Here is a 288,358-nt window from a genome sequence, read left to right on the forward strand (position 1 = left end):
TCAAACCTTGCTCGGTGCTTAATATTTTCTTTATTGAAAAAGAATATCGAAGTGTCTTAATTCATGAATTTTATTCGTTTGAATGTAATTTTTTGAAATTTCTAGGGGCAACTAAAATCGACCATACGGAAAGTATACACTATGGACGTTTACCTCTGCAAACTCTACAAAATTTCGTGCAATGGTTTACTACATCTAATGCTGCACAATAACTGCGTTCAACATCGAAACAAAATTAAGTCATTTATGGGGGGAAGGTATCAGTCAAGAAGATGTGTAAAATCAAATTTTTGGGCCAAATAGTTTTTGTGAAATCGAAAGTGTGTCAAAGCAGTCGAAACCCCCATGTGTCTGCACAGGCGAGCAGTGCAATGATGACAAAATCGCACACATCGCGGAATGTGGGGAGCACGTCTGTGTAGCAGCGAAAGGGTTAATGCGGCCGTGGTGGCTTTACTTAATAAACTGCGCGCTCCCCCCTAAACGTAAGTTTGCGAACTATACTATGGCGCTGCTTCTCTTGGCGCGTACAACTGGCAACGCAGGAATCTCCCGCGTCTGGGCGGGCATGCGCGAACCGCCAAGATAAAAGAATTGAACTATAGTGTAACAGGGACTGTAGGAAAACCGGAACAAAATAGAATCGAGGCATCTTAGACGTGGTGCTACAGAAGAAAGCTGCAAATCAGGTGGGCTGATAAGGTGGGGAATGAGGAGGTTCTCCGCAGAACTGGCAGAGAAAAGGAGAGATGGAAAGCAGTAACAGGAGGAGGGAAGAGGATGACAGGATATCTGTTCAGGCGTGGGAGAGGGAGCTGTAGACGGTAAAAACTATAGAGGAAGACACAGACTGGAATGCACCCGGCAGACAGTGGAGGACGTGGGTTGGTAGAAGAATGTGCTATCCTGGGATGAAAAGCTTCTGGAACTTTAAGTGTGATGCGGCGCGACGTTTCCACTGACAACCGGTTGGTATCACGCCGCCCCCCCCCCCCCCCCCCCCCCAAGCCCATATAACGGCGTGAGCCGGTCGCACGCCGGCAGAAGTTGCCTCGCACGCCGCAGCCGCCGACTGTCACACCGCTGCACGTGTTGCGTAAGTTTCTGTCTGGAGGGCGGGTACGTGATGGCGACGGCGACGGCGATGGCTCGGGAGCTGCTTGCCGAGCGACCGCCTCGCAACATTGTCGTACTTCTGTGCCACGCCAGTGTACAAACGCGCCATTGCCTGGCCATTCATTTTGTCGGTTTTCTGTCACACACGGAAAACAAAACTGGCCAGTTGTGAGTAGGACTCGCGCTGCGAGGGTTCTGTACGAGTTTAACTGTGCGTAAAGACAGTTCATCCACCCACAGAATTTTTGAATTTTGAATCTGAACATACATTCATACATACATACATACATTAATATTTGTAGCATAGATCGTGAATACGACATTTCTTAATGATGTGGAATGTGTCATTTTAACACAAGTTTTCTTTACACATTCTTTTCTAGTTACTACCTCATATCTAAAAATTCATCTATTGAGTAGAAGGAATTGTCATTCAGAAATTCTTTTAATTTCCTTTTAAATGTTGGTTGGCTATCTGTCAGACTTTTAATGCTATTTGCCAAATGACCAAAGATTTTTGTGGCAGCATAAGACAAAAGAAACATTTTTTGTGTAATATAATTCCAAATTAATACTTTTCGGATATCTTTCTTTACTTTTATTGTGGAACCTTGCTTCTTGTCAAATTTTATGATTCCAAGTCAACGGGAATTACCTATAGGTTTCGATGAGTGAGTTAGCGAGTGTCAAAATGTGTGAGAAATATGGCCGTCTCTTTTGATTACATTGACTTACAAGCTTTCATTCTTTTACACCGCCAGTGTTGTAATGTGTGAGCCTGCCGGTGTGGCCGTGCGGTTCTAGGCGCTTCAGTCTGGAACTCCATGAGCGCTACGGTCGCAGGTTCGAATCCTGCCTCGGGCACGGATGTGTGTGATGTCCTTAGGTTAGTTCTAGGGGACTGATGACCACATATGTCAAGTCCCATAGTGCTCAGAGCCATTTTGTAATGTGTGACATAAATATTAACTTCATACGTCTACACGTCGCTGATGAAAAGGCGTTTTAACAGGCAGACTAAGAGACATACAGTCTGATAACAAATGACAAAAATTACTTTTCGTGTGATAAAACTACAGATCAACAATTTACATTTTTCCCTTTACCTGTATCGTCAAACCTTTGTTCTTACTAAATTTTAGGATTAGAGGTTAACTGAAAGCACTTCACAGGTTTTGATGAGTGAGTTTACGAGTATCAGAATATGTGACACAAACGCCGTTCCTTTTGTTTGCATTGACTTACAGGCTCATTGTTTTGACACCATCAAGGGACCACAGACCTCAGTATGTGACATAAACTGAAACTTGGTACGTCTTCCCACTCCTGAGAAAATGGTTTTGAGCAGACAGACAGACAGACAGACAACGAAGTGATCGTGTAGGAGTTCAGTTTATGGCAACTGAGGCTCGGAGCGCTAAATATCAACTGTGTTGTGAAGTATCGAAAACATTCACTTCCATGTATTCGTGAAAAGACCTTTGAAATAATCGAATAGACGTACAAAGACATATGCATAATGTATTGTAGAAATGCACTTTCTGTAAGCAGGGTGCAGATGCTCCGCGTCTTCACAACGCGATTTTGAAAATATTTCCACAGTAGCGCCTCTTTTTATCTTCATGAATTGCTACTGTTTTCTCCTACAGCCGTTTGCGCTTTGCAGTTGAAAATTGTCAAAAGCGGTGCCAGGTGCCAGGGATTACCTTAATCGGACTCGACTGTACGAGTGTCTTAGGAGTAAGAAATATATGTATTAAAACTTAATGCATGAAGCGGCATTTTTTCACGCATGCCACTGTTTATGATGTCATATCGTTTCAATCATGTGTCGTATAATGATATATTTCTGTAGGCATACTCAACAGCGTATGTGGATACTGCTTGAGAAATATGTTGCGAAGCGAGTTACTAGCAAAGGAATAACAAGTTAGAATGCCAAGAAGCAGAATGCGCACTTTTTGGCACGTCCCATTGTTTATGATGTTATATCTACTGAACTATGAGTTGTGCCATGTTATACTTTTGTTGGAGCATTTAGCGGCGTATATGACAACTTTCTGGAAATATTTTTGCTTACAGAAACACTAGCACAGAAGCAATGCTTTTAAACATCGTGCACGATGCGGCACTTTTTCATTCAACCTCATTGTTTATGACGTCATACCTCCTGAGCTTTGTTAGGTAGGAGTATCATACCCGCACAGCGATTGTTGTCCGACACTAACGGATATGCGTGCCAAGTGAACATCGTCGCACAGTTGACGTCACCACCCCCACTCCGCCCCCACGGATTAGGTGGGCCCGGCTGTTCCGGCCACATGGCGCGGCCGCCTCCCCACCTAGGTTTGTACTCAAAAATTCTCTGTTTGTATCTATACTCCGCAAGCCACCTTACGGTGTGTGGCGGGGGGTACTTTGCGTAGCGCCGCTCCTCCTTTTGCTCTTCCACTCGCCAATGGTTCGCTGGGTGAACGACTGCCGGTAGAAGCCCCTGCCTCGTGGTCTCAGATCTGTATAATTTTATCCTAATGGTCTTTTCCCGAGATACACGTAGGAGCGAGCAATGTATTTTCTGACATATCCTCTCGGAGTTGTAACACCGAACCACACCGTGATGCAGAATGCCTCTCTTGTAGTGTCTGCCACTGCAATTGGCTGAGCACCTCCGCGACGCATTCGCGCTTGCTAAATGGAACTGTGACGAAACGTGCTGCTCTTCTTTGGTTCTTCTCTATTTGCTCAACCATATCTGGTATGAATTCAAATATCGGTGTCTTGTAAGATGCTCCCTTTGTTGATGGGTCACATTTCCTCAGGGTTCTTTCAGTGAATCTGAGTCTAGCGTCTGAGATTAATTGTATGTGGTGGTTCCACTTCAAACCGCTGAGTCTACACGCTTAAAGAGATTTTACCGAAGTAACCGCACCCAGTGATTGTTCTGCAATCGTGTAATCGTACAGTAAACTGTCTTTCTGTCTGTGCATTAACGATACTTCCCAATTCTCTCATGTTCAGTGTCAGCGCAGACGTCTGTCCTCTACATGCCATCCAGCATTTCACTACAGTTTATACAACAGCGTCGTCAGCGGAAAGCATCGTGCAACTTCCCACGTTGTCTACGGCATCATTCTCGTGCACTGTTTATACAAGTTCCCACAGTCTGCATCTGTTTCGATTTATTTGCTCGTGCCCTGTATGAATATGTAATTTATATCTTATGTCGTCGTTTATACAGCGATTTTCTGTGGCCGGCCGGGGTGACCGAGCGGTTCTAGGCGTTACAGTCTGGAACCGCTCGACTGCAACGGTCGCAGATTCGAATCCTGCTTCGGGCATGGATGTGACTGATGTCCTTAGGTTAGTTACGTTTAAATAGTTCTAAGTTCTAGGGGACTGATGACCTCAGAAGTTAAGTCCCAATGTGCTCAGAACCATTTGAACCTGAGAGGCACCCACATGCCTTGCTCATACTGTGGCATCAAGCAGTCAGGCCTGCAAGATGAGTGATCTGCCAAGCGAGTGGATTCATTTTTTATTTATCAAGTAACATGAACTCTAGTACTCACAATTAAGTTAAAAGTTATTCTCCTGCTTGGATATTACGCAACGGAAACGCACATCTGACTATTAGTAATTTACACAACTCTGACTGTTCACTACGCACTGGCAATACCACATTTTCTTTCTTATTTAACGGCTTTTATCAACACGGGCCATCGCACTGAATATGAATGGCGCACACATTATAAATTCTGGGTATCGTGGCAACACACTATTCGAAGGAAAAGGCCACCAATCTTTTTCTTTTCACTATCTTATTTATTCCGATAAATTCTATAACCTAAACACACAAATTCTATAACCTACAACAATAACACATGAGAAATTCCGCCCAGTGGGCATGGCTTTACATTGGTGATTCTCTATCTTATGGTATCGTAATTATTTAACGCTACAGTGCACTTTCTGGATAGGATGGTGGATCTTTTGCTATATCTCACACTTCGACTCTCACAACCATCATCACGAAACTTTCCTCCAGACCGAGCGGTACAAAAGGAACATGCATAACCCACTACCTCTGAAACTACCTTGCTACTCTCCCATGCAAACCATACATACTTAAATTACATGACATACACCACACTGCAACATGGAATACAACACAAAGAATGGTCACAACATTATCACTTTCAGCTTTCCCACGACACTGCCCCACTTCGTAATTTTTCTTTCCTACTATGAACTCTGGAGGATATATGCACGTCTTCCTGTGCAATGCAAGCCAAGTGGCGTTGCTGGATAGACGGCTGACTCACCTTGCTTCTCTCTCAGAGTATTATAGTTTGAATCAAGCGTCACAAGGAAACATAACACGCAAAGTAATATTAAGAACGTATTCATCACACACGCGAGTCCTCAACTGATACCATGGACGAGTACTTCTCCTTATCCTTTGTCTCATACACAGATTCAGACTCACACAGTACTCACCATGTGGAAGTACTCGTCTCTAATTTCAAGTCCTGCACACGCCATGTCTTAAATATTTCCAACTTATAGTAGACACGCTAGTAATTCAGCTTAACTTAAGCACTCGGAAGTATTTCAACTTTTTGCTACACGTGGTTTCATTGTGACCGTTGGTCACTTCTGAAGATTACTACGACTCCCTTAATATTACCTGCCTGACATTTAATTCTCCCCACAAAAGTTCCTGAAATAGAGAAATTATTATTCCAAACTACTCTTAAGTATTTCACATGCATACCATGTCTCCACTCTTTTGTCTTTACGGAGCACACCTAAGACAGGTCTTACCAACACTAGATCCAGCGGCAGAGTGCTGAAACATGGCCGTTCTTCAGGTCGTCTCGCACCTCTGCCAAAGTGGGGGAGCACCTTGCTACCGTATTGCTCAGCCACATTTCAGGCGCTCAAAGCTCCGGTAAATTTCATCTCTTTGGTTCCACCAAAGGTGGCCAAAGGATCGTCTCAAAGATGATCATATACTCACATTCACTATCTGCAGTTTGCAGACGACCAAACATTCATTCATTTCACAAATCTCACCAAACTGGATGTAGGGATTCATTTTGTGGGAGTGCACATGTGATCAATTAAATAAATAAATTGACATTCTTTCCCACACTGGTATCCGGCTTCGCTGTATTAATTGAAATTGAGTTATTTTTAGAAAAAATATGTTGTACTGACAAGAATAACGAAGAATGTTGTACCTATTTTCAATGTCGGGCGGTACTGTACCCTTATCTTTCTGCGTGGGAACCCATCATTCAGATCCATAGAGAGTAGTAGGTACTGTGTGACTTTGTAAAACATCTGTACCTCTTTCGTGGCCATTTTCGGTTTCCGTAAGTCAGTCGGTAAGAACGGAACGCTTATAGAATCACTTTGCTGTCCGTCCATCTGTCTCCCTGACTGTTAAGACCCCTTTTTCACAGGAACGGCTATACGTGTATGTCACATGTGGGCCCTTAGCGCTGTAACGAATTTCGGATTAGAAGTCAATGTAATCAAAAGATAAGGCCATTTACGTCACACATTTTGATGCTCACAAACGGACTCATACAAACAGATAGGGTACTTCCCGTTGACCTAGAATCACAAAATTTGACAAGAAGCAACGTTTTACACTACAAGTAAAGGGAAAAAATCCGAAAATGGTTGAATTGCAATATTACATATAAATATCTTTTTTCCATTAGATTTTGCTGGGTGCATACAGGCCAATGGCTTTTTCCCTTCGGCCTCGTATTAAGATACGTATTTACGCACCCCCACCGAAAAGAGCAGTGGAACTGCTCAGAGAACGACTCAGTGCTGCAGTGGTGAGCATGGACAGAGTGTTGCTACGCAAGGCATGAAACGAAATTGACTGCAGACTGGATTTGTGTCATGAGACCAGAGGGACGCTCATAGAAGAGGAATGGATCATTTACAGTAAGCCGGTACCGTTGGGCCTCCAAGGAGTGCGAGGCCGCAAGTTCAGTATTTACGAAAGTTCATTCGAGTTTGTTGTGTTGGTAATTATGAGAGAAAAGTATTAGCTGCTAATGACTCACCACGTGCATTAAGAGGGCGACGGAAAATGAATGGTTCAAATGGTTCAAATAGCTCTGAGCACTATGGAACTTCACTTCTGAGGTCATCAGTCCCATAGAACTTAGAACTACTTAAACCTAACTAACCTAAGGACATCACACACATCCATGCCCGAGGCAGGATTCGAACCTGCGACCGTCGCGGTCGCTCGGTTCCAGACCGTAGCGCCTAGAACCGCTCGGTCACTCCGGCCGGCTGAAAATGAGTGTCTGGGAGGTTCAGAGATCAACCTGACAAAATGAATATCGTCGACATTCAAAAAAGATTAAAAACAAACTATTAACTCGCACCATCAACATCTAAGGCGAAGTCCTTGGCAGTTAAGAACAGTGCACGACGTTCAGCTAGGTATCCATCTCACGGAATGCATACAGAATCACACTCGTGTAATCGGGTGATGAGAAATGATGGAATGTGACGACACCCAACCGAATGCAAAACAGACTGTCGTGGAGCTTATTGTGAAACTGGCTGTCCTTTCAGGCGTAATTGCACACAGTGTGATAATATGTTTTATAGGCATGGAGAAAAACAAACATCCAGAGTCAGGATTTGTCCAGTGGTTCCAGGTGGTGTGAACTGCAACGTCACACACGTTTCTGGGAGGGATCGCTTGTTCCAAAAAAAGTGGTTCAAATGGCTCTGAGCACTATGGGACTTAACATCTATGGTCATCAGTCCCCTAGAACTTAGAACTACTTAAACCTAACTAACCTAAGGACATCACACAACACCCAGTCATCACGAGGCAGAGAAAATCCCTGACCCCGCCGGGAATCGAACCCGGGAACCCGGGCGTGGGAAGCGATAACGCTACCGCACGACCACGAGCTGCGGACTCGCTTGTTCCAGAGAAGTAACATTTTTATACGGAGACCAGGACTCGAGCAAGTTATTTTGATCTGGTATTGGCCAAAAGCAGTGCCACATGCCATAGCTATAGTTCTCTTACGCCCATTTTCCCACTCTTGCTTGCTGTGACGTCAATATTCCCTACTGCCCTACTTCAATATCACGCACGCGAGAAACAATCGCATGGGACAGAGCACCTCGAACTTCTAGCAGCACAATAAATAACTTTGCAGCCAATTTACGACGCAGGTTAACAGTCGCCATAACTGAGTACGAATGCGTTAGAGCATTGTTGTTAGTTGGTCTTGGTACAACTCTCTCGGTTCCAGGGTTCCTTTCATATGCATTTCCTCTTGAAACCTGATTGGTAGGAGTTGAAAACAAATTACTTATTGAACGATGGTATAAGGTTGTTTATCTCATCTACAAATTTTCGGACGATTGCTGTACATCGTCAAGTTTACGCTCTTTTTGAAAGTTCTTTATCTTACGCCTTACAATATGCAACACTGTTTCAAGTTGTGCAACTATCCACTGCTTCCCTTGAAATCACTGTAATCTGCAGGGCTATTACAAATGATTGAAGCGATTTCATAAATTCACTGTAGCTCCATTCATTGACATATGGTCACGACACACTACAGATACGTAGAAAAACTCATAAAGTTTTGTTCGGCTGAAGCCGCACTTCTGGTTTCTGCCGTCAGAGCGCTCGAGAGCGCAGTGAGACAAAATGGCGACAGGAGCCGAGAAAGCGTATGTCGTGCTTGAAATGCACTCACATCAGTCAGTCATAACAGTGCAACGACACTTCAGGAGGAAGTTCAACAAAGATCCACCAACTGCTAACTCCATTCGGCGATGGTACGCGCAGTTTAAAGCTTCTGGGTGCCTCTGTAAGGGGAAATCAACGGGTCGGCCTGCAGTGAGCGAAGAAACGGTTGAACGCGTGCGGGCAAGTTTCACGCGTAGCCCGCGGAAAATTGGCTCATGCCACAACTGGAGACCGACAGCGCCGACTTCATCTTTCAACAGGATGGTGCTCCACCGCACTTCCATCATGATGTTTGGCATTTCTTAAACAGGAGATTGGAAAACCGATGGATCGGTCGTGGTGGAGATCATGATCAGCAATTCATGTCATGGCCTCCACGCTCTCCCGACTTAACCCCATGCGATTTCTTTCTGTGGGGTTATGTGAAAGGTTCAGTGTTTAAACCTCCTCTACCAAGAAACGTGCCAGAACTGCGAGCTCGCATCAACGATGCTTTCGAACTCATTGATGGGGACATGCTGCGCCGAGTGTGGGAGGAACTTGATTATCGGCTTGATGTCTGCCGAATCACTAAAGGGGCACATATCGAACATTTGTGAATGCCTACAAAAACTTTTTGAGTTTTTGTACGTGTGTGCAAAGCATTGTGAAAATATCTCAAATAATAAAGTTATTGTAAAGCTGTGAAATCGCTTCAATCATTTGTAACAACCCTGTATTTCGTGCTCGGTTTGATGTGCATAACGTAAAAGATCGCTGGCATTTACATCCTTGGATAGCGCAGACATCAGTTTTTGTAACAACTGCGCCTTGTCCTCGTTTGAATGTCAGTAGTTTTCCTTGCGCGCTGAACGATCATAACTGCTTTTTTTACTACGCTGCGAATTACATTCCGTGAAGGTAACTGAATTTAGTACCCGCTGCTTGGACGACGGTTGTCCTTCAATTCACTGCACTGGGCACTGGAGTCACGGCTCCCTGCCCGACAAGGCTGGGGCACTACATGGCTCGACAACTGTATCACTATAGCTTTCACCTGTTAAGCACGTATCGTCGTCATTGTACTCTTCATGTACATTGTCCGCACTGTCGAGCGTATACGAAACATTGCACTGACTCATCTTGCAGAAACGCCAATATTTTATCTGCCACTTCTTCCTCACTCTGCGAAATTCCTTGGGTAACTTTCTGACGAAATGTCAACTTCGACGACTGTCGTTGTAGATATAACGCAATGTTGTGTTTGTTCTTCTTTGTCAACGCCACTAGCACTATAGTACTGTTGTGTGAGTTACTCGTCAACTAAGCAGTTCGACTACGCTCTGTAGCCTAAGGCTGTGTTCACCATTGGACACCTCCAGTGCCCGCTCCCTGTTTCCATTGGCAGCCAATGTTGTGGTAGTCTGGCAACGATATATGGGGCGTCGGATGCCAGTGGCATTACGTAACGGAGTGAAGGAAACAAATTTTGAAGCAAGTTCAACAGCGACTAGAACGTACGAAAATCCATTCGATGTTCTGACAAGGGGTCCCAAGAGATCAACAGCAGCAAATTTTTTTTTAATTTAGAAGGAATGATAGGAAACAACGGAGCACGATGTGAGATAGTAGATGGTTTCGCCTTTTGACAAAGTTTACAAATAGACAAGACTCTTCGAATTCTCTTTTCCATATTGTTAAAATAACAAGTCGTTCGAAGAATATGATAACATTTTCGTGGACCAAAATGTGCGTAGCTGAAATGAATGTACCAAATGAGCTTATTGACAAAATCGTCTGGAATGCAAAGTACCCATAGCTTGTCATCAACAGTGCAGCGTTTGAAGAATATGTTGTTTCTAACCAGGTAATAATGCCGAATCTGAGTGTGTGTCTTTTCATGCCATTTACTTTTGATGTCTTTCCAAATCGGATCTTTATCTTGTTCATGAGCAATGTCCTTTAAAGATGTGGTGATGAAGTTTTCAAAGGCGACTTTCTGAATGTAAAGCATACTGAAATTTTTCTCGAGGTTGCCTTCTGTGTTACTTTTGTCAAGCCCAGCCGGTGCGCGTGACAGTGCGTCCGCAACAATGTTCTCCTTGCCGGGAATGTAGACTACTGTGAAGTGGAATTCTTGCAGAAACAATGCCCAACGTTTTAACCTATCATGATTTAATTTTGAAGACATAAGAAACTGTAATGCACGATGATCACTGTATACTTTTACGTGCTTACCAGAAAGAAAGAAACGGAATTTGTTAAATGCCCAAACGATAGCTAAAGCTTCTAATTCAGTAACGGAATAATTTTTTTCAGATTTTGTTAGCACTCGGCTAGCAAAAGCAATGGTTTTCTGAACAGTAGTGTCATTTTCTATGGCTTCTTGAAATAAATGGGCACCAAGACCGACTTTAGAAGAATCCGTGCTAAGGCAGAAATCTCGTGACAGATCTGGATGAGCTAGTACTGGCGCGTTAAGTAGCGATTCTTTCAACGAATTGAATTCGAACTGTGCTTGTTCGTCCCAGTTCCAAATAGTATTTTTTCCAGTGAGAGAACAAAGTTTTGGTGTAACAAGAATTTGCATATTCAGAAAACGACGGTAAAAATTTACGAGACCTAGAAAACTGCGGACTTGTTTTTTTGTGGATGGAACTGGAATGGCTCTGATTGCTTCTAATTTTTCAGGATCCGGCTGAATGCCTTCAGAAGAAATAATATTCCCAAAAACTTCACCTTTGTCCTACCGAATTCAGACTTTTCCAAGTTAACTGTAATTCCAGATTCTGCAAAAATACGTAACAAACTGTTGAGGATGCGATTATGTTGTTCCCATGAAGCTTCTGCTATTAGAATATCGTCCACATATAAGGTGATGTGACGTTTTAAGAACTCAGGTAATATGGAATTTAGCCCGCGAATGAATGCTGCTGAAGAAATGTTCAAACCAAAAGGAAGTTTCCGAAACTGATAACAAACGCCGAAACAAAGAAAAGCTGTGTATTTTCTACATTCTGGATGAAGTTCGATCTGATATAAGCTCGATCTGAGATCAATGGAAGACAACACTTTTACACCATTAAAATTTTGAAGAAGTTCTTCCATCGTCTGCGGCCTATCTGTTTCAGGAACAATGATAGTATTGATTTGTCTCGAATCTAAGACAAGCCTGATCGATTCGTTTTTCTTCTCAACAACATGTAACGGATTGTTGTTAGAGCTTACTGCAGGCTCAATAATGCCCTCGTCAAGCATAGATTGTATTTCTGTTCTAACACGGTCCCTATAATGTGCTGGAATTACGTATGGTCTAACACAAAATTTAGTATGCTCACGAACACGAAATTGGTATTGAAATCCCTTGATTGTTCCTGTTTTGTGAGTAAAAACTGTGGAATGTGCTTGTAAAATCTCAAAAAGGTACTGCCTATCAGTGTCATTACAATTCTCAATTGTTTGAATTTTATTCTGAATTAACTCATTAATTTCAAATATGCCGTCGATATCATCCCTGTCAGTACTTGCAGAGTGATTGTTAGTGTCTAGTTCCGTAGAAAATTCCGAACTGTTGTCTAACAGAAGGTAAAGCCTATTAATTTCCTCGTCATGGTTTGAGAGCCAGTCTTCAAATTTCAAAGCTATTGACTTACCTTCTTTCTCTAAACTTATTTCAGCATCGTGAAAGTTTAAGATTGCTTTGTATTCATTCAAAAAGTCTATTCCCAGTATAATTTCCGTCGACAATAATGGAACAATAAGAAAGTTCAGAGAGAAGCTGTGGCTTTGACAAAAGAATTCTAAGTTGGTTTGTTGCCGTACATCTACACTTTTTCCAATGATTGCACCTTATAATTTAATCTTACGTAACGGAAGTGTGGGGCAATCGTTTGATTTGTTGCACTTGCTAAAAGCTGTTTCACTAATTACTGAAATGGGACTGCCAGAGTCAAGTACTGCAGTAAATTTTACGTCATTTACAGTAATGTGAATCACATTATATGCAATGTTGTTATGTTTTACGTCGTGTTCCTGGAGTAAGATATCCCGAATGTCTTCCATTTTTACATAATTACTAGCTACGGCACCTGCGTCGTCAGTTTCGCAACTACGTTTTGTGGCTGCCAGCGGTGTGAGTCATTGCCTATTGTCTCTTTGTTGGCGTGCGTCGTTATTGGGATTTGGAGACCTAACTTCTACAAATTCACCGTGACGAGAGGGCCCTGCTCTGTTTGAATCCCGCCAGTTCTGATGCAATTCAGGTCTGTCGTTATGATCATATCATCTGTCGTCATGTCGGTAGGTTGCATAGTTTCTTTCTTGTCGGTCACATGGTGGAGAATTTCTCCCTGAATTGTAACTGCACGCTGGACCATTGCGTCTAAAGTTATTCTGTCTCCCTTGATAATAATTATTTTGGTTCCCATATTGCCTGTTTCTCTGATTGTCTCTGAGATAGTCACTACCGTGGAGAGGTGATCTTTCCCTGTAATTATTACTGCCCTGCCAACGGTTGTCATATGGGTGGTGTCTGTTTCGGTCACGATTTACATTGCAAGAATAGCCTTGTCGTATATTATTTCTGTCATCGCGGAATTGCGACGGATGTGATCTGTAATTGTTGTGCTCCTGTTTTTTGCGTTTCGCGAGTGTCAGTGTCAATTTCCAGTTCTTGTAACAGTCCCTGAAAAGCTTCAATGTCGTCTTTGCAACGTCCTGCTAAAATAATACACTCCTGGAAATTGAAATAAGAACACCGTGAATTCATTGTCCCAGGAAGGGGAAACTTTATTGATACATTCCTGGGGTCAGATACATCACACTGACAGAACCACAGGCACATAGACACAGGCAACAGAGCATGCACAATGTCGGCACTAGTACAGTGTATATCCACCTTTCGCAGCAATGCAGGCTGCTATTCTCCCATGGAGACGATCGTAGAGATGCTGGATGTAGTCCTGTGGAACGGCTTGCCATGCCATTTCCACCTGGCGCCTCAGTTGGACCAGCGTTCGTGCTGGACGTGCAGATCGCGTGAGACGACGCTTCATCCAGTCCCAAACATGCTCAATGGGGGACAGATCTGGAGATCTTGCTGGCCAGGGTAGTTGACTTACACCTTCTAGAGCACGTTGGGTGGCACGGGATACATGCGGACGTGCATTGTCCTGTTGGAACAGCAAGTTCCCTTGCCGGTCTAGGAATGGTAGAACGATGGGTTCGATGACGGTTTGGATGTACCGTGCACTATTCAGTGTCCCCTCGACGATCACCAGTGGTGTACGGCCAGTGTAGGAGATCGCTCCCCACACCATGATGCCGGGTGTTGGCCCTGTGTGCCTCGGTCGTATGCAGTCCTGATTGTGGCGCTCACCTGCACGGCGCCAAACACGCATACGACCATCATTGGCACCAAGGCAGAAGCAACACTCATCGCTGAAGACGACACGTCTCCATTCGTCCCTCCATTCACGCCTGTCGCGACACCACTGGAGGCGGGCTGCACGATGTTGGGGCGTGAGCGGAAGACGCCCTAACGGTGTGCGGGACCGTAGCCCAGCTTCATGGAGATGGTTGCGAATGGTCCTCGCCGATACCCCAGGAGCAACAGTGTCCCTAATTTGCTGGGAAGTGGCGGTGCGGTCCCCTACGGCACTGCGTAGGATCCTACGGTCTTGGCGTGCATCCGTGCGTCGCTGCGGTCCGGTCCCAGGTCGACGGGCACGTGCACCTTCCGCCGACCACTGGCGACAACATCGATGTACTGTGGAGACCTCACGCCCCACGTGTTGAGCAATTCGGCGGTATGTCCACCCGGCCTCCCGCATGCCCACTATATGCCCTCGCTCAAAGTCCGTCAACTGCACATACGGTTCACGTCCACGCTGTCGCGGCATGCTACCAGTGTTAAAGACTGTGATGGAGCTCCGTATGCCACGGCAAACTGGCTGACACTGACGGCGGCGGTGCACAAATGTTGCGCAGCTAGCGCCATTTGACGGCCAACACCGCGGTTCCTGGTGTGTCCGCTGTGCCGTGCGTGTGATCATTGCTTGTACAGCCCTCTAGCAGTGTCCGGAGCAAGTATGGTGGGTCTGACACACCGGTGTCAATGTGTTCTTTTTTCCATTTCCAGGAGTGTATGTCGTAAATGTTCAGGCAGTTTGATTAAGCAAATGCGGATGAGTTCTGAGGGGCTGTATGGGTTTGACAGGTACTGATTCTTGTGCAACATGTCTTCAAAATATTTCACAAGACTGGAAAATTCAGATTGTTCGAAATGTTTCATCATTATGATGCTATGTTTTACTCGGTCTTGTGTAGCTTGAGACCAATATGCTGAGAGGAAGGCATGATAAAAATCTCCTTCACTGTGACAATCATGAATGACCGATCGCATTCTCACAGCTGGTTCATACTCCAAGTAGCCACACATAAATTCTAACCTGTGGTCCAATGACCAGTTGGGAGGAAAACAATGAGAGAATTTATGGAGCCACGCTTGTGGATGAATGTCGGTGGCAGAATTCTTAAACGTTTTGAATTTACGTGTAGTAATGAACAGCTTATAGTCAAAATCATCGTGTCGGCGAGTAGCATATCAGTCATTGTTACGTTGTATCGGCGGTTCCATCTCAAAATTCGGTGTACCTTGCCAATTTCTTTCATAATTTCCGAAATGCCCTGTGTTATTATTATGTGATTGCTCCGTATTTCTATGTCCCTCTTCCCGTATTGGGGTGCGAGTGTCCTCTGAAATACGTAATTCTTGTATTATCTGTGTCAGCTGATCTTGTACTTCCCGGATTCCTCTTTGGTGTTGCGTATTTATTTGATTCTGATTTTGTTTGAATTTCCTAATTTGTTCGCACTCTTCTGTGTCATTAAAGACTACCAGTTTTGTGTCATTCAGATTATCATCTACCTTCGTAGATAAATTATTTAGCTGATCCGAAAGTTCAACTACTTTCTCTGATAATGAACTAATTTCCTCCATGTGTCTTTCTGAACCAATTTTCAGGGTATCTACTGTGTCCTTTAAGTTTTTCTGAGTTTTTGCAAGTTGCGTAACCGTATCGGTAGATGCAACTGAGTCAATTTTAGACCATAAGGTCTCATGATTTTCATGAACAATAGTTTGCAGTTCTTTTATGGCTGCTTTGTGATTCTGTAATGCATTTCCATGACGCGAAAAAATAGGTTGTAAATGCTCACAAATTTGTGTTTTTACGTCATTACAGACCTTTTGACATTTCGATTCGATGTTATGTAACTCAGTGGTTAAATCTTCACGTGTTTGATCAAGTGTGGTGTCTAACTTTTGAAGATTTTGTTCCATTGTGTCTAACTTTTGCTGTGTTTGTCTCTGATTTTGTTCCATTGTGTCTAACTTTTGAAGATTTTGTTCCATTGTGTCTAACTTTTGCTGTGTTTGTCTCTGATTTTGTTCCATTGTGTCTAACTTTTGAAGATTTTGTTCCATTGTGTCTAACTTTTGCTGTGTTTGTCTCTGATTTTGTTCCATTGTGTCTAACTTTTGAAGATTTTGTCCCATTTGCTTCTGATTTTGTTCAAGCGTTGTGTCTAACTTTTGTAGCCTTTGTCCCATTTGTTGCATTAACTGTAACAACAGTGCACTGGTATCTGAAACATGTTCCTCAGTGCTATTCGGAAATGCATTTGAACCGGCAATATTCGCAGTTTGAATAGCAGAAAATGTGTCTTGACTTATTTGAGAAAAGGATGAGGACGCAAAACCTGAATCTACAGTATTTGCAAGATTGTGTCCTGTCATTTCGGATTCCTAAGGCAAGCTGTTGCCGACCGATCGATCGATAATGCTTCCCTGTTCACTAATTGTTTCACTGTCTACACCATTGTTTGCAGCCCGCTCCATTTCCCTATGTACAATTACCAAATTACTACTTTGAACAATAGTTAATTCATTATTCGGTGGCGCTAACACACTGCTTTCGTCTTCACTGTCATTTCTCAGTTTACTTTGGAGCCTAGTATTACGTTTTTCACACGCCATTATTGTCGCAATATTTCACACGACAACACAAAAAAAACACAATTTGAAGAGCAAAAATAAGAGAGCACATTAACATAGAACTGAAAATAATATCTAGTTAATTGCAAGCGCAGCTGCGAAATACTTGGTGCAAATCTACATGCATGCCACAACTGTTTTACTGTGCAACAATGAAAAACCACTACTACCAAGGAAATTCTCTCTATAATTACGCGCTAGCAATAAACAAAAGCTACACTAAATACACAAACTACAAGAAAAAAATCAGAAGATTCCAGTGAGGTATCCTAGGCTAATGGTCGACATATGAAACGTCCCCTTAGAACAATTATACACGACTGTGCTTAAACTGACACACAATATCTTTTTAGCGCAACGCAATCTGACTTTCAAAAATCCCTACAAAAGAATGGCCCTGACTAACATTAAGCTATACCTTTCACAAATCACTTACCTCAGAAAAATCTTTGTTACTCGAACTACTGCAATACAGCGAGCACCACTACTGCCAGCTAAATAAAAGATCCAAACTACTGAAGGCACTAACTACTGATATAGTTAGCAAATGAAAGATTTTTGTAGAGAACAAACATTGTATTTACCTTAATAGTCATAATATATATATATCAGTTCATAACATCCATTCTTACAAATATCAAAACTCCGCCATTTCTCTCCCCACATCCACCACTGCTGGCGGCTCACCTCCAACTGCGCAACGCTACGCGCTGTTCACATCCAGCTGCCGCTGCCCAACACTACAATGGCAGACAACAATGCAAACTAGCCACAGACTGCACGCACACAGCACAGCCAGTGATTTTCATACAGAGCGCTACGTAACGTTGCCAATAAGAAAACATAAACAGCCTACTTACAGGACCACTTGTAAGAAATTTCAAACTGCAATGCTATCCCGTGGCAATTTGCGGCGCTACGATCGCTGAAATTTAATAAACAGCTGTGTAGAAAGCCAAAGTGTAAACACTGATGCAGCAGGCATTCTGGTCGCGAATGTAAACGGCACGTGTCTGACGCTCATTGGAAAATGGCAGTGCAGCAGTGAGGCCACGTTTTAGAGTCGTCCAGCGTTTTTGCTTGAGAATTCGGCAAATTTAACCCAAATGCCTATTGGCAGGTTCCAGGTTGCTCCTCCGTGACGACATCCCAGCCCACAAAGCGAAGACGGGGCGCCAGTTTACGGCCAGCACACGGGTCGCAGTCCTGGATCACCCACCGCAATCGCCGCATTCGGCCCCAGACGACTTCTGGTTGTCCCCCAATTTCAAGTTGGCAATAAAAGTACACCGCTATGACGCAGTTAAGAAAAGTTTGGTCCAAATGGCTCTGAGCACTATGGGACTTAACTTCTGAGGTCATCAGTCCCCTAGAACTTTGAACTACTTAAACCTGACTATCCTAAGGACAGCACACACATCCATGTCCGAGGCAGGATTCGAACCTGCGACCGTAGCGGTCGCGCAGTTCCAGACTGTAGAGCCTAGAACCACTCGATCACCCCGGCCGGCTAAGAAAAGGCCTACAGTGACTGCATCAAAACACTTTTAAAAATATTTCGGCTGTGTTTTGATTCAGGAGGAGACTTTCTTGAATAAATACAGTGATTTTGTGAACATAAGCGACGACTCTTATTTTTCAGAGCCTCAGTCCAGGGACACAGTGTGTAATAACCGAGATATTCCCGTTATCTGCTTTGGCGGACAATGCGTAATGCTGTTTCAATTTATGCTTAATGTCGTGACATACTGCAAGCTCAAAATAGTTAGCTCTACTCCAGTTTAGCCGGCCGGAGTGGCCGCGTGGTTCTAGGCGCTACAGTCTGGAACCGCGCGACCGCTACGGTCGCAGGTTCGAATCCTGCCTCGGGCATGGATGTGTGTGATGTCCTTAGGTTAGTTCGGTTTAAGTAGTCCTAAGTTCTAAGGGACTGATGACCTTAGAAGTTAAGTCCCATAGTGCTCAGAGCCATTTGAACCATTTTTTACTCCAGTTTGCGGCGTAATAAAATTCTTCTTGACTGAACCTACAGTTGCACAATCAGCACCCTCTGGACATGGAGAACCTAGTAATGCGTCGCTTCTCAGATTCATCTCTGTCGGTGTGTTTGCCAAAAAGCGACCAGTGTCATAGCTCTAATGACCCCCCGATCATCTCTGCTAGGCTTCTATGTTCTCCTCAGCGCGTCACTGTGTTCTCCTCAGCGCATCGTGGCCCTCTTCTTAGTGTTTTGGTTCACTTGTGTATGTAGATGTAACTATAACGAAATACACGGGAGGGGAGGGGGTCGTAACGTCTTGATCCATTCCTAAGAAATAACGGATCCATTTACATGATGAATAATTGTAAGACACCTCTGTGATAACGTGAGCCTACTGTTTTTTAGGCGGTTCGTTTAAAGAATAATTAAGAGGAATCCATACGATAGAGGAACATATGAGTGATGTCAGTGTGTGATTATGCAGTTTCTCTTATCTGGAGGTAGCAATCGAAAGAAGTCTGACCGCATCAATGCATCAGTTAAGCAACGAGTTGGACGTATCACAATCAACGATTTTGGAAGTTTTGCACTCTACACTAAAGAGAAGAGTGTACCACGTTCCGGTGCTTCAGAAATTAGACCACAAAAATTACGCATCTCACAAAGCAGTGTGTTGCGATATGGTAGACGCTACACACAAGTAGTAGAACAAAGCAGTTGTCGCCCCACATTCCATTGTTGCCAGATGTACACAAGATGGCGGCGATGACGTCATCCAAGATGGCGTAGTGGAGACTTGGCAACAGTGCATGACATCATTCAAGATGGCGTATTTTGGCGGGAAGATAGGTCAATTGGCTACCGCCACTAACCTAACCTTCCAGAAAAAATGGCGGGAAGTTCAAATCCGAACAGGATAATGCAGCACACCCCACGTATCTCTACTAAGTAAAGAAAATCGCAGGAAGATAGCTCACTTGGCCTAGCTTCACAAACCTAAGTCCCCCGACTGCCACCTCCTCCTAAGGATTCGAGGGATAAGGACTTGGGCATAAATCTTTATTTAAACAATTTCATGTAGGTGTGTTCACCACAAGGTGCGGACTCCAGCTGACTTAGTACAAAGTGCCACAACCAGCGGGCGCTCTCATCTGTGACATAATCCATGTTGGCGACACCCCGTGTATTCACCATGAGGTCTGGACTCCAACTGACTTAGTGCAAAATACCACCGCCAGAGGATGCTACTGTTACATCAGATGATGACGCAAGTACCGTTATCCAAGATGGCGACAAACAGTGCGTCCATCACTAGGTCTACAGTCTTCTTCGTATCACTGCCAACCGAGAGCGCCACCGTGACATCAGATTGTGACACATGTACCGCTATTCGAGATGGCTGCCCCCAGTGTATCCACACAGAGGATGCTGTCGTGACGTCAGCTTATCGTGCGAGTACCATTATTCGAGATTGCTCTGACATGCCGAACACGGCGGGCCGTCTGACATTCCGCGAGCACGTCAGGGCTGTTGACAGCCGCCACAGCGTCTGACAGTTACCGAGCACGTGGGACTGCCTGGCCGCCGCGGCCGGCGCCAACAGCGCGCCACGGTCCTGTGTGCTGTGGCAGCCTAACTGTACGTCACCGTCTGACCCCACAGCCTCAGGCCCGCACCTCTATACTCGCGCCGTACGTGGTCTTCTGCAAATATTCTCTCAGATTATGATCGTGCTACTCTTCAAGCATAATATGTGTACTTATTTTCTTCGTGTAGTCAATGTAGTTCAATTGGTTAAGTGATGGAACTATACTGACTACACACACACAAATGCTATTATCCTTTCAAGTGTATTTTCTATATATAGGTGAACTACATGATGTGCATGACTCATTTAGTACAATGGGTGGCTGGGTGAAGCCCCTCTCTGCAAGGACTTTGTTGTCAGTGATCGCTCATGTGAAGACTCAAGTGAAGAGCTAAAGGAGAAGAACAAGAACAGAATTTTCCTTCCCGATAATATACGAGCAATCGTTGTAGGTCCATCCAATTGCTGCAAGACTAATGTCCTCGTGACTCCACTAACGCATGTAGACGGTGTCCGATTTGAACATGTTTGTGTATTCTCAAAAACACTATTTCAACCCAAGTATCAGCTATTGCAAGAGATACTGCGAGGTGTAGATGGTGTTACATACACAACATTAAGTGAAAGCGGTGATATCCCTCCCACCTGAAGAAACAAAACTAAACACAGTCTTCATATTTGACGATGTTGCCGTGGAGAACCAAAACCAAATTAGAAAATATTTCTGTTTCAGTCATCATATGGGTGCTGACGAATTTTATCTAAGTCAAACATATTTAAGAATCCCCAAACAGCTTGTTAGGGATAACGCAAACCTCATTATAGTCGTCAAGCAAGACAATCTGAATTTAAAGCACATTCACCAAGCACATGTGGGAACGGACATGTCGTTCAATGCTTTTGTAAAGATATGTGCACATTGCTGGAACCATTCACAGTATGCGTTTCTCATTATTGATAAAACAAAAAAATATTCAAGAGTTTTTGCATATATAGCGCGGTAAGAGAGGTTAGTAAATCAGTCTACGCCACACCATGGACACATTTGCGCGCATGTCCACCTTTCAACCCGAGAGGATGGGTGTACACAGACAGAACATTCGCTTGAACTTGGATGCGAAAATTCAGGCTATGCCGCATAAAGTTCCAGGTATGCGCAGGGAACTAGAGACGTATTACCAGGCTCTTCTGAGAATGGTCAATCCGTTAAATCAGTTAGTTAATCAAGTCAGTAAGAAAGTAACCGACTTAAGTGAAAAGGTTGATGCTGTTCAGGGGAAAATAGATGTAAACTTCCTTGCTGTTGAGAAAGGCGATCAGGATCATAGTAAGAGGAGGAAGACAATGACTGGATATACACTCCTGGAAATTGAAATAAGAACACCGTGAATTCATTGTCCCAGGAAGGGGAAACTTTATTGACACATTCCTGGGGTCAGATACATCACATGATCACACTGACAGAACCACAGGCACATAGACACAGGCAACAGAGCATGCACAATGTCAGCACTAGTACAGTGTATATCCACCTTTCGCAGCAATGCAGGCTGCTATTCTCCCATGGAGACGATCGTAGAGATGCTGGATGTAGTCCTGTGGAACGGCTTGCCATGCCATTTCCACCTGGCGCCTCAGTTGGACCAGCGTTCGTGCTGGACGTGCAGACCGCGTGAGACGACGCTTCATCCAGTCCCAAACATGCTCAATTGGGGACAGATCCGGAGATCTTGCTGGCCAGGGTAGTTGACTTACACCTTCTAGAGCACGTTGGGTGGCACGGGATACATGCGGACGTGCATTGTCCTGTTGGAACAGCAAGATCCCTTGCCGGTCTAGGAATGGTAGAACGATGGGTTCGATGACGGTTTGGATGTACCGTGCACTATTCAGTGTCCCCTCGACGATAACCAGTGGTGTACGGCCAGTGTAGGAGATCGCTCCCCACACCATGATGCCGGGTGTTGGCCCTGTGTGCCTCGGTCGTATGCAGTCCTGATTGTGGCGCTCACCTGCACGGCGCCAAACACGCATACGACCATCATTGGCACCAAGGCAGAAGCGACTCTCATCGCTGAAGACGACATGTCTCCATTAGTCCTTCCATTCACGCCTGTCGCGACACCACTGGAGGCGGGCTGCACGATGTTGGGGCGTGAGCGGAAGACGGCCTAACGGTGTGCGGGACCGTAGCCCAGCTTCATGGAGACGGTTGCGAATGGTCCTCGCCGATACCCCAGGAGCAACAGTGTCCCTAATTTGCTGGGAAGTGGCGGTGCGGTCCCCTACGGCACTGCGTAGGATCCTACGGTCTTGGCGTGCATCCGTGCGTCGCTGCGGTCCGGTCCCAGGTCGACGGGCACGTGCACCTTCCGCCGACCACTGGCGACAACATCGATGTACTGTGGAGACCTCACGCCCCACGTGTTGAGCAATTCGGCGGTACGTCCACCCGGCCTCCCGCATGCCCACTATACGCCCTCGCTCAAAGTCCGTCAACTGCACATACGGTTCACGTCCACGCTGTCGCGGCATGCTACCAGTGTTAAAGACTGCGATGGAGCTCCGTATGCCACGGCAAACTGGCTGACACTGACGGCGGCGGTGCACAAATGCTGCGCAGCTAGCGCCATTCGACGGCCAACACCGCGGTTCCTGGTGTGTCCGCTGTGCCGTGCGTGTGATCATTGCTTGTACAGCCCTCTCGCAGTGTCCGGAGCAAGTATGGTGGGTCTGACACACCGGTGTCAATGTGTTCTTTTTTCCATTTCCAGGAGTGTATAAAACATCACGGCATGGAGATGTCTGATTAGTATACATCGAGATGACGACGAAGCAGAAAGTGATTCAAACGCGTAAAGAAGTCGTGAGAAATTACAGCTCCTGAGGTTAGGGCATATGGATCGACAGGAAACACTAAGAGAGAGACCTTTAAGCCGGTTACTGAATCTCTCTGACAGCTCTCAGCAAAAACAAAAACACACGATGAGGGTGTCGCCATTGATGAATTCATTATTTGTCACGCTCCAGGTCAGATAGATGGAATATTTGGCGTTAGCACGGGAAGACCGTACATGTTGGGTGCGCTCCCCATAACTGTAACTGATGACAAAATACAGATCGGTGATAGGCTCTTTGACAGAATGCCCGATTTAATGAATCTTATTTTCCTAAGACTTACCAAAAAACCCATAAATTATTCAGTTAATGATAAGGACATGTACCGTGAAATACTGCACAGGGATAGAAAAATAGCTACTGGAACGTTATTGCTATTTAGAACTGCAATTTTCTTAACCTTTATTATAAAGGGAATGGAAGGACTTGACCCATACAGTGACCATTTCATTCCAACATATTTATTTGCATTATAGATAAATCATTAAGAGAATTACAATCATAAGTCAGATAATAATTCCTTTAAGAATCGCCATTCAGGCAAACTTTGTCAGCTGTGTTATATAAAACCACAAATGAATTAATCTCTTTAAAAACATTTAAAAACCCGCAACTCAGGTCAATTTTACAAACTGCTTGTTATATGAAACAACAAGCGAATTAACCTCTTTGCAAACATTTAAAAAACCGCCTCTCGGGCGAAGTAAATAAATAACCAGGAAATCAATTATTATTTCCACATAGATTGAAAACCGCTCCTCCCTGGCGAGATATTACCAAACAACTTTACAAGGTTATAGACAGTTTGATCAATAATAACCCAGTTATTTCCCCATCAAAATTGACATATGCCATGAAGGCTGAATTGCACAGCAATTGTAGAAAACGGTTTCAATGACGACACATTCTTCTAGAAATCCCTCAAAATTCTTAAGACAAATATTTAAAACATTTAACGCGAGCAACCTTGCACGTTTTCTAAAACTACAGCTTTTACAATAACTAAGGCCCGAAATTGTGAGGCTGCGACTTGGCCACGAACAGTGGAGGCGACTGAGTACTTATCTTCGAATTAAGATGTGGACTCCGTTTGTACTTCCACCCCGTTCAGAACACCGAAATCGGAACCAAACAGCACACGCGAGCTCAGGCGAAGGCCACCGCCCGTACGCCCGCTAGTAATTTAAAAGGGGAGGCCCTGCGCTTCGGTGGCCCACTGCTTCCGATCTCCGAAACATAAATCAGAAGCGACAACAGGGAACCAAACAATCCTTCCTTCACCTTAATACTCAAACTTACACAGAAAACTACTTCGATACAATTGACAATAATAAAACTGATTTCATTTCTTTAAGCAGAACCACGTAGACGAATGATGCAAATGGAACTGGCTCATTAGAACCCAAGCATGACATGGAGCACCTTATGTGGGCCAGCTGAAGTAAAAACAATACTATTAAGGAGCGAAGCACACACTTCATAAGAGGCATGAAATATCACATCACAGCGCTTGCAGCGCTTTGCTGCCTCAAAAGCAATCATCATTATATTTCACTAATCGTTGGTAGGACTTGAATTATTTAACTTGATGCCAGCTGGTAGATCGATGTGGCGAAGACACCAGACGTTGCTTAGTCCGATAGTAACAGCGTGTTCCTTCACGGAATTGAGCACATGCATAGCTCCACGAGGCTGCCAAGAAGCCACAGCGCCGACCCGCTGTTCCTGACCCCAGCACGGTCAGGCGCTGACCGCCGCCCGTACTCGGCCACACCGCGCTCGCTGTCGTCTCTCCAGTGTCTCACTAATACGCGCACATCCGTGTGCCGTGCCCAAAGTTGTCGTCCCTTCCCACTTTCTTTATTTATTGTTATTTTGCACCTCATACAAGGTGGGCTGGCAGCGGAAAATTTTACTCTGCTCTTCAGCCACAAGCAGTACAATAAAAGAGAAAACCAATAAAGACAGAAAAGTAACACAATGGCGGTTAAAAAACAGTAGATACAATAACTAAAAAACATGAAGCAGTTCACACTAGACGAAAAACAAGAAAACTGTCGGCACTGTGCACAAACACTTGAAAGGTCTCTGTTGGATTCCTTTCATGTTAATTTCTTAAATCTGTTGTCACTTACGGCATAAATTCCTCTTCTAAATTTACTATGGTGTTTCTGACTATCTGGGAGGAGACTGAGCAGTGGAACGTGTTACTTTTACACATAAACAAGAACGATCTGTCACACTACTACACTTTAAAACACAGTTTATATGTAATTCATGTCACTCAGTCTCATACGGAACCTACATCCGCTTTCTTTTATATACTGTATAGGATAAGATACTGTCATCCCCCTTCCCTTCTGTGTGAGAGGATGAATGAGCAAATGTATTTCTAGTTGCATGCTTGAGGGTAGCAGACAAGCCTGTCTGCTAGAGAACAGTAGGACCAACGTCGGAACAGGTAGCTACGCTTTCTAAAAGCAAAGAGGTTTCTATCCTTAGTATGGTCCTGTCCGTCCCTTGTCATGTTGGTATAGGAAGCTGCCTCTCTGGTCACTTCCGTTTTGTGTAGGGAAGCACAAGTCCGTGGCGAGCGTCTGAAGTGGTAAGATCTCCGGCCAAGCGCGTGTCTGCTAAGTCCGTAGGACAATGGATTTCTTCAGTTCAGCCTAACTGAAAATTTAATCACCTTTATTTCAGGTTTAGCTCTAAAATATCTAGTGTTATCTTAAATTGCAACGCAGTGTAATTCGAGTGTGAAGTTCAGAATGTCTTCCAGTAGTTGCTTTGTCAGTACTTTGTGAGTAAAGTGGAACCACATGTTGATCAGTAACTCTAACTAAGATCACCAATCTTAAATGCGAATGTGCGTGAGATTATAACGTCTCGTCTCGGCAATATGTTTCAATATAGCAACTTTTCTTTATGTTCAACCCACGTGGCGTGTACGTTGTGAGACCAGTACCACGTGCTTATACAATCGTTTGACCCATCAGGTTAATAGCAAGACGATAGTAACCACTTCGAGGTTTTTCTTTTGTAAATTGCGTTTCGATGTAATTTATTTTAATTATCAAAATTATTGTGGAGTTAGAAGTTGACCACGTGAAGCATGTGGTGTAAGCATCAAAGTAGCCCTCAGCTATTCTTTCCGGGAAGATTTCACAGAGAGTTAGTATGAATTTAGTATACCAGTGTGTGGTAATTTCATGACGGACAGGGTTGCGCTACGAACGTAACTTCTTTGGGTGAAAATTGAATCGGTTGGTCGTGGTTAATTTCCTCTTGCATATGTTTCAACGTTCTTCGTGTGTTATTTTATGAATGCAGTGTTGTATGCAGTCTCCCAATCTTGGCTCCATATTTGATGTGTTCCGTAAGATTACAATCTCACATTTTCACAATCCTAAATAAGGCACCAGTTTAGTTATGAATCAAGTTTAATATGCTGAAATTTCAATGATCAATGTTAGAATAAATCTCCAAATATAAACTGATTTATTTCTTTTTATTTAATTCTCTGGTTGTCGTATGACTATTAAAAGATTATAATTAATGTTAGTCTGGTTGGGAATTTGGTAAGCTAGACTGGATTCCTGGTGAAACAGTTGCTCAGTAATGCAAGGCTAACTTCCCCAGACAGCTCACAGCTTTTAACCCACTTTTATGGTCGTGAATAGCAGCACCTTATGCAGAACAAATTAAACCAACAACGTTACACACTGATGATTTAGACGACACACGTGAACGAAGGAGCATGGGCGGCGAAAAACACTGAATCACAAACACGACGGCACACACACGTGAAACTGATGGCGACGATCTCCGGCACGTGAATGTCCACTTAACGTGTCCGAGACCGGGGACCTGCCAAGAGGAGAAGAAGGTGGTGAGGGAGGGAGAAGGGCGAGCAGAGATTCCAATGGCAGAGGAGATGGGGGAGGAGTGAAGGTATGGGGGGTAGGGGAAGCCTGGGGGAGGAGGGGGGAGGAAGGGAGGAGGGAGGGAAGGGAGAGAGGGCCCTTTCCACTCTGTACTGGCCCCTGTATCCTGAGCCGGCCCAGGCTCCAATGACAAACTTCTGCCAGAGGGAATTGATAGTGCCTAACCAAAGATAATCCTGGCACCAGTCCTGCCATGACTCAGCTACCAGAAACACGAACAAATGCAGGGACGGGCAACAGATGAGTGAGAAAGTCTGTTGGGGAGATGTTTCTTATATAAATGTGATGAAGTAGTATGTCGTGATCTCAGCATGAACCAATGGGTGTTGTGGATTTTAGGGGGTGGTGTATGAACTCACTAGCACCGCTAGTGACTGAAAGCTGAATTAGTCAGATGCTTCCACCACTTCAAGGAGAGTCAAGCCTATGGTAATGTATCAAATTAGAGCCACATAATTCACACTGGGAGTGAAGATGCTATTTGGAATACATACTGTATGGTATTGAATTCAGCCTATGAATCTGAGACTCGTTTGAGGAGAATGAAATTAGATATATTCTTGATCAGCGGTTTATTGGAGGTCGCTCAAAGTCAGTGAGCTTAGCGAGTTTTTCGAACGTGAATGCTATATAGATGTAATTCTGGGTTTCTGGGATTAAAATAGTGTGTTTGTTAGATTTAGTTTAGTTTCGTAAACGCTGAAGGAAATAATTTAGGAAGTGTTGAGACGATAAAATAGAGAATTTTGTTTTTAGTATTTAAGCATGGTGTACGACAGAAAAGATAAAATTGTAGCCTATTTTTTGGTAAAGAGTCTACGTTAGGGAATAAACTTTTTCTATGGGGGGATCAATAACGGGAATGTTAAGTATTTGCGGAACACTGTAGAATTTCGGAGAGTTCGACATGGTTCCTATTTTTTCTACATAGTGATGTGAATTGGGAACTTTGTTAGATAGACTTGCGGCGGTATGTAGCTATGAGCGCGCGTGAGAACGCATTGGAGCATATCTCCCTCTCTCAGTGCTTAACCTACAGGTGGGGGGAGTGATTTTCTCGGCTTACGTAATGCAAACGTACTCTAGATGTGTCCTGGACCATGTGGATTGAATACGCAGGCTGTGACATGAGTGGTGCGAGAGAGAAAGCTGACTGTCTTGAGTCATCACCCGATAGGAACTAGGTCAAGACCACGTGGTGGACACAATGTATGACGCCATCTTGAATAATGGTGCATGAGTCATGATCTGGCGTGACGGTGGCGCTCTCTGGTGACGGCGATATGAACTAAACCACTTGTGCTCTGGAGCGAACACACTGGGTGGTGGTACTGCTGCTTCTAATTGTTCAAATAAAGACTGGTGTATGATTTAGACAGTTGACGATTAGCAAGCAGTCTTTTAGAAGGATTATTATTTTGACAATTTAAGAGGTGTTTGGCTCTATGGACGTAACTGTATCGCTTTATTTACGAGTGGTTTGCTTGTCTGTAGGCTGTGCAATGGGATATTTTTTAATGTTTACAATTAGCAAGCTTGTGTGTGTGTGTGTGTGTGTGTGTGTGTGTGTGTGTGTGTGTGTAGAGTCTTATAGATGAGTTACGTGGCAGTAGTTGGTCTGTATGCTGTGGGACATGTCAGAGCGTGTGTTCTGTGATAAACATACTCCATCCGTAAATAAATTGCTCCAAAATAAATAAAGTACATTCCTTCCCGTATCCACCAGCCTAGTGCAGGCTGAATCCTTTTCCCACCAACCACTAGTAAGAGTTGGCGGTGGTGACTTAGGTTAGTGGTGGTGGTGGGCTTCATTTGCAACAATTTTCTTAGGTTGGTAGCGAAACCCCAAGTGAGCTTGGTTTACTGCTAAATTCAAACTTGACGCCAGTTCGTAGGAGGAAGTGGCAGTTGGGTGACTTAGGTTAGTGTAGGTAGCCCAGTTGACCTTCTTGCCATGATTTTCTTAGATTAGAAGCGAAACCTCAAGTGATTTATCTTCCAGCGATTTTCTTAGGAGTGACACACTGTCCTGTTGGAATTTGAACTTCCCACCATTTTTCTTGGGAAGGGGGTTAGGTTAGTGGAGGTAGCCCAAATGACCTTCTTCCCGTGATTTTCTTAGATTAGCAGCAAAAGGTCAAGTGACTTATCTTCCAATGGTTTTCTTAGGAGTGACGTATTATTCTGTTGTAATTTGAACTTCCCGCCATTTTTTCTGGAGGGTTAGGTTAGTAGAAGTAGCGCAATTGACGTATCTTCCCGCCAAAATCCGCCATTTTGAATGACGTCATGTGTTGCTGGCAATTCTACACAACGCCATCTAGGATGACGTCATCGCCGCCATCTGGGATACATCTGGCAACAATGGAATATGGGGCGACAACTGCTTTGTTCTACTACTCATACAAAGGACACCTAGTGGGGCTCATTTTATTTACTGATGAGACCACATTCCACATCTGTGGAGTAATTAATGAGCGCGACTGTCGCATGTGGGGCTCGGAGCCAGCACCTACGCTGCCACTGAACAGAACCAGAAGTGAAGGCATGACTAGCACTCACGAAGACTACAAACTCTTTTGCGCAAGAGACAATTACCGGAAGCAATTAACCTTGAAATGCTGGAAGCACAAGTTGAGCAAGGATGCACTGCTGATAATTTTGTGTTCCAATAGGATGGAGCAACCCGTGATTTTATTCTCACAGCAAGCAATAGAGTACTGGTACCCAAATCGAAGATCGCCAACAGTTCGACAGGCAGCGGTTCAGTAAGACAGTGGCTATCACCTTCTCACGATTTGACACCTGTACATTTCTTCTCTTGAATGTACGCAGAGTCAAAGGTATACGTGACAAAGGTAAGAGATCTGAGGATCTAAGAGCTGGAATCCGGGATGTGGTGTCGCCTGCTTCACACGACATGCTTCAGAATGTATTCAGGTCCGATCCTCATTGACGGAAGCAATGCTTTAAAATGAACGCATACCATGCGGAAGTGGTATGAAAATTTATGCATAGACTGACAGTAAACCTACTTGTAGATGCGCAAGGTTGTAACACTACCGTATCCTATCGTACAGTATCATAAATAAACGTAGCTTATGTTAATTTTGCTACTAGTGTCGGTCAGTTAAGATCGTAACTGCGTTACCTGTATTTTAGGTGTGTTACATACCTGTCAGGAGTTACCTTGTTTCGATCGCTTTGTTTGCACATACAATCAGTGTCTTACTAGATTACCTTATCAACCGGAAGTGATGAACTGTCTAGAAACTGAGTGAGGATACATAAAGGGGTGCGTCATTACGGAACATTTTTGTTCTATGTATTTTTCCTCCTGTCTGTTATTTTAAAATAAACAGTATTTATAACAAAACTGAAATTGTCATCCTATGATTCAGATTTTATTAATTTGTAACGGGAAACAGAGGCATGGTGTGGTAAAAATATAAAAATACAAATTCATCATACAGCGTTAGCAAACACAAATTTCTCAAAAAAGACAACATTAAAAAAGGGAAAAGGAAAAAAAACAAACAATCTTGAATTCTTCTGATCAGCTAGAAGAATATGACTACAGATCTGCTGTCGATACAAACCCGTCCAGCGGATAGCAGCGTAACCTGGCGAGGAATGACTGCTCGTCAGACAAACGCACAGTGTATGTAGTATCTGTGGTGTCACCGCCAGACACCACACCTGCTAGGTGGTAGCTTTAAATCGGCCGCGGTCCATTAGTACATGTCGGACCCGCGTGTCGCCACTGTCAGTACTTGCAGACCTAGCGCCACCACATGGCAGGTCTAGAGAGACGGACTAGCACTCGCCCCAGTTGTACGACGACTTTGCTAGCGACTACACTGACGAAGCCTTTCTCTCATTTGCCGAGAGACAGTTAGAATGGCCTTCAGCTAAGTCCATGGCTACGACCTAGCAAGGCGCCATTAACCATATCTGGAGATAGTCTCACTTGTACCGTCAATAGCGATGTACCACAAGGATGAATAAAAGTTGAGTATTAACTTAGATACGTACTTTTCTTTAGTGCATTCATAACTTATCCTGTTCCAGACCTCACGCCAGTCGGTGTGAGTTGACGCGTGCCCTTTCGGTAACCTCACCCTGTGTCTAGACTGTCTTGTCAAGACACAACAGTATCAGTATGAGCTGTGTTCGTGAGTGGTGTGAGGAAGGCGGGCGACCTATCTGAGTTTGACGGTGGGCAGGCTGTGATGGGCCGGAGGCGCGTCACGAACGTTTCGGAAACGGCACGGCTGCTCCGGCGTTCGAGGAGTGCTGTGGCGAGTGTCTTCTCCACGTGGCGAGACCGAAACGCCCAGACGCCGTGGGGTCGGGCGGCCACCCCTCATTGCAGATGTCGCACGATGTAGGCTGGTCGGGCGGCGACCTGTGGCGGAACTAACAGCAGACTTTAATTCTGGGCAGAGTACACGTGTGTCTGGACCTTCGACCAAAGATACTACTAGACTGGGCAAGCAGTGCAGCGGCTATACATCTGGCGTGGCTGCGACATAGAATCACGTGACTGTTGGCAGAACGTCGGCGTGAGTTCAAGGCAGTATTCTGATTACCGATTTCACTTCCAGTATTTCTCAGTGGATTTCCTGCTAACTTCACCACATTAAATGTAGCTCGTGTAAACACAGCTATAGGTGGTAAATTATTGCCTAACCACTGTACAAATTTAGTTTTATATTCGCCGTGAATATTTCAGTGTTACCAATTATGAGATGCATTCTCTACTAACAATACGCGTTATGCACTGCATAAAATGTAAATATTGCGTGTGTGTGTGTTTTAGTGCCTTGGTTGGAGAAAGAGATAGACTTCATAAATCGGCATAAACAACGGAACCTGTAACGTAAACACACGTGTTCACATCGAATGTAACGAACTCAGTTGTGTCATTCTCCCACAAAACGTAAAGCAGTTTCATTTGAAAGCTCTTTTTTGGTTTAAACAGTTTGTTTCGTAGATGTATCAAATAAGATAGAATTTATATCTACAAAATCAGTACCTACTTACATGAATACTTTTTCCATAGATCTTGAATACGATACTTCGCAATTATGTCAGTTTAATGAAAGGTAGACCTATCATTACATGACAATTCTTTCAATCACTTATTTATATCTAAAAAATTGTCTACTGAGTAGGAGCTGTCATTCATAGATTCTTTGAGTTTGATTTTAAATGCTGGTTGGCTATCTGCTTTTTGGTAAATGACCAAAGATTTTTGTAGCAGCATATTATTTATCCCATACATTACAGCTTATTATCTGTAAACTAACATAGACCATACAATTACCTTTTTGCAAATGGTATTCAGTATGTCTTTTGTTTTTGATATTCATATGTTTTGTTACTAGGAAGTACAAAATAAAACTAAACACTGAGGAGAAAGGAAACCCTTAACTTGTTTTTGCAAATTATTCTTTATTGTTTAAAATAATGGCAGCATAATTCACCCCTTTTTGTACCAAAGTCAGATATAATCCAGGATAATAAGTCATCCTTTCATCTTGTGTAGTAGCAATGCACATTGCCATTGCTGTTGGAGTGGGAAGGGTTATTGGTAATCTCTCTCTCTCATCCACATTGCCATTGCTTTTGGAGTGGGAAGGGTTATTGGGATATATGTGTGTGTGCGCGAGTGTATACCCGTCCTTTTTTTCCCCTAAGGTAAGTCTTTCCGCTCCCGGGATTGGAATGACTCCTTATCCTCTCCTTTAAAACCCACATCCTTTCGTCTTTCCCTCTTTCCTGATGAAGCAGCCGTTGGTTGCGAAAGCTAGAATTTTGTGTGTATGTTTGTGTTTGTTTGTGTGTCTATCGACCTGCCAGCGCTTTCTTTTGGTAAGTGACACATCTTTGTTTTTAGATGTATTTTTCCCGCATAGAATGTTTCCCTTTATGTACACTCCTGGAAATGGAAAAAAGAACACATTGACACCGGTGTGTCAGACCCACCATACTTGCTCCGGACACTGCGAGAGGGCTGTACAAGCAATGATCACACGCACGGCACAGCGGACACACCAGGAACCGCGGTGTTGGCCGTCGAATGGCGCTAGCTGCGCAGCATTTGTGCACCGCCGCCGTCAGTGTCAGCCAGTTTGCCGTGGCGTACGGAGCTCCATCGCAGTCTTTAACACTGGTAGCATGCCGCGACAGCGTGGACGTGAACCGTATGTGCAGTTGACGGACTTTGAGCGAGGGCGTATAGTGGGCATGCGGGAGGCCGGGTGGACGTACCGCCGAATTGCTCAACACGTGGGGCGTGAGGTCTCCACAGTACATCGATGTTGTCGCCAGTGGTCGGCGGAAGGTGCACGTGCCCGTCGACCTGGGACCGGACCGCAGCGACGCACGGATGCACGCCAAGACCGTAGGATCCTACGCAGTGCCGTAGGGGACCGCACCGCCACTTCCCAGCAAATTAGGGACACTGTTGCTCCTGGGGTATCGGCGAGGACCATTCGCAACCGTCTCCATGAAGCTGGGCTACGGTCCCGCACACCGTTAGGCCGTCTTCCGCTCACGCCCCAACATCGTGCAGCCCGCCTCCAGTGGTGTCGCGACAGGCGTGAATGGAGGGACGAATGGAGACGTGTCGTCTTCAGCGATGAGAGTCGCTTCTGCCTTGGTGCCAATGATGGTCGTATGCGTGTTTGGCGCCGTGCAGGTGAGCGCCACAATCAGGACTGCATACGACCGAGGCACACAGGGCCAACACCCGGCATCATGGTGTGGGGAGCGATCTCCTACACTGGCCGTACACCACTGGTGATCGTCGAGGGGACACTGAATAGTGCACGGTACATCCAAACCGTCATCGAACCCATCGTTCTACCATTCCTAGACCGGCAAGGGAACTTGCTGTTCCAACAGGACAATGCACGTCCGCATGTATCCCGTGCCACCCAACGTGCTCTCGAAGGTGTAAGTCAACTACCCTGGCCAGCAAGATCTCCGGATCTGTCCCCCATTGAGCATGTTTGGGAGTGGATGAAGCGTCGTCTCACGCGGTCTGCACGTCCAGCACGAACGCTGGTCCAACTGAGGCGCCAGGTGGAAATGGCATGGCAAGCCGTTCCACAGGACTACATCCAGCATCTCTAGGATCGTCTCCATGGGAGAATAGCAGCCTGCATTGCTGCGAAAGGTGGATATACACTGTACTAGTGCCGACATTGTGCATGCTCTGTTGCCTGTGTCTATGTGCCTGTGGTTCTGTCAGTGTGATCATGTGATGTATCTGACCCCAGGAATGTGTCAATAAAGTTTCCCCTTCCTGGGACAATGAATTCACGGTGTTCTTATTTCAATTTCCAGGAGTGTATATATAATCTCTCACACACACATACATATTATATATATAGTGGCACTGTGAATATCCCTAGCTCCTTACAATTCGAGACACTAATATGAAATTCCAACTATCTGTTACTTAACTTTTAACTGGAACATCCCAAATAGCAAACATATAAGTTATTCCTTATCCTACAAAGTATGTTAAGAGTTTTATTCTTAACTGTCTATGTTACTAGACTAGGAATATCACATCTTCAATGACAAAGGTATGAGCATAATATAATTCACATAAATTTTTCATAAAACATTTATTTTCCAACACAATACAGTATTTACAACAAACTCAGCACTGAACAAATTTCTATTTTTTTAAAGTAGCCCAACACTACGCACGAACCATTTAGTGTCCCTTAAATAATATTGTTTTTGTAAGCAAGCTCCTTACACATCCTTTCTGAAAGGCTTCTGTTACAGTCTTCCCCAAATGGTGATTCTTAAAGTACTCAAATAAAATGAATTTTATAAGTGTTGTACGATGGTTTTCTGTGGGGTCAATGCTCATTATATGTTCATTGATAAATGGAAATACATTGCTGTCAATTTCTGCCATAGCAGATGACAAGAGCACAAGTGTTACATTTTTGTTTGTCAGCATACCCTTTGCCTGCTGCAAACAATAGGCTTCTTGTGCTACTTGACCGATTTGAACAACATCCGTGGAAGGTGTTGCTAAACCTCCCATATTCTTTCTTTTGTGGAGTTCATTTTCGCTTTCTAATAAGCCATATAAAGAATTTGCACATTCAGTACAATATATGGTTTTCTTCAACTTACGTATGTACACAACAACATTTGTCACATACTTTGACAGTTGTTTAAAACAAATAGAAGGGATACTGTAACACTAATCATGACACACTTTTTTGACATCTGGAATTTCAGCTTGGAAATTTATACACGAAACAAATGGGTTTGTTTGTACTTCACCCAGTGCTGAAGATACATTCAGAATAGAACACTCTTCAGTATCTAAACAATTTCCAAACTCTGAACCCCTTACTTGCTGATGTATAAGTAACCTTTTGCAAGCAGCTTTGAACTGAGTGGCTGTAGGGTTATTGTTATCACTACCATACCTCCTGATTGAACTAAAAAATGTCTCGATGTGATCTTGTAACAACTTGTGTGTCAGTAAGAATTTAAGTTGTGGATTAGGACTGCTTATCAGAGAATTGTATAACCTTTTGAGACTTTGAATTGACACAATAAAACCAAGGAAACCAGTCTTTCTGTTTGTAAACAAAAGAAAGAGTCCATTTGTATCCAGTCTTAAATTCTTTATATATTCTTCAGCTTCATCCAGAAAAGACAAAATGTCGCTAGCAGTCTGCAATGACTGAGGTGCTTTATAACCTTTCGTTAACAGATTTCTACTGTTGAAGCAATCAAAAACATTGTTCATAATCCTTATGAACCTGACTGTTGGTTCAGTCTTTAAAATCGTCTAGCTGCAAATCTTTGTCAAGAAATTCAAGGGCATTAGCTACACTATTACTCAATGTCTGTGCAGCAATTCTGACATTCATTTTATGGTAATACCACTCAACATGCTTCATTCTTACTTTTGTAGCAAGATGGAGTGTCTCCACACATTGAAAATCATGTAACTTGAGTACATAATCCCATTTAATAGGATTTCTATTGCCATCAAAAATTGTGCACTTACCAGCTAAGGTATTACGTACTAACTTTAGCATGTGACATGGGTCAAGGAAAATACGTATTTCATCATTACACAATGGGTGCTTAAAGAAAGATTTTATGTTAGATAAAGAAAAAGAAGCACCTAGCTTTTCTATCATTGCAGTATTTACATGTGTTCCATCAAAAGTTACTGATATCACCTCAACACCAGCATCAAAAGTAAACTTTAGAGCCTCATTCAATAGGTCAGATTTTTCTAGTGCAGTTAGTCCATTGACTAGAAAGTAAGCAATTGGCAGTTTCCAAGAACTGTTAACAGCAGTTACCATAAATGTTAGTGCCTCATTTGCAACAGGAAGGTTATCATCAGCAAGGTCTACCCCATAATCTACATATCCAACAAATTTATTTTGACGAAATTCAGTTTGTTTCCTTATGGCAATTTTGTCAAATAACATAGCACACAGCAATTTCTTGCCCTTGTTCATGAGCTCTTGACTCTTTATTCTGAGAGCAAGTGCTGCTTCTTTGCCGAAACCTGGATTTCCATCAATCACACTATACCTCCTTCTCAGTGGCCGTGGATGTGGCAGAGATGTATTGAAATTTCTCCTTATGTAACTGTAAGCCTTGCTGCTGTAGAAATTAAGAGTTAAAGCAAAGGTCTGAAGAGCTGCTGGGTACTTTTCTCTTGTTTGACCTCTGCTGACACACTTTAACAACTCTGAGGTACCTGGTGGCAGCATCTGAAAGCAATAAGATACTCTCAGTAAAGAACTGCAAGAGCTAGGCTAAAAACTGTCATTCACTCAACATGTTCTGTATATCACATCATGCAGAAGACTCGACATTGATAAGGAATGAGAAAACAACACACAATTATCAGTTACAAACTAACTTTGTTCACAGAAGGAACAAAATATCATAACTGTTTCTACTATTTGTGCTCATGTATTGTAGATCTAACATAGTAAAGTTTCCAAGAGTGTCTCCACTTTAATAAAAGTTACTGCTTTCTCATTTATATTAAATTATGATGCTTTCTCCTACTTTATTTTATCCATTGTGGTTATTGAACACCACAACTGTTTTTGTAAATTACACTGTAGGAAATAATGCAACCAGTCACAAGTTTCTTTTAGTAGTGATTTGTATTGTACCATCACTAGTTTTGAGTGTGAGCCCATTGTCAGATGGTAGCATTGATTTCTTGCAAGTTTTACGTATGTGTCCCAAAATATAACAAAGTTCTAAGAAAGGAAATGTAAAGGAGAGAATTTCATGAAGTAAGTGCAATGTGTAAAGTGTATATACAATCTAATACTTTTCAAGAAGTATGCAATTTCAAAATTTTGTTATATTGTAGGACACACATGTAAAACTACAAGGAATTAGTGGCATTGCATGGCAATGGGTTCAAGACCAAAACTAGCAATGTTACAATAACAATCACTTCTAAAAAACTTGTGACTGGTTGCAGTATTTTCCAGTGTTATTTTACCTATTATTTACATGAACATGTTGACATTTTTCAAAACAATGCCTACATTTGTGTGAATAGACTTCCTTACTATCAACTATGCCACTTGTCATGGAACCATAAGACAAGTACTATACTAGAATCTACACCACCTGATATTTATAATAAGAATGGCAATTCGCTGTCTTTAATGTCATATGTCAAGAAATTATAAGTACTACTTGAAGTACATAGTTCTGTCTTACCTTCAACAAATTACCCATGGATTTACTTACAAGATCATTCTTTTGAAGGTCACTCATTAATGATTCCAAATTTAAAATTTTCTTCCCCATCCTGTGGGCTGATCTCTGCAAATTACTTAATTTTCTGGCTTTCTTCTTCAGCTGCTTTTTTTTTTATAACACTTGCCATTTTACTAGCTATGCAAGGAACAGCCAAATCATCTTCCTTAAAATCTGCTGTGTGTCTAAACATTTGCTTGCCCCAGCTTTTACTTCAGAAGCTTGTATAGCGGCTGCAAACAAAATACCAGTCCATTGAACGAAAATGTACGAAGAATTTCCTCTCAGTCTAAAGCATATTACGACAATGTTACTTTAAAACAACGCATTTAAATTTTTACAGCCACTGCTTAACACTCTCCTTCTTACGTTAACATATTAACACAAAGTAAATATCTAGACTTACGAGAATTATGGGAAGTTTCTGCACATGAAATTTCGTCTAATGAATCTCTCTTAGTCGGAGGTTTACGAAGCTTGGGTCTCTTTGCTTGGAGATTCTCAGGGAAATCGAATTTTGTTGGCACGGCGTCACTGTGTATCGAAACAATTTTCTTCAAAGTGCTTCGAATAGATGCGTGTGTGCGCAGTAGGCTTGAAATCTTTTCGTTTCACTCCCCGTATCCACATCTGCCTGCGCCCTTCATCCTTAGGAAACCTATACGAAAGAGAAAAAGCAGCTTTGTGGCTTACCATTTCAAGAAATATATACGATAGCAATGTGCGCCTGGAAACACACACAGCACTTCAAACTGCCAATTTCCGTAACTGTGACGTTCTGGGTAAGGATATGATATTCACAATAGTTTATCAGTATTCAAGAAATGCCGCTAAATTAAACTAATAACACTTACACGTGAAATTTAATGTTACTTTCCTTCACAAAACGCTTCGTACAACCATAAGCACAACAGGATACCACCATTGTTTTGCCAATAGTCACGCGGTATAGCAGTAGAGATGTTGGTGCAACGAAATTTACGTCATGACCAGTCTACCAATATCTATGGTCGAAGGTCTGGACACACAGTGCACCGAACACTCCCAATGATGGGCCTCCGCAGCCGACGGTCCGTCCGTGTGCCAGTGTTCTCGCGACGCCATCGGCAACTACGACTGAAATGGGCACGTGGCCATCGGCACTGGACGTCGGCGCAGTGGCGAAGCCGCGCATCTTCCGATGAATCCCGATACCTTCTTCATCGTTCCGATGGGATGGCGCGAATCTGTCGTCTTCCAGGGGAACAGATCCTTGACGCCTGTACTGCGGGACAGGGACAAGCTGGCTTCAGCTCCACTGTGGTCTGCAGAACATTCACGTGGGTGTCCGTGGGTCCAGTGGAGTTCGTTCGAGGCACCACGGCGGCCGAGGAATACCGTACACTCGACGATCGTGTTTCCCGACCGCAGTGCCACTTTTCAGCTAGATAGTGCGGCGCGTCACAAGGCCAGCAGTGGTTCGAGGAACACTGTGGCTAGATTCAGTTGAGGTGCTGGCTCCCCCAACTCGCCAGGTGTGAACCCGATCGAACACGTCTGGGATGCGACTGAACGTGACGTCAGAGTTCATCGTCCCCCTGCCCGGTATTTACGAAAATTTGGTGATTTTTGTGCGCAGATGCGGTGCCGACTCCGTCCAGCGACCTAGCGAGGCCTCATTGCTTCCACACCACGACGCTTCGACGCTGTTATCAGCGCCAAAGGTAAACAGACCCACTGTTAGGTATGTGGTCATAGCGTTCTGGCTGACCAGTGTATGTTTCTGTTATTCGTGCACGACTTTCCCACTTGTCAATAATAACGGGAAACTTGTTTTGATCACAACGAAGAACATTTTATTGATACAAAATAACAATAGTAATTACACAGATTTTTTTGTTTGTGTATGTAAATTGTAGGCAACGGCCTTGCTGTTGTGGATGCACCGGTTCCCGACAGACCACCGAAGTTAAGCACTGTCGGGCGTGGCCGGCATTTGGATGGGTGACCATCTGGGCCTCCATGAGCTGTTGCCATTTTTCGGGGTGCACTCAGCCTCGTGATGCAAATTGAGGAGCTACGCGACCGAATAGTAGCGGCTGCGGTCAAAGAAAACCATCGTAACGACCGGGAGAGCGGTGTGCTGACCACACGCCCCTCCTATCCGCATCCGCAGCTGAGGATGACACGGCGGTCGGATGGTCCCGGTGGGCCACTTGTGGCCTGAAGACGGAGTGCTAGTGATTGCTATATAAATTGTACTTGCACGATAGGTTATTACTTTGGTTACGTAAAGGCACATAGGTTTCGCTATTAACTAATTTTTATCACTTACTAGTGAAGCCGGCAATGCTTCGCAATTGCTAAACATGTGTGGGAATTGGGTATACGTCCTAATCTTGTTGCCCCCCCGCCCCTCCCTCTCTCTCTATCCCTCTGGTCTTCCCCGCTCCCTCCTGCCCACCTGTCTCTGTTTCGCCTTCCACCACTTCCTGTACTCCTCTTATCCCAAATCTCTCTAATGCATTTCCCGATTCCTCATCACTCCTTCCTCCTTCTCTATCCATCTCCTCCCGTTCCCTCTGACCTTATTCATTGTTATTGCAAACGGAACGTTTATTGAGAATAGAAATCAAAATGTGTGGGTAAATGAGTTGGAGTCGTTACTACACGGGTTACCACCTTTCCCACTGCTGGATCTCTGACGGTAGTTGCTTTAATGACAGTATTTCGCGTTGTTTTAATGTACGAAGATGTAGCATTATAAATTTAGCCATAAAAATTTTCCTGTTTTCTGTTCAAAATGACTGCGAAAAGGAAAGCAAAACAGCAAATTTCTCACAGCACAGTTTAACGTGCTATTTGTCGCAGCCGGTTTAACAGTAAGTGTTCAGTACTGTATAACATCATTGTATCTGCAGTGGTTGAGGCTGTGCCTTGTCTGCCGACAGTCAGTCAGTCGAGAAGGGATTTAGCCAACCAAACGTTTCCTTCACCTCGTGTAAACTGAAACAAAGCAATTTTAGTAAGGCCATGAATTTATTTTTCCAGAGAAATGAATCACGAAATGGGATAAATTGAATGTTTGCAACACCACATTAACACGAACCGACATCAATGGAATCTTTGCAACACACTAAAGGTATCACCACCGATAGGGCACTGCAATATCGCTTTCACTCGTATTCTTTGTCGCAAAATATCAGTATTCAATGCGGAATTTGTTGTTGTTATGAAAGCACGTGACAGCAGAGCTGTCAAACATTGACATTTCTTTCATTGAGATATTCATAAAAGAATACCATCCAAATTTCCAACTTCGTCGGTGAATTTTGCAAAAATTTTCTTTCATACAAATCTTGTCATGACAATTCCAACGCAACATAAAAAACAACAAAATCTTTCCTACATGCGGAACTTGATTTTTATTTATGTAAATAAAATGCAATTTATATTTTGTAAGGATACGAAATACACAATTGTGTGCCAAATAAACAAACAACAAAAGAAGCAAAGAGAAGCCGTCGGCGCCCACTTTCTCTCTCATACATTCATTTTTCTTTCTTGCCGTGCCAGTATAACTGGTGATCCTGTTATTAACTACCTCATTTATGTGCTGTACCATAACTACCGAACCGTACAGCGCAACTCTGTACGTGCGTACTACACAGATGGATCCACTGTTTCCTAGAAATTGGTCGAGATTTTATGACCGCCCTCGAATAGGACAAGTGAACAGCTTCTGTGCATTCTTAATAAGTTCAGCTACCGAGCTACCGAGTCGAAACAAGGCCCCGGGAGTAGACAACATTCCATTTGAACTACTGATGGCCTCGGGAGAGCCAGTCATGAAAAAACTCTACCATCTGGTGAGCACGATGTATGAGACAGGCGAAATACCCTCAGACTTCAAGAAGAATATAATAATTCCAATCCCAAAGAAAGCAGGTGTTGACAGATGTGAAAATTACCGAACTATCAGTTTAATAAGTCACAGCTGCAAAATACTAACGCGAATTCTTTACAGACGAATGGAAAAACTGGTAGAAGCCGACCTCGGGGAAGATCAGTTTGGATTCCGTAGAAATACTGGAACACGTGAGGCAATACTGACCTTACGACTTATCTTAGAATAAAGATTAAGAAAAGGCAAACCTACATTTCTAGCATTTGTAGACTTAGAGAAAGCTTTTGACAATGTTAACTGGAATACTCTAATTCAAATTCTGAAGGTGGCAGGGGTAAAATACAGGGAGCGAAAGGCTATTTACAGTTTGTACAGAAACCAGATGGCAGTTATAAGAGGGGCATGAAAGGGAAGTAGTGGTTGGGAAAGGAGTAAGACAGGGTTGTAGCCTCTCCCCGATGTTATTCAATCTGTATACTGAGCAAGCAATAAAGGAAACAAAAGAAAAATTTGGAGTAGGTATTAAAATCCATGGAGAAGAAATAAAAACTTTAAGGTTCGCCGATGACATTGTAATTCTGTCAGAGACAGCAAAGGACTTGGAAGAGCAGTTGAACGGAATGGATGGTGTCTTGAAGGGAGGATATAAGATGAACATCAACAAAAGCAAAACGAGGATAATGGAATGTAGTCGAATTAAGTCGGGTGATGCTGAGGGAATTAGATTAGGAAATGAGACACTTAAAGTAGTAAAGGAGTTTTGCTATTTAGGGAGTAAAATAACCAATGATGGTCGAAGTAGAGAGGATATAAAATGTAGACTGGCAATGGCAAGGAAAGCGTTTCTGAAGAAGAGGAATTTGTTAATATCGAGTATAGATTTAAGTGTCTGGAAGTAATTTCTGAAAGTATCTGTATGGAGTGTAGCCATGTATGGAAGTGAAACATGGACGGTAAATAGTTTGGACAAGAAGAGAATAGAAGCTTTCGAAATGTGGTGCTACTGAAGAATGCTGAAGATAAGGTGGGTAGATCACGTAACTAATGAGGAGGTATTGAATAGGATTGGGGAGAAGAGAAGTTTGTGGCACAACTTGACTAGAAGAAGGGATCGGTTGGTAGGACATGTTTTGAGGCATCAAGGGATCACAAATTTAGCATTGGAGGGCAGTGTGGAGGGTAAAAATCGTAGAGGGAGACCAAGAGATGAATACACTAAGCAGATTCAGAAGGATGTAGGTTGCAGTAGGTACTGGGAGATGAAGAAGCTTGCACAGGATAGAGTAGCATGGAGAGCTGCATCAAACCAGTGTCAGGACTGAAGACCACAACAACAACAACCGCCGATGTAAGTTAGTGGACCAATATTGAGTAAGATTCTCGACGTAAGATCTTGTGACGTCAGAGTGTTACGCGCACGCCGCCCCAGCTGGGCAGGTGAGGCAGGCAGCGGCGGCGGGCCGCGGGGGCCTCCGTCTGCGGGAGAGAGCTGCCCTGCCAGGCGAGTTTGCCGAGCCTGCGGCGCCCGCGCGCTCCACAGCACTTTCGAGCGAATCGTGGAGGGTACCTCGCACTGCACCCGTATTTTCCTCCTTGTTTTGCGCACGGAGCTCGAAAAGAATGACAACAGAGACTCCGCTGTTTTCGGTGTAGTCAGTCTAAAAATTGTCTTCGCAGTCCGTATTACACTCTTATTACTCACTTAGTATTGGTTCTTGCAACATTTTAAGTACGCTTCCACGGGATAGTTCGTGTCTGTCTTCGAGATCTCTAAGCATCCTCTTGACTCTCCCCCACGGGTCAAAAAACATGTGACCATTCGTGCTGCCTATCTTCCACTGTTCTCTTATGAGCCGTATTTGGTATGGGTTCCACACACGCGACAGCTTCTTCCCGATATCCAGGTTATGAACAAAATCTGCCACACGCTTTACCTACGACAGAGCCCGTGTCATAGTTCCATTTCTTATTTCTACAATACTGTTACGCCCAGGTATTTGTGTGAGTTGATTGATTAAGGTTATGTCTCTCCGACGCAGGAGTCATAGGATACCACGTTTTTCCGTTTTGTGAAGTGCACAATTCTAAAGCTGATCATTTAAAGAAAACTGCAAATCTTTGCACCACTTTGAAATTTTTTCTTGTAGATTGGGTCCACTCTTATCCTCATATATGTAAATGGCCTTCGTCATAACATTCAGCAAGAAGAACTGGAACTTTCTGCATATGATACTACTGTTATAACAAATCCTATAAAGAGAAAGCAACAGAAGAGACTCTAAATGATGTTCTCCAAGAAGTTATTAATTGGTTCTCATAAAATGGACTGTCCCTAAATTTTGAAAAAAAGGATACTACATTCAGTTCTCTACAACAAAGAGAGTCATAGCAACAACTGATATAGTATATGACCGGGAGTCAGTAAATAGGATAGAATGCTCCAAAATTTTGAGTGTACGTACTGATCAGATCTTGAAGTGCAAGAAGCATATTACGGAGCTTCTCAAACAATTAAGTTTAGCTACTTCTAGTCTCCACATAACTGCTGGTCTTGGAAACGAAGGCTTCAACCTCCTGACAAATCTTGCATATTTCCACTCTGATGGAATAATGTTCTGGACTAAATTACGACTTAGAAAGAAAGCAGTGACTGCATAGAGGCGAGCAGTAAGAATAATACCTGGCGTTGACCCACGGTTGTCGTGTAGGTACCGCTTCAAAAGATTGGGCATTGCAAGTGTACCGTCACAGTATATGTCTTCGCTAATGAACCAACAACACTGAAGGAGAAAATGATCTCTATTACCTATTGTTAAAGCAACCACTGACTCAAAAAGGACTTCATTATGTAGCAACAAAACGTTTTGATCATTTGGCCGATAACCTAGCATGTGCGACAGGTGCCAAACCAAGATTTAAATCTGATCTAAAATAATTTATCGTGAACAATTCCTTCTATTCCACGAACGAATTTCTATTTCAAAACTAGCAGCCGACAAAAAATTGTTTTTAACTGTAGGTAGGTAGGTAGGACTAAAAAAATAATAAGTTCATTAATGTTGATACTAATTATGTATACATATCCTGCAAACTAACTTCCTCGTCATTTCGACAGAAGAATCGTTCAAATGATCTATGGAACACTTAATTAATTGACTAAATAATTGTTTACCAGGTTCTTAACATACAACATGAAGAGCAAAGGTCCCGTATCACTTCCCTGGGACGCGCCTTTCGATGCATGCACCCAAGACGACATTCTGCACCCTGCCTACCTAGGAATCCTCAATGCAATCCTTATCGTCCATTGATACCCAAGATGAGAATCCTTTCGTAAACTGTAGCTGAAGGCCTTTCGGAAGTCAGTTGCCTCGATCCGTGGCTTTCACGATATCGTGTAGGAAAGGCGCGACCGATCTTCCTGCAATAGAGGGGATCATTCTTTTCGAGATAGCGGATTATATTTTAGCTAAAATTCTATAACAGACAGGGTTTCAATAGTACTGGACGATATTTTTGTGAACTGCTGAACGTGACGGTTTCCATCTTGTTTGTCTATCATGTGCAGTTGATTATTCACAGCCAAAGTTCGTATTCTTTTATCTCATACTTTCATATTATCGATATTTTTAAAGACAGACAAGATCAAAATTCCTGCAGCAGAATTTCCTTTCCTCCCAGTAACCCTTACCATACAGTCCTCCCCACAGAAGTTTAAGTCGCGAAACAACTGCCAATAACGTGTTAAGACACAGCTAAAATTATTGCGCAGTTATTTACAATTATTGGTATTGTTGCAGCCAGATGTGCAGTGACTCATACAGAGTAAACTGGAGCCGGTATTGACACTTAAAGCGTTTCCTGTTATAAACTATGCGTTTCCATTGGAAGTGAGATCTGTAAGATGGAGAGATCCATAGAGACTGACTAAGAGTCCCTAACCGTTCTTCCCACCGACCTGTCGTCTCCTAAAGTTGCGTCCCCAGCGGAGAAGACAGCTCGTCGGTCGTGGCACCTTCTTCGGCGGAGGCTGCTGTGCTGTCAATTTGAACCTGTGATTGTGCTTTTTATGGGATGCGACTTGCCTAGGTCAGTCTTTGTATCTACAGAGGGCACGATCTGTAGTACTGACAATGACGGTAGGTGACACCTCTCGTTAATGTATCCTGTTTGCTTATATTTTAAATAATCACACATTTTATACTGTCTTTTACAACCCTCGACATAGCTTTGTTAATTGTGCGGCAACTGTTCCATCCAATTTCCGATACAGAGTACGACACGTCCGTCACTCCAGAACGCCCGAAACACAGTGACTGACCAGTGCAGCCGAAGTATTTCGTCTCCCAGGCGCGCCAAAGCGACCCGAAGGTATCCGAAGCACTTCGGTTGCAATATCGTTACTCTTGTGTTTCCCAAAACTACTAAAATTTAATGAACAAAAACGATAGATTCGTAGGGTAACCATAAGAGACTGGCATACTAAAAACTGGGTTAAATACAATGAAAAGTATATAAATAATTAATAAGAGAAGTTGGGCGTTTTGCCACCTAACACCCGAATGTGCCGACCAGTCAGAAGCAAATTCAGTACAATTGGCGGACTCTGTATCATCTGCCGCTTGTTCCTCACTCCACTTTTGTAATATATGCTACTTCCCGCGTATCAGGCTGCATCAAGGAGATCTTCTAGCAAAATGAAATACTGGCGGCAACAGCCATGAATATCACACTGTCTTGAGTTGCTATTTATTACATGTCAGCTGCTGGAAAGATTGCTTCGTCTGAATGAGGCTAGAAAGATAGCCCTCAGATTTTCACTGACTGGCGTCACGGCAACTGAAAAAGAAATTTAATGTATTTTTATTCTACATAAATGAAGGTCGAATAATCTATGCTGAATATCTTCGAATTCATTGAAGGCAGGTAATATGAATTAAGCTCGGGTTCTTGGTTAAGAGACATTTGAGTTCCTTTGTTCAACTAAAAAGATGTTTTGATAACGAACGACATTTTATGCTTTATTCATTACGGAATTACAGGGATGTCATCCCAGACCCTGTGAAGTTAAAAAAAAGTATAAATTTAAACAATCTTTGAATAACTATGGTCTATGTACACTGAAATCAAACACGATTATCCTCTCGCTTTACAGTACGAATACATCCAAAATGAAATAAAATCGTTAGCTCCTCACAATGTAGTTCAGAAGACATGGATTTGTTTGCCCGTGCAAACTTTCAAGAAACTCATGATAAGTTTATGCACCAAAGTTACTAATGAGGTGACGAAAATTTTAACCTAAAGGAATTGGTCCCCTAAAGAGACATCGAAAATTTAACCTGACCAAATGGGTCACCTTAACAGAAATGAATCGTTCCCCTTAAACTTTTTCACAAACTAATAAAACTATTTTTTTAATGGCAGCTTCTAGCGCAGTTGTTGCAAGTTCAGAATCATCTATGTTGAACATTTTCGAGTTCTTTCAAGAAAGGAAGTACGACTTAGTTTCATGGTTCAATGGCATTTGGATACCATTGTTCTAAGAATAGAATGTGTTGATCACAAACGACATTCTTGCGTTTTTGTACGGAATAACAGGGATTAAAAATTTAATTCCTGCAAATATTAAACAAAAAAGATTAATTATGTTCAATTCCTCGAAGAAAATGGCATCTCTTCCATTAACATCAAACATGATGATCCACTCGCTTTCGAGTATGAATACATTCAAGAAGAGAAACAATTCTTGAAACCAGACAATCTTGTCCAGAAAAAATGTATTCTCTTGACTGTCGACGACTTCAAAGAATCTGTCATGACCTCCAACATAAAACAATGCAAGCTGGTACGCAAGTACTACTTGACAATAGAGAAAATCTTCGTAGACTACGTAAAGTACACGAAAGAACACCAAACGCAGCAACTTACCATTGACTTTCAAAACCAATTGTAGATCAACGGCCGTGAAGTCTGCAGTGTCGTAGAAATGAAGAAAGAAGAAATTGCCTACATTGCGCCAACCAGACACTATGCAAAAAAAGAATTACTTCAAAGTTGGAGGTGTGTTGTCTAAAAATCATCTTTCTGGAAGATTATCTACTTACAACAGCGGTCGTTTAGATGATGATAAATTATTTTATGTCTCCATCCACGAATGCCACAACTATAAAATGATTGAGTAGATGGCTGAAAAATTTTTAGGTGACCACAAAGGCAAGAAAGAAAAAGAAATGTTTCTAACTCACTACGACGATCTGAAACATTATGTTGGTTTGTTTTGTGCAGACTCGAACAAGTATGTAGACGTAATCAACTCTCATCCACGTTATCAAACGAGAAATAGTTGTCCAGCAGCAGATTGGAAAGAAGATACACAAAACAAAACCTGTTATGTTAGGCAATTTGCCTAAAGATAAACTGGCTGATATTGTTTCTGATATATTCGAAGAATGCCCAGCGATAGACAAAAATAATTTGGGCAAAGAAACATTCAGAGAACTTCTAGAATCAAAGGGTTATAAAATTAATGGAAAGATAAGGATATGGAAAGATATAGCCAACATTTTAAAAATAAACTTTGCACAATAAGAAAATCACTTTTTGGTTTCAACGACATTTATTATGGAATTTCAGAGTCCGTGCTCCTAGACTCTGGAAAATTGAGAAGAACGTTCTCATCACGAGCGACATCCGCTACATGGAGATCAGGCACGACGACCAAGGAGTGACCTTTACAAAACTAGCGTCAGCTGAAGCAGACTTTAGTCTGCGACTACATTATGTTTACTTACCCAACTGTTGTGGAAATATCAAAGCCCAACCATTTAACGTAATTTTTATCTCCTTTCTTTCTCAGAACTTTTGCAACGAGATACACATCTGGATATTTCGTTTTCTGCAGCTCTTGCTCATAAAAATTACCATCGATATCTTTCAGTTTATATGTGATTGGACTGGAATGAATAACAGCTTCAGTTTCGAAAATTTCTGTTGACCAGTTGGCAGTACATTCTTTTTCAAAAAGTCCTTTAAGTGTACTGATCCTCACTTTATCTACTTTTTTAAATTTAACATTATCATTAGGGACAATGACGCCTATCTTAAAGTTCTTTTCATAGACCTCTATTGGCTTCATTTTTGTAGTTCGATGAACTGTCTTATTGTATTCGTCAACTAATTTCGAGACTAGATCGACCCATTTATTTCCTTGAAGAAAAAATTTCTTCCACCTGTTTTCTTTCAGTGTTCTGTTAAATCATTCAACAACAGATGCTTTTAATTGCGTAAAGGTTGAATAATGATTAGTGCTGCATTTCTTCGTCAGCTCATGGAACTCTTTATTGTAGAATTCTTTGCCATTATCAGTCTGTAAATTTTTTGGGCGTCGGGCGCTGACCACAGCAGCGGCGACGGAAGCAGCCTTTCTGGCTGCACCAGTCTTCAGACTGTGTCTGCTCCAGCTGTTGCTGAATATTTTATCAAACGCATCAACTACATTCTTAGCTGTTTTATCTTTAACTGGGATAGCTCATGCAAATTTAGAAAAGATGTCGATAACACGTAATAAATTTTTATGTCCTCGATTTATCTTCGAAATTCCTTTCAACTTGCCCGAGTCCATTTCGACTAGATCGGCTTGCCATAGATCATCTATACCGAGAGAAATTACATTACTTCGTTTAAAATTTTTTCTCATAGGCTTATGTAGTTCATTACTGATTTCTTCATGGAGGGATTGTCCTGAAGGACTGAGCACACCTTCGGTGTGCGATTTGCTCACCCCTTCACAGACTGCTATCTGAAACCTGGCAGGGCTGCTTTGGCAGTCTACAATTTTTTTTAACGAATATACTTTTCTTCTTTTTACAAATTGTGCAAAGACCTTCAGTTCTTTGTCTCCTATTTTTTGTGATAACTCTGTGAGGTTCATGAGTACCGGTAAATTTTTTACACTTCAAACAGTAGATAAGTTCGTCCATTTAGATCGATAAAAAATTTAATAAAACTGAAATAAATCTAACGACCTCAACACTTCTAGATCTTCACCTACTTTCTTGTCTAAGCTTTTACTAATTTACAAATCTTATGATTTAAGTTTACTTTCTAATGAATCTATTTTATCTAATGTATGAAGATTGTTTGTTTGTTTGTTTTCGTTTTGTTTATATCTTTATTATGATGTTCCATGATACCATAGATAATACCATTTCTTTGCTTTAAATCTGAGAGAATCTTGTTGTAATCTTCTTTATTGACATAATTACTGAATTGTGTTAGAATACTTGTGTATTTAGGTTTTGTAACACATTCTTTTTCGAAGTATTATTTGGTAAGAGGATCATAACCATTTAGTGGATCTTCTATGTCTATGATTCTTCTACCTTTAAAATCGATATAACCTTCAGTTGCTTCAAAAATGTTATTTAATTCTTTCAGAAATTGTGTGATTAAAGTACTAAATTTTGGTTGAAAATCTTCAAATTTTGGCTGAATATCTTTAACGAGTTTGTTTCCAAAAATGTCCTTCTAATAAATCTAAAATAACACTAAATTTATAATTTTTGCATAACAGTTCTATAACAAACAAACACAAATGCCGACAATTACAGTTAGATTCACTTATATGTTCTGGCAAAACATCATCACTGTGGTCTAACAGATATGCAATATTTTTTTAGGCTGTCCATTAATATAGAATAAAAATTTAATAAATGCTGTATTTTATTTCTGGACTTCACATCATTCAGTTTTATTTTCGTACCTACCATAATAAAACCAAACTTTTCATTCCAATATTTACTACATATTTCTTTAAATTCATCAAACTTCAAATAACCTCCAACAAAGTTATGGTAAATATGATTTAAATTTGTATCATCTTGTCTAGAGATATTTAAAAAAAAACTATATTATCTCTTGCTAACTGTTTAGGTATTTTTGAGTAAGTCTGAGTGAAATAAAATCAATATATTGCTTTATGTCTTCCTCTAGTGAAATATTTTCTAACTACATATTTTCTAGAATGAAGTCATCGAAAATTAAAACAGAATTATCTTGGCATTGATCTAATGAATAATTTCTTCACTATTTACAATAAATGTGGCGGTCTTCTCTTTAACTTTTTCACAACTTTTTATAAATTCTGAATATTTTGGCTGATCTACAAATGATTGATTCTATTCCAATTAAGCCATCCCAGGTCAAGAATATAACTGTCAGTCATTAATGTTGTTTTTCCACATCTGCTCAGACGAATTATGGCAAATCATATTGAATTTGGTAGAAGTTTACATGTTTATATTTTGACTTCTTTTCAGGAATTCTTACTTTTGGCTCCGAATCAGTTTTCATTTAATTAAATAATTTTAATAGTAAATGAGTAGATTATTTCAACTGGTAAGTCATCTGTTCGCAAAAAAAGATCGAATCTGTTCGCAAAAAAAGATTGACTATACCTATATGAGACAGCTTTAGTAATCTTGCATTAGTCGGTTTTTATTCAACTTTCCTAACTCTGAATATTACATCGAGAAATAGTAAACTTTACTGCAATGGAGGAACGATAGAAATTCCTACTGGTCAGTATAATTTGAAAAACTTGGAAAACTTTATTCATTCAAAAAAGCCTAAAATTCACATTAAAGCAGATTAAATTTAAAACAGAGTAACTATTGACAGTGATGTAAAATTGTATATGGATATAAATGATATTGTTGGAAGTATGCTTGGTTTTAGTAACCAAATTGTTGAGGCTAGTGAAAAAGCTGTGGCTAAGGGCATCCCCAGAATTATTCCTTTCGAACTGATCAATATAAATTTCAATCTTGCTAATGGGATGTTTGTAAAGTGTACTGAGCATTTTCATTGAGAAACTAATATTATCGCCTCATTGCAGCCTACTGCAGAATTTGGTGGGCCAATAATTCACGAACCACATTATCCCATAAATATTCCATTTCTCGATCCAATTCAAGATTTAGAAATTACTATAACTGATGAAAATTGTAATTTGATTTACTTTAATGGAGCTTATGTAATAGTTATTTTAGAAATTTCTTACTAGTTTTTGTTCTTAAATAAATCATGAACAAAGTCGAGAGTTATCAGTTTTACTCATTCCCTGTGAATGAGAAGACTAAAAAAATTTGAATCTCCCCAACAAGAACACAGAGATTAATTTAAATATTGGAGATGGTTGGGTTCATCCTAATCATTCCCAATTATACTTGAACTTCAGTATTATTGGAACTGATGGTACAGATTATCCAACTTATGACAGAAAATCCAATAAAAAATTAATCGATAACTATGTAGCAAAGCTGTTCGATGTTATTACCATAAAGAAAGGAAACAATATTTTGTCTAGAGTGGAATTTCCATTTATTACTTCATCAGCTCTTATTCGACTGACATCGACTCTAGCCAATGAGCTAACCATGGAAGGACATATTCTTAATAATGAAAAGATAAAAAGTAAGAAAAATTAAGTGCTTTATCCGTTAGAATTGTTTGTTGGGTTTTTTAAAGATTATAAAGAAACAGTGTGGGAAGGAGGTTTAACAGTAATTTTTACACAGTCATCGAGTGCTGGAGATGCTATTCTTCGTTGGGCAGATCGTACCCAAGCAGGAGTTGAAGGTGTGACAACACTTCCAAAAGAGGGTAAAATTGTTTTAGAATCGATGGAAATTCGTGTTCCTGTGGTTAAATTTGAACCAGAATATTCACCTTGAATTAGAACAAAATAGACTTACAAATCCGAAAATTCCCAAATCTTTCTTTGAACCACAAACTGTAGAGATTGCTGGATTGGATGAAAAGAGAAATTTTGAGTTAGATATTACAAATTTCTATAACTCTGCAGAATTTGATATGTCTTATTTCATCTTCGTTGTTTTCCAAACAAAAAGAAAGAATAATCAGTTAGTGGACTCTTCCTTATTCGATCATGTTAAATTACAGAATATCTATATTAAAAATGGAAGAAACGAAGTTTTTCTCCAAGAAATGTGGAATCTAGACCTACCAAATAACTATCTAAAAGCATGTGATGCTTTCCTACAGTTTAAGAGAACTACATAATTGAATAGTGATGTTAATGTGGGTCCATTCAGCTTTATTGAAAATTATCCTATCTATCTCATAAACATGTCTAGGAGAATGAATCTGTTAGCTACACAGAAAACTACAATGAAATTAGTTTCCACTTTAATGACGAAATTCCAAATGATACGCTTATGTATGTGGTAATGTATGGTAAAAAGAATTTGACATATGATTTACAGCATAGAATTTTGATTGAAAATTTTTAGGGAAGTATCGGCAGCTGCTGGCCGCTGCATGCGCGAGAACTTGCGTAAGTCTTGCCCGTATGAGATCGCTAATTCCAATGGCCGGTAGAGGAAATAGCAGGCTGTTATAAAGTAGCTGGCACGGCCTTCAGATAACTGGCCACGCCTCCTTATCTCCGTCTCTTTCACTCTCAGCTACCCTTCTCTTGCAACAGTTGATTAATCTCTCAATAGATGGCTCTGGGTGCAGGCCAAAGCCAACTTCAGCTGGCGCTGACTGCAGAAAATCAATGTTACAATAATTTCGAACGATTTTGATGATTTATACTTTGAAACGAAGCTGACGCAGTCTAAGACTGCTTCAGCAGTCGCTGAATTAAACAGTTTCCTATAGTTTCTAAGTGATTAAAACCGGTTTTAATGATCATGACAGTTTTCGAGTACCAACTTTGTCACTCAAATACCAACCAGATATACAATCTCCGAGCCTCTTTACTCTGTCAAACCTCGTAACCGAGTACGTAGACTGAAGAATTGTGACCAGTATCTCAAGGAGTTATCTAGCGTCAGTGGTTTGAAGAGAGCTAGCCATTTGACAGAACATTACGTTATAATTATTGAGGGTATTTTTGTTCTGTCATTGCAACTACAAAAATGTGTGATTTTTTGCACCAGGCGCGTTTCGCTTTATTGCAGTAAAGCATCATCAGTGGTCTGTAATTAAGTTATTTACATTTTGATTTGGTTTGAGATCGAAAAACATTAACAATATGTTGATTTGTACGTATGGTGATTTTCGGTTGATTTCTAGCTTACATCGGGAAATGCCGTCTGCTAGCACATCGTAGTTTTTCTGCGTTAGACACTGATGATTTTTAGTTGTTCTGCAGCACTATGCATTTCTTATGTTTTTCACAATACGCTTTTATACACACCACTGTATTCTGTTTGTTTTTGTACTTCTAAGTATGTGCTGCGGTTTGTGTTTTGTAGTGCATCACGCATTTTTGTAGTTGCGACGACAGAACAAAAGTACTCTCAAGAACAGATCAGATGGTGCGACGCTAAACGTGGAAAGGACGCGAACACATTTTACAGCTTTATGTGCAGCGTACAGTAGAGGAACAGTTCGGAAACGGTAGCAGTGTCAGCATCACAATGCACCCTCTGATAGACCAGCACGTGTGAGGTGTGCTTTGTGGAGAACGACTTTCCTGAAATGCACTGGCCTCTTCAGCATCCCGGCCTCGACACCGGGAAACACTCCTGTGACGAGCCAGGATGTCGACGTTGCCCCAAACCCCAGGGCCCAATACCACTACCGTCCCAGGATTCGGCCCTCGAGGAAGAACGGGTCGCCATTCCTCCGCAGACGTACAGACACCTCGCAGAAAGCGTCCGCAGCAGGGTCCAGGCCAACATAAAGGTCAAGGCGGGACGAAGTACCGCCACATTAACGTCCTCGAACAGGTGACCAGATACTTTTTAAAGCAGATAGTGAAATTACTAGAAATATCTGCAAATAAGGATCATAAGTCTTTATAAACAGTTGTGCCATGTCTGCATAAATCATTCCATAGAATTTCAGGCCCTTATTCCTTGCAGTTTGTGTGGAACAGGTACCTAAGTCTTGAAAAACTGTTATTTACAAGAAGGTATTGAAAAGTTTCTTTGTACTTAGCCTGCATGTACGCTATGCTGTGTCCTAATAACCACCACATCTGTAGGCCAGATCCTTTCCATAATCTTATTCCACTCTTCTTTTCATCTACATCTACGTGATTACTCTGCTATTTGCAATGAAGTGCCTGGCAGAGGGTTCAATGAACCACCTTCAAGCTGTCTCTCTACCGTTCCACTCTCGAAAGGCGCGCGGGAAAAACGAGCACTTAAATTTTTCTGAGCGAGCCCTGATTTATCTTATTTTATCGTGATGATTAATTTCTCCTATGCAGGTGGGTGCCAACTGAATGTTTTGCAATCGGAGGAGAAAACTGGTGATTGAAATTTCATGAGAAGATACCGTCGAAAAGAAAAACGCCTTTTGTTTTAATGATCGTCACTCCAATTCACGTATCGTGTCTGTGGCACTATCTCCCCTATTTCGTGATAGTACAAAACGATCCGCCCTTCTTTGAACTTTTCCGATGTCATCCGACAGTCCCACCTGATGCGGAACCCACACCGCATACCAATACTCCGGAATATGGTGGAGAAGCGTGGTGTAAGCAGTCTCTTTAGTAGACCTGTTGCACCTTCTAAGTGTTCTGCCGATGAATCGCAGTCTTTGGTTTGCTATACTCACAACATTATCTATGTGATCGTTAAAATTTACGATATTTGTAGTTCTAATCCCTAAGTATTTAGTTGAATTTACAGCTTTCAGATTTGTGTGACTTTTTTTATACTGAAGCTCGAAACTTAGTGCCGACTTCCGTGCGAGATAATCTTAATAGTTTCCACAAAGAGACCCTGTCTCGGAATCTGGAAGAGGTTCTCCTCGTACGTAAAGTGCACCAGCGGCAAGACGCAATCGATACCTTCACTGCGCTATAAGCATAGTGACGTTACGGATGACAGTACCCTAAAGCACGCTTTTCAGACATTTCTTCGCCGAAGAAGATGAAATAAGCATTCCAAAATTCCAGTCAAGAACAACAGCCAATAGGAGTAAGTTAGCACAATATATCCTTGTCGTAGCGAGGCACCCTAAATCACTTAACAAAGGCGAGGTCTTCGATCCACATAGTACAACAGCTAGAGTCTTTTCAGAGTATGCTGATACAATAGCTACATTTTAGCAATCGTATCAACCGCTCGTTCGACGAAAGGTCCGTACCTAAGGACTGGAAAGCTACACAAATCACACCAATTCTCAAGAAAGTAAATAGAAGTAATCCGCTGAATTACAAACCCATATCACTAATGACGATCTGCACTAGAATCCTGGAATATACATACATTGTGATCGGACACTACGAATTACAAAGAGATAAAATATAAAATGTGAAATTCAAGTTTTCTCACGTCCCGCCTAACTGTCATAGTACTTGTAGTGGATCCTGATGCAGTTTGGAATTCCTGTGTGATGGTCTGGATAGATGTCTGCCTGTTACACATTACGTCCCTCTTCAGCCGTGGGCGGTCTCTGTCAGTCAAGAGACGAGGTCGGTCCGTACGCTTTTGTGCTGTACGAGTCCCTTCACGTTTCCACTTCACTATCGGAAACAGTGGTCCTACGGATGTTTAGGAGTGTGGAAATCTCACGTACAGACGTATGGCACAAGTGACTCCGAATCACCCGAGTAAGTTCGAAGTCTGTGAGTTCCACGGAGCGCCCCATTCTGCTCTCTGACGACGTCTAATGACTACTGAGGTCGCTGGCATGGAATACCTGCCAGTAGGTGGCAGCAGAACGCACCTAATATGAAAAACGTGTGTTTTTGGGGGTGTTGGGAGACATTTGATCACATAGTGTATTCTTTCCAGAATCTTCTAGGCGCACACTGTTTTCTATTGGTAAAACTGTTCCTACGGATGCCTCATGATTTTCAATTAATGGGGCTGTCCACCTGATCGCTTTCTGAAGTTCTTTGTATTATTTAGTTCAATCTTCCGAGCTTATACAGGGTGTTTCAAAAAAGACCGGTATATTTGAAACGGCAATAAAAACTAAACGAGCAGCGATAGAAATACACCGTTTGTTGCAATATGCTTGGGACAACAGTACATTTTCAGGCGGACAAACTTTCGAAATTACAGTAGTTACAATTTTCAACAACAGATGGCGCTGCAAGTGATGTGAAAGATATAGAAGACAACGCAGTCTGTGGGTGCGCCATTCTGTACGTCGTCTTTCTGCTGTAAGCGTGTGCTGTTCACAACGTGCAAGTGTGCTGTAGACAACATGGTTTATTCCTTAGAACAGAGGATTTTTCTGGTGTTGGAATTCCACCGCCTAGAACACAGTGTTGTTGCAACAAGACGAAGTTTTCAACGGAGGTTTAATGTAACCAAAGGACCGAAAAGCGATACAATAAAGGATCTGTTTGAAAAATTTCAACGGACTGGGAACGTGACGGATGAACGTGCTGGAAAGGTAGGGCGACCGCATACGGCAACCACAGAGGGCAACGCGCAGCTAGTGCAGCAGGTGATCCGACAGCGGCCTCGGGTTTCCGTTCGCCGTGTTGCAGCTGCGGTCCAAATGACGCCAACGTCCACGTATCGTCTCGTGCGCCAGAGTTTACACCTCTATCCATATAAAATTCAAACGTGGCAACCCCTCAGCGCCGCTACCATTGCTGCATGAGAGACATTCGCTAAAGATATAGTGCACAGGATTGATGACGGCGATATGCATGTGGGCAGCATTTGGTTTACTGACAAAGCTTATTTTTATCTGGACGGCTTCGTCAATAAACAGAACTGGCGCATATGGGGAACCGAAAAGCCCCATGTTGCAGTCCCATCGTCCCTGCATGCTCAAAAAGTACTGGTCTGGGCCGCCATTTCTTCCAAAGGAATCATTGGCCCATTTTTCAGATCCGAAACGGTTACTGCATCACGCTATCTGGACATTCTTCGTGAATTTGTGGCGGTACAAACTGCCTTAGACGACACTGCGAACACCTCGTGGTTTATGCAAGATGGTGCCCGGCCACATCGCACGGCCGACGTCTTTAATTTCCTGAATGAATATTTCGATGATCGTGTGATTGCTTTGGGCTATCCGAAACATACAGGAGGCGGCGTGGATTGGCCTCCCTATTCGCCAGACATGAACCCCTGTGACTTCTTTCTGTGGGGACACTTGAAAGACCAGGTGTACCGCCAGAATCCAGAAACAATTGAACAGCTCAAGCAGTACATCTCATCTGCATGTGAAGCCATTCCGCCAGACACGTTGTCAAAGGTTTCGGGTAATTTCATTCAGAGACTACGCCATATTATTGCTACGCATGGTGGATATGTGGAAAATATCGTACTATAGAGTTTCCCAGACCGCAGCGCCATCTGTTGTTGAAAATTGTAACTACTGTAATTTCGAAAGTTTGTCTGCCTGAAAACGTACTGTTGTCCCAAGCATATTGCAACAAACGGTGTATTTCTATCGCTGCTCGTTTAGTTTTTATTGCCGTTTCAAATATACCGGTCATTTTTGAAACACCCTGTATTTACTTTGTCAAAAACTAGGCTTAGGTCGTTGTGTTCAGCCCTACCTGTGCCCGGAAGCACAGTATTAACACGGATATAGACAACTGAGCTTCTTTCTGCAGGTTTGTTCTCCACGCTAGCTGCTGAGCCATGGCATGGTGGTGGTGGCTGTTGGTGCAGTTATTGGTGTGGTGCTGCGCCGGCGTGGTGGCGGTGCTGTGGTGGCTGTGGGTCACCAGACCCCAAGTCGACATTCCAGGGCCGCCCACGTGGCCCATCATCGGGAACGTTCTGGACTTACTCGAGCATCCAGTGACTATCCAGAAGTTTCGAGACTTCCACCGCCAGTACGGAGATCTGACGAGGTGAGCCGACGGCGTCTGCTGGGAGAGTGACTAACTGCAACGTAGCGTACAGGCAGCTAAACCGCTACTTCCTGAGAGGCTGGGCGTTGGCAGCTGTCTAACATTTGGAAAGTAATAACACGATAGTGGAGCAAGTGAAAATTCTGCAGAAGCTGCAGCATTAGGGAATTAGGGCAATAGTTTATCAGTGGTTAATTTCATACCTAGAACGTAGGATACAGAAGGCTTCCTTCCTTAAAGTTAGAAAAACTAAGAACATATCTTAGCGTTCAGTGCTTTAAAATGAGGTCATCAAAATCCAAACTAGGGATTGAAAATAACAGGCCAAAACGATCAGGTCAAAAATCGTCAGACTCTGCGACCTTGGACACTGATGTCTTCCTGACGGCAGTTGCTTGGGTTCAGGATACATGTGGAGAAAGTACATCTAACAGTGCAGGGTAGACCAATGCATCGGAAGCCTCATCTTAAGTTATCTGACGCCCGTTAGCAACGTGGCTACGTTCTCCACAAAAAGGAAGATCTTAGCGGGAGTGAGCTGGAGAAGGAGTGAGACTGTTCCGAAGCTAAATTCTCAACTGTTGTTGAAATATTCGCTACTGCAGCAGATATGAGAGACTGTTTCGAAACTAAATTCTCAACTGTTGTTGAAATATTCGCATGCGTAGCAGACTTAGTCATTTGAATAGCAGACGTGTGAGACTGATCTGCAGCTAAACTCGCCAAGGTATTCAACTAAAGTTTCGACTGATTTAAGAGCTCAGCCATAGGATCCTCGGATTCTCCTTGGCCGGCCAGCATCGCTCGTCTGCCCTGGGTTTTGTTCACCCACACTGGGCTGCACATTCGCTTCCTGTTCCGTCTGCATTTTAAACTGCGATCTGGTTTTAACAATAAGAATTCAGTTCTTCACTATTCTCTTAAATACTTTTCTCTGGACACAATTCAGCTTTACCCAACGAAAATACACATCAGATTCTATACTCCAGAATATCTCTCCACAATTGTGAACACATCAACAAAAAAACACATACCACAATGCATGTACTAAAACATATAACAAGTAAATCTACAAATATACCTAACCCAGTCGTTATCCGCAAAAACCAGGCTAATGTGTGCAACGAGGTAGCATGTCATTCTTGTACTTGCCTTTACTGCAGAGTGGTATGTCATGAAATTCATATGTGATGGACCTGCGTTGTCGTGGCTGTCTGATGTCGGATGTAGCTCACATAGAATGATTCCATCACTCGTACACTAAATTATACAAAGCACAACATTAGTACACATACGTAACATAAAATACACATTTATCACAACAAATCTCAATTTATACCATAAATACATATAACTGAATGATCGTGTATTAATTTGTTTTTGGTCATGAAATACATGGCAGTATTTGTTTCTTTGGTTGTAGGCCCCGTCACGTTTTAGCCATTTTTATAATATTATTGCTCAAAAGAATACATTAATGTTTTTAAGATGGTAATATTAAACTCGTTGTTACTGAACTAGTGTGTTTAGTGTCTCTGTGGAGGACAATGTACCGAGCGGCGTCGACTACTCCCGCAGCGTACACAATCTCGTACACGTAGGCAACGCGGTGCAGAAGCAGCTGCAGACCACCACGGTTGCCTGTAAAATTCTTGAAAAGTAAGAGGAAGGAAACTTCTATAGGATCTTCTCGAACTGGAAGACTGCTATTCGACGATTGTCTGGAAGTGAAATGAGTTAGTTTCAGCAGAGAAAACTTTCTCTATGTTTTTGACCTTGTTACTGAAGCAGGTTCAAACATCGACCACCAAATGTTCCAAGTCCTATACAAGCTTGCCGTACATTACAGTTCATCACAGAATCCTTTGATCAAAAATAAATACGCGAAATTACCTTTGAAATGCCACAGTCTGTATTACGTCTGTTACTAAACTCCACATTAACGTTACATATCGCTTGTGAATCTCAAAAAACACAAATTATTCAGTATGGCGGCTTACAATGACTTTCATCGCACACACTTCATACAAGTCCCCTCGTTATCCTGTCTCGCAACAAAGTCTAGTCACATCCCGATTTTCTTACATTTCTTCGCTCGCCATGGAGCAACGCCGTCATTTGACAATCCATAACGTGAATGAACAGTTTGATTATTGAGAAGAAAGATTGAGCACTGTTAGTAAAATTGTTTTACGTGAAAGGCAGCAACTATAGCGCTGCGTTGAGGGACTTTCGCCAACTGAAATGTCTGAGGATAGACCCGAAATCATTAAACGGTTTAAAGAAGAGTCAGTTTGGAGTGGCACCTAGGAGAGACGATGTTGCTGTTGCTGTAACTGACCATGCGGCATGTGCCCTGCTTAGTAGCTGTCCTCCTGCAGTTTCACGATGATTGTCCATCCGACGGTTAACAATGCAGTCTATGCTATACTGGTGTTTGTACAAGATTCAGATGGTGCAGCAACTGAAACCTCATAGCGATGTTCTGAAACTGGTCTTCCGTTTCTGGCACAGATCGAAGGTGATGACATGTGGCCAGGCAATGTTCTACGGAGTGACGAGGCACATTTTTCAACACACGGTACAGTGAATACACAGAACTGCCAAATTTGGAGTACTGTTAATGAACTCCACATTGTGCACAAAGAACCACTGCAGTCGTCATATGTGACTGTTTGCATTCACAGCGCCAGATTTTCACATAGTTGCCAAAATTGGAACTACACTCCTGGAAATTGAAATAAGAACACCGTGAATTCATTGTCCCAGGAAGGGGAAACTTTATTGACACATTCCTGGGGTCAGATACATCACATGATCACACTGACAGAACCACAGGCACATAGACACAGGCAACAGAGCATGCACAATGTCGGCACTAGTACAGTGTATATGCACCTTTCGCAGCAATGCAGGCTGCTATTCTCCCATGGAGACGATCGTAGAGATGCTGGATGTAGTCCTGTGGAACGGCTTGCCATGCCATTTCCACCTGGCGCCTCAGTTGGACCAGCGTTCGTGCTGGACGTGCAGACCGCGTGAGGCGACGCTTCATCCACTCCCAAACATGCTCAATGGGGGACAGATCCGGAGATCTTGCTGGCCAGGGTAGTTGACTTACACCTTCGAGAGCACGTTGGGTGGCACGGGATACATGCGGACGTGCATTGTCCTGTTGGAACAGCAAGTTCCCTTGCCGGTCTAGGAATGCTAGAACGATGGGTTCGATGACGGTTTGGATGTACCGTGCACTATTCAGTGTCCCCTCGACGATCACCAGTGGTGTACGGCCAGTGTAGGAGATCGCTCCCCACACCATGATGCCGGGTGTTGGCCCTGTGTGCCTCGGTCGTATGCAGTCCTGATTGTGGCGCTCACCTGCACGGCGCCAAACACGCATACGACCATCATTGACACCAAGGCAGAAGCGACTCTCATCGCTGAAGACGACACGTCTCCATTCGTCCCTCCATTCACGCCTGTCGCGACACCACTGGAGGCGGGCTGCACGATGTTGGGACGTGAGCGGAAGACGGCCTAACGGTGTGCGGGACCGTAGCCCAGCTTCATGGAGACGGTTGCGAATGGACCTCGCCGATACCCCAGGAGCAACAGTGTCCCTAATTTGCTGGGAAGTGGCGGTGCGGTCCCCTACGGCACTGCGTAGGATCCTACGGTCTTGGCGTGCATCCGTGCGTCGCTGCGGTACTGTGGAGACCTCACGCCCCACGTGTTGAGCAATTCGGCGGTACGTCCACCCGGCCTCCCGCATGCCCACTATACGCCCTCGCTCAAAGTCCGTCAACTGCACATACGGTTCACGTCCACGCTGTCGCGGCATGCTACCAGTGTTAAAGACTGCGATGGAGCTCCGTATGCCACGGCAAACTGGCTGACACTGACGGCGGAGGTGCACAAATGCTGCGCAGCTAGCGCCATTCGACGGCCAACACTGCGGTTCCTGGTGTGTCCGCTGTGCCGTGCGTGTGATCATTGCTTGTACAGCCCTCTCGCAGTGTCCGGAGCAAGTATGGTGGGTCTGACACACCGGTGTCAATGTGTTCTTTTTTCCATTTCCAGGAGTGTATTTCTTCCACTGTAAATCTGTCCCGCATTAACACATCAGCATATCTACGAAGCTTCGTGGCAGTACGGTACTTACAGCCCACGCTGGACCTCTGTAAGTAGCTGTACTTTAATTATAACCGACTGGTAGAGTGCGTGGAGAATACCGTGGCCAATAGACAGACAATCAGCGGGGCACGCGTGGGGTGAGCAGTAGTGCCGGGAATTGCGGACAGGCACTGTAGTAGAAATGTCGAGAGCTGGCGGGGAAGTGCTGTTCGAAGCTCAAGCCTACACTTACATTTTTTTGTAAATACATATTAAGTGAAGCACCTCCAAGCTCATATTTGCATGAGACCGAGCAAAAAGATCTACAGTCACCTCTGCTTCGTTGTCCCGTAGAAATAAACTCGCTGCAAATGCAACAACAGCAGCTATTTACTTTCGCCTGCCTTGTTAACCATTTCTAGCTTTCAGAGAAGCGTTACGAGTGGCTAATTTTGAATAAAACCAACGTTCCTCTCGTTACCATTTTACAATTTGCTTCTTTTGCCAAAACACAGAGGATTTTACACAATGTCACCTCACAAACACGTCATGCAGATGCAATTGTGAGAGAATTCGGAAACATCTACATCTACATCTACATCTACATCTACATTCATACTCCGCAAGCCACCTGACGGTGTGTGGCGGAGGGTACCTTACCTTCAGTACCTCTATCGGTTCTCCTATTCCAGTCTCGTATTGTTCGTGGAAAGAAGGATTGTCGGTATGCCTCTGTGTGGGCTCGAATCTCTCTGATTTTATCCTCATGGTCTCTTCGCAAGATATACGTAGGAGGGAGCAATATACTGCTTGACTCTTCGGTGAAGGTATGTTCTCGAAACTTCAACAAAAGCCCGTACCGAGCTAGTGAGCGTCTCTCCTGCAGAGTCTTCCACTGGAGTCTATGTACCATCTCCGTAACGCTTTCGCGAATACTAAATGACCCTGTAACGAAGCGCGCTGCTCTCTGTTGGATGTTCGCTATCTCTTCTATCAACCCTATCTGGTACAGATCCCACACTGCTGAGCAGTATTCAAGCAGTGGGCGAATAAGCGTACTGTAACCTACTTCCTTTGTTTTCGGATTGCATTTCCTTAGGATTCTTCCAATGAATCTCAGTCTGGCATCTGCTTTACCGACGATCGACTTTATATGATCATTCCATTTTAAATCACTCCTAATGTGTACTCCCAGATTATTAATTTTATTAAGTAAGGACTTGAGGAAAAGTAAGGTCAATAGCTTTTCAAAAACAAATCCTCGGCACAAAAATGAGCGTATAATATCTTGACTTACGCTGCTCCAAAACGTACACCATTTCTTTTTTCACAAGCTATCCATGGCCCTTAAAAATTACACTCTTTCATCTAAAAAGTCTGTAGTTACTCGAATCACAAGGTAGATAATGAGGTTTTGCATAATAACAGTATGGCAAAACACCATATTTCATTTTGGTTTAATTGTCAGCGCCCGCGCGATCGCAAATGATTGTGCCACATCAGATCAATTTCATTGAGACAGGTGACAGACAGAGACCTCCATCGAAATCTAAAGAAAAATTCAATATGTTAGCCAAATTTCATACACCGCAACAGCGCATTGCCAACTGAGCGACAGCAGTGAAACAATGGTGGCGTGCCCTTCCAAACAAACGAATGAACTCGCCCAGCGCTTTGGACAGGAACTCGCCACTGCGCATCGGCCGCGGTGTGCTACTCAGACCCTGTCCGTCTGTCCAGCTGCCTGCATTAGCTCGCCGCCTCCGGAATTTGGGCGCACATGCCGGTCTCGTATCGAATTCGCCCGGCGGATTAACTGAGCTGTAATTGTGGACATAATTGTTCCTTTTAAACAATAGTGGTTTATTTACAACAAGTTTCATGATGGATTAAATGTACTGTGAAACGTTACTCAAGAAGATGTCTCAATATGCTGATGGATCAGCACCACATATTATTCATACTTGACGTTTTTGAGCGCTGAAAACTATATGTCTTAAACATGATCTACCTCATAATATAGGGTGTTTCAAAAAGAATATAAGCATTACAAAGTACTATTTTTTCCAAACTATCGATCGCTGCGCCTAGGCTCGTCTATTGGAGAAACGAATACATAGTATAGTTTATATTAGTAGCCGCTAGATGTCAGTTCTCTTCTGTTTTGCTTGGTAACCGTCATATGTTTAAAATGGCTACTCCACAGCAGAAAACATGTTGTGTTCTCGAGTTTGCGAACTACAATTCTGTGATTACAGTGCAAAGACGTTTAAGATTGAGGTACCAAATTGATCCTCCGAATGGGTGGAACATTCGTAGATGGTATCGATTGTTTCTAGATACAGGTTGTGTATCTGAAAGTAAGAGTCCTGGCTGCCCTCGTGTTCCTGAAGAAAATGTTGCACGAATTCAAACTGCTTTCCAACGTAGTCCTTCAAAAAAACTCGTCGTTCCAGTCGGGAGTTACGACTGCCTGCAGCAACAATTTGGCGTGTTTTGAGACGTCGGCGGTTGGTTATGGAGCCGTACAAGTTACAGCTGTTACAACCTCTGCGTCCTCATGGCAAATACAAACGTGTGGCATTTTGCAACGAGATTCTTGATGCCATTGACGATGATAACACTTTCGCACAACCCATCGTGTTCAGTGGTGAACCGAATTTCCATGTTAGTGGTCAGGTAAACAAACACAATGCTCGAATTTGAGGCCTACAGAACCCACATGTAGCCACTGAACATGCACAGGATTCGCCCACAGTCAATTTGGTTTGTGCTTTATGCCGATCATCTGTTTACGGCCCATTCTTCTTTAATGGAAACACGGTTAACGAGCAGCAGTATCTCGCTATGTTACAAAACTGGTTGTTTCCGAGGCTGTACGAAGAGAACTTCATTTTTCAAGAAGATGGGCCACCCCTTCACTAGTGCGTGAATGGAACTCTACCGAACTGTAGGATTGGTCGTCAAGAAACTGCACATCCCAGCTGGACTCCACGGTCGCCGGATTTGACACCCTCTCACTTCTTCCTGTGGGGTTTCGTTAAAGACAACGTTTATGTGCCTCCACTCCCACAGAACCTGGAAGAGTTGAAGAACCCGATCCATACTGCAATCACATCAGTGATGAAGGACATGATTTCCCGAATACGGGAGGAATTTCAGTATCGATGTGATATTGTTCGTCTCACTGATGGAGGACATGTTGAACATCTGTAAACTGAACTTGAGAGGTTCGTAAATATGTGTGTAAAGTTTCATATTCGCATATCTTTAAGTTTAATACACTACTGGCCATTAAAATTGCTACACCAAGAAGAAATGCAGATGATAAACGGGTATTCATTGGACATATATATTATACTAGAACTGACATGTTATTACATTTTCACGCAATTTGGGTGCATAGATCCAGAGAAATCAGTATCCATAACAACCATCTCTGGCCGTAATAACGGCCTTGGAACGCCTGGGCATTAAGTCAAACATAGCTTGGATGGCGTGTACAGGTACAGCTGCCCATGCAGCTTCAACACGATATCACAGTTCATCATGAGTAGTGCCTGGCGTATTATGACGAGCCAGTTGCTCGGCCACCATTGACCAGACGTTTTCAATTGGTGAGGGATCTGGAGAATGTGCTGGCCACGGCAGCAGTCGAACACTTTCCGTGTCCAGAAAGGCCCGTACAGGACCTGCAGCATGCGGTCGTGCATTATCCTGCTGAAATTTAAGGTTTCCCAGGGATCGAATGAAGGGTACAGCCACGGATCGTAACACATCTGAAATGTAACGTCCACTGTTCAAAGTGCCGTCAATGCGAACAAGAGGTGACCGAGACGTGTAACCAACGGCACCCCATACCATCACGCTGGGTGATACGCCAGTATGGCGATGACGAATACACGCTTCAAATGTGCGTTCACCTCGATGTCGCCAAACACGGATGCGACCATCATGATGCTGTACACAGAACCTGGATTCATCCGAAAAAATGACGTTTTTCCATTCGTGCACCCAGGTTCGTCGTTGAGTACACCATCGCAGGCGCTCCTGTCTGTGATGCAGCGTCAAGGGCAACCGCAGCCGTGGTCTCCGAGTTGATAGTCCATGCTGCTGCAAACGTCGTCGAACTGTTCGTGCAGATGGTTGTTGTCTTGCAAACGTCCCCATCTGTTGACTCAGGGATCGAGACGTGGCTGCACGATCCGTTACAGCCATGCGGATAAGATGCCTGTCATCTCGACTGCTAGTGATACGAGGCCGTTGGGATGCAGCACGGCGTTCCGTATTACCCTCCTGAACCCACTGATTCCATATTCTGCTAACAGTCGTTGGATCTCGACCAACGCAAGCAGCAATGTCACGATACGATAAACGGCAATCACGATAGGCTACAATCTGACCTTCATCAAAGTCGGAAACGTATTGGTACGCATTTCTCCTCCTTACACGAGGCACCACAACAACGTTGCACCAGGCAACGCCGGTCAACAGCTGAGAAATCGGTTGGAAACTTTCCTCATGTCAGCACCTTGTAGGTGTCGCCACCGGCGCCAAACTTGTGTGAATGCTCTGAAAAGCTAATCATTTGTATATCACAGCATCTTCTTCCTGTCGGTTAAATTTCGCGTCTGTAGCACTTCATCTTCATGGTGTAGCAATTTTAATGGCCAGTAGTGTAAATACATGCATTCGAAATATTTATATTGTTTTTGACACAATCTATATTATTACATATCATACGACCTACTAAAAACTTACTATAAAGTACTCATTTATCTCTCCAAAAGATTTGCAATTATTCGAATCGCGAATATGGCAGAATTGAATTGTTTTAGGAGTTCAGAAATGTGTTTTTCCCAGTTAAAATTCTCATCGATAGACACCTAATTTTTTTAAGTTTCCATCGTACTGTTTATTTCGTCATCATGTGCTACATTTATCGTTAGTGTAGTACCTCAAGATGTGCAGAACTGAATATGTTGTGTCGTTTTGAAATTGATGATGAGAGCGTTTGCAGAAAAACAATAGTATCTTTAAGTACGTAATTTAGCATTTTTGCTGTTGATGTATGTTTGGGTTGATTACAGTACGAGTGTCAGTAACAAAAAGAACTGATTATGATTGTTGTATATTAGGTGGAAGATCGAAACAATAGTGGAGCCTACATTGAGCCTTGGCCATCAGAAGGATCTCCCCTGTGTACAGGAGTTTAATTACTAAGTTTGTGCTCGCTTTTCATTAACCATTTGAATGTCAAGGTAACGATCTATCGTTACCACCTACTGAAGCAAATACTGTCAGGGTGCCGATTCGTCGGTACTCTGCTTCGTCTTGTTTAGTTTACAGAATCGGGCGAGAGTTGGTGTTGGCATGCTGATTACAGACGCTCTTTGCCTCGAGCTATGTGTAGGTCGATAGCTATCGACAATTGAGCATCGTTTCTGTGAAATATTAGCGTTCGATTATTCCGCTTTCGCATCGTTTGTTTGTTGACGCCGTGTTTCGCAGTACATGTTAACATTCTGTTGTTGGATTCTACGTTCTTATTTTTGCGCAGTACTGTTATTTATCATAGTTTCTGTGCCTTTTTCTTCACCATAAGAGTTTACAGTTTGTTTATTTTCTCCACTCTTTTTGACAAATGCAACCTACACCAGGTCACAGCAGGGGACTTACCGATGAAGGAACTTGTGAACTTTTAGAATGTACTAGTGTTACAGAGTGTTTTAGCGAAAGTAGCAACAGTTCAGAAAGTGACAGTGATGTACTTGACGATATTGTGAACGAAAGTGAAGACAAAATGGAAGATGAACAATACACTGAAGTACTTGCACCTGAAACACTACAGCCATTACCACATCCATTTGAAGAGCTGCCAGGACCGAAACATATGCCGCCAGCAGCATCTCCTGTGGTAGAATATTTCAATCTGTTCTTTACTACAACGTTGCTGCAGCTTATTGTAACTGAAACAAAACGCTCAGCTAAACAATTTATAACTAAACATACTGCATTGTAAAAACCGTATAAGAAATGGAAAAATGTGACAAGTACCGAGGTAAGAGGTTTTATTGCTTGCTTACTAAATATAGGACTCAATGAAAGGCCCACAATGCTCTCATACTGGAGCACAGGCATTTCCATGGTTTGGTAAAATATTTTCAGGTCACCGATTTAGGCATCTTATGAAATTCTTTCATCTTGTGGATAGTGAGAAATGTCCAGCAGCAGTCCATCCTGCTTATGACCCATGTATCAGGTACCAGCCATTGGTGAATCATGATAATAATGCATTTAGACATCATTACACACCTCATGAACAACTTAGTATTGATGAGAGTCTAGTTGCCACTAAATGTCACACTTCCCTATTACAGTAATTGCCAAACACACACCACCACCGATGGGGAATCAAATTCTGGATGCTGTGTGACTCTATAACGCACTATTGTCTTGGGTTTTATACTTACGGAGGTGCCAAAAGCCAAGAAGATAAGGCTGAGATTGCAAGACATGGCTTAGGTTACTGTGTTGTCCAGAAGTTACTGTGTTTGGGCGATTATTTGAACAAGGGGTATCATATCTCCGTGGACAACTTTTTCATGTCTGTGTTGTTGTTGTGGTCTTCAGTCCTGAGACTGGTTTGATGCAGCTCTCCATGCTATTCTATCCTGTGCATGATTCTTCATCTCCCAGTACCTACTGCAACCTACATCCTTCTGAATCTGCTTAGTATATTCATCTCTTGGTCTCCCCCTACGATTTTTACCCTCCACGCTGCCCTCCAATACTAAATTGGTGATCCCTTGATGCCTCAGAACATGTCCTACCAACCGATCCCTTCTTCTGGTCAAGTTGTGCCACAAACTTCTCTTCTCCCCAATCCTAATCAATACTTCCTCATTAGTTATGTGGTCTACCCATCTAATCTTCAGCATTCTTCTGTAGCACCACATTTCGAAAGCTTCTATTCTCTTCTTGTCCAAACTATTTACCGTCCATGTTTCACTTCCATACATGGCTACACTCCATACAAATACTTTCAGAAACGACTTCCTGACACTTAAATCTATACTCGATGTTAGCAAATTTCTCTTCTTCAGAAACGCTTTCCTTGCCATTGCCAGTCTACATTTTATATCCTCTCTACTTCGACCATCATCAGTTATTTTGCTCCCCAAATAGCAAAACTCCTTTACTACTTTAAGTGTCTCATTTCCTAATCTAATTCCCTCAGCATCACCCGACTTAATTCGACTACATTCCATTATCCTCGTTTTGCTTTTGTTGATGTTCATATTATATCCTCGTTACAAGACACTGTGCATTCCATTCAATTGCTCTTCCAAGTCCTTTGCTGTCTCTGACAGAATTACAATGTCATCGGCAAACCTCAAAGTTTTTATTTCTTCTCCATGAATTTTAATACCTACTCCGAATTTTTCTTTTGTTTCCTTTACTGCTTGCTCAATATACAGATTGAATAACATCGGGGAGAGGCTACAACCCTGTCTTACTCCTTTCCCAACCACTGCTTCCCTTTCATGCCCCTCGATTCTTATAACTGCCATCTGGTTTCTGTACAAATTGTAAATAGCCTTTCGCTCCCTGTATTTTACCCCTGCCACCTTCAGAATTTGAAAGAGAGTATTCCAGTTAACATTGTCAAAAGCTTTCTCTAAGTCTACAAATGCTAGAAACGTAGGTTTGCCTTTCCTTAATCTTTCTTCTAAGATAAGTCGTAAGGTCAGTATTGCCTCACGTGTTCCAACATTTCTACGGAATCCAAACTGATCTTCCCCGAGGTCGGCTTCTACCAGTTTTTCCATTCGTTTGTAAAGAATTCGCGTTAGTATTTTGCAGCTGTGACTTATTAAACTGATAGTTCGGTAATTTTCACATCTGTCAACACCTGCTTTCTTTGGGATTGGAATTATTATATTCTTCTTGAAGTCTGAGGGTATTTGGCCTGTCTCATACATCGTGCTCACCAGATGGTAGAGTTTTGTCATGACTGGCTCTCCCGAGGCCTGTCTACTCCCGGGGCCTTGTTTCGACTCAGGTCTTTCAGTGCTCTGTCAAACTCTGCATGTACTACAAATAAAATAGGTTACATTCATTTATGGTAATAAAAGTCTTAGATTAGATCGATAAATCAATAATATACATATGGATAAAAACACTAGGATAAGTTAGATGTAAAAGAGAAAATGTGATTTTTATAAACAGTAATATTGACAAACAGAGCTTCAAGTTGTAATAAAAACTATAGGTTAATATCTAAAGTATCCAGCCGGGAGATTACTTCCTCAGAGACCTCATGTACGCTGGTCAGATTTCCAGCATATTTCCGCAGGGGACGCTCTGTGACTGTGTGGTGTATTGTTTGTCGTCGGTGTCCGCAGTCACACTTGGCACTTTCAGCGATTCCCCACTTAATGCTTCAAGTCCTGGCATCTTCCATGCTTGGTGCGTATGCGATTTAGGGTGGTCCACGACCTCCTAGGTAAGTGGAATCCAGGAGGGACTCGTGTAGGATCAGCAATGAGACCTGCAGAATCGGGATTGGCTGCGAACCATTCTTCCCGCCATGCTGTTTCTGGTTGGAATCCTTCAGAAGTAAGTCTTTTTCCAAGTCTCCAGGAGGGTTTCCTGGACTTGCCTTTGAGTGGCATTGCAGTCCTGGTATAGCGGTAACTCGGGATTCTTGGAGCATTTCTCCCATTCCCTTTCCAACGCTGCTTGACGTCGTAACTTCGGTGGTGCAATATTAGACAGAACAGGTAGCCATTCTGTGGCTGTGGATTTCATTGTCCCGGATACGCTTCTCGTGGCTACATTCAGCTGCGTGTCTACCGTGGCTGTATGAGCGCTGTTCAACCATACTGGGCTGCAATATTCCCCAACAGAGTATACGAGTGAGAGGGCAGTTGTTTTGAGTACTGATGCCTTAGCTCCCCAGCTTGTTCCGGAGAGTTTGTGTAATATATTGTTTCTGGTTCTCATTTTTAAAGCTGTTTCAGTTAGGTGTTTTCTATATCTTAGCGAACGATCCGAGGTCACGCCGAGATATTTTGGGAATGGGTTATATAACAGCAACTGATTTCTAAAGGAAATTTGCGGTTTATAGCGAGCAAGCCTATTACTCAGATGGAAGGTGGAGGATTCAGTTTTATTTCTGTTTACTTTGAGTCGCCATCCATTAAAAAATTCATCTAGAATTCGCAGATCCTGAGTGAGAGTCATTTCTGAAGTTGTAAAATCGTTAGCCTGCGTCACCAAGGCTATGTCGTCAGACATAAATGTTCTTGCTTTCGTTTCTGGAAAGTCAGCGACATATAAATTGAAAAGTAGGGGGGCCAATACTGATACTTGTGGTAGTCCGTCATTTAAATTGTATACCTTGCTTACTTCACCTTTTAGGTGAACTTGGAATTTCCTGTTGGACAGCATGTTATTGAGTAGTTGTGCAATTCTTTTACGTGGAATTATTCTTAAGAACTTAAGAAGCATGCCTTTCCGCCACATGGTATTATATGCTGATGTTAGGTCAATAAACACGGCCATTGTTTTCTTCAGGTCTTCGAAGCCCTTCTCTATGTATGTTGCCAATGCTAGCACTTGATTGCTACAACTGCGGTCTCGTCTGAAGCCAGCCTGTTCTAGAGGAATGTGTTTCAAGATAGTTGGTGCAATTCTATTATACTCTCTCCAGCAGTTTATAGCAGACACTTAGAAGTGCAATGGGTCTATAGTCTTCAGGATTGTTACCAGATTTTGACGGTTTAAGGATGGCAATTATTTTAGTTTTCTTAAAAAGTTTTGGGAGTCTTCCTGTTGCGAGAATTTCATTAAACAGTGCAGTTAGCCACTGCACTGCACCTTGGCCAGCATGTTTAAGGAACTCCGGGTATATATCATCACAACCAGCCGCTTTACCAGATTTCAGAGTATCTAGGGCTGAAACAACTTCGGCTGCAGAGATTTTCTGTGCAAATTCGGAAGGCTGTGCTTGAGACATTTTAGACTTTAGCTCATGTTTTATTTCTTTGGCTTTCTGTTTGTTGTTGTTGCTTGGTGTTCTTGTTATATTGACAATCCTGGCTGCTATTTTGTTAGGATTTATTTTGTCTGATAAGATATTAACTTTTGTGGCACTGCCAAGCTTTCTTAATAAATTCCAAGCTTTCTTACTCGAGTGTTGGAAAGACATGTTTTCACTTAGTCCCATCCATTTCTTTTGCCTAGCTGAATCTAGGGCCGAAATCAATTCACCTGCTATCTTGGTGTCTCGAGTCGTTTTAAATTCGTCATACAGTTCTTGACATCTAGGGCTCCATCCAGGAATGTAGTTCTCTCTGTAGCCTCTTGGAATATGTTTTCTGGCAATGGGATGAATTAGTCTAACAAAGCGGTCGTAGTGCCTATCTTTAGGTGGAATAAACTGAATAATATGATCAACCTCTTCAGAGAATTTTTCCCATTTGGCTTTTTGGAAGTTCCACCGTGGCTTCGGTATAGACTTCACAAGTGGGATTTCGAGTCCAATTTTCACCAGTACAGGTCGGTGTTGGCTTCTAGGGGAATCACTGAGCACCTTCCTGCTGCTCTGCAAGGGTAATCCTTTGTTGTTAGTGGTAACGAAACAGAGATCGGGAGTGTAGTCTTGAGCCCATCTAGCTGAGCGGAATGTCCCTTTGTCCTTCCCGTCAAATAGTAAGAAAAGGCGTTCCATTTCAGCCCATTCTGATACTTTCTCACCATCTTCATTCGTGGTTCTGTAGCCCCATTGTGTGTTATGGCTGTTGAAGTCTCCAATTACTATTCCTGGATGTGGAATATTTTGAGCAGCTTCATTTACCCATGGTTGTGCTGGGGGCTTATAGATGTTCACAATCTCTGTGTTGGCGACTTTCAGCCTGATGGTATGGATGTTATTTTCCGTTTTTTTTTTTTTTGACATCTGTTACCTCTTCAACATCATTCTTGATATATCTTGCAGATCCGTAACTTGCATGGTATGTCGCAGCAGCTAACGTGTAGCCAGAGAGCTTTGGGTTTCGTCTGAGCAGTGGGTTTCCTGTAGTAGAACAACGTCCACCTTGTTTTCAATCAATATTTGAGTGAGATACTCACTTTTTGCTCTGCTTGTTCCCTCTATGTTTAGCTGTAAGAGCCGGAGGGTATTCCCTAAGTCCTTTGTCAGGTAGTTCATGGCAGAACTGTTTTGCTTCATTGCTATGTATCCTCCAACAGCTGGGATATCCTAAGGTAATTTACAACCACCAGAGGTCCAGCAGCCTATATCTGCAGACTATTTAGCAGTAACTTAGTTACGTTGCCCGGGGTACGCCACTTGGAGGCTAGTCTGCTTTGTACAGCCCGAGGACTGTGCGGGCAGAGTACTGCACCTGTCTAGAGCAGTGCAGTAAAGCTTCTTCTCGTGTGCTTCATCTTTTCTGTAACTTTTTGTTCCAGTGAGTGTTGCAGTTTGTGCAAACTCCATGTCAGCAAATGAAAAGTCTGGGTGCTGTTGTCGTGGTGGCAGGTTCTACGTGGGCTCGAAACTGGTGATAATGGTCGCTCACCCAGACGACGTGCAGCACATCCTGGTGACGTCCAAGATGGTGGAACGAGATCCCCTGACCACGAACGTTATGCGGGTCGTCGTCGGCGACGGACTACTCACCCTCAACGGCAGCCGCTGGAAGACGCACCGCAAACTCATCAACCCCACGTTCCACTCTGAGGTGAGTCCAAACCAACCTCTTAAGACTTACAATTTCTTTTTTTAATCTTATGGGACTTAACTGATGAGGTCATCAGTCCCTAAGCTTACACACTACTTAACCTAAATTATCCTAAGGAGAAACACAAACACCCATGCCCGAGGGAGGACTCGAACCTCCGCCGGGACCAGCCGCACAGTCCATGACTGCAGCGCCATTGGACCGCACGGCTAATCCCGCGCGGCTAAGACTTACAAAGCTCCTCTAAAATACACTGGTGGAAAATGATAAAGCATCATCATCTTGCTGTGGTCGCAGATAAGGGCACTTTAATGTCATCCTGCACAAAGTGTAGGCTTTTTGTGATCTCTATCTCGGGGACAGAGGCGGTTCGTGGTGTCAGTACTAGGGAAAGCTGAAAAATTGTTGTCAACGTGAGTCGGAATTTTCTTTGGTTATTTTTTTTTCTCTTTTTCATTTATACTATCTGTGTTACGTAACATGCGTAAAGTTATGTATAAAACACTGTACCTGTATAGATTGTAATATGAGGACAATACCCAGAGAAAAAGCAAAAAATGTGAAATCAGAGACAGGCGAAAGACAGTTGAATGGAAAGAGGCAAGTAATGGTGTTCGTTGAACTAGTTGGCAGTATGACGGGCGAGAAACGCAAAAGTTGAAACTTCCTGGCAGATTAAAACTGTGTGCTGGACCGAGACTCGAACTCGCGGCCTTTAATCTGCCAGGAAGTTTCATATCAGCGCACACTCCGCTGCAGAGTGAAAATCTCATTCTGGGAACGCAAAAGTTATTACAAGACACTAAGAATTAATTATTGGTGTCAAAAGCGATGTGCAATAAGAGGAAACTGTCCGAGGTCGAGTTGTAATGTTTAATGTTGTACTACACTTACTTAGAGAAAAGAAGGATACGGTTTGGTAAGTCTTTAGTATAAATGTTGTTCATAGTAAACTATTTCCCACTTGCTTAAATATAAAATGAGTGTTCTATCTTATATGAATGAACTCGGTGCATATGAGCATTTAATCTCCGTCCCATTCGAACATCTTACAATTCACTGTTCTACATACACTGAATTTCTAGAAATTACTATATTACAGCTGTCCATAAATCATATCCATCCACTAGGGAGCAAATAACGTAATATTCAAGAAAAAGAGACACCACACTGAATACAGCTCCAGAGATTTCAACATCACTTGTCATCTTCTTACGTCAGGAATTAGGCGTAACTTTCTCGTATATATCTTTGGACATTGAAACCACTGACAGGAGAAATAAACAATGTAAACAGTCCCACGAGTGCTTAGCTAGAAACAACATACTGCTCGACATTATACTTATTTGGTTGTGGTGCAGCCTACGTGTTTAGTAAATAAGAATCCGAGATACCATGCAGTTAACGATATATTAGAGACAAAATATTTTGGAACCAGTGATAAACTGATTAACAACTTGCAACTGGCGTATTACGATTTTAGTTAGCAGAAACTGTAATATTTTGTAAAATTCTGAGGTGGCGATGTTGTGTATTTGAATGTTTACACGTGTATTCTAGATACAATTTGGCACTGAAATAAAAATCAGTAGCAGAAACACATTTGTGAAGAACTAAAATAGAGTAATGTAAAGCATACAGATACAGTTAGTTACAGATGTGATCAAATTTTCGACTACGAGCGAGGCCTGAGGAGTTTTTACTCCTCTTCAATTGTCTCTCAAGAAACTTTATCTTGGATATTTCAACCTAATGCGCGCGTTGTGAATACGATCAAGATACACCTGAAGTGACAACAAAGTAAATAACATTATTTGCCAATGAGAAACTTGATAGTAACTGAAAGTAGCGGCACACGCTTTTCGCCCTTATTTCATCCAACCGTTTGTGAAACTGCAGCTGAATGATGTGTCTTATGTTAGCATATTCTAATGCTCTCTAGTGTGACATCTGAAAAGTTAGCATGCCTTTACCACAGAACAGAGAACATGCAGAATGGATATTCTGCTATTGTCCATGCGCCAAAATTTAGTGCACGTGCGCGAGGACTGCCATATTGAAATCGAGTCAACAGCTATGTCTGGAGCCAAAGGCGAAACGATTCGTTATGTTTATTCTATTAATTATGCCGTTTAGCTGCTGGGCTTACCTACGTGCAAACAGTTGTTTGATGTACTGCTGAAGTTAAAGTTACAGAGCAGACCACACAGTGAAGTAAGGAGAGTTTCCCCATAAGGCGGCTGTTAGCAGCAGCACGTGAGAAAAAATAGTTTTCCGATTTTCCTGACGTTTAACTGTAAAAAAAAAAAATACTGCATGTAAATGAAGCAAAGCTATATCAACTCCTGGAGTTAATTTTTCGGTACAGCTTCTCCTTATCCTTCAAAAGTTAAAAAAGACTTGTTTCGCATTTGAGGGCTTTCTTCACTACTGTATAGAAGACCTTTCATTCGAATCTGGGGAAACTAAGTGGCACACACAAGTGATTTATTTCATGTCTTACAGTTACGTATAGCGACTCGATGATGAAGTATCTGTTTTTACGACATTAGTCACTGTTACTGTGATACTTCTTAGAACTCTGCACCGTGACATCTGAAGGGTTTCCGCGAAATATTTGGCCACTGGCTTTTTTACGTTTTGCTCATTTTCAGTGCTACGGTGCTGTGTACTAAACGTAGCTTAAGTATCGGAACTGGTTTTATACACTCCTGGAAATTGAAATAAGAACACCGTGAATTCATTGTCCCAGGAAGGGGAAACTTTATTGACACATTCCTGGGGTCCGATACATCACATGATCACACTGACAGAACCACAGGCACATAGACACAGGCAACAGAGCATGCACAATGTCGGCACTAGTACAGTGTATATCCACCTTTCGCAGCAATGCAGGCTGCTATTCTCCCATGGAGACGATCGTAGAGATGCTGGATGTAGTCCTGTGGAACGGCTTGCCATGCCATTTCCACCTGGCGCCTCAGTTGGACCAGCGTTCGTGCTGGACGTGCAGACCGCGTGAGACGACGCTTCATCCAGTCCCAAACATGCTCAATGGGGGACAGATCCGGAGATCTTGCTGGCCACGGTAGTTGACTTACACCTTCTAGAGCACGTTGGGTGGCACGGGATACATGCGGACGTGCATTGTCCTGTTGGAACAGCAAGTTCCCTTGCCGGTCTAGGAATGGTAGAACGATGGGTTCGATGACGGTTTGGATGTACCGTGCACTATTCAGTGTCCCCTCGACGATCACCAGTGGTGTACGGCCAGTGTAGGAGATCGCTCCCCACACCATGATGCCGGGTGTTGGCCCTGTGTGCCTCGGTCGTATGCAGTCCTGATTGTGGCGCTCACCTGCACGGCGCCAAACACGCATACGACCATCATTGGCACCAAGGCAGAAGCGACTCTCATCGCTGAAGACGACACGTCTCCATTCGTCCCTCCATTCACACCTGTCGCGACACCACTGGAGGCTGGCTGCACGATGTTGGGGCCTGAGCGGAAGACGGCCTAACGGTGTGCGGGACCGTAGCCCAGCTTCATGGAGACGTTTGCGAATGGTCCCCGCCGATACCCCAGGAGCAACAGTGTCCCTAATTTGCTGGGAAGTGGCGGTGCGGTCCCCTACGGCACTGCGTAGGATCCTACGGTCTTGGCGTGCATCCGTGCGTCGCTGCGGTCCGGTCCCAGGTCGACGGGCACGTGCACCTTCCGCCGACCACTGGCGACAACATCGATGTACTGTGGAGACCTCACGCCCCACGTGTTGAGCAATTCGGCGGTACGTCCACCCGGCCTCCCGCATGCCCACTATACGCCCTCGCTCAAAGTCCGTCAACTGCACATACGGTTCACGTCCACGCTGTCGCGGCATGCTACCAGTGTTAAAGACTGCGATGGAGCTCCGTATGCCACGGCAAACTGGCTGACACTGACGGCGGCGGTGCACAAATGCTGCGCAGCTAGCGCCATTCGACGGCCAACCGCTGTGCCGTGCGTGTGATCATTGCTTGTGCAGCCCTCTCGCAGTGTCCGGAGCAAGTATGGTGGGTCTGACACACCGGTGTCAATGTGTTGTTTTTTCCATTTCCAGGAGTGTAGTTGGTACGGAAGCCACACGTGACTAGAGTACGAAGGAACCAGAAGTATTTTATCCGAGCGCACTGCCAGACTGCGCCACGTGCAAGCAGCGTGCACCTCTTCAAATGGTTCAGATGGCTCTGACAAGGGAACCTCCCCATCGCACCCCCCTCAGATTTAGTTATAAGTTGGCACAGTGGATAGGCCTTGAAAAACTGAACACAGATAAATCGAGAAAACAAGAAGAAGTTGTGTGGAACTATGAAAAAAGTAAGCAAAATATACAAACTTAGTAGTCCATGTGCAAGATAGGCAACATCAAGGAGTCAAGGAGTATGGGAGCTGAAGAGCGCCGTGGTCCCGTGGTCAGCGTGACCCGCTGTTGAACTAGAGGTCCTTTGTTCAAGTCTTCCCTCGAGTGAAAATTTTACTTTCTTTATTTTCGCAAAGTTATGATCTGTCCGTTCGTTCACTGACGTCTCTGTTTACTGTAATAAGTTTAGCGCCTGTGTTTTGCGACCGCACCGCAAAACCGTGCGATTGTTATTGAAGGCCCGAGCTATATTTGCTGGATTCATATTGCCCACGGAATACATCTCACGTATTTAATGCACTCTCGTCCAAAGTAGTGAACAGTCAACTGCCAGCCAGGGAGCCTCGTAAGCAGGAATACTCTCTCTTCCGTGCGCTGTAGTCGACTGACGTCGTGTGTTTCGATGTTTGTTTAGGTGTGGCGTCCCCATACTACGGCGCAGTTACCTTGCATCGGACGGACGGACGGGCGGACAGATAATAATTGTCTGAAAATAAAAAAAATTAAACTTTTCAGTCGATGGACGACTTGAACCAAGGACTTCTCGTTCCGCAGCCGCTCACGCTGACCACGGGACCACGGCGCTCATGAGCTCATATTCTCCTTGATGTTGCCTATGTTGCCCATTGACTACTCAGTTTGTATATTTTGCTTATTTTTTCATAGTTCCACACAACTTCTTCCTGTTTTCTCGATTGATCTGGATCCAGTTTTTCAAGGCCTATCCACTGTGCCAACTTATAACTAAATCTGAGGGGGGTGCGATGGGGAGGTTCCCTTGTGAGCACTATGGGACTAGACGTCTGAGGTCATCAGTACCCTAGACTTAGAACTACTTAAAGCTAACTAACCTGAGGACACCACACACATCCATGCCCGAGGCAGGATTCGAACCTGCGACCGTAGCAGCAGCGCGGTTCCGGAATGAAGCGCCTAGAACCGCTCGGCCACAGCGGCCGGTCGTGCACGTCTGCCGTGAACAGTTGGTGGGAGTGAACGCGCGGTTCCCAGGTTAGCGACCACAATCTAGCGTTGTAGTTGCTGTTGGAAGACAATGAGGAACTAGCAGACATTCCACACCATAGTTACGTACAGTAATCGAAAAGCTGAAACACGTCTCACATTTAGGACACAACTTGACACAAGTTTCTATGCGACATGTCTGAATCGGCATTTATTTAACGAATATTACTGATATTGTGTAATATGTTAATGCGAACTTAAAAGTATGCGTCTCGCCTACTGTATTCATTTAAAGTAATACCTGTTTTAATTCGAAATAAATTCACAGACTGCTTATATGTTGGCATGAGCTGTGTTAGGTACAGATATATTACCCGCTAGTGACATTTGTGATAGTATCCGTGGTCTAGGGGTAGCGTCTTTGATTCATAATCAAAACGTCTTCGGTCCCGGGTTCGATCCCCGCCACTGCCTAAAGCAGGAAACCTCCACCTTGCTGCACTCGCTGGACAGTCTGTCTAAGGCGTTAACCCTGACCGGGTTGCCTCCAAACACGTCTCCGACGATTGTCTGGTTGAAGGCACATGCGACACTCATCGGTGAAGAGAATGTGATGCCAATCCTGAGCGGCCCTTTCGGCATGTTGTTGGACCCCTCTGTACCGCGCTACACGGTGTCGTGGTTGCAAAGATGGACTCGCCATGGACGTCGGGAGTGAAGCTGCGCATCATGCAGCCTACTGCGCACAGTTTGAGTCGTAATAAAACATCCTGTGGCTGCACGAAAAGCTTTATTCGACATGGTGGCGTTACTGTCAGGGTTCCTCCGAGTCATAACCCGTAGGTAGCGGTCATCCAACGCAGTAGCAGCCCTTGGGCAGCCTGAGCGAGGCACGTCATCGACCCTGTCTCTCTGTATCTCCTCCATGTCCGAACGACATCGCTTTGGTCCACTCCCAGACACCTGGACACTTCCCTTGTTTAGAGCCCTTTCCGGCACAAAGTAACAATGCAGACGCGATCGAACCTTGGTATTGACCGTCTCGGCATGGCTGAACTTCCTCCTGTCTGGTGAAGTGAGTGGAACTGATCGGCTGTCGAACCCCCTCCGTCTAATAGGCGTGCTCATGCAGGGTCTTTACATCTTTGGGGGGGGGGGGGGGGGGGGCTCAGTGACATACAATGGACTGTATCTGTGATACAATATCCACAGTCAACGTCCATCTCCAGGAGTTTTGTGAACTGGGGTGGTGCAAAACTTTTTTTAATGTGTGTATTTATCTATTTCATTTAGATGAGAACGGTTTTCTCTCACTGTTCTTTCGACAGGTACTGGCTACTTTCAATTTGAATCATCATCAGGTCACCTTTAACATTTTTTTTATAGTAAGCAGTAAAAATTCGTGAAGATCCTAAGAATTTAAAAAGTCCAGAAATACCAACTCAGGCATGTAGCATTCGCTTATGAGGAACCGGCGGCGCCCATGTGTTGCTGTTTCCGCCAATGGGAGCAAATGCACGTCTACACAGGGAATTCAAACCGTTTTAGAGTCACAAACTTGGAACCCTGTATATCAGTTTCACCAACAATATTCAGCAACCATCCCAGATTTCCTACGCAATTGACACGCACTAACCCTCAGGATTAATTTAAAGCACCGTGCAATAAAGAATTATCCGAAAACCAGTGCAGTATTAATGCTAATGGTGCGCTGGAAATTGTGCTACCTTACATAACTTGTTCTCTTTCAGAACTTGGAAGGTAGGAGACGAGGCACACGCGAAAGTAAAGCTGTGAGGACGGGTCGGGAGTCGTGCTTGGTTAGCTCTGATGATAGCCGGCACGGTAGCTCAGTGTGTTCGGTGCGAGGGTTAGCCGTCCTCTGTAATAAAAAAAAAGGTGAGTTAATGGAACGACGATGAACTTGAACAAGCGTCGTAGGACGTCCGATCCGAACAAATAGAATGAACAATCACAAAAAAAATGAGACCAACAAAAACAGTAGAAAAAAAAGGTTGGTGGGGCAGTTGCCCCCGAAAGGCAAAGGTCCCGAGCTCGTGTCTCAGTCCGACACACACTTTTAATCTGCCAGGAAGTTACATGTTCCAATTTTCTTTTTTACTCCACGAATCAAAGAAAACTCTTACAGAAATAGGTACAGCTGGTGATGTTACAAAATAAAAGTGATGTTGTTATTGAATGGAAAGTTGGAAATTAAGATTTAGCTTACTGTTTCATCAATCACAATTGGCGTAAGAATCATGGATTGACCATTGTCATAAAATATTGCTTTATGAAATGTGAATAGTCTTTACTTGCAGTTTCGCGTGGCTTGAGGCAGTCACAACTAGCGTGCTATTGATTAAGAAATTGCATTATCGTCTTTCTAATTACCTCATGATCGTAGATACGATCATACCCGGTTGTGAAGTTATTGTTATGACAAAACAATTTCCTAAGGGACCAGAAAGTTCTTAAGGGTGCAGAAACAACTGAACCATCACACAAAAGGGAAATTCAATATTAAAGCTGATGCAAGAAGGCGATAAAACAGTTTTCTTTTTATCAGTGTAACACGCACACAGGACTGCTGATCTTGGTGTCTGTAATATTAGCAAAATGCATAATTAAAATGAAAATAATACTGAGGAGATAATAGGAATGAGCACTGCTAAATGATTCAGTATTCCCAGAACAAATATTTATTATAACTAAAACCTATATCGTACCTTAAGCTTAGTACTACAATGACGGTAGATTTTTATGTCGGTATCATGTCCATTGAGCGCTCTTTTATATAGCCATTGTCTTCTTTGAGTCGCTCGTGCGTCGTCACGTTAAGTTATAACAGTTCTTTACACTTCACTCAAACTTAGACATAACACGTTTTTATACATTTAGTAAAAATTAGATCAGACTGCCACAAATCTGCGTCCGTCTTACTTGAGAAAAACAGTACAAGTCTTTAGCGTTCGAGGCTTCATTTGTTCTCCAGCGAACAAAATAGTGAAGGATCGCATGTCTATCCGTATTTTTCTGTTTATATTGCCGCCCAAAGACGACGAATTACATTATTTAGAAAATTCCACCGTCGCCATGCGACGCCTCATTATACATTAATCATTATTTATAAACAAGTATTTGCCTTCTGGCTGAAAGTATTAACTACTCGTATTTGCTGTTTTAATGAAGTCAAAAATAGCGAATATCACAAGCTCTATCACAACATCAGCTGCAATTGTCAGATTGGCCCACTTGGAATAACGTACGTAGGATCTTCTGTTGTTGGATGACCATGAAATTGTTTTCTGCGAACAACACGCACTGTAATGCGGCATGACCCAATTGAAGAAGGGGGGAAGGGGATAAAGGGTGCACAAGATTAATTTTGACACATAAAAAACTCCTGTAAAACTATTTGTAATTCTGTGACTACAAACGTTTATGAAAAGCCAATTTCAAAAAACATAACCCGAAAGCATTATGGAATAGCTATAACAGCGCTCTTGCCAAGAGTTTTCAACTTGTGCCACGCAGCGTCAGGCGCTGAGCAACCGCTTGTGTGAAATGTGTCGCCCTGTGATCAACACGCGCGAACGGCTCTCAACGTGTAGTAAATAACTGAACTTTTGCTCGCCTTGAGCACAAAACGAACCGCAGGGGGAAGCCACGCCAAGTTGCACAGTCTTGGGGGTGATATACAGAGTGTACGCCATTTTTGAGAAAAGATTAATCACGTTTACCGTTTCTCCTCTTGCTCCCTTCTTTAACTGAATCATGGCGCTTTACAATGCCTTTCGTTCACAGAAAACGGTTTTATGGTCATACAAACACAGAATATCTTATGTTCGTTAAGTGTGCCATTTCTAACCAATGCCCTACCCACCCTATAGTAAGCTCTATAATTTTTAATTTTTCAGTTTTGCAGGTGCCTTACGTTTGTGATATAATTATATCTATTTCTGTAAGAGTTTTCTTTGACTCACGAAGAAGAAAAAAAAATTGCTACATGTAACATAAGTAAAAAGGGAACAAGTTATGTAAGGTAGCACAATTGCAAGTGCACCGTTAGCATTAATATTGCACTGGTTTTCCCGTGAATCTTTTAGATGGTGCTTTAAATTTATGCTGAGGGTTAATGCGTTTCAATTACGTAGGCAACCTGGGATGGTTGCCGTATTTTATTGATGGAACTGATGTATGGGGTTCCAAGATTGCGCCTCTAAAATTGATTGAATTTCCTGTACAGAATTGCATTTGCTCCCAATGGCGGAAACAGTAACACATGGGCGCCACAGGTTACTAATAGACGAATGTGTAGTAGGCAGACATCTATCCAAACCATCACACAGGAATTCCAAACGGCATCAAGATCCACTGCAAGTACTTTGACAGTTAGCCAGAGGGGAGAAAACTTGGATTTCACGGTGGAGCGGCTGCTCATAAGCCACACATCACGCCGGTAAATGCCGAACGACGCCTCACTAGCTGTAAGGAGCGTAATCATTGCACGATTGAACAGTGGACAAACGTTGTATGGAGTGGTGAATCACGGTACACATGTGGAGGTCCGATGGCAAGGTGTGGGTATGGAGGATGCCTCGTAAGCGTCATCTGCCAGCGTGTGTAGTGCGAACAGTAAAATTCGGAGGAGTAGGTGTTACGTTGTGGTCGTGTTTTTCACGGAGGGGGCTCGCACCCCTTGTTGTTTCGCGTGGCACTGTCACAGCACAGGCCTACGTTGATGTTCTAAGCACGGTATTGCTTCCCACTGTTGAAGAGCAATTCCGGCATGGCGACTGCATCTTCCATCACGATCGAGCACCTGTTCATAATGCACGGCCTGTGGCAGAGTGGTTACACGACAATGTTGTTGTTGTGGTCTTCAGTCCTGAGACTGGTTTGAAGCAGCTCTCCATGCTACTCTATCCTGTGCAAGCTTCTTCATCTCCCAGTACCTACTGCAACCTACATCCTTTTGAACCTGCTTAGTGTATTCATCTCTTGGTCTCCCTCTACGATGTTTACCCTCCACGCTGCCCTCCAATACTAAACTGATGATCCCTTGATGCCTCAGAACATGTCCTACCAACCGATCCCTTCTTCTAGTCAAGTTGTGCCACAAATTTCTCTTCTCCCCAATCCTATTCAATACCTCCTCATTAGTTATGTGATCTACCCATCTAATCTTCAGCATTCTTCTGTAGCACCACATTTCGAAAGCTTCTATTCTCTTCTTGTCTAAACTATTTATCGTTCATGTTTTACTTCCATACTTGGCTACACTCCATACAAATACTTTCAGAAACGACTTCCTGGCATTTAAATCTATACTCGATGTTAACAAATTTTTCTTCTTCAGAAACGCTTTCTTTGTGATTGCCAGTCTGCATTTTATATCCTCTCTACTTCGACCATCAGTTATTTTCCTCCCCAAATAGCAAAACTCCTTTACCACTTTAAATATCTCATTTCCTAATCTAATTCCCGCAGCATCACCCGATTTAACTCGACTACATTCCATTATTCTCGTTTTGCTTTTGTTGATGCTCATCTTATATCCCCCTTTCAAGACACTATCCATTCCGTTCAACTGCTCTTTCAAGTCCTTTGCTGTCTCTGACAGAATTACAATGTCATCGGCAAACCTTAAAGCTTTTATTTCTTCTCCTTGGATTTTAATACCTACTCCGAATTTTTCTTTTGTTTCCTTAACTGCTTGCTCAATATACAGATTGAATAACATCGGGGATAGTCTAGAACCCTGTCTCACTCCCTTCCCAAACACTGCTTCCCTTTCGTGTCCCTCGACTCTTATAACTGCCATCTGGTTTCTGTACAAATTGTAAATAGCCTTTCGCTCCCTGTATTTTACCCCTGCCACCTTTAGAATTTGAAAGAGAGTATTCCACCCAACATTGTCAAAAGCTTTCTGTGAGTCTACAAATGCTAGAAACGTAGGTTTGCCTTTCCTTAATCTAGCTTCTAAGATAAGTGGTAGGGTCAGTATTGCGGACTGGTCTACACGGAGTCCTGACCTGAATGCTGTAGAACGGCTTTGGGATGTTTTGGAACGCCGACTTCGTGCCAGGCCTCACCGATCAACATCGATAGCTCTCCTCAGTGCAGCTCTTCGTGAAGAATGGGCTGTCATTCCACAATAAACCTTCCAGCACCTGATTGAAGTCCGCCACCGGTAGCTGAGTGGGCAGCGCGACTGAATGTCGATCCTAAGGGTCCGGGTTCGATTCCCGGATGGGTCGGTGATTTTCTCCACTCAGGGACTGGGAGTTGTGTTGTCCTAATCATCATTTCATCCCCATCGACGCTCAAGTCGCCGAAGTGGCGTCAAATCGAAAGACTTGCACCCGGCGAACGGTCTACCCGACGGGAGGCCCTAGTCACACGACATTTGCATTTACCTGATTGAACGTATGCCTGCGAGAGTGGAAGCTGTCACCGAGGCTAAGGGTGGGCCAACACCGTATTGAATTTCAGCATTACTGATGGAGGGCGCGACGAACTTGTAACTAATTATCAGCCAGGTGTTCGGATACTTTTGATAAAGTGTATCTTCTGATACCAGTTTTTTGTTGTTGTATTTTATAGCCTTTGAACATGGCAGACTGTTTCTGGAAATAATAAAAAAGTGGTCAGTACACGAGAAAAGACGGCAGTGTTTCAAACTGCTAGGCCGGCGCTGCCCCAGCTTTGCACCTGGCACCTGTGCAGGTGGGGGTGGGGGTGGGGGGTGAGGATCGCGTGCTCCGTACAGCTCGGCGTGTTGCAGCTGCTGGGCAACTTCCTGGAGGCGTTCCACGAGGGCGGCCTCTTCCTGAGCGCGCGGCTGGCCAGCGACAGCGGGGGCGGCGCCGCCCCCGCCGACGTGCACGCCGCCGCCCTCTTCGCGGCGCTGCGCAGCTTCTGCACGGCCGGCTCCGGCGTCGACCCCGACCGGCTCATCCCGGGCGGCGTGTCGGAGCGCGAGGTCTCCGCCCTCCTCGCATACGGGATGACCCTCCTGCAGGTGAGCACCCACTAGCTTCCCGACAGTGTCGCCGTCTACTACTGCGTCTGCTTCTCCGCCGCTTAGGCCGCATTACAACTTCTATCGTATGCCGAAATTCTAAGAGAAAGGAAATATAATCGAAGGTACACAGGGTGAGTCACCTAACGTTACCGCTGGATATATTTCGTAAACCACATCAAATACTGACGAACCGATTCCACAGACCGAACGTGAGGAGAGGGGCTAGTGTAATTGTTTAATACAAACCATACAAATATGCAAGGAAGTATGTTTTTTAACACAAACCTACGTTTTTTTAAATGGAACCACGTTAGTTTTGTTAGCACATCTGAACATATAAACAAATACGTAATCAGTGCCGTTTGTTGCATTGTAAAATGTTAATTACATCCGGAGATATTGTAACCTACAGTTGACGCTTGAAACCTCCGACGTCCAGTTGCGTGTTGTAAGAAACACGGGCCACGGTCGGCGAACAGCATCTGCAGGGACATGTTTACGATGACGACCGTGTTTACGAGTGTGGCTGTAGTGCACAGTTGTGGTTTGGTCTAGCTGTCGCAGTGTCCGCATGTAGCGCTTGCTGCTATTGTTATTCTGCATTCGTCTCCGCACGCAGACCAACTGTAGTACACCGTGTTACCAGACGTCTGCGATAGTGTAGTGTTGCAGGAACTGTGACCATGGTGTATTCGAACTCTGAAAAGGCGGAGATGATACTCATCTATGGCGAGTGTCGACGAAATGCAGCTGAAGCCTGCACGGTGTATGCAGAACGGTACCCGGACAGAGAGCATCCAACGTGCCGCACATTGCAAAACATCTACCGCCAACTGTATGCAACAGGTATGGTCGTAGCACGCAAACGGGTCCGTAACAGGCCCGTCACAGGAGTAGCGGGTGCAGTTGGTGTGTTAGCTGCTGTTGCCATGAACCCACACATGAGTACACGGGACATTGCGAGAGCCGGTGGACTGAGTCAAAGCAGTGTCATGCGCATACTGCATCGTCACCGCTTTCACCCGTTTCATGTGTCGCTACATCAGCAATTACATGGTGATGACTTTAATCATCGAGTGCAATTCTGTCAATGGGCATTAACAGAGAATGCGTTGCAGTTCTACCTGTTTACCGATGAAGCGGGTTTCACAAACCACGGGGCAGTGAATCTACGGAACATGCGTTACTGGTCCGTGGACAATCCTCGCTGGCTCAGACAGGTAGAGCGACAGCGACCGTGGACCGTAAATGCATGGTGCGGAATCATTGGCGACCACCTCATTGGTCCTCACTTCATTGCAGGGGCCCAAACAGCTGCAACATACATCGCGTTTCTACAGAATGATCTACCAACGTTGCTCGAAAATGTCCCACTGGAAACGCGTCGACGTATGTGGTATCAGTATGATGGTGCACCTGCAAATTCCGCAATTAACACCAGGCTGACCCTTGACAGGATGTTTGACGGGCGTTTCATAGGACGTGGAGGACGCATAAATTGGCCAGCACGTTCTCCTGATCTTACACCTCTGGACTTCTTTCTGTGGGGTACGTTAATGGAGAACGTGTACCGTGATGTGCCTACAACCCCAGAGGATATGAAATAACGTATTGTGGCAGCCTGCGGCGACATTACACCAGATGTACTGCATCGTGTACGACATTCATTACGCCAGAGGTTGCAATTGTGTGCAGCAAATGATGGCCACCACATTGAACATCTATTGGCCTGACATGTCGGGACACACTCTATTCCATCCCGTAATTGAAAACGGGAACCACGTGTGTACGTGTACCTCACCCCTCATGGTAATGTACATGTGCGTCAGTGAAAAAGACCAATAAAAAGGTGTTAGCATGTGGACGTAATGTGCTGTTCCAGTCTCTTCTGTACCTAAGGTCCATCACCGTTCCCTTTGGATCCCTACGTAATTCGGTGCTCTCCGATACACACGATCGAACAGCGGAGGAGTGGTACTCAAGCGTCAACTTCAGGTTACAATATCTCCGGATGTAGTTAACATTTTACAATGCAACGAACGGCACTGATAACGTATTGTGTATATGTTCATATGTGCTAACAAAACTAACGGGGTTCCATTTAAAAAAAACGTAGGTTTGTGTTAAAAAACATACTTCCGTGCATTTTTGTATGGTTTGTATTAACCAACTACACTAGTCCCTCTCCTCACGTTCGGTCTGTGGAATCGGTTCGTCAGTATTTGATGTGGTTTACGAAATATATGCAGCGGTAATGTTAGGTGACTCACCCTGTATATCTTATGATTGAATTTTCTCCGGGACATTTAAGCCTTACTTTTATCTACGTTAATAATGGAAGCTGAAGAAATCAATTAAAATGTGTGCCACAGCCAAGACTCGAAACGGGTCGACAGAAGCGTCCGATCCCACACGTCGGCTTTGACCCGTGACGTAAGGGTGTTGTCGTGTGTGACGTCATGACGGCGCGGAGTTTGGTTTGTCAGAGTGGCGTGTTTGTACATGTCGTCGTGTTGTGGTTTGTTGAGCTCTCTGGTGGTACGTTCAGAGTTTTCGTTTGTGTGGTGTAATGGGCTCAGTTTGCTTTTGCTCATTATCCAGAATTGTTCGAGTGTCGGCTGTGTTTGTAGTGGAATTCGTTTCAGTGAGTTAACGATTTTGGGTGAAGGTTAATTTAGTGTTGTTCGCTGTACGAGGTGCATTCAAGTTCTAAGGCCTCCGATTTTTTTTCTCCGGACTGGAAAGAGATAGAAACATGCGCATTGTTTTAAAATGAGGCCGCGTTCGTTGTCAATACGTCCCAGAGATGGCAGCACCGTATGGCAGATGGAATTTTACCGCCAGCGGCGAGAATGAGAAATGTTTTAAATACTTAAAATGGCGACGTTTTCCTTACTTGAACAGCGTGCAATCATTCGTTTTCTGAATTTGCGTGGTGTGAAACCAATTGAAATTCATCGACAGTTGGAGACATGTGGTGATGGACTTATGAATGTGTCGAAAGTGCGTTCGTGGGTGCGACAGTTTAATGAAGGCAGAACATCGTGTGACAACAAACCGAAACAACCTCAGGCTCGCACAAGCCGGTCTGACGACATGATGAAGAAAGTGGAGAGAATTGTTTTGGGGGATCGCCGAATGACTGTTGAACAGATCGCCTCCAGATTTGGAATTTCTGTGGGTTCTGTACACAATCCTGCATGACGACCTGAAAATGCGAAAAGTGTCATCCAGGTGGGTGCCACAAATGCTGACAGACGACCACATGGCTGCCCGTGTGGCATGTTGCCAAGCAATGTTGACGCGCAACGACAGCATGACTGGGACTTTCTTTTCGTCGGTTGTGACAATGGATGAGACGTGGATGCCATTTTTCAATCCAGAAACAAAGCGCCAGTCAGCTCAATGGAAGCACACAGATTCACCGCACCCAAAAAAATTTCGGGTAACCGCCAGTGCTGAAAAAATGATGGTGTCCATGTTCTGGGACAGCGAGGGCGCAATCCTTACCCATTGCGTTCCAAAGGGCACTACGGTAACAGGTGCATCCTACGAAAATGTTTTGAAGAACAAATTCCTTCCTGCACTGCAACAAAAACGTCCGGGAAAGGCTGCGCGTGTGCTATTTCACCAAGACAACGCACCCACACATCGAGCTAACGTTACGCAACATTTTCTTCGTGATAACAACTTTGAAGTGATTCCTCATGCTCCCTACTCATCTGACCTGGCTCCTAGTGACTTTTGGCTTTTTCCAACAATGAAAGACACTCTCCGTGGCCGCACATTGACCAGCCGTGCTGCTATTGCCTCAGCGATTTTCCATTGGTCAAAACAGACTCCTAAAGAAGCCTTCGCCGCTGCCATGGAATCATGGCGTCAGCGTTGTGAAAAATGTGTACGTATGCAGGGCGATTATGTCGAGAAGTAAAGCAAGTTTCATCGATTTCGGGTGAGTGGTTAATTAGGAAAAAATCGGAGGCCTTAGAACTTGAATGCACCTCGTACATCGTATGGTAATTTTAGTAAAATTAATCGGTTGTTGTTTTTGTTCAGTAATGGATAAGACGGATAAAATTAACAGTGCGCGGGTCAGAGGAAGTGTTCGATCCCTTTGTGTGGCTGTGTATGTTTATATTGGTATCGCAAGATGTTTTTGAGCTATATAGGCCAAGGGAAGTGTTTCATCCTAATTTATGGGATCGGGAGCTGCTGTTGAGCTATATAGGTCAAGGGAAGTGTCCGATTCCAGATGATATTGTGTTTAGTGGTATTTGGGGAGTTTTGTGACGTCGGTTTTTTTTACGTTGTTTTGTGTGGTTTTTTATGGGGGTGAGTGTCTAAATTTGTTTATATTTAGTTTGTCCCCACCCAAAAAAACCTGCTTCCTGCGCTTGTCCCGTTAGTGTCATTAGGCTTTCTGTGGAACGGGTGTGTGTTTGTTTTTCGATGTATTTTCGTCCTCATAATGTGTACGTAACGACTTTATATGTGCCATATTGGAATCGTGGTTTATGGTCGTTTCCGCCATATTTTTGACGTCATGGATCAAAGCAGACGGGCGGGATCGGACGCTTCCGTATTTCCCTCGAAACTAGGTCTTCTTGTTTACAAGGCAGAAACGCTAACCATTACAGCACCACCTCTCTGCGGAGAACAGTGCTGCGTGAACTACCTAAGTGGAGAACTTCCCCAACACAAACGTCAATTCACATCCTCAGCCTATTTTCCCCCTACATTGTCACTATCGCCAGGCCTCTCCGGCATTGGAATAACACCCCAGTGTTGTGTTGGGGGGGGGGGGAGGGGGGGCTATCAGACGTATGTAGTTCGTGTAGCAATGTTGAGCATAGTGTTAAGCATTTCTGCCTGCTAAGCAGGGAGACCCGAGTTCGACCCCAGCTATGACACAAATTTTAATTCATTTCTTCAGCTTTCATCATTATGGTAGATAATGAAAGTTTCTGACGCGAAGAGGTAACAACGGTATTAAAATTCGGAAAGAAAGTGAAACGTTTTCGTATGCCACTACTTATTATTGACGGCGCTCGGAACTTTCGCCGACAGTACACCACCTTGAGGCCCTAGTTGACGCTGAGAGGGGACCTCCATACAGTCCCATAAGTGGCCGACATCTACGAACTGGCTTCCGCAGAGTGCTGCAACAGCGATGTTGTGTCTCCAGCCTTCAACAGACAGAACATCGCTGTTACAGAAATCTGTGGAAGCCAGTTCGTAGATGTTGGTCATTGATGACATCCTGTATACAGTCGGGGTTCACCTCCTCAGCGACAGCTAAGGCTTTAAGATAGTGCACTGAGTCCCCGAAACTGGTTGCCAAGTAATGAAATAACATCAAAATGATGGCTGCAGGTCTTCACGTGCGTGAATGTGGAACGGTCCCGGATAGCAGAGGCATGGACGTGTAAGTAGCATGCGCTGGTTACCCAGAAAAGGAAATATTTCCGTCAAAATGTAACGCATTTCATACGATTGCTTGTGTGGCTATCTTCCGCAGCATCTATTAACATATTATTATGGGGTACCTATCTTGATCTGACTGGAATCTAATTAAAAAGAATTACACCAGACGCGTTTCAAAAATGGCTCTGAGCACTATGGGACTTAACATCTGTGGTGATCAGTCCCCTAGAACTTAAAAATACTTAAACCTAACTAACCTTAGGACATCACATACATCCACGCCCGAGGCAGGATTCGAACCTGCGACCGTAGCGGTCGCGCGGTTCCAGACTGTATCGCCTGCAACCTCTCGGCCACTCCGGCCGGCCAACCAGGGACAGTGGCACACAACTGCTGCAAATAAGACTGAAAAATAGCAGCAGCCGAAGCACAACCGAACGGAAGGCGGCGGAACCCTGAACAATCCACGGTGGGCGTCGATCACAAAGTAGCGCTGCGACTGTTCGTCGAGCGGAATGTGGAAGTATGCGTCCCGCAAGTCAATCGTAGAAAGGAATTTTCCCGCACCAAGTTTATCAAAAATGTCTTCAGGTCGCGGTAAGGGAAATGTAGCTAGCAATGTCCGGGAATTTACTGATGACTTGAAGTCAGCACAGATACGGAGACGATCGTTTGCTTTCTTCACACACTGTATAGGCCAAGTCCATGGCGAAGCAGATACAGGTTCAATTAGACCACCGTCTTGCAAATGCATAAGTTCAGCAGCTACGGCGTCGCGCCGGAAAAGAGGCACGGCGTTGTCTTTAACCGCAACGTGCGCTGCAAAGTGCGTGGCACAACCGAGGGCATTAGAAAAGAGTTCAGCAAAATGATCGCATAGTGCGGCAACACTGTCTGCACGGTCACTAGCATTGATGCAAAGTACATTGTCCGGAATTGCGAGACCAAAAAGTTCAAATGTGTCCGTGCCGAAAATGTTCGTAGCATCACCAGAGCGGAGCACATGGAAAGACGCTGTACGGGTCGTTGCACCATACGTGGCTTGCCAACTACACGCGCCGAGCACTGATATCTCCTGTCCAGTAAATGCAGCCAGTGCGGAATGCGAACGACGAAGCGGGGCGAACCGAGCCAGTCGTACGTCGATGTGTTCGGTAGAGAAACCGGCGCACCAGTGTCCACCAGTGTCTGCAGGCCAACAGAACGTGCACAAATGCTCAAAGTCACAGAAAGTTCCCTCGCATCTCGCTGAATGCGAGAGGGAGTGTCTGGCAAAACGTGATCCACACGACGAGCTGTCGAAGGGCGTGAAGCAGGGGGCTTTGAAGAAGTGGCGTTAACGTCCATAGGCTGAGGTGAATCGTGGTCGTGGCGGTTGCCGTTGCGGTGACGCCCACGCATGTCACGCGAACGGAAGACATGTTGTGAAGCAGAGTTTCTCTTAGTACACACAGCTCGCACACGTCCTTTCTTATTACAAAAGTAACACTGTGCTTGACGGGATGGGCAACTGTCCCGCGGATGGGCACGAAAGCAGTTCGGACACGATTTCAGTTTCTTAGAGGGTGCCCGGTTTGAACCGTGGTTACGTGCGCGCGAGCGGCGCGGCGCGGTGTGGCTGGCAGGGCCGCGTGGAAGGGCAGGCGCTGTGCCGCGCTCACAGCACACACACCCGGGGTCACGTGGAACGCGGAAGTAGCCGTGTCTACGGGGTGTTTCAAAAATGACCGGTATATTTGAAACGGCAATAAAAACTAAACGAGCAGCGATAGAAATACACCGTTTGTTGCTATATGCTTGGGACAACAGTACATTTTCAGGCGGACAAACTTTCGAAATTACAGTAGTTACAATTGTCAACAACAGATGGCGCTGCAAGTGATGTGAAAGATATAGAAGACAACGCAGTCTGTGGGTGCGCCATTCTGTACGTCGTCTTTCTGCTGTAAGCGTGTGCTGTTCACAACGTGCAAGTGTGCTGTGGACAGCATGGTTCATTCCTTAGAACAGAGGATTTTTCTGGTGTTGGAATTCCACCGCCTAGAACACAGTGTTGTTGCAACAAGACGAAGTTTTCAACGGAGGTTTAATGTAACCAAAGGACCGAAAAGCGATACAATAAAGGATCTGTTTGAAAAATTTCAACGGACTGGGAACGTGACGGATGAACGTGCTGGAAAGGTAGGGCGACCGCGTACGGAAACCGCAGAGGGTAACGCGCAGCTAGTGCAGCAGGTGATCCGACAGCGGCCTCGGGTTTCCGTTCGCCGTGTTGCCGCTGCGGTCCAAATGACGCCAACGTCAACGTATCGTCTCGTGCGCCAGAGTTTACACCTCTATCCGTACAAAATTCAAACGCGGCAACCCCTCAGCGCCGCTACCATTGCTGCACGAGAGACATTCGCTAAAGATATAGTGCACAGGATTGATGACGGCGATATGCATGTGGGCAGCATTTGGTTTACTGACGAAGCTTATTTTTACCTGGACGGCTTCGTCAATAAACAGAACTGGCGCATATGGGGAACCGAAAAGCCCCATGTTGCAGTCCCATCGTCCCTGCATGCTCAAAAAATACTGGTCTGGGCCGCCATTTCTTCCAAAGGAATCATTGGCCCATTTTTCCGATCCGAAACGATTACTGCATCACGCTATCTGGACATTCTTCGTGAATTTGTGGCGGTACAAACTGCCTTAGACGACACTGCGAACACCTCGTGGTTTATGCAAGATGGTGCCCGGCCACATCGCACGGCCGACGTCTTTAATTTCCTGAATGAATATTTCGATGATCGTGTGATTGCTTTGGGCTATCCGAAACATACAGGAGGCGGCGTGGATTGGCCTCCCTATTCGCCAGACATGAACCCCTGTGACTTCTTTCTGTGGGGACACTTGAAAGACCAGGTGTACCGCCAGAATCCAGAAACAATTGAACAGCTCAAGCAGTACATCTCATCTGCATGTGAAGCCATTCCACCAGACACGTTGTCAAAGGTTTCGGGTAATTTCATTCAGAGATTACGCCATATTATTGCTACGCATGGTGGATATGTGGAAAATATCGTACTATAGAGTTTCCGACACCGCAGCGCCATCTGTTGTTGCAAATTGTAACTACTGTAATTTCGAAAGTTTGTCTGCCTGAAAATGTACTGTTGTCCCAAGCATATTGCAACAAACGGTGTATTTCTATCGCTGCTCGTTTAGTTTTTATTGCCGTTTCAAATATACCGGTCATTTTTGAAACACCCTGTATCTTGTCTGTCTAGCAAGTCCACTACTTCCTGCTAAGACGGGCTTTTAAATCTGAGGATTTGCTCGCGGATGCGGTGATCCGCCACATTCTGCGTCTCTAATCATTATATCCGCGTACGAGCGTCGACACGAGCAATTAAAATCACAATCAGAAGTTAGTCCATGAAGGTCCGCTAACCGAGGCTTATTGGACTGAGTAGGCCCGCGCCAGAGGCGAAAGAATTTGTAACGTGCAGCTGCCACATTTACACAGTCACGGAAGTGGGAGTTCAAAGCATCAATCACTCCGTCGTAAGTTTTAGTTTCTGGGCGGGTGGTGGGAAACAATTTCACGAGCACACGGTACAGCACAACACCCGCGTTGGCAATGAAGAAAGCAAGCCGCTCTGTACCTGGTACGGTGTAAGCTGCGAAGTGGGCCTCGAGCTGGGCGACGTATTGTGGCCAGCGTTCGACGTCACGACTGAAGGCACGAAATGGCGGCGCCGTCGGTACAGGCGGTGGCGTCGGAGGCGCCCAAGTAGCTGCAGTTTGTAGCGCGACCAGTCCATTTGTGGCATCGAGCAGCTGCGACATTTGCTGAGCCTGAAAACTTACAAGATCGGACAGCGAAGCCTATTCCTGTGGCGAAGCCGTGGTGTACACAGATGAAAGTCTTATAGCGAATGGTGGGAACACTCGTACACCCCCACGGTCACAGTTGGAAACCACAAAAAACTAAAGCAGGACCGAGCAAAAAAGGAAATTATAGGAAAGGCAAAAAAAAAGTTTTGTCCCTGATGGTCGCCATCTTTTGTATCCCGCCTGAGAGGCGGCGCGTGGGTAAGGAACAGGAACAGGAACAGGTACTAATCTCTCGGTACTGCAGATACACTGAAAGTACTTTTACTAGTGGATAAACATATGCAAACATATCACGTAACTTGCAAGGTGGTGCGAAGTTGAAGCGAAGTGTCCTGGCTGTCTGCACCTGATCAAATGGGCTGAAGCAGTCGCGGAGCTCGTAGACCTCGGCAGCGCCGGCTAGAGGGCGCCGCCGTCGGTGTCTCTCGTGGTGCGAACGTAGCAGGGCGGAACTATGTTGTGGCATCGTAGCCATCGGTACCGCACACAAATGGCTGTGAGCACTATGCGACTCAACTTCGGAGGTCATCAGTCGCCTAGAACTTAGAACTAATTAAACCTAACGAACCTAAGGACATCACACACACCCATGCCCGAGGCAGGATTCGAACCTGTGACCGTAGCGGTCGCTCGGTTCCGGACTGTAGCGCCCAGAACCGCACGGTACCACACACACTGCATGTTTTTCTTTTAGTACGAGGGCAGTTCAATAAGTAATGCAACACATTTTTTTTCTCGGCCAATTATGGTTGAAAAAACCGGAAATTTCTTGTGGAATATTTTCAAACATTCCCGCTTCGTCTCGTATAGTTTCATTGACTTCCGACAGGTGGCAGCGCTGTACGGAGCTGTTAAAATGGCGTCTGTAACGGATGTGCGTTGCAAACAACGGGCAGTGATCGAGTTTCTTTTGGCGGAAAACCAGGGCATCTCAGATATTCATAGGCGCTTGCAGAATGTCTACGGTGATCTGGCAGTGGACAAAAGCACGGTGAGTCGTCGGGCAAAGCGTGTGTCATCATCGCCGCAAGGTCAAGCGAGACTGTCTGATCTCCCGCGTGCGGGCCGGCCGTGCACAGCTGTGACTCCTGCAATGGCGGAGCGTGCGAACACACTCGTTCGAGATGATCGACGGATCACCATCAAACAACTCAGTGCTCAACTTGACATCTCTGTTGGTAGTGCTGTCACAATTGTTCACCAGTTGGGATATTGAAAGGTTTGCTCCCGCTGGGTCCCTCGTTGTCTAACCGAACACCATAAAGAGCAAAGGGGAACCATCTGTGCGGAATTGCTTGCTCGTCATGTGGCTGAGGGTGACAATTTCTCGTCAAAGATTGTTACAGGCGATGAAACATGGGTTCATCTCTTCGAACCTGAAACTAAACGGCAATCAATGGAGTGGCGCCACACCCACTCCCCTACCAAGAAAAAGTTCAAAGCCATACCCTCAGCCGGTAAAGTCACGGTTACAGTCTTCTGGGACGCTGAAGGGGTTATTCTGTTCGATGTCCTTCCCCACGGTCAAACGATCAACTCTGAAGTGTATTGTGCTACTCTTCAGAAATTGAAGAAACGACTTCAGCGAGTTCGTAGGCACAAAAATCTGAACGAACCTCTCCTTCTTCATGACAACGCAAGGCCTCACACAAGTCTTCGCACCCGAGAGGAGCTCACAAAACTTCAGTGGACTGTTCTTCCTCATGCACCCTACAGCCCCGATCTCGCACCGTCGGATTTCCACATGTTTGGCCCAATGAAGGACGCAATCCGTGGGAGGCACTACGCGGATGATGAAGAAGTTATTGATGCAGTACGACGTTGGCTCCGACATCGACCAGTGGAATGGTACCGTGCAGGCATACAGGCCCTCATTTCAAGGTGGCGTAAGGCCGTAGCATTGAATGGAGATTACGTTGAAAAATAGTGTTGTGTAGCTAAAAGATTGGGGAATAACCTGGTGCATTTCAATGCTGAATAAAACAACCCCTGTTTCAGAAAAAAAATGTGTTGCATTACTTATTGAACTGGCCTCGTATTTGTTGTGTATCGGCTCTACTTTAGTTAACATGTGGTTTTAGCGCTGTTAGTAGCGGCTGCCATTGGGGAGGAAGCGTGCGGATGCGGCTGTGCTTGGAGCTACGCTTTCCTCGGTTGTCCCTCGCGTCCTCGACGCCGGCTCTGGCGCTCGCCACTGCATGGCGAGTGCGCGACCTGAGCCGCGTGGCAGCTGCTGCAGAGCGAGGCGAGCGAGCGCGTGCCCACTCCGCCCACCCTCACGACGCAGCGCCGGCCCTGCCGCGGCGCGCGCCTCAGTACAGATACGACTCGGCTGCGCTTATTTTTAGACAAATGCATCCAGACCGTAGAGAATACAAAAAAACCGTACGTTCTTCCGAAACACAACATTATAGAGTAAATAATATTAACATAAGAATGGAAATCAGGATTCTACTACAAACATAGAACCGAATGCCTGTTCGTACGAATGCATGTTCCTCTATTGCTATTCGTAAAACGAAGCCCATGTAATGCAATCAATTTGTAGAATTTAAGGCTTGTTCTTACTTTGTGTTTCTACTGAAAGGCAGAAGTTTTCTTTGAAGGACTGAATTGAAACTTAACAATTCTTGCAACACGAAGAGTGTTTAAAAAGTAAGCAGAAATTTATAATTTTGTGTGTTGTAGTAGTCCGATTTGCACTACTTTTTTGTCACTGTCTTCGTAAACATGTCTCAAAAGTATTTGTACAATGTTATGCATATTGGGTATTCACTCTGTCATGAGCTGTCAAAAAGGTTACGTGTGTTGTGCTAGCATCAACGATTATTTGTTTTGTATACAAATGGATTAGAGAATCTGTATTAAATTTTGTTGTAAGAATGGAATAAAGTGTATGAAATTTTTAGAATTGTTAAATACTGCTTTTGGTGAGCCTGTTATGAGTAAACCGAGGGCATACAAGTGGTATAAACATTTCAAAGCAGGTCTTAAAGGGCAGCGGTTTTACAAGTATGCATGAGATTAAAAATGGACAGTTACAAGACCTATAAACTATCCCGAAGAAAAAGTTCCTAAAGTGTTTCGGGAACTGGGAAATGCACTGGCATAAGTGCTCAGTATCTAATGCGGAATATTTTGAACAGTATAACGTTGCTGTAGATTAACAAATAAAGTTCTTACCAAAAAATAAAAATTAATATGTGAACGCACCTCGTATGTCAAGCTTTTTGCTTACAAGTCCAGAATCTGTGATCATGTTTCGAAGGAAATTTCAGCAGTGTTTAGAATAGCTATTGCGCACGTTTTAAACAATATGTCTTCGAATCAGGTGAATAGTGACCGAGATAGAGATTTAGTGTTCCATAACCATCAAAGGTTTTGTGTCATATTGAAACTGTCTATAACGATGGGTTTCCTCCCAAAATTATGAGATCTCCTTTGTGGCGATACCAGTAAACCATGCGGCTTACTTTCGCGTTTTTCCTTATGCGTCCTACTGGGCGAGGCTGACGTTTGCATAAATTGCAACCCTATGATTGGGACTGGTAATATTAGCGAACAGTTCTTTTTGGGCCGCCTCTTTAATACACACTGTAATAACATTAGAGAGCATCGAACGCTCGTTACTCCGCAAGTACCTCCTCTTCTTCGTATTCTGCACATTTTCTTCCAATGATAGACGATTATCCATCACTTCCGGATGTCGAAGTATATCAGTAAGTATACAAAGTTAACTGACACTGGCAACTAAGATACCACGAGCAGAAAAGAAGTATATCACTGCACGCCGATCTGCACCGCTAGACAGGTAACGGACAAGAGATTTTGGGTGCCCCTGTAGTCCGGTGGCAGCGTTCTCCCGAGAAAGGCCACTTCCCCCACCACAGGCGCTGCTCGCTCTCGAGTTTACAGACAGACTACAGCACGGCTGCGTGTTGGCTGGTGTTGCTGGGCGTCCATAACGTGGTGCGGAGTCGGCACTTGTACGGTGAGGTACTTCTGAGGTGCAGAAGTAGGCGTTCAACAGCAGATACGCCTTGATTTTACTTACTTAGGCCGTGCCACATGTCCCGTCGTTTGCATAGGTTCCATTAGGCTGGCAATGAGTGTTTATTTGGTGTTATGTTCATGGTTTTGCCACTTTGTCACCGTTTACCTAGTGCAGTACTGGTTGTATCAGAGAACCTTCTCATGCTTCACCCGTTCGGGATCTCGCACGTTACTTAATAAATTTGCAGGATTTTTTACATGACTAGTACCACTTCCTCGTACGCAATCAAGGTATGACATAATCTTCACATTTTTATGGGCACTTTTACTCTTAATTAGGTTTATACAGGGTGTTTCAGAAGTGATGTTCAATATTCAGGGACATGACAGTAATGATCATTCAGAGAAAAAAAGTTAGATAAACATGGGCTCTAAAACGCATACACTAAGAGCTATGAGCAATTCTTGATTTGCAGACTGTGAAACAAATCTCTTCTACTGGAAGCTCTTTGCTTTCCATATTTTGGAAAGTGGTAATATGGGCCAAAAAAAGAACAAAATGTCCAGTAAACACGTGCTCTAAAATGCATACCTCAAGAGTTATGAGCTCTTACTCATTAGAAGAGTTGGGTTTTGAATTATCGAAGATGAACAAGTGCACATAGCTCTTAAGATATGCATTTTAGAGCACATGTTTACTGTACATTTTTCTTGTTTTGGTACATACTACCACTTCCCAAAATATGGAAAGCAAAGAGATTTGTTTCACAGTCTGCAAATCAAGAATTGCTGATAGCTCTTAGGGTATGCGTTTTAGAGCTCATGTTTATCTAATTTTTTTTGTTCTGAATGATCATTACTGTCACATCTCTGAATATTGAACATCACTTCTGAAACACCCTGTATAACATTCCTTTCAGTTTTTCTTTTTTTGTGGCACCTGAAGATGAGATTTACATTCTGAAACCTGAGTTATCCAAGTAAAGGATTCGTGACGAACAGCTGGAGTGGATCTATTCACCTTGAAAAATTATTGTGGCAACTCTCATTAGTAAGGAGCAGTGATGCAAGGCAGTCCAGAGAGTACTCCGTCCCCAACCTTAAATGGAGGCTACGTTTGTCAGATGCCGGTGGTGTTTACAGAAGATGATGGTGCGCCCATGGATGCGGAGCAAGTCGCTGGTCCAGCTGACTCCGAAGGGCCGTGCCACCTTCAAGTACCTGGAGCTGCTGCGGAAGGGGGTGGAGGAGGTCATCGCCATAAGGTCGGCGGCCAAAGAGGAGGGACCGGCCAAGACGCGGCGGCGGCTGCTGGAGACTCTGGTGAAGCCCGGCGGGCAGACCGCCGTGCCCGTCTCGGAGGTCCGCGACGAGGTGAGGCGTAGCCAGCTGGGCTGCCCTTCTCTAATCACACCTCACAATGCTTACCCTCCACTCACTTATCCTTCTTCATTTCAACCCCTTTCTTGTCCTCCACCTTCCCCTTCGTTTTCAGTGTGCTTTATTCTCCCATTCCTTTACTTCTATTTTGTCCACTTCTCCATTCTCCTCTTCTCCAGGTTGATTGTTTTTCTCTGCCTTTTTTCCTCACTTCTTTATTATTCTTCTTATTATTGCAGGTTATTCTAAATGATGGACCCACTTTCAAAAATTCGTGTATATTCGAGTACAAATTCAAAGTGAAAAAGCTTTATACCACTGGAAATGGGGAAGTTCAAAGTTCCTGGCGGGCAGTGATGATTTCAGAAGCGGCCGGTAGAGTTCACGCTGCAATAGGGCCGTCATTCCGTTTCCCTGTCAGTTGTGAGTGGAGCACAAGGCTTTCTGCGTTGTTGAGTTCACGAAAAGTGAGTCGCAAGTTGCAGTGCAGTGAGCATTTTGTTACAAGTCCGATATTGAACCTCCAACTCGCGAAAGCGTTAGCCATTGGTTTAAGCAAATTAAACAGACTGGGAGTGTGTGCAAAGGAAAAAGCACGACCTCGGTCGGTCGTTTGGTGGGTCGTCTCATCAGACGACGTGTATTTGGTCACCGACTGCTTCTGGGTTCTCCGTGTGTGTCGACTTGTGTTTCTTCCTTGTCGTTCCACAGTCAGTGGTGTTAGTATTGTTCGAGTTGTTCGTAGCGCCGTGTTTAGCTTGTGGTTTTGACTGAGCAGCTATTTTAATGCTGTCTGCATGCCGCATGTAGTCGGTCGGTCGGGACAGAGCAGCGAGGAAGTCTCCGCGGCGAAAGGTCGGACCGGAACCGCTGGCGGCGTGCACTCGCTGTCGGATTGTGAGGCGCTGGCTGCGAGAGCTACAAAGTTAGTCACCCACCGAACCTGGAAACTGAAGTTGAGTGATCAGTTAACCAGTTATGAAACCACAACTGCTGTGACATCTCTTCGTTCATTCCCAGTTGTTGCTTCTTGGGCTGTTCTGGCTAGCAGCAATGTATGGTGCGTTGGAGTTGGTGAAATTTTGCAGCCGCCTTCCTGTATGGTCGTTAACTATTAAATTGGTTGTTACTTATCAGTCAAGTGCACCAGAGGTATTTTCTGCCTCGTGGCCGTTAACGCCTCTGTTACCTGCCCTGGTCGTTGTCGTAGTTTTCCGGCTGTGTGTTTTTCCTCGCCGTGTCGATGCTGTCCGGCACGTCGAGTAGTTCGACAGCCTCTTAACTGTTTGTTCATATTTTTTTTAGAGTGATTATTGTGCCTTAGCTGTTTTTAGACACCAATTTTGAAGACGTAGTGCTGCTGGTATCTTTGTCCTCAGCTCACACATTGCTTTGTCGTGCTTCGATTAGGTTTTTGGCCGGTCCTTCAGCTGTCCCTGGTTGCCCTCAAACTTTTTAGCTTTGCTCTTGGCTGCCTGTCTTCTCTCACTTTACATTAGAGTTACCTCCTCAGGCCGACCCTTGGAACACTTCTGAGCACCACTGTTCTGTTGGTTTTAGATTGTGATTTTCATTTCAGTCTGAAGTACTGTGCGAGGCCTTCAGCCGACTTAAATTAAAATTTCAAGATTGATTTGTTCAAAAAAAGTTTGTTCTATCTGAAATCTGAAAAGCCCTGAGTTGTTTAGTGTCCAGTGTGTGGCCTTCAGCCGAGCTATGGCGTCATGTGTTGCTGACGTCGATTCGGTTTTGGGGTGACAGGATGGAGCTACTGCTTGATCAAACGTGACTGTTGCAATATAGGAGTGGGGGCACAACTGACGGTTACCTAACACGAGGGCCGGTCCTGGTCGACTTCCACATCATTCCTCAACGCCTTCACGTACGCTCTAGGGAGGGACATCGTCTGCAGGTCTCTGAAGGCATTGCGAGCGAACGTGTCCTGCAGCAGTTCCTCGGTTGTGTAACACGTCCGTATTTTATGTATCCCGCTCGATCGGGATCTAATAGCAGCCCAAATGAATAATTAAATAATGTGACCGTGTAGCTAAGGGGGCTGGCAATCGGAATGGACTGCTACGGAGTTGTTACATTCCATTTTGTCCTTCTCAAATGCTGTAATAATGAAATGTCTGGTGACAAGAATAACGCCAACACAGCTTCACTAATCAAGACGTATATTCGTCTCAAGAACACAAGAAAAAGGAGACAGCCACTGCATTCGTCATACACTTTTAATAACGGCTAATCTCAGCACAGGCTTCTTCGTTATTCATATTCGTCACACGCTGATACAATCACTGCAATCCAACACTGCAAATCCAAAATAATGCCGGCGCGGTAGACGCGAAATCAAAATAACGGCACAGAAATATCACTGATCACTCTCGTAATTATACTTTATCACTTTCCCGTATTATTCTAACACAAAGGGGTTAAACCGCGGCGATGGCCACTCCCTTTGTCGGTAAACCTCGAATTACAACAACTGCTGGCTTCCGCCCAGCTCGGCGCGCCACACGGGAACCAACTGACTCAACTCTACACTGGCTCTCGCAACACGACACACTATCGATAGTTTGCCCTGTCGACCTGTGCAAACCTACAGTAAGGGCCTATGGACCCCTTACATCCCCGCCCTTGAAAACGTCTTTGGAGCCTCCGGCGTAAAAGAATCAGCAAGGGAATTTGACATTACTACATCTGAACTAAACACACAGTGTAAATAATCAATGAAATTACAATTCACCAAAAAAATCCCTCGACTCTGGTAGTGGGCTGCCTCCACAATAATTTCTACAAAAGGTTATTACATCTCATAAACATGGCATTGTCCAAATTACAATTTTTATATCAAACAGCAATAGTCCTCTATAGTCCAATATTGAATAAAACACACAACATACAATCAAAAATTATTACTTGAACACATGACATATGAATTATTATACTACAAATTAGTTGTTACAGGTTTTTACATCCATTCTCAGATAATCGTTGATATGAAATATGCAATTCAAATTACAATATATCAGAAAACACAATGTAAATAAACATTTCCCTTTTTCAAATGTCCGTTTAACAACTAAATGTCCTAAATATACCTTAGTAGGTTTATTCGGGTCCTGGTAGCTCTCACTCTCGACCGGACCTCACCTGGAGTGTCATTCGGTTTTCTGGTCCCTCCACCTCTTCCTCTATAATCAGACGAATGATTAAAATGATTCCTTGGGTCATTACTTCCCTCTCGGTTTTGATCATTAGCTTGGTTGTGTTCCTGTGATCGAACAGACTCCAATTGTTCCAGTATCTCCATCAAGGCCTCCCTATCTTTAATTAGGCTCCCAGATACAGTTTCTTGCATTCTCTGATTCAATCTTCTTTTTATCGCAGATATCTTTATGTCATCACTCAGGGGTTGTTCCAAGGTCTTGTTCAATTCCCACAAATGTTTGGTAGACTCTCTCAACTTTCCTCTCCATGTATTAATTGACTTGCGGTGTAGTGGGTCCTCAATTGCTGCACACTGATGACTTTTGGACCAATATTTCTTCAAGAATTCTCCTTCAAACTGATCATAACTAGTAGTCCCTTCCTTCTTCTTGACTCCCCAAGTGAAGGCCTCATCTTCCATTGCAACCCTCTGGTCATCCTCTTCTCGTTGCACGGCTATAGCATTTCTCAGATTGACAGGCAATTGGTTCTGCCTATCTCCTATCCCCTTAACCGCATTCTTGCATTGTTTCTGCATGTGCGTCACCTCGGTGATCCTTTCTCCCAATTCGGCTTTAGTTTCTTCAACATCGTCTTCTATCTTTTTCATTAACTTTCCTTCCGTCTTCTCCACCTCTCCCTGGACTTGGTCTATATTCTTCTGTAGCTTACTCTCTCTCTCGTCGATGTTCATCTTCAGTCGTTCCGGTAACTCCTGCATTTCCTTCTTCATAATACATTCCATCCTCATCTGCGATGTCTTGATCTCTTGTGCTATAGTTTCCTTAAATGACTTTTCTAAGCTTTCTCTAAATTCTTGTAAACCTTTCTTTATTGATGCGTGATTTTCTTGTAGACTTTTCTCTAATGATGCGTTATTTTCTTTTAGCAAGGCTGCCAACATCGACCGTATATATGCACCCTCTGAAACTGACTTATTTCTCGTTGTTTGTCCCGGTGTCTCGGGATAACTAGTTGAATGTGCTAATGGGCTATCTAATGACAATCCACAACCACTGATTCCTGAATCATCTCTGTCTTCCTGTCCTATCCCTTTCCTTTCAACTACTGCCTCACAAACCTGCTTATCTTCAGTAGACATGTTTGGTTTATTTTTAATGCACAGGCAAGCAATGTAAAATAACCTCTAGCAACCCAAAACACTCCTAATTACCATGAAACTAATCAAACAGTACCTGCAGTATTCTCAGTTAATCCCAAAATTGATACAATATGTATGAATACCGGACATAACAACCCTCAAAACCTAATAATTTCAAATATTAATTTTCACATACACAGTTTATGCAAAATGTTTTAAATAAGATAAATCACACCATTCATTAAATCTATAAATGTAAAATCCCCAAAAACAATGAGCATATCTGTATAACTACCATTCAGACAATGCAGTATGCATCAATAGGTATGCTATATTTCAGAGTATGTTTCGTAAACTTTTCGGAAATTACTATAATTGGGCACTTTTCCTAATGTAAATATCAGTTAAAAATTGCTTATTTACTGCGAAGACTGCACACTACAATTTAATGTTATGCCAACCAGTCGTCTTCACTCACCAACTGACGTTACCACGAGTCGCGATGTTTTGACGTTTGAAGTGGGCGTGGCGCTGTACTGCCGCCGGAGCCGCATGAAGTCGCGCTGAAGATCTGCGGCGAGTCGTCGTAGTTCTCAGCAGGCCGCTCCGTGGCGCTGCAGGCGGGCGTAGTTTGTAGTTCGGCCGCTAGATGCCGGGTCGGCGCTCGGTGTCTCGAAGTCGCGCTGACTGCTGCCCAGTGTAGTACGTCTGCGACTAACCTATTCCTTGGACAAGTAGTTGGGATGACGTGTGAAATCACCTCGCAGATCGAAGCTCTTTGGCGCGGCTGCTACACGGGTCTGCGTGACGTCACTCAACAATTGCGTCGCCACAATAAATTGTCGTCTGCATAACAGTTTATGGGTCCACATGAAGCTGTCCGATTTTCACTATTCTAAAGGCAATTTCAGTCATAATGTTGCTATTAAACACTTCTGTAAAGCTTTCGTGACTAATTCTTGGCTCGTTTTGCCGTGATAATGCTCACACGAGTCTTTCTTTAGTGTTCACTTTTCACAGTTTTCCGCGCGGGTTTACGCATTTGCACATTATAACACAGTTTATTGACACTATTATTCTTATCTGATATAGCAAGAAAAAAGTTTATTCACAATCGCAAGATGCTATTACTTCGTATTGTTCAAAAATGCACTGTTTCTTGTCGCGATTTTAAAGTTTATGCACTGTCCCGATGCAACATTGAAAAATATTTTCTCGCGTTAAACAAGATAAAATTATCTATTGTTCTTTACTACTCGTCCGAAAATTGCACTTGTCCTTTCACGGTAAGCCAAGGGTGTAACACGTCCGTATTTTATGTATCCCGTTCGATCGGGATCTAATAGCAGCCCAAATGAATAATTAAATAATGTGACCGTGTACCTAATGGGGCTGGCAATCGGAATGGACTGCTACGGAGTTGTTACATTGCATTTTGTCCTTCTCAAATGCTGTAATAATGAAATGTCTGGTGACAAGAATAACGCCAACACAGCTTCACTAATCAAGACCTATATTCGTCTCAAGAACACAAGAAAAAGGAGACAGCCACTGCCTTCGTCATACGCTTTTAATAACGGCTAATCTCAGCACAGGCTTCTTCGTTATTCATATTCGTCACACGCTGATACAATCACTGCAATCCAACACTACAAATCCAAAATAATGCCGGCGCGGTAGACGCGAAATCAAGATAATGGCACAGAAATATCACTGATCACTCTCGTAATTATACTTTATCACTTTCCCGTATTATTCTAACACAAAGGGGTTAAACGGCGGCGATGGCCACTCCCTTTGTCGGTAAACCTCGAATTACAACAACTGCTGGCTTCCGCACAGCTCGGCCCGCCACATGGGAACCAACTGACTCGACTCTCCACTCGCTCTCGCAACATGACACACTAATCGATAGTTTGCCCTGTCGACCTGTGCCGAGTGCTAACCTACAGTAAGGGCCTAAGTGAAGACTGAGTGACAACCACCGATGGACACATACGGACGGACGTGTTTTCAGAGCTCGGTACGAACCTAACGCCCTCCACTGAGTATGGGATACATGTCAAAAGTTTTCGATTTTTCCTCGACACAGCTAACAACTGTGGCGTACGGCCATAAAGCGGCGAGGACTTGGAATGGGAGTTAGAAAACGTGCACCATTCAAACCTTCGCCGGCCGGAGGGGCCGAGCGGTTAAAGGCGCTACAGTGTGGAACCGCACGACCACTACACTCGCAGGTTCGAATCCTGCCTCGGGCATGGATGTGTGTGATGTCCTTAGGTTGGTTAGGTTTAAGTAGTTCTAAGTTCTAGGGGACTGATGACCACAGCAGTTGAGTCCCATAGTGCTCAGAGCCATTTTGAACCATTCAAACCTTCAGACCAGCAAGATCGGCGTGGTAAGTTCCTGTGGGACCAGACTGCTGAGGTCAGCGGTCTCTAGCCTTACACACCACTTAAACTAACTTACGCTAACGACAACACACACACCCGTGCCCGAGGGAGGACTCGAACCTCCAACGGGGGGGAGGGGGGGGGGAGCCGCCCGAACCGTGGCGAGGTGCCCTGGACCGCGCCTCTGCCCCGCGTGGCGCTCGATCGACCGTCACCACGCTCGCGTTCCCGTCGGAGTGGCCAAAGTGGAATCCATCTGCGAATCTGTGCAGCAGCCTCTCACAAGCTGCTCCGGCTACGAGCTCGAGGTAAACCGTACTGGAGACAATGGACAGAACAATTCGTAGTAGATATTGTGGGTCTAACTGCGCCGCGTCACGCGAAAAACGTTCAGTTTCGTGAGCTTTGGGTCGGGAGTACTGTGCGTTGTACATAAGCTCGATCGTCGCCTTTGGGTACGAAAGAGCCGTCGTGTTTCGAGTCGGTGTCCTAAGTGACACCACGCGCTCGTAACCAAACGCTCGGTGTGTGCCGCTGCACAGGTGGAGGGGGGCCAGCTTACGTGCCAGACAGAAGAGGCACCACGCATTCGGGAGGTAACTCGTCCGCCCAGATGGGCAACGGGTCCAACGCCTTCGGTGCGGATGCACAAGTATGTCAGGCCTCTTGCGAGAACCTTAAGGTAGTGAGCGTGGAAGAGATGCACTGGGCACTGTGGACATGTGGCGCTCCGTGGCAGTGTGGGTCGGCAGCGAGGCGCGCCGAGGTTGCGACGCAGTTGCGATGAGCGCTGGGTCCCGGATGACGTAAGCAGTCCGCGTAATGTCCCGATACTGGTTACCCCTTCCCTTACCTTTCGTCCACTTCCAATTTCTATTTACACAGAAAACCAACTAATAACAGTTGCGAAAGGCAACTACGGACCTATCGTTTATCTCACTCGGCTGCGAACTCCTGGGGAAATTGATACAGGGCCATCATTAATTAAAACTTCCGGGCTGAATTGCCGTGGTCCGTATATAAAACTTCTTCTCTTTCCTGACCTTTCGTTGCCGACTGCGGGCAACATCTTCTGACGTGAGTCGGCGACTGGCTGCTGGGCGCTGGAGGTCCCGCATGTATAGAGCGCTTGGATGGCGCCACCACTCGTCAAGTGCTTTCGACTTTAAAACTATCTCTGGCTAGTGCCATCTCTCTCGATTACAGGTAATAGATTGTCACTTTGTTGGTACAAAGTCGACCGCCGTATCTTGTCTAGTTTTAATCCTTCTTCCTTTCTATTAAAACTATTTCCGTGCTTGTAGATCTCTATATCTTCTGTATACATGCAGGTATAATAATGTGAGGTCCTAGCTATCACGTTTGTCTACTAAATTTTATTTCGTGATCACCGTCTTTGAAAACGTGTTCCGCTACAGCTGATTTGTCAATCTGTCCCAATCTACAGTTCCTTTTGTGTTCCGTTAGGCGGGTATTAACACTCCTTTGAGTTGTTCCAATATAAACCGTGCCACAGCTACACGGAATTTTATACACACCTGGAGTAGCTAATGGGTGTCGTGCGTGTTTCACCGATCTTAAACTTTCACTAATTTTCTTGGTAGGTCGAAACATTGTCTCCACTTGAAACTTGGCCAAAACTTTACCAATACGGTCCGTGATGTTAGGAATAAATGGAAGAAAAACTTTTCCAGACGACGGTTGTTGTTGTCGTGTATTTTCGGACACTTTTCTTCTAGGGTGGAGTGCTAGATCTATTTCCTTGTCAGTGTACCCATTTCTCTTGAAAGCTGTTCGCAAATGGCTTAATTCATCTTGCAAGTAAATTGACTCACAGATGTTATTAGCTCTGTCCACTAAAGTTTTTATGACTCCTCTCTTCTGCCTAGGATGATGATTGGAATCCTTTTGTAGGTAGCGATCGGTGTGTGTTTTTCCAATTCAGCCCGGAAGTTTTAATTAATGAAGACGCCGGCCGTGAAAGCTTACATGTTATGATTGATACAGGGTGTTTCGAAATTCATGTTACGGACTTGTAGAGGGGACTTAGATCACGTTTTACATAGCAAGCCATGTCCGGAAACGGTTCGTCTCCATGTCAGGAGGAAAGAAAGAGCTACTCAGTCGCGCGCTAGATGTTTCTTACGCAGTTCGCCTTCTATGGTAGACTGCCCACATTCACGGGTGGTACGATGATGCGATGTCACGTGGTTCCTGGTGATGTGTCAGTTCACATCACGGTGACTACAGTAGTACTGTACTGACAGGATACGTTGTTAATTTACACAGAAGCTCGCAGTAAAGGAAGAAAAGTTCAACGTCTGTGCCACGCGAGGAGGCCGGTGTGGCCGAGCGGTTCTAGGTGCTGCAGTCTGGAACCGCGCGACCGATACGGTCGCAGGTTCGAATCCTGCCTCGGGCATGGATGCGTGTGATGTCCTTAGGTTAGTTAGGTTTAAGTAGTTCTGAGTTCTAGGGGACTGATGGCCTCAGATGTTAGGTCCCACGGTGCTGAGAGCCATTTGAACCATTTTGTACCACGCGTACTTTCCAAATCGTGTGACTCCAACGCATCCCATGTTTGCCACAATGGAACAATGGCTGCGCGAAAGTTCACAAGTGACAGAACAAACTGGGGTGTTCAAAGATGGCGGTGCACTGTCCTACTGGAAGAGGAGGTGCTTCGTAAAGTTGAAGAGAACCCATCGGCGAGTACTCGAGCCATTGCACATGACTCTCACTCGTCAGACTGGAGTCTTCTGCACGAACACCAACACCACCCATATACCCTCAGAAGGCACGCGCTATGCTCCCGGCGGATTCTGTGCCATTTGCCAATCTCTGTACTTGATTTTTACACCGTTGTATGGATTTTCCTCTCTTTCCGAGGCGAATCTTGTTGACCGACGTAGCGCATTTAAACATGGAAGGTGTTTTGAACGCTCAAAACAACCACATTCAGTATGAAGAAAACTCTAAAGCCACTTGGAACCATCGGCACCAACGTTCGGGTAGCTGCTCGTATCAACGATGGTCATGTGGCTGGTAGAGATGGGCAAAACTGTTCTTTTCAGAGATCGGATCAGAACTGTTCACTCCCTGAAATGAATTAGCTCTTTTTCATGACTCACCACTCATTTACAATAGAAAATAAATGGAAGGCACATTGCCCTTTAAACTTGGTTTATTCCAGTACTATACCTGTATTTTGATCTTATTTGATCCTATTTTGAAGTAACACAGATAATGAGTAAGAATTTTGTATTGTTTATTGAAATTTCCACGATATGACAAAGTTTTTGATTATTGATTTATTTTGCACTATCGTGGTTTTTTGGGTGATCGGAAAATGTTGTAACTTGAGATTTACATTAACAATATATTTGGCTATAATGTATTAAAATTTCATTAACCTCATACAAATACATCACATGCCATACATTTTTAAAGTGAACGTTTCCTTCCGAAGACGCCTAAAATCGCAAAATCCGTACCAGAATAAGAAAAAAAAATATAAATTTGACTGTAAGACGAAAGTGCTGCATATAGCCTTATGCAGAATAAAACAAGGAAAATATTGGTGTATCACATTTTGCGATACGTTTATCGGTTCTCTTGTAATTAAAGCGTAAATTCGAGTGTCCATAATAAAAATCCTATAGTAAGAGGAGTCGTCAGGAACCTAATTTGATCAGTTTAAACAAATAAAAATAAAATAAAAATAAATGATGTATACATAACATAATAATGTAATATACATAGCGGTATTACTACGAAGAACAATATCCAGTAGAGACGAACTCCGACACAGAAGCACTGAGTCGAGCACGTCGAGCTGCGAGCTGTATTACTGCGTCTGCTAAGACGGCAGAGACCAGAGTGACACCTGAGTTGCTTTGCTCAACGCTCTGGCTAGAGTCGAGAACGGTGGGGTGAGCGTTGAGCGGGCGAGTTCCGAGAGTGGGGGGAGCGGTGAACGGCCACCAGTCAACTGCTCCGAGACAAATCGTCCGTTCTCTTGCGACCAGGTTGTTGCAAGTAGTTCCTATGTTCTCCGCTAGGAGGCTCTCTGTCCTGTTGCTCGCATAAACTGCCCAGAGGGCAGGACGTGCAACTGAAACGATCGCCGACAGAGTGCGATGCTAAGTTAAGCTGCACCAGACACTGCACGCGGCAGACGACGCACAGAGACGGCACGGCATATGTGAAACACAAAACCAATGGGGAACTGCACAATGCAGGCAGCCAAGGTAGAAGCAGGGCAGTGGCCGGCGCTGGCTGTGTTGTGTGGCGTGCACTGTGCTCTGACCAGCAGAGGCGCCACTGATATGCTCCGTCTCTCTCTCTCTCTCTCTCTCTCTCTCTCTCTCTCTCTCTCTCTCTGCCGTGGGAAACGTTTGGAGCTACCGTTCTTTTTTTCTGAATCACTGATTGTTCACTCCTTTGAAAGATTCAACTCTATGTATCAGTTCAGGAGCGGATCCTCCATCTGTAGTGGCTGGGCCGTTCATCCTTGCTCCCCACCTAATGGTGTCAGGTACCTGACATTCGTGCAACAAGTGACGGCGCAGTCTCACGAAAACGGCTGAGAGTTGTGTCTCCCTCTTTACACACGTTGACGTCCTAGTCGCGCCCTACACATCCTGTCAGAATGAATCGTATCGGTACGGGGAAGTTCTTAGAGTCCTCTCCTGAGCTTAATGTACCCATCTGATGGACGGTTCACATTACCAGTGTCAGATGTTCTCAGTTCGTAAGACTCTGAGGAGAGGTTTGGAACTGAAGCCGGGATATGAGTGCAAAGACTGTTGCTTCACGCCGCCACACTGTCGCCCTTTGCTGTGAGGACAAAGGGAAGGCAGGCGGCGGCAAGTGGGGGACCCACGCGGCTACTTCGACTCGATAACGAGCCCAGAGTTGGCAGTTCTGTGTGCTAGATGTCGCGCCGTTATGTCCACAACTCACTTGCAACTTTAATCTTGTATTCAAATGCACCATGCTACAAACGCAAAATGAGAAAATTTTTTTGACGTGCCACCATTCTTAGTACGGTAGTTTTAACAGTTTTCCTCCCCTCTTTGACGAGTAGCTTTGGGATGGCTTTGCAGTCTGTATTTTCAGTGCCCGCGAGGATTTGTTGTGGTCAGTGTACGAAGTGAACAATCGTGAGTCCAAGCTAATGCAACTGCAACACTTTTGCAGCTCGTGACTATGGTGCTGACCGCCACGGACACAACGGCCGTATGCACCAGCTACGTGCTGGCGATGCTCGCGCTGCACCCAGAGTGGCAGGACGCGGCCCGCAAGGAGCTGGAGGAGGTCTTCGGCGAGGGTGGCGACTACCTGCGTGCTGGCAACCTCGCAGAGCTGGCCAGCCTCAGGGTCCTGGACAGCATCATCAAGGTGAGCCGCTACCCACTGGTCGATCTGTGTGGTCGCAGAGGACGCCCACTAAGTTTCATCTGTGGACCACTGTTCTGGGACTTGCGATTAGATTTCTTGCTGGTGATCGAAGTAGTGCTGGAGACCACCATAAAGATGGACAGTTACCCACTATTTTCCATGTCTCACAACTGCAGTCAGTAATCGTGCTATGGGGGTATGCGCATAAGGTCCTACACATGTCCCTCTATTTCGAGACTTCGGGTTTGATTTGCTGTTGATGGCGGTGGTAGTGCTGCACAGCACTATCGATGTAAACAGTTAGGCAGTAATTGCTATGTCTCACAAATAAAGTCAAAAGTTGTCGCACCAGAGAATGTCCCCAGGGTTCCACACGTGGACCACTGTTTTTGAGACTTCAGACTGAATTTGTTATTCATAGTGGTAGTAGTGCTACAGAGAACCATGCAGTTGTTATAAGCAAGTTCTTCTTCATGTTCCATTTGGGACACACATCTCAGGTTTTGTTCTTACAAAAGTCTCCTCAAGGCACTAATCGATGACTAGAGGAGAAAAAAGTCTGCAAAGTGATCTCTGCATACATACTAGCTCCCTTGTACCACAGCTACGTCACAACTAATACTATGCGATCGTGCTCTCTAGGCTCCCTTTGCGACGCTCATTAGCTTAGTTGTTGATGATGGTGTAGTACTGGAGGGCATAGTTGAGGTAAACTACTACTCACTAGCTGCCATATCCCACGCAGTCACAAGGCAGTGTACGACTAGATACCCCCTACGTACTATTCTGGCACTTAGATTTGCTGTTGGTGGTGGTAGTAGTGCTGGACAGCATAATCGAGGTGCCTTAGAGGCACGTTCTTCCTCATATACCAGTTGGAACAACTGTTTTACTTCTTACAATAGTTTTACCAAGGCATTGATCAATGACTAGAATAGAAATAGTCTGCAAAGCAGTCTATGACAAATTTCCCGCTTGTGTTGACTCTAGTTCCCCGAGAACACAAACTAGCTGCCATGGCCCATGGTTCCATATGTGGATCAGTATTTTAAGACTTCAGATTTGTTGGTGATAGTGGCGGTAGCGGTGGAGATCACTAGTGAGTTGAACTGCTACCCAGTAGTTTACAAGTCGCACAAATGGAGTCACGAAGCATGCATCACGGTTTCTTTATGTGGACCACAGTTTGAGGCTTCAGATTGGATTTGTTGTTGCTCGTGATAGCAGTGCTGGAGAACGACATCAAGGAGCTTTACAAGCAAGTACTTAAGTTTGGACAACCATTTAACCCACTATTGCATGACTTCTGTTTAGAAAACCAATATTACTGGGAAAAAGTACCTTGGGGTAGGGCCAGGCACAGAAAATGCTATGTAACAGGTTGAACACTGAAATTTTGATTTACGCAGTGCTTCAGATTTGCTGCCAATTGCAGAGACAGAGAAACAAAATCTTTGCTATCATTAAGCACCATTTTACATACCTTAAAGGCTAACTAGGTGTAATCTAACAGGCAGAAACGGTTCACTCTTTCAGCAACTGTCGCGTGAGGTTAATTACACTCGACTAGCGAAGATTATCGATTATGAACTGTTTCTGCCAACATTATGACGCCTAACACAGTCTAGCTCGAGGGGGAGAAACTTTGTGTGTTGCACGAGAGGTATCCTTAATATTATACGTAGATTTACGGTTTGTTGCAAAATGGCAACACCATCCAATAGAGGGTTAGGAAGTACTCCTTAAGTGGTTTAGCCAAGGCACTGATCCATAACTCCAACAGAAATTGTGTGCAAAGTCGTCTACGACGAATTTTACGCCTATGTTGCCTCTAGTTTCCCATACAGACGCAGTAGCTGACTTTCCCCACAACAGCTGTCACAATACATGCTAGAAGTAATTAAAGTAACTGATGACCTGAAATATGCCATCGACAACCGAAAGACAACAATATTGACGCTACTGGACTTCAGCAAAGCTCTTGACACTGTTAACTTTGACTTATTGCTCAGAGAAACGCAACAGCTTAATTTCTCAGATAGTGCAATGAGATGGTTTGAAAGCTACTTAAAAGACAGACAGCAATGTGATGTCTGCGTAAATGAAAAATCTTCCTGGACACATGTCTCCTCGGGAGTGTCACAAGGATCAGTGTTAGGGCCACTTTTGTTTTCTTTATATGTCAACGATATTTCGTCGGTTCTGTCCTCCTGTAAATATCATTTCTATGCCGACCACCGCCAGCTCTACCTAAGCGTCAGACCTGAAGATATAAACACTGCAATCGCTCAGATGAATGATGATCTACAAAATTGTTAAGGCTTTCGTGGCCACTTGTTGACAAACTGCCTATTGGCTTCTGTCTCAGGTTCTTCGGCCGACGTTCATCTGACGATTTTTCTGACGTTTCGCCAGCACGAGTGGCTGGCATTGTCAAAGCTTCACCCTCCATTGCCGGTGGTGAACTGGAGGCGAGCTCGCGGCCCCAGACTATATGTACCTGGCGCGCCAACGCCCGAGGGCTTCTCCGCGGTCATTTCCGGTGCGGTTCTCCTCTTGCTACCTGCGACGGCCGTTCGCTGCAGTACGGGAAGCCAGGATCCGTTTACCTTAAGGCTTTCCTCTTTCTTGTTGAAACTGTTCGCGTGTTTATGGATTTCTACAGCTTCTCTGAACAAGCGCGTGTGATAGTGCTTCTCTACAGCCAGAACTTCCGTGTCGGCGAATTCAGTGCGTGCTCTGCCAAGGCCGATTTCTCCACCTGCCCCAACCTGCAATGTCGCTTATGCTCTTTGATCCTGGTGTTAATGGATCGTCCAGTCATTCCGACATAAACTTTTCCGCATGTGCAAGGTATACGGTATATTCCCGACATTGCAAGTGGGTCTCTTTTCTCCTTCGCCGATCTAAGACACTCTTTGATCTTCCTTGTCGGTTTGAAAATCGTCTTTACGCTGTGTTTGCGCAATATACGGCCGATTCTGTCCGTCACTCTGGGAATGTATGGCAGAAAGGCCGTACCCGACATTTCTTTTTCTGGTTCCTTACTTCGCCGAGTGTTTGGCTCTGTTACACTTCTAATGTAATTTGTGGAGTACCCATTGCTCCTCAGAACAGTTTCTAGGTGTTGCATTTCTCGTTTGAGGTGTTGCGGCTCACATATTCGTCCTGCTCTCGTTACGAGCGTACTAATCATGCCTCTTTCCTGGCTCGGGTGGTGGTTTGACAGTTTGTGCAGGTATCGGTCCGTGCGTGTCGGTTTTCGATACACGCTGTGTCCTAGGTTTTCGCCGTCCCTTGTGACCAGCACATCTAGAAATGGCAGTTTATTGTCCTTTTCTACTTCCATGGTAAATGTTATGTTGGCATGGAGGCTGTTCAAGTGTCTCAGGAATTCGCCGAGATGTTCTTCACCATGGCTCCAAACCACGAAAGTATCATCGACGTACCTGTACCACACCTTAGGTTTGCAAGTCGCCGAGTCCAGTGCCTGTGCTTCGAATTGTTCCATGAAGAAGTTGGCCACCACTGGACTGAGAGGACTACCCATGGCGACGCCTTCCAGCTGTTCGTAGAAATCGCCATTCCACGTGAAATAGCTCGTGGTGAGACATGCATGGAAGAGCTTTTTGATATCTTGCGGGAACATGGAACCGATGTGCTCCAGAGCGTCGCTGAGTGGCACTTTCGTAAATAACGAAACAACATCAAAACTGACCAGGATGTCGTTTGGCGCAAGTTTCAGTTTCTTCAGCTTCTCAATGAAATGTCCTGAGTCCTTAATGTATGTGTCGATCTTTCCCACGTGTGGCTGGAGCAGAGAGGCCAAGTGTGGTACAGGTACGTCGATGATACTTTCGTGGTGTGGAGCCATGGTGAAGAACATCTCGGTGAATTCCTGAGACACTTGAACAGCCTCCATGCCAACATAACATTTACCATGGAAGTAGAAAAGGACAATAAACTGCCATTTCTAGATGTGCTGGTCACAAGGGACGGCGAAAACCTGGGACACAGCGTGTATCGAAAACCGACACGCACGGACCGATACCTGCACAAACTGTCAAACCACCACCCGAGCCAGAAAAGAAGCATGATTAGTACGCTCGTAACGAGAGCAGAACGAATATGTGAGCCGCAACACCTCAAACGAGAAATGCAACACCTGAAAACTATTCTGAGGAGCAATGGGTACTCCACAAATTACATTAGAAGTGTAACAGAGCCAAACACTCGGCGAAGTAAGGAACCAGAAAAAGAAATGTCGGGTACGGCCTTTCTGCCATACATTCCCAGAGTGACGGACAGAATCGGCCGTATATTGCGCAAACACGGCGTAAAGACGATTTTCAAACCGACAAGGGAGATCAAAGAGTGTCTTAGATCGGCGAAGGAGAAAAGAGACCCACTTGCAATGTCGGGAATATACCGTATACCTTGCACATGCGGAAAAGTTTATGTCGGAATGACTGGACGATCCATTAACACCAGGATCAAAGAGCATAAGCGACATTGCAGGTTGGGGCAGGTGGAGAAACTGGCCGTGGCAGAGCACGCACTGAATGAGACCGACCGCGTAATAAAATTCGCCGACACGGACGTTCTGGCTGTAGAGAAGCACTATCACACGCGCTTGTTCAGAGAAGCTGTAGAAATCCAAAAACACGCGAACAGTTTCAACAAGAAAGAGGAAAGCCTTAAGGTAAACGGATCCTGGCTTCCCGTACTGCAGCGAACGGCCGTCGCAGGTAGCAAGAGGAGAACCGCACCGGAAATGACCGCGGAGAAGCCCTCGGGCGTTGGCGCGCCAGGTACATATAGTCTGCGGCCGCGAGATCGGCTCCAGTTCACCACCGGCAATGGAGGGTGAAGCTTTGACAATGCCAGCCACTAGTGTTGGCGAAACGTCAGAAAAATCGTTAGATGAACGTCGGCCGAAGAACCCGAGACAGAAGCCAATAGGCAGTTTGTCGAATGACGTTCTGTCTTCAGTATTGACATGGGCGAAAAACCTGGGGCTTAAACTAAATGCAAAAAACACGCAAATAATCTTAATAGCGCATCAGAAATTAATAAATTCTGATTTTCGTGAACGGCTGCCTCCTATTCTGCTCGACGGTATTCCAATACCATATCAGAAAACAGTGAAGAACTCGGGTGTAACTTTGGATGAGCATCTCAACTGGGCAGAGAATACAGTCGCAGTGTGCCGGAAGACGTCCGCTTGTCTCTATGCTCTCAAAAAGTTTCGGAACGTATTTCCACAGGACTTGAAACGCCAGCTCGTGCAAGCACTCGTTCTACCGAACCTCCACTATTGTAATGTAATTCAACAAGGGATGAGTAGTGAAAACAAAAGACGGCTAGAACTAACCACGAATGCCTGTGTGCGTTAGACCTGCAACATTAGCCGATATGATCGTGTTAGTGCTTCATTCTCCCAACTAGGGTGGCTGCGGCCGGACAAATTGCGTGTCTACCACACTCTATGTCTACTTCACCGACTCCTCGTCGCGCAAGCACCCCTTCCGAGATTAAACACCTGTCATGCCATCATAATCGAAACACGAGGTCACTCTTATCTGGTATCCTAACTCTGCCCACTCACAAAACAAAAAAAATTTGCAAACTCCTTCTCAGTTGCCGCTGTCCGCCTCTGGAACAAACTGCCCCTTACCTTGCGCAAAATTCAGTTACCTGCTGCTTTTAAGAAGAAGTTGAAGCATTTCCTACTATCATCCTCATAACGTTAATGTACATGGCCAGTCCTCTCATCTGTCAAATAGCAAAGCTAGCGTCTCCTATATTCCTCCTGAGATGCCTCCCTCTTCATCTATATTAGCCACACAATCTTCTTTTCCTTTATATTTCCTTAATTATGTTTCATCATGTCTCTACTCTTCTCCTCCCTTCACTATCAGTCTCCCTCATAACCCCTGCTGCTAGCACTCCTAACTAAAATCTGTCTCTTCAATAATGTCTAATTATAACAATACTTATGATCTACGAATATAAACTCTATCTGTACCTATTTTTCCAGGTGTGCCTTTGTAATTGTTTACTTCACTTTTTGTACTAGATATAGTTTAACATGCCTACCACAACATATGAATGTAAAATAAGTAGAATGCCTGTTTAGCTCTAAGAGAGAGTTGCCAGGTTAAATAAATAAATAAAACCCTGCGGGGAATCGAACCTGGGCCCGCTTGCATGGGAGGCGAGCAGCTAAGAAGGCGGACTGCGGTCACAAAGCATTCTACGAGAGCATGCATCGAAGGTAGTCAATATTTTTGAAATTTATATTGCATTTATTGTTGGTGACGGTGGTGCTATTGGAGAGCACCAGCACGCTGAATTGTTACCCTTTGGCTCCCACATCTTGCAATTGCATCAACCAACCAAGCAGCCTAGAAGAATCTGCAATACCTAAATACACTGATAAGACCTAACATTATGACCATATGTGTGTAGGTCCGCCTTTAGAATGCAACGGAGGAGCGATTCTACGTGGCGCGACTCGAAAAGTCCTACCTTGTACAGGGTGTTTCAAAAATGACCGGTATATTTGAAACGGCAATAAAAACTAAACGAGCAGCGATAGAAATACACCGTTTGTTGCACTATGCTTGGGACAACAGTACGTTTTCAGGCAGACAAACTTTCGAAATTACAGTAGTTACAATTTGCAACAACAGATGGCGCTGCGGTCTGGGAAACTCTCTAGTACGATATTTTGCACATATCCACCATGCGTAGCAATAATATGGCGTAGTCTCTGAATGAAATTACCCGAAACCTTTGACAACGTGTCTGGCGGAATGGCTTCACATGCAGATGAGATGTACTGCTTCAGCTGTTCAATTGTTTCTGGATTCTGGCGGTACACCTGGTCTTTCAAGTGTCCCCACAGAAAGAAGTCACAGGGGTTCATGTCTGGCGAATAGGGAGGCCAATCCACGCCGCCTCCTGTATGTTTCGGATAGCCCAAAGCAATCACACGATCATCGAAATATTCATTCAGGAAATTAAAGACGTCGGCCGTGCGATGTGGCCGGGCACCATCTTGCATAAACCACGAGGTGTTCGCAGTGTCGTCTAAGGCAGTTTGTACCGCCACAAATTCACGAAGAATGTCCAGATAGCGAGATGCAGTAATCGTTTCGGATCTGAAAAATGGGCCAATGATTCCTTTGGAAGAAATGGCGGCCCAGACCAGTACTTTTTGAGGATGCAGGGACGATGGGACTGCAACATGGGGCTTTTCGGTTCCCCATATGCGCCAGTTCTGTTTATTGACGAAGCCGTCCAGGTAAAAATAAGCTTCGTCAGTAAACCAAATGCTGCCCACATGCATATCGCCGTCATCAATCCTGTGCACTATATCGTTAGCGAATGTCTCTCGTGCAGCAATGGTAGCGGCGCTGAGGGGTTGCCGCGTTTGAATTTTGTACGGATAGAGGTGTAAACTCTGGCGCATGAGACGATACGTGGACGTTGGCGTCATTTGGACCGCAGCTGCAACACGGCGAACGGAAACCCGAGGCTGCTGTCGGATCACATGCTGCACTAGCTGCGCGTTGCCCTCTGTGGTTGCCGTACGCGGTCGCCCTACCTTTCCGGCACGTTCGTCCATCACGTTCCCAGTCCGTTGAAATTTTTCAAACAGATCCTTTATTGTATCGCTTTTCGGTCCTTTGGTTACATTAAACCTCCGTTGAAAACTTCGTCTTGTTGCAACAACACTGAAAGACGACGTACAGAATGGCGCACCCACAGACTGCGTTGTCTTCTATATCTTTCACATCACTTGCAGCGCCATCTGTTGTTGAAAATTGTAACTACTGTAATTTCGAAAGTTTGTCCGCCTGAAAATGTATTGTTGTCCCAAGCATATTGCAACAAACGGTGTATTTCTATCGCTGCTCGTTTAGTTTTTATTGCCGTTTCAAATATACCGGTCATTTTTGAAACACCCTGTATGTACGTGGTGGCGCCAGGTACATATGCAGGGGTCGCGCGGTTTCCATGAACTACGGACCTGTAGCTGATGGGTGCGTCGCCGGAGCCAGTAGAGAGGTCCGGCAGGTACAGATCGGCGTCGATGACTCCGCGTCCACAGCAGTCGCAGTTGACGATATCGGTGAGTCACCATGGGGGCACATAGGCGTCGCCTGCCACGCGCTCAACAGTGTGCACCGGAAAACGTGCGTTTGGGCCAGCGCTGTACTCTGTCGTCACGCCTGCTTTACGGAGTTACCTTCACCTTCTGTTTTTAGGCATTGACATCCAACAACTTGTCTCCTACCCACGGTTTCACCATCCTCCAACCACTTTTCGCGGTTGCTCACTTCAGAAGCGTTTATTAGCCAGATTGGTATTCAGGCATAGAGCTTATCATCAGTAGTATCTGGTGTGAGCGTGGGGTTGATCTGATATTCTTGTTATTCTGCGCAATGGATTAATCTGAGATGTACCCTTTACCCTGTGGCTCCTGAAAGATGCAATTTCCACCCCTACACTACCACAGAAGTCAGACAGACGCTCCTAACGTTCTAAAGAGAAATGCCTGAAAAACTTTTAGCAATAAATATCTTCTGGAGTCGTCCACTGTAAGGAAATGACAAAAAAATTCACAAAATTTCTTACGTAACTAGTGGGATACTTGGGTACTGGAGTAGGGCTAGTTAGTGTAAGAAAAACATAAAACTAACGAAAGTTATTATTTATTTTGCAAAAATTCTGTAGAAATCACAATGGCACTTTTAGTTATGAATCCTGGTTCTTTTCGGAATGTGAAGTTACCTCTCAAGGATAGTATTCGCTAATGAAATTTCTATACAAAGTTTAAGATTGTTGTTGACTTGGCAGAATGGCTGAATAATTATCCTTTAGAATGTTGCTAGGTATGGTCGAAGCTGTCGCGTGTGAAATGCAGTGAAGTGTACTGTTGTGGAGGAAATATGGGGCTCGCAATAGCTGTAGTGCACAATACCGTAAGCTGCGATGACTGATGTCTGCGCCGTTCGCTGCTGACAAATAAGATAACTCTCGTTCTATCAGGATTGACCTTCGCCAATCAAACTCTCCCTACGCTTTGATGAAGTCAAGGACTCCTATTCGCCCCTAGTCTAACTATTGGCGTGGTACACCGGTCAGATAACCAGTCCACCATGATGCCACTCAAAATTTCGCTCGCAGATGTGTAACTGTAACACCGCACAATAAGTGTGTTGGCCAACACAGTGAACAACACTTAATCGCAAGGCCTCAATATAGAGAGTAGCACTTCGATTCGCTCTCGAAAGAGGTGCTCTCCCAGTGAAGTACTGAGGAGAGACTTGTTACTCGCTCCAAGAGCAACAACGGATCGGCGCCTCTCCACGCCAGACGTGAAGGGGTATATCTTCCAGTCTCTTCCATTACTCCTTCAGCTCGAGGCGTCAGAAATATCGTCTGCCAATCAGCATTACTCTTCTAAAACGGGAGAATGACGTTTCGTTTAAGGCAACCAATCCGGAAATCTGTAGTATCGGCGTTTGGCGTTTGCTGTCTCCCTGGGAAAATCTCTGAAACTGCGATATATATTGTAAAGAATGCGTAGGCTGGCCGCTCCCACACAATGTAGCGGAATTTGCTTTTAAGCCGAACACGGGGTCGTCCCTCCTCTCCCTCGGGCGAACGCTGCCCGCTCCACGGGCGGCCGCCGACCGACGTAGGTGGGTTGTGGGACCGGCCTCCTGGCGTGCGGTTGCCTCTCTCGAACTAGAAGCTCCTGTGACCGTCGTGTCTGGAATGTGTGTGTGTACGCCAGCCTCGAGTATTTCAACCACGGTGCACACTTGCGATTTATTAGTTATTTGCATATCGTTTACATGAATTCGTACAACATTGACATTATCTTATCGAGTTTGAGTTTGAATGAAGCGTCTGGATGTGCGGAATATGATTGTGGGGGCGGAATATGTAAGCAGTGAAGGTCAGGAGACCACGACGTCTTACACTGGTACAAAGGATAAACCAACGATGCACGCAGAGCTACGCCGATAACGTAATTACGCTTTGTGTACACTAAAGTACAGACATACACTATGTGACCAAAAGTATCTGAACAACACCAAAAACATACTTTTTCATATTACGTGCATTTTGCTGCCACCTACTGCCAGGTACTCCATATCACCGACCTCAGTAGTCATTAGACATCGTGAGAGAGCGGAATGGGCGCTCTGTGGAACTCATGGACTTGGAACGTGATCAGGTGATTGGCTGTCACTTGTATTATATGTCTGTGCACGAGATTTTCACAGTTATAAGCATCGCTAGGTCCACTCCGACAGGATAGTGAAGTGGAAACGAGAAAGGACACGTACAGCACAAAAGCGTCCAGGCCGGCCTCGTCTGTTGACTGACAGAGACTGCCGATAGTTGAAGTGGGTAGTGATGTGTAATAGGCAGACATCTATCCAATCCATCACACAGGAATTCAAAACTGCATCAGGATCCACTGCAAATACAGGTCACAAAGTACCTTCTTGCTTCCCAGTGTTGAAGAGCAATTGGGGGATGGCGATTGCATCTTTCCACACGATCGAGCACCTGTTCATATTGCACAGGCTGTGGTGGCCTGGTTACACGACAAAAACATCCCTGTAATGGACTGTCCTGCACGGAGTCCTGACCTGAATCCTATAGATCACCTTTTGGGATGGTTTGGAACGCTGACTTGGTGGCAGGCCTCACCGACCGACATCGATGCCTCTCCTCAGTGCTGCACTGCGTGAAGAATGAGCTGCCATTTTCCAAGAAACCTTCCGGCACCTGTCGAACGTTAACGTTCAGCGTGCCAAGTTAAACGTGCTGCTGAACGCTCAGGAACGATGCGACTTGTGCATTACGGTACGTGGGCCCCAACGTGGTATACGCGATCGCAACGCACTCCAGCGGCAGTTTAGGGATGTTTCTAGTTCGTAAATCACACTGATTACTCAAAGGGCGCGCGCAAAATTCCCACGTTAGCTCTATTAAAACGCACATTTCCTCCACCGTCCACGAAAAGGAAAGTACCATGTCCAATCAATAAGGACACACGCTTATAAAAGTTCCATTACAAACAGTGAGGTACAAATTTGGAATGCTTGTCCGCATAACAGAAACATTATTTCATCATTCCCACATTTTAGTAAAATCCCAAGGTCAGTCTTACTTGATCACTGTTCCTACCCAGCAGCAGAATCTATGCAACATGTGAATTACGAGGCGCAAAGGAAAAAGGAGCAAAATATCTTTATACAAGTAGCGCAAGCTGTCCTGTAGATTAAGCCAATCGAACAAAGTCACCCCTCGAAAAAAGGTGAACTTATATTTACATAACATCAAATATTATAGTATATACTTATATTAAATTAATAACAAAGTATCAGAACCTAATAAAAACGTGAATGTTAGGAAAAGAAATTGAAAGTGTCAAAACGCGAACCACCGCACCAATAAACAACTGCCTTCAGGGCAGTGACGCTACTCATTACGCTAAACCAACAACACACCCATGGCATCTAATCATATTATGTTACCCCGTGCTGAAAACCTTAATCGTAGATATGTTACTAATTGAAATTTAATTATAACAAATTGTACCAAGAACAATGCGTTTTTGGTGGATCTTCAGTGTGTCGCTGTCTTCAAATAGCCTACTTTCATAATACGCAAGTTACAACAATTTTTTTGCCACGAATATGATGTTTCTCATTATTTTATTGGAACACACTTAACAACGGGTTTTCCAGTGATCTCAATTTACTTGTGCTCAGAAACGGGATATATACGTATAGGCTTGAAATGAATGCCAATATGGCGCCTCACAACTCTGTACTGAAGGGAGACGGCGTGCGTGTGACGTACGTGGCGTTGTGCCATGTCATTGGTCAACGCTCAGACGCACACTCAGAATATGTGACATGCCAGATATTGCTCTGCACGTTCGGAAAGACTCCCGAACGTGCTGTTCCCCGCTATGACGTCAGAAACTCGGCACGCTCAACGCTCAACGTTCGGATGCACGGTCCGTGTGCCGACGGCCTTAGGGTGGGCCAACAGCACATTGAACTCCAGTATTACCGATGGAGGGCGCCACAGACTTGTAGGCCATTTTCAGCCAGGTGTCCGGATACTTTTCATCACACAGTGTACGATTATTTACACATTTTGCATGTGAACATTAAACGATGTGTGAGTAAAGTGTGAAGTTTTTATTTGATTAAAACTGATGGAGATCTAGAAAACAAAGAATGTTACAAATCTTTATCATTTCGCTATGAGGGGAAGTCGAAAATTAAAGGGACTTTTGAGGAAAGGAATATTTATTGCGATGATAGAAAACTGGAGGATGCATTACTTTTCTACATACTATCCCTGCACACCATCGTACTTTGCCCAGTATTACACAAGTTTTTTCCTTGATTTCGTGGGAAAAAAACGATTTTGTTTGCACGTGTAACCACCTTGCACCGCGTCAATGACTTCTGCATCTTCTTGCCCTGAGCCCTTCCTTTAGTGGTCCAAACGTACGGAAGTCGCTCGGAGCCAGGTCCGGACTATGTAGCGGGTGTTCCAGCCATTCGAAGCCCAACTGCTTTATTGTTTCCGCCGTCCATTTGGCAGAGTGTGGCTGTGCGTAATGTTGCTGCAGGATGACACGCTCGGATCTGATTGCAGATTTCAGTTCAGTCCGCAACATATCGCAACCGTTCCCACTGTCGACAGTTGCGCCTCTTGTGCGTAAAATGAATGGATACTGCACCTTCCGTGTCTCGGAGTAAATTTCTTAACTTCTGGAGATGCTGGGCGTTCTCAAATCATGCTCACAAACTTACTTTCCGATTCTGTCTGCAGTAATGATTTGCTGTAAAGATCCCTCTCCATCGCGAGGATAAACGGACCAGATGATTGCGAGACATGTTCGCCCTTTGCGCCACGTGCTGAGCTCACAATTATTTCGGTTCCCGCCTTGCACACATATTCCGAAAATTTAGCCTGTCGCCGAACTATTACTGATTTGTAAAGTACAGGGTTATTACAAATGATTGAAGCGATTTCACAGCTCTACAATAACTTTATCATTTGAGATATTTTCACAATGCTTTGCACATACATACAAAAACTCAAAAAGTTTTTTTAGGCATTCACAAATGTTCGATATGTGCCCCTTTAGTGATTCGGCAGACATCAAGCCGATAATCAAGTTCCTCCCACACTCGGCGCAGCACGTCCCCATCAATGAGTTCGAAAGCATCGTTGATGCGAGCTCGCAGTTCTGGCACGTTTCTTGGTAGAGGAGGTTTAAACATTGAATCTTTGACAAAACCCCACAGAAAGAAATCGCATGGGGTTAAGTCGGGAGAGCGTGGAGGCCATGACATGAATTGCTGATCATGATCTCCACCACGACCGATCCATCGGTTTTCCAATCTCCTGTTTAAGAAATGCCGAACATCATGATGGAAGTGCGGTGGAGCACCATCCTGTTGAAAGATGAAGTCGGCGCTGTCGGTCTCCAGTTGTGCCATGAGCCAATTTTCCGCGGGCTACGCGTGTAGCTTGCCCGCACGCGTTCAACCGTTTCTTCGCTCACTGCAGGCCGACCCGTTGATTTCCCCTTACAGAGGCATCCAGAAGCTTTAAACTGCGCATACCATCGCCGAATGGAGTTAGTAGTTGGTGGATCTTTGTTGAACTTCGTCCTGAAGTGTCGTTGCACTGTTATGACTGACTGATGTGAGTGCATTTCAAGCACGACATATGCTTTCTCGGCTCCTGTCGCCATTTTGTCTCACTGCGCTCTCGAGCGCTCTGACGGCAGAAACATGAAGTGCGGCTTCATCCGAACAAAACTTTATGAGTTTTTCTACGTATCTGTAGTGTGTCGTGACCATATGTCAATGAATGGAGCTACAGTGAATTTATGAAATCGTTTCAATCATTTGTAATAGCCCTGTATTGTCGATTTCCTCCAATGGGATTCCTCTGTTTCCGATCGGCATAATCCTCAACAACTTCCGAGCTGTCGTCGTCGACGTCGACTGCCTGCCCGATCTTTCCTCGTCGTTTGAAGCGCTCTATCCTTTCGCATATCTTGTATCTGTGTATTGAACCGGGGACCTAGAAACGACGCAGAGGCTTCGTCCCGCCATAACCCTCAGTGGTTCACAGCCCCATAACAGGCCACAGCAGTCCACCCACCCCACAGGCACCCCACACCGAACCCAGGGCTATTGCGCAGTTCGGCCCCCAGTGGACCACCCTGGGATCGTCTCATACCAGACGAGTGTAACCCCAAATGTTTGGGTGGCAGAGTAATTATGGTGTACGCACAGGTGACAGTGTTTGCACAGCAATCGTCGATACAGTGTAACCGAGGCGGAATGAGGAGAACCAGCCCGCATTTGCCGAGGCAGATGCAAACCCGCCCTAAAAACCATCCACAGGCTGAAACTTCCTGGCAGATTAAAACTGTGTGCCCGACCGAGACTCGAACTCGGGACCTTTGCCTTTCGCGGGCAAGTGCTCTACCAACTGAGCTACCGAAGCACGTATCACGCCCGGTACTCACAGCTTTACTTCTGCCAGTACCTCGTCTCCTACCTTCCAAACTTTACAGAAGCTCTCCTGCGAACCTTGCAGAACTAGCACTCCTGAAAGAAAGGATATTGCGGAGACATGGCTTAGCCACAGCCTGGGTAGGAGACGAGGTACTGGCAGAAGTAAAGCTGTGAGTACCGGGCGTGAGTCGTGCTTCGGTAGCTCAGTTGGTAGAGCACTTGCCCGCGAAAGGCAAAGGTCCCGAGTTCGAGTCTCGGTCGGGCACACAGTTTTAATCTGCCAGGAAGTTTCATATCAGCGCACACTCCGCTGCAGAGTGAAAATCTCATTCTGGAAACGTCCCCCAGGCTGTGGCTAAGCCATGTCTCCGCAATACCCTTTCTTTCAGGAGTGCTAGTTGTGCAAGGTTCGCAGGAGAGCTTCTGTAAAGTTTGGAAGGTAGGAGACGAGGTACTCGCAGAAGTAAAGCTGTGAGTACCGGGCGTGAGTCGTGCTTCGGTAGCTCAGTTGGTAGAGCACTTGCCCGCAAAAGGCAAAGGTCCCGAGTTCGAGTCTCGGTCGGGCACACAGTTTTAATCTGCCAGGAAGTTTCATATCAGCGCACACTCCGCTGCAGAGTGAAAATCTCATTCTGGAAACGTCCCCCAGGCTGTGGCTAAGCCATGTCTCCGCAATACCCTTTCTTTCAGGAGTGCTAGTTGTGCAAGGTTCGCAGGAGAGCTTCTGTAAAGTTTGGAAGGTAGGAGACGAGGTACTCGCAGAAGTAAAGCTGTGAGTACCGGGCGTGAGTCGTGCTTCGGTAGCTCAGTTGGTAGAGCACTTGCCCGCAAAAGGCAAAGGTCCCGAGTTCGAGTCTCGGTCGGGCACACAGTTTTAATCTGCCAGGAAGTTTCATATCAGCGCACACTCCGCTGCAGCGTGAGAATCTCATTCGTGCACAGGCTGGCCGGCACACCGGACCTCTACGCTTATCCGCCGGGGAGCGGCGCGGCTTCCGCTCGGGAAGCTCCGCGCTTGACAGCCCGGCTGCTTCGCGATTAACAGCTGTCAACGTACTGTGCTCGCATTCGACGAATAATTTCCGCAAGTTTAACACCTTCAGCAAACATAAAGCGAAATACTGCCCGCATTTCCTCCTCGGTGCAGACGGACAATGGAGCTGTCACGTTTCACGGCCTGCTACAATACAGCGACTAGTGCGGCAGTAAGACTGAACCCTTGTACAGAACTGCTTGCAGTGCTACCAAGCCCTACGACGATAAATTGCAAAAATAGCTTTACTTTTTGACTCCCCCCCCCCCCCCGTGCCCCCGTGTAATCCTCTCCAGTACACAGGACATCGTGTGAACGTGTTACAAAACTGTAAAATTCTAAATGCAGTGACAATCATCATCTAGTTAAATTGCGTGTAAACATGATCATCACAGTATTCCTTCTATCAGTTACGTGAAGTGCAATGTCACTTTCCTCAACCAGTCTGCGGTGACGTCACAATAAGAAAACATGGCACTCCAGTAATACATGTCTCTGAGAACATATATAAACAGATCCGTAGCATGCCCCCACTATTACATTACATTTGAGCGTATACTGCACGAGGGTATAAAAAACTGCTGTGGAAAATTTAATGATGGCAGTAGCTTCCGCAGGATGTGTCACTCCCGACTAACATAGCTTTATGAAACTTGGACCATGCATGCAAAGAACTGCTGCAGTATAGTGCAGAAGGTAAGTGGAAGAAATACTCAATGAGACGAACGGAAATGACACCTTTATTCAAAGACAATGTAGTCCGTTCGTCATAACAATAAACCTGATGCAAACATACACAAATGCGATGATCGGTCAGCTGCCGTAGCTATCGTACACTGGTGTTGTTCCGCTCTCGAAAGTAGGTCCAACTTATGTATTAGATATCTTTTTACTGTGTCACTGTAAGTGAAAGTTTAAGACATTCTGATGCATTAACAGCCGTCAACGTTTTTCTTAGTCGTACTTTAGCTACGTAATTTTTATTTCAGTCACAGTGTCTGTGGGCGCTACCTGGGCTCTGATTGTCCCGCTGTTAATATGTACCGCGAAAATGGATGACACTGCTTCCTGCTTCCTATTCAAACACACGCGCGGAACACCCTTAATGGCTAGAAACAAGTTGTACTTGAAGTTTTTCACATTACACAGAAAAATGAGCTTTGACTTTTGTTCAGAAAAATGGTATACTGAATATAAGAGCAGCAACCTCAATTATTATGTTGGCGCACTCGGCAGCGTCGTTGTTTGAAAACAGAGCGGTTGGGTGGGCGGTGGCTCGAAACCCGCTATGATAAACAGCTTTTATGTTCCGTTTGAATACCTAAATCATTTAAATATCAAATTTATCAATATGTGGTAATTAACCTATACTTAACCATCACATTTCAAAGAAAAATGCACCTGATCCGCTTTCTAATTATATATCACAGGCAGAATTCTGGTTTTCACTGCAAATGCACACTCCTAATTATCGATGTATTATAAAAGATTGTTACGGATTTTGAAGTTAAGAAAACATTAGAAATTAAAGTTTTTGCAGAGAAATGAAAAATCAGATAGACTATTGCCATTGTTTTATACGAGAGATGTGGTGTCACACGAGCCAGAGTGGTAAGCATTGTAGAAACGTAGGAGACAATGATTTTCACGGCGTCTAGCACACAGTAAAAATACTGCATTTTTACAGTTGTCACCGTACTGCTGGTACCTGTACACCGTAGAACTGATCTGGAGCCAAATTAAGGTATTTGTCCCGAGAAATAACAAGGCATTTAAGGTGCCAAACATACCGGAACTAACGCACGAACCTTTGTGACACGTCACTGCCGAACGATGGCGAAATGCAGAACAGCACGTCATAAAAGAGGAGGAGGAGGAGGAGGAGGAAGAAATGTGGACTTTTTGGTGGCTTGGGATTCTGTTTTTGATCGCCTCGTTAGCAGCGTAGCAGTACTGAAATGTACCGCTTTTCTCGGAGTTCGATATGGAACAAGTTCAGAGACTACCAGACGACTGACTGTAATACATTCAGTGGCTTCAATACGCAGGGTGAAATCCCAGCAGTGCGCTTTTACGCCGCACATAGCTCGTGCAGAAGAAGTACCCTTGTTAAAGGCAGGAACTATCAGCACTCTCGTTTTTGATTGCAGTGCTATGTTAGCTTACATCGAGAGCATATTATGTTTTCCGTCAGATCACCTAAGAAGCATATCGCCTGAAATTTACCATTATTTCCTTCTGTTCAAAAATTAAATTATATTCAAAGCTGTTCCGTTCTCTGCTCGTCTCTTTCTACGTCTTTACTACAACTGTTCATGCTGTGGCCGCCCACTTCATACACCGTAGCGGCTACTGCACTGGCATCCTACTTGAGGTCCAACCGACACGGGATGCCTGCATCACAGGGCGTACATTCACCAGGAAAACCTGCGTCGTCTCTGTTGCCAACACAAATATTTACCGGCGGACACGACAAAACACAACAGCAGGTCTGCACCGACGGCCGCCAGGGAGGGCTACCGGTTCGCGGAGCCTGCAGAACAGCTTCACCAGACGCCGCAGCTGATCCAGGAACTGCTTTGCTACGCCAGGCACGTGACAGCAAGTACTTCCGGCAAATACATTCGCCAGGCGGGCTTCACAGGGCGGCCAACTGCCGGCAAAGGGCGCTCCCACGCACCGCTCGCAAGTATACAGGGTTGCCACCTCGGCGCCTCTTCCAGCTGGCCCTGACTCGGTATAGTCGACGAACATCTTGACATGGTAGAATTATTCCATCGAGATCCCTCCCCATGAAGAGCCGGACCTTTTCTATTATTATTTGTTATTTTATATTTTTGACGATCTGCAGTTGGGATCGAGTCTGTTGTTCTTTTGGAGATTATATTATTGTTTCATTCTGATGAGTCCAATAATTTGTTTTCGGACTTACGTTTCCCGCATTTCTCTTCTGCTAGCACAGATACTTCAGTTCACATCACTGCAGGTTAGCTGGATCAAGTAGCTGGCCAGTGCTTTGCAAGTTAAATAGGCCGGTAAAGATGTTGTTGTTGTTGTGTTCTTCAGTCCTGAGACTGGTTTGATGCAGCTCTCCATGCTACTCTATCCTGTGCAAGCTTCTTCATCTCCCAGTAACTACTGCAGCCTACATCCTTCTGAATCTGTTTAGTGTATTCATCTCTTGGTCTCCCTCTACGACTTTTACCCTCCACACTGCCCTCCAATACTAAATTGGTGATCCCTCGATGTCTCAGAACATGTCCTACCAACCAATCCCTTCTTTTAGTCAAGTTGTGCCGCAAACTCCTCTTCTCCCCAATCCTATTCAATACCTCCTCATTAGTGATGTGATCTACCCATCTAATCTTCAGCATTTTTCTGTAGCACCACATTTCAAAAGCTCATATTCTCTTCTTGTCTAAACTATTTATCGTCCATGTTTCACTTCCATACATGGCTACACTCCATACAAATACTTTCAGAAACGACTTCCTGACACCTAAAACTATATTCGATGTTAACAAATTTCTCTTCTTGAGAAACGCTTTCCTTGCCATTGCCAGTTTACATTTTATATCCTCTCTACTTCGACCATCATCGGTTATTTTACTCCCTAAATAGCAAAACTCCTTTACTACTTTAAGTGTCTCATTTCCTAATCTAATTCGCTCAGCATCACCCAACTTAATTCGACTACGTACCATTATTCTCGTTTTGCTTCTGTTGATGCTCATCTTATATGCTCCTTTCAAGACACTGTCCATTCCGTTCAACTGCTCTTCCAATTCCTTTGCTGTCTCTGACAGAATTACAATGTCATCAGCGAACCTCAAAGTTTTTATTTGTTCTCTATGAATTTTAATACCTACTCCGAATTTTTCTTTTGTTTCCTTCACTGCTTGCTCAATATACAGATCGAATAACATCGGGGATAGGCTACCACTCTGTCTCACTCCCATCCCAACCACTGCTTCCCTTTCGTGCCCCTCGACTCTTATAACTGCCATGTTGTTTCTGTACAAATTGTAAATAGTCTTTCGCTCCCTGTATTTTACCCCTGCCACCTTTAGAATTGGAAAGAGAGTATTCCAGTCAACATTGTCAAAAGCTTGTTCTAAGTCTACAAATGCTAGAAACGTAGGTTTGCCTTTCCTTAATCTTTCTTCTAAAATAAGTCGTAAGGTCAGTATTCCCTCACGTGTTCCAATATTTCTACGGAATCCAAACTGATCTTCCCCGAGGTCGGCTTCTACTAGTTTTCCCATTCGTCTGTAAAGAATTAGAATTTTGCAGCCGTGATTTATTAAGCTGATAGTTCGGTAATTTTCACATCTGTCAACACCTGTTTTTTTGGGGGGGGGGGGATTGGAATTATTATATTCTTCTTGAAGTCTGAGGGTATTTCGCCTGTCTCATACATCTTGCTTACCAGATGGTAGAGTTTTGTCAGGACTGTCTCTCCCAAGGCCGTCAGTAGTTCTAATGGGATGTTATCTACTCCTGGGGCCTTGTTTCGACTCAGGTCTTTCAGTGCTCTGTCAAACACTTCACACAGTAATGTATCTCACATTTCATCTTCATCTACATCCTCGTCCATTTCCATAATATTGTCCTCAAGTACATCACCCTTGTATAGACCCTCTAGAGATAAGACGCAGTAAAGGTATCGATGCCTATTATCGCTGAGTCGATGTACGTGTAATGCACAGCATAAAACACATCCTCATTACAGTACTTGACTGCACTCGAGAGAGATTAGTTTCTGCTCCACGTGAAACGAAATCCGATGACGTTCCAGCAAACGTGGAGGAATACATGGCGTAACGCTTACTGGAACCACTGCGATTCACTATGGGCCCGTGGACAATACAAAAGCTGGGACACGGTGTGTGATCACGTCTGGCTCTCCAGTGCACTCCCACGCTGGCATAGGCTCCCAGTGGCAGGCGGTCCCACTTCTCCTCCGGCGCAGCTCACAACCGCTGAATGGCCGCTGATGCAGTGTGGTCCCCCGAAGCCCACCACACTTGCTTGACGGGGTTGGCAGCCTGGTCCGTTCTCTGAATACCCTCTCGTTCTGAGAGCTCCTCCACCTGTGCTGTTCGATATGGTCGACATTATCATGCGTGAAAAATGAAGTCAGGACCGAGTGAGCCCCTGAAGGAGATGGGGAAGGAGTACAGCGACACAGTTAAGCTGACCGGTGAGCCAGCCTCATCCAAAGACCTGGACGCCAGCACGCCTACCCGACATTGCGCCTGCACACTCTGCAACACTCGGACCTCCAAAACGATCACGTTCTGAAAGACGGCGGTGCCTTCCGGGCGGGCCACTGCCGTGGTAACACCTGTGAGGCACCCCCCCACCCCCCTTCCATTTTCTTTTGGTGATTGTCATACAATTTCATTTGCCTTTGGTGTATCTAAATTTTCCCTTATTAGTATTAAGGGGGGTAGGACCTCAAACGGGCTGACTTGGAGCAGGAAAGGCGCCACAGGACATTTTAATTTCCACTGTCTATACTTTTGCAAGTAAATTCATAAAACTTTGTCAGCGTGACCAGGAAGGATTCAGCATTCACATTCATAGCAGTGGATGGTAAAAAACATAACAAAATAATTTGATTTTACATGTGAAATTTCATCATTTTTTCACTTATCATTGGCTGCATTTGTCGCTATAGGTACACGTTTCTTCATAAGTGAAAGAGATTCTTCGATGAATTTTGCACAGCATACACACCATACGTATAGGTGTATGAAACTCTAGAATTTACTTAGTACAGTGGCGGCACCAGGGCTGCACCCTCTCCTCTCCCTCTCTCATCACCACCACACCATCATCATCACCCAACACAAACGTAACACTACACACACACACACACACACACACAAAATACGTACATGTAGCATTGCGAACAGTGTGTAATGGAACATGTTGTAAATAAACAACAGTAACAAGTATCCGGATAAAAAAAAAAGAAAAACTCGGCATGACAGTATGAAACATACAATGACAAAGTGTCACGCGTACAATTCTTAGGTACAGTAATTTAGATAATATTTTAGTTAAATATTTTATTGTATATCCGCCCTTTTTATGTTTAGTTAATTAGTGTTTGTTCTCTCGTACGCCTCGTCGACGACGCTGCCCTTCTAAAAGTGTCTGCCACAGACAAGTCCGCTCACCGTAACTCCAATATATGCCTGTAACGCGTTATACTTTCCAAGTTCCCTTTTTGTTCAGTCGACTGAGAATCGAGGATTGTTTTGTGCTTCGTATTTTAATTATGTTATATCTGATATGTATCGCAGATCCTTTTGAACAGCTGCACCACCGACACTACGAAATGAAACGCTGGCTCGATAGCAACAATAGCAAACAGTCAGTGTTGCAAACTGATGTCATTCCAGAAATACGGCGACCTCCAACACGTAACGCCTGGAACGGCGCGCCGTGTCAGTAGCAAGACGCGTATCTGACGGCTTCCAGGGAAACAAAAATTTGAATTCAGCATTTTATACAATCACTGAGCGAATTAAAATGCTATCGCAATCTGCTCGTTAAGAGCTGTAATTTTTTGTTAAACGTTTAATAGAATAAGTCAAGTGCTACAGCTGGAAACCGCGTACATGTCCGGAAGCAGTGTACGGTGCGCAAATCATCCACATTAATTTCATCCAGTGTTTGAGAAAGAGAGGAGTCGGTCACTGTCAAGAAACTTCAAAACATAATTTAATACATTTTCAAAACTTTTTCTCGCTGATAACCTCCGAAAAATGATGGAAGGAGAAAAAGTTTACTCAATTTGCACTGTTCGTGCAGTAAAACTTGAGCCTCAGAAATGATGTTTTAAATTCACTCCTTCCTTACTGCTGACTCTATCTCGGGACACAGTCTGCAGTCAGTATTCACACACACCACTGAATGCACCTGCAACAATACAGTGACGAGGTGACCAAAGTCCGCAGAAATATCGAGGCCCGGTACCTCTGTAGCCGTCCGTAACTGCGGAAGTGTTGGCAGTGCAGGATACTATTCACCAACTGACTTCCCGATTATGTCCCATAAACGTCCAGTGATTTCATGTCGGGGAATCTGGGTGGACAAATTATGCACTGGGAGTGTCCGCAACGTTCTGACTAGCGCATTGTCGCCTATAAAAATTCCATCTTTGTTTCGGAACACGCTGTCAGTGAATGCCTGCACATGGTCTACAAGTAGCGGAACGCAGCAGTTTCCGGTCAGTGATCGGTTCAGATGGACCAGAGGGCGCAGTCCGTTCCACGCAAACACAGTGCCCTGCTGATTATTTGGGTCTGTGGCTCCGTGGGGTCTGCGCCACACTCGAACCCTGCCAGCAGCTCTTACCGACTGAAATCGGGACTCTTCTGACCAAGCGACGGCTTTGCAGTCGTGTAAGAGAAGTCTACTAATATCAAATACCGGCCTTAATTTCAGGAAGAAATTTCTGAGGATGTACGTCTGGAGTACAGCATTGTATGGTAGTGAAACATGGACTGTGGGAAAACCGGAACAGAAGAGAATCGGAGCATTTGAGATGTGGTGCTATAGACGAATGTTGAAAATTAGGTGGACTGATAAGGTAAGGAATGAGGAGGTTCTACGCAGAATCGGAGGGGAAAGGAATATGTGGAAAACACTGATAAGGAGAAGGGACAGGATGATAGGACGTCTGCTAAGACTTGAGGGAATGACTTCCGTGGTACTAGAGGGAGCGGTAGAGTGCAAAAACTGTAGAGGAAGACAGAGATTGGAATACGTCAAGCAAATAATTGAGGATGTAGGTTGCAAGTGCTACTCTGAGATGAAGAGGTTAGCACAGGAAAGGAATTCGTGGCGGGCCGCATCAAACCAGTCAGTAGACTGATGACAAAAAAAAAAAAAAAAAAAAAAAGGTTCAACCGATGTGGGCAAGGGCCCAGGGGCCCTATTCTGTATCTCTCCGCAATTGCGCCGATCGTTTCGGTACTCAAGAGCACTCGGATCAGAGTCCCATCATTATTCAGTATGCATTTCGGTAGCGACACTGTTCGGGTCTAGAGAATCGAAGCGCTGTTGTCGGACCGCGTCGCGCAAGCCAATCAAAAGCAAGCGGCCGTCCATCCGCGCATGCGCACTGCAGCGCCACGAACACAAAGCGGCTAGCAAACGACGCAGGCGCGCTGTTCTTCGCAGTACCGAACTTGCGTTTTCGCAGTACGAAATGTTGCTAAACTACCAGCGGAAGTGTCGGACGAAAATGAGGTTAGTAGGTTTACGGTTCAGTGACACTGAAAGAGTGTTAAGGATTGGCTTCAAAATGGTTCAAATGGCTCTGAGCACTATGGGACTCAACATCTTAGGTCATAAGTCCCCTAGAACTTAGAACTACTGAAACCTAACTAACCTAAGGACATCACACACACCCATGCCCGAGGCAGGATTCGAACCTGCGACCGTAGCAGTCCCGCGGTTCCGGACTGCAGCGCCAGAGCCGCTAGACCACCGCGGCCTGCTGTTAAGGATTGCTATTGTGATTGTCGTTTATGGGTATTTTATTTTAAACAAAAACTGCAACCCTGGGTATGTAGAGGCACTTCTTACCGAACAGTTTTGGCCAGTATTTGTGGCCTGTGCAAACAGAATAAGAAGATAAACAGAATGTGGTTATAACTCGCTCCTAGAGATCCAAATGATTAAGTTGCCCATTTTCCTATATGATACTTCAACGATTACCGTCTTAAATATAAAATTGAAAAAACGCGTTTTCGAGAGCTCCTGCAGTTCGTCGAAGTTTATAGCATGCATCTCATGAATGAAAATGTTTCGGCTGTGGTGCTACAGTCTAGGAATATTGCGGCAGAGATCTGTCATCTCTGTCTACTGTTCTTGAGAATTCGATTGCAGATAAAGACTTGTGATCAGCACGATGATGACTGCTGCTAGTTACATTCCCAGTAATTGTGCTCTTAGATTCCTGTCTAACCACACACTCGGAAATCACTACATATTCGGAAAAAATGGTGACTTATTTGTGACAAGAAAGAATATAAAGGTCACTTTCGGTTGCTTCACTCACAGCAATTTCATCTCCAACAATTTCATATTTCGTATTTTAAACACACAGAAATTACGAAATCGTTATTGAGGAAGTCCGCATATGCATATATATGAAGAGGAAAAAAAATTGTTTTGCACCCATCCGTGCGCGAACCCGTCTACTTACGTGAAGCAATCCCGCTCGCTAACCACTTTTTTTTCTCATTTTACTCGTTGTTGATCGTTGTGTTTGGTCGTTGCGGACGTCACATGACATCCGTTCAAGTTCGTTTGTTGATCCTTCCACTCAGTTTTTTTTTTTTTTTTTTTTTTATTACAGAGGCCAATCGGGTCTGAGCCACCGTGCCGGCTCATTCTGTCACACTTCCCTGGAGTCAGCCTTCACACCCACGCCCGAGGGAGGACTCGAACCTCCGCCGGGACCACTTGGCTACGCTAAACAACAACTCGGAATATTGAATTCCCTAACAATTTCCGAAATCGAGTACCCCAAGCTTCCAGCTCCGGCTACCATTCGGATTTCAAAGTCTGTCCATTCGCGTCGTCCGGACATAGTCACGTGAGAAAGCTTTTAACACGCGTGACGTGACTACAAATGAGCGCTGCGCCAATGCACTGCCCTTCCATACCTTGTGCCCGAGACACTACCGCTATCCGTACGTGTGCATATCGCTGTTCCACTACTTGTGTCACTTCAGTGTAAATCATTGTACGAAACGTACTTCAGGAGGTACGACATCATAAACATTGAAATGAGTGAATAACTAGCTCCTCTGAAACAGCGAGCTGAAATACCCAGACTATACTGTGTTCATCATAAGAATAACCGTGATTCCAACATAAGTATTCTTCCGCGTTTGCTGCAATCTCATTGGATTTCCTTTCACGTGGAGCGGCAGGCTATGGTGTCTCGAGCACGGTCAAGTATAATAATAACGATACGTTTTATGATATGTTTTATGTCGTGCGTTATGCGCACATCGACTGAGCGGTAATCCTAAACAACGGCGTTTCCGGTGCATTCAATCTGGACAGCACGCGGTAGCCAGGCAGTGCAGCGATGTGAGCAGTTGCAGTTGCTACGGTAAAAAGAGACGAGCAGAGAAATAATATAGCTCTGCATGTCACTTAATTTTTAAAGAGAATGAAATAATATTCGGCAAGACTCCAGCAAATACCGCACATTTTTTAGGGACCAGACAGGTCTCCTTTTTACCTTCCGGCCGCTGTGGCCGAGCGGTTCTAGGCGCTTCAGTCCGTAACCGCAAGCTGCTACGGTCGCAGGTTCGAATCCTGCCTCGGGCATGGATGCGTGTGATGTCCTTAGGTTACTTACGTTTAACTAGTTCTAAGTCTAGGGGACTAGTGGTCTCAGATGTTAAGTCCCATAGTGCTTAGAGCCATTTGAACCATTTGAACCTTCTTAGCTATCATAAGATTGTAGTTAAAAGCAAGAGTGATGAAAATTTGTAACTTAAATATAGGATAGTTTTTCTGCGCGAGATGTGTGGCGCTAAAACGTATTGCAGGGTTTGACTGCATAGTTAAATATTAAATCCACTGAAGGTATTACGAGGGTACCTAGAAAGTAATGCACCGCAATTTTTTTTCTTCAACGATTCTTTATTCAACCTAATCAGAATTAATATACGAAAGATTGCTGTTTTACCTATACACACTATTTTTTCACGTCATCTCAATCGCATTCTATGGCCTTCCTCGAGCGCGAAACGAAGGCGCGTATGCCCTGTCGGTACCAACCCTTGTGCTGGCCACTGCTTCACTGTGCGAATCACCTCCTCGCCGTCCTCAAAATGTCTTCCACGAAAGACGTCCTTTAATGGCCCAAAGAGGTGGAAGTCCGAGGGAGCTAGGCCAGGGCTGTAAGGTGGATGGTCTCCAGACCGCTGCAAATCGTGGAGCTCCGCCGAACCGCCTTCTGATGGCCTCACCCTCCGTGCCCAGCGACTAACTCTACTTCTGTCGACAGCAGATGCTCCGTAGACTTTGCACAAGCATTTGTGGATATTCCCCACGGTTTCTTTTTGTGCAGTGAGGGATTCAATGACCACACGTCGCTTCTAACGTACATCACCTACAGACGCCATTTTGAAACTGCCCTGCAGCTACGCTATCTGTCGGAAGTGACGGGAACTTGGCGCGCTCAGTCAGGAGACTTCTGACAATACATACGAAACGTTTCGCGTTCGCAGCATTGTTTTCGGCTGAGAAAGAAAAATGCGGTACTTTACTTTCTGGGCAATCCCTCGTACTTACAATCAGTCGTCTGGTAATCTCTCAGTTCCTTCCATATCCGCATCCGAGAAATACATTTCTGCTACGTTGATAATGATTCGATCAACAACAGAATCCACGAAGCCACCCAAGCGCCACATTTTCGCTTCTTCTTTTACGACGTGCCGTTCTGTATCCCTCCAGTGTTCGACAGTGTCGTGTGGCGAAGATTCGCGCGTTAGTTCCAGTACATTTGGCAGCTTAAATACCTTGTCATTTCTTGCGACACAGCCCATAACCTCGCTGCAGGGCGGCAACCGTAGAAATGCAGCAGTTATATATTGTGGTCAGCACGGTGAAAATTGTTTCCCATGTTCCCATGAAGCTTTTCACCCTCGCTAGTGCGAGACATTTATTGTATAAAACCATGAGTATAGTCCAAACAAAGAGTATCTCATGTTCCATTTTGTCATAAAAATGTAATTTGTTAAGTTTTCTTAATTTAAACAACCTTTATTAACAATATTTTATAAAATATCGATAGTTAACATTTTATATTTGCAATGACAACTGGTACTTTTGGAGCAGTATGTAATTATTAGGTCTACAACTTTGCTTCCACCGTTTTCCAGCAGATGGCAGTAGTGGCAAGTGGCTTTGTGTCATGTCGTAGAGTTAGGATTGCCATTTGTAAACATAACGCCATCAAAATATTAGTCGATTTGTGATGGCATCTGAGCCGTGGCGACTGGCGCCAGTTATGCTCCACTTGAGTCGCTGGTATCGTCACTCGTCTGCCTTGTGTCTCTGACTTCCACCTTTGGTTTTCCGGCTTGGCGTGTGGCCGACGTCTTTCTCCTGTCGGCGTTCAACGAGGCAACACGAAGGCCTCCGCCGTGCCGACTGGCGCCAGTTGTGCTCCACTTGAGTCGCTGGTATCGTCACTCGTCTGCCTTGTGTCTCTGACTTCCACCTTTGGTTTTCCGGCTTGGCGTGTGGCCGACATCTTTCTCCTGTCGGCGTTCAACGAGGCAACACGAAGGCCTCCGCCGTGCCGACTGGCGCCAGTTGTGCTCCACTTGAGTCGCTGGTATCGTCACTCGTCTGCCTTGTGTCTCTGACTTCCACCTTTGGTTTTCCGGCTTGGCGTGTGGCCGACATCTTTCTCCTGTCGGCGTTCAACGAGGCAACACGAAGGCAGGCCCTCGGCTCGCTCCGCCGCACGCCGGGTGTAGCCTACGGTGCTGGTCGGTGGACGCGTTTGCGTGCGAAACGGTGGCGCATCCGGCATCGCACGCTGGACGTCTTCTCATCGCGTAACTGGAAGCGTGAAGTTACGTATGATTCATATTCTGCTGTTAACATGTGAAGGTCTGTTAAACTTATTGTGGAATGTTGTATCTACCGGAGATCAGTTAAGGATGGTTCTGAATAAGAGAGTGTTATACGGAACTTTCAAAGTCTAAGGTTTCGAAGTGTTGTTTCAGCGGAGCGGAGTCTAATTATTTCGGCAAATGCAAAAGGGGATTGAGTTTTACTGCTTGTTTTAAAGGTTCCTTGCCGTGTTAATTTGGTGTAGTATGTTAATTAGTGTGCTCTTCGCCCAGTTTTGGTTTCAGACTTCCTTTTAATGCGAAGGTGTAAGGGGTCCGTAGGCCCTTACTATAACTTTGCACTCGGCACAGGTCGATATGGCGAACAATCGATTGTGACGTGTTGAGAGAGCGAGTGTCGAGATCAAAGACCTTGTAAAAAATAACTAGACTCACTGATGGCGCTGCAGTCGCGGGATAATTTGAACCTTCGGCTGGACGCCATTATAGTGGTTGTAGTCTGATGTGTTGTGTAGTACTGTTGTTTATGAAGACCCTGATTCAACGTTGTATATTTGTTGGGCCGTACATACAGTATTTGTTACTCGTAATTCTACTGTCTGTACGTTCCAATCAAAAGAAGTACAATGGTGAAGAGTTGTGCAGCGATTAATTGTACAAATAAATTCGAGAAAGGAACGAATATTACAATTCTTAGGTATGTGGATATTTTAAGTTATTTTGTATGTCAGTGCACTTGCTTAGTAAATGTTTTTGTAACACGGTATTAGCATAATGTCTGTGCATATATTTGCAGGTTTCCTTTCTCAAAACCACAGCTGTTACAAAAATGGTTACACGCTGTCAGGAGGCAAGATTTCCGACCGACAGAATACCATTTTATATGTTCCGATCATTTTGAAGAAAGTTGTTTCCTTGAAAATTACGTAAATCGCAGAAAGCTGAAAGATGATGCTGTTCCATCCATCTTTCGTTTTCCAGACCATATACAGCAGAAGATAAATTTTTCTTTGTGAACCACATTTTATTTTAACTATAAAAGTTGAGTTGCAAGCAACACGAAATTTGAGTTAGCAGGCTTTTTATCGTTACAAAATGCAACTGAATGTGTGTAATTGTAATCTGATTTCACAACTTCTCTCGATGGAACAGTTGTTGAGTTTTATTTATTATATGAAAAAACCACACATATAAACTCAAGTGTACATCTTCGAAAGTAAATATTGTGACTAATGCGAAACTGGATGCCTGCCTGAAGTCTTGTTTGTTGTAGCTGGTTGATGGGTAGTGTTTTCATGGTCTAGGTTAGGTTGAAACTTGATAATTTGGTCGTGAGTTGCCAAAGCACTACGCCATATATAACGCACTTTTCGTCATAAAATCTAAAGCAAGGTAGAGTCACAAAATATCTATTAACATAGTGGGCAAATCTTCGAGTATTTTGATGCATTTTGCGTACATCAATCGTAAATGAACTACGAAAAATGCTAGGGGTCCAGTGCATAACTTTTAGCTACGGCAGGTTCCATGTACTACGTAACATAATTCATAAACAGTGACTAGTTGCTGTTTGTTCATAAATTAAAAACTATATTGTAGTAATGTATTTAAATGAGGCATTACGTTTGTGACTTAACTCTAGGGAAGGAATTTTATAACCAAAAGCGATGTATAAACATTCGAAATCCGCTCGTCAGTTTACCACTCTAATGGCCGCCGGCCAGCTATTCAATTTGTCCGCTCTTCACAGTCGACCACTCGTGCGGTTGTGGGGGCCTGGTCGAGATGCGCCAGTGTGGTTGGCGGGTATATGTGTGTGAAGGCCATTGTTGAAATACAGGGCTTTAACGGAGAAGGGTGTCACCATCGCCGTGGTTAGACCCCTATGTAATAGATTAATACCGGGAAACTGAAGAAGTATCATTACGAAAGCGATCAGTGACGTTACTAGTGCAGATATTTGGTTTCGCGTCCACCGCGCCGGCCTAACCTTGGCTTGCAGTGTTGGATGCAGTGATGGATTAGCGTGTGACGATAATGGAAAATGAAGAAAGCCTGTGCTGAGATTAGCCGTAATTAGATATGTATGACGAAGGCAGTGGCTATCTCCTTTTTGTGTTTTGAGAAGAATACAAGTTCGTAATTAGTAAAACTGTGTTGGTGTTCCTCATTACCAGACATTCAGTATTATAGTATTGAGCAGAACGAACTGGAAAGTAACAACTTCTGTAGCAGTCAATTCCGATTGCCAGCCCCATTAGGTTCACGGTCATGTTAATAATAAATATTGGGCTGCTATTCGATCAGATTAGGTCGGGATAAAAATCGGAGTTGTTACAAAGGGCACAGCTTTTGTTAAGTCAGAGTAATTTTAATTGTCCTTTTATTCGGTAAATGTCTCAGTTTGGTTTTCAGTTATGTTACAGATGGTCACGTAGTTAGTAAGCCTTGCACGGTCTTGTGAAAGCTGAATCACGAGTTGAATTTGTCTGCCACTCGATTTATTTGCTGTTGCAGAAATTGTGTGTGTCCTTGGAGTCCATGTTGTCAACTCGCAGAAATTTGTTGAGACACTCAAGAGAATGAAGATAGGCCCAAACGACGTAATGGTTAGCCTGGATGTTGTGTCACTCTTTACGACGGTGCCAATACAAGATACGTTGGATCTTTCGGCCCAACATTCTCCATCTGGAATCATTAAGTTGTTCCATCACGTCCTAACGACAACATACTTTTTGTACTGCGATGAATATTATGAGATGAGTGACGGCACAGCCATGGCATCACCACTGTCTCCAGCAGTCGCAAATTTCTTCATGGAGCACTTTGAGGAGCAGGCTCTGCAAACTGCGACATTACGGCCCTCTTGCTTTCTACGATACGTTGATGACACCTTCCTGATATGGCCTCATGGTGAAGATACACTACAGCAGTTCGTCGATCATATGAAAGGTGTCCATCCCAACATTAAATTTACTGTCGAGATGGAGAAGCACGGCAAGCTACCATTCTTGGATGTTTTGGTTGAGCGGAAGCCAGGAGGCCAGCTTGGTCACTCAGTGTACCGTAAACCAACACACTCTGATCGGTACTTGAACGCCAATAGTTTCCACCTCCCTGTAGACAAGAAAGCTGTCCTCAACACGTTGGTTCATAGAGCCAAGATTATCTCTGACGACGACCACCTACAGTCTGAACTGCAGAACTTAAAACGTGTTTTCGGGGAAAATGGATATAGCAAAAAAGACATCGCAAACGCTTTCAAGGGCCGCCGACGAAAGACAGCTGGCGAATCAGAAGAAGTGGCCAAACGGACTGTATTCCTGCCATACTGTGGAGCAACTAGCAGTAATTTAGGACGTCTGCTGCAGAAACATGGGCTAAAACCAGTGTTCCGGCCCGCCCCCAAGATACGAGATATGTTGCGCCCTGTTAAGGACGACTTTGCTCTCCGGGTGTCCGGCGTGTATGGTGTACCTTGTGAATGTGGCAGCATGTACGTTGGACAGACAATTCGCACGGTTGCGGAGCGTTCTACTGAGCACAAGCGCCATATAAAACAAAGGGAGCTTGACAAGTCGGCCATAGCGGAGCATTGCCTAGAAAACGGACATAAAATACAGTTCGATAATACGAAAGTGCTGGCTCATACTTCTACATATTGGGACTCAGTTATAAAGGAAGCGGCCGAGATTCGCCTAAACAGAAACAATTTCAACCGAGACCAGGGATACACACTAGAAATGGGCAAAACTGTTCTTTTCAGAGATTGGATCAGAACTGTTCACTCCCTGAAATGAATTAGCTCTTTTTCATGACTCACCACTCATTTACAATAGAAAATAAATGGAAGGCACATTGCCCTTTAAACTTGGTTTATTCCAGTACTATACCTGTATTTTGATCTTATTTGATCCTATTTTGAAGTAACACAGATAATGAGTAAGAATTTTGTATTGTTTACTGAAATTTCCACGATATGACAAAGTTTTTGATTATTGATTTATTTTGCACTATCGTGGTTTTCTGGGTGATCGGAAAATGTTGTAACTTGAGATTTACATTAACAATATATTTGGCTATAATGTATTAAAATTTCATCTACCTCATACAAATACATTGCAAGCCATATATTTTTAAAGTGAACGTTTCCTTCCGAAGACGCCTAAAATCGGAAAATCCGTACCAGAATAAGAAAAAAAAATATAAATTTGACTGTAAAACGAAAGTGCTGCATACAGCCTTACGCAGAATAAAACAAGGAAAATATTGGTGTATCACATTTTGCGATACGTTTATCGGTTCGCTCGTAATTAAAGCGTAAATTCGAGTGTCCATAATAAAAATCCTATAGTAAGAGGAGTCATCAGGAACCTAATCTAATCAGTTTAAACAAATAAAAATAAAATAAAAACAATTGATGTATACATAACATAATAATGTAATATACATAGCGGTATTACTACGGAGAACAATATCCAGTGGGGACGAACTCCGATGCAGAGGCGCTGAGTCGAGCAGGTCGAGCCGCGAGCTGTATTACTGCATGAGCTAAGACCGCAGAGACCAGAGTGACACCTGAGTTGCTTTGCTCAACGCTCTGGCTAGAGTCGAGATGGTGGGGCGAGCGTTGAGCGGGCGAGTTCCGAGGGTGGGGGTAGCGGTGAACTCACCCGCTCCGAGACAAATCGTCCGTTCCCTTGCGAGCAGGTTGTTGCAAGTAGTTCCTATGTTATCCGCTAGGTGGCTCTCTGTCCTGTTGCTCACATCAACTGCCCAGAGGGCAGGACGTGCGACTGAAACGATCGCCGACAGAGTGCGATGCAAAGTTAAGCTGCGCCAGACACTGCAAGCGGCAGACGACGCACAGAGACGGCACGGCATATGTGAAACACAAAATCCAATGGGGCACTGCACAATGCAGGCAGCCAAGGTAGAAGCAGGGCAGAGGCCGGCGCTGGCTGTGTTGTGTGGCGTGCACTGTGCTGTGACCAGCAGAGGCGCTGCTGATATGCTCCGTCTCTCGCTCTCTCTCTCTCTCTCTCTCTCTCTCTCTCTCTCTCTCTCTCTCTGCCGTGGGAAACGTTTGGAGCTACCGGTCTTTTTTTCTGAATCACTGATTGTTCACTCCTTTGAAAGATTCAACTCTATGAATTAGTTCAAGAGCGGATCCCCCATCTCTAATACACACTCAGCAGGGCATGGGGACGGGCGTTTCACATCGCAAGAAAGCAGGGACAGATAGCGCGACGCGGGAGCGGCAGTTTCACACGTGGCGCCTGCCCCTGGCGCCACCTGACGTCACCGGTGCTGCCACGGGCAATAACAGCTCCGCCAGCTGCCCGGGTCGACTTGCGCGCGCGCGCCACGTTGGATCGATCTGATTGGCTGCTGATGATGTCATCATGCCTATATAAGCGAGAGACCATAACAGCCCCGGCAGTCAGTGAACTCCTGACAACGATGGCGGAGATGGCCATCGAAAGCTCGAGCATTTTATTTAAATTGACGCGGCTGGAAAACCGAGAACGTTTTATTCAGAAATTGTGTGGTATGTGGGGCAGATCGGGTTTGTCGCCTTGGCGGGCAGACTGAGATCGTGTGTGCGTTCGGCGTGTTTTCTGCCCCGGCTTGCAGCATGATCATCTTCGAAATTGCTTGGCGGTTGCTTTCGACTCGTTTGTTCCGAGTACCACCGTCTATAAGCCGCGCTTCCATCCTTTAGTTAAATATCCGGCCTGTCCGCCGGGACGGACGAGATCTATACATAAGTAACTCGAGGTGAATCATTAGTGTTGTGTAAATTTTGGCTACGTCAGCAATGAACTTAACGGTGTGCTTATGGTGGTGACTGTCTGTGATCCTTTCGCAATCAGATCTAATTATTATTTTTAAAATACTGTTTGTTATATTAATTCATGATCTAATCACATTGTTTTCCTAAGTTTGGTGAAGGACAAGCGTCCGAAATTTAAAGACTTGATCTACATCTACTTCATACTCCGCAATCCACCATACGGTGCCTGTCGGAGTGTACCTCGTACCACAACTAACGTCTTCTCTCCCTGTTCCACTCCCAAACAGAAAGAGGGAAAAATGACTGCCTATATGCCTCTGTACTACCCCTAATCTCTCTTATCTTATCTTTGTGGTCTTTCCGCGCAATATAAGTTGGCGGCAGTAAAATTGTACTGCAGTCAGCCTCAAATGCTGGTTCTCTAAATTTCCTCAATAGCGATTCACGGAAAGAACGCCTCCTTTCCTCTAGAGACTCCCACCCGAGTTCCTTAAGCATTTCCGTAACAATCGTGTGATGGTCAAACCTACCAGTAACAAATCTAGCAGCCCGCGTCTGAATTGCTTCTATGTCCTCCCTCAATCCGACATAGGGATCCGAAACGCTCGAGCAGTACTCAAGAATAGGTCGTATTAGTGTTTTATAAGCGGTCTCCTTTACCGATGAACCACATCTTCCCAAATTGCTACCAAAGAACCGAATACGACTATCCGCCTTCCCCACAACTGCCATTACATGCTTGTCCCACTTCATATTGCTCTGCAATGTTACGCCCAAATATTTAATTGACGCGACTGTGTCAAGCGCTACATTACTAATGGAGTATTCAAACATTACGGGATTCTTTTTCCTATTCATCTGCATTAATTTACATTTATCTATATTTAGAGTTAGCTGCCATTCTTCACACCAATCACAAATCCTGTCCAAGTCATCTTGTATCCTCCTACAGTCACTCAACGACGACACCTTCCCGTACACCACAGCATGATCTGCAAACAGCCGCACATTGCTATCCACCCTATCCAAAAGATTATTTATGTAGATAGAAAACAACAGCGGACCTACCACACTTCCCTGGGGCACTCCAGATGATACCCTCACCTCCGATGAACACTCACCATCGAGGACAACGTACTGGGTTCTATTACTTAGGAAGTCTTCGAGCCACTCACATACTTGGGAACCAATCCCATATGCTCGTACCTTAGTTAGGAGTCTGCAGTGGGGCACCGATTCAAACGCTTTCCGTATGTCAAGGAATATGACATCCGTCTGATACCCTTCATCCATGGTTCGCAAGATATCATGTGGAAAAAGGGCGAGCTGCGTTTCGCAGGAGCGATGCTTTCTAAAGCCGTGCTCATGCATGGGCAGCAACTTTTCTGTCTCAAGGAAATTCATTATATTCAAACTGAGGACATGTTCGAGAATCCTGCAACAAACCGATGTTAAGGATATCGGTCTGTAATTTTGAGAATCCGTCTTTCTACCCTTCTTATATACAGGCGTCACCTGCGCTTTTTCCAGTCGCTCGGCACTTTACGTTGGGCAAGAGATTCGCGATAAATGCAAGCTAAGTAAGGAGCCAATGCGGCACAACCTAATTGGAATCCCATCAGGACCTGGCGATTTATTTATTTCCATCCCATTCAGCTGCTTCACAGCCCCAGGGATGTCTATAACTATGTCCTCCATGCGGGAATCTATACGAGACTCAAACGGCGGTCTGTTTGTACGATCCTCCTGCGTGAAAGATTTCTCAAACAATAAATTTAAAATTTCAGCTTTCGTTTTGCTGTCTTCCGTTGCTAGGCCAGACTGATCAGTGATAATTCCGCTTGTGTTTTTTTTTTTTTTTTAAGGGGGAGGGTGTAGATGACTAAAGTCAGTTGAATATTTTCTTAAGAAGACGAAGGTCCGAATAAATTTTTTATATTGTGTTTCTAATTCTATAATTCTGTAATAATGAAATTTGTCCATTAGTTGAAATTAAAACTGTGTACCAACCACAAGTTTGTCCATCAGCAAAGATCCCTAGCTTCCTATCTCCTTTGAGTAGCCGTGGTTAAATTGCAATTTTAGTTTCTCTAGCACGTAACTTGATCAGTAACACAGCTCAGCATCCTAAAGTTATTCTCAATTGAATATATCAACTTAAAAATCCAGTTCTCATCATTTGTGAGAAGCTTTTTTCTGCTTTAACATGACGAAGTATGCGCCTGAGGCTCATTAAATGATGGGTAAGACTTAAGGTGAGGCACCTAACAGTGAAAGAAAGTGCAGAGAATAGTTTCGATGCTTAAAGAACGCTGGTTTTGACGTCGACATGGCGGTGGAGGAGAGAAGGTTTTAGACGCTACTGAGACCGACAGGAACAGTCACGAGAGGCAGTTATCGAAAGCAGCCGATGCTTCTGCGCCGAGCACTGAACGCAGCCGATGCTTCTGCGCCGAGCACTGAACGACGAACGGCCACAGCGCAGCGACAGACGACAGACACGGGCAGGTGATTCTGCAGCACAGCAGTGCGCGGTCCCATGTCGCAAAACCCATCAGGACGTACGTGGAGACGCCGAGACGTGGCTCCCGCCGAGCGCCAACTTCTCTGAACCAGTGGCGCACGGCCGCGCAAGCGCCGACCACCACTTCCGACCGTGTCTGAACAAGTGCAGAATAGCATCGGGTCAAGGACTCTCCCCAGAGGCGCCCAGTTCTGCCACCGCGGGATTCTTACGCTGCCCAAAAGCTGCGAGAAAGTTCTGGCCAGCGATCACCAGTACTTTGAATCGTAAATTTTGTTGTAAGTTTTCTACAACAGAGTTTCGAACTTTGAGGAAAACACGGCGGAAGCAAAGTTGTAGACCTAATAGAAACAAGTTGTTGCGTTGTTATGGTGTTCGGTCCAAAGACTGGTTTGATGCAGCTCTCCATGTTACTTTATCCTGTGCAAGCCTCTTCATCTCCCAGTACCTACTGCAACCTACATCCTTCTGAATCTGCTTCGTGTATTCATCTCTTGGTCTCCCTCTACGATTTTTACCCTCCACGTTTCCTCCAATACTAAACTGGCAATCCCTTGACGCCTCAGAATGTGTCCTATCAACCGATCCCTTCTTCTAGTCAAGTTTTGCCACAAATTCCTCTTCACCCCAGTACCTCCTCATTGCTTACATGATCTACCCACCTAATCTTCAGCATTCTTCTGTAGCACCACATTTCAAAAGCTTCTGTTCTCTTCTTATCTAAATTGTTTATCGTCCATGTTTCATATCCCTACGTGGCTACACTTCATACAAATACTTTCAGAAAGGACTTCCCGACACATAAATTCATATTCGATGTTAACAAGTTTCTCTTCTTCAGTAGCGCTTTCCGTACCATCGCAAGTCTACATTTTGTATCCTCAGTTATTTTGTTGCCCAAACAGCAAAGCTCATCTACTACTTTAAGCGTCTCATTTCCTAATCTAACTCCCTCAGAATCATCAGATTTAATTCGAGAATTTAAGGAGTCGTGGATATTTCATTAAAAAAATTCGATTATATATGTGTTAATTGGCAAATATTTGAGGATTTTTACATTTAAAAGATGTAGATATTCCAAACTGAACGAAGAAAGAAGGCTAACCAGAGCGAGATTTGAACCCTCGATCCACGAACTGTACTGAATTCCAACACTCAACTCTACCAGTTCGACTATACATCCCACATGCGTAGTCAACTTTAGTAATACAGTTGCTCGGAAAAGTTCAAAGCTGACTTTCCTGCAGACTTTTGTGGAACATTAAGAACAGCCTGTCTGGGGTCGCTCGTTTCACTGAGGAGCGGCCAGGATCGCCGGCATGTTGGCAGCGCGACAGCCAGAGGACAAAAGTACAGAACGTACACGATTTTAAAATAAAAACTCCGTAGCTAAAATATGCTTAAGAAAAACACTGATGATTGTTAATACATCGGAACATCTTAAAGTTTCATATAACGTAACATAGTAATAAGATATCTAATACGTACGTGGGACCTACTTCCAAGAGTGTAACAACACCAGTGTAAGCGGGCTAGGGCTGTTGACCAACCATCGTGTATCTTTTGTGTACATCAGGTTTATTCTTATGACGAACTACGTGTGAACTTATCCAATGTTTGGTAATGAGAACGCTTCGCGACTCTGAACAAACGTTAAATATATTTTCAAACGTATTCTAAATTTTTTCTCGCTTACAGCCCCCTTATTAATTGTTGTTTACTCAAGCAGTTTACTTTCAGTTTCTAGCATGACATTTCAATGTCTTATTTCTTTTCTATTACCTCAGAGTGGTGCTCAGCTTGCAGGCAGTATCAACATATACCGATGAAGACAACTACAAACTTTTATCATAGTATGACGCGTAGCTTAGCAGAGGAACTAACTTTCCAAAGAAATGTAAATAGGTCCCAATATCGTTCATATAAATACTTACGGAATTAGAAAATCTCTGTGGGAAGGTAATTTTCATATGACTCTACCGAACGACTTCCTGCGTTATATTAGATAACTGAATAACATATCTAGCTTCAGAAGACAGTTAATAACATACCTCCTGGAGAAACAATAACGACTACCATTCTCCCCGTACTCACTCGTCCTGTGCGTCCTTGTTTCCAACCAGATCTCCCTCATTTCCCCGTACGCTTACCTGATGCAGACTTCTTAAATTTCCTTTCCCCAGAACTCACTGTACTAGAAAACATGTATTTTGTACACCTATAAATTCATTTTACATGTGCCACTATCATTACTACTATTATTGTCATTATTTCATTTATTTATTTACACTGCTTAGACCCAAAAACGGGATCACATAAAGCAAATTATGACCTGTGGCTGTTATTTTCCTTATTCTTGCAGAATTGATTCATCATCTCGCTATGCTTAGCTCGACGTTCATTTGACCACGTTCTTCTAGATACCTTGGCTTTGTCTTCTGATGAAAATTCTCACTTGTAGACCTTAGGTCTGAAGACGTTTCGGTCTTCGATGTCTGTCGGTGAAATTTTGGCATTTTCTTAGATCAATTTGGACCTGTTTTAACAAGACTGTCGTCGTTTTCAGTTTCTGTGAGTACGTCACAGTTTTTACTTCTAGGATCATAATGCGTCGGTAGAATTTCAGTCATCGTTGGCGGAAATCGATTTCTATGTTGGAATATTTTTCTGTGACTCTGTGTGATTGTAGACGGTATCCTTCGTCTGTGAGGTTTTGGCCAAAGATTTTTCGGATTACTTTTCTTTCAGTCTTTTTGATGTTTTCGAGGTCTCCTTTGTAATTAAGGTTTAGGGTCTCGCTGGCGTAGAGTGTTTGACGTTTGATAACAGTCGGGTAATGTCGAAGTTTTGTGTTAATGTTTATGCATTTTTAATTGTAGGTGTTCGCAACTTTCTCACTTGCTTTTCGCATTTTGAGTTCCCGTAATTTTTATGCTAATATTTCTCTACCTGTAGGCTTAATAATTTCTCCTAAGTAGTTGAAGTAGTTAAACCTTTTTTACTGTGCAATATTTTGTGATTAAAGTTGTGTTGTGTAGAGGGTTTATACAAGGGCGATGTACTTGAGGACAATATTATGGAAATGGAAGAGGATGTAGATGAAGATGAAATGGGAGATACGATACTGCGTGAAGAGTTTGACAGAGCACTGAAAGACCTGAGTCGAAACAAGTCCCCGGGAGTAGACAACATTCCATTAGAACTACTGACGGCCTTGGGAGAGCCAGTCCTGACAAAACTCTACCATCTGGTGAGCAAGATGTATGAGACAGGTGAAATACCCTCAGACTTCAAGAAGAATATAATAATACCGATCCCAAAGAAAGCAGGTGTTGACAGATGTGAAAATTACCGAACTATCAGTTTAATAAGTCACAGCTGCAAAATACTAACGCGAATTCTTTTCAGACGAATGGAAAAACTGGTAGAAGCGGACCTCGGGGAAGATCAGTTTGGATTCCGTAGAAATGTTGGAACACGTGAGGCAATACTAACCTTACGACTTATCTTAGAAGAAAGATTAAGGAAAGGCAAACCTACGTTTCTAGCATTTGTAGACTTAGAGAAAGCTTTTGACAATGTTGACTGGAATAATCTCTTCCACATTCTAAAGGTGGCAAGGGTAAAATACAGGGAGGGAAAGGCTATTTACAATTTGTGCAGAAACCAGATAACAGTTATAAGAGTCGAGGGGCATGAAAGGGAAGCAGTGGTTGTGAAAGGAGTGAGACAGGGTTGTAGCCTATCCTCGATGTTATTCAATCTGTATATTGAGCAAGCAGTAAAGAACAAAAGAAAAATTCGGAGTAGGTATTAAAAGTCTTGGAGAAGAAGGAAAAACTTTGAGGTTCGCCGATGACATTGTAATTCTGTCAGAGACAGCAAAGGACTTGGAAGAACAGTTGAATGGAATGGACAGTGTCTTGAAAGGAGGATATGAGATGAACATCAACAAAAGTAAAACAAGGATAATGGAATATAGTCGAATTAAGTCGGGTGATGCTGAGGGAATTAGATTAGGAAATGAGACACTTAAAGTAGTAAAGGAGTTTTGCTATTTAGGGAGTAAAATAACTGATGATGGTCGAAGTAGAGAGGATATAAAATGTAGACTGGCAATGGCAAGGAAATCGTTTCTGAAGAAGAGAAATTTGTTAACATCGAGTATAGATTTAAGTGTCAGGAAGTCGTTTCTGAAAGTATTTGTATGGAGTGTAGCCATATATGGAAATGAAACATGGACGATAACTAGTATGGACAAGAAGAGAATAGAAGCTTTCGAAATGTGGTGCTACAGAAGAATGCTGAAGATTAGATGGGTAGATCACATAACTAATGAGGAAGTATTGAATAGGATTTGGGAGAAGAGAAGTTTGTGGCACAACTTGACCAGAAGAAGGGATCGGTTGGTAGGACATGTTTTGAGGCATCAAGGGATCACCAATTTAGTATTGGAGGGCAGCGTGGAGGGTAAAAATCGTAGAGGGAGACCAAGAGATGAATACACTAAGCAGATTCAGAAGGATGTAGGTTGCAGTAGGTACTGGGAGATGAAGAAGCTTGCACAGGATAGAGTAGCATGGAGAGCTGCATCAAACCAGTCTCAGGACTGAAGACCACAACAACAACAGCCATGAATTCGGTTTTAGAAAAAGAAATTTGCAGTCTAACTTTCCCGGCACGTTCTTTGAGGACTTCAGTCTGATGGAGTGTTGTTTGCTCGTCATCAGAAAGGATCGCGAGGTCGTCAGCGAGGGCTACCATTTGACGTCGATGTCATCCTTTTCTTTTCCTAGCCTGATTGGTCTCCAGATGTTTCGATTTTTCTGTTCTTGTTCCCATTCTCTCACGATATTGTCTAAAACTATGCTGGAAAGTAGTGGGGAGATGCCATCGCCCTGCCGCACGCCAGTCTTGATGCAAAAAGGTTGTGAAATTTCTCCGTTGAATTTATTCTTTGTTGGATGAGCCGTTGTGTTTTTGCATCCAGAGTGTTTTATTTGAGTATATTAAACAGGGATTGTCGGTTGACGGAGCCATAAGCTTTCCTGAATTCGACAAATGTGCAGCTGGGTGGAGGATTTCGTGTAGCTCGAATTTTCGGTGTAGACTCCAGACAGAAAATTTGTCGGTGCCTGATCTGTGTGGTCTGAACCCTGCTTGAGTTGTTCTCTCGTGCGCGTTGTAAGAGGCAAGCGGAGGGGACTTTGTAAGGAACGGAAAGGAGGGAGACCCCTCCGCAGTTATTTACATCAGATTTGTGTCCTTTTTTGTGAAATGGGTGGACGAGTGCGCATATCCAGTCACCGTATGTTCTGAATGATCTGTGTGATTTCCTGTAATAATCATGTGCCAAGATTTTTCAAAATGGTTCAAATGGCTCTGAGTACTATGGGACTTAACATCTGAGGTCCTCAGTCCCCTAGAACTTAGAACTACTTAAACCTAACTAACCTAAGGACATCACACACATCCATGTCCCAGGCAGGAATCGAACCTGCGACCGTAGCCAAGATTTTTCAGTAATTCTGCGGTGATCTCATCTTCTCCTGATGTCCTTTCGTTCTTCAGTTTTGTGATGTGGTGTCGGATTGCTTCTTGTGTCGATGGATCAGCGGAGGGTTTCATGTGACTGGGGGATGTGTGTGGGAATCGTTGGACTGGTTCAGGGCAACTGAGAAGGTCGGAAAAGTAGTGTGCCAGCTCTTTGCAGTTTTCTTGGTCGGTGAGTCCGAGTTTTCCATCTTTTTTCTTCTAGGTCAAATTTTGTTTTGAGTAGCCTTCAATTCTGTTAGCGAAAGGTCTATAGAATTTTCTACTGTTATAATTTCTGAAGTACTAGCGTTTGATTTTCCTGATCGTTCTGTTTGTCTCGAAGTGTCATAGGGTTTCCGGCGATTTGTTGCTGTTGTGTTTTGAAAGGCGATTCGGCGATTGATGATGGCTTCGTTGCAGTTGGAATCCCTCCAAGGGTGCTTTGCTTTTTTCTTAATGGGATTAATTCTTTGGCTTTTCTGATTATTTTATTACAGAAATCAGTCCAGTTATTTGTCGGTTCTTTTTCACATTCTTCTGTGATTTTTGTTTCTTGAATTCTATATGTGTCGAACTTTTGGATATGCTGTTTCTTATGTTGTACTCTCTTGGGAGAGAATTTTACTTTAGCTCGGGTGAGATTGTTGTCCGAGTCTGAGTTCGCATCTCTTCGGACTTGAATGTCGTGGATAACACTGTAGTGGGCGTAGGAGATGGCTACATGGTCGATCTGATATTCACTAAGATGTAGGATTGGGTATCGCCATGAAACTTCCTGGCTGATTAAAACTGTGTGCCAGACCGAGACTCGAACTTGGGACCTTTGCTTTTGCGGGCTAGTGCTCTACCATCTGAGCTACCCAAGCACGACTCACGCCTCGTACTCACAGCTTTACTTCTGCCAGTACCTCGTCTCCTACCTTCCAAACTTCACAGAAGCTTTCCTGCGAACCTTGCAGAACTAGCACTCCCAGAAGAAAAGATATTGCGGAGACATGGCTTAGCCACAGTTGGTAGAGCACTTGCCCACGAAAGGCAAAGCTTTCGAGTTCGAGTCTCGGTCCGGCATACAGTTTTAATCTGCCAGGAAGCTTCATATCAGCGCACACTCCACTGCAGAATGAAAATCTCATTCTGGGTATCGCCATGTTTTCTGTTTTTGTGCGGGTTTTCTGATGTGGGTGGCCATAACTTTGAGATTGAATTGTTGGCGTACTTCAGTCAGACGTGTGACGTTAGTGTTAGTGTTTTGGTGCGCAGAATTTTTGCCGATTAATTTTTGATAAGTTTTTGTGCCCCGAGTTGAGTGTGGAAGTCTCCCATTAGGATCTTCAAGTCGTGTTGATGAATTTTGCTCATAGCTTTTTCGAGCTTGTTCCAAACTTTGTCGACGGTTTCGGGATTTCCTTGTTTTCGATATTGGTGGCCGGATGCTCATTGATGATCATATATAAATTTTATTGGCATTCTGAATGCGCATGGTCATGAGTCGACTGTTGATGGGTGTGATTTATTTAACGGAGTTGATGATGGATTTGTGTACAAGGAAGGTCATTCCGAAGGTCGGTGCGCCTTTCGCGACCTTCTGTTGTGTTTTTCTCTTGAAGATGTGGTACTTTCAGTAGCCCATGGTTTCATTGTCAGTCAGTCGTGTTTCTTGTAGAGCAAGTTTGAGAATTTTTTGTCGGTGGATTTCTTGAGAGAGATTATGTAATTTTCCTGTGTGGGTCAGTGTATTGATGTTTAGAGTTCCAATGAAAGTTTTCTGCTTGTAAGGAAGTTTACCAGATTTTATGTGCCGTGGACTCTCCGGACTCCGAAAGTCCATTTGACGGGTGGACTGTGTACCTCCTGGGCTAAAGTTGAATCTGCTTGCGCAGTTTATGATTGCTTGTGTTTTACTGGTTTGGCCTAGTCAGTACCAGGACTAGATAGGACCAGAGGTTGCTGAGGCCTTTGAACATAACATTTTCAGCCAAGCTCACTGAACTATCAGACACTGATAAGAGTACCTGTGATATTCACTCAGACGTGTCTGGATTTTGAATTGCGTTGGTATTTGGTCCGCCCCGAGTATTTGATTTGCTCAGTACCAGCAATATCTGGGAGGCTTTCCCTATCTGCCTCTTGGGGAGGCGCAGGATGTAGGGTCCAACAACCTCACATGTGATTATTGTCATTATTGTCATTATTATTATTATTGTTATTATTATTACTAGTACCAGCAGCAGCAGTAGTAGAAGTACTGCCATTTCATAGTCAGTGTTATTTACTGATATTTACTCAGACACTGCCATATTAAAATAGCTATTTCTTAGGTAACTATGATATAAAATGGTGCTGCATCCTAATGAGATCAGGTTAAATAACTAAACAAATAAAGAAAATATATAGCCTATGCTTACCTACAGATTAAAAAAAATGGTATCGACTTTTTCACTAGTCTACGGGTGAATAACTCGAAACTAATAAAACCAACGTAATAACTGTTTTGTGTTTTCAACCATAATGGTTTTAACTGCTTAAGATCTTATATTTTACAAGTCAGCCAATTTGCAAAGGAACAGTCGTCTGATGCTGTTTTATACACGGGTCTTCGATTCCTTATGGGATCTGGGGTAGGGGGTTGTCGGTACCTTAGGAAAGGAGAAGCCTATGTACTGAATCAGTGTGTCAGTGCCTGGGATGGTGCCACAGGAGACGCTGCGGCTGTTCCCGGTGGTTCCGGTGCTCCCTCGGATGGTCACGGAGGACATCTGGTTGTCCGGAGGGAGGGTACTGGTCCCAAAGGGCGCGATGCTGGGTGTGATGCCCTTCCTCACGCACCGCCTGCCGCAGTTCTTCCCAGACCCGCTGAGGTTCGACCCTTCGCGCTTCCTGGAGGGACGAGTCGGCGAGGGCCACCCCTGCAGCTACCTGCCGTTCGGACTGGGCGCACGCAACTGCGTGGGCTCCCAGTACGCGCGCCTCGAGATGAAAGTCTTCCTGGCGACCGTCTTGAGGCGACTCCGGCTCCTGCCGCACAGCCGCAGGGAGGACCTGGAGAACGCCGCCGTCTCCGTCACCCTACACAGCATCCAGCCGATCCAGGTCTACTGTGTGCCTCTGCAAGAGTCTGGCCCGTAGCACCACCACCCGGCACACCCGCGGGCCTCAATGTCCGGAGGTCCTTCTGCTGTCTGCCACTGGGAGGACTTGGAACGCTGCATCCTTTCCGTCACCCTTCACACCGTACATTCGAGCATTCCATTCAATCAGGGGCTCTCGTGTGCCTATCCGGGGTCTTATCGCATAGCTCACCCTCAATATTGCCAGAGCCCTCAGTCTCCAGTACCCAGAGGAGATTTAGTTTCCTGCTACATGCCCACTATAAGGACCTGTAGAACAATACATTCTCCGTCAGCCTATAGATCATCTGTCTGATGGACGTCTCGTTTGTGTCTTCGAGAAGACCAAAATCGTCACTGTCCGTACTGCAGCAATTCTGATGTGTTTCCCCTTACTACAACAGGTCTTGATGGTCATCATCAGGAGGTGCTTCTGTTCTGCTGCAGAGCAGCTAAATGACCCAGAGGACAGAGCAACGCCTGCCAGCGTCCACACCGTCCACCTGATCGTAGTTCCCCTACCGTATCTGCAGGTGCCTCCAGCAGGCAACACACATGACTGTGCACACAGTATATTCTCCACTGGATTAAACAAGTTCCAGTTAATCAGTCTTCAGATCTTTAATCTTCCCAAAGTGGCCCAAAATAAAAAACACTGATATTGATCGAGGTCTTCCTGGCCAATGGCCTCAGGCACTTCTTCTTTGTGCAGTGCAGCTGCTGGAACAGACCTGGCAGACGAGGTACTCTCTATCAGACAGCACACTATCCAGCTCATCAGGGCCTCCTCTGCGTCTTCTACCTGTGCAGGGACCCAGTGTACAGTATCCATGCAGGCGGATACTTTTGCATACCTCTGTGGCAGGCCACTGCGTACCACCGCACTCCACACTACAGTGACTCAGGGTCTTCCTGGCCGCCACCCTGGAGCGCTCCCACTTCCTGCCACACTGGTGCCGAGACGGCCTGGAGCGCAACGCTCACTCAGTGCCGTGCACACTGGACAGTCAGGGCTTCCTTCATGCCTCTGGAGGCTCCCAGCACGTACCACCACCATTCGCACGGTTGGAGCTCGAGGTCTTGCTGGTCATCGTCAGGAGGTGCTTCTGCTTTCTGCTGCGGAGCACCGCCTGCCAGCGCCCACGCCGTCCACCTGACCGTGGCTGCCCTACCGCCTCCAGCAGGCAGCCCACGTCACTGTGCACACTGCTGGTGGGCACTAGCTGCACCTTTTGTGATGACGAGCGGTTCAAACGGACATTTTCCTATTAACACGGACATACTGATCTGTATGTGCAATAATTTGTTGATTCTGCAATTTTATTGTGTAAAATATCGCTTTTGTTGTTAATGTATGTCTTCTGACAAAGTGTAGAACTGTTTCTGTTTTCAGTGTGTATAGGTATTGTCTAGGTTGTAATTAATAAGATAATTTGAAAGTATTTTCTCTATGTAAAGTTATCCGATGGCCAATTAGGGATATATTTTATCTAATATTTTGTGAATATTGATGATATTTTGTTGCTTAAACAAGATAATACGCATTGCTGTGTCAAAAAGAGGACGCGAGAATATATACAGAGTGCTATGAGGATATTTTGATATGACTGTTTTGAGTATTTGGTTAAGTGAAAGCGATGTGAAGGCTGTGGTATACTAATTTCCTACGGTGCGTTATAATGGTAATGGAGGTTACTGCTGTATTAAAACCCGTGGATTATCAAAAGACTGTGCTCGTGGATTTGATCCGTGTGGGAGATGAAGTTTTAATGAGAGGGAATTCTTGATAAGAACTGTGTGAACTGTAATAATTAAATGCTGCAGTGTATCAAACTGTAATATAAGCAATCGTCTTTTGTGTGAGGATTAAAATGAAGTTCAGGCAGACGGTATCTGACAGATTGTAGGGGCCATTCGCGCATTTTACGTGTGTGTGTGTGTGTGTGTGTGTGTGTGTGTGTGTGTGTGTGTGTGTGATCTAAAATTAATATGTGATGTAATAAATTTGGAAATGGTGTGTGCTGTTGACACTATTATCTATGTTTTGCCCTAATTGAACGTTAAACTCCAATCCAGAAATTGTCGAACGGTGGACAGCCAGTGGAGAAATTCAACACCTTAAATTTTAATTTTATACTTTCTGCCATCAAACTTTGGACTACAGAGTGTTCTTCAATCCAATCGTGGACTTGTGTCCCAGTGACATGAAGCACTGTCATCCATAAAAATTCCATCGTTGTTTTGGAACATGAAGTCCGTGAATGGTTGCAAGTCGTGTCTAGGTAGCCGAACACAACCATTTGTGAGCAAAGATCGGTTCAGGCGGTCCAGAGGACGCAGTCTGTTCAAGATAAACGCAACATACACCAGTGCGGCGCGGCGCCACCACCAGCTCTCACAGTGTCTGGTTGACAGCCTGGGTCCACGGCTCCGTGAGGCCCGCACCACACTCGAACCCTGCCATCAGCTCTTATCAACTGTAACCAGGACTCGTCTGACCAGCCCACGGTTCTCCAGTCGTTTAGCGCCCAGGCAATACGATCGCCATCCCAGGGCAGGCGCTGCCACTGATGTCGTCTGCTGCCATAAATCATTAACGTCAAATTCTTCGTACGACCTACATTGATTTCTGTGGTTATGTGACGCAGTGTTGCTTGTCTCTTACAAGGGAACCTCCCCATCGCACCCCCCTCAGATTTAGTTATAAGTTGGCACAGTGGATAGGCCTTGAAAAACTGAACACAGATCAGTCGAGAAAACAGGAAGAAGTTGTGTGGAACTATGAAAAAAGTAAGCAAAATATACAAACTGAGTAGTCCATGCGCAAGATTGGCAACATCAAGGATAGCGTGAGCTCAGGAGCGCCGTGGTCCCGTGCTTAGCGTGAGTAGCTACCGAACGAGAGGTCCCTGGTTCAAGTTTTCCCTCGAGTGAAAAAGTTTAATTTTTTATTTTCAAACAATTATTATCTGTCCGTCCGTCCGTCCGATGCGAGGTAGCTGCGCCGTAGTTTGGGGACGCCACACCTAAACAAACATCGAAACACACGTCGTCAGTCGACTACAGCGCACGGAAGAGAGAGTATTCCTGCTAACGAGGCTCCCTGGCTGGCAGTTGACTGTTCGCTACTTTGGACGAGAGTGCATTAAATACGTGAGATGTATTGCGTGCGCAATATGAATTCAGCAAATATAGCTCGCGACTTCAATAACGAGGTCAATGAATATTTTCCGAACTGTAAGTTTGCGGTGCGGTCGCAAAACACAGAGACTAAACTTATCACAGTGAACAGAGACGTCAATGAACGAACGGACAGATCATAACTTTGCGAAAATAAAGAACGTAAACTTTTCGCTCGAGGGAAGACTTGAACCAAGGACCTCTCGTTCCGCAGCTGCTCACGCTAACCACGGGACCACGGCGCTCCTCAACTCAGACCATCCTTGAAGTTGCTATCTTGCGCACGGACTATTCAGTTTGTATATTTTGCTTATTTTTTTCATAGTTCCACACAACTTCTTCCTGTTTTCTCGATTGATCTGTGTTCAGTTTTTCAAGGCCTATACACTGTGCCAACTTATAACTAAATCTGAGGGGGGTGCGATGGGGAGGTTCCCTTGTTAGCACTGACGACTTTACGCAGACGCCAAGTGAAGGCCGTCGGCCAGTGCGCCATCCACGGTGAGAGTTGACGCCTCAAATTCGGTATTCTCGGCCCTCTCCTGACATTGTGAATCTCGGAATACCAAATTCCCTGAAGATTTCCGAACGGAATGTTCGATGTGTCCAGTTCCGACTGCCATTCCGCTTTCAAAGTCTGTTAATTCCCGTCGTGTGGCCATGACACGTCGGAAACCTTTCCACAGGAATCACGACAGTACGAGTGGCAGGTTCGCCGACGGACTGTCCTTTTGTACCGTGTGTACGCGATGCTACCGCCGTGTGTACATCTTCATATCGCTGTCCCACAACATTACTCACGTCCGTGTACACCAGCAGAGTCGAAGAATTTTTCATCAGTACAGCTACAAAAAGTATAGAAAGGCCCAACAGCTTAATACAGTGACTAGGTTACGCCGATAGTAAACATGTTTCAGAATATGTTTATTAGAGAATTTTTCAAATGAATCCGAGGACTCCACATCTGTATGGCTTACCCATATTCAGCAAGCCAGTAATTACGAACCGACCGATGGTACCTGCAACGCAAGCTCCAGTACACAATATTGCCAGGAGGATAGTCACCATTTTGAGGAGAAAAGTGAACTTCACAGGTAAATATAGCATTAAGAACAGCTTAGATTTACTTAACAAATTAACAGATGCTAAGATTCCAACAAATGCAAAATTACTCTCTTTATATACAGAGCGCTATGAGGATATTTTGATGTGACTGTTTTGAGTATTTGGCTAAGTGAAAGCGATGTGAAGGTTGTGGTATACTTATTTCCTACGCTGCATTATAATGCAAATGGAGGTTACTGCTGTTTAAACTCAATTATTATCAAAAGATTCTGCTCGTGAATTTGAGCTGTGTGGGAGATGGAGTTATAATAATAGGGAATTTTTTATACGAGCTGTGTGAACTGTATTAATTAAATGCTGTAGTGTATTAAACTGTAATTTTGTTCCTCAGAGGTTTTAAGTAATCGTCTTTTGTGTGAGCATTAAAATGAAGTTCAGGTAGTCGGTATCTGACCGATTGTATGGGCCGTTCGCGCATTTTAAGTGTTGTGTGTGTGTTTGTGTGAAATCAAATAAATGTACACGCTGTGATAAAATAAACTTGTAAACTGTGATAAAATAAACTGCTGTTGGCAGTATTATCCATGTTTTGCCCTAATTAAACAGGTGTCCGGATACTTTTGATCACATATGTAAGTCCGAAAGAACTGACAGCACACATGTAAATAAATGCGTCTTAACGGCAAACAATCATAACCTTCAGTACGCATGCATTCTTCGTTCGACCTCTAGCGGGAATGAGGTGAGGCTACGAGCAATGAGCATAATGGGCGAGGGGCACTACGTCTGTATTGTTGGCAGACCTGTGGGAATGCGGGTCGGACGGAAAACGTGCTCGGATGGCCGAAGTGGTTGTCGTGACCGCTCACGATAAGTTGCAAATCCGCGTTCGAGCCCCGAGCGCAAATTTTCACTTCTCGGCACAGGATTTATTTCAATGCCCAATTGCGGCTGATGTCGAAGTTCCTCTTCCTTCATGTTTACATACGGCTCCAGGGTCATGAATGGTGCCCGTCCTTTCGGACATGCCCGAAACAGCAGACATCACACACATAAATACAATCGCTATGCTTCAGAATTTCTTATTTACGAAGTTTTTAATTTTTCACGATCAAACTAAGTACTTCTTTGGTAACATACAATCGTATAAACCAAAATTTTTGTAATAAGTTCCATTTGCAGAGAAGAAAACAGACAAGATTGTAATAATTATAGAGGAAAGAAGGTTGTATGGTCGAATTCTGTGAAACAGTCGTGAAGCAGAAATTGTAGTTCTGGAAGAACAGCAGAGATTAAACTCTGTAGATTAAAGAAAGAGTGTTTTTGAAAAACCGATTTTTCGAACCCAAATCCATGACATCCCTCTTACGGGTAGAAAATTGTGAAAATATAAAAAATATTTTGATTCGTTTGGTTTGAAGTATTCTTTGCGCCAATACAAAAGTGTTTTAGACCGAATCCTGATTTAAAGACCCTAATTGTCAGTTTAAATGATAGAGTGAGACACACTCAGTTTTAGCCGGCCGGTGTGGCCGTGCAGTTGTAGGCGCTTCAGTCTGGAACCGCGTGACCGCTACGGTTGCAGGTTCGAATCCTGCTTCGGGCATGGATGTATGTGATGTCCTTAGGTTAGGTAGGTTTAAGTAGTTCTACGTTCTAGGGGACTGATGACCACAGATGTTAAGTGCCACAGTGCTCAGAGCCAACCACACTGTCGGCCGCGGTGGTCTAGCGGTTCTGGCGCTGCAGTCCGGAATCGCGGGACTGCTACGGTCGCAGGTTCGAATCCTGCCTCGGGCATGGGTGTGTGTGATGTCCTTAGGTTAGTTAGGTTTAAGTAGTTCTAAGTTCTAGGGGACTTATGACCTAAGATGTTGAGTCCCATAGTGCTCAGAGTCATTTGAACCATTTGAACCAACCACACTCAGCTTTTGCTCTGTGTGTACAATGCTTTTTGAGTTCATAAACCTAGGGCATTTTTTGCTGTCGCTTTGAGCTTTCAGATATTGGCTACGCTGTTTGTAGTCTTGTTTTCAGTTCTCTTCTATAGCAATAAAGTTAACACATGTGTTTTTTTTCTGAACAATTAAAAGCTGAGATCGACCTCCTAAGTTTACAAGAAAAGTTCTGGAGGACTCGGAAGAAAAAAAAATAGTCAATATACCCTTTATAAGTACAAGGAGAGATGACAGTCATTTATCTAGTGATAGTTGTCTAAATTTAAGGTTGGATGATACTAATACGTCTATGAGCACAGAATCAAATGGAAGTGCTCTTCTAGGAACAATCTGCTTTCCGCCCTTCTACATGTAGTGGTGATACAGAACACTCTCAAACCAGTAACCAGAATGTTATATTGGATATCACAGAACGTTTAGAGGATATCTACACCTAAATGTACATGATTATATTATTCTGCAATTCCAAATCAGGTGCCTAGCAGAGGGTTCATCGAACCACCTTTAAGCGCTTTCTCTAACGTTTCTCTCACGAACAGCGCGCGAGAAAAACGAAATCTTCTCGTGGGATCTGAGATTTCCCTTCTTTCATTGTAAGATAATTTCTCCCTCACGAACTAACTTTTTTCACATTCTAGATAGAAAGTTGGTGATTGAAATTTCATGAGAAGATCCTGCTGCAGTGAAACACACTATGTTTTAATGACTGCCACCCCAGTTCGTGTATCATATCGTGAGACTCTGTCATCTATTTCTCGGTGACACAAGACGAGCTGCCCTTCTTTGGACTTTTACGATGTCCTCCGTCAGCCCTGTCTGATATGGGTCCCACACAGCACAGGACGGGAGGGGAGGGGAAAGCGCAGTACAAGCACTCTGTTTAGTAGAACTGTTACTGCTAAGCCAATAAACCGCACTCTTTGACTTGCCCTCCCAGCAACGTTGCATTTTAAGTTATTCGTAATTATAACCCCAAAGTATTTAAAACTTTTAGATTTGTTTCATTTATATTGTAACCGAAATGTGGTGCCCTCCTTTTAGGATTCCTGAGGATGACTTCTCACTTTTCATTATTTATATTCGGCTGCCGCTTTTCATACCATAAAGATATCTTGCCTAAATCATTTTGCAATTAGTTCTGATCATCTGATGACTTAACAAAACGGTGAAATCACAACGTTATCTGCAAACGATCTACATTGCCTCCTAAATCATTTGTGTAGTTTAGGAACGCCAGTTATCATTTCTGTTTTACTCGTTCACTTTCCGTAAAAGGAAATCACGAATCCAGTCGCACGACTGAGACTATATTCCATAGGCACGCAATTTCGTTACCACCTGCTTGTGAGAAACGGCATCAAAAGGCTTTTGGAAATCTTGAAATACGGAATCAATTTGAGATCCCCTGATGATAGCACTCGTTACTTTGCGAGAATAAAAAGCTAGTTATGTTTCACAAGAACGATATTTTTTGAATGCATGTAGGCTGTTTGTTAATAAATCTTTTTTTTTTCGAGGTCATTCATAATGTTCAGACTCAGTATACGTCCCAAAATCCCACAGAAAATCGACGTTACTCATTATGGGTCTGTAATTCAGTGGACTATTCGTACTTCCTTTTTTGGCTATTGGTGTAACTTGTGCAAATTTCAAGTCTTTGGGCACGGATCTTTCTAAACCAATGATTGCTAAGTGTGGGGCTGTTGTATCAGCATACTCTGAAAGCAACTTGATAGTTATACAACCTGAACCGAAGACCTTGTCCTTATACAATGATTTAAGCTGCTTCGCTACAACGAGGATATCTAGTTCTAAGGTACTCACATTGACAGTTCTAGACTGCTAATATGAAATATTTACATCGTCTTCCTTTGTGAAAGAACAAGCTGTATGTTCGTTTTGAACATAAAAACATGTCAGTAATGCGTTACAGACAGTGTAAATGCAATTAAACAGAAAACGCAGTTTCTTGTAAGCTTTGTTTTTCCGAGCTTAATGTATCTTTCCTGTGAAACCATTTATCCTACAGCAAAGAAATTCTAACAACCAATTGTCTTAGTACCAAGGGATGAAGTGACACTTCTTTTACCTTTCCACTCTATTATATGGCAATTTTATTTTAAAAATTTGCCCACAAAATAGTTTTTGTTAAAAAATTACAAATTACAGTTTTAATACATCTTTCTTAAAAAAAATGCCAGATTGTTAGCAAGTAGCTTGAATGAATCTAAAAAAAATTTCCGTGTTCTACTGTTAATACTTCCTGAGAAAAGGTACACTGAAACCGATCAATTTAACATGGCGGAGACAGAAGGTACCCCCTCCCCTGAAAGTGGTGACTAATACTTTGTCTGATGAGGCACTTGAAAGTCAGCCCAGGGACGCAACTGCACAGGGGCACCCTAACGACCGCAGACTGCAACACACGGACACTCTGCGGGTAGCCTAACCGTCAGGTTTAAGGCGCCACCGTGCAGAGGCTGACTGACGCGCGATGTCAGCGGAAGGGAACGGGACGAAGGGCGACGTCACCGTCAGACCTGTCTCCACGCAGGGCGCAACGTTAAGACAACGTCTTTTCATTTAGGCCCGCACGGCATGGCAAAATGGAAGTCATGATATAGCCTGAGGGCCAAATGTTGGAGAACAGAAACACCGAGACGTGAACTGTTTTCTAATCTACAAATTGCGCATATCAAATCAAAATTGTATCATTCTAGATTCAACTGAAGACACCTTAAAATAAAAGGCGAAACGGGTTTGTAACAAACAGAACACGGTGCAGAAAGGAAAATGCGTTTTTTACTTACAAAACGAATATAGTAACAGTACTTATTACCGTCGAAACAAATTCTGTAACCTAGAATCTTGACGAAAGTAAACTGCTTAGAAGTGGAAAAGTGACGTTTAAACTTTTTACAAAACTGGCTGGGTGTGACTAGGACCCCGCGGAGGGTGCCTCGCAAACTCAATTATGTACGTGGGCGGTTCATCCATTCCGAGAATCGACGATCTCGACGATTTTTGCCTGTTATCGATATTGTTACTGGCAAGATATCGATCCCAGGGACTCAAAGACTTTCGAGAACTTTTTAATCCCAAATACGAAGTCGCATAACAAATGACAAAAGAAATATTTTTTCGTGTGATACAAAAATGGAAATTACAGCATTGGCAGGGAGGCCCCTGTAGCGCCTCGTTTTCTTCTCTCCCAGTAACTCACCGAAAACTCTTAACACAAGCTTTAATAAAAAAATTTAATTTCAGCATCACTGAGGATGAGGAACCGGGGAATATGAATCACCCACAAGCTTCGCTTTAAGTTTGCATTTATTGCAACACAACCAGTTAAAACACCAACAATTACGTGTTGTAATTGGTTAGGTAGGTCACAGCTATACTGACAACAATTTACACTAAACAGATTAAGGCTTGGAAATTTAGAAATTTTAAATTCCACGGAAATTAGGAAATAAACAGTTAAACTGGAGAACAACTTGGTTCAGATTTGACTGCTAGGCACATTATAGCACTGAAACCCTTTTTGACGAAATAAACCGTAGAACACAGAGAAGTAAACAAATTCACGTATTACAGGAAGCCGGATCAGTTAGCTTAATTTGAGAGTGATATTTCAGTGGGCTTACTTAAACACTAAATAAGACAGCATAAATCTAGCACCCATCAAAAGGGGCATATACATTAAATCATGGAAACAGCACAATGAATTTAAATATATCATAAATATACATAAACTAGCTTCCAACACAACTCTGTTTCACCCTGAACAATTCAGCATATAAAAGGGGTTACAAATTATTCTTAAAACCATCACTTTTGGATCAAATTAATAAACTCGACCACAATAAGTAACTCTCTAGAGTTATATAAAACTATCATAAGATCAAAGGAATTCTAATGGACCAGCGCTGGCCTAAATCTAGCTTGACTAATTAACTCCCCTCCCCCCTTAAGGCTGAGGCAGGTAAGGAAAGGGTACGATTGACCTCCACAAGGTGCTAAACACATTAATTGAAGCGATTTGCTGAAGAACAAACAAAAATCGTAAAAACAACCAGAAGCCGGGCAAGTGCAACAGCATATAGGAAGAGACCCGCCAATAAATCTTTGCATATTACGGGCATTCACACTTCCAGAATAAGGGTAGAAAATACAAGACCTTGTAGTCACTCAAGAAATGAGAGGACTGGAATGATCCGAACAAAATTACTATTAATTAACCTAAGTAATGAATTATATATACCCTATATGACTGTTGCGAGTGCTGAGACACTTAACAGACTATTAAGATGACATAACGTGGACTTGACCAGAAGCTAAAAAGAGTGAACATCGCATGTCAGAAGCCTATTTCAAAGGCAGAACAAGTTTTACATAATTTAAAGAATAAATAGTTATTTAACTAATGAACTGAAACCTGATAGAAAACTGAATAAACAGGTTACACTAATGCAGATTTAAGTCACATTTATTTTGGTTGCTTGACGTGCGTCATGAGTGGTATGGGACGTCCTGGTTATCGATTCAAACAAACCCAGGACTCAACCACAAGACAACAAGAACTCATTTTTAATACATTGGGCTGAATATTAACGCCGAAATGAACCCAACAGCACACAGTGGAAGAAACGGTAGAGAATACTAAAGCGTCTGATAGGAACAGTCAACAGTAGTCACGACGAATAACTTCGCCAATATGGCCGGGTTACTGAATAACCTTCGAGCAGAATGTGAATGTCAACCACCGCTAAACAAAGGTGTATGATATGAATTACTTTGATTGATGCACAAACCGACGAATAGCTACCGGTACCGGGACACAGTCTTGCTTCCACACCGGCAACATAGAGGAAACAGAACTGACAGAATTTCAATCCCCCCCAAGAACCATGGACCTTGCCGTTCGTGGGGAGGCTTGCGTGCCTCAGCGATACAGATAGCCGTATCGTAGGTGCAACCACAACGGAGCGGTATCTGTTGAGAGGCCAGAAAAACGTGTGGTTCCTGAAAAGGGGCAGCAGCGTTTTCAGTAGATGCAGGGGCAACAGTCTGGATGATTGATTGATCTGGCCTTGTACCACTAACCAAAACGGCCTTGTGTGCTGGTACTGCGAACGGCTGAAAGAAAGGGGAAACTACAGCCGTAATTTTTCCCAAGGGCATGCAGCTTTACTGTATGGTTAAAATTACCGAACAATCAGTTTAATAAGTCACGGATGCAAAATACTAACGCGAATTCCTTACAGACGAATGGAAAAACTGGTAGAAGCCTTGGGGAAGATCAGTTTGGATTCCGTAGAAATATTGGAACACGTGAGGCAATACTGACCCTACGACTTATCTTAGAAGCTAGATTAAGGAAAGGCAAACCTACGTTTCTAGCATTTGTAGACTTAGAGAAAGCTTTTGACAATGTTGAATGGAGTACTCACTTTCAAATTCTGAAGGTGGCAGGGGTAAAATACAGGGAGCGAAGGGTTATTTACAATTTGTACAGAAACCAAACGGCAGTTATAAGAGTCGAGGGACATGAAAGGGAAGCAGTGGTTGGGAGAGGAGTGAGACAGGGTTGTAGCCTCTCCCCGATGTTATTCAATCTGTATATTGAGCAAGCAGTGAAGGAAACAAAAAATAAATTCGGAGCAGGTATTAAAATCCATGGGGAAGAAATAAAAACTTTGAGGTTCGCCGATGACATTATAATTCTGTCAGAGACAGCAAAGGACTTGGTAGAGCAGTTGAACGGAATGGACAGTGTCTTGAAAGGAGCATATAAGATGAACATCAACAAAAGCAAAACGAGGATAATCGAATGTAGTCGAATCAAGTGGGGTGATGCTGAGGAAATTAGATTAGGAAATTAGACACTTAAAGTAGTAAACAAGTTTTGGTATTTGGGGAGCAAAATAACTGATGATGATCGAAGTAGAGAGGATATAAAATGTAGACTGGTAATGGAAAGGAAAGCGTTTCTGAAGAAGAGAAATTTGTTAACATCGAGTGTAGATTTAAGTGTCAGGAAGTCGTTTCTGAAAGTATTTGTATGGAGTGTAGCCATGTATGGAAGTGAAACGTGGACGATAACTAGTTTGGACAAGAAGAGAATAGAAGCTTTCGAAATGTGGTGCTACAGAAGAATGCTGAAGATTAGATGGATAGATCATATAACTAATGAGGAAGTATTGAACAGGATTGGGGAGAAGAGGAGTTGGTGTGGCACAACTTGACTAGAAGAAGGGATCGGTTGGCAGGACATGTTCTGAGGCATCAAGGGATCACCAATTTACCAATTTAGTACTGGAGGGCAGCGTGGAGGGTAAATATCGTAGAGGGAGACAAAGAGATGAATACACGTAACAGATTCAAAAGGATGTAGGTTGCAGTAGGTACTGGGAGATGAAGAAGCTTGCACAGGATAGAATAGCATGGAGAGCTGCATCAAACCAGTCTCAGGACTGAAGACCACAACAACAACAACAGAATTTCAATAACGTCTTGAATCAGACACCACTGTCACGTTCCGAAGCCAGTAACCTTGTCGAGGCCACGCCCACTCCAGGCATATTCCGTCGACGCGACCACTGCCGCCTGCCGGCCTTCCTGTCAGCCCCTGCTGCGCGTGCAGCGAGGAACCGCTCTGCGCAGAGCACACAGCGCCCCCTTGGAATCGCAAGTAAACAAAAGATGGCGCGCGGCGCGAATTGAAATTAACGCTGCAAGCGACATTAAGAGGGAGAGGAATCAAACTGTGAGAAAGACACAGTTCAGCCCCTATTCGGGAAAGTTCGGCCGCCAAGTGCAAGTCTTATTTCATTCGACGCCACATTGGGCGACTTGCGTGCCGGTTACGAGGATGAAAAGACGATAAGGACAGCACAAAACCCAGTCTCCGAGCGGAGAAAATCTCCACCCCGCTCTGGAATCGTACCCAGACCCGCTTGCATTGGAGGTGAGCAAGATACCATCCAGCTAAGCAAGCGGACTCCGTAAGATATAATTACAAGTTAATAATTTTCTGATCGTTTCCTTTACTTGTAATGTGAAACCTATCTTGTTGCCAAGTTTCGTGATTCTAGGTCAAAGGAAGTACCCTACAGGTTTTGTTGGGTGAGTTTGCGACTATCGAAGTATGTGACATAAGTGGCCGTATCTTTTCATTCTTAGAAGCTCTAATTTTTTACATCGCCAGGAGACCGAAGACCGTAATATCTGACATTAATTTCAACTTGATACGTGCGCCCTTTCCTCTGAAAAAAAGTTCTGAACAGTCGGACAAACAGACAGACACACAGAGTCATCCTATGAGGGTTCCGTTTTTACCGATTGTGTTACGGAGCCGTAAAACTCGACAATCATTTACTAAATGTACACATAAGCACATCTTATTTTTTTCATTATAAACAGCTTATGAAAGCCTGCGAAAATAAAAACCAGTGGTTTTTCTTTTAATCAACTTTTTTGTTTACAAGACACGATTTTCGTTTACTTATTTCTGGCACGACGCTTTTCAGGAAGTGATTCTCATTTTTCGCATTTTCTTGCGATATTTGTGAACGATGTTTCCGATGTGTGGAGTGCTGCCATTTTCTATTGCCTTTATTTAATATGCAAGGTGTAAACAATGTTTGCAACAGACAGCAGTGGTGGAGGGGAAGTCGAGACCAACAAATTGATACGCGGGACACTTGTGGTCTAATTTTTAGCCGGCAAGCAGCCTTAAATTGTCCTACAAAAGCAACCTAAACCAGTGCGCATGCGCACCGTGAGATGCTTTGACTGAAATCCTCCTTGATGTTAATAACTCCTTAGCCTTCCACTTACAAAAGGTAAAATTGAAGTTTGAGTGAAGTGAGTAAATCGTTTCGTTTGTATGGCCTTCGTAGTATTAAACAACTGTACTTGTAAGTGTTAAATTTGTAAGTAGGCTGGGATGTCATGAACTGGTATATATATTATGACTTTTGAACACTATTAAGGTAAATACATTGTTTGTTCTTTATCAAAATCTTTCATTTGCTAACTATGCCTATCAGTAGTTAGTGCCTTCAGTAGTTAGAATCTTTTATTTAGCTGGCAGTAGTGGCGCTCGCTGTATTGCAGTAGTTCAAGTAACGAAGATTTTTGTGAGGTAAGCGATTCGTGAAAGGTATAGGTTAATGTCAGTCAGGGCCATTCTTTTGTAGGGATTTTTGAAAGTCAGACGGCGTTGCGCTAAAAATATTGTGTGTCAGGTCAGTGTTGATCAGAATAAGTAAAGAGCGAAATGTCTGAGTACGTTCAGTTCAATGTAAGAGGTTTATCAGCACAGTCATTTCATTAATTTTTCTAAGGGGACGTTTCAGATTTACATCGAATTCTAGATGTAATTAATTTTTTCATAATATTTACAAAAGTCTTTTTTCTTCCATTACCTTGACGGGTAAGTTTAAATTAATGATCTTAAAGATAAAAGTGACTAACCCGGTGGCGCGAAGGCCCACCCTCACACGACAATCTTTCGGCGCAATTATCTGAGCGGATGTGTGCGCGAGTATACGCGACAGGTCTCTGAAAATATGATACGTCCACACCACACAGGCCCGTACTGCTCGCCCGCCATCTGTCGGTGCGAGAAGAAATTTCAGTTGCAAGCGCCTACTCTTCCAGGCTGTAACTTCAAAGTTTATTTCATTTATTCAGAAATGAACTAAATTCTATTACGATCTTCGTTTGCTACTTGTGTTGCAAGTAGCGAAAAGCAAACAAAACCTGAGATACAGAAAGACCGGTTGAAATGGTCTACACTGTGGTTGCTTAAGCAAAGGCAGTTCTCACGCATAAATTTACTTCACGAGTTGCACGGCAAACTCTACGAATGGCGTAATTACTTGAGTATGGATTTAGAAACGAATAATTATCTTTTGTCACTCGTAACTCCTAGTGTAGTGCAGAAAAAAACTTGTATGGCGACAGCAATTTCTCCACAAGAGTGGCTGACGGCGACGTTAATATTCACGGCAATAGAAGCTACAAGCATCTAGAATTTGCTCCTACAATTTCGAAAAAGTATTAAGTGAAGTAGTACTCAACACATGTATGCTATTTATGCTGTCCTAAAGAAAAATTTCGTAAAAGCAAGTAAAGTTCGATTGTGACAAATTATGGATCATATTTTTACAGTTTTAAACACGTTTGAGACACAATATATTGCTACAAGTTATATAAGTGAGCAGTGAGCTGTATTTCAGTTTGTTTCTAAGTCGAGATTTTCAGTTCCCTGGCTGAAATCTACCAGAAACTTTTGCACCAGAATATAAATTTACATTCTTAACTCTATACATGGATTCGTACTATATCTGGAAGGTCTTACTCGTAATGCGGTGGCACGTAATTCTTTAGTTCACCTCTACATCACTCTTGTTATGAACCACATATTATACTGTAATTACCGCTATGTCCCCGAAGGCACTGTTCCAAGATCTTCCATTATCAGCTTAACACAATAATCTGGCTGCGCTCTTGTTTGGAACAAACAGGGATTACTTTTCGTCGCTACGTTGCCACAACTCACGTTACGTTATGGCACAGTACAGCACTGACAGAAAGTGTGCTAGCAGTTCCCCGGTCCCAGATCGAAAAGATTTCGCAGCTTTGCTAGCTCTCTGTAGTAAACAGCCCGCAACGATTTTTTCTTATTATGAACTGCTACCCTGTCTACCGTAGGGTCAGCCGCTCGCAATTTCTTCGTTAAGGAATTATAAGCAGCTGCCTTCTTGTCCCTATCGCTGCATTCCCTACTTCTAATTTTCCATAAACATGTATGTCTCCTGTACATTCCAACAAAGACAGCAATGAACTACCGATAATCTAAAACGCTGACATGTATCTGCCATTTTAAAATTCACTCTGCAGACACACACACACACACACACACACACACACACACACACACACACACATATATATATATATATATATATATATATATATATATATAGAGTACGGGCTACTAAGTCCTTGGGAATGAAGTACAAATAGGACAGTACATTAAATACAATTTAGCACAAGCATTCCACAAATCACACAGCACATTCACACCTAATACGCTAAACTAACTAAAGCTGTAGATCGTATGGTGGCACCGCTCGTCCAAACCAGGTACAATTGCACAAAACATCTCACCGAATAAACGGAATATTAGTGAATCAATGCCACGCACCAGAGTGACTGCCGGGAACTCAGACAAAGCTCGCACACATTTCAACTCGGCAGACAGAGATGCTACTCAGAGCATCCGTACTCACCGGCGTCCTAGGGGAGAGTAGCTTAATCGTCTCTCCCGTCTGGGGTCAACACACAGTAGCCGGAAGAGTCCAGGGAGCGTAAGCGGCTTCTACCTGTCCAGCCTCACAATGGGTGCTGACCAGTGGCCACAAATGCTCCTCTGACCCAACGCAGCCGTATTCGAAGCCGTACTGTTGGCTACACTGCTCTTAACATTCGTAGAACAATGTAGCGGCTCACATGGAGCCATTGCACCAGGATGTCTTTCTTCAGGCTGCCAAAGACGCAAAAATCGCACGAAAAAAGATCAAAGCTGTACAGAGGATGTTCCAAAGTTTCCCCATAGAATGGCTGAATCTTGATTTCGTGCAGCCGGGACAATCCGTCAAACAGCATTCAAACAGCCTGAGGGCAAACGGCAAAGCTGACAGTGGAAACATTCCACATCTTCCGCACCAAACAAATCCAAAACCTTTCGCAGAAGTTCGGGTGAGGTCACGATGACCTTATTCTTCAATTGCAGAGTCCCTCTGCTCGTCGAGTTCCTCGAGCGTGGAACGACATTCGATGTGCAGCGCTACGAAGACACTTTGCAGAATCCGCGAAGTGTCATACAGTCAGATCGCCCAGGAATGCTGTCGGACGGAATCACCCTGTTGCACGATAGCGCCCAGCCCCACACTGGTAGTGATTTGGTTGGGGAACACTGCAGCTACCTCCGCAGACCTCGGAACTTCCACCGTGTCGTTTTCACATCTTCGACGAACTGAAGAGAGACCGGCGTGGACGTCGGCTTCAGTCGCACGAGGAACTGCGGGAGTGGGGGCGGCTGTGAATCGGTGAGCGGCCGACTGCGTCCTACGAAACTGCAGCTGACCGTCCCGTAGCCCAGAGGGACAAATGACTCGACGCGTCTGGTGACTGGTTTTCAACGTACCATTCCATTGTCCCATTGCGGTGGGTGTCCGTCTTGCACTTTGCTGCTCCTTGTACATAACTGCATCATTTGTGAAACAATATTCTCTGGAAGGTCATTAATGTACAACATGAACGGCAAGAGTCGCATCACACTTCCTTGGCTCACACACGATTTCCAAAATTTCTCGGTAATTCTCCAGCCAAGATAACATGCTCCGACCTCCCCACCAAGAAATCCTCAACCCAGTGACGAATTTCGCTTGATACCCTACGTGCTCATTCTTTCAATAATAAGTGTAAGCGTGATAAACAGCCAGAAGCTTTTTGGAACTCGAGAAATACTCCCTCTACCTGATCGCCTCCATCTGTGGCTTCCAGTCTGAAATGTGGAAAAAAACGTGCGGTTTCGATCTCATAAAGCTGATCGAAATTCGTGCTCGTTGGCAAGGAGCAAGTCGTTCTGTTCGAGGTACAGCACTTCGTTCTAAGACTGTACTACGAATCGATGTCAAGGATATTGACCAGTAGCGTTGTGGACCTCTTCCGGTAGCGGAAATCTGGGTAAGTAGACCCCTAAGGAAAATGTTGTTTTTCTCCGACATCATCTCATAAATAAGGATATAAAAACATAAACTGTATGCATTTCATAACTATGAAACAATTATATTGTTATTTATATCCTGCCGTTGTAGTACGAGCTTCACTTAAATTCTAAGAGATGGCCACTTTTCACATATGCAGCGCAAAGTGGCCACACGACAGAGAAAAGGAAAAATAAAGTCAGATGAAGTGGAATCTCGTTTTCTGAGGTTTATGTTAGAATGTCTGTTCCCAAACTATGTCCCCCAGTCCTCGCCTCCTTCCTTTCTTTGTTGAGTAGATGCGGTGGATTATTCCGCTCTGCAAGTTGAAGTGCCAAATGGTGCTTATCAGCTATCGATATGCCGCAATATCTTCGTTACATGTCAAAAATGTGGCTAAGGAGTTCTTCTTTTCACTCTTCGTTGAATAGACATAAGTTTTCAATAATTTCAAATGGTTCAAATGGCTCTGAGCACTATGGGACTTAAAAGAACCTAAACAGCCTACTTACATAGCCCCTATGCTCCCCACAAAAAATTTTTACATATTGTTTTGGGCAGTGGTCATCAGTCCGCGACCGTAGCAGCAGCGCGGTTCAATAATTTCATTGTCTTCAGTAGCACCACCTGTTTTTATGAACTCTTCTTTTGAAACGCCTCCTTTGGAAAATTATAAATTACTGTGCTGGTAAACCTCTTAAGTTATTTGATTTACAAACAGCTGAGCAGAACTGAACGTACTCAGACATTTCTCTCTTTACTTATTCTGATCATCACTAAACTGACACACAATATTTTAGCGCAACGCAAGCTGACTTTCAAAAATCCCTACAAAAGAATGGCCCTGACAAACAATAACCTATACCTATCATGAATCACTTACCTCACAAAAATATTCGTTACTCAACTACTGCAATACAGCGAGCGCCAATACTGTCAGCGAAATAAAAGAATCTAACTACTGAACGCACTAACTAAGAGGCATAGTTAGCAAATGAAAGATTTTGATAGAGAACAAACAATGTATTTATCTTAATAATATTCAAAAGTCATCATATATATATCAATCAATTCATGACATCCATCTTTACAAATTTCATTTTTCTGGCGGACACACGCCCAGATCGTCCTCTCAAAACTCCGGCATCTCCCTTTCCACATCCAGCACTGCTGGCGGCTCACCTCAAACTGTACAACGCTACGTGCTGTTCCCATCCAACTGCCCAACACTACACAAGCGAATATTCCAACAATGCCAACCAGCCACAGACTGCACACAGCACAGTCAGTGATTTTCATACAGAGCGCTACGTGGCATTACCAACATAAAAACCTAAACACCCTACTTACATAGCCCCTATGCTCCCCACAAAAAAGTTTTACATATTGTTTTGGGCAGTGGCCAAGACAAATTTGCTAAAATTATTTTATATTAACGCTAATAAATATATCAAATGCACACAGTTATTGATACAATGTTGGTCAAAAGCAAAAACTGTTCTCATAAAGACAGTCCTGATCATTCATCACAGTATTAATTGCAGTTTTTTTCTCAAAGTCTGAACAGTAAAAGAAAAGTAGTGGCTTTTCATGCAGTCATGAAGAAGTAGTGTTGTCCTTCTAACGGGAAGATAGTGCTGACTCTTGACATGCAGACAGGTAATTGGCCACAACAGAGCAAACCCACAGCAGAGTCAGTCGAAGTTTTGAAGAATATTGGTAGGTAGCTCATCATGGAGCAGAATCACTGTATTTCTGGTAGAGATTATGGTGTTGGTGTGCCACCAGAGGTGCAGACCCACTGCAGTCCTTGTAGAGATAATGGTATTGGTGGTCCATCAAAGGTGCAGAGATGGCTAGCAGGCATCTGTTGTGACTGTGCGGGTGCACAATCAGCATCGAATAGTATAGCACAAGTCCATGAACTTCATATCAGTTACTACCTTCCTTCCGCATGGAACACGCCTGCCTCACCACTGGCTACTAGTGTCAGACACATACAGTTGCTGTCAGCAAGTATGCGCCTCAAGATGATGTTGTAACAACATCGAAACTAGTCGCCAATAAAACCAACACCCTAATAAAGCTGGAGGAATTTCCTCATTTTCTAACATATACTAGCTGACGTCTCAAATCGTCCATTTCAATTATGGATATACGTAAAAACAGTGTGTTTGCCTTAATAGTGTTCAGTTCATGACATCCAGTCTTACAAATTTCCTTTTTCTGCGGACACACGTCCAGATCGTACTCTCATAACTCTGGCATCTCTCTCTCCACATCCACCGCTGCTGGCGGCTCACCTCCAACTGTACAACGCTACGCGCTGTTCACATCCATCTGCCCAACACTACACAAGCGAATATTCCAACAATGAGTCCAGCCAGCCACAGACTGCACACAGCACAGTCAGTGATTTTCATACAGAGCGCTACGTGGCGTTATCAACATAAAAACCTAAACAGCCTACTTACACTTTTAGGTGTGTTTCTTGAGACACTGAATAGTTCGGCTGGTGTAGCAAACGGCATCTTGTGTTTTCTTACAGCATCTTGACATAAACCTGTAGCAAGGAAACAACTCTCTTTGCTATGTTGTTAATACACTAGTACCTTAGTATACTTATTTTACGAACTACTCTTGTCTCGTTATGAGTTCCATTGTCCTGAAACTAGCTAAATACATTACAAAATCTGCAAAGTAAGGGGAAAGGTCACGACTTTATGAAAAGAATATATTTTTTTGCTGTTCAGCTAAAGAATTTTCTAGAGAAATGGCTACGTATCGAAACTGTGAAGCAAGTTGAAGGCAGTCGCCGTAATTTGTTTTTTGGATTATATAAAGGCAGGAGCCGTGAGCTCTCTCTCGCTCTCGCTCGTTTGTTTTCGATGGCTGTTAGAAAAATGTAAGTGTCGCTCTGTAACGTTTGTCAAATAATAACGCAAATTTAATTTCAAAGCCGTGTTTTAATTACGACTGTACTTTCCTTTTTCATTAATTCCACATATCAAATTATTATGCTACATTTTAGCGGCTGGGGTGGATGAAATTAAGTCGGAACTCATCAAATACAGTGGAATGTCAGGTCTTAAATGGCTACACAGGATAATTGAAATGGCCTGGGAGTCGGGACAGGTTCCATCAGACTGGACAAAAGCAGTAATCACACCAATCTTTAAACATGGAAACAGAAAAGATTGTAACAACTACAGAGGTATCTCTTTAATCAGCGTTGTGGGTAAAATCTTCTCGGGTATTGTTGAAAGGAAAGTGCGAGTATTAGTTGAGGACCAATTGGATGAAAATCAGTGTGGGTTTAGGCCTCTTAGAGGTTGTCAGGACCAGATCTTTAGCTTACGGCAAATAATGGAGAAGTGTTATGAGTGGAACAGGGAATTGTATCTATGCTTTATAGATCTAGAAAAGGCATATGACCGGGTTCCTAGGAGGAAGTTATTGTCTGTTCTACAAGATTATGGAATACGAGGCAAACTTTTGCAAGCAATTAAATGTCTTTACATGGATAGTCAGGCAGCAGTTAGAGTTCACGGTAAATTGAGTTCATGGTTCAGAATAGTTTCAGGGGCAAGACAAGGCTGCAACCTGTCTCCACTGTTGTTCATATTATTCATGGATCATATGTTGAAAACAATAGACTGGCTGGGTGAGATTAAGATATGTGAACACAAAATAAGCAGTCTTGCATATGCGGATGACTTAGTTGTGATGGCAGATTCGATTGAAAGTTTGCAAAGTAATATTTCAGAGCTAGATCAGAAATGTAAGGACTATGGTATGAAGATTAGCATCTCCAAAACGAAAGTAATGTCAGTGGGAAAGAAATATAAACGGATTGAGTGCCAAATAGGAGGAACAAAGTTAGAACAGGTGGACGGTTTCAAGTACTTAGGATGCATATTCTCACAGGATGGCAACATTGTGAAAGAACTGGAAGCGAGGTGTAGCAAAGCTAATGCAGTGAGCGCTCAGCTACGATCTACTCTCTTCTGCAAGAAGGAAGTCAGTACCAAGACTAAGTTATCTGTGCACCGTTCAATCTTTCGACCAACTTTGTTGTATGGGAGCGAAAGGTGGGTGGATTCAGGCTACCTTATCAACAAGGTTGAGGTTACGGATATGAAAGTAGCTAGGATGATTGCAGGTACTAGTAGATGGGAACAATGGCAGGAGGGTGTCCACAATGAGGAAATCAAAGAAAAACTGGGAATGAACTCTATAGATGTAGCAGTCAGGGCGAACAGGCTTAGATGGTGGGGTCATGTTACACGCATGGGAGAAGCAAGGTTACCCAAGAGACTCATGGATTCAGCAGTAGAGGGTAGGAGGAGTCGGGGCAGACCGAGGAGAAGGTACCTGGATTCGGTTAAGAATGATTTTGAAGTAATAGGTTTAACATCAGAAGAGGCACCAAAGTTAGCACTGAATAGGGGATCATGGAGGAACTGTATAAGGGGGGCTATGCTCCAGACTGAACGCTGAAAGTTCAGTCTTAAATGATGATGATGATGATGATGACATTTTATAAATTTTTCAGGCTGCAGCGAAGGACAGTTGCCGACGAACTGTTGGGTGGTCACAACCGAACGCTACTAGTCTTCAATCGGCTATTACTTTATCAAACTTATATTTCAGCGTCCCTGAGATCTCTTTTACCGGTCTCTTCTATCAGTATCTGGGATATGTAATTACGCAAACTGCATAATTTTTATAGCGGTCAGAGGTCTCTAAACAATGCCGTCGGTCAAAAACGTTCTCGTCGGCCTGGTGGGAATCGGATGCTGGTTGGCGGAATGTATAATTTCATCATCCACAAGTAACACTTTTCTATGCGCCATAATATAATTTTAGAAGCTTTCCACCAGTAAATTGGCGCAGCAAACATGGGGCTCGAACAAAAAATTGTATGATGTTAATTGATCCTTGTTCGTTCTCTTTTTCATGAATCGACTGTATTCTTGGAGACAAAAAAAACTGATGACGGCTACATGAAACATAAATGAAATTAACTGATGTAACGGAATTAAAGCAGACTCCAAGCAGTAACACGGAAAAAACGCCGGCCGGGGTGGCCGAGCGGTTCTAGGCGCTACAGTGTGGAACCGCGCGACCGCTACGGTCGCGGGTTCGAATCCTGGCTCGGGCATGGATGTGTGTGATGTCCTTAGGTTAGTAAGGTTTAATTAGTTCTAAGTTCTAGGGGACTGATGACCTCAGAAGTTAAGTCCCATAGTGCTCAGAGCCATTTGAACCATTTTGAACGGGAAAAACGGTATGGTTATCAACATGTTAACAGTTGCCTCTGCTTTCGTAGTCTGCAACGCGTAGCTCATTTAATTCATGATCAATTTTGGATTTTATGCATTTTGCCCAGTTTGCAATTGCAGTAGGCACTGTTGATAAGCGTTATACTAAGATGGCTACTTTCTGCCGCGCGCAAGCGAAATGAAAACGAGAGATGATTGTTCTAGTTTGAAGCAACCATATTGTCATTTTAGTAATACAAAAGTTAGTTTTTGGTCAATTTACGCTAATTATTCTGTGTGTTGTCAAGAGATTTTATTTCAAAGTATATTTTCAATTTGTGTTATGACAAAGATAGGTAAACCTGAAAACATGGATTCCACAGATAATAGTGTTTCTGAAAATAACATCGATGGCGTAACAATAGTACCGATCCGACGGTTGCAGAATCCGATGCTCAAAATGTGGAGGCAGAAGCTAATATGCAGGCACAAGGAATTGAAAGTGACGAGCAAATACCTCCTCCCGCGGTAGATCCCTTTTCTCTGTTATTCAAAAAAATTGCTGAGATTATTAATGCTCGCGATAAGGAACTGGTAACGACAATTAACGAATGCGATGAAGCGCTTGCTTCACGCATAAATACTACAGTGAATGAACGCGATGAAGTGCTTGCTTCACAGATAAATACTACTCTTGTTGACAGAGATATAGTGCTGATATCTCAAATAAATAATACCTTGACTGAATATGGCAAACAATTGGTCATGCAAATATCTACTAGGTAAATGAGGAATTAGTAAAAAAATAAACACTGGTTTAGGAGCAATAGCATCCGGAATTAACAGCCTAAAGGAGGCATATAAGAATTTACAAGAAACTGTTTCTAAACTGCGAAAAGACTTGGAAACAATAAAATCAGCACAGAAGACTATGGAAGGTGCGATGCGCAAATTAACACAACGTGTCGACAACGTGACTGTAGAAACAGAAGAAGAAGTGTTAACAACCAGGCTAGACGAGCAGAGTGGAAAATTAAATACCTAATTCACGAAAAACGTATACTGAGCAAAAGCACAAAATGCTCACCGATATAATAAATTCAGAGGGAAAGGCGCAATGCAACGCGCAGGGAGAGAAGCGATGGCCGAATTCGGCACGGCGGAACAAACGCTCCGCTCTGAAATAGACCACATAAAGCTCACGATACGTCACCACCTTCCACGGTGGCGAGACGAAGTTTCGCCACAGGTAAAAAGAGACGGGCGACGTGCGGTGGAAGCAACAGCACAGCCGCCACGAGAAGCACCGACTACCGATACGCAAATGCAGGGCGCGTACGTTGCAGGTCCACGAAGCCCAGGGACATACTTTGAACCCCGCAATAAATCCTGCTGTACAACAATAGCATAACGAGATGGGGGCAGGTGTAACCTTAAGAGAGATCTTTCAGGAAGAAGGCCTGTTGAAACACGCACAATTTCAGGTCTTTATCCCAGACAAAGGACAACCCCATCCCTTAGTTTTTATACGTTCATTCCGCAACGTATCGTCCAGATCATGGAATGAGAGGCAGAGAATACAGTTCGTTGCCCCACATATGCAAGGAGACGGAGCTTTATGGGCTACTGAGACCGCAGAGAACTAAACGCATTATGAACAATTTGGAAAGGCTTTTCTGGCTAAGTACTGGTCAGTGGGCATACAAGAATGCCTTAGAAAACAGGTCTTCAGCCCAGAAATTTCTTCAGCCCAGAAATATACAACCCAAAGCAGGGTGAACTTAGGAAGTATTTGCAAAAATACGAGGGCAGTTCAATAAGTAATGCAACACATTTTTTTCTGAAACAGGGGTTGTTTTATTCAGCATTGAAATACACCAGGTTATTACCCAATCTTTTAGCTACACAACACTATTTTTCAACGTAATCTCCATTCAATGCTACGGCCTTACGCCACCTTGAAATGAGGGCCTGTATGCCTGCACGGTACCATTCCACTGGTCGATGTCGGAGCCAACGTCGTACTGCATCAATAACTTCTTCATCATCCGCGTAGTGCCTCCCACGGATTGCGTCCTTCATTGGGCCAAACATATGGAAATCCGACGGTGCGAGATCGGGGCTGTAGGGTGCATGAGGAATAACAGTCCACTGAAGTTTTGTGAGCTCCTCTCGGGTGCGAAGACTTGTGTGAGCTCTTGCGTTGTCATGAAGAAGGAGAAGTTCGTTCAGATTTTTGTGCCTACGAACACGCTGAAGTCGTTTCTTCAATTTCTGAAGAGTAGCACAATACACTTCAGAGTTGATCGTTTGACCGTGGGGAAGGACATCGAACAGAATAACCCCTTCAGCGTCCCAGAAGACTGTAACCGTGACTTTACCGGCTGAGGGTATGGCTTTAAACTTTTTCTCGGTAGGGGAGTGGGTGTGGCGCCACTCCATTGATTGCCGTTTTGTTTCAGGTTCGAAGTGATGAACCCATGTTTCATCGCCTGTAACAATCTTTGACGAGAAATTGTCACCCTCAGCCACATGACGAGCAAGCAATTCCGCACAGATGGTTCCCCTTTGCTCTTTATGGTGTTCGGTTAGGCAACGAGGGACCCAGCGGGAGCAAACCTTTGAATATCCCAACTGGTGAACAATTGTGACAGCACTACCAACAGAGATGTCAAGTTGAGCACTGAGTTGTTTGATGGTGATCCGTCGATCATCTCGAACGAGTGTGTTCGCACGCTCCGCCATTGCAGGAGTCACAGCTGTGCACGGCCGGCCCGCACGCGGGAGATCAGACAGTCTTGCTTGACCTTGCGGCGATGATGACACACGCTTTGCCCAACGACTCATCGTGCTTTTGTCCACTACCAGATCACCGTAGACATTCTGCAAGCGCCTATGAATATCTGAGATGCCCTGGTTTTCCGCCAAAAGAAACTCGATCACTGCCCGTTGTTTGCAACCCCCATCCGTTACAGACGCCATTTTAACAGCTCCGTACAGCGCTGCCACCTGTCGGAAGTCAATGAAACTATACGAGACGAAGCGGGAATGTTTGAAAATATTCCACAAGAAATTTCCGGTTTTTTCAACCAAAATTGGCCGAGAAAAAAAATGTGTTGCATTACTTATTGAACTGCCCTCGTACATTAATTTAATGAAATAGTGGGACGAGCCGGTCGCGCACAAAGAATATTGCGCATCTTAAAGACAAAGTTGCCTCTGCACATAAGGGAAAAGTTAATAACAGGCCCTGATTTTGACCTTTAACACTTTCTGTCAGTGCTCGATACCGTGTTCCTAATACAGGAAGATACGACAAGCAGCACTGGCAACAATGCCTCGCAGTCTGCGAATAAGAACGGACACGGTCACAATAGACTCTTTTCACACTGGGACGCTTGTGACGGTCACCGGTGACGGTCACTGATAGAGATACCTTCGTCTGAATTGGAGCATTCACACCGGGACACTGCACTGAGTGACCGAGTCACGGTGGCCCAGCAGTGACTCACCCTCGCCACATGTGACCGACACCGACACTGTGTTCGCTGCGATCACCGCCGGACACGCATTAGCCTGTACTGGAGTGTTCACACTGGGACACCGATCACAGACACAGCATTGCGGAGTTGCCAACAGACAGGCAGCCGTTGCTGAGCCCAGTGGTTCTCCACACAGTGCAGCCACGAGTTTAGAGTTCATCAACACAGGAGATTTTATAAGTGAAGTGGAAAGTCGTCCCGTTATTTGGGATATGAAAAGCGATGACTACAGTAACAAAGTCATGAAAATGAAAGCGTCGCAAGAAATTATTACGAAGTTTGTTCCTGATTTTGACGAAAAGAGCATAGATGAAAGAAACAAAATTGGTAAGTTCTATATATTCTTTTTTCACTTTAATACCGTATTTTTCGGACCACAAGAATAGCGAAATATATTTTCTATCCCTGTACGAGGCTAGGAGGTTAATAACCTACAAGGACAATGCTATCCCTCACCCCTTTTCTTTTGCATTACCAATAGCAAGTGTACTGTCAAGCAGTCTCAATGCGAGAAGAATGGACAAAATGGATGAGCGTAGAAACCATGTACTCACCCCTACAGTGCGAATGAAAGTAAAATAAAATAAATAGTTTTATTTCAACATTTTCATAACAAAATTAAGCGTACGTCTTTTCGTAGTCTAATAAGGCGCTCCGCCTTATGGTCCGAAAAATACAGTTAAAATATTATTCAAAACAACAATAACTTACGCATATGTTGTTACTATAATAATGAATTTTATTTATTTACCATAATACTATTGACTTACAAGTTTTTGACACCCGAATGAGAACAGTGCTCGTGCTTGGGTTTTGTTCAATTAGGTACACACAACTGTAATACAAAAAAGTGCATTGTAATTATAATTTTAATTGCAAGTTTTAATCAGTTCAGTGAGCGCAACAGTATGGTTTGTTACAGTTAACATGGTAATAATTGAACACTGCACATTTCAAATACAATTCCAATGAACATTTAGGCCTAACGACATTAATGTTCACATAACATTTCTAGCACTTAGATTTTTTGTAGCTGCCATGGCACTTCGCCTTCAGGGCTGATGAAGTAGTTTGCGAAATCTTCTCTGATACCGTTCGCAATATTTCCTCCACGGACCAAGCAAGGTGACATGTCCTGCAATCCCTGAATAGTTAACGTATCCTCAAACTGTATTCCGTCACGATCACGCACAAAGTTATGGAGGAGGCAACATGTCTTCACAATAGACTCTGCCAAATCTAATTTAACATCCAGCGGGCGATAGAAAATGCGCCACTTGTTTGCAAGAATTCCAAAAGTACACTCGTTGTACCTTCTAGCTCTGCACAGTCTATAGTTGAACACACGTTTTTTAATGTGTAAATACTTTCTACCATAAGGGCGCAAAATGAATTTTGACAATCCGAAACCTTCGTCTTCTACTAACATGAATGGCATAGGTCTTTCAAACGATAATGACAGTTGTTTTGGTGCAGGTAAATCTAGCGTACCATCTTGTACTTTATTATTTAACACTGTATTACGAAACACAGTTTAGTCGGACGATTTCCCATATGCTCCAACGTCTATAAATAAGAATTTGTACGTCGAATCACAAACAGCTAACAACAGAATGGAAAAATAGTTCTTATAATTATAGTAGAGTGAACCACTGGAAGTGGGTATTACAATTCTGATGTGCTTCCCGTCCACTGCACCCACACAATGAGGAAAGTTGGCCCTCTTATGGAATCCTTCAGCTGAGGCAAGCCATAGATCTTTCGAGAGGTCGGGAAAACATTTTGACTTCATTTTACGCCATATGGAAGAGCAAACGTCTCGTATAATATACGAGATAGTTGATACTCCAATTCTGTACTGAAAATGTAAGTCCATCATGGATGATCCGTCCCCCAAGTACCTGTAAAAAAAAAAGATAAAGCATATGGAGCAGAACTACAAAATTATGCAGGTTACACACAAGCATACACACGCACGCACACGTAGACATTATAGATACCCAGCTGAAACACCCGGAAACTACAATTTTAATAAATGTTAATAATTGTACTGTGCCTATAACTTTCGCGCAAGTGACAAAGGTTCATCACAATCGGATGTACGGTACGGCTGCGCATAAAATACGAACAAAACTAAACAAACATTCATTTTTATATATTAGATATTACAATACTATGGTGGTTTTTGTTTGTTGCAGGGACAATCCTTCAAAGGAAATGGAATAGCATAAGGGCCAGTTATACCAGAGAGTTATTAAGGCAAAAACCAGAAAAGAGTGGTTCTGCAGCAACTGGTAGGAAGAAGTATATCTACTTCGATCAGCTGCGATTCCTAACAACTGACTGTAAGAATACTACTTCTAGTATTGACAATGATGATGATGAAGACAGAAATGAGTTTGATGAAGGACAAAATTTAGAGCAGGAGGCACGTGAAAAAACTGCTGAGCGACGGCAGAAAAGGCCACGTGAAAAGAAGAGTCTTGAAGAAGAAGATATCCTATATAACACTTTGAAGGAAAAGTACGCCAGAAAAGACAATTCATCACAGCAAGCCGACGAAGATAGCTTGTTTATGCAGTCTTTAGTACCTGAATTAAAAAAATTACCCAGTCATGCAAGATTGAAAGTGAAATCAGATTTGATGAATGTCATTATTAATGCGCAACAATATTTCAGCGCTTCTGCTTCCTCTGCGTCCCAAATAGGATTTGCGCCGGTACCAAATTACGCTACGGGGGATCCGCATCACGACCGTGCATATCACGGAACAGTTCGAGGCTACACTGGAGGACAGTCGAGGCTGTCCGATCAGTTGCCAGCTGTGTGCTCGCCAGCGGCCTCCGAGTACAGTGACGAGTCCTTGATATACTTTTCAACAGCACAGGCAGAGAAACAATGAACTTAAAACTATCAGTGAATGTTTTACAATATTTTGTAATGAATATTAATACCAGTTAAAATCTGTAAAATGTGCTTTCAATAAAATAGAATAATACTACAGTACCTACCTTAATGTAAGAGCAAGTTTTTCCTCTGGTGGGATAGCCTTCCTTAGTATAGTGTCTTTTCCTGTCATTGCTTCTACCACATTTTCTAGTAGTTCATCAAATGAAGTTTTTGACATTCGAAAATACTGAAAAAACTTCTTCTCAGATTGTCTCAGATCGTCATAAAGGGTGTGATACAATCCTTTCTCCAGCCGATCATGTAGCAGTGGATGTATGTGTAGTGAACGTTTTGTCTTCATTCTCCTCCTCCTCCTCATTACAAGTACTAACAACAGTTCCTCGTCGCTCGAGTCCATTTCACCAACTAATCAGTTGGCAATAGCTGCAGTGTGGGACACCAGTGACCCAGGAGTGTTCGCCACAGTCACCGGTGACCGTCACAAGTGTCCCAGTGTGAAACGAGCCTAACAGCTGTAACGGCGAGTCGCGAAGTAACGGAAGCACGTCGCAAACCGTACACGCACACCAGAATGGCAACAATGGTGGTCCACTAAGCTGACAGGCATTCTTTCAAAGGCAGGGACGAAATAGTAATCGGTACCATCCCGGTTATCAAAATAACCGAAACGGGAACCGACAAAATAACTATAGGAATCGAGACCGCAATAATCAGTGGTCACAAAGAAATCAAGGGCAAGGTACGCCTGTAAACCAAAATAGAAATCAGGAGGTCCGGATAGTCGAGGTGGTTCAAGCGCCACCGACAACGTCCGGGACGTCAAACTAAGCGCGGCAGTATCGAGCTCCCTGATGCAATAGTTTGAATGAACAGATAATCATGCTCCGCTATAACGATGTGACTGACAACATACGTCAAAGGTCCCTCGGAGTACGTACAGCCGTTGTTCAAGCAGTTGTGGGACGCATTCCCACGACACTGATTTTAGATACCGGTGCAGGCGTAAACGTAATAGAAGCTAGTTTCTATAAAAAAAAATAGCGCAGTCTGCAAAGGATCCGACTTTGCGATTCAAAACGGCGTGGTATCTGGTGCTATTGGTGCCAGAGGCCAGACTGTTGCGTTGCAGACACGGATAGGTACAGAATTCGAGAACGGAGCGGATTGGAAAAGGGCACATGTCATCCCCGTTTTAAAGAAGGGACGTCGAACAGATGTGCAGAACTATAGACCTATATCTCTAACGTCTATCAGTTGTAGAATTTTGGAACACGTATTATGTTCGAGTATAATGACTTTTCTGGAGACTAGAAATCTACTCTGTAGGAATCAGCATGGGTTTCGGAAAAGACGATCGTGTGAAACCCAGCTCGCGCTATTCGTCCACGAGACTCAGAGGGCCATAGACACGGCTTCACAGGTAGATGCCGTGTTTCTTGACTTCCGCAAGGCGTTCGATACAGTTCCCCACAGTCGTTTAATGAACAAAGTAAGAGCATATGGACTATCAGACCAATTGTGTGATTGGATTGAAGAGTTCCTAGATAACAGAATGCAGCATGTCATTCTCAATGGAGAGAAGTCTTTCGAAGTAAGAGTGATTTCAGGTGTGCCGCAGGGGAGTGTCGTAGGACCGTTGCTATTCACAGTACACATAAATGACCTTGTGGATGACATCGGAAGTTCACTGAGGCTTTTTGCGGATGATGCTGTGCTATATCGAGAGGTTGTAACAATGGAAAATTGTACTGAAATGCAGGAGGATCTGCAGCGAATTGACGCATGGTGCAGGGAATGGCAATTGAATCTCAATGTAGACAAGTGTACTGCGAATACATAGAAAGAAAGATCCCTTATCATTTAGCTACAATATGGCAGGTCAGTGACTGAAAGCAGTTAATACCATAAATTATTTGGGAGTACTCATTAGGAGTGATTTAAAATGGAATGATCATATAAAGTTGATCGTCGGTAAAGCAGATGCCAGACAGATTCATTGGAAGAATCCTAAGGAAATGCAATCCCAAAACAAAGGAAGTAGGTTATAGTACGCTTGTTCGCCCACTGCTTGAATACTGCTCAGCAGTGTGGGATCCGTACCAGATAGGGTTGATAGAAGATATAGAGAAGATCCAACGGAGAGCAGCGCGCTTCGTTACAGGATCATTTAGTAATCGCGAAAGCGTTACGGAGATGATAGATAAACTCCAGTGGAAGACTCTGCAGGAGAGACGCTCAGTAGCTCGGTACGAGCTTTTGTCAAAGTTTCGAGAACATACCTTCACCGAGGAGTCAAGCAGTATATTGCTCTCTCCTACGTATATCTCGCGAAGAGACCATGAGGATAAAATCAGAGAGATTAGAGCCCACACAGAGGCATACCGACAATCCTTCTTTCCACGAACAATACGAGACTGGAATAGAAGGGAGAACCGATAGAGGTACTCAAGGTACCATCCGCCACACACCGTCATGTGGCTTGCGGAGTATGGATGTAGATGTAGATGTAGATCAATGCACGTTTCTCGTCGGGGAAAATTTAACCAGGTCCTTTCTCGTAGGCATGGAATTCACGCGGAAAGGGACGTAGTGATCGACATGCCGCATGGGAAGTGCCATATAAGGTAATGATGTGAGGAGTTTGTTTTGAATCTGATAAAGACAGAAGCGAAACCCAGCAGACTGTGCCAAAAAATACAAGTCAAAATTATCAACAATAGAGTGCTGTGGGTGCAAGACCATTCACAGTATACGAAGCTTGCGTCAGAACTAAAGAACAGTGGGCAAAACGAAATAGATTCGTCGCTCATACGATGCAAATCCGATGAAGCGAAATCCTTATCGGATGAACAGCAAATGGAATTATGTATGTTACTCGAGAAGTACGTCGAGGTATTTTCATTAAGGATTATGTTTACCGGATGGAAGTCATACCACATAAAACTTACTGACAAACAACGTATTCCGTCCCGCGGTCCAGAAGGGAGGCTGTCAAACAGGAGCTCCAGAAGATGGTACAGTGGGGTGGGCGCTACAGAGCCTTCCCTGTCGCCATAACGCAGCCACTTGTTAGCTGTGGGCAAGGCAGGCGGAGGGGTGCGCTTTGTTCTTGATGCACGATCCAGCAACAAAGTAATTGTTCCCGTAAGAACCAGGCCAGAAGTATCAAGGAAAGGATGTGAAGAAATGGGCCCAGTAAGAATATTTGCGCAGATGCCAAAGTATTTTATATTTTATGTACCACTCTGTATGGTGAATATACATAATCCTTGAAGTTTTATTCTGAACCGCTCATACTATTGAAGTTTATTGCACAAGGAAGGTGGTGTACTAGTGTACCAAAACTAATAGACATAAATATTACCAATGATATCACCAATACAGCATTAGAAATTCATAAAACTGCTGATGTTTGTTTGACAGTAGAAGCAATAATGATCTTTTAGTTTTATGTATTTGCTAAATATAAGAAGCAGTTAGGAAGTTTACCAGTGTGTTTCCATGGAAATATGTTTATGTTATCAAAAGTGACTCCATATACTGAGAAATTATCATTACAGCACTAAAAGTTTGAAATGTGGAAATGATGACTGAGTATGTTGTCAGTAAAAAAAAAAAAAAACAAAAAAAATTATTTTCAGTATTAGTTACATGAAGTCTAGAAGTTTGATAAGTTTATTACGGAAGATATTTCTCTACAGATCATTTAAATTATACGATAAGGGAAAGTGATAAAAAAGCCGAATGAGAACTAAAGTTATGTTTTCATAATTTGTTGCGTAATAGAAACATAAACAGATGAACTGTTACCTGCATCTGAGTGTATATAGAGCAAGAGACAGTGATATTCAGTGTAAACAGTTATCTTGTGGTAAACATCTATTTTTTCTAGTTTAATTTCTATGGAATAAATATGTGATGCACTTATACACTGAATACTACCAAGTAAAGGACAATTAGTCAAACCTAATACTGAACTGTATGTAAACAGAGTGCGTTCTCTGGTCACACTTGTGCTACATAGGGTGACACTAAACTGAGCTGATCATTTATTGAAAGGAGGAGGATGTACGGGCCATGTAGTAGCTATACTCAGACTGTAAATATTAGTATGTAAGCACGATGAAAGATAGCATTTCTAGTATATAAGTCAAGCAGAAGCTAGTACAGTGTGCTATTGGACTGATATTTTATTTCGTATGTGAATATTTATGTGTATGCTAATCTCTTGCTTATCTATTTCACGTGAGTAGATATGACTTAAATTTTGAATTAGCGAATTGATATGCGAAAGTGTACTGTCACAGTTTGATCAACATGGTCCATTATATGTTAAATGATGTAAGACCATGAGTTATGTGAGTTTATGCGGAGCAGGAGTTTAGATTTTTGCCACATGCGATTTTGGAGGCATGTGTTAATTTCGTGATCGCGGTCTGTGTTTTCTGGATTTTGTTTGTGCTTTGCTTGTTGCCGATCCCTATCTAGAACGGGATTATTTCATGGGCACATGGTAACATGACGATAACCCAGGTAACGGTACACAATCTATAAAATATAAAAACAGGGAAGTAAAGAGTTTTGTGAACACTGCCACGAACAGTGCAAAGGCGGCTTAACATACCAAAAACACACGAGCGATATATTATTCAAGTAAGGTACGCCACTTGTAAGAAAGACAAATGTAAAAACTAGGCCAGTTAATTTGTACAAGAAGTAAATGCGATCCAGGGAACGAACAGACTGGTGTGCATAAGAAAAAGGGACTCACTTATTTGTCAGTTTGTTTATAAATGAAGATTGCGACGTGAACTGGTGGACAATGGTCGGAATAGGGCACTCAAGCGAGTGACGTTGGGAATCCAAAATATATAAAGTAAATAAGTCTTACAGAAAATGAACAGTTCATATGTCAAACTGACCGTTGTGAACTGAACACCAGCCAATGCAGTGCACATGACTTGTCTTCGGTATGTACACGCACGTTGACACACGTATCCGCAAACAAAAGTGACACAGTGAACTTATAGAGGTGAGGTAACGGACATGTCAAAAACTGCCTTCGTCAATAAACAAACACAGTGTGAAAGCATGCCTAATTGCCGGGGCACACAAGCTTTGCAGTTATACACTGAATGAATTCTTTTTAATGTAAAATTCTAAGCTGTGGCCCCGCAGAGCCGTTTTGAAATGCCGGTGGTGAACACTAAAAAGCATAAACGAGTACTGTTTGTTCAGTCAGCAATCAAGAACTCATTCACTTAGGCTGAAATACGCCATGATCTGAAAACAGTGGTGCCAACTGCAAACTACTGATAAAGAAAGTTCCCTAAAGATAGACCTGGCAATACAGATGCAAAACAATAATTAAATGTGAAATCCATTGTGCTAATCTATTTTTCTCTAGGGCAGCTCTGCGATACAGTACTAATTTTTGTAGAGCTCATACTACTTTGCTTTGACAAACTGCCTATTGGCTTCTGTCTCGGGTTCTTCAATAGATGAACGTCGGCCGAAGAACCTTAGACAGAAGCCAATAGGCAGTTTGTCAACAAGTGGCAACGAAAGCCTTAACAATTTTGTACTTTGCTTTGATTTGCATGTATCAACGGGCGCAGCCGGTCGTCACATGTATGAAACAACCAGGAGTACCAAATTCCTCTTACTGAAGGTTCCAAACTAGCCAATGCATTCTGCACAGACTGGAATTTATTCGAGTTTAACCGTGTTCGTTTTGGTCTGGCTACGGGTGGGGCAGTCTTGTCTCGACTATTGGATAATGTTCTAGGAGACCTCATGTTTAAGTCTGTCTATAATTATCTTGATGATTTAGTAATCTTCAGTAGTTCATTTAAAGACCACCTGGAGCACCTGCGTTTAGCTTTGATAGGTTGCATTCCGCTGGCTTAACCGTGAAACCTTCCAAAGTTACCTGACGTCGCCCACGGATATCCTTTTTAGGTCACCAAATATCGGCTGATGGGGTCCGCATTGAGCAGCAGCATACCAAAGCTATTAGGGAGTTTCCTCCTCCTCGGGATAAGCAGGGAATCGCTCGGTTTGCTGGGATGACCAATTTAGAAAATTTATTCCCAATTTTGCTCAGATTGCGACACCCTCGAATGAATTGCGCAAGAAAAACAGCGTTTTCGTCTGGGGTTGCGAGCAGCAGGAAGCCTTCAACGCGCTCAAAACTGCGATTACTAATCCAGCGGTCCTGGCCATACCTGATTTTAATAAGATCTTTATCGTGCAAACGGATGCCTCCCATGCTGGTATTGTGGCGGTTGTATTACAGGAATAACATGAGGAAAGGCATCCAGTCGCCTAAGCTTCTTGGTGCCTTAACGACGCCGGGTGCAATTACTGTGTGTATAAGTATGAGGCGCTGGCTGTTTCGTACGCCTTGGAGAAATTCGCATTTTATCTTGAGCATCGTGAATTCATTTTAGAAACGGGCAATCAAGCTCTTAGCTGGGCACTGGCCCGCCCTCACAAGGTGGGTCATATTGCACACCGGGCGGTCTGCATTTCTGCATTCCGTTTCCAGATGCGGCATATGAGGGGCAGTGAGAATGAAGTCGCTGACGCTCTTAGTCATATGTTCTCGGGTGAGTCCAAGGAAGGCGAGGGACACGAGGTGCCTGATCTTGTGGTCAATTTCCTTCTCTCCAAGACACCCAGTCTCTTCTGTCACTTAACCGACAAACTGGCCCTGTACCCAAAGTGGGGACTGATTCGGCAGCAGTTGGCTAATGGTGAGGTCGTTCCTGGGTACTGCCTTCGTAAGGGCCTCTTGTGTAAAGGTGAAGGTCTGTATTCCACAGGAAGTAGTTAGCATGGTCCTCAGATACTTTGAAGATTGGGCAGTCGGGGGTCATTTGGGGTTCTACAAGACCTAGAACCAAGTTCGTGAACACATGTTTTGGCCCAACCTGTAGCGCGACGTCAGGCGATTTGTTGGTAACTATAGTGCAAGTGCACTAATCCCGATGTGGGACTGCGCAAGGGACTACTACAGTTGGTTAGGGACCAGTATCCTGTTCACCGCATTTTTATCGATTGTATTGAACCGTTACCCCGTACTAAGAGGGGAAACAGGTACATACTTGTAGCTGTTGATGCCTTTTCCCGCTTTACGTGGCTCCTACCCACCCAAGGTATAATGGCCCAAATTACAGTACAGAAGCTGTCCTGCATTATTTCCTGGTTTGGTCCTCCAAAGAGTTTGGTCAGTGATAATGCTCCCACATTTTTGTCTAAGATCTCCAAGGGTTTCTGTTTTACTAACGGTATTAAGCATATAACGACCACTCCCTATTACTCCAAGGAGAAGGAAACTAGTGTTTAACGTCCCGTCGACAACGAGGTCATTAGAGACGGAGCACGAGGTCGGATTAGGGAAGGATTGGGAAGGAAATCGGCCGTACTCTTTCAAAGGAACCATCCCAGCAGCATTGGCCTGAAACGATTAAGGGAAATCACGGAAAACCTAAATCAGGATGGCTGGAAACAGGTCTGAACCGTCGTCCTCCCGAATGCGAGTCCAGTGTGCTAACTACTGCGCCACCCCACTCGGTTTACTCCAAGGCTTCCTTCGCGGAGTGTGTCAATTGCAATCTTAAGGCCGCTCTATGTGTTTACCCAATGGGACACAACCTTGCCGTGGCTAAATCAGGCTTTTAATTCCGCCAAGCATGAGTCTACAGCCACTGCCCTCAATCGATTGATGTTTGCCTACATTCCCAACTCACCCATTTCTAATCTGTGGAAGGTTAATGATCTTCTTTGGCTTCAGGTATGCCCGGCGAGCTTGCACGAGAATTGGCAATGCGCCAAGCGTAACATCGCTCTGGCCCATCAACGTGAAGCAGCCCAGTACAATAAGGGGAGGCGCCCCTTTCAGCGGAAGATTGGGCCACGTTTCCGGGGTCCTCGCCGGATCGTGAACATTAAGAGTCCCATAAATTTTGAGGTCAAAGACCCTGTATCAGGTCGTAAATATCTGGTCCACTTCAGTCATCTTAAGCTCGGGGACCGGGGAACCTCATAGCCGATTCCGTCGCTGTCTCCTCCCGTGTTCATCTTTGTGGGGTGGAGGTTGAGCTGGTGCGTTTCAGGCGCCAGTTGCCATCGATTCTCATTTTCATCTTTGAGTCCACTTCGATGTTGATTGCTCTGCTTCATATCTTTGCTTGCGGACATTTAGCTGCAGCGCTTGCGTTCTGCTGGGACTCTAGTGTGGGTATCCGCTGTGTGCGGTGCAGTGACATGGGACTGTGTACGTAGGCAGCACGCGGAGTGGCCAAGTCGGCACGACGAAGGAGCGTGGCCAGCCGCTATGGCGTGTTGAATCGCGCAACGCCGATCCACTGCCCATTGTGATTTGGTTTTCCTAGAGGTTGGAAGGACAAGTTCCTTCGAGTCTGTTACAAGCTACACAAGCTGAATGAATTGGAGTCGTCGAGTTGCTTTGGCGGGTTGCGTGCATCTTAACTGAACATGCCAGTGTACTAAAAACTGGCCGGCCGGAGTGGCCGAGCGGTTAAAGGCGCTACAGTCTGGAACCGCACGACCGCTACGGTCGCAGGTTCGAACCCTGCCTTGGGCATGGATGTGTGTGATGTCCTTAGGTTAGTTAGGTTTAAGTAGTTCAAAGTTCTAGGGGACTTATGACCACAGCAGTTGAGTCCCATAGTGCTCAGAGCCATTTGAACCATTTTTACTAAAAACTATTTTGAATTGTTCTAGTTGTTTATCAAATCACTCGGTGTCGTGACTTGATACTTCACGCCAGTTAAGGAAGAGTGCCTACGTCCAACAAACCGACATGAAGCATGGCTAAATACATAAAAATGATTCAAATGGCTCTGAGCACTATGGGACGTAACATCTGAGGTCAGCAGTCCTCTAGAACTTAGAACTACTTAAACCTAACTAACCTAACGACGCCACACACATCCATGCCCGAGGCAAGATTCGAACCTGCGACCGGAGTGGTAGCGCGGTTCCAGACTGAAGCGCATAGAACCTCTCGGCCACACCGGCCGGCGCTAAATACATAGCTAGAAATGCAACGAGCAGTGTGTAAGTCGGTGTCTGGCGTTCCAAGCCATGTCGAGATATTTCTTCCATTCTACCTTGTAGTTCATTATTGTAGTAGTGTTTAAAGTGTGCCAACATAATTCTTCTCATTCTAACTTTAGGACATTATTTTAGTGGTCTTTTTGCGAATCGGTTAATCAAATTTTAAGGGCCGTGACTGGCCAAGTAACTTACAAGTTTGTTTATCTCGTGGCTCAGAATATTGTCCGCTGCTGATGTGTTTTGTGTTGCAGACAATCGGCAGTAGTCGACGCGAGGAAACTGGGAGCAGAATACCACGGTGGCAGAGTGATATTCAAGGCCCTGCCCCCCATTTACATCTTGGGTTATTCTGTTACTTTCTTGTGATTCCATCCTTCCTGTGGAGAGCTATGGTGTCTGAAGTTCAATTGCAGTGCACAGTTGAGTACATTTCTATTCCGTTTGCTGTCTCGTGGATCTCTTGCATTGATTAAAATCCTTTGGTGTGCTCGCGTCTATCACTAATTCACACACAGTATCAAAAATCGTTCAAATGGCTCTGAGCACTATGGGACTTAACATCTATGGTCATCAGTCCCCTAGAACTTAGAACTACTTAAACCTAACTAACCTAAGGGCATCACACACACCCATGCCCGAGGCAGGATTCGCTGCGACCGAAGCAGTCGCGCGGCTCCGGACTGAGCGCCTAGAACCGCACGGCCACCGCGGCCGGCACACAGTATCGAAGCGGCCTCATTTTAGGGGCTGTTGTCATTGGTCATGTTCTAGTAGTATTGATTCTAACAACATGGTCGATAATCAACTGAGTTAAGTAAACTTGAAACTTTGTTTGGTCAAATTGAAGCACCTTCTTAATCGTGGAAGTCATTTTAATTGTAATAAAGCTTTTAGGAATAGTGTTTTATTTAGGAAAGTGGGCCAGCCAAATCTTAAAAGATCTGCGTTCTGCCACTTAATATGTTTTTTAGCTGATTGGAAATAATTAGAGTTGTGATAGAAATCGTGTGGATATTAGTTCCATCTAAGTAATGAAGTTTATCTGAGTTAGTTTAACTAGTTATATTCAATTTTCAAGTTTTTATGGGTCTTGTTCTAGTTAAAGAAATTGATTCATCCTTTATCCAAGTGATCTGGCTTTATAAGGCAATCGCCTTCATTATTGTGATTCTGATTTGATAATGCTTTATGATTGAATAAAGAAGTGTGTGGCAAATACAACGGATTACTATTGGAATTTCGGTGTATCCTTATGACCCACACCCCACATCCCATATCCATGGAGTGTTTTTACCAGTTAAACTGCATAATCGGGGTGTAGCTAGAGTGTCTTTACAGATGAACCATTTAAAGAACGTCTCTAGTCCCAAGAACCCTCTGAGTGTCTTCCTGTTATAGGCTGTTACAAAGTTTCTTATTGCCTCTAGTTTCTCTGGATTTCGCTTTCATCCCTGTACAGATATTACAGATATGACATGTCCTAGAAAGTTTATCTCTTGTGTTCCAGATTTGGATTTTTCCAAATTTACCGTTACCCCATGTTCTTTAAGTGTTTTCAGTAATGTATCCAAAGTTTCATTGTGTTTCTCCCATGATGACTCTACTATGAGGATATCATCTACATAACATGTCAATTGCTCCTGAAATTTCTTAGGTAAAATATTTCCTAGACCTCGTATAAAAGATGTGGATGAAATGTTCAATTCGAAAGGGAGTCTTTTAAATCCATAACACCTTCCAAAAGCAGTAAATGAAGTATATTTCCTGCATTCTGGCACTAGTTCAATTTGCCAAAAACTACTTCATAAATCGAGTGATGAGAATACCTATACATAATGCAATTTTTGTAGTAAATCTTCTAGTCTCTCGGGTTGATATGTTTCAGGAATTATGATTGTGTTAATTTGTCTGGAATCTAACACTAGACGGATCGTTCCATCCTTGTTTTCTACAACACGTAACGGGCTGTTATAAGTTGACGGTACCTGTTAAATAACACCCTCTTGTTCCATCTTATTTAACTCCAAGAATACAGCTCGTCGGTAACTCAATGAAATGTTATATAGAGCTACTGTAAAAGGTTTTTGGTCCTTAATCTCGAATCTGTATTGCAAATTTTGAATTGCTCCCTGTTTCGGTTCAAATATCATTGCATGCTTGCGCAATATTCCATGTAAAACCATCTTTTGCTGATCTGTTAACCCCTCTAGACTTTGCATTATTTTCACGATCTCTGTGTAAATGTCTTCAAGTATTTCTACATTCATAGGCTCTGATTCGTTCATCGTTAGATATCGCGGACTATCCTGACACGCGATATCTCCATCTACTTGCATTTGTAACTGTGTATAATTCCCCCATATTTCTTCATGTCTCAGGTTGTCTTCGAATTTTAAAGTGATTTCTCCTAAAGTGACACTTCCTCTGCCCATTTCTAACACAGCTTTATGTTGACTAAGAAAATCAGCTCCGATAATCATATCAACTGACATCTTTGGTACTATGACAAAATTCGTTTCTATTATATGACCCTGGCAGTTAAATGCAAGTCTTGTCTGCCTTGTGACGTTCGACGAACGTCCCATAATTGGTTCGTGTACTTTAACCTTTCGTGTTTGAACACTAACAAATCATTGTCACTATTGCAATGATTAAATAACGGCTCTGATATCGCCGTTAACTCACTCCCACCGTCCATCCACTATCCATTATTGCGCTAGCAACAATACCCTTTACTATTACTCGCAGTATTGGACTTATCTCTGAACTGCTCTCGTCTTTGACTTCCTCCATTAATATGTCCTCGATTACTTCGTAATTTAATCGATTTATTTGGGTTTGTTCAATAGTTTGAGGAGAAGTATTTCCTCTCAAATTGTCTAACTGTATTCTTGCCGCTTTTAGTTCAGCTTCTAGCTTAACCAGTCTAGATTTTAAAGCCTTATTTTGACACCTTGCTCTCTCTTTTAGAATTGTCTCTTCGTCACACATCCGCGTGATCGTATTTTATTTGGATTTTAAAACATTCTTTAAATGCGATAGTACCTCACGTTTAGATTCTGGGGATTCGTCAGATTCTACATTATGTGTATCTGTACTGGCACCCTGGCTCAATTCGTTTTCATCTTTGTTCTCTGCCACTGAGGGTTGCAGATGCAAACTTTCGGCTGTGTCGTCATTTATTACGACGCTGTTTTCCTCATCTGGTTCGATGGTTACATAGTCTCGGTAATACTGCCGTACTATGTCCTCGTATGTGCCCCAATTGTATACGTTAGACTCTGATTTATCCGCCTGTTCAGATATTTTATGATCTGGTTCGTTTTCCGATCCAGACGAAATATTTGCCTTATCATTGGCCTCTCCATGATCTGCTTGTTCTTCCCTATTCCGTTCGATTCCCTGTATCCATAACGCTTCCGCCTCTTCCTGCTTTTTTTTCCAAAGTTTTATGGAAGTATTTTAGCAAATCTTGTAGCGTATCGAACTTATGATTAGGTGTACTTATTCGTACTTTCCCCTTTTTTCTGACCTATATTAGTCGTAGTTTGAGGGTTACTCTTGTCGTCTGGATCAATCGTACTGTGACTGATTACGTTAGGATATGTATTATCCTGCTGAAAATCATGTGTCGTCTGTGCAGAATCAAACATCTGCAGCATATACATCGGTGCTTCCTCATTATTACCTAGGTCATGATCAGTTAAAGCTAGGAGTTTGTCCTCATCGTCAGTCTCTGTCCAATCTATCTCGTCCCAACACTTCAGTTGTGACTCCCTGCTTATCTGCGGTATCTGTCCGGATACTTTTGACGATCTTTCTCTCGTTGCTATTTCCACTTCCGATTCCTGTCGTAATCTATTTATCGCTGCGGTTACTTTGTTATCCGTCTCCGCAGAGAGTGTATTATCTGCTTGAACACCTGCAATACCTAACGTCTGTCATTCCACACGGTTCCCAGGATTTGGTGGTAGTAATTCAACCTCCCTCTGTGGTTAATTTCTCTGGTAAGTACCTGAAGTATTTGGCTGTGGCTGCATTCTTGCACTACCTCCCCATCTACTTTCTCTCCATTGACCTGGCGATCGCTGATTAAAATCAGTTTGTCGGTTTTACCTTCTCCAGTTTCCATTCCTATTTTCGTCCCTATTTGTCCTGTTCCAATTATTATTATTGAAGCCATACCCATTACGTTGTGTTTCCACTATTCCCGTTTACGTAACTGTTTCCACTTCGTCCCGAATTCACTCCCAATACCGGCCTACCATTGCTACCATTACTGTTCTTCTTATTATTATTTGTTCTTTCAAAGTTATTGTGTCCTGAATCACGACGTCTTTGAGCGTCGTTTTCATACATGAATTCCACTTCTCGCAAAACTCCTTTGAAGGTTTCTACGTTATCGCCCCCACGTCCTATCAGTGAGTGTTGATACTTCATCGCTAGTTCCGTTTTGCATATCTGTATGAATTCTCCGTCACTATATGGGCTGTCTAAATATTGATACCTTTTAGCGATATTCTCAAAGAATTTGACAGCTGTTTTCTCTCGCGAACTTTAAAATGAGGCATTTGTAATAAGTCATATTTTATTCTCATTTGCGCCTCAGGAGACCAATATCTCGCTATAAACGCTGCTCGAAACGAATCATACGAATCGCAAGTTTCCGCTGTCTTCTGCATCGTTTCAGCAATACTTCCTTCCATGTGTCCACAAATGAAATCTAATTTATGTTTCAAAGGCCTATATGCTGGTATACCTACTATGAATTGATCAATGAATGTGCGAGGATGAAGCATGTTCGCATCTTCCTTATAGTGCTGATATTTGCGCACTGTCAGAAAGTGGTTACCATCAATATTTCTCGCCTCGCTCTGTGCTGCACCTTCTGTGTTTTGGAAACGGAAATTCTGTCCTAGGTTTGCATCACATCTACGCAAACGTGTATAATTTGGCTCATTCTGTGACATTTGTGCCGCAGAATCACTAGCAGGTTTCATTGCGCAATATGCGTGCAGAACACCCGCTACCGCCTCTGTATCTTGTCGTCTAAGCAACTCTGGCTCGTTAGATACCATATTGTAACCAGTCGGTATTCGTCCTATATGTTGTGATGTGACGTAATGTGTCGCTATAGCTTGTTCTGCGTATGCGACGCTTTCAGCTTGACGTGCGGAATCTTGTTGCAAACCATACACGCATATTCCCGGCTGACCTGTTATTCTTTCGTGAACAAGTGATCGCAATCCACTCTGTTCCCTGCTGTTACCGTACTGTTCTTGGATATGCTGTTTTGGACTAATTTCCTGCTCTCTGTTCGCGGTTTGCGTCTTGCGTCACACGTACTTTCGCGTTCTCTTTCTGTCGTGTTATCGGCGACTTTTGATTTTGCCGCGTTCACAGTATTATCTGCCGACATTAACGTGGATTCTGTCGTCGTTTGCGATTCCTTACTAACGCTTTCAGCGTCTCCTCGACTTTCTATTGAACGAAAAACTTCCGAGCTGAGCCGTTGAAACTGATGTTCGTGTTTCTCTTGTATTTTGAAAATACGAGCATCGAATTTATTTAATGCAGCTTTGGTTGTTCTTTTGTGAGACCAGCAATACATGTCTCGCTTACCTGTTGTTTAACTTTTTTGACACTTTCTTCCGTAACTTCGCGTAACGTATTCATGACTGCCTGGAGAGTGTTTTGTCTGTTCTCATTTGTGTGCGTCATGTAACAAGCGTTTGAAGCGTAATTTGTGCTTCTTGAGCTTCAGTTTGGATTTGATCTAATTGGCCTTGTATATTATCACCCGTTTTTTTTTTTTTTTTTTTTTTTTTTTGTATTTCCCTATTAGTTTCTCTCAGATCCAATATTAATTATTTTTGTCCTTTTGTTATGCGCCCTTCTAAACGGTTTTCTGATTACTGAGATTGTCGTAATAACCGCTGTCATATTCCTAATATGTCGGCATTTTCTACACCTACACCATTATAGCCTGTTGCCATCTGATGTAACCGTTCCCTATCTCGTTTTTCGCGAACCGTTTCCTTCTCTACCGAACATAGTGAAGGAACAGTAACACTCGTTCTTTCGTGTGATTGCCAACCTGTCTGATTCAATATGATCACTTTTGGTTCAACATACTGTAAATCACTGGCAACGGATTCTATGTCTGAATCATTTGGAACGCTGTTCTCATGTCCATTTTTTTGATCAGATTGAACACCACGTTTTGCATTTTCGGTCCCATTCGGTATTTCTATGTCCTCTTTTTCGTATTGTTCACACTGATGTAGATGTTGCGTGTCCAACTCGATCCTATCAAGATCTGCCATTACTTCTCTCCCCCTTGACGTAATGTGTTCTGTCACTTTTGAGCGTTCCTCTACGCGTTGTTGTTCGTGAAATTTTCGAACTTGACTATGCGTTAGCATCAGATTATAAGACGACTCAATCCCAAAATATCATTCACACAGTCCTATATTCAATCCGTTTCATCATCTATCATTCAGCATTTTTAGTTACTGGAGTTGAGACAGAACTCTACACAACCCATTCAACAATATATTGCAGCAGCAATTAAACATACAATGAATACACTTCTATCTACATTTATGTACTTATTTACTTACTACAACACAGTTGAGTCACATTTACTTTTACAAAATTTATTTTTCTTCAATTTCGTCAGCTTTTTGTTCACTGTTAATGTATCGGATTACTATCCTGTCAGACTATAAAAATGCTGTTAATTCAGAATCCTTTCAGGGTAAGCCATTTGTAATGCTGTTGTCATTTTGTATGAAGTGCTGATGGGTAAAGCTATTCTGTGATCGCGCTGGGTGCGGATCGTCTCAAATTAATTAGAAATTCTGCTGTGACATAACAAGAATGCACAAATTGATATAAATGAGAGTTTGGGATTTTTTTATAATATGACAACACAACCTCTCCCTTTTTCGTTCTACATTTAATTTATCACTGCTTTCAGGGTTAAAGTGATACATAACAAACAAGTTCAATTACTTTCAATAAAATAATTAACATTTACACATTGAATATGTGATTATTAAATCTTTATCTCTATATATGAGGAAGTTATAGCTAGCAAAACAATTAAATCTTCATCAGTGAAATTTACATCTACGTTGTCATAGCTGTTCAGTGGACTAAGTAGGTGGAGCACCACATTTTATCTTTTAAACTAATCAAACTCTCATGCATTCAATGGAGCGTGTGTTAGAATTCAACTCTTGAAATTCTATATTCAAAGCATACGCAGGTTGGAGTGAGCAAACTCTCGATTAAACATTTAATGTTGCCTAATGCACATTGCTACATTACCAATCGGGAATAGTGGTGGCGTTGTCTCTGTGCTGGATCTGAAACGCTAATTCCCTACTCTGGCCTCGACTGAATCAACTTTCCTCGTTCCATAGAACGTTAAATTTTCCATAGTCGAATTAATGTCAACTGCACACTCGCTAAGGGATGGAGCGACGTGCACAATGCTCTGCCATCAAAAATTCCTGCAGGAATATGAACTATCACTTTACATCTGTCGCCACGATATGTGAAGCGTGCTACCCTCACTTCACAGACATAAAGGTCTCAACGTCTTCGCTATTTTTCCACACGCAGGTGTGGCCTGCTGCAAGACGAGAAAACTGTGTTCATTTAGTTCTCAAAAATGCTTTTATATGATGTGACTCACCCCACTGTGTCTCTTCGATGTCACGCAGTGTGGCTTCAGCCATACCGCTTCCTCGTTATAGGTGAATTTTTATTTTTCTTGCTGGGTCACCGCTGTCTAGCCAGTTTCCCACGGTCTCGACTGTGTTTATTTATAAGGTATTACATTGTTCTCGCCTTGTTTCTTTCTGCACTGCAGCTGGGCCTTCTTTTGTTAATGTTAATTGGGGTTTCCCAGTGCCATTAGCCACGTGCACAAACTGCCCCCAAACTGCATTCACTGTATCTCATTTACGCATGTTCTTGTCGTTATAAGGGTAGATGTTGTTTTGTTATTCGGTACCTGAGATTATTACAGTTACTTCCTATTAACAATACAGAGTTATTTTCTGGGGATTTTATTCTGTATCATACTTATGAAGCTCCAAGTCTGAAAAATGCGGATTCCTTTCAACCTTGGTACTCTGTTGCATCTGTACCAGCACTTTCCCACAACTCACACTCCTCACCTCTGCCAAAGAAACTTTAATCATCTGCCATTACCCGACATTGAAACCTGCCCAGATATCCAACGTGATCTGGCGGGAACCAACTCTCATCCCTTTGTCAAAATTCTTCCCTCATCAATCTCTTCTACCCCTTCCTAAGGGTCTGTTTAGTACCCTTCACCAGCCTCCCGAGTTACTTAAGCAAACAACCATCCACACAGAATCCACACTACATAAGACCGGAAAGCCTAAAGATCCCACTATGCCCTCTCCCCTGGCAGCTAGGAAAAGTCGTTAACTGATTAGCCTGTGTAAATATTCCAAACAATCAAAATATAAGGCTTTTAAACCAGCCCTAACAACCATCAGTATCTTATGAAATCATTTTTCTTTTGACGCGACGTCAACATTTTTAAATGCTTTAAAATTTTCAAATCCTTTCACTGAAGAACATATGAAGCAAGGGGGATAATATACAGTATGTGATCAAAAATATCCAGACACCCCAAAAAACGTACATTTTACGTATTAGGCGCATTGTGCAGCCACCTAGTGGCAGGTGCTCCATATCAGCGACCTCAGTAGTCATCACACATCGTGAGACAGCAGAATGAGGCACTCCGGGAACTCATGGACTTCGAACGTGGTCAGGTGATTGGGTGTCACTTGTGTAATACGTCTGTACGCGAGATTTCCACATTCCTAAACATCCCTAGGTCCGCTGTTTCCGATGTGACAGTGAAGTGGAAACGTGAAGGGACATGTAGAGTACAAAAGCGTACAGGCCGACTTCGTTTGTTGACTGACGGAGGCTACTGACAGTCAAAGAGGGTCGTAATGTCTAATAGGCAGAAATCTATCCAGACCATCACATAGGAATTCCAAACTTCATCAGGCTTCACTGGAAGTACTATGACAGTTAGGGGGTAGGTGAGAAAACTTGGATATCATGGTCGAGCTGCTGCTCATATGCCACACATCATGCCTGTAAATGTCACAAGACAGTCCCTTGGTGTAAGGAGCGTGAAGATTGGACGACTGAACAGTGGAAAAACGTCGTGTGGAGTGACGAATCACGGTACACAATGTGGCGATCCGATGGCAGTGTGTGGTTAAGGCGAATGCCCAGTGAACGCCATCTGCCAGTGTGTGTAGTGCCAACAGTAAAATTCGAAGGCAGTGGTGTTACGGTGTGGTCGTGTTTTCATGTAGGGGCTGCACCCCTTATTGTTTTCGTGGCGCTATCACAGCATAGGCCTGCAGTGACGTTTTAAGCACCTTCTCTCTCCCCACTGTTGAAAAGCAATTCGGGAATGGCGAGTGCGTCTTTCAATATGATCGAACACCTGTTCATAATGCACAGCCTGTATGGAGTCCTGACCTAAATCCTACAGAACACCTTTTGGATGTTTTGGAACGTTGACTTCGTCCCAGGCTTCACCGACCGACATCGATACCTCTCCTCAGTGTAGCACTCCGTCAATAATGGGCTGCCATTCCCCAGGAAACCTTCTAGCGCCTATTTGAACATATGCCTGCGTGAGTGGAAGCTGTCATCAAGGATAACAGTGGGCCAAACCAATATTAAATTCCAGCATTGCCGATGGAGGGCGCCACAAACTTTTAAGTCATTTTCAGCAAGATGTCTGAATACTTTTGGTCACATAGTGTAACATTAATGGAAAAAAATTACATCCAAGTTTGACTTAAATTGGGCTCTTAGGCTAATATTATACAAAATCCGTCGAAACTAGTGTGTATCCAAGACGAAAGGGGACATTAACACGAGATCGGCTGATGCGAAATTTTTGCCCCATGGTAAAATTGTAACCTCTTCGAATTATTTTAGAGGCTGGATGAGGGTTCATGAGCTTAATATTCTTTTCTCTTTCATTCTAGTACACTTTGAAACGAAAGCTCGCTGTGAGTAGCTCAGTTTCGGAGAAAAAAACAATAAATCCCTAGTACCGCCGGTGTGGAATTTCTTGTCCCATTGAATAAATTAAGCGCTGTCGATTGTTACACATTGTTGGAAGCGTCTACTGTGTCTGCTACAGCAATGCAGGCATGAAACTGTAAGTGCGATGTCTCTGACGAATGTAACTTTGTATGATTAGAATAAACAACAGGCATTGCCAAAGCTGTGCAGTGTGCCCCCCCCCCCTCCCCTGCTCCACCCATCACACTCCCATGCATGAACCGATGGTGGCTTGGAAAAGTAATATTGAAGAACCTGAATCAGAAGGAGAATATGAGGAGGTATTTAGGTATTTCAGCTGATTATGTCATACAAAGCAAATGTTGCATAATTCAGATAAAAGATGCTTTCTCAGTAATTTTACTGTCAGTACAGAGGTTAAAGCTCCTGAAGGAACGAAGTGGAAACTACTTCCCACTAGTAACGGAACTCCTGGAAGCAGTGGACAGCAAAACGTTCGCCGCGAGAGTCTGCAGCTCGTGCTCTAGTGACTAGCGATGCTGCCTCTGAATTACGGGGTCTCAGGTTAGATTCCCGGCCGGGTTGGGAATTTTTCCTGCCCGGGGACTCGGTGTTTGTGTTGTCCTTATCATCTCTTCGTCGTCATCATTCGCGACAGTGGCTAGACCGGACTGTGTAAAAAATTGGACTGTGTAGAAATTGGGACTTTGTACAGGCGCTGATGACCGCGCAGTTGAGCGTCCCACAAGCCAAACGTCATCATCATCATCGTTCTCTGGGAGGATCCTGGGAGGTCTCCGTGAGCGAAAAGGTGTGTCATCACGGATTTTTCCCTATAGCCATTGGCATTTGTTTATTGACGAATCTAGTCATCAGTCCCCTAGAACTTAGAACTACTTAAACCTAACTAACCTAAGGACATCACACACATCCATGCCCGAGGCAGGATTCGAACCTGCGACCGTAGTGGTCGCGCGGTTCCAGACTGTAGCGCCTAGAACCGCTCGGCCACTCCAGCCGGCGAATCTTGTCGAAGCAGACTGAAACGTGCACCGAAACGTATGTTGTTGTTGTGGTCTTCAGCCCTGAGACTGGTTTGATGCAGCTCTCCATGCTACTCTATCCTGTGCAAGCTCCTTCATCTCCCAGTACCTACTGCAACCTACATCCTTCTGAATCTGCTTAGTGTATTCATCTCTTGGTCTCCCTCTAAGATTTTTACCCTCCACGCTGCCCTCCAATGCTAAATTTGTGATCCCTTGATGCCTCAGGATATGTCCTACCAACCGATCCCTTCTTCTAGTCAAGTTGTGCCACAAACTTCTCTTCTCCCCAATCCTATTCAATACCTCCTCATTAGTTACGTGATCTACCCACCTAATCTTCAACAATCTTCTGTAGCACCACATTTCGAAAGCTTCTATTCTCTTCTTGTCCAAACTATTTATTGTCCATGTTTCACTTCCATACATGGCTACACTCCATAGAAATACTTTCAGAAAGGACTTCCTGACACTTAAATCTATACTCGATGTTAACAAATTTCTCTTCTTCAGAAACGCTTTCCTTCCCATTGCCAGTCTACATTTTATATCCCCTCTGCTTCGACCATCATCAGTTATTTTGCTCCCCAAATAGCAAAACTCCTTTACTACTTTAAGTGTCTCATTTCCTAATCTAATTCCCTCAGCATCACCCGACTTAATTCGACTACATTCCATTATCCTTGTTTTGCTTTTGTTGGTGTTGATGTTATATCCTCCTTTCAAGACACTGTCTCGAAAGTGGTTCCTGAAGAGGGGCAGCAGTCTGGATGATTGACTGATCTGGCCTTGTAACACTAACCAAAACGGCCTTGCTGTTGTGGTACTGCGAACGGCCGAAAGCAAGGGGAAACTACAGCCGTAATTTTTCCCGAGGGCATGCAGCTTTACTGTACCGAAACGTAGACGCCTTCAATATTGAGAACTGAACTCTGAACTCCGTCCAAACAGACCTTGGAAAGCCCAACGGATACCGACCGGCCCCCGTGTCATCCTCAGGCCGCAGGCGTCACTCGATACGCATATGGAGGGGCATGTGGTCAGCACACCGCCCTCCCGGCCGTATATCAGTTTACGAGATCGGAGCCGCTACATCTCAGCCGAAGAGCTCCTCAGTTTGCCTCGCAAAGGCTGAGTGCACCCCTCTTGGCAACAGTCCTCGGCAGCCGGATGGTCACCCATCCTAGTCCTAGCCCAGCCCGACAGCGCTTAACTTCGGGGAGCTGAAGGGAACCGGTGTTACCACTGCGACAAGGCCGTTGTCATTACGATATTGAGAGGTGTAGAAATTTCATGACGTTAGAAGAGTTTGTTTAGTTTCTTGCTGCTCTGTACTTCAGGGGTGCCACTGAATCCAAAGAAATGGATGTTGTACTTCATCGGTCAGAAGCGGAGAACACACGTTTTCAAGACCGCCAAGTCACGTAACCGTTTCTTAGAAATCATGAGGTGCTTCAAGTTCGATATGAGGGCGACTAAAAGATGACAAGCATGCTCTCATCTCAAATGCATGACAGATTCGTAGCAAACTGACAGAACGTGTAATTTGCGTCGACGAACAGTTGTGCCCATCCGAGTGTAAATGTTGGTTCACTAAGATCATGGCATCCAAACCAGACAGTTTTCAGGAGAAGTACAGCATGGCTGTCAGTAGAGATACCAAACAGATGCTAAATATTTTTCCATACCTTGGTAAACGTGAAACTCCGAAACTCCTCCTTGTGGTGAACATCTTAGCGACTCTGTAGTGATGCAACTTCAGGTCTATACCTAAATAAAGGAAGGAATATTACCTGTCACAAATATTTCATCTCACTTTCACTGCCTCCCCCCCCCCCATGAACCATGGACCTTTGCCGTTGGTGGGGAGGCTTGCAGGCCTCAACAATACAGATAGCCGTACCGTAGGTGCAACCACAACGGAAGGGTATCTGTTGAGAGGCCAGACAAACGTGTGGTTCCTGAAGACGGGCAGCAGCCTTTTCAGTAGTTGCAGGCAACAGTCTGGATGATTGACTGATCTGGCCTTGTAACAATAACCAAAACGGCCTTGCTGTGCTCGTACTGTGAACGACTGAAAGCAAGGGGAAACTACAGCCATAATTTTTCCCGAGGGCATGCAGCTTTACTGTATGGTCAAATGATTTTGATGGCGTCCTCTTGGGTAAAATATTCCGGAGGTAAAATAGTCCCCATTCGGATCTCCGGGCGGGGACTACTCAAGAGGACGTCGTTATCAGGAGAAAGAAAACTGGCGTTCTACGGATCGGAGCGTAGAATGTCAGATCCCTTAATCGGGCAGGTAGGTTAGAAAATTTAAAAAGGGAAATGGATAGGTTAAAGATATAGTGGGAATTAGTGAAGTTTGGTGGCAGGAGGAAGAAGACTTTTGGTCAGGTGAATACAGGGTTATAAGTACAAAATCAAATAGGGGTAATGCAGCAGTAGGTATAATAATGAATAAAAAAATAGGAGTACGGGTAAGCTACTACAAACAGCATAGTGAACGCATTATTATGGCCAAGATAGACACGAAGTCCACACCTACTACAGTAGTACAAGTTTATAGGCCAACTAGCTCTGCAGATGATGAAAAAATTGATGAAATGTATCATGAGACAAAAGAAATTATTCAGGTAGTGAAGGGAGACGAAAATTTAATAGTCATGGGTGACTGGAATTCGAGAGTAGGAAAAGGGAGAGAAGGAAACATAGTAGGTGAATATGGATTTGGGCTAAGAAATGAAAGAGGTAGAATTTTGTGCAGAGCACAACTTAATCATAGCTAACACTTGGTTCAAGAATCATGAAAGAAGGTTGTATACATGGAAGAACCCTGGAGATACTAAAAGGTATCAGATAGATTATATAATGGTAAGACAGATATTTAGGAACCAGGTTATAAATTGTAAGACATTTCCAGGTGCAGATGTGGACTCTGACCACAATCTATTGGTTATGACCTGTAGATCAAACCTGAAGCAACTGCAAAAAGGTGGGAATTTAAGGAGATGGGACCTGGATAAACTGAAAGAACCAATGGTTGTACAGAGTTTCAGGGAGAGCATAAGGGAACAATTAACAAGAATGGGGGAAAGAAATTACAGTAGAAGAAGAATAGGTAGCTTTGAGGGATGAAATAGTGAAGGCAGCAGAGGATCAAATAGGTAAAAAGACGAGGGCTAGTAGAAACCCTTGGGTAACTGAAGAAATATTTAATTTAATTGATGAAAGGAGAAAATACAAAAATGCAGTAAATGGAGCAGGCAAAAAGGAGTAAAAACGTCTCAAAAATGATATCGACAGGAAGTGCAAAATGGCTAAACAGGGATGGCTAGAGGACAAATGTAAGGATGTAGAGGCATATCTCACTATAAGTAAGATAGATACTGTCTACAGGAAAATTAAAGAGACCTTTAGAGAAAAGAGAACCACTTGTATGAATACCAAGAGTGCGGAAGGGAAAGCAGAAAGGTGGAAGGAGTATATAGAGGGTCTATACAAGGGCGATGTACTTGAGGACAATATTATGGAAATGGAAGAGGATGTAGATGAAGATGAAATGGGAGATATGATACTGCGTGAAGAGTTTGACAGAGCACTGAAAGACTTGAGTCGAAACAAGGCCCCCGGAGTAGACAAGATTCCATTAGAACTACTGACAGCCTTGGGAGAGCCAGTCCTGACAAAACTCTACCGTCTGGTGAGAAAGATGGCTGAGACAGGCGAAATACTCTCAGACTTCAAGAAGAATATAATAATTCCAATCCCAAAGAAAGCAGGTGTTGACACATGTGAAAATTACCGAACTATGAGTTTAATAAGTCACAGCTGCAAAATACACTCCTGGAAATTGAAATAAGAACACCGTGAATTCATTGTCCCAGGAAGGGGAAACTTTATTGACACATTCCTGGGGTCAGATACATCACATGATCACACTGACAGAACCACAGGCACATAGACACAGGCAACAGAGCATGCACAATGTCGGCACTAGTACAGTGTATATCCACCTTTCGCAGCAATGCAGGCTGCTATTCTCCCATGGAGACGATCGTAGAGATGCTGGATGTAGTCCTGTGGAACGGCTTGCCATGCCATTTCCACCTGGCGCCTCAGTTGGACCAGCGTTCGTGCTGGACGTGCAGACCGCGTGAGACGACGCTTCATCCAGTCCCAAACATGCTCAATGGGGGACAGATCCGGAGATCTTGCTGGCCAGGGTAGTTGACTTACACCTTCTAGAGCACGTTGGGTGGCACGGGATACATGCGGACGTGCATTGTCCTGTTGGAACAGCAAGTTCCCTTGCCGGTCTAGGAATGGTAGAACGATGGGTTCGATGACGGTTTGGATGTACCGTACACTATTCAGTGTCCCCTCGACGATCACCAGTGGTGTACGGCCAGTGTAGATGATCGCTCCCCACACCATGATGCCGGGTGTTGGCCCTGTGTGCCTCGGTCGTATGCAGTCCTGATTGTGGCGCTCACCTGCACGGCGCCAAACACGCATACGACCATCATTGGCACCAAGGCAGAAGCGACTCTCATCGCTGAAGACGACACGTCTCCATTCGTCCCTCCATTCACGCCTGTCGCGACACCACTGGAGGCGGGCTGCACGATGTTGGGGCGTGAGCGGAAGACGGCCTAACGGTGTGCGGGACCGTAGCCCAGCTTCATGGAGACGGTTGCGAATGGTCCTCGCCGATACCCCAGGAGCAACAGTGTCCCTAATTTGCTGGGAAGTGGCGGTGCGGTCCCCTACGGCACTGCGTAGGATCCTACGGTCTTGGCGTGCATCCGTGCGTCGCTGCGGTCCGGTCCCAGGTCGACGGGCACGTGCACCTTCCGCCGACCACTGGCGACAACATCGATGTACTGTGGAGACCTCACGCCCCATGTATTGAGCAATTCGGCGGTACGTCCACCCGGCCTCCCGCATGCCCACTATACGCCCTCGCTCAAAGTCCGTCAACTGCACATACGGTTCACGTCCACGCTGTCGCGGCATGCTACCAGTGTTAAAGACTGCGATGGAGCTCCGTATGCCACGGCAAATTGGCTGACACTGACGGCGGCGGTGCACAAATGCTGCGCAGCTAGCGCCATTCGACGGCCAACTCCGCGGTTCCTGGTGTGTCCGCTGTGCCGTGCGTGTGATCATTGCTTGTACAGCCCTCTCGCAGTGTCCGGAGCAAGTATGGTGGGTCTGACACACCGGTGTCAATGTGTTCTTTCTTCCATTTCCAGGAGTGTACTAACGCGAATTCTTTACAGACGAATGGAAAAACTGGTAGAAGCCGACCTCGGGGAAGATCAGTTTGGATTCCGTAGAAATGTTGGAACACGTGAGACAATACTGAGCCTACTACTTATCTTAGAAGAAAGATTAAGGAAAGGCAAACCTACGTTTCTAGCATTTGTAGACTTAGAGAAAGCTTTTGACAATGTTGATGCAATACTGAAGGTGGCAGGGTTAAAACACAGGGAGCGAAAGGCTATTTCCGATTTGTACAGAAAGCAGATGGCAGTTATAAGAGTCGAGGGACATGAAAGGGAAGCAGTGGTTGGGAAGGGAGTGAGACATCGTTGTAGCCTATCCCCGATGTTATTCAATATGTATATTGAGCAAGCAATAAAGGAAACAAAAGAAAAGTTTGGAGTAGGTATTAAAGTCCATGGAGAATAAATAAATACTTTGAGGTTCGCCAATGCCATTGTAATTGTATCAGAGACAGCAAAGGACTTGGAAGAGCAGTTGAACGGAATGGACAGTGTCTTGAAAGGAGGATATAAGATGAACATCAACTAAAGCAAAACGAGGATAATGGAATGTAGTCGAATTAAGTCGGGTGATGCTGAGGGAATTAGATTAGGAAATGAGACTCTTAAAGTAGTAAAGGAGTTTTACTATTTGGGGAGCATAATAACTGTTGATGGTCGAAGTAGAGAGGATATAAAATGTAGACTGGCAATGGCAAGGAAAGCGTTTCTGAAGAAAAAAATTTTGTTAACATCGAGTATAGATTGAAATGTCAGGAAGTCGTTTCTGAAAGTATTTTTATGGGGTGTAGCCATGTATGGAAGTGAAACGTGGACGATAAATAGTTTAGACAAGAAGAGAATAGAAGCTTTCGAAATATGGTGCTACAGAAGAATGCTGAAGATTAGATGGGTAGATCACATAACTAATGAGGAGGTATTTAATAGAATTTGGGAGAAGAGGAGCTTGTGGCACAACTAGAAGAGGGGATCGGTTGGTAGGGCATCTTCTGAGGCATCAAGGGATCACCAATTTAGTATTAGAGGGCAGGCGTAGAGGGTAAAAATCGTAGAGGGAGACCAAGAGATGAATACACTAAGCAGATTCAGAAGGATGTAGGTTGCGGTAGGTACTGGGAGATGAAGAAGCTTGCACAGGATAGAGTAGCATGGAGACCTGCATCAAACCAAGCTCAGGACTGAAGACCTCAACAACAACATTAACTTTCACTGATACAACAACTGAAAATGAATTGAACACCCTTTCTTGGTACAGTATACAAAATCTTATGGGAAGTACCTGAATGCACGAAGAAAGCACTCAAGGACATACAAGGGATTGATGCTTTCAAAAACGACGATACATTCCTCAAGTGCATCGAGGAAGGCTATAAAAGAATGTAATAAATTTCAATTCCTGGCCTTCAAATGTAAAAGCTGGAAATGACCAAAGACAACGCCTGAGACAATGAAACAAAGTACAGAGTAGATGATGTTGACTAATTGGCTTGCAAGTACACGATGGAAACTGTCGGATGGAGGTAGCCTGTCCATACATTTTATAATGTACCAGATTTAGCAGGCATAAATGCTCGGACAGTCTACAGGGTGAGTCACTAACTAGAATGACTCCGGGAGTATGATAGTAGCTAAAACGTTTGTGGTACAAATGTTGCATGACACACCGGGGCCATAATATGACGTTGGTTTTTTGTTGCTACATGGGATCGCTTCAGAGATATAGCACTTTTTTTTTATAGCGGCTGTCGAGACGAATCCAGTGTTGTGTTACAGTAAGTTTTTTGAAGGTGAACGAAGATCACAAAGATGGCATGAACGTCCATTTACAGAAGGAGTTCGAACATTAAATATTTAATGCAGACTGTTAAATAGTCACTGTTTTGAATATAATGTTAATGTTTTCCCTGTTTGCTCCTTTTGTACTTATGTATTGTTTAGCCTTTTTACTTTTTAAAATGCAGTACCACCACACTCTCAAAGATTGCATTTACTGTATGTTCCCTCAAACTTCTCCATTTTCCTGCATTTATTTATTTCTGTTTATCTTATTGACATTGCTTAAGTTCCTTATGAACTCTGTAGTTGCCATGGTATTTTTTTCTTCTTTTAGTTTGTTTGTGTATCACTCTCCATGTTTTATACCTCCTGAAGCAGGCTTGTTAAGTACTAATTTTATTTTATTTCATTAGTTTTATTTATTAACAGAAACTGTTATGTAGACATGCTGTTCCTATTTTGTGTTAATGTGTGTCCTTTCTATCACATTTTTTTATTTATTTACTGTTCAATTTTTTTAGGTTTTCATTGCATTATCACCACACTGTCAAAAATGTTACATACTGTATGTTTCTGCTTCAATCTAGATGTGTAAGGTCTCTTCCAGTATTGTTTACAAACATTGTAACTTATTTGGTGGCAATATTCAGTCAATGTCTGAAGATGGCCTCGTAAGCCGAAAACCGTTTAAAACAATAAAAGTAATACTGTAGAACAAAAGCGTTCTTGTTTATTTGTATAAAATATCATTTGGTACTAAAAGCTTGTCAATGTGACTGTACTTTCCTAAAAATAAAAAATTTCATTATTGTATTACGAACTGTTTTCACGAATTTGCATATTTATGTTGATTAGCAAAAAGCACGATAAAATGTACAGTTACTATTTCATTACGCGAAAATATTCCATAGTAAATTCTAAATGTCTTGCACGACTAGTTCAACGCTTGGATCTACGTGTCGGCCGTGTCACCGCGCGTGCTCTCGGCCGGCGGTCACTTTTTATCGGCCGGGAGGCGAAATCCGCGTGACCTGCCCCTCCTCCTGGCTTGCGACATTCTCGCTGCACGTGCACGTGCACCACATCAGCGAAACGTCGGGGAAGCCCCTGCCTCTGTTTTCGCGGTCGCTGAGATACCGACGCAGCTGACCGCTGTCGCCGTTACGAAACCCAGCCGTGCGCAGCTGACCTTCCTCGCAACAGCTTAGTAGGCTGGCGAGGGAATACAGGGGAGCATGTGAAAAAAATACTCCTAGTGAAACAACTGTAGGGACGCTTGTAACTAACTGCCCTCGAAACGGAAGCGCACGTGTTAAATGGCTGTGAGCACTATGGGACTTAACATCTGTGGTCATCAGTCCCCTAGAACTTAGAACTACTTAAACCTAACTAACCTAAGGACATCACACACATCCATGCCCGAGGCAGGATTCGAACCTGCGACCGTAGCGGTCTCGCGGTTCCGGACTGCAGCCGCACGTGTTAGTTCCTGTGCCTGTCTGAGTGCCATACCATCTCCTTCCATATCACGAGTATAGCAGTTATTTCCGATATATGTTCAAAGTTGGTCCAGTCGCGATATCTGGAGGTTAAATCTCTTTTCACTATGTTTGCCAGTACCTTGCTGCTCAGTCACGTGTGTATTATGTGTAACTGACATCAACGCTTCATATGCCGTTTTGTTATGCTGAATGAAGACGTCCCTAAGGCTTAGTTTTCAACATATGTGTAGATTGCTGTGAAGTAAATATGAATTCTTTGCGCTATTACTTCTAAGTTAACAACCTCTGCCACTGTTTGATTACGAATTGACCTGGCCGTCATCCGTACTTATATATGAGGGATATGTTTCTTTAGACAGTTGCATTGCGCAAACCTTCACCCGGATGGCAATCGTTTTTCAACTGGCATGCTCTAGAACAGCACTTTTCTTGTATTTAGTTCTCCCGATGTGCAGATACATTTCAATTGGCGACCCAGGCAGGTTTACTCATTCACTTTCATATGATACGTTTTAATGAGTGTGTGATGGATCACCATGACACATTACAGTGGGAATGTTTGACAAAATCAAAAAAATTAAAATGCATTTCTTAAGTAGGCCATCGGAAGAACTGCAGATTGTGATAAGGTTTACCTACCAGTCGTGTTGCACTTAACAGCACAGACACTTTTTTTTTTTTTTTTAAGTATTAAAGACGCGCGGGGTAGCCCGCGCGGTCTTGGGCGCATTGTCACGGTTCGCGCAACACCCTCCGTCCTCCCTCGGGCATGGGTTTGTGTGTTGTCAATAGCGTAAGTTAGTTATATCAAGTAGTGTGGAAGCCTAGGGACCGATGACCTCAGCAGTTTGGTCACTTAGGAACTTAGCATAAATTTATCAGAATCGAAAAATCTCACCCATCCGGTAATGGTCTAACAACCCTACCACAACTAAGGTCAAAATTTTAATAACGACTGTGGTGTTGCTCACGCTGCTAAATACTGCATTATCGGGCAACAACAGTCACATCATGTGGCAGGTGTCATTAGAGCACAGTTAATAGTCATTTCATGTAATAATGAAAAAACTAGGCACTCATCTTTTTGTGTTTCCCACGCAGGTCTCGTAAAATCATGGCTCAATCGTTGAAAATCTAGGTGGTTATGATTCCAAGCTCGGATGCAAAGAGGCCTAGGTTTTATTCTGCTATATTCAAAAGTTTTGTAGATGTGCTTCACAAACCATTCTTGAAGATTACACTTTTGCTGGACAATGGTGATGTAAAAAAATAATCAACACTCCGAAATTGAGTTACACTTCCTTTTAATTGCTTTTATTGCAATATCACGTGACACACTGACATCACTTCACAATGCAAAACATACTTGAAAACATCTTCCTCACAGTCACTGTTAAAGTTCACATTTTATAAGCGGACTACAATACGCGTCTTTCCAACATGACGTCCAAGACTTGACCGTCTCAAGGTCCGACTCTCTAGCAACTCAACAATTAACTAATAATCGCTTACCCGCCCAAAAATCAGAGTTACAAGTACGACGAAAGAATACACCTAAGAATAATATCATTGCAATATAAACATATCGATGTATCACGAATGAAATCAAATCTGAATGTTGTCTCAGAAATATCAGCTACTTTGCAGAAACACGGTAGAATATTACTGGTATCGAGAGGTTCAGGTGAGGTAACATAATGGTTACGTTATTCAAGTACCATTACAACGGGGAACTAGGCAGCGGTACGACATGCTCTGTACCCAATAGGTCTTTAAGGTCCCTAGAGTGCTTACTTTCATGATGAGTCTCAGCAATCTTCTAAGCGATCGATCTCAAATCCATTTCCCTTTTGGATCACTTAGTTACTTCTACATGTTTCATTCATCATAATTCCCTCTTCCCATGAGATACAGTGATCTAAACTATGTTCAGTCTCTGAAAAACACACACACACACACACACACACACCAACACACACACACACACACACAGTACTAGCATACATACAGAAATTACTGCATCGAGCGAAAATAGCAGTCAAACAATTATGATTTCACTTCCTGTTTGAAATTAATTTTACGACTTATGATACTACACGTCATACCTGCTTCTGGTGCTATGTTCATTATTGTTTCTGTTGTTTTCAAAGTGTGATTGACTGTTGACAAAAAAATTTCACAACGGAGTCTTGTGTCGCTGCCAAAAATTAAAGAGCTATCTACATACGGATCTAGAGCGGGCAACACATATAATACCACAACACGCTTCAGCCCCGTAACTGTTTTGCCAACTAGTCGCGTCCATTCGCTCTAAATTACCATACCACAGCAACCTCTTCCTGTCAGTAACTTCCTTTATGCCCAATTCCACTTCCATCATGCTTCTGAATTTTTCATTTATCATATGCTATAATCTTGAGCCTCCAACCCTTCGTCCTCAGTGACCAATTTCCATGGTTTGTAATTGCGTCTTCTCTATGTTTCTTATTTCCCAAGCCTCTGACGGAGAAAGTAATAATCTGAATTCCAAAAGGAAGGCAGGCGCTAACACGTACGAGCATTACCAAGCTATCAGTCTAATAAGACAAGCTGCAAAATTTTAATCATCTACAGAGCAGAGGATGCTTCAGAAGTATGGTGAAGATTAGATGGGTAGACCACGTAACTAATGCGTAAGTCTTGAATGTAAATGGAGAGACAAAAAATTTGTGGCACAACCTGACCAAAAGAAGGGATCTGTTGATGGGACACATTCTGCGAGATCACCAGTTTATTGCTGGAGGGAAGCGTGGGCGGTAAAAATCGTAGAGGGAGACCGGGAGATGAATACAGTAAGCAGATTCAGAGGGATGTAGGTTGCAGCGGTTATCTGTGGATAAAGAGACTCGCACAGCAGGGTGTAGCGTGGAGAGCGGCATCAAACTAGTCTTCGGAATAAAGGCCACGACAACAAACAACAACAACCGAAGTGGTGTGCATCATCGCTGTATTTCGTCAAAGCCTTTCCTCGTAATTTCATTCAGCTGCTGTACTTGGCATTTGAAAACATTCACATTAAAAAAAAAAAATATTCTTCTAGCTTTGTATAAAAGTTGAAAAGCATAATCGTTAGCTGATCATCTTTAGTGGATGGCACGGTCTCATGACAGTCTCCTACCTGACCAACGGCACGAGAACAGAAACGGGATACATTCGTAGGTAGGTCTACTTTCCTTAGGCAGTAGTGAGGTAATAGAATGGTGTACCAGAAAATTTCTGTTTATCTGGCCAAAAGGTCTCTTTGTAACGGTGATATCTTGTTAGTGCAAAATAACAAGCTAGGCATCAGAAGCGTCGTTACTGCTAATTATGGAAGATCTGACAAATAAAAGTTGCTGAGTAGGAGAGATAAACTCACCTCGTGACGCACATAAGAACTCATGCCACGCACGTATATATATATCACACGTCCAGAAGCAAGGTCAGTCGCCCTGCCTGCCTCAACTTGCGCGCCATGGCTGCTGAAGGTACTAACATGTGTCACATAGTAGAAGGCTTCACTTAAAAGTAGCTAACTGCTTTTGAAATTTGCATTGAGAAGAGGTAGGTAGAGCAACTGCTGCTTAGTATTTTCACTGATTTTTCCGATCTAACGTGGGAAATAGAGACCCTTGAAGTCGAACTTGCAATTATTCAGCATTCAGACACACGCAGATGAAAATCTACGTCAAGATCGCCATTTTTCTTGACTGATTACCGGTTTGGGCTAATTTATTTATTTATCTACACGTCAGGTTCCGTAGGACCAAATTGAGGAGCAAATCTCCAAGGTCACGGAACGTGTCACTACGTGAGATTACAGCATAAAAGAAATAACAGATAAAAATAAATGTTTATGAACCCGAAAAAAGTCAATCCGTAAGTTTAAGTAAACGCAATCAACAATGCAATAAGAATCAGCTTAAGTTTTCAAGGAACTCCTCGACAGAATAGAAGGAGTGACCCATGAGGAAACTCTTCACTTCCGACTTGAAAGTGCGTGAATTACTGCTAAGATTTTTGAATTCGAGTGGTAGCTTATTGAAAATGGATGCAGCAGTATACTGCACACCTTTTTAGTCTAGAGTTAAGGAAGTACGATCCGAATGCAGGTTTGATTTCTGCCGAGTATTAACCGATTGAAAGCTGCTTATTCTTGGGAATAAGCTACTATTGTTAACAAGAAATGACAGTAAGGAATATATATATTGAGACGCCAATGTCAAAACACCCAGACCCCTGAACAGGGATCGACAAGAGGTACACGAACTTACACCACTTATTGCCCAAACAGCCCATTTCTGAGTCAAAAATATCCTTTTAGAATGGGAAGAGTTACCCCAAAAATGACATTGGTTTGAGTACAAAAGCCTTTTAGTGTTAAAATTTGTGCATCGTGGTCTGAAAGGCCATTCACACTTTTACTAACAGAATGCCCATCTAGTAATGAAGAATGAATAAAAATATTGTCTATGGCTCTGCTGCCGTTCCCCTGCACCCTAGTTGGAAAAAACACAGTCTGAATCAGATCATATCAATTTAGGAGATCTACCAACATCCTTTTTCTTGCACCATCATATACAAAATTAATATTGAAGTCACCACATACAAGCCGGCCGCCGTGACCGAGTGGTTCTAGGCGCTTCAGTCCGGAACCGCGCGACCGCTAAGGTCGCAGGTTCGAATCCTGCCTCGGGCATGGATGTGTGTGATGTCCTTAGGTTAGTTAGGTTTAAGTAGTTCTACGTTCTAGGGGACTGATGACCTCAGATGTCAAGTCCCATAGTGCTCAGAGCCATTTGAACCATTTTTTCACAACATACAACTAACTTCTGGTACTTCCTAGAAAAGGAATGAAGAACCCTCTGTAGCTTGAGCAGAAATATTCTGAAGTCGGAGTTAGGGGACCTATAAACAACAACAATTAGAGGTTTAGTTTCACTAAATTCATCTGCCCCTGCACAACATTCAAATATCTGCTCAGTGCAGTGTCGTGATACATCTATGGGCTCGAATGTTTTTTATGTACATAGCTACTCCTCCACCCCGCAAGGAACTTCTTGAGAAACAGCCAGCTAATCTGTATCCTGGTAAAGGAAACCTCTGAATTGTCAAATTATTTAAGTGGTGCTTTGATATACCAATAATTTCAGAGTCTACATCTATAAGCAGTTCACTAACTTTATCTCTAGTACCTCTTATATTTTGATGAAATATGCTAATTCCTTCTCTACTTGGAAATATTACATCCTCAGAAGGTGAACCCTTAGTTAGAGGGACTTCCTTTAAGCAGGTATACCTATCAGCTGACTTCAATCTAAAAACGGTGCAGCTCTAACACCATCTACTACAGGAATTTTTCCCTGAGTGACCCCACCACCACCACCACCCACTACACTGTCACCTATAAGATTAGCCAGCCTCCCCTTCCCAAACCTATTGAGGTGCAGGCCATGCCCCAGGGATCAGTGTTGGGGCCACTCCTGTTCCTTATTTATATAAATGATATGCCCTCTACTATTACGGCTAACTGTAAAATATTTCAGTTTACTGATGACACGAGGTCGGTAGTAAAGGAGGTTGTGTGCAACATTGGCTCGGTTTCAAATGGTGCAGTACATGACCTAAGTTCATGGCTTGTTGAAAATAAACTAACGCTAAATCAGAGTAACACTCAGTTTTTACAGTTTCTACCACACAATTCAGCAAAACCCGACGTTTTAATTTCAGAGAACGAGCATATGAATAGTGAAACTGAAAAAAGTTCAAATTTCTCGGTGTTCAGATAGATAGAAAACTGTCGTGGAAAGACCACCTTCAGTATCTTGTTCAATTATTATTATTTTTAATTTTCTTAAATTTTTACTGTTCGATCGGTATCTGAAGTAAGTGATCGTTCGACAGGAAAATTTGCCTACTTCGCTTTTTTTCGTTCGCTTATGTCGTATGGTACTATATTTTGGGGTAACTTTTCCCATTCTAAAAGAATATTTTTGGTTCAGAAACGGGCGGTTCCGGTAGCAAGCGGTGTAAGTTCACGAAACTCTTGTCGATCACTGTTCATGAGTCTGGATATTTTGACACTGGCCTCTCAATATACCTATATATATATATTCCTTACTGTCATCTCTTGTTAACAATATTAAATTATTCCCAAGAATAAGCAGGTTTCAATCAATCAATACTCGGCAGGAATCAAACCTGCATTGGGATCGGACTTCCTTAACTTTTTTGCAGAAAGGTGTGCAGTATACTGCTGCATCCATTTTCAATAAGTTACCGCTCGAATTCAAAAATTTTAGCAGCAATCCACGTGTTTTTAAATCGAGCCGGCCGGTGTGGCCGAGCGGTTCTGGGCGCTTCAGTCTGGAACCGTACGACCACTACGGTTGCAGGTTCGAATCCTGCTTCGGGCATGGATGTGTGTGATGATGTTCTTAGGTTAGTTAGGTTTAAGTAGTTCTAAGTTCTATGGGACTGATGACCTCAGATGTTAAGTCCCATAGTGCTCAGAGCCATTTGAACCATTTTTATATCGAAACTGAGAAGTTTCCTCATGGGTCACTCCTTCTATTCTGTCGAGGAGTTCCTTGGAAAATTAAGCTGTTTCTTATTGTATTTTTGATTGCCTTTACTTAAACTTCTGGCATGAATTTTTCGGGTTCATAAACATTTTCTTTTGATCTGTTATTACTCTTATGTTGCCATTTCATGTACCCACACGTTCCATGACCTTGGGGCTTTGGTCGTCAATTTGGTCCTACGGAGCTTGTCGTGTAAATAAAAATAAATTAATACATCCTTCTTGCACCCTCTACCAACAAATTTTTTACTGGCCGTTTCTTTCGTGGGTGAATTTTGTTTTATTTCTTCATGAATCTTCTAAAGAATCTTAGCCGGGTATTTGCTTTTGCTGCAGCTACGTGACTGGCCAGTAAAATTAAAGCACTGGGATCGACAGTAAACAACTAAATTTTTCTCTTCGTCTACGCATAGTGGGAAGAATGCAGGAGTAAAGTTGTAGGCGATCTGGAGGTGTACAGGGTACCGTATTCAGCAGGAGAATGTGCCGCGTCTGTCAGCAGCAGAGCCTCCAGTGTGGTTGGATTTGAGCCGAACTGAACTTGGATGAGAGATAAGGGAACTTCATTTCGTATGTGGTTTACAGAATTACAGTTTACAAGTACATATTTGAAACTGGTATACAGTTCACAGAGTTGCAGTTTACAAGTACACTATGTGATCAAAAATATCCGGACACCCCCAAAAACATACGTTTTTCATATTACGTGCATTGTGCTGCCACCTACTGTAAGGTACTCCACATCAGTGACGTCAGTAGTAGAGAGAGCAGAATGGGGCGCTCCGCGGACTTAGAACGTGGTCAGATGATTGGGTGTCACTAGTGTCATACGTCTGTACGCACACCTTAACATCACTGGGTTCACTGTTACCGATGTGATAGTGAAGTGGAAACGTCAAAGCACACGTACAGCACAAAAGCGTACAGGACGACCTAGTCTGTTCGACAGAGACCGCCGAAAGATGAAGAGGGTCGTAATGTGTAATGCTAGACGTGTATCCAGACCATCATACAGGCATTCCACACTGCATCAGGATCCACTGTAAGTACTATGACAGTTAGGCGGGAGGTGAGAAAACGTGTATTTCATGGTCGAACGGCTGCTCGTAAGCCACACAGCACGCTGGTAATTGCGAAACGACATCTCGATTGGTGTAGGAGCGTAAAGATTGAACGATTGAACAGTGGATAAACGAATCACGGTACACAATGTGGCCACCCGATGCAGGGTGTGGGTTTGGCGAAGGCCCAGTGAACGTCATGTGCCAGCGTGTGAAGTACGAACAGTAAAATTCGGAGACGGTGGTGCTACGGTGTGGTCGCGTTTTTCGTGGAGGGTGCTTGCACCCGTTGTTGTTTTGCGTGGAACTATCACAACAAAAGCGTACATTGATGTTTTAAACATCTTCTTGCTTCCCATTGTTGAAGAGCAATTCGGGAATGGCGATTGCACCTTTCAACACGATCGATCACCTGCTCACAATGCACGGTCTGTGGCGGAGTGGTTACACGACAATAACATGCCTGTAATGGACTGGCCTGCCCAGAGTCCTGGCCTGAAACCTATAGAACACCGTTGGGATATTTTGGAACGCCGACTTCGTGCCAGGCCTCACCGACCGACATCGATACCGCTCTTCAGTGCAGCATTCCGTGAAGAATTGGCTGCCATTCCCCAAGAAACCTTCCAGCACCTGATTGAACGTATGCCTGCGAGAGTGGAAGCTGTCCTCGAGGCTTAAAGCTGGACCAACACCATAATGAATTCCAGCATTACCGATGGCGGCGCTACAAACTTGTAAGTCATTTTCAGCCTGGTGTCCAGATACTTTTGATCACATAGTGTACATATTTGAAACTTGTACAATATAAGATAATATGCAATACACACACACACACACACACACACACATATATATATATATATATATATATATATATATATATATATATATATATATATATATGTTTTCGGAGTTCGACATTTCCCGTTACAAACGTCTACGACTTGCAAGGGAACATAGTCAGTACATAATATTTCAAAGTGGATTCCATGTACGGAAACGTACCGTTCCCGTGCTGCAACACTTTGAAAACACGTTGGTAACCCGACCAATTTTAGAAGTAATTGATTAGGCTTGAAGCAGTTCATTAGTTGTTTTACTGTTTAACTCACTAATAGCGAACGAAATTGTTCGTGTAGTCGCTGACAGTTACTCTTCAACCTTGTGAGCGTGGGGTTGATCTGCAATTCTGTTTTTCTGCGCAACGGATTAATCTGAGATGTACCCTTTACCCTGTGGCTCCTGCAAGATTTAATTTCCACCCCCACACTACTACAGAAGTCAGACAGACGCTCCTAAAGTTCTAAAGAGAAATGCCTGAAAAACTTTCAGCAATAAATATCTTCTGGAGTCGTCCGCTGTAAGGAAATGACACAAAAATTCACAAAATTTCTTACGTAACTAGTGGGATACTTGGGTACTGGACTAGTGCTAGTTAGTGTAAGAAAAACATGAAACTAACGAAAATATTTGAAACTTGGATGTAGGTTGCAGTAGTTACTGGGAGATAAAGAAGCTTGCACAGGATAGAGTAGCATGGAGAGCTGCATCAAACCAGTCTCAGGACAGAAAACCACAACAGCAACAACAACGAAAATTATAATTTATTTTGCAAAAATTCTGAGAAATCACAATGGCGCTTTTAGTTATGAACTGAACAATTTATATCCTGTTTTTTTTTTTTTTTTTTGGAATGTGAAGTTACCTCTCAAGGATAGGATTCGCTAATGTAATTTATACACCAAGTTTAAGATTGTTATTAACTTGGCAGAATGGCTGGCGATCCTACTCAACTTGAATAATTATCCTTTAGAATGTTGCTAGGTGTGGTCAAGGCTGTCGCGTGTGAAATGTAGTGAAGAGTACTGTTGTGGAGGAAATATGGGGCTCGCAATAGCTGTAGCGCACAATACCGTAAGCTGCGATGACTGCTGTCTGCGCCGCTTGCTGCTGACATATAAGATAACTCATGTTCTATCTGGATTGACCTTCGCCAATCAAACTCTCCCTACACCTTGATGAAGTCAAGGATTCCTATTCGCCCCTAGTCTCACTATTGGCGTGGTACACCGGTCAGATAACCAGTCCACCGCGATGCCACTCAAAAATTCGCTCGCTGGCGTTTAACTATAACTCTGTCCGTTCACACTGCACAATAAGTGTGTCGACCAACACAGTGAGCAATGCTTAATCACAAGGACTCAATATAGGGAGTCGCACTTCGATTCGCTCTCGACACAGGCGCTCTCCCAGTGAAGTACTGAGGAGAGACTTGTTCCTCTCTCCAAGAGCGACAACAGAACGGCGCCTCTCCACGCCAGATGTGAAGGGGTATATCTTTCGGTCTCTTCCATTACTCCTTCAGCTCACGGCGTCAGAAATATCTTCTGCCAATCATCATTGCTCTTCTAAAACGGGAGAATGACGTTTCCTTTAAGGCGACCAATCCGGGAATCTGTAGTATCGGCTCAAAAATGCGGGACTCAAAATCTGTGGTCATCAGTCCCCTAGAACTTAGAACTACTTAAACCTAACTAACCGAAGGATATCACACACATCCATGCCCGAGGCAGGCTTCGAACCTGCGACCATAGCGGTCACGCGGTTCTAGACTGACGCTCCTAGAACCGCACGGCCGCACCGGCCGGCTGTAGTATCGGCGTATGGCGTTTGCTGTCTCCCTGTGAAAATCTCTGAAACTGCGTGCTATGTGTAAAGAATGCGTAGGCTGGCCGCTCCCACACAATGTAGCGGAATTTGCTTTTAAGCCGAACACGGGGTCGTCCCTCCTCTCCCTCGGGAGAACGCTGTCCGCTCCACGGGCGGCCGCCGACCGACGTAGATGGGTTGGGACCGGCCTCCTGGCGTGCGGTTGCCTCTCTCGAACTAGAAGCTCCTGTGACCGTCGTGTCTGGAATGTATGTGTGTACGCCAGCCTCGAGTATTTCAACCACGGTGCGCACTTGCGATTTATTAGTTATTTGCATATCGTTTACATGAATTCATACAACATTGACATTATCTTATCGAGTTTGGGTTCGAATGAAGCGTCTTGACGTGCGGAATATAATTGTGAGGGCGGAACATGTAAGCAGTGAAGGTCAGGAGACCACGACGTCTTACAACCTTCCTGATGCCGTACGGACTTTTCCAATTCTGGTGTACGGCCTCTCCGTGGAGCAACGCGGTCACGCCTGCTGACGGTGAAGGTACCCTTTCTCGAAGTCGTTGCGTAAGTTTAGCGAAAACGGTATGAAATGGAATCGGATGTTGCGGAGAACGATCCGTTGCCGTGAGTTCCGCCGTTCGGAAGGATCACGTCTGTGTATTCTGCAAACTTGTACACAGCCGTGTTGCTCTAACACTTACAGGCACGTGAAGAAGGCTGGAACCAGGTCACAGAGGTAGGACAGACGCGAAATAACAACAGCCGATCTGACGTAACCACCACCCCCCCTCCCCCCACCATTACTACCGTGTTGCATGCCTACGTAGCAAACGTGTTTTCAAACGACTGTAGTACGTTCAAAATGTTATGCACTCACTCTCCTCCACTATCATAGACGTTTCTACATCTACAGCTACATCATACTCCGCAAGCCAACTAATGGTGCGAGGCGGAAGGTACTTTCGGTACCACTGTCTCATCCCTGTTCCACTCGCGAATAGTGTGTATGAAGAATGATTGTCGGTACGCGTCTGTATTGGCTCTAATTTGTCGAATTTTCTCCTGATAGTCAATACGCGAGATGAATGTCTGGGCAGGTAATATGTTGTCCCACTCCTCCTGAAAAGTGCTGTCCGGAAATTTCAATAGTAAATCTCTCCTTGATGTACAACGCCTCCCTTGTAACGTCTGCCAGTGGAGCTTCATTGGCGTCTCAGTGACGCTCCCTCGCCTGCTAAACGATCCCGTGACGAAACGCGCCGCTCTTCTTTGGATCTTTTGTATCTCCTCTCTCAGTCCCACCTGATAGGGATCCCAGATAGATGAACAATACTCAAGGATCGGACGAACAAGCGCCTTATAAGCCACTTCTTTTGTGGATGTGTTCCATTGCCTTAAGATTCTTCCGATGAATCTGAGTCTGGTGTCTGCTTTTCCCACTATCTGTTTTATATGATCATTCCACTTAAGGGCCGGCCGAAGTGGCCGCGCGGTTCTGGCGCTGCAGTCTGGAACCGCGAGACCGTTACGGTCGCAGGTTCGAATCCTGCCTCGGGCATGGATGTTTGTGATGTCCTTAGGTTAGTTAGGTTTAACTGGTTCTAAGTTCTAGGGGACTAATGACCTCAGCAGTTGAGTCCCATAGTGCTCAGAGCCATTTGAACCATTTTGAACCATTCCACTTAAGATCACTCTGCACAGTTACGCCTAGATATTTTACGGCAGACGCTGTCTCCAGCTGTTTGTCATCAGTAGTGTAGCTGCTTAGTAGCGGATTTCTTTTCTATGTATGCACAATATGTTACCTTTATTGATGTTCAGGGTCAACTGCCAGAGTCTGAACCATTCATCAATTCTCTGCGGGTCGTTGTGAAAATTCTTACTATCGTCTGGCGTTGTTACTTTGGTATAGACAACTGCATCATTTGCGGATAGCTTTAAAGAGCATCACTCTTCGGTGTGGTATTCGACGATTTATTTCCGTTATGATCCACGTGTTGAGTTCTGTCTACAAGAAAGTCTTGAATCCAACCTCACGTCTGCTCCGATACTGCGTAAGCTCTTTCTTTTTTCATTAAACGACAATGCGGGACGGTGTCAAATGCGTGACTGAAATGGAGGAAGACCGCATCAAGCCAGCCTCGTCGTCCACTGCGCTGTGGCTCTCATGGAGGAACAGAGCGAGCCGAGTTTCGCAAGATCTCTGTTTGCGCAACCCGTGTTGACTTGTACAGAGGAGACGTTCATTTTCCAAGAACGTCATCATTCTTGAGCATAAAACATGTTCCATTGTTCTACAACAGTCTGACATCCAAGATATAGATCTATAATTGTGTGGATGTGTCTTACTGCCTTTCTTAAAAACGGGAATGACCTGCTCTTTTTCCAGTCGTTAGGTACCTTTCCTTGCTCAAACGAACTACGATAAACTACTGCTAGAAGGGGAGCAATCTTTATAGAATCTTATAGGTATCTCATATGGTCCTGAAGCCTTTCCACTAATATGCGATTGTAGCTGCTTTTCAGTTCCGTGATCGGTTATCTAAATATCTGCCATGTTCGTACGACGATTGAAAGGAGGGACAGTGTTACGATCCTTTACTTACGGTGAAACAACTTCGGAAGACCGAATTCAGTATTTCGGCCTTCTCTCTTTTATCTTCCGTTTCGGTGCCGGTGTGGTCGCTGAGAGAATCAATAGATGATTTTGACCCACTTACTGGTTTTGCGGTAATTTGCAAACAATATGCACTAGGGTTGGAACTATAGAAGTGGCAACTATTTATATACAGCTCGTACAAACTAGATACGTGTTTCAAAGTTTTACCGACCTTCAAAGTAGTCACCAGCACCTTGTATAACCCGTTGCCAGCGATGTGTAAGTCGTGGGATACTCTTAGCAGTGCCAGTTGTGTTGGCAGTTCGAGCGGCACGGTCTATTGCCCGACAAATTTGTAGCTGTTTTGAAACGAATGCCGTGAAGTGTTTCCTTCAGTTTAGAAATCGAGTTGAACTTTTGAGGGCTTAAGTCGAGGGACTGCAGTAGGTGGTATAGCACTTAGCAGCCCCATCGGTTAAACAAATCAGTAACAGCTTGCACTGTACGTGCTTGAGCACTGCCTTGCAAAATGATGGTCAGGTCCTGCAGAAAATCTCGTCACTTCTGTCTCTCAGCTGGTCGTAGGTTGCGTACCCAAAACGAATAGCCGTGGCGATCATGCGGGACATGGAGTACAGCCACTCTGCACGCAGCGCCTCGACATTCGCACGGCGGTCGTGGGCCGTGGGTCGTGGGTCGTGGACGGCCAGCCCGCGGCGCGGTGAGCGCCCGTCTGTCAGGGCTGTGGAACCCCGGCAGGGGCTGCTGGGCGTTTCTCCTCCTTTCACGATGCTTAACGCCATCTTCTCAAGACAACCAGTACCAGTACTTCTGAGTGGCAATTGTACTGTGTAATCTTTCATTAAATGCCGAAGTTACATGGCGTTACTAGTACCGCTTTTATGTGGTTGCGCTTAAATGCTAATCATCTGCCTGTCGAAGCACGCCAGTTCAGCGGAAAGCCTTCGCGTCGTCCCAATTTTAGTGGCGAGGATCGTAGTTTTATGCTGTCGTTCCTCTTCTTGTCGCTTCAGACGATTAGTCCTAGGTGTTTTCCGGTAGGTACGATTTCCAGTCACCATCTCCAAAGTTTGACTTAAGGAGTAGGACGTCAAACGGGCTGAATTAGAGTAGGAGAGGCATCACAGGACATTTTAATTTCCACTGTATAATTCTACAAATAAATTCATACAACTTTGCCAGCATGACCAGGAGGGATTCAGGATTCACACTCATAGCAGTGCAAGTTCAAAATCCTAACAAAATATTTTTTTTTACCTGTGAAATTCCATTATTTTTTCACTTACCATTGGCTGCATTTGTTGCTAAAGGTACACTTATCTTCATAAGTAAGAGAGATTCTTCAACGAATATTACACAGCATACAAACCATATATACAGATGTATGAAAACTGAGAATTTTGCAAGTGCATTAAAAACTGTGGTAAAAATTGAGATAATTAAATATAAAATTTGAGATTTTTCTAAACATGAAGTTTAAAATGTAACAGCTTATTCATTTTTTCATAAATTAAATAAATTCTGGAGTTTCATGCACCCGTAAGTATGGTTTGTTTGCTGTGCAGAATTCATCGAAGAATCTCTCTTACTTATGAAACCAGACTTACCTACTACAGATCTAGAGGCTTAAACATGAACGCGAAACATTCGGATTTTACTTATGAAGAAAAGTGTACCTATAGCAACAAATACAGCCAAATACAGCCGCGGTCACCGCCTGTTTACTCGGCTAGGGCGATGTGGTTTCATAACACACAGAGTTCGCACGGACAGACCTCTGTGTATTATGAGCATGTATCGCCACGGTCAAACAGACGGCGGTGACCGCGGCTCCTAAACCGCTAGTTTGCATTTGCCTTCAACGTCCGTTCCTCGCAACGCGTTGTTCAGCGCCGCGCATGTTCCAAGAATACAGTGAAATGGATGACCCAAGTGTGTCTATACAAGTGCAATCAGAAGAAGAAACATCAGAGGTAGAGGAGTTGAATGAGCAATCGAGAGGTGAAATCACTAGCGCCATCAAATACGGCGAAAACTTGCTTCGTGATTTAAATCTTCTAACAAATACACCGCCCACCACGATCTCGGCTAATTCAGTTGCAACTGGCAATGAGATATGTGTCGCAATACAAGACCTGTTGGATCATCGACGGCGATGAATTAGTAAACAGCAACGAAGAAGGCTTAGGTGCACGAATATGAGGCGGGAAGCTTCACTTTCGTGTGGATGTTCTCTTCCTTGCGGACGAATTGACACAGTATAAAGCTATTTACTTTGCAGTATACGGCAGTAGAGGGAGATGGCGATTTCCTCGCAGACGAATTCGCGCACGAACCAGCAGATTATGTGCCTCTGCCCTGCAATGAACGAGCAGTCGCTCTTGCAGTCGCTCATCCGAAATGGAGTCTAAAGAGTTTGTAGTCAAACGGTGTCTCTCAATTAAAACATCAACCAGTGCTATATCGATGGAAAGGGGATGTGAAACGAGGTGGAACTCTTCGCGATAACTCGAACACTATCGATCGTGAGACGTATGAACGGTCCGTCGAAGCGAGGCAGAATTTGGAACAGGTAAATCGTATCATAATATACGTCAAATAGACTGTAAGAAAGAGACTGTCTTGTGAAAATAATATAATTTCTTCCGCGAGCAGGTGACAACCATAACTTAAGAGCAATGGGCGAGGAACGGTGCTGTTCCACTTCTAACAGATACCTTTAGTTTTACCGAGCGAGGTGGCGCAGTGGTTAGCACACTGGACTCGCATTCGGGAGGACGACGGTTCAATCCCGTCTCCGGCCATCCTGATTTAGGTTTTCCGTGATTTCCCTAAATCGCTTCAGGCAAATGCCGGGATGGTTCCTTTGAAAGGGCACGGCCGATTTCCTTCCCCATCCTTCCCTCACCCGAGCTTGCGCTCCGTCTCTAATGACCTCGTTGTCGACGGGACGTTAAACACTAATATCCTCCTCCTCCTTTAGTTTTGTGGCCAGCTCGGCTTGGGTCGAACGATTTAAACAAAAGCATAAAATCAGGCAAAGGAAGGTTACGAATATTTTAAACATAACTGCACAACAGCAACGATTTTCACGTAATAAAATTATAAAAGCCGACTAGTTGCAATGGATAAAGAAATTCTTTATCTGGGTTTGGACAAATAAAAATTTGTCTTCTTCAGAAAGTAACCTAAGGACAATGAACATCAATAGCTTACATTAGAAAAGTATGAAACTTATAAGCCGAGAGTAAATTTTAAGAAAAATTAGAGAACTCTTGCATTACAGAAGTATGATACTGGTACTTACAATTTTACATTAGTAAGGACTATTCTACCATCGCCGTTTTAACAATTGTCAGCATAGATCCATGTGTCAAAAATAAAATATAGCTCTAGAATTAGGGTTTGTCACGTTAATATAAAATAGCTCATGCATCTTGCAGAGCTCACAACCGACTGAGTGTAATCGGCGAGCCTAGTTACCCTGGAAACAGGGCAGGTGGCGCTCGTGCCGAGAAACATGTGCCAGTTGGCTCACAAAGGCAACGTGTAAGTTATCAGTATTAATAACGTCCTTAGGTAGAGTAACAATAAAAAAGGAAGGAAATTAACACTCCCGTTATAACAGTATGGGAGCATTGGTACAAATAATGTAGTTATACATGAAAAAAGGCAGGTGGCACTTACTCCAAGAAACTTACGCCCAGTGGCATATACAGCCAGAATACAAAAATTACATTACTATATTAGTGAAGCCCCCAAACGGTATACATGTCAAACTTTAAAATTGACAATAATGGCTCTTGTGAAGAAAGAATTACGAACACTGGTACACGATCCTGTTAATACATAGTCATAGGAAAAACAAAATTTTAGAGACAGGCAAAATCACATTAGGACCGATGTAGTAGCAAACATACATCGTGACTAAACCACCATTACATAAGTGGTAGTCAGCTTAAACCACTGAAGGTGAATCATAGCTTCGTGAGGAAACAAACCGCTAAGGCTACCAGCATTAATGTTGTACCGTAAACAGTACAGTTTGAAAGCCTTCGAAAAATTGTCTACAAGCAAGGTTCAACTGGTCGTTCAGTATATTACCGTCCTTGAGCTCAAGATGTTTGAAAATTTGTAACTCTTCCCACAGATCTAATCTACGCCCTTTGTCTCCTCTGTGCAGGATAACAGTGTCTTCTAAATGTTTTGGCGTATGACTGGCTATCGGGAGGTGTTCAGCTCCTGTATATTACGAAGTTCATCAATTCCAAGGAATGTGAAGCGACGGAAGAAGTATTAGTAGCTGCCGTAGAATTCCGCACACAAACGAAACTACTTATTGGTAATTTTAACCTCGCTACGTAATCAACACCGATCAAACGGGGTGTCAATATCAATCAACGTACAATAGATCCCTCTCAGAGAATCGTGCGAGAACCGTTCTCGTCTAGAGAAAAGATTTAAACAAGGTAGGTCATTCGTACTCCGTCATGATTACTCTAACTGCGTCAGTAGAAGTGTTCCCGTACGTTTTTTTTTATGTATGCAGGAACCGTAGGGAAAATTTGGCTCTAATTTTCGGAAAAGAGTGGTTGAAGTAACCCTCAAATTTAAAACCATAATTGTGTTCTGCACGAAATCAGGGAAGTTTAAGAAACTGGTGTACGAAGACTTTTTAAAATCTGTGATTCTTCCAGACGTTGTACGGGAAAAATCTCTGTGTATCATTGATGCGTGGGGAGGGCAGACTGATCTGACCGTATTCGATCAATCTTAGTGGGTGAGAGGAAAGCGTGCACCGGCGCCGTAAAAGTTATCCCACCAAAGTGCACTCCACTTTGCCAGCCTTGTGACGTGTATTTTTACCGACAGGTTAAAATTTTGAAGAGGAAAATAAAGAATGGTCCCGATTCGTTGAAGTCCAACAGAGTAATCGCGTCCAGGGACGATTCCATAAAACTACACTCATAAATTTTGCACCAATTCAGGGCACCTGCTATTTCGAATGTGATCAAATATGCACGGTTATCATGAAAGTTAACGGATGAAAGAGAAACCTTTTTGAATGTAAATGAACATTGTTTTCCAATATCGCTCTTGTAAACTCGGTGCGCCTGCAAGACAGTAGCATTCAGGAAATGTGCTTGCTGCTGTATAACATTGCTTTTTCGACAAATATCATCCGGATTTTTGTGGTGGCATAGCAAGCTATGCAGGCGATAGAGAGTAAGATTTTCTAATAATGACGCGAAAATTAAATTACTACAGCAAAATTGAATATTTCTTAATAATTTCACAGAATATACACTGTTTGTTGATATTCTATAAAATAAAATGGAAAATGGCGGACTATTCTGATAAAAAAACTAAAACACTGAATGAATCCGAACACGGCACCTCCTGCGTGGTAGCTGCAGACCGTAACTGCTGCGCCTCGCTCAGTTGGTTGGAACGTGGCTAACGTCACGCGGATTAGAGCGCGCAGTGAAATTCAAAATCATTTTTCTCGAAAGGCCAGGCCAGTGGGTAAAAAAGCGGATAGCCTCACACTCGTGGCATGTCCCTCTAAAACATATCCGAGACCCATCAAAATCCCTTATTTACACTTCCGATGGTCCCCTTGTTAGATTATCGATCAAAAATTCTAATCGGGTTTTCGTCATAATTCCCCGGATAAATGGGGACCCGTTTACTACAGACCACGCATCAGTATAACTGACGTGCGCCGTTTTTAGAGCTCCAGACATTTAGTATACCAAAAAACGCCTTTATTTCGTTTTGGTCGGTATCTTCAATATACCATTGCGTCGATGAGAATTTTGCCCTTCAATCAGCAAGTTTTTGGTTTTGGTACGTAACTATTAGTGAAACCATGTCATTAGTAAACAACAGTTTAAACAATTTCAGGGCAGACGTTTCGGTTTTGCCCCCCCCCCCCAACCCCCCCTCCCTCAACCCCCCCCCCCCCCACCTCACCCCCCGTCCTTGCACCAGTTTCTTGTACCACCAGATTCTTTGCTTGGACTCTAGACGCTTTTTTATGGAAGGGGTGTGTGTTCCAACAATACTGTCGTATAAAATTTCCCTTATTTGCCGATCAGCTTCATCTGATTAATCCACCTCAAATGTCGTCACATCGAATTCGCCATCCTCCTTGTCGTCTGCGATATGACCATCTTCATGTTCACCAACATTTCCCACTGAGTCACTATACGTTTCCAGCCTCTTCACGCTCAGACGCTCTTATTATTTCCTCTGGAGTTCTTAATATTTAGTCATTTTCTATGTCTGTAAAAGTATTTCGTAAACAAAAAATAACGTAAATAACAGGGCGGGGTATTTTTTTACGCTGACGGATAAATTTCACAATTCACCGGTTAAAGGATGAGGGAAAATGAAGCGTGAGAGATTACAGCCTCCTCAACGTGAACAACAATACTGAATGCAAAGATAAACAATAACTCCCGTCCGAGAAGCCATTAGTGCCATCGTAGGATAAAAAGTTATATGGAATGGGGTAATTTTTTCCACACCTTGTTATTTTGCGGTTAAGAACTACGTGCAGTTGTTCAGTAGAGGAAATGTAGCGAAGATGAAGAAGTGCTTTTAGCTCTTAAGGTATACATTTTAGATGCCATGTTTACTGGAAATCTTTTCCTTGTTTTGGGCCAAACGACCACCTCTGAAAGCTGGCTAGCCTACAGTCATATTAACAGTACCGGTACATCTATTCCACTGTGAGCGAAAATATTTTGTCTTCCAGAATGAGATTTTCACTCTGCAGCGGAGTGTGCGCTGATATGAAACTTCCTGGCAGATTAAAACTGTGTGACCGACCGAGACTCGAACTCGGGACCTTTGCCTTTCGCGGGCAAGTGCTCTACCAACTGAGCTACCGAAGCACGATTCACGCCCGGAGAACTAGCACTCCTGAAAGAAAGGATATAGCGGAGACATGGCTTAGCCACAGCCTGGGGGATGTTTCCAGAATGAGATTTTCACTCTCCAGCGGAGTGTGCGCTGATATGAAACTTCCTCGCAGATTAAAACTGTGTGCCCGACCGAGACTCGAACTCGGGACCTTTGCCTTTCGCGGGCAAGTGCTCTACCAACTGAGCTACCGAAGCACGACTCAAGCCCGGTTCTGCAAGGTTCGCAGGAGAGCTTCTGTAAAGTTTGGAAGGTAGGAGACGAGATACTGGCAGAAGTAAAGCTGTGAGTACCGGGCGTGAGTCGTGCTTCGGTAGCTCAGTTGGTAGAGCACTTGCCCGCGAAAGGCAAAGGTCCCGAGTTCGAGTCTCGGTCGGGCACACAGTTTTAATCTGCCAGGAAGTTTCATATTTTGTCTTGTTTTGGTCCGTAGTACCACCTGTGAAATTTGCATACCCTACAGTCTTAGCAACAACACTGCCGGTACGTGTATCACACCGTCAGACATATCAGAACAAATTTGGCTCAGTAACTTTCGACTCCGTCGTTTCAGGACCAGGGTGTCTTACCTCAGACTCACACACTTACCCTCCTACTTCATCCCATAAACTATGCAACATCATCGCAGAATCACCTGAAGCGAGGTGCCACATCATTCCAGCGGAGTACAGTCTGTCACGTGTTGTGATTGTAGGAGTTCTCAGTCTCGTTGTAGAAAACGCGGTTTAAGCGTAGCTGCAACGTCGACATCACTTTCGAAATGTGTCTCCTCTGTTCTTCTTCCAGTTCCAGGAGGAGGAAGACTGCACTAAGTGCGGGGTACGACGATTAAGGAGGATTTTGAGAAACTTCGTGGCCTGGGCATAAATGAAAAGCAAGATTGCCTAGAGCACCACGAGCTGGCGCATTGACGTGCAGGGATCCCACAACTGTTGCGAAAATTCCTCCTCTACTGAACTTGATCTGGAGCTTGGTCAGATAATTACGGTAATACTATACGGTAATGCATTGCCATGATACTAAAATGTAGACTTTCACGGCCGGAAATATCATGTCCATTATAATTATCCGGGCTGTTATGCCGTGGTCGGTTGACGAATTCCGTGGTGATTCCCAACGATTCGTCTCCGACTGCGGGAGACGTCTTCAAGGGGGTCCGTAGCTCGATGGAAGGTCCAACACACACACTGGCTCGCTACTGACAGTAGCGGACCCCCTTGAAGATGTCTCCCGCAGTCGGAGACGAATCGTTGGGAATCACCACGGAATTCATCAACCGACCACGGCGTAACAGCCCGGATAATTATAATGGACATGAAATGCATTGCCATGTCTTGCGTAGGCTGTACGGTGTGATTGGCTCCAGTACAAACACAAAGTCAAACAGCATAAGAATCCTGGGAGAACACTGCGTCTTTCGCTTCTCTGATGAATAGGAGCCTGTATGGTTCCATTATTTGCTCATGTCTTTTATTTCTCAGTGGTAATAGTGATCCTGACATTCACCCATTGTGATCAGACCGTTAGAAACGTTTCTTCCGTCTGCTTGTACTTTCTGAACATTTGCGCAGTATAGTCGTATGGTGCTCCCTGTGAATGAGCACTAATGAACGAAGGATGCAGCAGGCTGATATTTTTATGTCATACACGAGTACATCGTGCAGGTCATGTTAAGTAATTCTTCAAATAACACCACAGCTTCAGCCCTTTTGACCCTTCTTGGTTCCTCTGTGAGAGACGGTACGCAGCTCCTTGATGCGTTCTCTAAATCTGTATGAGCTCATAGGAACAAAGTTTCGCATTTCCTTGCAGTCACGTTTACTGCCTCATTGCCTCGATACACAGGCACTTTCCCTGATCTCTCCAGCCGCTGGAGTTGACGAATCACTGAAGACGCTACCACGATACTTAGCGCAACAGTCATCGTCTTTCTCTTCGCTGCAGTAAGATTCTGAGCGTCGAGAATTTAAAAAAAAGTGTATAGTACGAATTTGCTAGACACCCCTCATAGATACGTGAGTGACAGGATGGTTTCGGATAGGTGGTGTTCCTTTTGCTACTTCCGTACTGAAGTATGGGCTCCTTAGGACTCGTTCCCTGACTTTGGATCACAGGTAAGGAAGAGAAAGGCCAACTAAATATCGTGTTCACGTACACATAAAATATACTGTTTACGTTTCCCAATATAAAACAATTGCATTACCGTTGCAAATACGAGGAAATACGACTGTATCACTGGTTTACTATAATCTTGTGAGACGAACTCTTGGTATCTAACACAAATACTTGACAAATATTTCATTAACATTTGTTATTGTTGTGTATATAATACACCATTGTATTCTGTTGAGCTCGTAAGGATGTTTTTGTATCCCGCCAGGAAGGTGGCGCGTGGATCTGCTCCTGCAAACTGAAGGGTAGGCCGAATGAAGAAAGCCAGTAGGAGCAGCAGGGGACAAGCACTTCGGTACTGCGACTAAAATATTAGATGTTTACTATAGGCAAAAACAAGCTAATAAATGGTTACATAACTTTGCGTACATCCCGTCGTGAGTAGTACAAGGTCTCAGTGGCAAGTTCAAGCGATATTCCAGGCCGTCTGCTCTCGATGAATCTGCAGTGGTGGTCGTACATCTCAGCAGCGCCTGCTAGAGGACGCTGTCGTCGGTGTCTCGTAGTAGCTATCGATACCACAGATGTTAAACAGAAGAAGGAATAAGTATCTGCTCAATACGGCAGCTTCCGGTGTATTTGTCATTTTACGTGAATTGAAATGATTTGACACTCACTTAGCATGCACCAGTTACTGTCAGAAGTGCAGACTTTGATTACAGATGATCATTACATTTAGTAAACTGTTAGCGCAACTGTTGACTTTACAACGCCGTTAATTAACATGTATGTTCTTAAGTGTTAATATACTTAATCAAGAAACATTTGTAAACGCTACTACCGAAATAGCACTTCGATTGAATTGCTGAAAATCAAAATTTTACCCGAGTTGAACACCTTGTAGATTAATACCGTTTTCCACGGCGATAAAGATGAAAGAAACTTTTGCTTGCTGCTAAATGTGGTAGTTTCTCGCTGGTTACCTTTTTTCCGATGACACTGCATGCAACTGAAAATTTCTCACGCACCTATAGCCAGCATAATTGTGGCGCCTGCTCCACGTGAACTAATTTCCTCCTGCTAGCAGGCTACTCCCAAATAGTGGTCAGCTATTGCCAATAAAAGGCATTCGCTATCGAATAGATAGGTATTGCTCCACTCGCAAGTCCCGAACTTCTACCAACTGCATAGATATTTACTGCGTGAAAAGTCCGTTTCCGTCACAGCGCAACATGAGCCTCACAGCTCCACTATGAAGAAAGTATATATACTGAAGCGAAAAAAAAAATTGTATTGGCAGGCGTATTCAAATACAGAGACGTCTAAACAGACAGAATACGGCGCTGCGGTCGATAACGCATGTGTAGGACAACAAGTGTCTGGCGCAGCTGTTAGGTCGGCTACTGCTGCTACAACGGCAGGTTATCAAGACTTAAGTGAATTTGAAAGTGGTGCTATTATAGACGGTACACGAGCGCTGGGACACAGCATCTCCGAAGTAGCGATGAAGTGTGGATTTTTCCGTTGACCATTTCACGAGTTTATCTTGAATACCAGGAATCCGGTGAAACATGAAATCTCCGACATCGCTGCGGTCATAAAAGATTCTGCAAGAACGGGACCAACGACGACTGTAGAGAAACGTTGAACGTGACAGCATTTCAACCCTCACCCAGATTGCTGCAATGCTGAGCCATCAGCAAGTGTCAGCATGCGAACCATTCAATAAAACTTCATCGATATTGCCTATCGGGGACAAAGGCCCATTCGTGTACCCTTGAGAACTACACGGCACAGTGCTTTACGTCTCACCTGAGCCCGTCAACACCGACATTGGACTGTTGATGACTGGAAACATGCTGTCTGGTCCGACGAGTCTCGTTTCAAATCGTATCGAGCAGATGGACGTGTACAGGTAGGGAGACAACCTCACGAATCCATGGACCCTGCTGGTGGAGGCTCTGTAACAGTATGGGGGGGGGGGGGTGCAGTTGGAGTGATATGGGACCACTGATACGTCTAGATACGACTCTGACATGTGACAGGTACGTAAGCATCCTGTTCGATCACCTGCGTCCTTTCAGGCCTATTGAGCATTCCGACGGATTTGGGCAGTTCCAGCAGGACAATGCGACACCCTACACGTCCGGAATTGCTTCAGAGTGGCTCTAGGCACATTCTTCTGATCTTAAACACTTCCGCTGGCCACCAAACTCCCCAGACATGGATAATATTGAGCATATGTGGGATGACTTGCAACGTGCTATTCAGAAGATGTCTCCACCCCTTCATACTCTTTCAGATTTATGGACAGCCCTGCGCGATTCATGGTGTCAGTTCGCCGGCCGCGGTGGTCTCGCGGTTAAGGCGCTCAGTCCGGAACCGCGCGACTGCTACGGTCGCAGGTTCGAATCCTGCCTCGGGCATGGATGTGTGTGATGTCCTTAGGTTAGTTAGGTTTAAGTAGTTCTAAGTTCTAGGAGACTGATGACCACAGATGTTAAGTCTCATAGTGCTCAGAGCCATTTGAACCATTTTGAACCATGGTGTCAGTTCCCTTCAGCACTACTTCAGACATTAGTCGAGCCCATGCCACGTCGTGTTGCGGCACTTCTGCGTGGTCGCTGGCGCCTTCTACATCTACATCCCATACTCCGCAAGCCACCTGACGGTGTGTGGCGGAGGATACCTTGAGTACCTCTATCGGTTCTCCCTTCTATTCCAGTCTCGTATTGTTCTTGGAAAGAAGGATTGTCGGTATGCCTCTGTGTGGACTCTAATCTCTCTGATTTTATCCTCATGGTCTCTTCGCGAGATATACGTAGGAGGGACTGCTTGACTCCTCGGTGACGGTATGTTCTCGAAACTTCAACCGAGCTACTGAGCGTCTCTCCTGCAGAGTCTTCCACTGGAGTTTATCTGTAATCTCCGTAACGCTTTCGCGATTACTAAATGATCCTGTAACGAAGAGCGCTGCTCTCCGTTGGATCTTCTCTATCTCTTCTATCAACCCTATCTGGTACGGATCCCACACTGCTGAGCAGTATTCAAGCAGCGGGCTAACAAGCGTACTGTAACCTATTTCCTTTGTTTTCGGATTGCATTTCCTTAGGATTCTTCCAATGAATCTCAGTCTGGCATCTGCTTTACCGACGATCAACTTTATATGATCATTCCATTTTAAATCACTCCTAATGCGTAGTCCCAGATAATTTATGCAATTAACTGCTTCCAGTTGCTGACCTGCTATTTTGTACCTAATTATAAGGAATCTATCTTTCTATGTATTCGCAGCACATTACACTTGTCTACATTGAGATTCAATTGCCATTCCCTGCACCATGCGTCAATTCGCTGCAGATCCTCCTGCATTTCAGTACAATTTTCCATTGTTACAACCTCTCGATGTACCACAGCATCATCCGCAAAAAGCCTCAGTGAACTTCCGATGTCATCCACAAGGTCATTTATGTATATTGCGAATAGCAGCGGTCCTACGACACTCCCCTGCGGCACACCTGAAATCACTCTTACTTCGGAAGACTTTTCTCCATTGAGAATGACATGCTGCGTTCTGTTATCTAGGAAATATCTTACACGATTTTAGGCAGCTGCATCAGTTTCTTTGGTTCTTCAGTGTATTATGAGCATGGAATGTGGATGTTTTATGGCTAATTGTGAATTTTTGAAAGTATTCGCCTGATTGCTTTGCAGGTCTTCCGCTGGGCACGAAACTGCTGGCGTCTGTCCTGACGTTATGCGTTCTGTCGTCCGCGGACCGGTCAGTGCACTTCCGAAGTGCGGTCAGCCGCAACGCAACGGGCCACTGGACTGTCAGCGTAAGTACAGCCGGGCGAGCGGCTCCCGACTGCATAGGCCCCGGAGCCGGCCGACCGTGTGCCTGAAGCGTGCCCTCTGTTTCCAGACAGCAGTACTGCATGACGGACAGAGGCGGCCAGAAGATAACGAACAGACGATAGTGTGGGGGACGTACGACTTGTCGTTTACGAGTCTGTTACGCAACAATCAGCAATCGCTGGTGACGACTATTTTAGTAACAGGTATTTAAAACTTTGAACATAGCTGCTGAGGTTCAGTGACCGTGTCAGTGACTCGAAAAGATGCAGTACTTACGAGTCACATATTGAAAAAGATCTAAGCCGGAAAGGCGACTTCATGAACACTTCTGAGATGGCGAGCCGCTAAGGGCTGCTCGTACTGCGAACAAGGGTTGCAACAAGACTCATCTTTTCGAGTCAGTACAAACTTTAATTTTATTAATGTACTATATACCTAATGTTTTAGTACAGTTAGTCTAATTCTGAAGACGACGCTCATAATGGCGTCGAAACCAGGTCAATTTCGACTTAATATTTGTGACCGAGGGCTTATTTGTTATAATAGAACAGGTATTTAATGCCTTGTCTTTGTTGTCTTTCAACAAATGCCTTGTCTTTATGTTTTGAACGGGTAACAGAATAACATGAGAAGAGGTAAGCTGCACCATGGCACTGGGCTGTAGTCGATGCTCCACTCTATTTTTATCCATGTAGTGACTGTAAACATGTTATGTGATGTAGAGAGGATAGTTCGGTGACAACTTACTTATATTAATTGTTTTCACGAGCTGTATTGAGCTCATCTATCGCAAGGACAAATTATTGGATTGTTTCATCACAGACATCACTTGCTGGAGAAAACAGACTGCAGCGTCAGTCTCGCAACTTCTACAGTATTAATTACTTTTGAATACATTATGGGAGAGGAAGTGATCAAAGTTTACAAATATTTACTATTAAAAACAGTAAGCCGAAAACCGGTTAGCAATAAAAATGATATTGTAGAACAAAAGCAAACTGGTGCTTTTCATTTATTATTAAAAACAGTCTTGATCACGATTTATTTATCAAGGTGACCCGTTACGACCACTACTGTACTCATCTTCAGACCATTGAGTAGCAACCTCATTCTGTTGATTCTCCAACAGAAAGAGGTTCCTACTCAATGGTCTGAAGATGACCACAGTAGTGGTCGAAATCGATCACCTTGACAAATAAATCGTGATCAAGACTGTTTTTAATAGTAAATATTTCTACAGTATTGCTGCAGCGAAACTTCCAGTGAATTGTTACATCGCAGCACTGCGTGGATATCCCCTGGGAGCCAGAATGTAGCAGTCTATTTTGAAGAAAAAAGGAAGACACGAAATAGTGAGCATGGTTTTATCATTTTGAGAGGAACTGCAATGTACTTGAGCGAACTTGCTGAAATTCCTTCGATATTTCTTTCAAAGAAGACAATCAAGTGCACATCACGGTTGATTTCAAGTTATCCGTAGCCACAAACAGGACTACCAGCTCCATTTCAGGACATGATATGTTGTGGTTCAATCAATGTAATGACGTACTGTGGCATGTACTTTGCAGAAGATTTCGTAGCTGTGAATCTTCCATTTTCCGAAACTTATAGCATCGACTTGTAATGTTAGCTTTGGAGATTTTTTTACGAGATTTTAATTTTCGTATGCCGTGTAGCGCATTGATACTCGCATAAGCTAGTTACATGTACCTAAGACTACAACTGCATTAACTCTGAATAAGGAATTTATGATTTTAGGACAGCTATACTTTGAAAGAGGCGATTTTCAATAACGGTATTACTGAATTTAGACTCATAAAATTTTGAATCATGACACAGAGCTCCTTGGAGTATTTCTAAGGCAACTGTGTATTTCCCAAGCGTTTAATGGAAGCTAAAAAGATCCTTTTTCCTGATTACTTTTCACATGCAGTTCATTTTTACTTTCGTCATTAATTCAATGATCTTGAGAGGTCCGTTAAACGGCAGGGCTTGAATTCAGTGCTGGTATGAGAGACAGTACTTTCGAGTTTTCCTCCTTAGAAGACATAGATCTGCTATTTGCTAAAGTATATGGACGTCTGTCCTGAAGGGGGCTCGTTTGAGAGAGTTTTCTGTCTATTCACTCAAAATCATTAAAGTTCTTTTCTTGACTTTGATGGAGCCAGAAAGCACAATTTCTGAAAGAAACTGTTAATCCTGCTCTTTTTCGTATACCTTGCAAGAACGTGAAAGTCATACTAACAATGACTATGGTAAAATTTAATAGCCATGGGGGACTGGAATTCGATAGCAGGAAAAGTAAGAAAAGAAAATGTAGTAGGTGAATATGGACTGTGTGTAAGGAATGAAAGAGGAAGCCGCCTGGTAGAATTTTGCACATAGCATAACATAATTATAGCTAACGGTTTAAGAATCATGAAAGAAGTTTGTATACCTGCAGTTTAATAAGGAACCGCTTGAAAATACTGACACAAATTCTTTACAGATGAATGCAAAAACTGGTAGAAGACGACATCAGGGAAGACCTGTTTGGGTTCCGTAGAAATGTTGGAACACGTGAGGCAATACTGTCTCTACGATTTATCTTAGAAGATAGATTAGGGAAAGGTAAACTTACGTTTCTAGCACTTCTAGACTTAGAGAAAACTTTTGACAACGTTTGCTGGTATATTCTCTTTCAAATTCCGAAGGCGGCAGGGGTAAAAACAGGGCGTGAAAGACTACCTACAATTTTTACAGAATCCAGGTGGTAGTTAACATAATTTTGCCTCACCCACGCCCTCAAATTCTACTCGCAGTAACCAGCCATTCACTATGCAGGACATCATGTATCTATTAGAGTCATTTATGACTTGCTGCTTTACTAATCAGAATATTCCTAAAATAATTTTGGAGCAAACTCGAGTTGTTTTTAGATAGTTTTGCTTACTTTTCCAATAGTGTCTACTGATATAATACTACTTACTGTCTTTATCACTATCCGAGATTGGTTGTTGCTTGCTTCACAGAACATATTTGACACCACAGCAATTTGTATGTCAGTGTCCAGAAAGACATATGTGTTACTTATGTAAGACTTTACTGGTATGATTGTCCATGTTAAGTCATTTGTGTATTTGTTCTAATTATATTTCAACAAAATATCCTTTACTACAGTAATGTCGGTCCAAGACATCTTACCTACTTTAAAACTATCACATTCTTCTAACATTTTTTTCTTTCTCCTAGCAGGCATCTTTCTAGCCTGTTTGTGCTGAATAAGGTCACCATCATCTTTCTTTCATTTATGCACATCGTATTTCCTAAATGTTTGTATTTCATGAAATTCTTTGATTCACTCGTCTATTCCTTTGGGCATAGTTGTTTCTTTAGTGGTCGATACAGGATCATTATCATTGCCAATCATTTCTATATTGCACACACTATCATACGCTTCTGTTTTATCTCATAAACATATCAAGAAGGGTTTCCACCAGAACCATATCAGGATTGTGCCAATCACGTTCACGAATTAATTAGTTTTTTGAACTGAGTCTGTTTTTATTTCTTGAGAAAGGCATAGTGACTCTGCAGCGGGCCCTATTTCTTCGTCGCGCTCGAATCCAGTTGCGTTTGTTAGAACCCTAATCTGATCACTACATCTTTTATTCGTTCACACTTTTCTCTCTTACACCATATTCTCAGAAACTCTCAGACATCCGTAAAAGATTCCTGTAATCGTCACCAACATTTCTGGACTTCAGAATTGTTTGTCTGCTACAGACACTTGTAACGACACTGTGATCCTCCCTTTGCGACTCTGACCAGTCCTCCACAGCTACACAATTTCATTTTTTGTTCTACGATTTGTCATATCCCAATCTGTTACAGATTTATTCTTTATCCTACTGTGCAATCAGCTCTTTTCTTTCTATTGTATTTTTTATTCCCATCTTATCCTCGTATAAATTTTCCTTTTGGAAACTATATTGACAAGAGCACTTTTTTGTTCTTGCTGCTCTTCTAATGTACGTTAGTTTACAGGAGTCCATTTCATTCCACACTCGACAGCTCCACAACCTGCATAGCACTTGTTTTTCCGTATTAATCATCGCTCTCAGTTACTGTAACTACTGTGGTTCTCTCTCGTGCCCGCCCTCCCATGAAATGAATTTGATGTCCGCTTCTCTCGCGCGGTCAGACATATTAACTTTTCGGATGTCCCTTTCATTACGTGTTCCATGCCAGTTATCCTCATCTTCTGCTTTCTCATACAAATCCGAAAACATTTTGTGTTTTCTGACGACGTATATTATGAATCATTGGGCAGCTTATTTCCAAAGTCACACATAGTTTCAGATTTAAACCTTCGCCCGTTTAGTTATACTAATTTTTCACGGAATTCTTCCCTTGAAGGTGTGGCATTTACGTAATGACAAATCATCGTCACAGGCTGTCTTGTCCCTGTTCCTGCCAAAATTCCTTTACTAATCTTTCTTTAAATTAAGAAAAGTCATATTCAGTATTTAGTAATATGCAAGCCAGGTGCCACGAATCTGTTTATGAGAAAATGGCGAGAGGCAGCAAGGATAGAGTGGTCGACGACAAAAACCGTACACAAACCCAAAGGAGAAGCGGAAACTAGCCCAAAAACGTAAAAACCGAGAATCGTCGACAGTGCACAAACAAAGCCCAAATAGCAAACTGAGAGAAAAGCCAGGAGTAAGCAGCTGCATGTGAAAGTAATGTTGGCGATTTGGAAGTTTCGAAAATATCAACACAACTTGACGAGAAAAGCGCGCACACTTCCCTTCTAGCTTACACCGCCAGAAGATCTCGCCAGCTGATGGGAATTCCACGCCGCCCGTGGTACGGACGAGAGGCCAAACAGCTCCTCGTGGCCAATGTTAGTGTCTGTGTTCCGACATTGATGTCTGACTGCAGTGGGAATATTATAGCGTTCCCCCACATTAACTGGTGCATCTGTGTTTTGCCCACCTGGAAAAAGGGGCTCCAGCGATATCTCAAAATCTGGGCTTTCCATCACTGCGGTATCCTCTCTATTTGGTGACTGGTCCACTTGTGACAGCTGCCACAGCCGAGTCACTGAGAGAACTGGCAATTGCAATGTCTCTGGAAGTGACTTATCCTCAATGAGCTGCCAGCCGATGCTGTCACTGTTGCTAATGATGGCGCCACGGCTGTGGCTCAGGTGCGACCTGTCATGCCTCGCCGTCCGCGGGGAAGACCTAAAAGTGAGCTCGTTGAGAGTAATGGGAGCAGAGGTCCCCAGCACTGGCTCGAAAATTGGGGATTGCTCCGGAGAATGTCGCAGCCACGTCCGGTTGTAGTGGCACGTCGGGTGCTCCTGCCGAATGCCGGACATTTGCCACGCCGGACATTTGCCAAGCCGGACATTTGCCACACTTGCCCCTTCGCCACGTAGCTTGAGTAGCGGTCCCTCAGGCAGATATTCGCTTTCAAACCGCCGTCTCCATATCTTACTCGATACAATCAGTATGTAAGGGACCTTCTTCTTCGACATCTTGGCGAAATACAGAGTTTCTTTTGCGAAATCAAACTATTTATAACTTTTGGGAAACGAAAGCAATACCGACTATTATGTCATTATGTAATTAGTTCTGCCAAGTACAAATATAGATTCCTCTGTCTGTACGATAGCTTCCTTTCACGCTTACTGATTGCAGTAGAAACAGTCCATCGCCACGGGAGCAACAAGAAAGGAACGATGTAAGGAGAATTCGATTGTGCGCTAATCATTTCTTTTTGATCACTGCATTTATGCCTACTTTAATTACTATAACTGCATGCCCAAAAGACAATAAGGAAAGAAGAAATGGGTACGTGAATGTTTGAAAAGAAGATCGACATACTCCATATTAATTTACTCTCTAAAATCCGATATCCCTTGCGGCTAAACATTAGTTGATAAAGTGTAGCGGGACAAGGTTCAAAACATGACTGAAAATATGTTCACGAAATAGAGATAAGAACATCTATGATTGACATGTAATGTAAAGTCGATGTGCAATTTTAAAATGTTATAAATAAGGAAATGAAGTAATACAAAATGCTATGCTTTTAACGTACGTTGTTATTCTACAATGTTTAGCTCTGGTATTTACAGGGTCACAGAGAAAGCATCCTAGGTTTTGGAGGGAAAAACAGTAATTGTAATTATCTGCACTACAACAGAAAAAAGGAGCACAACTTTAGGAAAAATAATGTAATGTATGTTCCAGCTCACAAGCGACATTGAAGCAGATAGTTCCTGTGACTTAGTATGGGCAGAGGTTATATTCGACAACCGGAATAAATTAATAACTGGCTCCTTTTATCGACCCCCGGTCTCAGATAAAACAGTTGCTGTACAGTTCAAAGAAAACTTGAGTCTCATCACAAATAGGTACCCTGCTCACACAATTATAGTTGGCAGTCACTTCAATCTACCTTCCGTATGATGACAAAAATACGTTTTCGGACCCTAATGTAGATAGAAAACAACTTCCGTAATTGTTCTAAATGCATTTTTGAAAAATTATTTTGAACAATCAGTTCACAAGGCGATTCAAATTATAAATGATTACGAAAACACACTTGACCTCTTAGACACAAACAATGCTGAGCATCACGTTGGATACAGGGATTAGTGGAACACACAGTCATAACGAGGCTCAATTCTGTAACAAAAGAATTCACCAAAAGTAAATGCGAAGTATATCTATCTATAAAAGAAGCTAAAAATTCGGTTGACGTCTTTGTAAGAGACAGTCTCCGATCCTTCCAAACTATGTAAGTGGAGACCATATCTGGCTTAAGTTCAAAGAAATAGTATCAACAGCACTCGAGAGAGTCATACCAAATAAATTAATAAAACACGGAACTGATCCCCTATGGTACGCAAAATACGACAGAAAGCTGCTACAGGAGCACCGAAAAAGGCACGTATAATTTAGACGAACGCCAAATCTCCAAGATCGGCGAAGTTTTACTGAGGCTCGAAATTGGGTGCGGATTTCAATGCGAGATGCATTTAATAGTTTCCACAACGAAACTCTCTATAGAAATGTGGCGGAAAATCCAAAGAGATTCTGGTCCTATATTAAGTAAATCAGTGGAAAGGGTCAGTCAATACCGTTACTGCGCGACAGCGACGGTAATGTTACTGATGACAGCGCCACTAAAGTGGAGTTAGTAAATGCAGTTCTAGGGGTCGGGCGGCGGGTGAGGAGGAGGAGGGGGAGGCAAGGGACCCAACCCTTCGAAACAGGTAAAATCGAGGCAGATGTCCGGCGTGGCAGATGTCCGGCGTGGCAAATGTCTGGCGTGGCAAATGTCCTCACACCGCTCCTGGCAGGCGGCTACAAGGAACATTTGGCGCCCCTTGTGGCTAAGAACGGTGGCTGGTGCCCAACTCAAACTTCCTGCCGGATGCGTGAGCCCTCCGGGAGGCACCCCACTGGTAGCAGGGTGTGTAACCCGAGCTCTGGGCCAAAGGCGCAGGTCACAGCAGACGTGGGACCGTGCGCAGCCCGCACCCGTGAAAGACCTCAGCCAGGCTTTGACTGTCGACTGGGGTGCCGCGGTATGTTTCAAGAAACATTATTACGGCTCTTTCAGATGACATCGACACCAGAGCTTTCCTCATTTGTGTGCCGAACGTTCTGACAACTTTGTCCACTGACAGCAGGTGGAAGGGGGCAGTGGTCGTGCTGTAATCCTTTTGCTTTCGCAGAACCCCTGAAATTCTGCCGGAACAATCACAGAGGTATTAATCAGATGAAATTATATGTTCCAGAGACATAGTAAGTCTCAAGTTTATGTACGATAGTGAATGGAGGTCGAAGCAATGAATTCACATTTGAACCAAATCCGGGATTCGGTGCTGTGTCCCCTGCTCACTAACCACTGCTGACGCTGGCCATGGGCCTAATACAGCTGCACAGATTACCCCAGTACGGGGTGGCACACGGCAGACGGGCGGTTCTGAACTGCGTAGTACTGAGGCCGCGGTGAAGGGATGTAGTCGTGGGGGGGGGGGATAGTTGTGATCCACACAAAACGCCATTTCAGTTACTCAGTCACTGTGGAGCAGTGGGACTTGCAACGTCGAGTGCTTGTCCATGACAGTTTCGTGAAACGTGGTGAGTCTATTATTGCTATGCAGCGATTGTTTCGTGCGCGGTTTAATGTCGGTCGACATGGGGCTGTTCCGAGCCGTAACACAATCCTCAGATGGGTGGAAAACTTCAGATCAACTGGGAACATACTGGATAAGAAGCATCCTGGCCCGAGACGCAGAGTAACGACACCAGAAAATGTTGAAAGGGTAAGGGAAGCGGCAGTCACAAGCCCAGGACGGTCAGCTAGACGTCATGCTAGTGAGTTACGAATCAATCGTGAATCGGTTAGACGAATTTTGCATAAAGAATTAAAATTCCATCCCTACAAAATGCTCATTGTCCAACAACTTAAGCAAACTGATTTTGCTGTACGAGAAGACTTCGTTTACAGAATGCACGTGATTTTGGGATCGAATGAAAGTGAAATTTTATTGATGAGCGATGAAGCTCATTTTCATTTAAACGGGACCGTGAATAAGCAAAACCCACGTTACTCGGCTCCAGCGCATCACACCTTATCCACTGGCGTCCTCTACACTCAGAAAAAGTGACAGTGTGGTGTGCTGTTGGCTCTTTGGCATTATTAGACATTTTTTGGAAGAGAACGGGGCCACAGTTACTGTCAATTCGGTTCGTTACATTTGTATGCTTGAAACACTCTTGAAACCAGAACTAAGAAGACGACGAATCGCTTTAAAACGCGTTCGGCTCCAGTAGGATGGGGCAACATCGCACACTGCAACCACTTCAATGACGCATGTTTCCTGGCCGGATTATCTCACGTTTTGGCAATGTTCTTGGGCTCCCAGGTCTCCCGACTTGTCAGTATGTAACTTTTTTCGGTGGGGGGTACGTTAAGAACTGTGTCTATAACCACAAACCACGAAATTTGCACGAGTTTAAGAATGCAATCATTGAAGAAATTGCTGCCATACCTGCAGAGATTTTAGTCCGTGTGATGGAGGATTCTCAGATGAGACGTTAGTCCTGCATTCGAAATGATGGACATCACCTTGACGACATTATTTTTCAGAAATAACTTTGTTAACTAAAATGGCAAACAATGAGCTATGATTTTGTGTAAATAAACATGCATTAATTTTAAATTTGGCTGAGTATTATTTCATTAAAAACCGTCCGTCTCCCTTGTGTCGCCCTGTACATCTCCCTCCCCAATACAAGCAACAAAATGGGCTAAGGCGTGAACTGGAGTTCGTACTGGGGATTATATTGTCGGATAGTATGGTACAGAGCACTCCATTTGTGAAGAAAATCATAGAGCACTGATATCTCCCGTGTCACTAAGAAAAACAATCACGTTGCAGCCTGAACAAGATCGCCAAAGCCGATTGGCACCCTCTTCAATGGGTGCTCAGGCCAGAGCTGTATTAAAAGACTTTTCGCTGGCAGCGCCTGGTTGTGTGCACAAGCCTGGCAGTGTGCGCTGTGTTGCCGAATGTGCAGTCTTTTCCTGGCCGATAAACATGCCATCGAGGTATAGCTACGTTCTTCGATATATCGCGCTGTAAAGCAAGTAAAAGATGCAAGCATGGAGCGGACTCCACTTTCGGCACCCTCTGTACACAAAGACACTGCTCCCTGAACGACGTTAAGCCCATGTTTCACAGCAAAATAATTTCACAGCGCCGGTTCTGATCCTTTTGGGAGCCATTCTGGCTGTGATCTTAGCTCTGCTGGCAGTGCTCTGTGCAGGAGGGAGTTCTGACCGATAGCTACTGCTGTTTCTCGACCAGTGATCGGGAAATCTAGCAAGATGTGGCGCACAGTCTGGTCCAGGGAAAGCACATTGTTTCCTGGAGTCGAATTCAATGTCGAGGCGTTTGCGTGCTGTCCAGTGGGGCGAAAACGAATGTCATAATGATAACAACTGAAGGGTAGTGCTCTGCCGTTTTGTCTGGAAGGTAAGAACGGGCCGTAAAGAGGAATGAGGGTTTTGTTATAGTGAGCAACTGGAACGCTACCCCATATGCGCAATTGCCACTGCCTCCTTCTTAGTTTGCGAGTAATTTTAGTGTGATTATTAAAGTGTCTTAGACGCACTGTGTCATCGACATTCCTATGGTATAGAACGGTTCCAATTCCATATCGTGACATTTGGGCTGCAAAGGTCGGCAGCTTTTCTGCTGTGAACGTCGCTACACACTGGGCCAACCTTGGGTGCAAATCAGGATATCTTGATTATTTATTTTATTATATTTATTTTTTGTTTATTTAATTATTTAATATAAATAATTTTGTTGGATTTTGTCTTACTATATTTTATAGAATTGATTTTTTAAATTATAGTGTATTGGTAACGTAAATGTTCTATGAAATATTATTTTAAATTTTTTAAAGTAGATTTTATTTATTGTACTCAACTGCGGGAATGTCTTCAAACCTAAGAAACGGAATGCCACTGTTCCTCATATGTTTCAGTGGACGTATTAAGTGAGCTGCCTGAGTGATGAACTTTCCGTAGTAGCTCACTTTTTCTAGAAAAGATTCCAATTAAATTAACTTTTTCGTTGCCAGCTGTTTCTCGATGGCATCAGAGTGTTCTGCTGTTTGCACGATACCTTTTTCTGAATAACATCTGCCCCAAGCACTGCATCAACAGTGCAAAGAACTTGCGTTTGTCGAGGTTTCACTTGTGCCTGTTCTCAAGCATCCTCTGGAACAGTGTTCGCAAGTCGTTCGTGCATTCTTCACTAGTAGCACGTGTCACACTGGTGTTACGCACACAGTTTATGCATTGCATTGATTTAGTTCCTCTGGCCTGCCATGCTGTTTTCCTGCCCTGGTACACTATTACCATGTGCGTTTCTTCGGAAACTGCAGCTTACATCGAAAAAAATAACGTGGAAACTGGGGACGCTCGTGGTGCGTCCAACATTCTAGACGCTCAGGTTGAGCGGTCTTTGTGATGCGCTGCAGGTAGAAAACCGGAGTGCCTGTTCCCGAGTGAAATGTCCGACGCAGTGGCAGAATTTTTCATGTTGTCTGAGAAACGTACAAAACCACTAGACGCCTAGCTAGGTTGCGTTTGTTTGTTAAGTCTGCTGAAATCTATTGGGAGTAAGAGACGCTTCGTTGCTCAGGCGTAACACCTTGGATGCCATGCGGGGACCTAAGTTATGAAAGCGTGGCGGAGAGCAGAGATATCTGCCAACAATCGGAAAACGTCTTTTGGCAGCAGAGACTTTTTAGCAATATTTCGGTTGCGCTTTTAACTCAGATTGGATGATTTCGAAGTCCTAGAGTGGACTTGCCTGTCTGGCGCTAATCTTACGACTGCTTATCTGATTGAAGGCTCAGCCTATGGGGCACCAGAGTCGGCCCGGTGAGTCCGCTGTCTGGGGCGCATGAGAGTGTTCGCCACACTCCCCGTATCGGCTAAACTTTAATCTCGCTTCCAGAATACGCGTTTGGTGGCAGAAATGTCCACGTAGCAAATTTCTCAATGCTGATGCATCAAGGTCTCCGTGCGGACACAGCTCTTGCATGAAGCCGTTCAAACTACTACTACTGCTGAGTAACCAATTGCTCTTGGCTGAGATGTTTCATGTACATTTACATCTACGTCAGACTCCGGAAGCGACCAAATGGTTTGTGGTGGAGAGTACTTTCGCTACCACTATCTGATCCCCCAACCCTGCTCCATTCGCGAATAGTTTGTGAGGAGGATGATTGTCGGTAAGCCTCTGTAGTGGCTCTAATTTCTAGAATTTTCTCCTCGTGGTCAATATGTGAAATGTATGTGAGGATAAGTAATATTTTGTCCGACTCGTCCTGGCAACTTCTGTCCGCAAATTTCAAATCTCTCTGTGATGCACAACGCCTACCTTGTAACGTCTGTCAGTGGTGTTTGTTTAGCATCTCCGTAACGTTCTCTCACTAGCTAAACGATCCCGTGACGAAACGCGCCGCTATTCGTTGTATCTTCTCTATCTCCTCTATCGGTCCCACCTGATAGGGATGCCAAAAAAAAAAAAAAATGGCTCTGAGCACTATGGGACTTAACAGCTGAGGTCATCAGTCCCCTATAACTTAGAACTACCTAAACCTAACTAACCCAAGGACATGACACACACCCATGCCCGAGCAGGATTCGAACCTGCGACCGTAGCGGTCACGCGGTTCCAAACTGAAGCGCTTAGAACCGCTCGCCCATCCCGGCCGGCTATGGATGCCAGATGATGAACAATACTCAAGAATCGAGCATGAGTTACATCTCCTTAAGATTCTTCCACTGAATGGTATCTTCTTTTCCCACTATCTGTGTTACGTGGTCATTCCACTTAAGGTCGCTCTGGACACTTCCGCCTAGGTATTACACGGCAGACGCTGTCTCCAGCTGTTTGTCATCAATAGTGCAGCTGTACTGCAGTGGATTTCTTTCCCTACGCATGCGCAGTATGGTACATATAATTACGCTCAGGGTCAACTGTCAGAGCCCGCACCTTTCATCAATTCTCTGCAGCTCATCTTCTGGCGTTGCTACTTTGGTAGAGACAACTGCAATCATATGCGAATAGCCTTAAAGAGCGTCAGACGCTTCCCACTAGATCATTTATATACACTCCTGGAAATGGAAAAAAGAACACATTGACACCGGTGTGTCAGACCCACCATACTTGCTCCGGACACTGCGAGAGGGCTGTACAAGCAATGATCACACGCACGGCACAGCGGACACACCAGGAACCGCGGTGTTGGCCGTCGAATGGCGCTAGCTGCGCAGCATTTGTGCACCGCCGCCGTCAGTGTCAGCCAGTTTGCCGTGGCATACGGAGCTCCATCGCAGTCTTTAACACTGGTAGCATGCCGCGACAGCGTGGACGTGAACCGTATGTGCAGTTGACGGACTTTGAGCGAGGGCGTATAGTGGGCATGCGGGAGGCCGGGTGGACGTACCGCCGAATTGCTCAACACGTGGGGCGTGAGGTCTCCACAGTACATCGATGTTGTCGCCAGTGGTCGGCGGAAGGTGCACGTGCCCGTCGACCTGGGACCGGACCGCAGCGACGCACGGATGCACGCCAAGACCGTAGGATCCTACGCAGTGCCGTAGGCGACCGCACCGCCACTTCCCAGCAAATTAAGGACACTGTTGCTCCTGGGGTATCGGCGAGGACCAATCGCAACCGTCTCCATGAAGCTGGGCTACGGTCCCGCAGACCGTTAGGCCGTCTTCCGCTCACGCCCCAACATCGTGCAGCCCGCCTCCAGTGGTGTCGCGACAGGCGTGAATGGAGGGACGAATGGAGACGTGTCGTCTTCAGCGATGAGAGTCGCTTCTGCCTTGGTGCCAATGATGGTCGTATGCGTGTTTGGCGCCGTGCAGGTGAGCGCCACAATCAGGACTGCATACGACCGAGGCACACAGGGCCAACACCCGGCATCATGGTGTGGGGAGCGATCTCCTACACTGGCCGTACACCACTGGTGATCGTCGAGGGGACACTGAATAGTGCACGGTACATCCAAACACTCATCGAACCCATCGTTCTACCATTCCTAGACCGGCAAGGGAACTTGCTGTTCCAACAGGACAATGCACGTCCGCATGTATCCCGTGCCACCCAACGTGCTCTAGAAGGTGTAAGTCAACTACCCTGGCCAGCAAGATCTCCGGATCTGTCCCCCATTGAGCATGTTTGGGACTGGATGAAGCGTCGTCTCACGCGGTCTGCACGTCCAGCACGAACGCTGGTCCAATTGAGGCGCCAGGTGGAAATGGCATGGCAAGCCGTTCCACAGGACTACATCCAGCATCTCTAGGATCGTCTCCATGGGAGAATAGCAGCCTGCATTGCTGCGAAAGGTGGACATACACTGTACTAGTGCCGACATTGTGCATGCTCTGTTGCCTGTGTCTATGTGCCTGTGGTTCTGTCAGTGTGATCATGTGATGTATCTGACCCCAGGAATGTGTCAATAAAGTTTCCCCTTCCTGGGACAATGAATTCACGGTGTTCTTATTTCAGTTTCCAGGAGTGTATATTGTAAACGGCAACGGTCCTATCACACTTCGCTCTGGTACTCCGCATATTAGCTTTAAACTTACCGATTTTGTTCCTTTAAGAATGACGTGTTGAGTTCTATCTGCAAGAAAGTCTTGAATCCAGTCGCAAGTCTACTCCGATCATAAGCTGGTATTTTTTTCATTAAAGGGCAATGCGGGACGGCGTCAATTGCCATACTGAAGTCAAGGGACACGGCATCGACCCCAGCGCCGTTGCCCACTGCGCTGTGGATCTCATGGACCAACAGAGCGAGCTAAGTTTCCGAACTCAATGTTGATTTTTGTATAGGAGATGTTCATTTTCCAAAATAATTTTTTGCGGGTAAAACATGTTTCATACCTCTACAACAGATTGACGTCAAAGATATAGGTCTATAATTGTGTATGTATCTGTCTTAAAGTCTTTCATAAAAACGGGAATGACCTGCGCTTTTTTGCAGTCGTTAGGTACCTTCCGTTGCTCAAGCGATTTGCGATAAGTTACTGCTAGAAGGGGAGCAAGTTCTTTCGCATAATCTGTATAGAATCTTTTAGGTATCTCATCTGGCCCTGAGGCTTTTCCGCTTCTATGCGATTGTACTTGCTTTTCAGTTCCGCGATCGGTGATCTTAATATTTGCCATTTGGACGTTCGGACGACGAATGAAAGGGGGGACAGTGTTACAATCTTCCGCGGTGAAACAATTTCGGAAGACCGAATTCAGTATTTCGGCCTTCTCTCTGTTACCTTCTGTTTCGGTGCCGGCGTGGTCGCTGAGAGAGTGAATAGATGATTTTGACCCACTTACTGATTTTACGTACGACCAAAATCTCTTAGGGTTTTTACTCAGGTCCGTTGACATATTCGCTTCGTTCAGCTTTTGTGTGCCAGCTAGGTTTTTACTTCTCTTGAATTTGGCATGAAGTGCTTTTTGTTTACGTACCGCTTTTCTAACATTTGCTATTAAAGCATGGTGGATCTTCCCCATCCCTTAAAAGCTGTACTTCCTTGCAATGCACCGTAAATCTACACAGGTGGTTTTCCCACCTCTCTACGGTGTCGTCAGACACAGCGAATGGTGGCGAAGACTGTCCCGCAAGTGTTTATCCTCTCGGCTGCACGCTCACGTTTCGAATCAGCTATGCGTTTGTTTGAGCAGGTACTGCTCGTGTTGTAGCGGCAGTTGCTGTCGCACCTGATCCCGCTGTTACTCTTGTTGCAGCAGTGTCGGCTCCTGCAGTTTTATTTGACACTGCCAGGCTCCACAAACCATTCATCTGACTTTAGCAGCTTAATCGCACATGAGTCTGGTCGTCACCACTTCAATGATGCAAAACCCAGGTGAGGGGCTGCGACGTGTCGGCTTCTGACGAAATGGAGAGTGGCTCCCAGTACCAAGGCTTCGACTGTAAAAACCGCGCACAAATCTAAAAGCACAGACTGGAATGAGCGAAAACGCGAAGGCCAAGAATCGTCAACAGCGCTTCCACAAAGCTACCGTAGCAAACTGGGGGGAAAACCAAGGGCAAGAGAAAAACTGTGTACCTAGGTAATGTTGGCGAACAGCAAGCTTCTGAAACATAAGCACAACTAGACAACTGGAGTGCGTACACTTCCCTCCTAGATTACGCTGTCAAAGAACCTTGCCAAATGACATCAAGTCTACGCCGTATGCTGTGTGGACACAAAAACGGGAAGATCTGTATGGCTAACGCTGGTACACCAGTCTCATTCTCGATGTCCGTCCTAGCAGTGACGACAAACGGTATATTTAAATTAAGCCCCACCTTTTTGTGGTACTGGGCAGAGCATCAACAACAATATTCTTTTTTCTCCTGGTTACCCATTTTCACATGTAAAATTCTTTCACAGTCCTTGCTAAAGTCCTCTGCGGGACAAATTTCCACTTCTTTTTGTGGGTCCAACTTTTCTCCTTTATTTAAAAGTTCGACGTTCGTACCACTTACGATAAACAATTCGACCTCTTCTGTACTTACTGTTGCAAAGATTCCACTTTGCTGCAAATTTCTGAAGTAGTACTTTCAGGCATTCCGTACGTATTCACTTAAAGTTTTTCAGAAGAATCTACATTACTTTGTTCATATTAATGGTGTTTCACAGTTTTCAGATTTCTAATCACATAACTTCATCAAGTCCAGTATCCATTATCGAAATTGATCCCAGTATTTTCATCTTTGTAATACGTTCGATAATTTTTTGCATTCTTTGTACTTCTGAATCGAATCTAGGGAAAATATTTGTGACATGACTTTGAAGTTCACTTAATTGTTTCCCAACGGAACTCACAGACACACTAAAATTTGCAATACATTCGTTCTGTTTACGTTTTATATCTTTTAACCTAATACTCAGTTCACTGATGTTATTAATAAGATCATTATAGCTATCAATCATTTAACTTTTCACATTAATAGTTCACTTTTCTAGATAGCGGTATTTGCTTTAATTCTAGAAATAACATGACTTTTGTGATCAGTCATGTTACTTTTCAGTTTCGTCACTTTTGTTTCCATTTTTGTAGAAGTCGTGTCTACTCTGTTACCTAGACCAGTTTTCAGTGTAGTCATTCTACTGATTTTCTTCGTATTTTTCGATTTTCTTTGTATTTTTATTCACATTCTTCAATATTTGCATAATTTGGGAATTGAATGATTGCTGTTCGGAATTCAGATGCATTCTACTCTGACTCGGTAATACGTCTACGTCCACGACCTCAGATATTTTGCAGATGACGCAATAAACATGTAGTACTGTGTGAAAGAAGCAGTACGAATTTTCAATCAATCTTGATGAGACTTCAAATTAATGGGATGATTGGCGATTTACTTCATACGTTCAGAAGTGTACAATAGGGCACTGCACAGAAGAAAACAGTAGTATCCAATGACTATAATCTCAACGATACACAGTTGGACGTGGCCAACTCATGCCTGGGTGTAGCACTTTGCAGGGATATGAAACTAAATGATGAGATTGGCTCATTCGTGAGTAATGCAGGTGGTAGATTTCGGTTTGTTGATAGAATGCTGTGGAAGTGCATCAGTTTACAAAGGAGGCTGCCTACAAATCACTCGCGTGACCCATCCTAGACTACTGATGTAGCATGTGGGACCCATATCAAATGGGGCCAAGAGGAGATATTGAACGTACACATAGGTGGGCAGCACGAATAATCAGAGTTTTATTTGACCCCTCGCCAAGTGTCACAGAGGTGCTGGAGAAATTAAACTTCCAGGCTCGTGAAGATAGATATAGACAATGCCGAGCAAGTCCATTTATGAATATCCCAGAACTGGCTTGAAATGATGGCTCTAGGGATATACTGCAGCCCCCTACGGATCGCTCCCACAGAGATGGTGAGGACAAGATTAGATTAATAATACCACGCACAGAGACATTTAAACAATCATTTTTTCCCGCGCTCCGTACGTGAATGTAACCCGGGGGAATCCTAATAATTTGTACCGAGGGACATACCCTCTGCCATGCGATTCACAGTTGTTTGAAGAGGTTAGATGTAATCGTATATGTAGAGAGATGAGTGATGTGGCATATGACGACTCAGTTCCTGCTCCCCCATTACCGATACATTACAAACAAGGGAATAGTGTTTGAGTAACTCATAGGACTACACATTCTATCGAGAAATTTAACTGTTACAATTTGTTACCAGTCTGTAAATAATACATTACCTGCGCTATTACAGATCGTTGTCTTTGCGTAAGGGCAACATACGTGTCTTACGCACGGCGCACATTCTTTTCATTTTTTACATCTCGTGCGGCAGTAACTAACATTTAATGCGCAACAGATTGATTGACGATGTGCAACTGTATGGCAACACCGATCATACCCGCATAATGTGTTAGATTTCTGCTACGGGAATGTTTAAAGGAACTGATATATTCCACTAGATTAAGGAAAGGCAAACCTACGTTTCTAGCATTTGTAGACTTAGAGGAAGCTTTTGACAATGTTGACTGGAATACTCTCTTTCAAATTCTGAAGGTGGCAGGGGTAAAATACAGGGAGCGAAAGGCTATTTACAATTTGTACAGAAACCAGATGGCAGTTATAAGAGTCGAGGGACATGAAAGGGAAGCAGTGGTTGGGAAGGGAGTGAGACAGGGTTGTAGCCTATCCCCGATGTTATTCAATCTGTACATTGAGCAAGCAGTGAAGGAAGCAAAAGAAAAATTCGGAGTAGGTATTAAAATCCATGGAGAAGAAATAAAAACTTTGAGTTTCGCCGATGACATTGAAATTCTGTCAGAAACAGCAAAGGACTTGGAGAGCAGTTGAACGGAATGGATGGTGTCTTGAAAGGAGGATATAGGATGAACATCAACAGAAGCAAAACGAGGATAATGGAATGTAGTGGAATGAAATCGGGTGATGCTGAGGGTATCAGATTAGGAAATGAGACACTTAAAGTAGTAAAGGAGTTTTGGTATTTGGGGAGCAAAATAACTGATGGTCGTCGAAGTAGAGAGGATATCAAATGTAGACTGGCAATGGCAAGGAAAGCGTTTCTGAAGAAGAGAAATTTGTTAACATCGAGTATTGATTTAAGTGTCAGGAAGTCGTTTCTGAAAGTCTTTGTATGGAGCATAGCCATGTATGGAAATGAAACATGGACGATAAATAGTTTAGACAAGAAGAGAATAGAAGCTTTCGAAATGTGGTGCTACAGAACAATGCTGAAGATTAGATGGGTAGATCACATAACTAATGAGGAGGTATTGAATAGGATTGGGGAGAAGAGAAGTTTGTGCCACAACTTGACTAGAAGAAGGGATCGGTTGGTAGGACATGTTCTGAGGCATCAAGGGATCACCAATTTAGTATTGGAGGGCAGCGTGGAGGGTAAAAATCGTAGAGGGAGACCAAGAGATGAATACACTAAACAGAGAAGGATGTAGGTTGCAGTAGGTACTGGGAGATGAAGAAGGTTGCTCAGGATAGAGTAGCATGGAGAGCTGCATCAAACCAGTCTCAGGACTGAAGACCACAACAACAACATATTCCACATTCAAAGACAACGTGCACACCTTGGAAGAATGTGTGTCCCTTCCGTGTGACCGCATCCGATGGCAGCCGGGTTTTCCAGGTGGTACTTCGAGACAGAGGGCTGGGGATGAGTCATGACGACGCTGAACACCTGCTGCAGTACCGACAGCCCACTGGATATCACACCACGGGACCAGGGCCGGCGCAAGGCACGTGCGAAGCGTGCGGCCGCAGGGGGCGGCACTTTCCGAGGGGCGGAAAATCTGCCGCCCCCCTTTTTTAACATTCACGCCCAAGAGGGGATTCGAAACCAAACCTCGGAGGGAGCGGCTTCTGGAACTGTGGCATGGCGCCTCGACCACCTGCCGGCCGCCCCCGTTGAGCAAGCAGTGAAGAGGAGGGAGGAGGACTAATTTCTTCCTCGCCACTGTGGCAGCACCGTCGTGTTTACATCGGAGGAAGTCTAGAGATGGGTCGAACTCGTTCATCCCCGTGAACTACTTCATTCGTTTCACTCTTTGCCGTGAAGCGTTCAAATGAAGTAGTTCATTCATGAAGTACGGAAGCCTGGCGAAGTTGCCTAGTTAGCCGCTCAGCCGCGGCTACGCTCGCTCGTACAATAAAGCTTCGTAATTCTTCATAAGTTTACCAACAGATGGCCGAACTATGCAGTAACGTGCACGCAACGTTTTACGCTCTTACAGCGTCTGAGTTAAATAGATCATGGTCGAAGGGGACAAAGGAAAGATAAACAGAGAAGCCTGTCACATATAAAGAAGGTATTGTATTTAATCTTGCTCGACATTTTCTCATGAAGCGCCCAAAAGAAGTCTTTATCTGCCAAATGAAACATTATTTGTATTAATGGACTGGAAACTAGGGTTACCAACGAAATGCAGTCCAATTTTAAGTACCTTTTAAAATTTAATCTAAAATAAAATGAGTTTGTTTACCACTGCCACAAAGTCTATATACCTACGTTAAGTAATTATTCAGAAGTTTTCCTGTAGATTTTATTTTTGTTGAGACTAATAACCCTCCAGCTTCAAAACGTAAACTGTCGCCTGTAGTCATTGGTACGATTTCAGGTAAAATCCCTTTTTCAGTGTTATTAACAAACCTTTTATTTTCATGTTGGCTGTGCGTGCTCACACAGCCAGCCTTTTCGTTTGTATCTTTAATATTCATTTGTCTGCAAGCGCTGCCAACGGTAGGCTACCCGTAGACGCGAAATTTAACTGCACAGATAGTCACGGGTAATGATGTCAGCACTGCAGGAAGCAACTGACACTGCTTTCCCATCGCCCATCACTTATCCCATCGTAAACCTATTGTTCGCCACAAACACCGCGCGATTCGTCGACAGGCAGTAGAGGGAGGACTGAAGTGAAGGGAGGATGAGTGACGTAGCGCCGATGTAGTGGGAGAGGGGAAGAGTGAACTAGAAAAAAGTGTGGAGTGTGCTATCTGTGAAGAGTTTGAAGTACCAGTTCATTGAAATTGAGTGGTTAGTTCACACTTCACTGGAGTGAAGCGTTCATTTGAACCACTCATTCACGAGCTCCCCATCACTAGGAGGAACAGAGAGGGGGAAGCAGTCTGGAGTACACGCCGGTATTCTTATGGGTGGAGCGCTGCCAGCCTGTTACGCGCCGTGCGTTTACTCACAACTACTTTTGCGGAAGACGAAATCTAATTTGGAGATTCGAATACAATGTTCGATACTGCTGTTACGTGTTAAGCCTGTTGCAATTTTGCTAAGCCCTTCCATGGCAGTTTCCGAGTGATTTATTCTCCCCGCATTATGGAAAAAAATGGTTGAACATTACTACAGTCAAACATGTCCAACACCTACAATGGCTAGAAGTATTCCGAATTGGTAAATACGCTGCGAGTAATTACAACGTATAAAGACATTGCTAATTAGCCTGGCGTAAGTTGAGTTTCGATGTATTTTTGAAAATTTTTGCTCTCCGTTTCTGAGTGATAGTCGGACGTTTTGATTTTTGATCCATGAAACACCTGTCTCCGCCTGCATGAACAATAATTAAACTCTGACCGGTACTTTTGTTTGACAATACTACTCACACACTATCACTTTGCCAACATTTATTTCCTGTATAATGCGTGTGAATTCGTGTTTCGTCTTAGTAAACTACTGGTCGCTTTGATTCTGGTGATACCCTGAGAAAGTATGGTCTTTTAGCAACATTGCCCTCTCGTCCGCACAAAACAAAGTGGTTCAAATGGCTCTGACCACTATCTACATCTACAGCTACATCTACAGCCATACTCCGCAAGCCACCTGACGGTGTGTGGCGGAGGGTACCTTCAGTACCTCTATCGGTTCTCCCTTCTATTCCAGTCTCGTATTGTTCGTGGAAAGAAGGATTGTCGGTATGCCTCGGTGTGGGCTCTAATCTCTCTGATTTTATCCTCATGGTCTCTTCGCGAGATATACGTAGGAGGGAGCAATATGCTGCTTGACTCTTCGGTGAAGGTATGTTCTCGAAACTTCGACAAAAGCCCGTACCGAGCTACTGAGCGTCTCTCCTGCAGAGTCTTCCACTGGAGTTTATCTATCATCTCCGTAACGCTTTCGCGATTACTAAATGATCCTGTAACGAAGCGCGCTGCTCTCCGTTGGATCTTCTCTATGTCTTGTATCAACCCTATCTGGTACGGATCCCACACTGCTGAGCAGTATTCAAGCAGTGGGTGAACAAGCGTACTGTAACCTACTTCCTTTGTTTTCGGATTGCATTTCCTTAGGATTCTTCCAATGAATCTCAGTCTGGCATCTGCTTTACCGACAATCAACATTATATGATCATTCCATTTTAAATCACTCCTAATGCGTACTCCCAGATAATTTATGGTATTAACTGCTTCCAGTTGCTGACCTGCTATTTTGTAGCTAAATGATAAAGGATCTATCTTTCTGTGTATCTGCAGCACATTACACTTGTCTACATTGAGATTCAGTTGCCATTCCCTGCACCATGCGTCAATTCGCTGCAGATCCTCCTGCATTTCAGTACAAATTTCCATTGTTACAACCTCTCGATACACCACAGCATCATCTGCAAAAAGCCTCAGTGAACTTCCGATGTCATCCACCAGGTCATTTATGTATATTGTGAACAGCAACGGTCCTATGACACTCCCCTGTGGCACACCTGAAATTACTCTTACTTCGGAAGACTTCTCTCCATTGAGAATAACATGCTGCGTCCTGTTATCTAGGAACTCCTCAATCCAATCACACAATTGGTCTGATAGTCCATATGCTCTTACTTTGTTCAATAAACGACTGTGGGGAACTGTATCGAACGCCTTGCGGAAGTCAAGAAACACGGCATCTACCTGTGAACCCGTGTCTATGGCCCTCTGAGTCTCGTGGACGAATAGCGCGAGCTGGGTTTCACATGACCGTCTTTTTCGAAACCCATGCTGATTCCTACAGAGTAGATTTCTAGTCTCCAGAAAAGTCATTATACTCGAACACAATACGTGTTCCAAAATTCTACAACTGATCGACGTTAGAGATATAGGTCTATAGTTCTGCACATCTGTTCGACGTCCCTTCTTGAAAACGGGGATGACCTGTGCCCTTTTCCAATCCTTTGGAACGCTACGCTCTTCTAGAGACCTACGGTACACCGCTGCAAGAAGGGGGGCAAGTTCCTTCGCGTACTCTGTGTAAAATTGAACTGGTATCCCATCAGGTCCAGAGGCCTTTCCTCTTTTGAGCGATTTTAATTGTTTCTCTATCCCTCTGTCGTCTATTTCGATATCTACCATTTTGTCATCTGTGCGACAATCTAGAGAAGGAACTACAGTGCAATCTTCCTCTGTGAAACAACTTTGGAAAAAGACATTTAGTATCTCGGCCTTTAGTCTGTCATCGTCTGTTTCAGTATCATTTTGGTCACAGAGTGTCTGGACATTTTGTTTTGATCCACCTACCGCTTTGACATAAGACCAAAATTTCTTAGGTTTTCTGCCAAGTCAGTACACAGAACTTTACTTTCAAATTCATTGAACGCCTCTCGCATAGCTCTCTTCACACTACATTTCGCTTCGCGTAATTTTTGTTTGTCTGCAAGGCTTTGGCTATGTTTATGTTTGCTGTGAAGTTCCCTTTGCTTCCGCAGCAGTTTTCTAACTCGGTTGTTGAACCACGGTGGCTCTTTTCCATCTCTTACGATCTTGCTTGGCACATACTCATCTAACGCATATTGTACGATGGTTTTGAACTTTGCCCACTGATCCTCAACACTATCAGTACTTGAGACAAAACTTTTGTGTTGAGCCAACAGGTACTCTGAAATCTGCTTTTTGTCACTTTTTCTAAACAGAAAAATCTTCCTACCCTTTTTAATATTCCTATTTACGGCTGAAATCATCGATGCCGTAACCGCTTTATGATCACTGATTCCCTGTTCTGCGTTAACTTTTTCAAATAGTTCGGGTCTGTTTGTCACCAGAAGGTCTAATATGTTATCGCCACGAGTCGGTTCTCTGTTTAACTGCTCAAGGTAGTTTTCAGATAAAGCACTTAAAAAATTTCACTGGATTCTTTGTCCCTGCCACCCGTTATGAACGTCTGAGTCTCCCAGTCTATATCCGGCAAATTAAAATCTCCACCCAGAACTATAACATGGTGGGGAAATCTACTCGAAATATTTTCCAAATTATCCTTCAGGTGCTCAGCCACAACAGCTGCTGAGCCAGGGGGCCTATAGAGACTTAACATCTGAGGTCATCAGTCCCCCAGAACTTAGAACTACTTAAACCTAACTAACCTATGGGCATAACACACATCCATGCCTGAGGCAGGATTCGAAACTGCGACTGTAGCGGTCGCGCGGTTTTAGACTGAAGCGCCTAGAACCGCTCGGCCATAACGGCCGACCCACAAAACAAAGCGTTAATTTTGACAGCTTCTAAAACGAAAATCTATAGACACGACAGTGCTCTAAGAGTTTCCGTGTTTCCTTGCCAACTTTGAAGCTCATTTCTGTTTGACAAAAGTTGTGCAGTTTTTGCAAAGTTCGTATTTCTTTCTATTGTTCGTAATGGCACGGAAATTGCTGCCTGATAATACATTTATCCATATCATCGGTCGCATACTGGTTGTGAGCTTCTTGCTTCTTGGGCGCTAGTTTAACCGTAGCCTCGCTGTACCTCGCCACGTCACCTAGTTGCTGGCACTGCCTTTCCAGGCAATAGGTATTGCTGCGTTCTCTACAACGAAAACTAGTTGGCCGAGGGAGTCGAGATTGGTCAGAAGCTCTTTCACTGCGTTTCGTAAGAACAGAAGAATTGGTGCGTCCGAATTTCTTGCAACTTGAGATGTATCAGGTAAGTGCTTTTCATATAACGTACAATTAGTATTGCGCATGTACGTTACTCATAAGTTAGAATTTTTCTATTTCAAGACTGCAGAATAGGAAAACTTATTTTTCTTATGATCTTTTATTTCAAAAATTGGCAAGTTAGCAAATAAGCAAGCGTCTCTCCCAATAGCTAGAATGAAAATAAAGTGAGGAAAACTGAAGTGATACAGCGATGACTAATTTGTTACCCCTTATTCCATAATCAGACACGAAAGAAGTGACACATGGACGGCTGGTCCCGGCGGAGGTTCGAGTCCTCCCTCGGGCATGGGTGTGTGTGTGTTTGTCCTTAGGATAATTTGGGTTAAGTAGTGTGTAAGCTTAGGGACTGATGACCTTAGCAGTCAAGTCCCATAAGATTTCACACACATTTGAACATTTTTTTGACACATGGAAACTACGACAGATGACGTGTGTGAGTTGTTTGAAATGAACAGCCGCAGTGCTGTGAGTTGATATATGTCGACTGGCATTAGTACCCGTGAATGCTCGGGTGTGTATTTATTGCATTATTATGTTACTACATCTCCTTATTCTCCCTCTCTCCATTGTCTTCCGCCCCATTCTTTGACAGTTTCACCTGCGTGTGTAGTGAAATTCGGCCGGAAATTCAATTTCACGCGGCTCAGTTCTTATGACTTCATCTCCTTAACAGTGTACCCCAAAGTAATATAATTTTCCGTTTACGTACAATGGAATGTCAGGAAACTGTCTGCGAAGTGTGTTGCAAATAAAGTTAGCACACTGACATCAACAGTTAGCTTCGCGTGTTTATTTATTTAGCGTATGGCAAGTACAAATCACGTATGAAAAATCTAATAGTACATAACACACAAAACATTTACAATATCACAAACAAACATCTAGGTTAGAAATATAATCGATTGCACTGTTAGTCGCATCCATGAAGTCCCTTGTTGGCCCAGGGTAGGCCCTCAGAGGGCATTCTACCACGATATGGTGAATTGTCTGCCTGTCGGCGCCGCAGTCGCACTGTGGTGATGGCACTATGCTCCATTCGTACAAGGAGTCCGCACAGCGGCCGTGGCTCGTCCTGATCCTGTTAAGGGTAGACCGCATTTTGCGGGGCAAGTCAAAGCCCCGAGGTCTGTTAGATGTTCCCAATAAGGTGTTAACCTGAGGCGGTGTCTTTTCCTCCCATTCTTCTCTCCAGCGGTCCTCAAGAATAACAGCGTTCTTTACCAGATCTTTGGCACTTGCGAGAGGGGGGTGTCTGGATTTCAATCTATTTTGCTCAATTCCATTACTCAGGGTGTGGATAGGAAGATCTGGGCTATTTTGGATTTTTCGACACTCCCTGACAAGTGCGTGTTCTCTGCGCAAATCGAGTAATCGTTCTTTACAGGCTGGATCGAAACACGTCCGACGGTAGAAAAAGATTGTCTGGCAGTGAATGTAGGAAAAGACAGGCGCTGAAGGAAGATGACGACAAGAAGCCAAAGGGTGCACTGTAGCGATATTTCAAGCCAGAGAGAGAACGACCTGGCAGCGGCGAGGGTGGAAAAATACGAGTAGATCCTGAAAGTACAGAACCTAGTGGAGCTGCTGCAGCTACATCTTTATCTTCAGGACATGACCAGAGAGTTGACGAACACAGTACTGCGACCACCGCATACAGTAACAATGCTAACGGTGGGCCATCTACGACATGTTCAACAGACCTCGTCTGGACTTAAGACCTGCTTTGTAACGAAAGCTCCTAGATTGAAACATCAGGCGGAACTGAAATTAGGCGACCCGATTCGGAAAATACCGGAGGGACATCAGCCGAGGTACTCACCACCGGAGAAGGGATTGAAGGCGAGCCTAAACTGGAAAATACAATTGGCTCAGATCCCGGAAGACGGCCGGAAATTATTACCGACTGCATTCGAACGACTTTGGTCATGCGAGGTCCTCCGGAGTGCATTAAGGAAGCTGAAGAATGTCCTAAAAACGCGGACAGCCGGCGTTTCAGCCCTGTACACTACAGCTATTCTTTGAAGAATTTAGAAGAAGCAGATAGACATTGGTTGGTGTACTCAAAGAGCAAGGTTGCTGTGTTCTGCTTTTGTTGCAAACTTTTTTCATCTACAGTAAAAACTGTAAAGAACGGTATAAGCGACTAGCGGCAGGTTGCTTCGTATCTCGAAAGTCACGGGCAATCTACCGAGCATTTGAATTCACATAAAAAGTGGATCGTGTTTTCCGAGGGACTGAAAAAGTCACGGACTGTCGACGCCGACCATGAAAGGCTTCTGAATACTGAAAGCGAACATTGGTGAAATGTTCTTCAGCGCTTAATGGCAATAACTCATTTCCTGGGTCGGCAATGCATACCTCTGAGAGGAAGTACAGATACGCTCTTTTAGCCTGACTACGGAAACTTCTTGAAACTCGTTGAATTATTGGGAAAGTTCGACACCGTGATGATGGAGCACCTGCACAGAACAAAGCAAGGTGAGAACAACTGTCATGATTATCTTGGAAAAGAAACACAGAATGAAATAATTCATCTTATTGTATCATCTATAACCAAACAATATTCTATTTAAAATCTGCAAAATATTACAGTATAATTCTGGACTGCACACCAGGTATTTCAAAAGTTGCACAGATAACAGTTGTGGTACGTTTCGTCCAGGAGACAAGACTCGACGGGGTATACGCTGTCCGAATTCGGGAGCATTTCCTGGGATTCCTTCCGATGCCCGATTCTTCAAGCTCCACTTTGACGCAGGTCGTACTCAAATTCATGGAAGACAAAAAAATCCTATTGTGTAATATCGGAGGGCAAGCATACGACAATGGAGCTAACATGAAAGGAAAGAAATCTGGTCTCGAGAAAAGAATTTCAGATGTCAACAAGAGAGCATTTTATGTACTATGTAGCAGTCACTCCTTGAATCTTGTTGTAAACGATGCCGCTATGTCTTCTACATATGCTGTTTCCATGTTTACGACAAGCTTCTATGACTTCTTCTCGTCCTCCGTACGAAGTTGAGATGTCTTGAAGAAGTATCTGCCCAACCTGTCGCTGAAGCCACTCAGCGATAGAAGGTGGGGAAGTCGCATCGATGCACTTGCTCCCCTGAGGTTTCAAACTGGAGGCGTTCATGATGCACTGGTTCAGATATCAGGAGAATTGGATGGCATGAGCGCTCACGAAGCAACGTCACTTGCGAATCAAATAAAAAATTACACCTTTCTCACTCCTCTGGCAATCTGGTACGACGTTCTGCTTCATATCAGTCTAGTCAGTAAGACCCTCCAGACCATTGACATAAATGTTTCTGAGGGCGTGGAACTGCTTGAAAAAACGAAAACATATTTTGAGACATGCAGAACAGAAGAAAATTTTGTGTCTTTCTTGACGGATTCCAAAGAATTGGCTACAGAATTACAGCTAGAAGATCTAACGTTACCACGGGTAAGCGTTTCCCGGCGACGAAGCAAGAAGCCAATACACTTTACCTATGAAGGAAGGGATGAGAAAATAGATGACCCAACAAAAAGTTACAAGATTGAATTCTACTATTATCTTTTAGATATAGTAACCACATCTTTGGATGAGAGATTCAATCAACTGAAAACTCATTGTGACTATTTTCATTCTCTCTACGACATCGGCGAGCTGAAGAATGAACCTCCTGACAGACTGGACACAAAGTGTAGAAACCTCGCAACGATTTTGCAAGATCATGAGTCAAGGGACACTGATGCACTGGAGTTGATGGAAGAACTAAAAGTGCTTTCAACCTGGAATAGATCCAAAAGAGACTCTAAAGTTTATAGGAGGATATAATTTTTGCCCTAATGTTAACATTGCTCTGAGAATTCTCCTAACACTCCCAGTGACAGTTGCGAGTGGAGAGAGGGGTTTCTCGAAACTGAAATTGATAAAGACATACCTCCAATAAACGATGAGTCAAACTCGTTTGAACGATTTTGCAACAATATCGATTGAGGACGAGCTTGCAGAGAACTTACATTACACAGATTGTGTGAAAGAGTTTGCACAAGCAAAAGCAAGGAAGGTTCGATTTGTCTAGTATTTTTTTAAATTTTTGTATAATGATCAGTGTCTTGGTTATTTACTGTGTTGTTTCTTATTTTGTTCATCATTAAATAGTTATTGTAAATATTATTGTTCAAACCAAATTATCGTTAAATTCTAAATATACCGGGTGATCAAAAAGTCAGTATAAATTTGACAACTGAATAACTCACGGAATGAAGTAGATAGAGAGGTACAAATTGACACACGTGCTTGGAATGACATGAGGTTTTATTAGAACAAAAAATTATACAAAAGTTCAAAAAATGTCCGACAGATGGCGCTTCATCTGATCAGAATAGCAATAATTAGCATAACAAAGTAAGACAAAGCAAAGATGATGTTCTTTACAGGAAATGCTGAATATGTCCACCATCATTCCTCAACAATAGCTGTAGTCGAGGAATAATGTTGTGAACAGCACAGTAAAGCATGTCCGGAGTTATGGTGAGGCATTGGTGTCGGATGTTGTCTTTCAGCATCCATTGAGATGACGGTCGATCACGATACACTTGCGACTTCAGGTAACCCCAAAGCCAATAATCGCACGGACTGAGGTCTGGGGACCTGGGAGGCCAAGCATATGCAATATGGGGTGGAGCGCCATCCTGCATAAACATCGTACGTTCCAGCGGGTGTTTATCAGCCAGGCTGGGGATGATTCGATTCTGTAACATATCGGCGTACCTCTCACCCGTCACGGTAGCAGTTAGACGTTTTGTTGTCCAGCTGTCCATCTGTCGGACATTTTGTGAACTTTGTTTCTTTAAATAATAAAACCCCTTGTCATTCCAAGCATATGTGTCAATTTTTACCTCTCTATCTACATTTTTCCGTGCTTTATTAAGTTTTCAAATTTATACTGTCTTTTTGATCACCCGGTATTTTGTTTTCGGTTGAATACATTATCTGTTTACAACCATAGAAAAATGTTTATTTACGTTAACTGTAAGTTCATGCCGCACGGGATTAGCCGAGCCGACTGTGCGGCTGGTCCCGGCGGAGGCTCGAGTCCTCCCTCGGGCAGGGGTGTGTGTGTTTGTGCTTAGGATAATTTAGGTTAAGTAGTGTGTAAGCTTAGGGACTGATGACGTTAGCAGTCAAGTCCCATAAGATTTCACACACATTTGAACATTTCTGGAAATTCACAAGGCTTATTAAAATTAACTAGATTTCTTCAATCAGGTTTGACTCCATTTTTGAGCTGGTCCCTGCGACTGTTTTGTACAAATCTATAGAGAATGTCACCAATCAGTCGCAATTTTTGTTTTTATTTTCCAGATCTACATAGATTTCGGGACAGTGTGGCTATTCTCAATGCTTTGAGTTACGTTTACATCTATACCGACATGCTGGATTTAACTGTCAACATGACGGTCTAGATGTAAGCACATATTAAAAGCTTTGGGACTGGCCACTCATTGGCCGAAACCTAGGTAGATCTGAAAAGTAAAAAAATAAAAAAAAAATAAAAAAAATAAAAATAAAAAAAAAATTGAAAATTGATAATTGATTGATTACATTTCCTACAGTTTTTTTAATAAAATTCCACAAATGTTTTGTAAAAAAAACGGGGGGAGGGGGGGCGGTAATTTAGCAGCTTAGCAGCTCGCACGGGGCGGCACTTGGGCTTGCGCCGGCCCTGCGCGGGACTGCTCATATCTGAAGATGTATCTACATCCGGACATATCTAGGAATATGGGACACCTTTTTTAAAAACACCTTGTATACAGGGTGGTCCATTGATAGTGACCGGGCCAAATATTTCACAAAATAAGCGTCATACGGAAAAACTACAAAGTACACAACTCGTCGCTATGGCGCTATGGTTGGCCCGCTAGATGTCGCTGCGGTAAGTCAAACGGATATCAACTGCGTTTTTTTTTAAAAAGGAACCCCAATTTTTTGTTACATGTTCATGTAGTACGTAAAGAAATATGAATGTTTTAGTGGGACCACTGTTTTCGTCCGCAGCTCGTCGTCGTGCGGTAGCGTTCTCGCTTCCCGCGCCCGGGTTCCCGGGTTCGATTCCCGGCGGGTCAGGTATTTTCTCTGCCTCGTGATGACTGGGTGTTGTCTGATGTCCTTAGGTGAGTTAGGTTTAAGTAGTTCGAAGTTCTAGGGGACTGATGACCATAGCTGTTAAGTCCCATAGTGCTCAGAGCCATTTGAACCACTTTCTTTCGTTTTGTGATAGATGGCGCTGCAATTGTGACAAACGTGTAAGTACGTGGTATCACGTAACATTCCACCAGTGCGGACGGTATTTGCTTCGTGATACATTACCCGTGTTAAAACGGACCGTTTACCAATTGCGGAAAAGGTCGATATCGTGTTGATGTATGGCTATTGTGATCAAAAGGCCCAACGGACGTGTGCTATGTATGCTGCTCGGTATCCTGGACGACACCATCCAAGTGTCCGGACCGTTCGCCGTATAGTTACGTTATTTAAGGAAACAGGAAGTGTTCAGCCACATGTGAAACGTCAACCACCACCTGCAACAAATGATGATGCCCAAGTATGTGTTTTAGCTGCTGTCGCGGCTAATCCGCACATCAGTAGCAGACGAACTGCGCGAGAATCGGGAATCTCAAAAGCGTCGGTGTTCAGAATGCTACATCAACATCGATTGCCCCCGTACGGTATTTCTATGCACCAGAAACTGCATGGCGACGACTCTGAACGTCGTGTACAGTTCTGCCACTGGGCACAAGAGAAATTAAAGGACGATGACTGATTTTTTGCACGCGTTCTATTTAGCGACGAAGTGTCATTCACCAACAGCGGTAACGTAAACCGGCATAATATGCACTATTGGGCAACGGAAAATCCACGATGGCTGCCACAAGTGGAACATCAGCGACCTTGGCGGGTTAATGTATGGTGCGGCATTATGGCAGGAAGGATAATTGGCCCCCATTTTATCGATGGCAATCTAAATGGTGCAATGTATTCTGATTTCCTACGTAATGTCCTACCGATGTTACTACAAGATGTTTCACTACATGACAGAATGGGGATGTACTTCCAACATGATGGATGTCCGACACATACCTCGCGTGCGGTTGAAGCGGTATTGAATAGTATATTTCATGACAGGTGGATTGGTCGTCGAAGCACCATACCATGGCCCGCACGTTCACTTGATCTGACGTCCCCGGATTTCTTTCTGTGGGGAAAGTTGAAGGATATTTGCTATCGTGATCCACCTACAACGCCTGACAACATTCGTCAGCGCATTGTCAATGCATGTGCGAACATTACGGAAGGCGAACTACTCGCTGTTGAGAGGAATGTCGTTACACGTATTGCCAAATGCACTGAGGTTGACGGACATCATTTTGAGCATTTATTGCATTAATGTGGTATTTACAGGTAATCACGCTGTAACAGCATGCGTTCTCAGAAATTATAAGTTCACAAAGGTACATGTATCACATTGGAACAACCGAAATAAAATTTCAAACGTACCTACGTTCTTTATTTTAATTTAAAAAAACTGCCTGTTACAAACTGTTCGTCTAAAATTGAGAGCCATATGTTTGTGACTATTACAGCGCCATCTATCACAAAGCGAAAAAGTGGCCCAACTAAAAGATTCCTATTTCTTTACGTACTACAGGAATGTGTAATAAAAAATGTGGGTTCCTATTTAAAAAAACGCAGTTGATATTCGGTTGACCTATGGCAGCGCCATCTAGCGGGCCATCCATAGCGCCATCTGGTTTCCCCCTTCAAGCTAGACAAGTTTCGTTTTTTGTAGTCTTTTTTCGTTTCACGCTTATATCGTGAGATATTTGGCCCGGTCACGATCAATGGACCACCCTGTATATAAATATAGCACAGAGAAAAGAATGAATCTTAAGTGTGCAGCGTTGCTAATTTGTAGGTTAATAAGTGACTTTTAGTTTGAATAACCCAAAAGTGACTGTAACGTCGTCCAACAAATAGGCCATAGAAATTCTGATTGTTTTAACTCGTCAGACACAAATTGTACCTTGCTACTCTGGCCCATGAGAATTTCTCGAGTATCCAATATCAATTAAATATTCATCATAATTTAGCTCCACGTGCGTTATTCGGTGTTGGTTTTCACTCAAATCACGTTGGGCAGTTAAAAAACATGAGTATTATCAGCTAGTAACAACAATAATAGTAACAGGCAATAAATTACTGCAAAATAAGGAAAGTTGTTAGCGTCTCTATAGTATTTTCATTATGTTAATGTCTATTACATGTTCAACAGTTCCTCCCGAAGTACGTCTAGATTACAAATTTTACGATGGAATCGGATATTACAAAATTCACAAAAGAGGGTCATTCTGGAATGAAGCAAATGAAACATGTCGCGACGAAGGTGCCCATCTGGTTGTCATCAATTCCAAGAGGGAGGAAGACGTCGTCAAAGGCATTGTGAAAGACAGTGGAACCGAGTGGGCCTATATTGGATTGTACCGTGATGATGAAGAGGAATTTAGAACCGTTCTCGGTAAGTAATTCTTTAAATCAATATTACTGTGTGTGTAGTCTAGTACCTTCTACTATATGTATGTGAATGTGCATTTTTAATTTTTCCTTTCTTCTTCTTTCTGGAAAGTTATGTGGGTCCAAATCCAAGATATCTCTTTCACTTCTAGAGTTTAAATAGTGTTGTCGAATTTCTTGATGGTAAACATCCTGAATTTTCCAGATTTTTTTGGTGTATTCCGGAATACTTTTACGTGTTCGGAAAACTTCAGCTGTGTTGTCAAATACTGTAGGAATTGTAGAAATCTTCTCGAGTATTCAAAAAAATTAATGAAATGTTCTCGTTTTCTTTAATCGAAAATTTTACGTTATATAATGACCTCGAATATTACCGAAATATCTCTATTATTCTGTGACTACGAATACTTACGTGCTTTGTTCGGAGAATGTAAGGGAAGATTTGGGTGTACTGCAATAGTCTTGAGCAAAAGATCAAAAACTGGTTAATAAGTAAGTCTCGAGTTAAATCATAGGATGGCGTAGTGAAATGAAACTAAAAAAGAGTGAGGGAAAAGACTTGCCTGAGAACGGGAATAGCTTCTATCATTGGGAGAGAGTCAACGTAACGCGAATAATGAAAAGATTCGCACATTTAAATATTTTCGCTCATACGAGATACATTTCTCAAAAAAAAAAAAAAAAAAAAAAAATGGAGTGATTCCCATTTTGAAAAAAAAAACAGATGAATGGTTTTGGTATCGGCTCTTACGCCAGTTTCCCATTAAACACCATACGTGTTGAGGTACTCGAGAAATCTAACGGAAGGCAACAAGTTAACATCAACCAGGATTTTAATGTAAAGGAAGAACCACAATAAAATAATGAAAATACTGTGAAATAAAAGAATTTACGGAAGTGATAGAAATTGTTCAAAGCGAGAGAAAATTAAATTAAGTGGTGAAATGTCAGATGCCTTCGATCCCCCAATAGGCAACAAAGACGTACCAGCTTCTACTTATTTCTCTTTTATTTTTTGCTTTTTGGCATCTAGAGCTGACGAGCCATCACCATAAATGTACTTGTACCAAAATGCATTAGAAAGTGTCTTGCACCTCAACTGAAAATGAATCTGACTGGTGCTCCACTCTGAAGTCGATAATGCATTTCAGTGCTGTTCCAACAGGCGAAGATGTGGTTGGCACCATCAGCGTTACCGCAGCCGCGTAATAGGGATTCGACGAAGCCAATCCAATGTAAATTTTTCTTACAACTACCTTGGAGGCACGTTACGATGTTCTTAAGTCTTGTGGAGCATTGGTATTTCTCGTGTCAGAACTTCTTATGATCAACTGGGTTAATTCTGGCGTAATCTCTGCCTTTTAATGTGGATGTACCTTGCCATCCCGCGTTCCCGCGCCACGCTGATTATTATCCCGAGGACGTTTAAAACGTCTGTAGCTGCTATTGCCGTATGTTTCTTTTATGCACGTAAGTGGCTGCTTTAGCTTATGTCTTGCTTTATTTCCGAGAATGCCATGGAGCGCTTCAACCCAGCAGAAGGTAATACGCTGTTTGTTTGATGCAAGTTTTACTCTACTGGCCATTAAAATTGCTACACCAAGAATAAATGCAGATGATAAACGGGTATTCATTGGACAAATATATTATACTAGAACTGACATATGATCACATTTTCACGCAGTTTGGGTGCATAGATCCTGAGAAATCAGTACCCAGAGCAACGACCTCTGGCCGTAATAACGGCCTTGATACGCCTGGGCATTGAGTCAAACAGTGCTGGGATGGCGTGTACAGGTACAGCTGCCCATGCAGCTTCAACACGATACCACAGTTCATCAAGAGTAGTGACTGGCGTATTGTGACGAGCCTGTTGCTCGGCAACCATTGACCAGACGTTTTCAATTGGCGAGAGATCTGCAGAATGTGATGGCCAGGGCAGCAGTCGAACATTTTCTGTATGCAGAAAGGCCCGTACAGGACCTGCAACATGCGGTCGTGCATTATCCTGCTGAAATGTAGGGTTTCGCAGGTATCGAATGAAGGGTAGAGCCACGCGTCGTAACACAGCTGAAATGTAACGTCCACTATTCAAAATGCCGTCAGTGTGAACAAGAGGTGACCGAGACATATCACCAATGGCACCCCATACCATCACGCCGGGTGAATAGCCAGCCTGTCCATGACGAATAAACGCTTCCAATGTGCGTTCACCTCGATGTCGCCAGACACGGATCGACCATCATGATACTGTAAACAGAACCTGCATTCATCCGAAAAAATGACGTTTTGCCATTCGTGCACCCAGGTTCGTCGTCGAGTATACCATCGCAGGCGCTCCTGCCTGTGATGCAGCGTCAAGGGTAACCGCAGCCATGGTCTCCAAGCTGATAGTCCATGCTGCTGCAAACGTCGTCGAACTCTTCGTGCAGATGATTGTTGTCTTGCAAACGTCCCCATCTGTTGACTCAGGGTTCGAGACGTGGCTGCACGATCCGTTACAGCCATGGGGATAAGATGCCTGTCATCTCGACTGCTAGTGATACGAGGCCGTTGGGATCCAGCACGGCGTTCCGTATTACCCTCCTGAACCCATCGATTCCATATTCTGGTAACAGTCATTGGATCTCGACCAGCGCGAACAGCAATGTCGCGATACGATGAACCGCAATCCCGATAGGCTACGATCCGACCTTTATCAAAGTCGGAAACGTGATGGTACGCATTTCTCGTCCTTACGCGAGGAATCACAACAACGTTTCACCAGGCAACGCCGGTCAACTGCTGTTTGTGCATGAGAAATCGGTTGCAAACTTTCCTCATGTCAGCACGTTGTAGGTGTCGCCACCGGCGCCAACCTCGTGTGAATGCTCTGAAAGGCTAATAATTTGCATATCACAACATCTTCTTCCTGTCGGTTAAATTTCGCGTCTGTAGCACGTCATCTTCGTGGTGTAGCAATTTTAATGGTCAGTAGTGTAATATCGTGTTCATTATGTCGTATGGCACCAGATTTTGCTTTGTAGAGTTGTTTTAATAGTTTTGGGCGACGATCTCGAATCAGAGTGATTAGAGGGATATTCACTACCAAGAAAATTTTGAGCTGACCTTTTCTGAAAATCGGTGTTGTGGGCGACACGTCCGGAGCATTTTTCTCCAAGTTCCGAAAGCGCGCCGCTGCATGCTGGAATTAGGCAGATATCAGAACTGACGGCCAAACGCTGAAAACTGCGTACTGCGAGGGCGAGTGGCAGCACGCGTCGTGTCCGCGCAGGCCGCCCCTCCACGGTCGGCCACTCTCTCCGTGGGCCGCCATTGCTCTTCACGTCCCTGCCTGTGGTGGTTGGTCGGTCGCTCGTACTGCTCCGTCCTTCGGCATGCCAATCAGGGATCACGCCGATCGGGAAGTGCACACGCTTATCCGATTCTGAAATGCAAAAAAAGTTAGTTCTGATGAATTTACCTGCAGCTTCTTGAAGTTTATGGTGCAGGTGTAGCGTATGATGGAAATGTGCGTATAAGTGGTGTAGGCTGTTTAACTGAGGAAGAACAAACGTTCACGATGATGAACGATCTGGATGTCCTACTGTCACGAATGAAGACTTCACACAAAATTCTGACGAGGCAATTCGCCAAAGCGGGCGCTTAACTATTGACGAGCTGATCCAAAATTTTCATGTTTCAAGATCAGTAGTTTTCCACATTGTTATTGACAAACTTTGTCTTGTGTTTAATTCCATCCGAGGCTTGGTTTAGATTTGAATGAAGTATGTATTTGCTAAGCTGCCGCCTTGCTAGGCCTAATACGGGTGAGGATTTTCTTTCAGGGTTTACTTCCTTAGCCTTTGTAGGTCCCTCTTCTCCACAAGGCAATGGTGTCCTCTTCTAATTATCCCCTGGGAGGATGGGTTGCCTTATCCACCATCTCCACCATATCGAAGATCTCCTCCTCAACCGAAGGTGCCGTTAAGGTCTTCGCCCGTAACCCTGGAGATGGGTTCCACGTTATACGCCGTAGAACTGGGTCCCTCCGTGGACTTAGAAATCCGTTCACACCGCCCGACAGCTGTGGAGGATGCCCACCCCCACAGCGTGGATGCACCACACAAGAATTACTCAACTAGTTGGTAGGCAGGGTAGCCTGTCTCCCTTGAGCCGGGTTAGTGGTTGTATATAAAGCCACAACAAAATCCCAGCAAACTGGAGTAAAGGAGTCGTTCTGTTCAAAAAGGGCAGTCCGCGAAAATGTGGAAATTAAAGAGGCATCACGCTGCTGTCACATACCTTGAAGCTGCTATAAAAGATCATAGAAATGAGAATCACAAAGACAGTAGAACCTTCGCTTGAGGAACAACAACATGCATTCAGGAAAGACCGAGATACTATGCATCTTATTTTTGCAGCAAGAATGGTATACAGTCTGGACCATAAGACTTACTTTTGGTCAAGTTGGTTCACTACTCCGAGGATATCTACGTTACTCATGCTGACAGCTATTCTTGATTCGAATTCTGGAATATTTACTTCGTCTTTCTTTTGTGAAGGCATTTCGGAGACTATGTTTAGTAACTCTGCTTTGGCAGCGCTGTTTTCGATAGTATGTCCTCTGCTATCGCGCGGAAAAGGCACTGAATGCTGAAGCTTTAATTTTCACGTTTAAACCACGAAGATTGTACAAATTAAGGTGTCGTGCAGACTAGGGCACGGACATGGAACTAGGCATTCCTCACGTATGGAAGCAGCTGGAAGACTTGAGAACGAACAAGTCTTGCACTTAACACGGATCTCTCGACCAGCACAAAGTCGCAAGGGACTGGAAAAAGAGCAGGTGACTCCTGCATATAAGAAAGGGCCAATAACATTGGCGCCGCCATCTTGAAGTGAGCCGCCATCTTGAACCAAAGTTTCTCACGGCAAAGATATGTCACTTAGCCACTGACGCCAGTAAGTAAATCCCGTACAAGGTCACACAGAGATGCCCCATAGAGAGTACATCTCACAGTGCCAATAGATTCTCATTTTTTTAAAAAAAGAAAGGAGATAAGGAAAGGAAAGGAACTTTATTAATTTCTGTAATAGTGAGTCAGATCACCTGTAATATAAACATTAGTACAATTGCCTGAACCTTCAGCTCAGACACATACAGATTCATATTCGCCGATTTTACTATAAGAACTAGAAATTCAACTAAATACCTAGAAATTCCAATAACGAATAACTTAAATTGGTAGGAACACATAGAAAATGATGTGGGGAAGTCTATCTAAAGGCTGCGTTTTATTGGCAGGGCACACACAAAATGTAACGGATCTACCAAGGAGACTGCCTACATTACGCTTGTCCTTCCTATTTTAGAATACTGCTGTGCAGTGTGGGATCCTTAACAGATAGGATCGACGGAGTACATCGGAAAAGTTCAGAGGAGGACAGCACGTTTTGTATTATCACGAAATAGCGAAGAGAGTGTAACTGAAATATACAGGATTTCGGACAGACATAATTAAAACAAAGGCGATTTTCATTGCGGAGAAAACTTCTCCAGAAATTCCAATCAGCAATTTTCTCCTCCTAATGCGAAAATATTTTGCAGACTCCGACCTAGATATGGAGAAACGATCACCATGATAAAATAAGGGAAATCAGAGGTCTATGGAAATACTGGGTGATCAAAAAGTCAGTGTAAGTTTGAAAACTGAATAAATCATGGAATAATGTAGATAGAGAGGTACAAATTGATACACGTGCTTGGAATGACATGGGGTTTTATTAGAACCAAAAAAAATACAAAAGTTCAAAAAATGTCATCTGGTCAGAATAGCAATAAGTAGCATAACAAAGTAAGACAAAGCAAAGATGATGTTCTTTACAGGAAATGCTCAATATGTCCACCATCATTCCTCAACAATAGCTGTAGTCGAGGAATAATGTTGTGAACAGCACTGTAAAGCATGTCCGGAGTTATGGTGAGGCATTGGCGTCGGATGTTGTCTTTCAGCATCCCTAGAGATGTCGGTCGATCACGATACACTTGCGACTTCAGGTAACCCCAAAGCCAATAATCGCACGGACTGAGGTCTGGGGACCTGGGAGGCCAAGCATAACGAAAGTGGCGGCTGAGCACACGATCATCACCAAACGACGCGCGCAAGAGATCTTTCACGCGTCTAGCAATACTTTTTTTTTTGTTCTAATAAAACCCCATGACATTCCAAACATGTGTGTCAATTTTTACCTCACTATGTACATTATTCCGTGGTTTATTAAGTTTTCAAATTTATACTAACATTTTGATAACCCGGTATATAGCTGCTCGTTCTTTCTGAACGCTATACGTGATTGGAATAATAGAGAATTGTGGAGGTGGTTCAATGAACCCTCTGCCAGGCACTTAAATGTGATTTGCAGAGTATCCATGTTGACGTAGATGTGCTGCTGCTTCTATTGCCAGGAAAGTTACAGCCTCGACATCGATTTATTACAGAAATTATGAACGCGTTCTGAGCTCGAAAGCACTAAATTTCCTCGGGACAGAGAAGTTTCTGTTTCCAGACCAGCACGGACTTGGAAAGCATCGCTCGTGCGGTGTTCAGCTTTCTCCGTGTCTCGCGTAACAGCCTGCGAACCGCCGGTGAAGGGCGCCACGGAGGTTGCGTATTCGTAGCGCTGACGCGAGGCGCCCCTGCACACAGGCCCGAGCGTACGGATTAGATGCACGAATACGTTCGTGGCTCGAAGCGTTCTTGAGTAATAACGACGCAGTACGCTGTCCTCGACGGCGAGTGTTCATCAGAGATAAGGTTATGGTCGGGAGTGCCCCAGCGAAGTGTGACCAGACCGCTCTAATTTTTGATATGCATAAACGGGCTGAGGTAGGGTGAGAAGCGAGTCACGGTTGTCTGCTAAGCTGTCGCCACACAGCGACTGCAGGAGGGAATTCTAGTTGTGTAACATGAAGAAAAATATGAATTATATCCTATGAGTAGGTAATCAATTCTGTAACGTTGTTGTTGTTGTTGTGGTCTTCAGTCCTGAGACTGGTTTGATCCAGCTCTCCATGCTACTCTATCCTGTGCAAGCCTCTTCATCTCCCAGTACCTACTGCAACCTACATCCTTCTGAATCTGCTTGGTGTATTCATCTCTTGGTCTCCCTCTACGATTTTTACCCTTCACGCTGCCCTCCAATACTAAATTGGTGATCCCTTGTTGCCTCAGAACATGTCCTACCAGCCGATTCCTTCTTATAGTCAAGTTGTGCCACAAACTTCTCTTCTCCCCAATCCTATTCAATACCTCCTCATTAGTTATGTGATCTACCCATCTAATCTTCAGCATTGTTCTGTAGCACCACATTTCGAAAGCTTCTATTCTCTTCTTGTCTAAACTATTTATCGTCCATGTTTCACTTCCATACGTGGCTACACTCCATACAAATACTTTCAGAATCGACTTCCTCACACTTAAATCTATACTCGATGTTAACAAATTTCTCTTCTTCAGAAACGCTTTCCTTGCCATTGCTAGTCTACATTTTATATGCTCTCTACTTCGATCATCATCAGTTATTTTGCACCCTAAATAGCAAAACTCCTTTACTACTTTAAGTGTCTTATTTCCTAATCTAATACCCTCAGCATCACCCGACTTAATTCGACTACATTCCATTATCCTCGTTTTGCTTTTGTTGATTTTCATCTTATATCCTCCCTTCAAGACACTATCCATTCCGTTCAACTGCTGTCTCTGACAGAATTACAATGTCCTCGGCGAATCTCAAAGTCTTTGTTTCTTCTCCATGGATTTTAATTCCTACTCGGAACTTTTCTTTTGTTTCCTTCACTGATTTCTCAATATACAGATTGAATAACATCGGGGATAGGCTACAACCCTGTTTCACTCCCTTCCCAACCATTGCTTCCCTTTCATGCCCATCGACTCTTATAACTGCCATCTGGTTTCTGTACAAATCGTAAATAGCCTTTCGCTCCCTGTATTTCACCACTGCCACCTTCTGTAACGTTCGAATACACAATTAGTAGTGCAGAACTGCGAAGTAGTAAGGTGAATGGGCGGCTTAGTTTTATTGGGAGAATTTTGGGGAAGTGTAGCTCATCTACAAAGGAGATGGCATATAGAACACTAGTGTGATCAGTTCTCGAGTGCTGCTTGAGTGTTTGGGCTCCCCACCAGGTGAGAGGAGTGCTGGTAGATTTGCCACCGGTAGTTTCGATCAGCTATCGTTTTGGCCATCAGTCTTCTGACTGGTTTGATGCGGCCCGCCACGAATTCCTCTCCTGTGCCAACCTTTTCATCTCAGAGCAGCACTTGCAACCTACACCTACATTCTCAATTTTTTCTGTATGCATTCCAATCTCTGTCTTCCTCTACAGTTTTTGCACTTTGCAGCTCGCTCTATTACCATGGAAGTCATTCCCTCATGTCTAACAGATGTCCTGTCATCCTGTCCCTTCTTCTAATCAGTGTTTTCCACATATTCCTTTGCTCTCCGATTCTGCGTAGATCCTCTTCGTTCCTTACCTTACCAGTCCAACTAATTTTCAACATTCATCTGTAGCACCACATCTCAAATGCTTCTCTTCTGTTCTGGTTTTCCCACAGCCCATGTTTCACTACCATACAATGCCGTACTTCAGACGTACATCCTCAGAAATTTCTTCCTCAAATTAAGACCGGTATTTGATATTAGTAGACTTCTCTTGGCCAGGAATGCCCTTTTTGCGATAGCTATCTTGCGTGTGATGTCCTCCTTGCTTTGTGCGTCATTGGTTATTTTACTGCCTAGGTAGCAGAATTCCTTAACTTCATCTATTTCGTGACCATCAATCCTAATGTTAAGTTTCTCGCTGTTGTCATTTCTACGGCTTCAATCAGTACGCAAGTATTATGGATATGTTTCGTGAGTTGAGATAGGAATCCCTGGAGCGGACGTTCTTTTCACGGGAGAGCAATTTAGAGAACTGGCAGTTGAGGCCGACTGCAGAACGATTATACTGCTGCCAACGTACATTTCGCATAAGAACCACGAGGATAACATAAGTGATTTCTGCGCTCGTACAGAGGGTTATAGACAGTGGTTTTCCCCCTGCTGCATCTGCCAACTGAATAGGAAAGGAAATTACTAGCAGTGGTACAGTCAGTGACTTGTGGCGAATGGAGGTGTGGATGCAGGAAGGTGGTTTTCTATCTTGTGTTGTGAAAAAAGGAAACAAGGTTAGAGGTTAACGACCTTTCGACAACGGGGTCATTAGAAATGGAGCACAAGTTCGGATTAGCGAAGGTCAGATAGGAAATCTGCCGTGCGGTTTCAAAGGAACCAATTTTAGAAAACGGTTTCAATTAAGACACATTCTTCTACAAATACCTCAAAAGTCTTAAGACAAATATTTAAAACATTTAACCCGGGCAACCTTGCAGAGCCTCCACAAGTTTTAGAAAACTGCAGCTCGTACAATAAGTGAGGCCCGCGATTGTGAGGCGGCGACTTGGCCACGAGCGGTGGAGGCGACTGAGTACTTATCTTCGAATTAAGATGTGGACTCCGTTTGTACTTCCACCCCGTTCAGAACACCGAAATCGGAACCAATCAGCACACCCGAGCTCAGACCAAGTCCACCGCCCGTACGCACACTAGTAATATAAAAGGGGAGGCTCTGCACTTCGGTGGCCCACTGCTTCCGATCTCTGAAACATAAATCGGAAGCGACAACAGGGAACTAAACAATCCTTCCTTCACCTTAATACTCAAACTTATACACAAAACTACTTCGATAAAATTGACAATAATAAAACTAATTTCATTTCTTTAAAGAGAACCACTTACACGAATGATGCAAATGGAACTGGCTCATTAAAACCCAAGCATCACATGGAGCACCTTATGTGGGCCTGTAAGGTAACACACGGCAATCTTTAGACACGGAATGTAGATCGTTCGGTAAGGCTGCGCACACGTGTCAATGTTTTAGACCCTTGCCATCTGAAGTAAGAACAATACTATTAAGGCGCGAAACACACAATAACAGGCATGAAATATCACATCACAGACCTTGCAACACTTTGGTGCCTCAAAAGCACTCATCATTATATTTCACTAATCGTTGGTAGAACTTGAATTACTTAACTTGATGTCAGCTGTTGGATCGATGTAGCGAAGACACCAGACGTTGCTTAGTCCGATAATAACAGCGTCTCCCTTCACGGGAGCGAGCACATGCGTAGCTTATAACACTCCCCGTCTGCTAACTACTGTACCATAACCTCAATGCCAGAAGCAGGTTGTAACATAAAACAATTTTGTAAAAGTAACTATGGCACAAAGCAACAGAGCAGTGTTACCCTCTGAGAGGAATTTTGTTAATTTGACCGTGTTGTTCCTAACGGAGTTGGCTTATCGGAAATGAAAGTAAGAATTACGTAAATGTTGGAATAGTGACAAACAAAATTTTGCCTAGCTATACTATTCCTAGAATAAGGGAAACGGTCGCCAGCCTAATTAGGCAAGAGAAAGATTAACATTCTCGTTTATGAAAGTAGGTATAAGTAACTATAATGGACAACACAACAAACACAACCTAGACTTAGCAACTCTCGAGTGCAATAAACTCTGACACACATATGTTTTAAGATTGAAGCTAACAGTTAGAGCAGCAGGAACTATTTTCAAAATTATAACAGGTACAGAAAAACACTATCACTTTCAGGGTTTACACAAACTGAGTGGTCTTTATACTATTAATATGCACACAAGAGAGACAAACACTTGGCATACATGAGAATGTAACGTTTCACAACTGCAGCTTTCTCACTTTTACTACAACGAAACACAATGTTGACAAAATTGCAAGAAACTGACTCTCCTTTTTAGAATTTACTACAGACAACAACGTGATCATTTACTTTATAAGACTCAGCCTAAAGTTTGAAGTTGGTAACAGCACTTTAAATAACAGTTTCAATAGGAAAATTATCATTAGACAAATAACATTTGCTTTAACTCACTCTGTTACCACATTAGCTTTAACTATCTTTTTAATAAGTTCAAGAGGCATTATTTAACAAAGCTCTAGGCTTCAACGTACTTTCAGTAAGGACACTCGGTAATCACTTTACTTCAAACGGAGAGGACCCTGAGAGGTGTTATGATGAGGAGTAAAATCAAGGTAGGTAAATAAATTCCGATATGAATTACCTTATATTTCAGCACACTAACACATCCATTAGGCTGATCCTTCACTGTACATCAATATAGTATTACGTTACGGTGATTGCGCAATGTGGTGGCAACTGCATGTTGGTAGGTGGAATTACAGGTAGAATTGCCGGACTTTATTGTATCTTCATGGCGATGATTCATACAAATTCCAGAATAGATCCAGCTATTTATCCACCCATCCGAGTCATTGGAAAGAAGCAGTAAAAGCCTCTCTCTGAATCAGCATGATATGCACCTTTACATTGACAGTGCACAGACTGGTAGCTCCTTTCCGACTGCTGGCTCATCTCCGACTCGTGGCTCGTCCCCGACTGACTATCAGTTCCACCTTTTCCACCTAGGCCAACCACAATTTGCGCGCGCTACACAGTTCCGTTCCCGAGGGGAACCACTACACCTTTTACATACAGAATAACTAAGAGCCCTAAGTGAGGATCAGCAATTTACATAACAGCAACCAAATACATTAAATAAAACAAAACATTTACACATATTGACATCTCTACAAAAAATTATTCACACAAAATTAGAATCATATACAGTAAGTTTTGTTC

The 288,358-nt window shown here is 43.8% G+C and overlaps 2 protein-coding genes, 2 non-coding genes and 1 pseudogene across 7 annotated transcripts in view; all 5 read left to right on the top strand.

Annotated features, from left to right (window-relative positions):
* The first annotated feature begins 1,042 nt into the window (after positions 1 to 1,042).
* On the top strand, positions 1,043 to 161,778 carry LOC126106404 (cytochrome P450 4C1-like). 4 transcript variants are annotated; one of them, XM_049912674.1, is made up of 8 exons: positions 1,054 to 1,096; positions 39,740 to 39,824; positions 58,581 to 58,823; positions 74,488 to 74,689; positions 86,846 to 87,082; positions 101,528 to 101,758; positions 113,675 to 113,875; positions 158,688 to 161,778. In XM_049912674.1, exons 3-8 carry the CDS (start codon positions 58,609 to 58,611, stop codon positions 159,114 to 159,116), a joined length of 1,515 nt encoding a protein of 504 aa, XP_049768631.1. In that variant the 5' UTR covers positions 1,054 to 1,096; positions 39,740 to 39,824; positions 58,581 to 58,608; the 3' UTR covers positions 159,117 to 161,778. The 4 variants fall into 4 exon arrangements, with proteins under 4 accessions (XP_049768632.1, XP_049768631.1, XP_049768633.1 ...); XM_049912676.1 differs by having other exon boundaries at positions 58,599 to 58,823; XM_049912675.1 differs by lacking the exon at positions 39,740 to 39,824 and having other exon boundaries at positions 1,043 to 1,096.
* LOC126107159 (5S ribosomal RNA) lies at positions 40,019 to 40,136 on the top strand (annotated as a pseudogene).
* Trnal-caa (transfer RNA leucine (anticodon CAA)) lies at positions 128,962 to 129,036 on the top strand. The gene has a single exon. It is a non-coding gene; the product is annotated as a tRNA-Leu (tRNA).
* Trnal-caa (transfer RNA leucine (anticodon CAA)) lies at positions 129,263 to 129,337 on the top strand. Its single transcript has one exon. It is a non-coding gene; the product is annotated as a tRNA-Leu (tRNA).
* A 59,306-nt stretch (positions 161,779 to 221,084) lies between the features above and the next one.
* LOC126106405 (hemolymph lipopolysaccharide-binding protein-like) overlaps positions 221,085 to 288,358 on the top strand; it is a 79,776-nt gene continuing 12,502 nt past the window's right edge. Inside the window, exons 1-4 of the mRNA XM_049912678.1 lie at positions 221,085 to 221,114; positions 243,318 to 243,442; positions 243,529 to 243,664; positions 276,334 to 276,576. Coding sequence (XP_049768635.1) covers positions 221,102 to 221,114; positions 243,318 to 243,442; positions 243,529 to 243,664; positions 276,334 to 276,576 — 517 coding nt within the window. The 5' untranslated portion in view covers positions 221,085 to 221,101. The remainder of the gene's footprint in view (positions 221,115 to 243,317; positions 243,443 to 243,528; positions 243,665 to 276,333; positions 276,577 to 288,358) is intronic.

Source organism: Schistocerca cancellata, chromosome 10, assembly GCF_023864275.1.
Source record: "Schistocerca cancellata isolate TAMUIC-IGC-003103 chromosome 10, iqSchCanc2.1, whole genome shotgun sequence".
NCBI classification, from domain to species: Eukaryota; Metazoa; Arthropoda; class Insecta; order Orthoptera; family Acrididae; genus Schistocerca; species Schistocerca cancellata.

What these genes read in the sequence shown, in the direction of transcription:
- LOC126106404 (XM_049912675.1), top strand. Translation starts at nt 58,609, where the DNA reads ATGGCATGGTGGTGGTGGCTGTTGGTGCAGTTATTGGTGTGGTGCTGC. An exon ending in CAGTACGGAGATCTGACGAG is followed by an intron (nt 58,824 to 74,487) that starts GTGAGCCGACGG and finishes TCGTGGTGGCAG; the next exon opens with GTTCTACGTGGGCTCGAAAC. An exon ending in TCTCGGAGGTCCGCGACGAG is followed by an intron (nt 101,759 to 113,674) that starts GTGAGGCGTAGC and finishes ACACTTTTGCAG; the next exon opens with CTCGTGACTATGGTGCTGAC.